Source organism: Pithys albifrons, chromosome 1, assembly GCF_047495875.1.
Source record: "Pithys albifrons albifrons isolate INPA30051 chromosome 1, PitAlb_v1, whole genome shotgun sequence".
Taxonomy (NCBI): Eukaryota; Metazoa; Chordata; class Aves; order Passeriformes; family Thamnophilidae; genus Pithys; species Pithys albifrons.
In genome coordinates, this window is record NC_092458.1 from 113497869 (window position 1) to 113783470 (window position 285602).

Sequence of the window (285602 nt, forward strand, 5' to 3'; positions counted from 1 at the left end):
TCACCCCAGCTGCAGGTCAGGTGAGAGCAATTCCAGGAGAGCATCTTTTCCAGATGTGTGTAAAGGCAGCTGTAAAACACACCTGGAGAGACAGGAAAATGCTCTCAGCAGGAAAAGCCAGATCTAATTCATGCAATCCCTCTGGCATGGATGGTAGCTGAAAGATTAAAAAAAAAAAGTTAAAGAACGTTATAGGTCAGAAGACCTTTATATTGGGGTGAGGATGGAAAACTGAGGAATAAAGAAGTGGAGAGAGGAAGGAAGCCCCAGAGCAAGGAGAGTGTGCAGTCATGTTTGCCTGCAATCTTTGTTCTGTAGTTGCTTTTGGCTGGACCGAGTTTAAACTACTGAGAGCCACAAGAAAGGATAAGAAGAGTGAAGACTGAGAGCAATAACTGAGGGGAGGAATAGGGTTTTTTAAAGCTCTGGGATGCAGAGAAACAGAAACACGAGGGGGAAGCATGGCAGAACAGAATGATGCGCCCCATCAGGGACAAGGCGGGATCCAAACCAGCAGCGTGAGGGGGGCTCAGAGACCAAAGGCAGTGCCTGTGGCTCCCGTGGACCCCTCTCCCGCCCGTGGATCAATCCCAGGGGTCAATCCCGGGGGTCAATCCCGCAGACCGATCCCGCACAGGGAATCGCGGCGGGTCCGTCCGGGATCCCCGCCCGCTCCGCCAGGGGGCGCAGCGCGGCCCGGGACAAACCAAAGCCGCTGGGGGAGGGGGATACCATTGCTCTCCCCCTTCCCATCCCATAGGAATGAGCTCGCCCGGCTTCGAGCGCCACCAGCCGTGGAGCGGGAATGGGAATGGGAATGGGAGTGGGAATGGGAATGAGAATGGGAATGGGAGTGGGAATGGGAATGGGAATGGGAATAGGAATGGGGAGGGTGGGGGGACCGCTCCTGCGCCCCTCGGATGAGCGCGGGAAGGGAGCGGGACTGGGGTCGTGGCTGCCAAGCGGAGCCGGGGGCAGGGAGATGCCAGGAGTTATCCCGGGAGCAGGGAAAGCGGGAACAGCGGGGAACGGGCTCAGGAAAGGAGCGGCGTGTTCCAGGGCGGGGATAGGGACACAAAGGTGGGAGGGGACAGAGAAGCTGAAGTGCCGAGCCGGAAAGTTGTAGGTATAGCGGCTCGTTGGTCTAGGGGTATGATTCTCGCTTCGGGTGCGAGAGGTCCCGGGTTCAAATCCCGGACGAGCCCGCCAGTAAAGGGGCGTCTCAGCGCCCTTTACTTTTGCTGCCGCGGTCCCTCCCGCGTGTTTTGCGCCTCGGTACCGCCAACAGTGCCAGGAGAGTGAGACGCCGAGCAGCCCCCGCAGCTCCGCGCACCCCGCGCCGTGCGAAATGGGGAAGAGCAGAGGGAAGGCGGAGGAAATTCGGGGCAGCGGCGCCCGGTGCGAGACCAAGCACAGCGATCCGTCCCCGGTGAGTTGTTAACGCTTTGTCTTGCGCTAAAAGGGAGTCTCGTTGTAAATCCCGCTTGTGTCCCTTCGCTGTGCGCGGGAGACGCCGCGGGTGCTGCCAGAGGAGCGCAGCGGAGAACACGGGGAGGCATCGCCGGGTAAAATTGGGGGGAAAAGGAAAAAAAAAACAACGGGCTCGTCCGGGATTTGAACCCGGGACCTCTCGCACCCTAAGCGAGAATCATACCCCTAGACCAACGAGCCGCCATGAAGATAGGATTCTTTCCCTTCCACAGGACCACTCTGACGTTCCGCCCGCCCTTCATAGGATGACTCCGACATTCCCGTCCTGCTCTTCCCGATGCTCCGTGCTGCTGGAGGGGTAGTGGCTCTGCTCCCGCGGCTGCTACCTTGGCTCTTGCCTCTCTACAGCAACAGCGACTAAACTAATTTAGCTTATATTCCAAGAAGGTGAGGGGAAGGTGGGAAAAAGAATTGCTTTCATTTCATGGGCTTTTTTATACATCAAGGTTATCAAGAATACTCGTGACGCAAATTGTTCTGTAGCGCCAGTTCAGCACTGGAATAGCTTATCATTAGCATCCTTTTCCAGCATAAGTCTTCCTCAGAACACTTAGCCTTGCGTAGTGGGTGATCTAAACATTCTTCTTAATCAAATTATGGAAGAGTAAAATTGTGGAGGAGAAGACCAAGAAGGGATCTCATCAACACATAAAAATTTCTCAAAGGTGAGTTGTCAACAGGGTGTTGCCAGACTCACTCCAGTGGTGCCAATAGGACAAGGAGCAATGGCCATAAACTAAACCACAAGTTCCACCTCAACATGAAGAACTTCTTTGCATGGAGGGTGGCAGAGCACTGGAACAGCTGCCCAGGGAGAGCATGGAGACTCCCTCTCTGGAGGCATTCCAAACCCACCAGGAGACATTCCTGCATAACCCACTCCTGGCCTGGAGGTCGGACTGGATGGTCACCAGAGGTCCCTTCCAACATTAAGAATTCTGTGACTGTATGAAAAACAATTACCAAATTCTCCAAGGACCACATGCAACTACTGTGCTGCTGCCAGCTCTGAGTTTTGAAAGAACCACTGCATTTCTGTCTCACCAGAGTAAACATGAACGTGCCATTATCTGCCAGTCACAGTTTCTCCCAATTTACAGAAGAAAAAGCAGTGTTGTTATAGACACCCAATACTTTCTTGTACAAATAGAGCCTGTTTCTTTTCTTTCGCTCTCATGTTTTTCTCTTACTGATTCAAAATGATCCTGTTGGTTGGGAGTTTTTTTGTAGAAATGCATCTCTTTGCACACTAAGCAATGTCTACTGTGCAGTTCCTCTAGGAGTAACAGAGATGTAGGCTAAATAGAAAACAATCAAACCCATAAAAAAATTTAAAACAAGTCTGAATATATTTGCTCTCCTCCTAGAAGGTAATTGCCTTTTTTATTTTTGTTTTCACATCATAATCCTGCTTGCTGTCTTTGTCAAGCTACTAGAAACCTCTCCAAAACAGCAGGATAACAAAGGCCTGAATTTCTAACATAAACATCAACCGTGAAAAGAATTATTTAACCACTTTCCCAGCAACACACACTGGTTTAGACCTCCCTTTTGTGATAAGCATAAGCAAAAAAATACCCAAAAAAAGACACAAAAATGTTTTTCCTCCTCTTGTGAGATTGAATGTTGATGGTACTGTGTGTCAGAAATCTCAAAAACCAGCCAGGAGGCTGCTGTGGTCTGAGCAGTCCTGCCCTCTCCCTGCTGCTTCTCTGATCTGAGAGGGAATGGATTTGGCATGAAGAGAAGTAACAACTCCCCAGCTCTCCATATGCAGACAGAAGAGAATGAGTTTGTTGCCAGCTAAGTGAGCTGAATTTCTAAGAAATTCAGTGAATACTGGTATTACTGATAGGTAGAATTGCATATCTAGGAGGGAAAAGAACATCAGGAACTACACCTGTACTTGGATGTATTTACCTTCTCAGGGAGCTGGGTGTGGAGGTGTCAGGGAATTGTGTGGTACAACTTGCAGGCTCTTCCTTTAACAGGTTACTCTGAGAAGTGTTCCCAGTTCTTTATGACATAACCATGATAGTAACATGTCTTACCATACAAATGCAATACACATTCCTCGGGATAAATTAAGTTGTTCCTGTACCTCGGTTTCCTCTCTGGAAATAGAAGAGAATAATTTGATCATATCTATCTGGGTAAAGAATGTTCTGCTGCAACCAGAGCAGATACTATCCCAGATGTTTTCTGTATGGAACAGCTGTATTGCCACATAGCAAATGGGGCAGTTGTGGGGCTGTACCTGTGACATCATGGTCAGCTCTGTCAGGGAAGGCAGAGTGTAGGAATCCTCTGGTAAGGGACACAAGTGTGGCCAAGTTGGGCTAATGAGTACATAAAAAGGGAATGTGTAAGGTCTGTGGAGGACAGTAAATGTGAGAATAAGAAAAAGGCAATGTTAATAAAAAACAGCTTTAGGTTTACTATCTTGCAAAAATGACTGGAAAGATGAAGCTTGGCCTGTTCGGAGGACTGAACATTTTTAAACTGTGCAGTACTGAATGACTTGAAGGTAAACAGTGAACTCTGGATATTGATATTGCATATTGAGGTGCTTCCATGCTGGCAGAGCACTTCCAGTCACTGAGGAGAGCTGTAAGACAGTGGAATTTCCATGGAAAAGAAGAGTTCTGAGGAACTATTGAGGCAGAAAGGCTTGGGATGGGAAGGTTATCACTGTGTATGAGTTTCTGCTCCATTTGGAAAGCAGGGATATTGAAGAGTTTGATAAAGACTCACCTCTAAGGGAATTCAGTGGGACTAAATGAGGTACCAAGTGAACAAGGTGGTCATTCCCTGTGATACAAAGAGTTGCCTGTGTTGTTGATATTTATTGCCAGTTATTGCCCTGGATTTCTGGTAACCTGGCAAATGTGTACAATGGTTAGCTGAGGAACACACTCCAGATCTTCCCCATGGGGTGTAAATAATGAATGCTTAAGCTGATATGTTTTAAATCCCACAAGAACTGTAACCTGGCATTTGCATCAGAGCTGGAAAAAAAATCATCTGCCTGTGTTTTTGCAGGAGTTTGCTTTGTTGTGGCCCTCCTCAACATGGCACAGGGGAGCAGGGCTTTCCTGTGGCTTCTTTCACCTGCAGGTGTGATGAGGTGGCTGGAGAGCAGCAGAGAAACTGGTGGCAGAGGTGCCTGGGATCCACTGGCATCCGTGGAGCGCTGGGCAGGAGCAGAGCACACCACAGGCCTCTGAAGTCTCCGGGATGCAGTGAGCAATAGCCTTGTGATATGACTCAGCTTGTGCCACTTGTTTAAAATAGACAGCTTAAGGAAAGAAGAAACACTTAAAACGAGGTTCCCAAAAGCAAGGGGGGAGAAGGAAGGATGAAAGCGTGGTCTCAGGGTGTGTGTAACAGCAGGGAGCGCAGTCAGCAAGGCGAGGGAAATTCCAAGCAGGTATTTCCAGGCGAAAGGCAAAGGTGGTGCTGTGATTGGTGTAGCAGGAGAACTTCTGAAGGAGCCTGCACTTCCAGGCTGCACACACTGAAACAGGCTCCTGAAAACAAGAGGATCTCAGTGGACACAGCGGGAATCAGCCCTGTCCTTGCAGCAGTGCTCTCCCTCTTCACTTGGGATGAGCACTTGTTGGCCAGTGCCCCTGGGTGAAGTCAAGGCTTGCCAATGCCCCCAGAGGCTGGGGCACTAAAGCAGTGCTGCAGGAGCACGCTGTCCTTTCCCTCTGGAATACCAGGCTGAGTGATGCCCAGCAGGAGCCTCGTGTAGCTGGGAGTGCCTGGCACACCACGCTGTGCTGGAATCAGACCCTGCGGTCCCTGTGGGTCACAGCCACCCCACAGCTCCTCCAGGGGTCTTGGCTAAGGGATGCACAACTCCACTGGTGTGTGTGACTGCCTGTTGTTTCCAGATGGATTTAATGCAGCTGGGATGGTCAGTGCCTCCAAAGGCACTTGGATAAACTTTTGGCACAGCGGGTTAACTCTTGGGCAGCACCAGAGCCTGAGGCAGTCCTGTGAGGAGTGGCTGAGGGAGCACTGGGGGTGTTCAGCCTGGAGAAGAGGAGGCTCTGGGGTGACCTCATCATTCTCACAACTCCCTGAAAGGAGGTGGTGGCCAGGTGGGGTTTGGCTTCTTCTCCGAGGTAATAAATGGCAGCATAAGAGAAAATGGCCTCAAGCTGCACCATGGGAGGTTTGGGTTGGACATTAGAAGGAAGTTCTTCACAGAAAGGCTCGTTAAGCATTGGCTGCCCAGGGAGGCAGTGGAGTCCAGGTCCCTGGAGGTGTTTAAGAAAAGATTGGATGTGGCACTCAGTGCCATGGTCTGGTTGACAAGCTGGTGTTGGGTCACAGGTTGGACTCGATGATGTCAGAGCTCCTTTCCAGCTTCACTGACTCAGTGATCCAATGACCCAGCAATGCAATGATCCAGTGTTCCAGTTATCCAGCGATGCAATGATCCAGTGATCCAATTATCCAGCGATCCAATGGTCCAGCGATCCAATTATCCAGTGATCCAATTATCCAGCGATCCAATGGTCCAGTGATCCAATGGTCCAGTGATCCAATGATCCATTGATTCAGCGATCCAGCAATCCAATGATCCAGCGGTGCAATGATCCAGTAGATCCAACGACCCAGCGATCCAATGATCCATCGATCCAGTGACCCAGCGACCCAATGATCCAATGATCCATCGATCCAATGATCCAGAGACTTCCCGGGACTCACCGTCCGCAGCTCCCGCACCTCCACCCGCGGGGGGGCGCCAACACCGCACCCAGCTGGGCGGGGCGGGACTACACGTTCCCCGCGCTCATAGGCCATCTGAGCTTGAGTGACGGCTCCTGCGCCCAATCCCCGCGGGGCAGCGAGGCGGGTCGAGCAGCGCGCGGGGGGTGTGTGTGTGAGTGACAGCGGCGGAGGCCAATGGGCGCGCGGGGCAGGGGGTGGGGGGCGGGCCCACCGGCGGCCGGGGGCGGACAATGGGGGCGCCGCGGGGAGGAGGCGGCGGCGGCGGCTGGAAGATGGCGGCGGGCGGAGGCTCCGCGGGGCGGCCCGGCGCGGTGTGGGTGCTCATCGCCGCCGCCCTCGCCGCCGGTGAGTCAGGGCCGGAGGGGTGCAAGGCTGTCGGTGCGTGCCGGACTGCCGCTCCCGCCGTGGAGGGCGGCCCCGCGGGCAGAGCATGGTGCTGCCGCTCGCTGCCCGCCCGGCGCGGAGCCGGCTTGGCGGGGGATGAGGCCGCCCTCGCTCGCCAGGGGATGGGTCGCTGTGTTGGGATGGGAAGGGAAGGGTCGGTGTGCGGGGATGGGAAGGGAAGGGTCGGTTTGAGGGGATGGGAAGGGAAGGGTCGGTGTGTGGGGCTGGGAAGGGAAGGGTCGGTGTGAGGGGCTGGGAAGGGAAGGGTCGGTGTGAGGGGCTGGGAAGGGAAGGGTCGGTGTGAGGGGCTGGGAAGGGAAGGGTCGGTGTGAGGGGCTGGGAAGGGAAGGGTCGGTGTGAGGGGCTGGGAAGGGAAGGGTCGGTGTGAGGGGATGGGAAGGGAAGGGTCGGTGTGAGGGGATGGGAAGGGAAGGATCGGTGTGAGGGGATGGGAAGGGAAGGATGGGTGTGAGGGGATGGAAAGGGTCGGTTTGAGGGGGTGAGCCCCCGGTGAAGCTGGTGCGTGTGTCAGCGCTGGTTTCGCCGAATCCCGGAGTCTTGGATCGGGAAGGAGCTCTGGGATCGGTCATCTCTGCCGAGGTCAGGCACGGCGTGACCGGGCAATGGGCACGCTGGTTGTGGCGAATGACCTGGAAAAGGAGCTTTGGCTCGGTCATTGGTGAAATATTTGGGTGGAGGGGGGTTGTGCCAGGGGGATGATGCGCTTGTGGCTCGTGGAGGAGGAGAGTAGGGGCAGGACCGCGGAGCCACAGAGTGGGTCAGGCTGGAAGGGACCGCCCTGGGTCAGCTGGTGCCACTGCCCTGCTCCAGCAGGGTCATCCCGGAGCACATGGCACAGGTTTGCGCCCAGACGGTTCTGGAATATCTCCAGCGAGGGCATGCCAGGCCACGGAGCAGTGTAGATGGCAAAGGTAATGCTTGCCTCCACTGTGGCTCCTGTTCTTGGACAGCAAAGAGCTCCATGCATTAAAAGTAACACACATTTCCCATGCTGGCTCACTGTGTGTGCATGCTGGGCGTGGACAGTGATGGAATATCCAATACATATATATATCCAGGATATCCAGTGATGGATTTTTTTGGTTGGCAGTACTTGCTCAGAGGGTAAAAGTTTGCCAAGTATTTCAGTAGGAATCATTAAAGAAGCCTGGTGCCTCCTCAGTTCACATGCCTGGGAAACTTTGTGAAACTGGAAGTCCATCTGGAAAGAGGTTTAATAACATACTGTGCCGAGTGGTAGAAAATTTAAAACTTATTTCTTAGAGTCATAGAATGGTTTGAGTTGGAAGGAATCATCCAATTCCAACTCTCTTCCATGGACAGGGATGCCTCTCATTAGACCAAGTTGCTCACAGCCCTGTCCAGCCTGGCCTTGAACTTTCAGGAATGGGGCATCCCAACTTCTCTGGGCAACCTGTTCCAATGTCTTACCACCCTCACCCTCACAGCAAAGGACTTCCTCCTAATATCTAATTCCTGTTATTATTCCAATTCCTAAATCTATTTTCTAACAGCATTGTTTGGATTTGTTTAAGATTACTGCATTTTGCTATAAACATAGGTAGGGATTGCTAAGGCTTGCTGTGTACCTGCAGAGACAGCCTTGATATTTAGATTTAAGTAGGTGGGTATGTTTTAGACATAGCTTACAGTAAAACTACATTCTTTGAAAATAACTATGGAGACAAGAGAAGAAAGAAGCATATTTGCCCTGACCACAACAAAAGGAGCAGCTCCAGTAATGCTATGGGTAGCTGGGAGTAGTAGATTGTTGTATAAAATTTGAGGTATGTAACCAAATATAGTGTCTTAAAACCAAGCAAAGCTACAGAATACTCTCCTGGAAGAGACTCCCTAGGGTGGAGTTTGTCTAAAAGTGAGGTTGCAATTTAAAGGAAGAAACCAGTGGGTGTTAAAATCACTGTCTTGTCTGTGTTGAACTGCGTTTCTGTTCCCATTCCTACAACTGTTGATTGCCTTTTTAGATCAGAAGTTAATCCCACATGGGCTTCTTCTCTCCATGCTGCACATCCTTAATCCTCCTGTCTGCTTTTAAAAGCAAGGTTTACATCTTCTCCCAGGCACTCAGCAATAGGACAAGGGGGCATGATGGGCTCAAGCTCTGCCAGGGGAAATTGAAGTTGGAGAGCAGAAAAAACTTCTTTGCAGAGAGAGTGCTCAGGCATTGGAATGGGCTGCCCAGAGAGGAGGTGGATTCCCCATCCCTGGAGGTTTTTCAACTGAGCTTGGCCGTGGCACTGAGTGCCATGATCTGGTAAAGGGAGTGGAGTTGGACCAAGGGTTGGACTTGATGATCTCAGAGATCTTTTCCAACCCAATCCATTCTATGATTCAATGTCTTTGCAGATTTAAGCTTATTTTAAACTTAAAGTAAGTTTTAAGCTTATTTTCTTGTGTGCCCCTGCATGCTTGTGTTGGGAGTTCATCTTGCTTGTTTACAGTCAGTCATTTGAAAATTTAATTACTCCATTGACTTTTATGAATGAAGGATCATTATCAAATGGGCATTTGGATCATAAGCAGTTAATCTAGGTATAATCTCTTCTGTGCATGGGTGAGTCTTGGACAATCAGTCAAGAGTATCCAGACAGTGGATTATTTTGCCATCCTGCATTTGTGACCCATGTGAGTGTCACTTAAAGTGGTATCCTGTCTGCTTGACATGAGAGTGGTGCCTGATTCCTTCTGAAAGTCTCAGAGAATGTCTATGCCATTACTGGAAAGAGTAATAATGATATTTCTACTATTCTTCTTTATACTAACACAGCCTGATTTGCTTTTATTTTTTCCTAGTATCCCTTTTATACACCCATACAAGTGCACATGGGCACATACACAGGGGTCAGTAGCAAGCAGAGAGGAGTATTGAGGTGTTATACAGCTCAGGTGCCTGTTACTGCTGTGAGGTTCTCTGTCCATTTCAGTTGCTGCTTGAAATGTTTGCTGAAAATAACAGTGTAAGTCAGGGTTGCAATGCTCACTTTGTGTTTGTGCCGGGTTCAGTCACAATTCCTGTGTATTCACCCTGTCAGAAGATGTTGGTTCTTTAAAGCTGAGCCCACTGATGCTGCAGGTAGGAAAACTTCCTTGCCTACAGGGCTCAGCATGTCCTGCAGAGGGAAAAGGTGGATAAACTCTTCTCTCTGCTGATTGGGTTGAGGGTGGGCCTGATGCTCAGCCCATCTCACCTTGTTTGCAGCAGCAAGAAGTTCTTGAATTTGCTCAAAGGTCTGTACCTCAATATTTTGGTGATAAAATGTGGTCAAATGTCTGGTTTGTTCTTGTCCTCAGCCTCTCTGTAAGTAACAGCACTCACGGCTCTTTAGCTTGTTACCTGAATTGCAGTTGACTGAGTTTAGCAACAATTCCACTGCCTGTTTGTGGGCTTGCCTTGTCCTGACTGATAATAGATGGTGAATGTCTTCTGTTCCATGTCGGCCTAGAGGGAAGACCAAAAAAGTGAAATCTGGTTTTACAGAGCAGATGTCTTGTCCTGTTTGCCTTGAAAGATTTTAATCTGAGTGGTTTCTAAGGAATTACTATTCTGCTAGAGAAGTACCATGTAGACCATCAGAAGGCCATCTATCTAAAGCTTATTATTGGCACCCAAGTGTATGATATGATGTGATGTGGTTTGATCATGTATGGCTCACATGGATCTTTCTGCCACCTAGGTAAATTAACAAAATAAACATCCTTGTGTACAAAAAAGTGGCTTTTTGAACTATGGAAACTAACTCAGGATATCCTCAGAATACACCAGAAAGCTCTACATTTATATCCTTATGTATGGCATGTTTCCTTTTTTGGTGTGTGTGGTTTGTTTATCTTGGTTCCTTTGCTGACCTGGGTTAGAACCCCACAAGCAGCGATTAACACAATAGAGAAAATGTGAATGTCTTGTGCAAGAGGAAGCTGTGGCAGGGGAGGACAGGGAGTTCTGAAGTGGCTTTGCTGCTGGGGAAGAGGCTGGGGGAACTGTAACTGCGGCGATTTACTGTTACCTCATTTCAGCAGTCATTTAGAAGAGTGAGTGTTTGCTCAGGCTGGGGTTTAACAGTAAACTGTACTCACAGCACAAAAGATATGCAAATGCATCTTAAGGCAGGGTTGCAATCAGTATTTTTTGCGGTCTGAGCTGGTGGAAAGATGATCCTTCTGTCAGGTGATTTCACAGTTCCACTGATTGGTTTCTTCTTCCCCCATCTCTTTTAGCTTTAAAGTGGCAGGACCATTTTGTTATTTGTCCTGAATAAGCTTTTTTTTTTTAATTGAAGATGTATATGTCAGGTAATTGTGTTGGTACTTTTCTGGCTGGGATAGAGTTAATTTTCTTCATAGTAGCTTGTATGGTGCTACCTTTGATTGTGATAAAAAGTCTTGATAACAGTGTTTTATGTTGGTTACTTGTTTTACATTGGCTTGCACAGCCCCAAGGCGTTTTCTGTTTGCCATCCTTCCCCTACAGCGAGTGGGCTGGGAGTGCATGAGCGTTTGGGAGGGGACACAGCCAGTCATGGCCACAGCTCATCATGCTCAGCCGTAGAAGCTAGGGACGGAAGGAAGGGGAGCTGTTTGAAGTTACAGCATTCATCCTCCCTGTTGAAGGATGGTGGCCTGCTGGAGCCCTGCTCTCCTGGAGATGGCTGACCACCTGCCTGCCCTTGGGAAGCAGTGGGTGATGGCTTGTGCTCTCCCTGTTTAACTGTGTCTCAATCCCTGAGTTCTCTCACGTTCAGTTCTCTCACGTTCACACTTGCAATTCTCTCCTGCTGTGGGGAGGGCGCAGGCAGCTGTGTGGGGCTGAGCTCCTGGGGGGTCAGCACACAGTCCTTCTGCATTGTTCCATTTTGCTGCTGTGCCTTTCAGCTCCTGCATGGAGAGCAGAAAAAACTTCTTTGCAGAGAGAGTGCTCAGGCATTGGAATGGGCTGCCCAGAGAGGGGGTGGATTCCCCATCCCTGGAGGTTTTTCAACTGAGATTGGCCGTGGCCCTGAGTGCCATGATCTGGAAAAGGGACTGGAGTTGGACCAAGGGTTGGACTGGATGATCTCGGAGGTCTTTTCCAACCCAGTCCATTCTATGATTTGATTCTATGATTTTTATTTAGCTGCTGAGTTAGCACTTCCCAGTTGGTGCTGGTGCTTGGTCTCGCCTTAAAGTGCATAAGGGCAATAGGAAGGTTGGTAGTTTTCTTGAACTCTCTTTCTTCCAACCCTGCAGAAAATGATGCTTTTTAGTGCATTTACATGCTTTGCATGCATGATGTTAAGGGGCATTAAGAGAACGTGCCCTTAAACATTGGTTTCACCCTATATTCAGTGTTTAAAATCAGACTGAGATCCTGATCCTTAAGGGAACGTTAAACTCTGGACAGTGTGGCACTTTCACTTCATGAGATGGAGGTAAATCAGGGCAGGTGGGTGAAATGCCCAGTGTTGGAGGTGTTTTCAGCTGGCTGCAAGCCACCTGTTATTCAGTAACTAATTTTTGTAATGTGTGCAAGTGAATGATGGTGAACAAGGCCTCCTCTTGGTAATAAATTTTCTAAGGCTCTGTGTACAGCAGGATTTTTGAAGTCTGACTGGTTACTGTGTCTTGAAGTTTTCAGATCAAGGTCTTATAGGACCTTGCTGGATGCTCTGGGAGTGGAAGATGTTGAGATGATGGGTGCATGGAGAGTCAGCACAGATGGGTGCCCCTGAGTCAGCACAGGTGTGGATGAAGGCACGGCTCTAGTCCAAGGCACTGCTCTAGTCCAAGGGATGGCCCCAGAAAGGTCCACACGTGTGTAAACTGGGGAAGTGATGCAGAGTATGCTACAAGGGAGGCCATAAATACTTCCCAAAAGAGAAGCATTCCTGGGAAGAAGAAGCTGAAGCAGCTCCTACTGGATGTTTCCTAACCCTGCTCAGTGGTTGTACAAACACAGTATACATAGACTGGGCTGGGTGTTGGTCTGGTCTAAAAGAACACAATGGGAAAAGGACTGTTTTGAACATGGGTTAGTTCCCAATCAGATTCATCTCATTATGTGTGCATGTGAGCTGTTTGAATTGGCACCACCACTGACAAATTCTTGTGAAACAATGCTTTGGAATTTGTAGCATGGGCTTTTCCTTGTAGTTCTGTGGTTGTGCTGCTGCAGGTCAGAGCTGGTTACGAGTTTCCTGGGCAATGAAGGTATCAGGTAGATGCAAGACTGCTGTGAGTGAGGTGCCAGACCTGGCTGCAGGTGTACAGCAATCCACGTGTCAGTAAGGAATCTGCTCCTCCAAGGGCTTTGGATTTGCCTGGACTGCTGAAGTGAGTCTCTGGTCACTCCAGAGCAGGTTGGCTGTGTGACCAAATACCCTATTAGCTGAGGAGGGCGGTCACTTGGATGACTTAATTTCATCTGTCTCTAGTTCCTTGCTCTGTTGAGTGATAGGACTGTGTTTAACAGGTTTTGAGTCACTGGGTGCACAGCAATAAACCCCCTGTGCTCACCTTTCAGGCTGGAAATACAATACTTGGAAAGAGATGGGCATGATGCTGGTTCACGAATGATGGCAAAGTGGGAGTGACTGGTAATGAAATGCTGCTGATTCCTTGGATGGTTCTAAGTGTGTTTTCTGCAAATGTTTCTTGGTGTGTAAAGATACGTTGACACTGAGTTGGCTACAGTTTTGTGGATTGATTATTGTAGAAGGGAAAAGAAGGGCAGATTCTCATGTCTGTTTGTTATGTGGCCTTTTGCACTGTATCTCGTTGTGAAATTTGTGTATCCACATCCTAAGTTCTACTGCCTAGTTTGTTTGGGGAATTGGTGGTTTCCACGCTGCTAATGATAGATTCTGTCAAAAAGATGCTCCTTGCCAGCAGCAGTTGGCAACATGATTGGTATTTTTAACACAGTTTCACTTGAAATAGTATTAATAACAAAAAAAAAAGTCTAGAGGGAAACTTTCCTTATAGTCCATCACATGTCCATCTCTACTGTCCACTCCCTGGGGTTTGGGCTTTGATTTTCTTTGGTTGGTTTTTTTTTGTCTATGGTTCTGATCCATAATAGTCTGGTTTCTTTAGCAGTTGTTGTGACAGTTTGAATGGATTGCTCTAGTAACAGGAAGTATTTGTGATGGTGGGATGCTTTTTTCAGTCTCTCTGCCATGTGCTGAGCATGCCTACCCAGTGTCTTGCAGTTCTTTAGTCAAGCAAGCTCCATGATACCCTAATTGTGGGAAAAACCTGGTGTATTTCAAGAAGGATCTTCTCATATGTACTCTATCTTCTTGTCTGTGTAGCAGTGCAATGTGAATTCCTGTTTTCCTGGCTCTTTCCTTGTGCCCAGGAAGTAATGTGCTGTGTTTGTGAGAGGTTGGGTTAGTACTGCAAGGTTAGAGGTACAACAGCTGCCATCAGCTGTTCCAGTTGCCTTTTGCACTTTGAACAGCTTTACTTCACTTGCCCTTTTGTGTTTCTCAATCCTTTGGTTTGGCTTTGTCAACAAGAACTTCATGCTTGAATTTGAACACTTGTAAACTTCCTTGGTCATGGATGGAAAACCACTTAAGGGCTGTTGAATTGGAAAAATGGAATGTGTGCTTTGGAAAGTACCTGAGATGTTGATTGCTGTCCAAGTCTTCCAGCATGGACAGGGAAGTATTGCTTTGTGATCCTGGGAAAAGTTACTGGAATAAGGTTGGAACTTACTTGCCTCAAGACTAAGCAAACATCTGCCCAAGTCTGACATATAATTGATGCTGTAATTGGAGCTATAATGCTTACCTGTTCATAGATCTCAGCACCTTTACAAGCATCTCAGCTTTATGAGAAAAGAAATTGATGCAATAGTGAAATTATTTCCTCAGGATCAAACAAGAAATCTGTGGCCTGGCTGGCAAGGGAGCTCAGGCATTCTGTGCTGTTTCTTAGGCTTGTTCTTTGTTTCTGATTAAAGCATCGGCTTTGAAAATAAATCTCAGCAGAGGTTCTTCTGCTGCCCCTTGGCAGAACAGTGAGCAGCTCTGTGTTGTGTGGAGGAGGCCACTTGAAAAACTAACTCTGCAGTGTGGGAGCAGAAAGTGGTGCCCAGGTTTGGTGACTCTGAAGACTTGTCTTTAGTTTCTGTCAAAGTAGGTGCATGGAGATATGCAGGGCTGAGGTACGTGGATGTTATTGGCTGTTTGACAGCTCTGCCACAGCCTACTTAAGGCTTCTCAATGAAACTGTTTTCCTTTCAGTTGGAGTGACAAAATGCTATTTTTTCCCTCATGGTTGAGTCAGGCGGAGCTCGGATGAGTGTGTAAAACAGCCAAGAGAAAGCAAATGTTGTGTTAGCAGATGCTCTTCTGAGCTTGTCTCTGCTCTAGGGTTGAACATTCCCAGCAGCAAGGCACCAGGAGGTGTTTGTGGTGTAGGTGTCCATGGTATAGGTGTCAGCAGCTTTTCTCCCTGTTTCCTGGAGCTGCAGGATCAGCTGTGTTACTGCAGGCAGGAAGCTCTTCCCTTCAGCAGCCTGAACTCCTTGGCGAGATTGGCAGCCTGGGGAGCTGTGGTGGCAGCAGCAAAAAGCTGTTCCGGTGAATTGCCATTTGAGAGTGAAACTAAACTGTTCCTTTGAGGCATTGGAATGTGGGTTTATTTGCTTTGAAACTTGGATGTCAGGGTTGGTTGGCATGGCTTTGTCTAGTCATCATTTCTATGGCTGCTGCTTCTGTGTGTCCTGTGTAAATGTAGGGAGTGCAGACAGCGAGGTGTTGGTGGGCAGGGGGGCTGCAGGGGCAGCCTTCATGAGGAGGGGCTGGGGCTGCCTCTGCCTGACACATCCAGTGGCCTGGGCCCACCCCAGAGCACAGCTGGGCCCTGCAGCCACACCGGTGGCAGTTCTGCAGTAATGTTTAGGAAAGGCAGGAGGGCTCTGCAGAGGGATCTGGGTAGACTTGAGAGATGGGCTGATTCCAATGGGATGAAGTTCAACAAGGCCAAGTGCAGGTCCTGCCCTTTGGCCACCCCAACCCCTGCAACACTCCAGGCTGGGGACAGAGTGGCTGGAGAGCAGCCAGGCAGAAAGGGACCTGGGGGGACTGAGTGACAGGAAACTCAACAGGAGCCAACAGTGTGCCCAGGTGGCCAAGAAGGCCAAGGGGATCCTGGCCTGGATCCAAACTAGCGTGGCCAGTAGGCCCAGGGCAGTGACTCTTCCCCTGGACTCTGCCTTGGGGAGGCCACACCTTGAGTGTTGTGTTCAGTTCTGGGCCCCTCAGTTCAGGAAAGAGATTGAGGGGCTGGAGCGGGGCCAGAGAAGAGCAACAAGGCTGGAGAAGGGACTGGAGCACAAGTGCTGTGGGGAGAGGCTGAGGGACCTGGGGGTGTTTAGCCTGGAGAAGAGGAGGCTCAGAGGTGACCTCAGCACTGTCTAGAACTCCCTGAAGGGAAGTTCTGGCCAGGTGGGGGTTGGTCTCTTCTCCCAGGCACTCAGCAATAGGACAAGGGGGCACGATGGGCTCAAGCTCTGCCAGGGGAAATTGAAGTTGGAGATCAGAAAAAACTTCTTTGCAGATAGAGTGCTCAGGCATTGGAATGGGCTGCCCAGAGAGGGGGTGGATTCCCCATCCCTGGAGGTTTTTCAGCTGAGCTTGGCCGTGGCACTGAGTGCCATGATCTGGTAAAGGGACTGGAGTTGGACCGAGGGTTGGACTTGGTGATCTCAGAGGTCTTTTCCAACCCAATCCATTCTATGATTCTGTGATTCTAAGGAAGGACAAAGCACCCAAAGCACCACGTGGGCGGGGAGGAGTGAGGGGAGAAGTGTTAGGAGCAGCATTGCAAACCCCAAGGTGAGAGAAGGAGGAGCAGAGAATGTGCTTCAGGTGCTGGGGCAGAGATTCCCATGCAGCCCCTGGAAGATCTGGGAGACCAGAGTGTATTAGGTGTTCCACAGCAGCACATGGAGAGGACTCTGATGGAGCAGATACCCCCACTGCAGCCCATGGATGACCCCAGGGTGGTGCAGCTTTTCCTGAAGGACTTCAGGCTCATGGGAAGAACCTGTGATGAACAGGGAAAGGTGTGAGGACCAAGGAGCTGTTATGAACTGACCACAACCCTCCAGCTATCTCTGCCTGCCTGGGAGTGGGAAGGATGTAGAGGAGCTGGAAATGAAGGAATTAAGTTGAACTGGGGGGAAAAAAAAAGTAAGGGAAAAGTATTTTAGTTTTTTTGTCTTTGTTTCACACCATCAAACTCTATTTGAATTGGCAATAAAGTAAAACAATTTTCCTAAAGTCAAGTGTGTTTGGCCTGGGACAGTAATTGGTAGGTGATCTGCCTGTCCTTATCTTTACCCATGAGCATTTTCATCCTGTTTTCTCCCCTTGTCTTTGAGAAGGGATAGTGAGAAAGTGGCTGAATGGCCATTTGACAGCCAGCCAAGGTCAGCCCACCACAACGACATGCAAGAACATATATGTAGAAATGTACATGTATATATGCATTTTTATATCTACACACTTAGTAAGACCTCAAAGCAACTAACACAATGTTGGATTTCTGGTATGGAGATGGTCAGACGTACGTGGCTCCTTAATACTTGTGTGTTGTCCTTGTGAAGGACAGCATGGGTTGCTCCTGGGTGGAATTGCTGGCGTGGATTTTGCTTCTATGTTAGGGCTAAATGATGTCGATGAATTCTTTGTATGGAAATTCTGTCCAACATCTGGATGCTTTAACAGATCTTGTGGAGTTTCAGGGGAACAATTTTGACATGTCTCCTCCTGTCCTTTGAGACATGAAAGCTGGGATTTCTACACCAGGTGTTTTATCCACAGTGAGGAAATGATGGCCTGCGGGGACATAAGTGCCTGTAATTGCAGCCAGGGACTGTAACTTCGTGCTGGATTTCTGAGATGGTTTCTGAGATGCTGATTGTACAGGGAAACTATGCTCTGTGGGAGAAATAACTAAATGTCACACAAGGATAGTTGAGAGTTCTGTCAACAGTAGATGTTTCACAAGACACTTGACATTAAGTAAAAGTATTTCTTAATGAGAGCAATTTCACAACTGTGTATTGCTTTTTGTGACCTGTGACCCTTAGTCATTACAAAGTCCCACATCCTCTTTTCTGATGAAACTTCTGGGCTGATAGTGAACATATCGATACACTGAATTGTCTGTCATTTTGTCAAGGCCTTTAAATGTGAACTGCTCAAGACTCTCTTGTAATACATTCCTTTCCGTTAGTGCATTCCTTTCCATTTTTTTGACCTGTGACTCTGTCATCAGCCTGTTACCTGTAACAGCCTGTCTGAATATTTTCAGCTTTATTTCATCAGACATTTTCATTATTTCCTGATCTTTCATCCTTAAGAGACTTCATTTATGAATTGTATACATGACTGTATGACCAAGTGTCTTTAGGTAAACAAAGCAAGTTGCTTGTATTAATTAATAAACTGATGACTAGCCATTTCAAGAGGAGGGGAGTGTAACACTTTTCTCCATGTGGGATGGGAACTGTAGCAGCCATAACCATCCAATATTTAGGGATCTGATAAAAGTTTCTGTGTGGGTGGAGTTTGTGCTGGTGGAATTAAGATGCCTGTGCTTACAGTGTTGGCTGTTCCCATTCTTGGTTTGTTACGACTCCTAGTGATCAAGTGGAGTTGAATCCAGAACTGAGTTTGTTTTGGTGTGTTCATAGCCTTAATTAATGGAATGTTTTCATTGGATCCAAGATCTCAGTGGTCTACAAAGAAATTTTAATTAACTGTGTGGTAATTTGTGTAGAACTTCAGTGCATGGAAGGGTTTGTTTGTGATATGCTACCAAACCAAATGTTCAGCCTTTGCCTCGTAGAGCAGGGGCCATATTGCTGCATACAAACATGTAGAATAAAAACGATTCATGCCCCAAATACTTATTTTTAATCAGCATGAAACAAGTGTAAGCAACCAGGGGATACAAATAAAAGTGGGAAAAAACCACTTCAGCTTTAGAAGGCACTGATCTCCAAGCACTGGCAGGTTAGGCACTGTTGGATTTATACAGATGCAGTTACCAAATGTTTTGGAGGCACTTAGGAGGGCTCAAAGGAAGTGAAAGAATTTTGCTGGTTTTGAGCAGGTCCTCCCAAGTGTGAGGGACAGCATTTGGGAGGAGGTGCTACAATGTGGATTTGAAAAGCCACTGATGCTATAATGTGGTTAAGGGCAAGAGTCTCTTCATACTGAAACAGGACTGACTGCTTGGGTGCTTGGTGTCCTTCAGAGTCCTGTGCCATGCCTGGCTGAAGCAAACAGGACTGACTGCTTGGGTGCTTGGTGTCCTTCAGAGTCCTGTGCCATGCCTGGCTGAAGCAAACAGGACTGACTGCTTGGGTGCTTGGTGTCCTTCAGAGTCCTGTGCCATGCCTGGCTGAAGCAAACAGGACTGACTGCTTGGGTGCTTGGTGTCCTTCAGAGTCCTGTGCCATGCCTGGCTGAAGCAAACAGGACTGACTGCTTGGGTGCTTGGTGTCCTTCAGAGTCCTGTGCCATGCCTGGCTGAAGCTCTGTAACCCTGTGTAACCTTGTTGTGCTTATTTATGCCCTTGTACCTGGTTTCTGGGGCGTGGACCACAATGTGTGTGTGTTTGTGTTTAGCTGAGGCTGTAGCTGTGACTGTAAAGTGGTGAGGGGTGGACAAGGGGAAGTGTCCAGGCTTGGACCTGTGAGGCTGTGTGTCCTCTGCAGGTTAAGGTGCCAGCACGTGTGATTTAGCACAGCTCAGCTGACCTAGACAGAGATGTCCTGGAGATGACCTGTGAGGTTTCCTGTCAATATGCTGTGACTGGAATCTTCTTCAAGAGGTTTTTGATCAACATTTCAAAGATACCTGTTAAATTCACTTACCAGTGCAATGCTGCAGTCTTCCATGTGATTGCAGTGAAAGCAGTAAGCTGGACTGCTCTTAAAATAATGGAATGGATTGGGTTGGAAGAGACCTCTGAGATCATCAAGTCCAACCCTTGGTCCAAATCCAGTCCCTTTACCAGATCATGGCACTCAGTGCCACGGCCAAGCTCAGTTGAAAAACCTCCAGGGATGGGGAATCCACTCCCTCTCTGGGCAGCCCATTCCAATGCCTGAGCACTCTCTCTGCAAAGAAGTTTTTTCTGCTCTCCAACTTCAATTTCCCCTGGCAGAGCTTGAGCCTGTGCCCCCTTGTGCTATTGCTGAGTGCCTTAATCTCACTGAAAGCTAAATGATTAACCACCATTTGGTTAACTAACTAGATGCCAACTCTTGTGGTTATGGATGCTTGTCTGCTATGACTTCAGAATGGCCTGATCTTCCCATGGGTTGCAGCTTGGTAACTGTAAAAGTTTCTTCCACAGGGGTGGTTTCAAAGCAGCGAATCGTTGCCACTCTGAGGAGTACCAGTGGTGGCCCAGTGCCTGAGGGGTCTGAGCTGGGACAGGGCTGCATCACCTGAAGGCATATGGCTTTGTCACTAGTTCTGTGTCATTGGTAGACATGCTGGTGGCATTAGGAAGAAGTCAAAACTTGGCATCTTTAGATCTTCTTAAGCTGTTGGAGAGAGCTACACCTTCGGAGTTAGGAAGGACTTGTTCATTCACAGCAATAAGTTAAGCCAGTATTAAGTCAGTAGAGCTGACTATTAGGTGGTGATGCTGTGTAGTGAATAAATAATGCTTGCTGTGGGCAAATGTGTTGAGAAATTTGTCCTCAGTAGTCACTTATGGAAGGAGACAATGATCTTGCAGATGACATGTCTTCCTCTTCTTCATGTCACCCCTGGAGTGGTTTGTCTAACAGGAACTGCAATACTGGTCTGTGGCTGACCATCTGTCCAGAGCCAAAAGGACATCACAGTAATGAAGGCCAAGGTACAAGCAGGAGTTTGTAGATCAGTGTCAGCTGAGCAGTGGCAGGTGGTGGTCAAGGCTCTGCCTTGAGCTGCAAAGGCTTCAAAGTGAGAGATGAGATGCTGCGCAGGGTTTGAGTTGGAGAGACATGTGGCAGGTCCATGGTGATAAAAGAGGTTGTGGAGGGCTCTGGGGGAAGAAATGAGCTCTGTTTTAGTCCCATTCATCATGAGCTGACAACTTAGCATTGACAAAGGTGTCAGGCTGAAACTGTTCTTTGAACATAAGGAGACAGATCCTGAGCAGAGGTGCAGATCTGAGTAGTCAGTGGAGTGATGGGAGCTTGAACTTGTTTTGCAGATGAGATTCCTGAGACAAGATACCGAGGAAAGAGAGACCTGAGAATAGAGAGAGCGTTGATGAAGAATGAAGATCCATGATGGGAAAAATAAGAAAAGATTAGTAAGTAAGATTAGTAAGTGCAGTAAGAATACAAGTGTCTTGTCCTGTTTCGAGAGTAGGATGGTTGTCTGAAAAGGAAGATGTGGATGGAGAGTTTTCATTGAAGTGTGGGGGCTGAAAATTGAGCTTGTGAGAGTTCATGTAGTTGGGGTAAAACTGCTCCAACAACACTAGAGATGAAAAAGAAATGGCTGAAGAGGCACAGGTGGGTTTTTACAATTATTTTGGTGGTAGGTGAGAAAAATAGAAGCATCTTTCTGCTGAAAAGAAGAATTAAGCAGATTAAGGCTAGATGAGATGTTCAGAGGGAAACACTGGGTCTATGGGTAGTTGAATAGAGCGATGGAACCAAGGATATGTGGGAGAAGAGCGAGTGTTTATCTTTGCCCTGTGTACCTTGCACACCTCCTTTTCCTAAAGCACTCTTCTCTCTCTGCTGGGATGATATTTTCCTCTTGAGAGGAACTAAGGCTGAGTGAGCTTGAGACACAGAGCAGTGGCTAAGTGGGACTGCAATATGACTGAAAATTCAGCTTTCTCTAACTGAAGTATTATTTAAATACATGGAAGAGTTGGAAGAAGAATGGCAAATTCTGGCACATGTGGAAAGAGCTACAGCTGGAGATGGTCTATGTGGATTTTATTATGGTAGAGGAGGCCAAAGAGTTCAAGGTAGTGGGAACAGCCACCATATCAGTGAAAGTGTGGGAATAGAGGGCTGGGGGTGATCTGCTAACAGATGTTGTAGCTCCTCTGCCACTTCCAGACATTCATGGTAGGATTTAAGGAGCTCATGTCTCATACTGTAAGACAACAGAGGCAGGAAAAATGTTTCTGGAGCAGTGAAAGAGGCAGAGGGGAGAAAATGAGCAAAGAAAAACATGAAGTTGAGACAACAGTAGGACATACAAAAACTAAACTTGCTGGAAATATCTTAAAGTATTATTTTAGTTCCTTCCTTCCCAGACTGTGGGGAGAAGGGTTTTTTCAGTTTTTTTTTCCTTTTTTTTTTCTGTTTTCCCTTTTGCTTCAGTACAGTTCCAGTTAGTTAGAACAGTGACTTCTTTAGATTAAGCAGAGCTGTACTACCCACTGCCTGTGTGTGGCAAGGAGTTCTCTGTACCATGTACAAGCAGACAATGTCTGTGCAGACTCTTTTCTTCCTACACAAATGCTGAGGGCATCTTGCTTGTTTTATGCCTGAAAGGGAGGCTTGTTCTGTGGCTTGGACTCAAAACAATGGATTTGATTTTATTTTATTTTTCTTTTCTACTCCATTAGCTGTAAAAAATGCATAAAGCACAGCAGCTCTGAGTTAATTTAATTTGCTTGCTAGAAGTCTTTGTATGTTCCAAATAAATATTTGGTAGTTGCTTCACAAAAGAATATTTTTTGGCCCATAGTCAGAGTATGTACAAGAGAAAGGAAGTTCTGATAGAACCTCCTGATGAAAAATTCACCACCTCTTCCCCACCCTCCCAGGGTGCTTTTTCTCTCTCACTTGTTTGAAATGGGAGCAGTGATGACAGGGCAGTCTGAGGGATCAGAGACACCCTGATGGGACCGAGGAGTTAGTGAGTTTTGGAAGTGAGCAGTGTGGCCTCTGAATGGCAAAATGAATGAATGGTGGTTTCTTCTGGTTTTGGTTATTGTAATTAATCTGCTGTGCTTAATTCCCCCACCACTGCTTGTTCGTTCCGTGTCCCCTGGGTGTGTGATGTGCCTTCCCCTGTCTTGCCAGGCTGGCTGGGTGAGATGGGAGCTCCGCCTGAACCCTGCCCGGAGTTCCTGTTGGGTGTTCCCAGATGGCCAGAGTGCTCCCACCCCTCACTGTCCAGCCCTTTCACTGGATGGGCTGCACCTCCCTGTGCTGCAGGGCCAGCTGGTGTTTGTGGCCACACAGCTGGAGTGGCCCAGGGGATGTGGCAGTCTCAGAGCAAGGGAGGGAGGCTGGAAGTGGCACACCTCACAAGAGCTTTGCTCTCTTGGGGAACAAGGTTCAAACACTCTCTGCAGAGCATGGGCTTTGCTTAACTTTAAGCTTCTATAAAATAACCTGGGTTTAAGGTCACTTCAGGATGGTCATATCACTGGAAAGAAGCTTGCTATCTAATATTTAAAGGCTGCTGAGCTGGCTGCTCTCACTGCATAAAAGCACAAACCCCAGGACTTAAGGAATAATTTGGGTGGGTTTTTATTGTTTTTAATTTAAATTGTCTTTGACCGGCATCTTTCCATTTGGTTTGCCTACTTCAAGAGCTGGTTTATTCAAAGCTGAGAAATAAATCAACTGGGATACTGGAGAAGCAAGGTTTGCTCTCCTCTTCTAATAAGGAAGGAAACCACCTGAATTTAAGATATTGTAGCCCAGAGACATGAAATCATATGAACAGAAGTAGATTGCTATTGCCATTGCTGTGCTGAAGGTCATTTTGATAAAAATCAAAACTTACATTTGAGGTACTGGGGACACACATCACATGTGCATCCACCCACAGTGACTGCACCTGAGTTTTGCTTTTGTGTGGATGTGAACACTGAAGGACATTCTTTTGTGATGTCACAAGATCATGCTTTGTTTTTTAGCATAAACTGGAATGAATGACAAGTCCCTTGGCTAAATCTGGATAGGGACAGTGTCCTTGCAGTTTAGAAGGTGCCAGATAAGGAGTATCTTCAACAGATACTCTTTTTTCAACAGGTTTTCAAAATTGTGATGGATTTCATTTACTCAGTAGGAAAACTGTCAGCGGAAACACAACATTAACCCTCATTACTTTAAATTTGTGGGGTGGTTGTGATCTTCTTGCTGTTTTGACTGTGCATAAGGTAGAAAAAGTTAAACTACTCTCATGCTTCTGAACTATAACTGAGTGATTCTTTCTGAGGTCTTGCACATGAAGACCTTGGAGCAAGCCAGAGATCAGGAGTAGATGGTATAGCTGGGAACAACACAAGTTTATTACTTGTGAGCTTTCTGGCAGTGAGCTTTTGTTCTACCTACAGCTAGGAAAAACTGGAGGTGGAAACTAAGATGTGAGCCAGGGAGGAAACTGAGTAATGGTTGGGTCCACGTTGTTAGTTCCTCTGATGGGGCTTATTTATTACAATGTCTGGTGGCACCTCCTGTGAAAGAGTTTTAAACTCACTCTCTGCACCATAGAATTGACTTCCACACACTGTTGTAGAGGAAACATCTGTGGATGGAAAACATCCTGTGACAGATAATACAAGGAAAGAGAAGTGAACTGGGCTACTCTGTACTTGTTTGTATTGCAGGTATAATGCAATGTCTGTGCACACATCCTACTTGATGTAGGAGTTACTGATGCCTCTTTTCCCCTTATAGGCAACATGATATGATCTTCCTGGTTCTCAGAACAGCACTGATGTCGCTTCTCCTCCTTCTCTCTTGTCTTTGCCTTTCACATACAGTCAAAGTGTCAGCAGTAGAGGTCAACACACCGGAGGAGATGTTTGTGGAGAACGGGACGGACGCAAAGCTCCCGTGCACGTTCACGTCTGTGGAAGTGATCAGCAGTGCAGCATCTGTTTCTTGGAGCTTCCAACCAGAGGGAGCCGCAACTCGGATCTCAGTAAGGAGTGACTAGAGGGACAAGCCTGGGAGGGGAGGCTGAGAAAAGTGTGCAGTGCTCTGCTAACTGGTTTTAAGGAGCAAGCAGATATGGATTCAAGCCTCCTTCTGTGTGTCTTGTCTCCATCACTGTGATTTTAGGGGAGATTTTTTAGAGTTGTAAAAAAGTATTGGCATGTGCCAGATTGCTGCAAAGCCTGGAGTGTGCAGTGACCACAAAGTTACTTTGTCAGACTGAGGAGAGGGGTGTTGGTTTGGGAGCAGTGTATATGAAGTAGATGAGCATCTAGGCATGTTTTAAACTCTCTGTTGTCTTGTACTTGAAAGGAGCAGTTGCAGAATTTGAACTATCACTGTAATTACAGTATTATTTTGCTTGTGTACTGTATAGTTTGAAAGGGTTTGAAGTAAGGCCAGTCTCCTTGGTTTCAGAAGAAAATTGAATGTCTCAAGTCAGTGAGCAGTTACATCCTCAAGTTACAGTTATTTGACAAGTTAAAATCAGGCTAGCAAGGAACTTAGACAAATAACATTTGACATCACTTCTTTCCTGTATGTTGAGCCCAAGTGGGCTCAGATCCTTTGGGTGTGAACCTTCAAAGAAATGGTTTTGGTGGGTTGTTAGCTGTCTTCTTCCTCTGTTGCATTAGCTGGGCACATCTGAGCTGCCTGACACTTCTGCTTCCTCCTTGTTCCTTGTCCTGAGTGAGAGTTCAGAGGAAGCTGAACAAGGAACTGTGGGGCAGTGGGGAAGATGTGGGGACAGCAGGGTGCTCAGCCTTCCCTCTGCTGCAGACATGAGATCATTTAAACTCTAAGAGCCCTTCAGTGCTCAGAGCAGAGAATCCAAAACAGTGTATGAGTGTCTTGCTCAATATATAGAGCTCTGAAGAACAAGCTTCTGAATTTTCAGTGAAATAAATACTTAGTTTGGAAAAGGGTGCTCTTCTTAGGAAGCCAAAGCAGTAGTTGGGCAAAAGCTTAAAGAGAGTGGGGCACATTTCCTGCCCCTGTCGAACAGGATGGGTGAAAACAAGCCATCTGTTTGTACATTTTCCGCTCCCCATATATCCTTCCATTCCCTTTCTGATCACTGTCCAGCTCTGGAAATACACCTTCAGGAGAAAACATTTTTTGTAAGTGTAGTCAGTGTAGACATTCTGCATGGATACAGTGATCAGCACAACTGAGAGAAAAGCACATTGTCTGTGAGCAGAAGTGACCCAGCATGGTCTGATATTAGTTCCTCTGTTTCTTTTGAGGAGCTGGGGGAATATAGAGGGAACATTTCTATGAGCCCAAGTCATGTCATTATGTATCTTCGTGGGCATTAATTTGAAAGATCAATCTCATGATCAGCTCATGTCTGAGCTAAGTCCATACTTCTCCTGACAAGGATGACCCTGTGCCTCTTTAGAATCACACTGGCAACCTTGTGGCCATGTGGTGGGGCTGACCTGACCAAGGGCTTCCCCTCCTTGTCCCCTTCCACTGACACATGTCCAGTGGTAGAGACACCTCAGCATTAATGAAACATCTGATCACAGCAGGGCTTCGTAATCGGCTTAAACCACTTGAAATCCATCAGTTCTAGGTCTCAAAAGAAGTGTCTTAGTAAACCACTGAATCATAGGCAAGGAGTGGCTTGAGTCACTTAGTCTGTGTTTCAGGACATGTTTATTTTGTGATTTCTCCTCCCCTAGGTGAGGAAACCTAGAGAGCTGAGAAATGTACCTCTTGCCTTCTAGACCTCCAGCTGGTGACTCCCCCTGTGCACAGGGGTGTGGTGATGAAGTGCTGCAGTGCCAAAGGGTATAATCCAGCAGGAAAAGCTGCAGACTGATGCAGAGTTCCTCCAAAATGGTGACAGATGACTGTGTGCTGGCAGACTTCCTACCACATGAGGATAGTTTGTTGAATTTATGCTGATCTGTAGGCTTCTCTTCTCCCATGCATTTGAAAGCAGAGGTGCCCTGTAGAAGTCTATGCACTTCTACTGCTGTAAATTCCAATTTTGGTCAGGTATAGTTAGAAAATAGGCAGTTTCTCCCTATTCTATACTAAGCAGGTTCATTCTTCAAGGATTTTTGGTCATATCTGGGGTGTGCAGGGCCCTTGTGCAACTTAGTCACCTAAAACCTGGGAAGATGTTCTGTTTAGTTACTTCAAGGTTTCTGAAAACAGCCAGATAAGCTCTAAATTGCTCACTGGATTTTTGGGAGGTGGAAGGAAGGAGGATATTGTATGTTAATTTAACTGTGTTTTAGTTGCAAGTAACACACAGCAACACACAAGTCAGGAAACTTGGTATCCTTTTCCTACTCGGATGCAGACAGCTTCCTGTGCCTAAAAGACAGATGGCTGTGTTCCAGAACTGTTCTGTCCTTTAATTATTCCCAGGTTACCAGCCTTTTTCTCTTTCCCCCACCTCCTTGTGTGTAAAACTCTGTGCCCATCAAAATAGGAAAAAAACTAAACCAACAAACCCCAAACAATCCAACCACAAAACAAATCAGAACCAGCAGGAAACTGGAACTTGTGGTCTGTTGTGCTGGAATGGTTGAGTATAAGCCATAGCATGATTATGTGATCCAGAGGCAACAAGCCAGACTAAAGTGGTGATGCAGGAGGAGGAAAAAGTCTCAAATAAATATAATACAGTTGATTCTGGGAGAGTGCTGTGAGAGAAACATGGTAGCTCTGTAATCTCTAATTGGATTGTTCTTATGTCCTCTTTTCCTTGACTACAGTTTTTCTATTACTCTAATGGAAAATCATACCCCGGGAAGGACATACCATTTAAAGACAGGATCACTTGGGCTGGAGATCTTAACAAGAAAGATGCTTCTATCACAATATCAAACATGCAGTTCCGGGACAACGGCACGTACATTTGTGATGTCAAGAACCCACCTGACATTGTTGTCAAGCCAGGAGAAATCCGAGTTAGAGTTGTGGAGAAAGGTATTCACCTATATCATTGTTTTCCTTCCCACCTTTTAAATTTTTTTATTTTCACCCTTCCTTGTTCTATGTCACTTTTATTGGGGGTGAGGGAGTAGCGTGGAGGGAACAACTGTATTTTTCATTCTCTTCTTCCAGGTCCTAATAATTGAACCAGTATCTGTCAGCTGTTTAAAAAACTGGATGTCATACACTTTTTCTCTTTCCCCACTAATGCCTGTGCTTTTAACAATTATTATCAAGAGCTTGATGAAAACCCATCTTCTTATTTCAAAGTCCTGTGAATGTATTCCCTGTATTGTGCTACAGTAAATGTTTGAAATCTGGGGAGCAAGGAGAGAAAGTGGCAGAGTCTTCTCTTTGGAATCCATCTGGTGTATATAATGGAATACAAAGCCATAAATCTGGCCTGAGCACATACTGGCAGACAGGGAAATGCTCCTGAAATGCTTCTGTCTTCCCTGCAAAGGTGTTTGTGTTGGATGTCAGTCTCTTCTACTCAGGTGTTCTTGCAGTGGTGACCCTTGAAAACTGCAAGGGCTGGCTGCTTGCAGCCACACCAGGCTTCTGGTTAGCGTTTGGTAACATCACTCACAGCCCAAGCACTCACTTAGATTCTGTATGTCAGTGTGGCTCTTTATTTCCCTTGATCATCCAAAACATTTGATTGTTCTGCCTAAGCTGGAGGTCAGCCAAAGCGAGCTGTTTCCTACAATGAAATGATTCTTACAGTGATTGGATTTCCAAATTCATAATTCAATAAGGACAAAAATATATGCTGCATTCAAAAACTGCAGTGCTGGTGCAGCTATTCCATGAGATTTTCATATGTTAGGGAAGATAACTCTGTGATTTAATTAGAATGGTGCTGCTGCTATGGCAGGTGTGTGCCCCTGCTCATGAGGTCATTCTGTGTTCTTATGTAGGCAAGGTCCTCTCCTCCCTCCTCTCCTCCCTCCTCTCCTCCCTCCTCTCCTCCCTCCTCTCCTCCCTCCTCTCCTCCCTCCTCTCCTCCCTCCTCTCCTCCCTCCTCTCCTCCCTCCTCTCCTCCCTCCTCTCCTCCCTCCTCTCCTCCCTCCTCTCCTCCCTCCTCTCCTCCCTCCTCTCCTCCCTCCTCTCCTCCCTCCTCTCCTCCCTCCTCTCCTCCCTCCTCTCCTCCCTCCTCGAGCAGTTTAGGGTTGGATGGAACCTCTGGAGGTCCATCCATCACTTAGAACTTTCTGTTCCTTGGAAGCTTGAAGTCTGTGTAAAGTAGGGTCAGTTTATTTTCTCACAGTGTATTGACAGACACTATGAAGAAGCAGTAAAGCAACTGCCAGTTTGGCAAAGTCAGGCTGTCCTGGCAAAGCCTCTGCAGATTTTAACCCAGGTTAAGCAAATGAAGACTGACTTAGGTGCACTGATTCAGCTGATATTTTCCAACAGACTTGCATGCTGGCTTCCCCACAGGTGGGGCACCTGGACAGGAGAATCTCAGTGATTCTGGAGGAGACCCTGTATTTGAAATACTTCTCATCATCAGAAAAATGCTGCGACATTTGTCTTCAGATTCTTAGGAAGACTGTGAAAACCGGTTTTCAAGCTACAGTTGTAATCCTGTCTTGCATTCTGACTTCACCTGAAAGTAATGCTCTTGCAGTAACTAGGTTGTAACTCATTCTGAACGGAGATGGAGAAATTTTTTATATTGAAACAAGCACATATTGAGTCTTGTGCATATTTTTTTTCACTATCCACTGCTCTGAATCATGTGTCTGCTGTTCAAAGCCACATCCATACTTTACGCATTGAAATGACCTCATAGATGCTTCGTTAGCTTTCAGTTTTGGATTAAGCATTTAATAAGTTCTGTGTTGGCCTAACTCTTTAAAATTGCCAAGCCAGGGTCACTCAACTGAGGTCTCACTGCAGTATGTACATATTTAGGAGGGTTTGAGTTATGAGGGTTTGAAACTGCAGGCAGTTTTCAGCCTCAACTAAGTGGTGCCTCCTTGAATGAGTGGGAAACAGCAAGAGATAATTAAGACAGTGAGAAAACTGGCAATATAACCAAACCAAAATGAGGTAAGGGAGGAGCTGAGGGCAACAATGTGTCTTGATCATTTCTCATGAAACTAAAATTACATTTGGAGAGTGAGTGAAATCCAATTAGAAGCTGTAACAAAGTATATGGACACTGCCATAAACCTATGGGAATGTGGCCATGGGAGGGATTAAGAATATATAAAGAGTAATTTGAAAGATCTTTCATCTTTCCTATTCCTTTTCCTGCATTTTATTTTCTTTTGAGTATGTTGCATGTAGTTTAATAAAATTAGTTCTGTGTGTGACATCTTCAGCCTGTGCTCCCTCGTCTGCCACAATCATCCACGACACAGTGTTTGCACAAACAGCTCCATCAGAAAATCCTACTGGCAGGGATGAGGAGCAAGACTGTTCTTTTAATAGTGCATCTGAATCTGGAAGTGTCTTGGTTTGAGATAAGCAACTGCCAACCCCCCCAAGCACAGAGAGAAAAGCCTCCCTCCTAACACCAGGGAAAGGGAGGAAAAGAGAGGGGAAAGGAAAAAACCACTTCAAACTGCGTTTATACTAAATCTACATATATTTTTCACAGAAAGAAAGAGACAATTAGAAGAGAGTACAAACATACACTCACGCAAGTTTGCAACAACAAGTTCCTCACTTCTTAACGAACACACAAACTTTACTGTCTTAACTACACATTATTTAAGAAGAAGCTTATTCCCCAGGGAGACAAACTCAGGCAGAAAGGAGAGACTCAGAACAACACATTTTACTTTCCTGAGGTATTCTGTGAGCCAGTGGTGGGCCTGGTCCTCTCCATCCCCCCGGGACAGCATCGTGCGTCCTCCCAAGAGGAGGGCTGAGAAGCGACTGCCTTAACCACTCCCACACTGGTTCCTACTTCCCTGGAGATGATGTCATAATGTGGTATGGAATATAAAATTACTGGCTAGAAGAGGTCAGCTGTTAGCTCAGCCCAGCTCAAGTCAGCTGACAGCTTCGGCCTAGTCCAAACTTCAGAGCCCAAATCTAGGCCCACCTAGGTGAACCCATAACAGGAAGGGACTACTGTTTGAAGCCTAAATGACAGAAATTTGTAGGGAATTCCAAGTTCTTACATGAGGCTCCCCCTGCTTGTAACAGGCAGCTACTTAACACTGTGTTCAAGACAGCTGGTGCTGTCTGTAGATAGTCCAGCTTTGATCTGAGCACACAGGGGGAGAAAATGAGAATTGTATGAAAATCGTTATCCTTAAGAGCAATTTCACTTTCCTGCCTATTTCATAAAACTGATGCCAACATGCTTTTGGCAAAATGGAAATTGCTTCGAATTACAGTGATAATTAGTGAAAAGCATTTTCTGAATGGCTGGATTTTTGCTTTGTGTTGAGCTGTTAAATAAAATGTTGGCGTTCAGAGCAGGTGTTTGGCTATGTAGCTGGGAGGCTCTGTTATAATGGAGTCATTGGCTGCTCTGGAAATACTTACGAGGAGTTCATGGAACTGTGGAATGCCGGAAAATATAGGAAAAACATGGGGGCAAAATATTCTGTGGTTGAACTATGTGATTGTCAAATTGTGTGAGCTCTCCTGTAGTCTGTTGGATTAAGTTCTGAGGAGCAATAAAGCCACACTCTAGTTTCACATGCAAACAGTTGCATTTTTCAATAAGGTTTTAAAAACTTCTGTCAACAGAACATAACTGTTGTCCATCACTCAGATTCAACCAACCAGAAAAACCTGAGTCAAAGAAGTGACAGAACTATCAGATTTTTATATCAGTCCTCCAGCAAACACTCTGCTCTATGGCTTTGCATTGTAACTTGATTTCTTGCTCTGAAAAAGTGTGTTTTGTGTTGTCCAAGGCAGCAGCTGCTCTGCTATCAGAAATCCATGTCTACTTGGATGCTTTTGCAGGCACTTTCAAAAAGGTGAAAAAGCACAGAAACTAGAGAAATCTAGGATTGTCCTCTGAAGAAGAAGAGGAGCAGGTGACACGAGCTGAGGAGGCCCCACCACATAACCAGCTACCAGAAGAGGAGAAGCGATATGCTCTCTTCACAGATGGCTCTTGCCGCATTGTAGGGACAGGCCGGAAATGGAAAGCAGCTGTATGGAGTCCTACACGTCAAGTTGCAGAAGCCACTGAAGGACAGGGTGGATCAAGTCAGGTTGCAGAGCTGAAAGCTGTTCAGCTGGCCTTGGATATCACTGAATGAGAGAAGTGGCCAAGACTCTACCTTTACACTGACTCGTGGATGGTGGCCAATGCTCTGTGGGGATGGCTGGAGCGCTGGAGAAAGGCCGGCTGGCAGCGCAAAGGGAAACCCATCTGGGCGGCTGAGATGTGGCAGGACATCGCTGCCCGGGTAGAGAAGCTGAGTGTGAAGGTCCGTCACGTAGATGCTCATGTACCCAAGAGCCGGGCTAATGAGGAGCATCGTAACAACGAGCAGGTGGATCGAGCTGCCAGGATTGAAGTCTCTCAGGTAGATCTGGATTGGCAGCATAAGGGAGAATTCTTTCTAGCTCGATGGGCCCATGATGCCTCTGGTGATCAGGGCAGAGATGCGACATACAGATGGGCTTGTGACCGAGGGGTGGATCTAACCATGGACAGTGTCTCACAGGTTATCCATGACTGTGACACATGTGCTGCCATCAAGCAGGCCAAGCGGGTGAAGCCTCTATGGTATGGTGGACGGTGGTCGAAATACAGGTATGGGGAGGCCTGGCAAGTTGACTACATCACACTTCCCCAAACACGCCAAGGCAAGCGCTACGTGCTGACCATGGTAGAGGCAACCACCGGATGGCTGGAGACATACCCCGTATCTCACGCCACTGCCCGGAATACCATCCTGGGCCTTGAGAAACAAGTCCTGTGGAGACACGGCACCCCAGAGAGAATAGAGTCTGACAACAGCACCCACTTCAAGAACAGCCTCATAGACACCTGGGCCAGAGAGCACGGCATTGAGTGGGTGTATCATATCCCCTACCATGCTCCAGCTGCCGGGAAAGTTGAGCGATGTAATGGACTGCTGAAAACCACCTTGAAGGTGTTGGGTGGGGGAACTTTCAAACACTGGGAGCTGCATTTGGCAAAGGCCACCTGGTTGGTCAACACCCGGGGCTCCATCAGTCGAGCTGGCCCTGCCCAATCAGAACTCTTGAGTACTGTAGATGGAGATAAAGTCCCTGTGGTCCATATGAGAGGTATGTTAGGAAAGACTGTTTGGGTTAGTCCCACCTCAAACAAAGGCAAACCCATCTGAGGGATTGTTTTTGCTCAAGGACCTGGTTGCTTGTAGGTCTTTTGTACTCATTCTCTTGTTGGCTTTTGTTTCTGACTGCTCTTTCTTGGCCTGCCTTCCCCCAAAATAATATTAGGGAAAATGTGAGTAAAGCAATACTGTGTTCCTCTCCATGTATTTCTGGTATTGTCCAATGATCCAGACAAAAGAAAGTAAAAAATGAGTCTATAAAAATGTATAAACTGCATATTGAGACACCAGAATTGTGTATAAACAGTAGTAGGAGTGAGCATGTGCTGTCTGGTGTCTGCTGTGTGCTGCCTGGAGAACTCCCAGCCTTCAGTGGGTTAGCAGTGTGCATTCAGGTGAGCCTGCCTTTTCCTCTTCACCTTGCTGGAAATTTCCAGAGGGATATAACCTTTTTTTCCCCCCCTCTAGATGCACAATGAGACAGGGTTGTCCTCGTTGTCACTTGTTGTGGGAGTAAAGAAAGATTTTTGAGTTGAGAAAAAGGGTTTTTAGACTTGCAGACAGGTTCTAAGGCCTGCTGGCAGGTGCAAGTTTAGTTCTGTGAGAAAGAGACCAATAACTAGCAAAACCAAAGGAGATAAGAAGGCTATGGGTTATTCTACTCATGGGAAAGGAATCTTGAGAGATAACGTGCTCATAGCAATGGTGTGTGTGTGGCTCGGCTTCGCAAACAAAGATTTGGGAAGGGCTGTCCCCACGTGGGTGTGCCCTTCCAGCCTGCACAGTGGATTTTAGGTGAGGCTCAGCGTGCGCAGAACTGGCCCCACTAGCAATGGTGAACATTTGTCTAAAAGTGTCATCCAGTTAAAGCTGTGATGAGTTTGACAGACACTGTGATTCAGCCTATAGGATGAAGCTATGGGTGGGAAAAGGTAAGGGATATATTCTGTAACTGGAAGTTAGAGCTTAGGTTTTACCTGTCTTTTTTCTCTCCGTGGAGTTTTTGAATAAACTGTCTTTGAGTGTGACACCTGTAAGCTGTGGCCTAATTAATCTTTTCTTGCCTTCATGATTTACTGCCGAACTCACACAGTCATACTATTACAACTTGTGTTCCCTGACATGTAAAAACTCCTGGTTCAGCACAAACTCTGCTCTGCGGTGACACCAAGAACACTCAGTGTGTGCTCTGTTCATACGTTACTCTGCTGTCATTGCCACTTGGGCTGCCAGGGTCATTTCTGGGTATTACATTAGTGCCTTCTGCTCTGAACGAGTCCAGGCTGAAGGGCATTTGTGGTCTGCACTTCTGTTGCCGAGGGAATGCAGAAGAGTTGAATGTTCTCTCCCTTCTCTCTGCAGACAGCCTGCCCGCGTTCCCCATTGCCACGGTGGCGGGGATAGCCATCGGTACGGTTACGGGTCTCTCATCGCTCATCTCTATTGTGGTGTGTCTTGTCATCAGAAAGAACAACTCTAAAAAACGATACTCTGGGTAAGAGATCTCCCTCCTCACCTGTGGGTGATGCGAGGAACAGCAGCAGGATCAGAGGGAGGACTTAAAGGGGGGTAGGAGTTGTTTCAGCCAAGTCTTGGCAGCCATGGTTACAGAAAGGGTATAGCCAGTGTGGAGCACTGATCATCTGCCTTTAATGATTATCTTTGTACTCTGCTTGAAAAGACAAACTGACCATGAGTTGCACCTGAAAATCACTAGATGGTGGAGTTGATCCCCACCCAGAAGCATATATGCCCTAAGAACATTTAATCCAAGCTCCCCTAGCACTAGTCTGTTCCCCTTCCCTTCAGCTCTACTTTTCCCCCAAAGGAAAAGTGCCATACATGCACTTTTAAGGAATGCTCTATGTTGACATTAGAACTGGATTTTTCAGTTACTACTGTATACTTGCCAAAATCCCATTCATCACCATGATTCAAAGTAAAGCAGGAGTAGCCACTCTGCATCCGTTCCCATTCACTGTCTGTTTTTTGTTAACTGTTACAATCCCTGCAGGGTTTTTAGTGTTAGGAGGATAACTCCAAAGTGAAGCACAGTTCTTTGCATGGGCATATGAAAAAGCTCCAAGAACTAACAAAGGCAGACTTGAGACATGTGGTGATGAAACTTGGAACTGGTGGAAGAGGTGCTTCCTTTTTTCTCTAATTAGATGGTAATTTGCTTCTATAAGAAAGAATGAAAATTATGGATGTAGTCTTGGAAACAAACCCCAAATGTATAACTTTCTTCTGTCATTTCCCCAACAAATTTTCCTGCTTGCTGCAGGTTCTTTGGGGTAAGAAAATAACTCCAAAAATAAACTTGTGGGTATTTCCAAATTAAACTTTGCCCTGTCCTTTTCCCAGTTGGAGAGCTTAGAGAAAGGGAGTTGGCTATTGCCCAATGGTAAGGCTTAATACATCAAAGGCGGCTGTGTGTGCTCAAAATTGTGTGGAAAGCCTGGATTTCCCTTTCTGCATGTGTCCTTCCCCTCAGAACTGAAGAGAAGCCTGCAGTGTCATGCACCAGCAGTGTGTGTGTGGTGGCCTGCTTGCCTTGCTTCCCACCAACCTGCTCTTCAGTGTCGTCCTGCTGAAGGACACATGCTGGTGCCGAGCCTGGAGCAGTAGTTCATGCACTGTGACTTCTTGTAGTAGATTTAACTGCTCTCTTGGGGAAGTAGTCTCTGAGGTTGAAATACTGCTTTCACTGACCATGCCAGCTCTGCATGACATGTAGAGAGAAACCGAGTGTGCTGTGACCCCCTCCAGACTTACGGACTGTCCCCTCTCTGACGCTAACCTGGTGTGTGGTGGTGGAGCGATGCACTTACTCCCAGATAACCACTCTGCCTTGACCTGAGGTGGGCTGGGGCCCTGCGTGGCACCTGGAACCCCTGCATGGCCACGGTCTCCATTCATGCTCTGACTTTGGTGTTCTTTTTGTTTTGTTTTTTTCTTTCTGCCTTGGTGTGCTGGGATCGGATCCTGCTTACCTTCCTCTCCTTACAGAGACCCTGATATAGACGCCAGATTGGGAATGTAACAGGGCTGGGTCTTCTCTTCCAGTCCCACTAGACACCATGGTAACTAATCAAGTTGGTGGTTGCTGTTAATACCAATGTGTGTACACATTTCCTTTGCTGACTAACCAGCTGGCTCTCTACTAACATCACTGTGATTTGTGCTGGAGTCTGTTGGCAAAGGGATGATGCATTTCACTGGGTGCTTGGGTTTCATTGTCTCATGTCTTTCTGGGGTGGAGTTGCTGTTTATCCCAGATGGTGTCCCTCCATCTCTTCCAACAGTGAACTCTCCAGTGCATTGACTGAAGCACAGGAAATTCGCCCTTTCTGTTACAAAATAAAAGTAAATTCCCAGGAGGTGTTCCTCTGTCTCAGAGACCTGGGGTATTTCAAAACTTGCAGGGATCTAAGGACATCACTTGCTTAAACCTGAATGATTAACATTTAGATAGTGAAGATCTGAGGAATGTTGTGATTAAAACAATGAATGGTACATAATTTTAGTAACAGGAGGACTATGTTGTCTCTGAGACAGTAGAAACCCCTTCCATGATGGCTGGGGCAGTATTTTTTTTTAAATTCTTACTGCTGCATATATGAGGAGCTGTCTGCTATGGTTACACTTATCAAAGGGTGGAAAATTCTTCCCCTGTGAGGAGGTGGTCTGCTTAATGTCACTGTCCTCATTTGTTTGTTTCTGTAGTTGCTTTATAGACTGTCTGTCTACAAAGATGGAGGGAAAAGGAAGGCCAGTGGTCAGAGGGTTTTGGTAGCAAAGGTAACTCCTGTGTCTGCTACCAAGGAGGTGGATGATTTACTTTCCTGGGTGCTTTGGTATGAAGAGGTAGACCTAGCACTGAGAGACCCATTACTGCATTGCCCAGAAGATACTGACTTCAAGGGCATTTGCTCCTGCACTTAGATGTGTGATACTCCTTTCTCTGTCACAGGCTTTTATTCCAGTCCTGCTTTAAGCAGATGGAAAGAAGCAATCAGAGTGAAAAGTGGCAGCCTTCTTTTAGGGGTGTTGGTTCTCACCCCAAGGCAGTTCTTTTGTTTGAAAAATAAGATTTGCTTGATTATTCAAGTAGCTGTATGAGGGCACACAGCTTAAATGCCACATGGGACTCGAGCTAATTGCTCCAGAGACCAGTGTCTGCTGTGAGTGGGCAAAATTATTTTGGGATCATAGTCTAGCCAAAAGCAAGGGAGCTCATGTGGAGTTTGGTAGGAAGTACCTTGTTGATAGGGAGAGCTGGTGGCTCTTAACAAATGTTGGCTGAAATTGCAGCACTGGTATAACACTTGACTCAGTAACTGGGACTGTTTAACTTCTAGTTAAAAGATAATTGCTATTTACCACTGTTATTTGAGTCTGAAGCCTCAGAGAGGAAAACATAAGGTTTGGGTTGAATAGGAATAGCTAAGGAACAGGGATTTTGGAGGAGCTGCTGTCCAATGTTCATACCAATTTCTTACCAATGGAGGAATGTTAGAGAAATATCTCGGGAGAGATGGAGAACTATATGTGTTTATTTTAGAATCCATTATGTTCATTTTTACTTTGGCATAATCTGCCACTTTCATCTCGCCATCACTCGTCTTTTTGTTTTTTGTTCTTTTTTTTTTGTTTGTTTGTTTGTTCTGTTTCTCTGTGTGCCTCTTGAACATTGTGGTGCAAACTCTGCTCTGCCACCTCGTCAGCTGCAGTACCTCTGAGAGCTTGATGTCTCCGGTTAAGCAGGCCCCGCCGAAGGCGCCCTCCGACACAGAGGGCCTGGTAAACAGCGTGCCCGCCAGATCACACCAGGTAAACTGCTTCCTGCTGCCTCCCGGAGCAGGATCCTCCCAGATGGTATGGAAAACATCAAGGCAGGGTGGGATACCTGTGTTAGGTGCTGTTAAGGTGCTGGGGGGGAGGGAAGAGTGTGTGCTCCGAACAAGGGGTGGACAGTGAGCTGGGAGTGGTGGACTGTGAAGGTCAATAAAAGCTACAACGATCCCAGCTATGAGGACGAAACTGGAATGGTTTATTGAACACTTGATCACAATTTAAGGTTTCAGGGAGACATATGCTATAGGGAGGAAGGGTTATGGTAATCCAAAGAGAGCTTATTTTAATTTGGGAGTTACACAATTCTAGCTTAGGGAAGATAGCAAGGCATTACAACATGTCTGATAACTGAGTTCTGTCTTATCTCGAGGCAGGAGACAGCTTATTATACACAAGCAGAGCAAACACAGACTTCTGTCTTTGGTGATGGAATTTTCTTCATCTCTAAATTTCTAGAATCCTTCTGTAGAAGGCTTAGTGCAACTGAAAGAACAGCATCTTGCTTGTCTTGGTTTGAGCTGGCAAAACACCAACTGTCCAAGACAGAGAAAAGGTTCTCTCCCCTTCCTAACCAGACAAAAGAAAAAGAAGGAGAGGGAAAAAACCCCAACCAACCTCCAAACTAGGTTTATGCTTAAACTAACTATATATATTTATACAGAAAAGAGAAAATGAAGAGAAAATTACAATATAACACACACACAAGTTAGGTATAACAACAGTTTTTACCTCCCACCGAAACCAGATTCTATTGCTCTTGATCCATAAGCACCCCAAAAAAGACACCCAGCAAAAAACAAAGTATAAGAACAAAATGTTTCTACGTCCCTGAATTCAAACAAAATGCAAGTAGTGGCATCAAGAGCAGCAGGGCCTACTCCAACAAGACAGGAGCTGCACCACATCCAGCTTGTACTTCAGCCATGATAGAACTGACCTAACACCTCCCACTGCTGCATCATATCTTAGGTTTGTGTCATCTGGTATGAAATATTTCCTTGGTTACCCAGTCAGGTGAGAGCTGTCTCTTCCAATCCATGTAGATTCCCTCAGCCTGCTAATTTGAAGCCTAGCTAAAACCACTACATTGCTATTCCATGAAGTGGAGTTCTATGCCCTTTTCATACTAAATTATGAAAAACAAAATAGGGGCCAGTTCTGCACACGCTGTGCCACACCTAAAAAAAATCCACTGTGCAGGCTGGAAGGGCACACCCACGTGGGGAGAGCCCTTCCCAAGTCTTCGTTCATGAAGTCTGGCCATACATACATAAAAAAGTAGATCATAGAATCAGCTGGGCTGGAAGAGACCTCTGAGATCATCAAGTCCAACCCTTGATCCAACCCCACTTTGGTCACCAGATCACAGCACTCAGTGCCACATCCATTCTCACCTTAAAAACCTGATGTGGTCTTGTGTGTCAACATACGCAGGTGGTGGTGAAATGCAGGGCTAGCAAAGGTCAGGAGTAGGCAGTGAGTAGCTGTTCAGTGCAGAGACAGCATTGTCTACCAGACATGTTATCACCCCATAAAGCTGCCTAATCTTGTAGGTTGCAATGGGAAGGAATTCCAGTTACTCTCTCATGCTCTGTGGCATGTACGTCCTTCACAAGGAAGTGGTGCAGACGCTGATCAGCGATGAGCACTTTAGGGATGACTCGTGCTGTGGGGAGCTCTCTCCTGCAGAGCCTCCCAACTTGTGTGGGCTTGAAAGGGCCACCCTTCGTGCTTCCTGTTGTTGGCAAAGTCCTGCTGACTTCGAAGGAAAAAACTGTCTCTTAGCCAGACTTGACATCCCATGGGAAATTAGTCAGAGGGGAGAGGGAATGAGTCAGACAGGGATTCCATGCCATGTATGATTACCTGTTAAAAGTGTACAAGATTTCCTTCTTTGGAAGCTGTTTCTTTACCTCTTGACTTGTGTATTCCCAGCAATTTTCCTGTGAGGGTACAGATCCTGAATGAATTTAAGCTCAAAATGAACTTTTTATTGATTAGCCACCTTTTTAGAAAGTGGCTGCAGAGTAGTGTGAGAACTGATGTGTTTCTAAGTCAGAGTTAATACCTATGTTCCTAATTTCTCCTGACAAAATAGTGGAGATGTGTGTTAATGTGTTAACACTACAGGAAAAAAACTAAACGTGCTAACAGCGAGCTGGATAAAGTCCAAGTCCCTGCTCTGTTGGACTTCCAATTTGGGTTTGAAATGCATTTTATTCTGGGCCATGCAGTATTTCCAGAGTTTTAGCACATAGGCCCACAAAGCTGCCCTCTGACTTCAGACATGAGTTATTCTCTGAATACAGAGGCCACATACTTAGGTTATAAAATTTAAAGATCAGATTTTCCCTGGAATGAGTGTAGTAGCAGCAGCCTGTCAGGCCTGGACAAAGCTTGTCTTTTCTAGTTCATGAAGAAGCTTCTAGAATGGGTGAATGACACAGGTGATTCCCACCATTCCCCCTTAAAAAAAAAAGTAAAAAAAGGGTTTTGTGGGATTTATGTTGCAGTAGGTGTTGGAGTTGATGTCCCTGGGTCAAAACACCAAGGTATTGTATCTGATTCCTGTCATACTATGAAGCAGCACATGCAAGTACCCTGAGAGCTACAGGGATTAAGAGTTTTGCTGTTCAGCACTTACATCTTGAAAGAAAAAAGACTGTGATGTTTTGGTGTGAAAACTTGCAGTGTGCTCACCTTCCCATGTCCCCAGTGTTCTGAGTCTCAGTGTACTGGGAGGACATGTCAGAGCACATCTAAAGTATGCAAAGGTAACTCAGGCTCAGCGTGCTTTTGCCTTTCTGTAATTACTCTGGTCTGCTTGTTCCTTGGCAGAGCCCTCCAGAATCTTCCTGCAGGTAAGTTCCTAAAGGAAAACCCAAAGTGTGAGCACTCCTGATCTCACAGTACTGCAAATGGCTTTTGTTTTGTTCAGAGTTTTAGGTTTTTAAAGGGAAAAAGAGTTTTGTCTGGATTTTCTTTTCTTGGCAAACATTTCTAGCAGCAAGTGGTTCCTCTACTTTCTGTTAAACATTTGCCCCATCTTGCAGCACGGGTGAACAGAACAAGTAAACATATTTACTTTTCTGCAGAAAGATCCACAACGAAATCAGGGTAGATCATCAGATTTGGAACAGAATGTTTAAATCAGTGAGAAAACTAAAATTCAGTTACATTTCTATATTTCATTTATATTTTTAACTTCTAGCCGTTATTTTATTGGTTGGGATTTTTTAAGGGTCGTATCAGCATGCAAATTACATATTTGAAATCTAGCAAATTACATATTTGAAATCTGGCATCACATATAAGTAAAACCTGGTATTTTTTTGTAATCAGAAAGTTGTAGAATTCAAGCTTTTGAGGTATTGTGTAGGTGAAATGCAGCTATTCAGATTCCTGGCAGTTCCCAGCAGCTGTTGCAGACTCCTTGCTGATTCAGGCCCACTCTTGTCTCCTGGAATGCCTGGAGGTTGTAGACCAGTGGTTCCCACAGTCAGTGCTGTGGCCAAACAGCCTGTGGTCTTCCTTGGAGCCTTTTACTCGGTAGGATGTGTGGAAAGTGACTGAATTGCAAGTTAAAAATGGTGACAGAGGTGTCCACTCTTTAAGAGTGGCATTTAAAATAATTAAGTTTGTTCTTTTTTTATTTATCAGTTTAAAGATCAGTGATGGAGTATTTGTCTGCATCACTTCTCAGTTGAAAGCACTCTGAGTCTGCACTCCCTTTGTGTTTCGAGTGCAAGGTGTGGACCTTGCTTTCAGGAGTGCCTCAGAGTGCTGAAAGGATGCAAATCTGATTCTGTGAGTGTTCAGCTGCTTCAATCAGCTCCACTTGTTCCTTCTCCTCAGAGGTGTTCTGCCCTGTCTGATTTGTATGTTGTGTTTCCTGTCCGTGCCATCACTGTAGTGACCCCTGTTCCACCATGACTGTTACTTGAATGTGTAAGAGGCACATTCCCAGTGAAGGCCAGAAGTACATGTATTTCCCACATGGATGCCCCTGTTCAGCAATCTGGTCTGCAGCACTCAGACTGGAAGGCAGATCTGTGCTGCCCCAGGATATGCCAAGGCCAAGGTGTCTGTCATTGCTAGCCGAGATCATCTAGTCCAACCCTTGGTCCAACTCCAGTCCCTTTACCAGATTATGGCACTCAGTGCCACGGCCAATCTCAGGTTAAAAACCTCCAGGGATGGGGAATCCACCCCCTCTCTGGGCAGCCCATTCCAATGCCTCAGCACTCTCTCTGCAAAGAATTTTTTTCTGCTCTCCAACTTCAATTTCCCCTGGCAGAGCTTGAGCCCATCGTGCCCCCTTGTCCTATTGCTGAGTGCCTGGGAGAAGAGACCAACCCCCACCTGGCCGGAACTTCCCTTCAGGGAGTTCCAGACAGTGCTGAGGTCACCCCTGAGCCTCCTCTTCTCCAGGCTAAACACCCCCAGCTCCCTCAGCCTCTCCCCACAGCACTTGTGCTCCAGTCCCTTCTCCAGCCTCGTTGCTCTTCTCTGGCCCCGCTCCAGCTCCTCAATCTCTTTCCTCAACTGAGGGGCCCAGAACTGAACACAACACTCAAGGTGTGGCCTTCCCAAGGCAGAGTCCAGGGGAAGAGTCACTGCCCTGGGCCTGCTGGCCACGCTAGTTTGGATCCAGGCCAGGATCCCATTGGCCTTCTTGGCCACCTGGGCACACTGTTGGCTCCTGTTGAGCTTCCTGTCCCTCAGTCCCCCCAGGTCCCTTTCTGCCTGGCTGCTCTCCAGCCACTCTGTCCATTTCTGGGCAGGCTGAAGGACCACTGATCCTATAGTGTAACTTCCCTTCAGGCATTTCTGATGCACAGTGCAGAGCTCCTGAGCAGGAAGGTCTGTTGCTGTAGAATTGGGGAGCACTAAAGCTGCATTAACATCTGCCACAGAAGTGCAGATCTCTGGCTTTGCTCTTCCTGGTTTAAGATAGATCTGAGCAGGCTGTGTTCGAGCTCTGTTCCAGGCTTTGAGCTGGTTCTCACGACCCTGAGAAGGAGCAGTTCTTACTGCCAGGAATCTTGATTTAAATTTCAGATAGCTTTCCTGGAGCTGGAATCTGTGGTAGTTGGAACATCTTTTAGCATCTAAAAAAACTGAAAATACTGTAGACTCCTGTTAGCCCATGGTGGTCCAACTTTGTAATACCTTTTTCTTGCTGTAACTTGTCAATTCATGATTCTGCTGACAAAAGCTTAGCAGGTTCTACTCCTACTAATCTTTTCCCTTCAGTTCTGAATGGAAAAATTGCAAGGCTTTGGGAAATGTTGGTTTTATGTAGCAGTGCTGGTCTGTCTTCCAGTTCTCAAGAGTCAGGATGAGGTGATTTGGGATTAGGTGAAAGTTCTGAATTGTTTAGACTTCTTTAAAAAATGGTCCTGAATTAGTTGATTATAGTCATCTAGAATAATCAATTGGCAGCAAATCAAACAGATGGTGCATTGTAATAAATCTTCGGTCCTCCTTTTCTCCGTTAGCCAATCTCCCATTTATTTATTTGGTTTGGATCAGGTGATCAGACCAGTCAGTCTCTCTGCCACCACCTAAGATGCTCCTTGTAACAGAATAACTATATTTAAGCTGGCATAAACCTAGAATAGTGACTCCTCAGGATCAGTGAGATCAGAATAGTGATAACTGATCCAGAGTGGAGTCCTGTGGGAGAAAATTGTCCCATCAAAATTACTTGAAGAAAACATGAAATGTCGTAATGAATACTTTATGCAGTTATAGATTTATTACTTTTATGTTGGACTGATAGAAAGTGCTCTGGAGCTGAATTTGTCATACTCTTGACCTCTGGGCTGAGGCAGATGAGACTTCCAAAATTGCTTGCAAATAAACTTCAGGGTTACTTTGCCTTGAAGTTTATGTAGACATTGCACTCTAACTGGAATTAGTAGTAAGGTTGGAGACCAGAACAACATGAAAGCAAATAGCAGAAAAAGAGGCTACAGTGAGATTTAAAATCCAGGATTTTCTAAGACATCAGTGTTCTTTTTTTTTTTAATTTATTTTCTCAGTCTGTTGTTCATATTCAGTACTTTATATCTACTCCCAAGTTTTCCCCCTTCTGTCTGTCTTCTTGCTCTCCCCTTTTATCCCTTTGGAAATACCTTACCCAGAAGGAAGAAAATGTGGATTTAAATTACTTCTGAAAGAGAACAAGGTATTTATTGAATGTGTGTTGGGGGGGGGGGGAAACAGCTGTGCAGGAAAGTACTTATGGCCCTTCAAGGGCTTAATTTTCTGTACAGAAGGTCTTTTTTCATCTCTGTCTCCTATTTGCTTTGGAAGATAGATGAGTTTCTGGATCAGTTCTGTAATGTTTCCTAATTTGACAGGATTCCAGAAGCATTGGCAAGAATGGAGTAGGAGAAGTGCCTGTGAAGGCTCCTTCCTCCTGGGACAAAAGAGAAGCCCAAAAAGTTAAATGGATGAAATGTTTCGAAGGAAAAACTGCTAAAAAAGCCACAACCAAACTCAAAGCTCTCTTTGTAATTTCCCCCACTCACCCCCAGACAGGACAGTCGCTTTCCCTCCTGCCTGGGGGTGTGGTCTGTGCTGAGGTCACCTGGTGAGTGGTCACAGCTTGTGCCTTGTGCTCGGTGCTTGTGTCCCTGGGGGGTGCAGTGTGGGAGCTGCAGGTCAGACCTGGCCAGAGAGGTCCCACCTTGTCCTCTTGGGCACCTGTTCCATGGAGGCTGCAGTCCTGTCTCCAGCCTGTCTCCAGAGGCCGCAGTTTCTGTGGGCTGTGTTCAGGAGTGTGTTTTAGGAAGGCATAGGAGCGTTGGGATGCTCAGCTGGAGGGCAGGGCTGTGGTGCCCTCCAGTGCACCCCAGCAAAGGTAACCAGGGTGTGTGGCTGTGTGTTCAGGAGGGTGTTTAGGAAGGCACAGGAGCGTTTGGATGCTCAGCTGGAGGGCAGTGCTGTCCTGTCCTCCAGGGCACCCCAGCAGAGGTAACCATGGTGTGTGGCCGTGCCTGCCCAGAGTGTGTGTGGGGCTGTGCAGGGCCTGGGCTGGCTCGGAGTCAGGTAAGAATTCTGCATTGCTGCACCATTGCTGGCTCACTGCTGTGTGAGTCTCGGTCACAGCACTTGTTTGGGCAGTGACTCGTGTCACAGGGTGGCTGCAGGTTTGTTCCCTCCCTCATTATCCAAGCCATCCTGCTGTGCTGGAATGTGCAGGACCTGAGTGGCAGCAGGGGAAGTACACTCTGCTGTCCGCTGGTAAATGTATAGTTCAGTTCCTCTTGAACAATAATAATCCTGGTGTCCATCTGACTAAGCCACTCCATCACACGTAAGAACTGCTGCTTTTCAGAGCAAACCCCTCTAGATTTCGCTTTTTGTGGGAAGCAGGCAGCCGCTGCAGTCCTGGAGGGAGGAGAGGGCGCTGTTTGGCATTGCTCCCGAGAGGAGAAAGGTGGCAGACTGGAGCTCATTCCTGGGCGAGGGTTCATTCCACGCTTCCAAGTGCCGTTCGCAGTCATTAGCGCTCTGTGGTCTCGCTTTAGCTTTCATCTTGCTGCAGATGGGCCTGCCCCGAGTCTGAAGTGCTGATTGTGCCTCTGTTGTGTCCGCAGGGCCCAGTCATTTACGCGCAGTTAGATCACTCCGGGGGACAGCACAGCGACAAGATCAACAAGTCAGAGTCCGTGGTCTACGCCGACATTCGGAAGAACTGAGACGAGACCCTAAGCTGTCCAAAGGAGAACACGCACTCAGACTGGAATTGCTTGAACTAGATTTGACCCAGAGAACTCACATGTGGCCTTTGATGCCTAGGCTAGGACCAATGCATGTGCATACAGAGGGAGAGATATATATGTATTGTGTGTAAATAGTCTATTTAATCGTACAGAAGTGAGACCAATGTTGCATGTTGAACTGCGGTAAGACTTTTGCTTATAAATTGCCAATACTCTTTTTTTGTATCTTGTGTGACGAGAGAGAAAGTGAAAACTCACATCACAATTTTAAAATATTTTATCTTGATTATTAATGGAGAAACTGGAACACGCCTGAAGATTCTAGATTAACCTGGAGATTCTGTTTGGCTTATGAGGCCTAATTTCTTCTGTTGAGATGAATATGAAGAAGCCAACTTCTCTATATCCACTGAGTTCTTTATGCATACAGGGTATTTACCTTTCCTTGATCAGATTCTCAGTAAAAGCTGCCTTCTCATGTGAGCTAGACCCTCTCACTTGGTCTTGTAAGCCAAATTGTGACTCCTAGCTGTCAGAAATGTATGTCTTAGCAGTGTAAGTGAAGGAAATCTTTAGGCCTACCTGACCTGTGTAACACAGGTCACAGAACTGTTTACTTCTCTATGAGCCCAGCTATTCAAGCTTAGTCCTTTAAGGTGCAGGGATAGTGTTGATCTGATGAATTTTGTGAAATGGTGTGGATGAATTTTGTGAACACTAAGGAACTAGTGAATTAAAGGCATAGGAAGCTGTAGCTGTAGGTGGTTACCTCAGACTCTGTTGAACCTTTCAGTGAAAATGTTTCTCCCTCGAAGCTGTGTCATTTCATGTAAATGTGAAAAAGGCCTCCAAGGGATCTGGAAGCTGTACTACACCCTTACCTCTCTCCCATGGCTCCATTATACCACTGCCACCTCCTTAGAGGTGCTTTATCTGCTCTTAGAAGCCTGTAGTGGAGGCTGAATGACCTCTGCAGGAGATCTAGGGCTGAGTTTTTTTGATGTGTTTTTTTTTGTGTAACCTATATTTGCACAGAGGATGCAGAAGGGCAGTTTATTTTCTTCATCTCTACAAGTCTACTGCTTGAGTGTTGTTTCCCAGCTTCTCCTTTCTAGGTGAAACTCCTCCTGGATTGGTAAGGATCTCTGCTGATGAGGATCTTTCTTCCACTGACCCTCTGTATCCTGAAATCTGGTGCTCAGAACTAGAAGGGGCATTTCAGCAGAGATCTTCTCAGAGTAGCATTTACTAGAAGGATTTCTGTTTTGTTCATCCTGATGTGGTGTCGTTTGGCTTTTTTTTTGTGGCAGCAAATAGTTTTCAGGTTGGTCTTTCATAATGCCTTGTCTCTGATTCTGACCCATTTCCTAGTTCTGTCTGTTCCACAGAATCAGGTTGGAAGGGACCTCTGGAGCTCATCTAGTCCTAGCCCTGCTCCTCATCCAGGGGCAGCCAGAGCAGGGTGCCCAGCACTGTGCCCTGGTTTGGGCATCTCCACAGGTGGAATCTGTTCCAAACAAACTCAAGCTTACATTCCACAGTAACACTGAGTAAATGAAAAACAGTTGCAGGCCCATGGAAGAACCTTTCAGAACCACATAAGGTAATCCTTTAATTGTGACAGCGGAACTTTAACAACTATTTTGTGTACAGTGTTTCAGGTGTTTTTCCCAACACTATATTCTTTCATCAGGGTCAGACTTCACAGGTTTCCTGACAGCACCTCCCTTTATTAAAAGCTAACAGCTTCATTTTTGTATACATGCACTAGCTAGATTTTAGGATGATGTCCTCAAAGCCAGAACCAGCTGCTTAAAACAGGCTCTAAAGGAAACCAAGGATTAATTTATTCTGCTAGATGTCAGTTCCTAATCCTGCAATATCTGAATTTGTGTAACCCTTCTTCCAGGACTTGGCTGGTGTCAAAGAAAGGATGTGTTTCAGTTTTAAAGGAAGTTTTTAGGGTATCAGTATTCAGGTGTTTTACAAATCTCATAGGGAACTGAGACACTGCACTGTGGCTCACTGACCTAACCATTGCAGCTCTGTACATTATTTAACATTTTATTTTTTGGCAATAATATGTACAAGATGAAAAATGAACAAATTTCTTCTCCACAGAAGACCTTTAAATATCATCTTCTACTTCGTGGATTGCACAGGGTGTTTTAGCAAGATTGCACATGATGGGCTGTGATGGTTGTACCCAGTGCTGGAAGGTGGTGGAGTGGGACCCTCTCATGCCAGACACCCTCAGGGGCAGCTTGTCAACTCAAACTTCCATCTGTTGATACAATCCAGTATCTGATGTGTGCCAGAGCACTCCTCTTGGTTGCTGCAGTGCTTACATTGGTGACTGTAGCCAGGAAATTCTTTACTCAGAAGGTGGGCAGGCCATGGCACAGGTTGGGCAGAGCAGCTGTGGCTGCCCCATCCCTGGAAGTGTCCAAGGCAAGGCTGGATGGGGATCTGAGCAACCTGATCTAGTGGGAGGTGTCCCTGCCCATGACAGGGGAGTTGGAACTGGATGATCTTTAAGGTCCCTTCCAACCCAACCCATTCTGTGATTCTGTGTGATCTCCTCTAGTGCTGGATTCTGCCCCTGGGGTGGGCAGCCCTGGGTGTACGGACAGACTGGGGAATGAGGTGCTGGAAAGCAGTGCCGGGCAAGGGACTGTGGGTCCTGGTTGGTGGCCAGTTGGCCATGAGGCAGCAGTGGCCTTGAGCCAGGAGGGACATCCCTGTCTGGGGGCATCAGGCACAGCATCACTGGCCGGAGGGAGGGGATTGTCCTGCTCTGGAGCAGCCTCACCTGCAATATTGGGGTGGTTTGGGGCACCAAAATATAAGAGATAATGAGGCAATAGAGTGTCCAAAGGAGGGCAGCGAGGATGGGGAAGGGCCTGGAGGGGCAGCGTGTGAGGAGCACTGAGGGCACTTGGTGTGTTCATCCTGGAGGATAAGAGACTGAGGGGAGACCTCATTGCAGTTGGAACTTCTTTGTAAAGGGAAGAGGAGGGGCAGGCACTGATCTCTTCACTCTTGTGACCAGTGACAGGACTTGAAGAAAGGCCATGAAGCTGAGTTAGGGAGGTTTAGGTTGGATATCAGGAAAAAGTTCTTCACCCAGAGGGTGGTGGGCACCGAGCAGGCTCCCCAGGGCAGTGGGCACAGCACCAAGTCTGACAGGGTTCAAGAAGCATTTGGACAATGCTCTCAGGCACATGGTGTGACTCGGGGTGTCCTGCATAGGGGCCAGGAGCTGGACTCGATGATCTTGATGGGTCCCCTCCAACTCAGCATATCCTGTGATTCCCTGATTGAGATCAGGATGAATCCTACTGTTGCTGTTTTCCTTACTTACAAGGCTGTTACTTCCCAACGTTTGTTTTACACTAAGTAATAAACTGACACTTTTGATGTGGTTGATGGAGAAACTTGATTTTGATCTGCCTACGTTCATCCCTGAGCATCACCCTCTTTCTCCTCAGTCATTTTTGAGTAAGGGGAAGAATTGTGATGAATGTAGGTGATCAAAAACTTGCTGCTATGAGAAGATGGGGCTGGCCTTGCCTCTGAAATCTGCTACTAATGTTTGTTTCTTTTCCTGCTGGGATATACTGGAGAATCTGAGCACAATTTTGGTTTGGTGCTAACTTCAGGAAAAACGCTAATTGGTGCTAACTTTAGGAGGCTTTGTGATCTGGTGCTAACTTTAGGAGACAGGCCGATGTGGCTGTGTGAACTGATGTGAGGAAACACCTCCTTGCATGGCTTTTGTCCGAGGAGGGTCCTTGCAAGGCTGCTCGAGTCCTCTTTATGTGGGCAGAATGAACTTTGAAATATTTTTAAAAAACGTTGAACATCTTTTTAGGAAGAGACAAGTCTCTTCCCCCAGGAATGGCAGAAATCAGTCTGAATCCCTCTCCAGCGAGTAGGGCTGTTGAATTTTCTTTTTGTCATGGAAAAGTGAACAATGTAGCTATTAAGTAACATACTGAGGTCAAAAGAACTTCAGGCTTTGTGAGACAAGCTTGTCAACTTTCCCTCAGGTTATCTTGGCTTGTTTAATGATGCGATAACCTGTGCCGATGAAAGGGAATTGGCTTACTTAGTAAAGCTGCAGGAGACAGAGAACTTCTACTTCCTTGATGGGTAGAGCAAGCAGAGATAAAAGTCAAACAAGGTCAACATATCCTGATATTATGGTGACCAGAAGTTTAACTCTGTTTGCTCTGCTGCTGTACTCTTAATTCTCCGATGCTGTTCCGTGCAGGTGAAAAAAACAGCTTGAACTTCGGGGACCAGGGAGGGCACTGCCCTTGCCCTGCTGTAGTGCTGCTGCCAGCTCTTTTTAGGACCTTTATTTTAGAAAGAGGTGCTGCCTGCCAAGCTTGCAGCAGCCCAGCAGAGGAGTGGGCATCTCTCTTGAGGCAGAAGCCTCAATGAATAAAACAGTTATGGGGGTCATTGCTATTTGATAGTGCACCTGGGGAAGGTCTGTGTGATGGAAAAGACTTGCACTGAATTCTTTTATTCATCATGCAAACAAAACTGGGGTCAATCTGAAATCTTCCTTATTTTTGATTACCATAAATGAATTTCAAGAGACAAATTGCAAATCATTATAAAGTACCAATCTGAGTAATTTGGTAGCTGTACTCAGTACATCAGATTTCCACTGCCCCTTCTGACTTTGGGGACGATGGTCACCACGTTCACAAAGTGGCATTAGGAGCTATTGCAGGGTGGCAAGTGCCTCACTGTAACTCATTGACTGATGTGTCATTTATAACCAGAGACCTGCAGGGTTTTGTTTTCTCTCAAAGCTTTAGTGATATTTCAGTTTATGACTAGAAGAGCTGTAATTAGGTTTTTAAAGTTTTTAAGCCTGTGAGAACTGTTTAGGTAACCATCTGTAACTGCAGTAAATGTGTACATGAAACTTAGGAGCTGCATTGCCTTAGAGTGGAAGTTAGGACTGATTGATTGGTAACCAGAACACCTTCATTCTGTCTTGAAATCATCTTGGAATTTTACATTACTAATGTGTCTGCCTAGGACCTCAAATGCTCTTACTGTATACCAGGTGATGGAAATATTTTCTCTTTAAAACCACCAAGTGGAGAAGGTCGACCAGACTTCTGGGCTGTGGCCACACCCCTGCAGTGCCAGTATTTAGGTGACATTTTTCCATGGGACACTACAAAATCATATTAACTATGCTCAGCAATTATACTCTTCTTGAGGCTTCTCTTTCCCTTCTCTTCACTGCCCTACAGCTAATAAGCCCTTTCATTTACAGGTATTTTTGCACTCTAAAATGTAAGTTCTATGCCTTGGAGATCAGTGTGCTGTGCAATGTTCTCTGTCTCCCTGCAATGCCAGCTGTTCTTACGTGGTAAATGTAACTGAAAACACACTACTTGGGTACTTCTCTTTTGTAAACCTCTGTCCTGGAGGTGTGCAAGGAAACAAACACCTGTAAGACAGGTGTATAATCTGTGTGAGGGAGCTAGATATGCATTGCATGGCCTGATTACATGAAGAGCCAGTGTACCAACTGTTAGTGCTTTTGCTTTTACAAACTCATCTGGAAACAGTTATCTTGGATATTTTTTCTTGAATGGACTTTCATGTTTTGTATTGTAATCTTGTGAATATTTTAATACACTTTTTTTTTCCCATTACTGGTTTGCTGGATGAATCTTACCTGGTTGAGGATTGGGAAGGGAGTGGGACTGAATACAACCCCTCTCTCTGGCAGTGTCCTTCAGTCACAGCACTGTCCACTCAGCAACAGCACAGCTGGAGGACTCACCCTGTGCACTGACCATTCAGGCTGCTGCTTCAGCTGGAAGAACCAAGAAATGCAAGAGGAACTGTAGCAGAACACACAACTGGCTCCACTGTGGGACAGCCTTTGCAACAGGGGAGCTGACAGAGTATCAGGTGCATGTCTTGTAAGAATGGAAAATGCTTCCCTTGACCGTCCTGCACCAGTACTTGGCACGGGATAACGATGTTGTACAAAGGGTGGAAAAGGAGGGGACATCAGTGCCACAACAAGGTGTGGTTCCTTTCCCTGCCATGCTGGAGTGATAACTCAGATGAGGTTGGGAAAAATAGGGGTGGGGAGAGACATAGTAACAGGACCTTGCAAAACCCCAGCATTTCAAGGCCTTCATCTTCATGAAAGCTGAATCCTGAAGAAGCTGCCTTGCCTCAGTTATCTTTTTCCCTGAGTGCTGGTACTTCAATGCATCTTCTGCCTCGAGTTACAAAGGATGACAGAAGCTAAAACATCAGTGGCACATACTGGTTTGTTCTCCTTTTTGTTAAAGACAGCAGTGGCTGGGAAAATGAAGATACAAATTAAGATACACGTAATTGAAGATGAAAAGAGTGTCCTTACGCTACCAGGGAAGAGCAGCAGGGAATGAAATGCAAATGCTGCTGCTGGTTTCTGGCAAACCCCTGGCTGGTTTCTGGCAAACCCCTGGCCAGGTGTGACTGTGACAGGGAAGATCACTGCAAGTCTGGAGCTCTGGCTGTCACCAGCACTGTGTCACTGCTGGCGCTGATCAGCCGAGTCAGGTAAGGTGAGACCCAGCAACTCATTCCAGGCACAACCCACAGGCAGTTTCTTTAAAGAGACAATACAAACACACAGTTCTGCTTCAACTTAAAAGGTTGCCCTTTATTTTAAGGTGTGGAGATACTTTGTTATTTGCACTTAGAAAACATTTGCTGTCTAAACATTTCAGTTTCCTCTCTCATTTTCTCTGAGGAAAACAACATTAAAATTAGTGAAGCTGGGTCCCATGGGGATGGGTTTGTGCGTTGTCAGATGTGACCTGTTGGGTTAAGCATCTCTTTACTGCAGCTGCTCTTGCTGGTTTGCTTTTAGCTCCTGCTTATACCTATTGGAAAAAAAAAAGAGCGAGCACAGGCTAAGAATAGAATAGAACACCAGTCACAATAACAGTGTCTTCCTAACAGTCTGTGCAGCAGAGAAGGTTTAAAATTACAACAGGCTTAAGAGTGGAAACTCAGGATAGGAGAGCTTAATCCATGTAAGAAGTTCCAAAGTAGTCAGTTTGCTGCATTCCTGGCCAGTACTGAAGCCAGAAAACTTCAAAGTTTCCCTCAAGAAATAACAAAAAGTGCTGTTTGGCTTAGGAATCCTTTGATCCAGCTGGAACTGACACGATCCAATGCTGAAGGCTGACAGAAGTGTAGAGCATATGAGGACACAGTCTGGGCTATTTGTCAGTCAGACCCACAGCTTTTAAATGCCTCAGACCCAGAAACTTACATGCAGCATTCCTTAAAACAGCTTACAAGGAGCTTACATCGAGCATTCCTTAAAACATGCTCTAGCTGGACTGAAAATACTTAAATCTTCACTCCAACTTAGCTGGGAAACTAACAGTGTGGCAAAAAAGATCTGCAATGTTTAATTAATCCCTCAGTTCCTCTTGGCTGATGCCCTGACACGGGCTGGCAGCATTGATAATCCCTGGTTAGGATGAGGTGGTTTGAATGCTCAGTTAGTGTGTAGAGTAGCCCTTCTTACCTCCATATTCGGAAGAGCTGAGAGCCACCAGCACAGCCAACAAAGAAGTTCACAGCAAAGAGACTCCAGTTTTTAGGAATAATAACTAGAGAGTACCGGGACCAAATAAGGCCTGTTGGATAAAATGGAAAGTTTGCAGATGTTAAGCCTTTAAAGTGAAATACTCAGACATTTCCCTAAGTTTGGAGACTGAAAAATGGGCCTGTTTAAGTAAATAATTTTTACAGCTTCATGTTAGACAACTGCTTTTTTTATAACTCCCTATTTCTCAGAAGTGCCACAGGTGCCACTGGGACAGCTACAGGTACGTGTTGCATTTTTCAAAAATATCCAGACAGTAAAATCAAACAAAAATCTCTGCTCTACAGCAGACTGGACCTCAATTCTCCAGCACAGTTGCAGAGTAGTGGTATTTTGCTGTAGTACATCCAGTTTGCTGCACTAGATTAAAGATTACAGAATCCAGCAGTCAAGAAAGGTTTATGCAAAGCTTATGCAAAACACAAAGCATTTTGTCAGACACCAAAATAAAGTCTGGAGAAAGAAGAAGGTGGTAGCAGCTGTAGTTTTGATTTTCAGCCTCAGCTGCCACAAATCAAGAGCCAGCTGGACATGAGCAGTGTGTGTCCAGGTGGCCAAGGGCATCCTGGCCTGGATCAGGAATAGTGTGGCCAGCAGGACCAGGGACGTGACTGTCCCTCTGTGGGGACATTGGCACTGGAGAGGCCACACCTCAAATCCTCTGTCCAGTTCTGGGCCCCTCACTCCAAGATACTGAGGTGCTGGAGCATGTCCAAGGAAGGGAACAGAGCTGGGGAAGAGTCTGGAGCACAAGTTTTATTGAGGAGCAGCTGAGGGAGCTGGGGGTGTTCAGCCTGGACAGGAGGAAGCTCAGGAGTGACCTTATCTCTACAACTGCCTTAATTAAAGGAGGTGGTAGTCGGGTGGGGGTCAGGCTCTGCTCCCAGTAACAAATGACAGGATGGGAAGAAATGGTCTCAAGTTGCACTGAGGGGGATTAAATTAGATACTAGGAAAAAAATCACTGAAAGGATTGTCACCATTGGAATGGGCTGCCCAGGAAAGTGGAGGAGTGGTAAGGTGTGTAGATGTGTCACGTAGGGACAGGGTTTAGTGATGGGCTTGGCAGTGCTGGGTTAATGGTTGGATTCAATGATCTGAGAGGTCTTTTCTAAATGATTCTGTGCTTACAGACCATTGTTTCTGCCAGTGTGAACATTCTGGGCAGACAGCAGTCCATGTACCGCTGCTTCAAATGTCTTGTAACATTTGCAAATTCTTTCCAGTTAGTGTAAATACTCAACCATTCCTTAATCCCTTAAAGTCTGTTCTAAAAAAGTCACTATATCCTGGACTGATTTCAAAATTACTTGACCTGAAGCAAAAGAGGTCACTGACTAGAAATGAGTGGTCTCATTGTAACTGAAGGGATGAAACTCATGTCCTAACTCGTAGCACCTTGCTCTGGACAATTCCAAATTAAGACACAGGTAGCAAACCATTACATGATTACAGAATGCTCAGAGATTTAATACCAAGTATACAGCTGTCCTGAATATCACCCAACAGCATAGTGGGAGCTGGCATGTTACAGCTAAGCCTTTCTGCAGAAGTGGATTAGTTGTGATGGAGGATTTGGAGAGGAGTGAATTCAGACTCAGTGCTGTGTATAAACATGGAGTAACTGTGGCTTTACCTGTGGCCATCAGTACTGCAGACTGTGCTGTGCTGAGCTTTTCTGCTGGTCTGGCCATGTCAGCCAGCCCAGCACACACCAAACCCTGTAAAGAGAAACTCAGTGAGCACCAGGCCAGGATCTCCTGGGACAGACCAAGCACTGTGCACGGGGAAGTTGCTTCACAGCTCAGTGCTTACTCTACATGCATTATGCAGGAGATGGGATGCACTGTGTGAGCAGTTGGGGTCTTGGAGCACCATCCACTTCCAGTCCCTTGTGGGAGGGATAAGAACACAACTATGGGGGTGTCAACTGGCTGGCAATAAAATCCCAGGCAGAGGCAATTTTGTGTTAATTCAAGAACAAGGTTAGTTTTGGTACAGCTGATTTCTTAACCAAACCTGCGTTTTTGTTGTAAGCAACAAGTAGGTACTTATCTAAATAAGGCCCTTCTTCCTACAGCTCAGGCTGAGATACTGCTGGTAAAGCTGTAGGTGTGACACAACAGTCTTCACTCACCTTCCTCTGAGGGGGTAGAAGTGCTGCTTCTTTAATGGAAGTTATAATTTCAGTAAAAGTAGAAAACTGCCAGGTGACCTGAGGAATAGCTTGGCTGATCTGCCTGACATTAGCAGCAAACACGCTGCTTGATTTGTTTGCTGTGTTATTGCCCTCTACTGGAAATACAATTTCACGTTCAGGTTACAGGAGTTCACCAAAAAAATCCACAAAAAGGCCCTCAAAATCAAAATCCCACAAATAAGAGAGTCCTAATGCTTTTAATTCCCTGACTGCCACTGAGGACTACATTGGCTCCAACCCAGAAACCAGTTTTCAAGAGGCTCCTGTGTGCTGTCTCACTGATGGGAGAGATGGGCTTTTGGCACTCCTGGGTACCTGCAGTAAATGTGCCTTTGCCATCCAGGGGGCACGTCTTTTTAACTTCCCAGTGGAGATACCCACTGTGAGCTCAGGGAACCATTTCTGCATGTTCACGGGGTTAAAACCAGCTCTTTTGAGGCTTGGGAGCCGGAGAACCTCTGAGGAAGGGGAAGGCTGGCCATGGTTCCTGCAGCTCCTTAGGCTGACAAAGAAACCAGGCTGTAGCTTAGACCAAAATGCATTGCCTGTGGCCTAGAAATAGTTGGATTCACCATGGCAAAGGGAGGAACCAGCTGGCAATGGCAAGAGCAGGTGACATCCTTGCCTGTTATCAGACAAGGAAATCAAACAGCTCTGTGTGTTTAGAGGTCATTTGTTTTATCTGCACCAATACAACAACTAGGAGGAGAGCAGTGAATAAGGAGGAGGCAAATACTTCACTGGGCACACACAGAGCTCAGAGATGTAGCCAAGTAGGAAGCAGAAAGCTTTTGTTTTCTCAGGACTACCTTGCACTCTGAGATGCTTTAACGCACCTTCAGGCTAGGAGGCCTGGGAATGAGCTTCCCTAAGATACTCCTTAAACTCCTCAATCTCTGGAGAAATACCTGCTTTGGGAGTTTTGCATTATGCCAGCTCATGCTGGAGCACAAGTGCTGTGGGGAGAGGCTGAGGGAGCTGGGGGTGTTTAGCCTGGAGAAGAGGAGGCTCAGAGGTGACCTCAGCACTGTCTGGAACTACCTGAAGGGAAGTTCTGGCCAGGTGGGGGTTGGTCTCTTCTCCCAGGCACTCAGCAATAGGACAAGGGGGCACGATGGGCTCAAGCTCTGCCAGGGCAAATTGAAGCTGGAGAGCAGAAAAAACTTCTTTGCAGAGAGAGTGCTCAGGCATTGGAATGGGCTGCCCAGAGAGGGGGTGGATTTCCCATCCCTGGAGGTTTCAAAACTGAGCTTGGCCGTGGCACTGAGTACCATGATCTGGTAAAGGGACTGGAGTTGGACCAAGGGTTGGACTTGATGATCTCGGAGGTCTTTTCCAACCCAATCGATTCTATAATTCTATGCCTGCCCTGAGTTAATGTTTTGTAAGAGAAAGCTTTTGTGAACCTTGCAGTGAAAGGCACAGTTTTCTCACAAAGCACTTCCTGCATGTTGTGCTGTGTGTTATCAAGGTTAATTTTGTTCCTCCATGTACATTAAAAGTTTGAGCCTTGGAATTAAATCCTCCTGTAGGCTCCAATATCTGCTGGAAAACTCCTGCTTGCCCAGTGGATTGGTGCTGACTGATACCCAGACACCAGCTGGGATCTGATACTTACCCATTTCATAATTGGTGCCCAGAAAAACACTGTCTTGGGACCTGAGGGAGTGGGGGAGGAAAGAGAAAATAAGTTAAATTATTGAGTGAGATGTGGCTATTTTAATACCCACAGTAAGTTTGGGTTGGTTTGTTTTTAATAAAGAATTGTGTGTATTAGCACAGTTTCTACCACTGTACAAGCTCTGAATACTCAGAGTTACCAACTCAGTGCATCAACTTCCAGTTGTGTAATCAGCCCACACATTTCTGCAACAGATGAGTAGGATTTTGTGTGTTCATTGTTAAGCAATTAAGGACACTTTTCTGAATAACAGAAAAAGGCAGAGTCAGAATTGAAGTTCACGGTGTAATGGATTAATTAGAGGAAAATACATCTGTGAAACTTCTTTAACATGCTCAGTGCAATGCTGGAAGGAGGCAGGAAACAGGAGGAAAGCAGGAAATTTGGTACAGTCATTGGGTTTTCACTGGTTGTATAGAAAAATTTAAGACATACAAGAACATTGCAGAAAAGGGATGTTACTTTTTAATAGAAAAAAACCCACACAAAGAGTACAGTGATCAAGTATTGCCTAAACCTGGATATAAAAGCAGGACTTAGTGACTTAAAAATAGTCCTTAAAAATTAGATGAGCAATGGAAAGAACAATGTGCCATTGAGACCTGGTGATAATAAACTGGAGCAGGCAAAGTCAATTTATAGTGGAAAGAGTTAGGATAAGGCCTAGGAATGGTGAAGACAGTTTCCAAAGAATGAGTAAAACTTACTCTACAGCTGGACTAGCACAAATAGGATTTTAAATCTTTGCAATTAAAATTCAGAAGTATTTTATTACTGGTACTGTAACAAGCCACTTCCTTTCCCAAATTACAGCCACCTCTTCACACTACAGGCATTAGAGGGCTCAAGGGAGAGCACAGATCCCAAACAGAAGCAGCAGCAAATGTAAGGAAAGTGTTCTCATCCATCTCTAACCTGTGCCTCTCAACAGCTGTGTCCTTCTGGCAGAGACAATGCCTCAAACCTCCACCCAGGAACCTCCCAGGAGGCAAAGGGTGATGATGGAGGAAGAGCAAAAAAACTCCAGAAGAAGGGAGAAAAATAATGGAATGGGATCTGGGGGAAAACAATTACCTTACAAATATCTTAGAGTGGTGCTAAAATGGGAAGTGGTTGGTTAAAACAAAGCACTGTAAAGCCATGCCAGGAATCATTAATCTAAGGGTGCTGCTCCAAGCCTGGAATGAGAGACCACAATCCCAAGCACCACCCGGGGGACACTGTTCTGGTGCCACCAAACACCTCAGAGCCCAGGCCCTGCCGTGCCTGGTCAGCACTCTGGTACACCCAGCCTGAAGCCAAGTTCTCTGCAATGTGCAGCAGGTGTGTCATGTGCTACCTGTGAGGAACCAACCAGCTCTTGGGCTGCTCCCTCTCTACACCAGCTGCTTTTTCAGCAAGTCAGCCTTAAAAATTGACTTATTTGTACTCCCTGTTCTTAGCACCCTCCAGTTTAAAACCATGACTTGGGAAAAGTTTAACCCTTGGCTTTCCAAAGCAGGCCCCTGATTTGGGGGATAAGGGTGTTACAAGTGTTACTGCAATGTCACCTTAAAACCAACTAAGCCCGCAAAGGGCAGGGCAACCATGGCACAGAAAGCAACCAAAACTGGCCTGGCAGCCTTGTGTAAAGCCCTCTATAACCCACACTGCTCCTGAACAAGTTTCAAACTGCAGTTAATAACCACCAGCATGTTACTTTTTGTCTAACTCTGTTGAATAAATACAGCTCAATATTCACCCTTTAAAGACACAAACTTTGGTTGCTGTTCCCTGAGGCAGCTCCTGGGAATGGCAGTCCCAGGATGCAAACACAGCCCTATGGAAGCAGCTGTAATCACTGTAATTTAATTTATTCTAAAGCACAAACTCAGATTTGGAGTAGTAGAGAATGTGGGAAAGGATAAATTAATAAACTGGCACTGCCTAAACAGCTAGCAAAGTTTTCAAGAAGACTGATGTTAATTTTGATTAATAATAAATAAATAACTCGATGATTTTAAACTGCTGACTACAGAAGTGAGAAACAATTGAAGGCAGGGAAGGCTCCAATCCCAGCCTGTAATCAGGGCACACTGTGAAATGCCTGGAGCAGAACATCTCTCCTGGAAGCACTCCAGAGTGAGCTCTTCCCTCATCCCAACATCCAGGATTTCTCAGGGAAGAAGTGACAGCAGCCCACCCGAGCAGGGGGGACAGCAGGGGCTAATCTGGGTATCACAAGTGTCACCAGTTTAGAGCTTTGCTGCCTTCTGTTAAATCTAACAAGTCCTTGTGCTGAAAAGTTTAGTTTAATCACCAAAGTGACCCAAAGAGGCCAAAGGGGAGGGAGGACAAGCTCAGCCCAGTGGCAGCCTGGGGAGTTTTGTGCCAGGTCCTGCTCTGTCCTCCAGCCAAAGAAAGTTTTTCAGACCAGGCATCAATTATCTTGCTGGGAGCCTTCTCTGCACCAGAAGAAAAGACAGCACATTCCTCATCCTCACAAGTGATTCATAACTTCATGACAACAACACTGATATTCCTAAACTAGACTAGAAATCAGGATATCACCAGAGATAAAATGCCAGCCTTTATTTTTAACCTAATTCTTTTTTTTTCTTCTTTTTCTCCAGTCAGAGTGACATCTATTGCATAACTTTCTCAGACACACCTTCGAGGCATTCAGAGCTGAACCAGAAGTGGCAAAAAGGTTTAGTTTCAGTACCTGCTTTTGGCTTTTCTCATGCAGATAGATATGTGTGTTTGTGTGTATAAATATATATACACACATACACACAGTGTCCATAAAAAAGGAATTATTAATTTATTAATTAATTTACTAATGGTGGTGAACAAAAGTGGCCCATTTATTATTGTATGCAATAAAAGCACCTGCAAACTGCTTTTCTCAGAGATTAAATGTGTCTCTCAAAGGCCTGGCACCTTCACTGTGGAAGTGTTGGATATATTGACTCTTCATATATAAAAATGCTGAATATCTTGGCCTGGTGGATTCAGTAGAAATGGAACATTTTTAGAAGTGCAGTTTTCACTCTCTGTGGTTTCTGCAGAGCGACACTTTTCCTTCCAAGAAAGAAGCACTGCAGGAGGACAGACTGAAAGCCAAAGTCCGTTTTCACAGTGGATATTCCAGGTGGGTGAAGAGTCAAGGATGCCAATCCCACTGACACACAACAGTGGGAGCAGCAGCCTATGGAATTCCAGGGGTTTATCGAGCACTCCTTTCAGCCACCCGGCGCAGTTTGTTTACACGGCAAACACCCCGTAAGTGGCACCGAAGGACATCATTTTACAAGAGGCTTCTCCCCAGTAACACAACCCCCCGTGTTTGCTCGTGCTGACCTGTCGGTCAGGTGAGGGGAGCTCATTCCAGGGAAATTCCTCAACCACAGGAGCCCTGCCAGCGCTGTCCCTCATCCCTGGAGTGTCCAGGGCCGGGCTGGGAGCACCTGCTGTGCTGGGACTGTCCCTGCCCACCGCAGAGGGGCCGGAACGAAATGCTCCCTCAGGCCCCTTCCAGCCCGACCATCCCGCGATTCCATGAGCCCACTTTCTATTCCATTTTCCCCCTCCACGCGGCTGCCGAGGCCTCCAGGCCCCTTTGGAAGCCACAGCGGGCTGGCACCCCGCGCCGGCCTTTCCCAAACCGCCCCCTCTGCAGCCCCGCGGTGTCCGCGCTCGGGGCAGGCCGCGCCTCCCACCCACCGCCCGGCCCTGCCCAAGGTGACCCCCGGCGATACCGGCAGGGTGGTTGTAGAAGGGTCGGAAGCGCGGCGGCAGCATGAGCTCGATGCGGTCGAGCATGCGGTGGTAGGAGGCGCGGAGCCCCGAGGCGGCGGCGGCCATGGCTGGGCGAGCGGAGACGGGCCGGGGGCGACTGTCAGGGGCGAGCGGCACCGTCCGCGCGCGTCCTGCCGGCCCCGCCCCCGCGCGCGGATTGGCTGCGCCGCCGGGGGGCGCGGCGCTGCGCGCTGCCCTATTGGCTGAGCGCGATGGCCACGCCCCCTGAAGCCGCCCGGGAAGGGCACGGCCGCCCGGCTTAGACATGGCAGCCCGCAGGGCAGCTTCGTCGCCGCGCTCAACATGGCCGCCTCGAGGGGTCGTTAAGGAGCCCAAACTCAAGATGGCGGCTCGCGGCTTCGTGCCGGTGTGACTCCGCAGAGGGGCGGTTGGGCGCAAAGGGGAACGGTTGGGCGCAAGGGGAGGGGTTGGGCGCTGACGTTAGCGCCACGCCCTTTCCTCATTGGAGGCGGGGCGCGGTGACGTCAGCGGCTCGCGCGAGACACGCGGGATATCGGCACCGCCCCCTCCCCCTCCCCTCCTCGCGGGGGCGTGGCCTGGGCGAGGGGCGGGGGCGTGTCCCCCATAGGCCCCGCCCCCCGGGCTGGCGGAGGGCGCGGGGCGCGCGCGGGGCCCGCTCGGCCGTTCCCATGGTGATGGTCCCGCTGCCCGCGCCCATCGCGACCCACGGCCCCGTCCCGCGGCCCGCACAGCCGGGCCATGGCCCGCGCCCGCTGCCCGCACCTGCTCTGGGACGTGCAGAGGCGCAGCCTGGGGCTGCAGGAGCCCGGCTTGCTGCGGCGGCACTACCTCGGTAAGGAGCAGGGACCGGGGTGGGAGCCCTGCCCGTGCCCCTTCCCGGCCGCGCTGTCCCGCCGCTCCCAAGTTTCCCGTGCCCCGCGTGGGGCGGGACACAACCCCCCCCCCCCCCCCGCCCCCATCCCTCTGCCCCATCCCAGGGGTGCTCCAGGAATTCCTCCAACCCCTGGAAGTGCTCCTGGAATTTACTCTGCCCCATCCGGGGGGTGCTGCAGGAATTTCTGCAACCCCCCTGAGTGCTCCTGGAATACCCTCTGCCCATCCCGGGGGTGCTCCAGAAATTCCTACAAAGCCCCGGGGGGGGCTCCAGGAATTCCTACAATCCCCGGTGTGCCCCAGGAATTCCCCCATCCCACTCCATCCTGGGAGTGCTCCTGGAGTTCCCTCTTCCCCATCCCGAGGGTGCTCCAGAAATTCCGCCATCCCACTCCAGGAATTCCCTGTGCCCCATCCTGGGAGTGCTCCAGGAATTCCCTGTGCCCCATCCTGGGAGTGCTCCAGGAATTTCCTCTGCCCCATCCCGGGGATGCTCCTGGACCCGCCGGCCGCTCCCCTTCCCAGGGAACTGTTGCGCTCCGGGATCCCGCCGGGAAGTTGGCCGGGAATGTCCAAGGGATGGGCCGGGCAGGCTCCGGGAACAAAGCGGGATAATGGCGCGAGGTGTTTTCCCGGGATCGGGAGCCGGGACGCGGCCGAAGCCGCCCGATCCAGCCGGGATTTGTGTCCCCTAATCCCTTCCACACCCCCAGCCGGGCTATTCCCACTCTGGAAGTTGGATCCAGCGCGACTTCAGCTGGAGCAATTCCCGGAGTGCCGGAGGAACCGTCGGTGTTCTTTGTCATGGCGCAGGTTCTGCGAAACTGCCCAAAATAATCCAAAAAAACCCCAAAACCCGCCCCGCAGTGTTTATTCCCGTGTTTTGGGGGTGTGGCGGTGCCTCGTGGTGGGTTTGGGGGAAGGGGGGCGGCTCTCCAGGGAATGGGAATTCCTGTTGGATTGTTCTTTTGTGCTGGAAACAATCCCTGCCTTGGAGTGGGAAGCTCGGAGTGCTCGACATGGAGCTGATTTTCAGCGCTGGGGCTTTCCCTGCCTTCCCAGGCGTTTCTCCGGGCTGGTTTTCGCCTTGTTTCCTGCTGGAATTAAAGCTGGGATATCACATTACCGAGCCGTAACTCGGGAGTTCTCTGCCCCAGCTCCCAGGAATCCGCCAAAGGAATCAAGGTCATCGCTGCTTGGTTTCCACACCAGGCGGTTTCTGTGTCTGGAGCACCTTGGGAAGGAATTCCGAGGTCCTAAAATTAAAAAGAAAAGGCTGAAAACTAATGGTCTGGATTCTTTTAAGTTCTGGTTTTGTCCTAACTTTTAGTGATCAATCCTCACTGGATTATTTTGGGGTTTTATTTTGCTTCAGTCAGAGCAAAAAAGCTCAGTGATAAAATCTGTTATGTGCAGATTCCATAAAGCACCATAAGACCTTTATTTTATTTTTTTCCTACTGCTTTTACATGATTGGGTTGAAGTATTAAGGCTTGATCAGTTGAAATCAGACTGAGATCTCTTTTCTGGATGCTGCTCCAATAAAATGTCCATCAGTGAGGAACAAAATCCCTCTGGTGACTCAGGTTAAGGTCTCATATTTACTGTTTTTCATTGAACCTAAATAAGTTCAGTGGCTTTACAGCCTGGAGAAAATAGGTTTGGGAGAGCCTTCCCACTGGATTCTGTGGAGATAGATCCGTGTTGGTGGCAGGAGATGCTCAGTCCTTGTTGGCTCCTGCTTTTAGGGAAGGGCTTTTAGGGAAGGAATACCTGTTGTTGCCCTTTTACTCAGACTGGTGTTCCTGGCCTTGATAAACGCACTAATTTGGCTGCTACTCAGGTGTGGTTGGTTGTGTGCAGTTCCCAGACAACAGGCCTGTTGTGGTGCCTTTTTGGGTGTTTTTCCTTCCAGCCTTCAGCAGTTCTGTGTAGGAGTTTTGTTGTCTGGGCACTGGTTGAGCCCACAGTGTTGGGTGGTTGGTGGTCATTGCTGGTCAGCCTGAATGGGAAGTAAAGTTTCTTCCTATTTATATTTTTTAAATAGTGTTTCTGCAGTCTGGCTGACAGAACAAATGCAAGTCAAGCATTTCATTTTGATTTAAGGAAACTCAAGCCATTGTCCATGTGCATTTTTTTGCTTTTTCCTTGTTTAGGTGGATTTTTTTTTGTAAATTTGTCAGAGCATTTATGATACCAGTACAAAATTGAGAAGTTTATTGCCTGCTGCTCTTTTTCATCCACCAAATCAGATAAAAACCCTTAAACAAGTCCATGACTACCAGTGCAGTTCCCAGTGTGTTGGGAGGAAGCTGTGTCTGTGTGAATGGCTTAGTGAAACATGGTATGCTGTGATATAAAATCCCAGAAATATGACTGTGTATTGAAGGAGACATCTGAGGACTAATTGCTGTTTCCTATTTGCTCAGTGTTTCACTGGCAATCAAGTGACACTCTATTTATAGCCCCTTTCAGCTTTCCCAAACAGCTGCTCCAGGAGGGATCTGTGCAGCAGAATCACAGAATCCCAGACTGTTCTGAGTTGGAAGGGACCCCCAAGGATCATCGGGTCCAACTCTTAAGTCAATGGCCCACACAGGGGATTGAACCCATGGCCTTGGCATTATTACAGCCAAGTTTGAACCAACTGAGCTCAGATTGTACCTTTCCATGCAGACAGTTCTCCCGTGCAATTTATGGCCTTGCAAGATCCCTAAATAATTGCTCTGAAACCTCCTCAGTTCTGGGCAGAGTTCCACAGGAATATGTGGAGGAGATGGGGCAATACCTGGGATGTGTCATAGAGTCATAGAGTCGATTGGGTTGGAAAAGACCTCCGAGATCATCAAGTCCAACCCTTGGTCCAACTCCAGTCCCTTTACCAGATCATGGCACTCAGTGCCACGGCCAAGCTCAGTTTTGAAACCTCCAGGGATGGGGAATCCACCCCCTCTCTGGGCAGCCCATTCCAATGCCTGAGCACTCTCTCTGCAAAGAATTTCTTTCTGCTCTCCAACCCGTTTCCCCTGGCAGAGCTTGAGCCCATCGTGCCCCCTTGTCCTATTGCTGAGTGCCTGGGAGAAGAGAGCAACCCTTCAGGTGTTCCTGTTTGGGAAGAATTCCTGCTGTGATGAGAAAGGCACAATGTGGGTCTAGCAATGGCTCTGATAGCTCTGTTTTCTTCAGCATTTGTGGGCTAATTAGTCTCAATTTCAGGCAGTGTGTGACTATCCGAGGTCTCCAGAGAAAGCCAATCCTCAGGGAGAGCTGCCAGTAAAACTCACTCAAACTCAGTAAAACTCCCTTTGCTTGACTTCAGCTTGGGCATCCTCGGTGTGCTCATGGGAGGAGTCCCAGGGAGGGAAACTCAGTATCAGGGGCTTGCAGTTGTTAAACACATCCCATTGCTTTGCACTGATAGGAAATGTGGGAGCCATTAAATTCTGCTTTGACCTGGCAAGTGTAATCACCCCTTGGATACTTTCAGGACGCGCTGGGAACCTTTGCTGCAATTTTGTACCGTTGTCTCCGTGGCCTGAGAACAGGCAGGTTCTCCTGGCAGGTGAAGGGTTTGGTGCCAGCACAATAAAGGCCTCTGTGTGGGTTAAATGTGGCATATAATGATTTGACTGGAGAAATGGCAGCTTGGCTTTTCTGGCAAGAAAGGAGGGATCCATAATTCCTCTGAAATATTTCATGGGAAGGGTTTATTTGCTCTTCTCTGAAGGGCCGTGCTGGTGACTCTGTTAGCCAGGAGGAAAGATGGAGCCTTTCCCTTTTTTGTTAGTTTGGTTTGGGGTTTTTTTGTTAGTTTGTTTGGCTTGTTTGGGTTATTTTTGTTCCTGGCACAGCAGGTTATCCAGAGAAGGTGTGTCAGTCAGAAACAGCCTGCACAGGGGAACTGCTGCTGGGTTTTGGCTCAGAGTGCTTGCTGGAAGTTGTGGTGCTTGACACAGTGGAAGCAAATATCAAAATAATCAGTTCCTCCCAGTCTCTGGTTTCCTTGTTCACACTCTGGTTTCTGAAATCTTCTCTTGTGATGTAAATTTTTATGCTTAGAGATGGAGCTGTGATCTGTACCTGAGCTTCCACTGTGCCTCTTTAATTTAGAGTGCTTCATATCTTACCAGGTTTTTATCATCCTGTTTTTTTTAAGGTTGTGGAATGGTTTGAAATCCCTAAAATCCCAGTCAGGAAACCAGTAGTGAGGTTCATTGTGATCAAATCTGTGTAACGTTTCAACAGTTCTTACTGAAAAGAGAACTGTGACTGTATTTTGTAGGTAGGGGAGACTGACTGTGAATTACTCGGGTCTCAGTGATTCTCTCTCCTTACAGAGATGAACCACAGAAACCAGAACTAATTGCCCTTCCGAAGTCAGTTGATTGCCCTGCCCATAGGCGGGGTTGAAAAACAGGAAAACCCGCCGAGAGCAGCTGTTTGTGTCTATGGACACCTGATTGGTTTCGATATTGCCTGTGTTACATTCAGCAACATAGTAGTTTCTAAAGCTGGTTGAGTGTGGGTAGAATTGGGTGTTGATGTTGAACATTTGGTTCTTCCTCAAATACCTTCCCCAGGGGGCCGGAGTGAAATTAGTTCCTTAAAACACCATAAACTTTGATTCTGTCTGTGCTTTTCTGGGACAGACAAACCCACAAAGGGAACTGGGCTGCAGGGAGGGCAGCCAGAGGGAATGTGCCATTTTCCCCAGTTCCTGCTCTATTTAAACACCTTGCTCTTTGAACATAATGCAGAGTAAGAAGGGTCAGACAGCTTTGCTGGGATCAGCCTTGTAGCTGTTGCTCTTGCAGACCTGGCAATGGTCACAGTGTGTTTAATCAGCCTTTCTTCTTTAATTCCTTGCATAGGACTCTTGATGTTTAGTTATTTCCAGGTATACTCTTCCATTTCACATCCTAAACCTTTGGTGTTCATTTTCTTCCCCAACATGAGTTAAAAACACTCCTCTGTCCCAGCTAAACCCCAGAACTGGTAGGGGTGGTTTGTGTTATTTTTACTTCTACAAGCTGGAAAGGGACCATTATAAATTTGCCTGGTTGTGTCATTATGAGGACACAAATCTGTTTTAATATAAACAGTGTAACTTCCTGATGGGCATAATTTCCCACTGCAGTGTGTTCCCTGGTTTTAGAATTTTAGAAAGCTTTAGTTCAACTATATTTTTTTCAGATTTTTTTTCTGAGTAATAGAAAAAGGCAGAGTCAGAATTGAAGTTCAGGGTGTAATGAATTAATTAGAGGAAAATACACCTGTGAAACGTCTTTAACATGCTCAGTCTCACTGGAAGGAAGCAGGAGGAAACCAGGAAATTTGGTTGTCATTGGGGTTTCACTGGTTCTATAGAAAAATTTAAGACATATAAGAACACTGGATGTTACTTCTTAATAGAAAAAAACCACACAAAGAATACAGTGATCAAGTATTGCCTAAGACTGGATATGTTTGGATTTTTTTTCCCCTGCTAATAAAAGCAACACTTAATGACTAAAAATAGTCCTTAAAAATTACAGCTTTTGGACAAGAATGTTAAGGGTGATCCCACCACACAAGATTAATTTTTTTTTCTCTCTATTTCCAAGTAAATCAACTCAGATAATAAAAACACTCATTTTAAATGCTTTAATATTGGTAAAGGAAAATAAAAGAATCACCTGGACAAGGTAACAAATAACTGCTGGTGGGGCATTTGGTGCCCAGCAGCAAACCAGAGGGAGAAGTGAGCTGGGAGGGAGGATTAAGGCTGGAGGAGTATTTCTGGTGCTGAATACTTAGTTTTAATTTGAGTCTAATCAGCCTTCTGTTATCTTTGGGATTATTTCCCCTGTGGCCTGAGTGAGGTGGAGGAGCAGGAGCCTTTCCCAGTTACACCTTCCCTGTGTGTTTTGTGGTTGATGTTCATGGTTTGTGTTACTGTTTCTGGCTGCTCAGTGTTGTCCAGTTTTGCTTCCACTCAGTGACAACATGTTGAGCGTTTTTGTGTATTTTCTTTAAAACAACCAACCAAACACATGCAGGGGCTGGGATTACTCGGTGCCTTCTGTCATTGCCCTGAAAAAACAGAGTAAATGCCAGTGTTTGTTTGTAGATGTTGGGGATTGATGGGAGCAGAGTTTCTGGTTTTCATGTGCTGGCATCAATTTGTGAAAACCCGTAGACCTTTAAGATCAATTATGTCATTCAGTGGCATTACTTTGCAGAAGTTTATTTTGGGGGTTTGCTTTTCCTTTTTTCCTTTTTCCTTTTTTTTTTATATCCTGCTGTCTAGATCAGATGTTATCAATGAACCCACTTCCTGAGTTTTGGTGTTTTCATTTACTAACTCACCACCATTTTTGCTGCTCTTTTATTTTGCCACATGGCTTAAAACATGAGTGGAAGGTGGATTTCTGGAAATGATCATAAATTGGTACAACTGTTTGAGATCGTTGCTTTCTGTCCTTCCAAAATTGAAGAGGCATTTTGTGTTTGTGCAGTTTTGCCTGAGCTGGGCTGAGCTGTGCAGATGCACCTTTTGGTTTGAAGGGATTAACCTGCTGGGTGGTGTCTGTGCATTAATCCTGTGTCTGTGGCTGCCAAGGGGTGTGAGTGCATTGGAGGCTTGCATGTAGAATGATAATATTTGATTTACACTCAGGATGCAAATGCATTTGCTTTACATTCTTTGGAGCCTCAGTGCTCTGGTGCAAACAGCTGGGACCTGCAGAGGTTTGTGTGCACTCCAGAGATGTTCTCATTTCTGATTGCAGTGTTTCATTAGTTTACACTGTTTGCTGTTACAGACAACCCTTGTACAGGGGCCGTGTTTGCTTTGTAAACAAACAGCAGCCTGTGCCTGTGCCTTGATCTGAGCGTTCCAGACAGCCCCGTGCTTAACTTGTACCTTGATCTTCTAATAATGAGCTTTGCTTACATGAAAGCTGCACAGAGTCGCCTGAGCTGCATTTGTGTCTCAGGATGGAGAGAGAGCCTTTAGATCTTTCTCTGTTTTTTTCTTTATTTTCTTTTTTTTCCCTTTTTTTTCTTTTTCTTTTTTCTGTTCTTTCTTTCTTTCTTTCTTTCTTTCTTCTTTCTTTCTTTCTTTCTTTCTTTCTTCTTTCTTCTTTAATCTTTCTTTCTTTCTTTCTTATCTTTCTTCTTTCTTCTCTTCTTTCTTTCTCTTCTTTCTTTCTCTCTCTTCTTTCTTCTCTTCTTTCCTTCTCCTTTCTCTCTCTCTCTCTTTCCTCCTCTTTTCCCTCTCTCTTTTTCCTCTCTTCCTCTTTTCCCTCTCTCATTTCCCTCTCTCTTTTCCCTCTCCCTTTCTCTCCTCTCTCCTTTCTCTCTCTCTCTCTCTCCTTCTCTCCCTTTCCCTCTCCCTTTTCCCTCTCCCTCTCCCTCTCCTCTCCTCTCCTCTCCTCTCCTCTCCTCTCCTCTCTCTCCTCCTCTCTCCTCTCCTCTCCTCTCCTCTCCTCTCCTCTCCTCTCCTCTCCTCTCCTCTCCTCTCCTCTCCTCTCCTCTCCTCTCCTCTCCTCTCCTCTCTCTCCTCTCTCCTCTCCTCTCCTCTCCCCTCCTCTCCCTCCCTCCCCTCTCCCTCCCCTCCCCTCCCCTCCCCTCCCCTCCCCTCCCTCCCTCCCCTCCCCTCCCCTCCCTCCCCTTCCCTCCCTCCCCTCTCCCCTCCTCTCCCCTCCTCTCCCCTCCTCTCCCCTCCTCTCCCCTCCCTCCCTCCCCTCCCCTCCCCTCCCCTCCCCTCCCCTCCCCTCCCCTCCCCTCCTCTCCTCTCCCTCCCCTCCTCTCCTCTCCTCCCTCCTCTCCTCTCCTCTCCTCTCCTCTCCTCCTCTCCTCTCCTCTCCTCTCCTCTCCTCTCCTCTCCTCTCCTCTCCTCTCCTCTCCTCTCCTCTCCTCTCCTCTCCTCTCCTCTCCTCTCCTCTCCTCTCCTCTCCTCTCCTCTCCTCTCCTCTCCTCTCCTCTCTCCTCTCCTCTCCTCCCTTTCCCTTTCCTCCTCTCTTTCGTTTTTTCATTATTTCTTCCATTATTTCGTTCTTTCTTTCCTCCTTTATTTTTATTCCCCCCCCCCCCCCACCCCGTCACTCTCTCCCGGCTGGATCGCTGCCGTTCCCTGCATTAGCTCAGGCCATTACACACGTCTGTGCTCAGTTCAGTCAGTTTTCAGTCCTTGCCCTGCACTCCTGGGAGTTCTTGTGACTCTGCACGTGATTCCTGCTCTCCTCTCCTTGGAGGGCCCAGAATAGCCCAGTGGGGCGCAGAACTGATCGGGTGTCAGGAGCCTGTTGACACTTGAGCCCAGTCCTGGCCTAGCAGGGAGGAAAAGGAGCAGCTCAGACACAAACTTGGTCACTCCTGCAGTGCAAAGTCTCAGAGTTTTCGTGTCTTTGGGGAGTTGCTGATTCAATCAGACCTGTCCCAAATGCTTTGGGAAGTGTTGAATCATTAACTATTGAATGTGAATATGGTGAGACGGTATCTGAGTCTCATCAGTGAATTTTAATATCCCCTTTCCCCCCTCATTGTGTTTTTCAAGAATTTCCCTGGAGAAATGGGGTGTGTCATTAATGCCGATACCATGAGGAAGATGAGGATCCATCCTTCCCTTCCCTGGGAACTGGATGTGTTCTGAACCATTAGTGACATTTGTTCAACACTTATTAAATTATGAAACTTCACCAATATAGCAATGAAAACCATTATATATAAAACCAACATAGAAATAAAACCATTAAACCAAACCCACATCCTCACTGAGGTCACATGGCTTTGTTGTTGCTGTTATTTACCTTTCCTAGGAAATGAGGGGAAATGTGGCTCCTTTTCAATTTGTTTTTATTTTAGAAACACTGTTGAGCCCTGAAAAGTCTCTTCAGTAACAAAGGAGTCTCTCGAGTTAAACAATTATAGGGTTATTTTTCCACCTGGGATGAAAACAGACAGTTTAATGCAACAAGCAGTGTCAGTTTTAAAATAAGCTTTTTTTTCCCTGTTAGTTTTTAAATACCCAATGATAATTTAACCCACATCACAGGGATAACTTAATAGTCATCTACCAGCAAGATTCTACTTGATCTCAACTTTTGACATCATCTACCTTTGAGCTCCAATCCTGGGCAAATTCCAAGTATTTACACTTGTCATCTCACAGGTTGTCACCTGTTATGGTACCTAAATCTGCATTTAATTCCCATGTTCCCCAAACCCAGCAGTGCCTGCACCACTCAGGGTTAAATGGCACATTTAATCAGGTGAACTGGTAAATGCCTTCATTGGGTTCCAGGTTCTCAGTTTCATGGTCACACCTGGAGGGAAAGGCAGGCCCTGCTTTTATTTTTTTGCTGCCAGAAGACATGTCTCTTTAGACATGTTGGGAAGCTCCTGTGTAATCGCTTAATCTGTTTAAAAATGAGCATTGAGTTGGCTTAAACAGCCTCCTCTGATGAGAAGAAAGCAGGGGTCAAGTGTATTTTCCTTCATCTGATGGCTATTTCTGCTCCAGAGTTGAGAGATGTTTCTTTAAACGTCTTTTAGTGCTGGTGGAGGAAACACAAAAAGCTTTTGCTTGTGGCTGATCCTACATCCAATTAATCATTTCAGCTCTTTCAGGTTGTGCTGAGAAGGGTAAGGTGGTCTGTGTTATCCTTTTGGTGTCTCTTACACAGGTACAGCTTCTCTTTGTTTCATCACATGAATCATGAATAGAATAATGAAATTAGAAATAATCATGGCATAACACAGGAATTTCGAGTGCCTTTTATCTCAGTGAGTAGTTTGTGTATATATAACCACTGGATTATTGTAAGGGATTGAAAAAATACCCAAATTTCTGCAAACCCGTTACAAACCCACAGTGTGAGGGGCAGGATGGGTGTCAGAATGGGCTGTACCTGTGAATAAAATGCTCTCAGCACCATCACCCCCAGCCAGAGCTGATAAAATTCCTGCTCTGAGAGGGGCTGTGCTTTGTGTCCCTGACAACACCCTGAACAACTGGCATTGATACAACTGAAATTCAAGTGTTAAGTACCTTCTTTCAGGCATAAAAAGCAGTAAATATCAAACAGAAATTAAACATCCTGGTTTAAAGCTCCAATGCTTTTGTAGCCTGACCAGTTTTGGAGCCCAGGGGGAGTTCATATTCCAGAGTGGACACTCTCAGTGTCTGAAATATGTTTGCCAGTTAATTACAGCCCTACAAACACAAACAAATCTTATCTGTGCTGTTCCTGTAGTAACTCCCTGTATATTCAGTAAAAGCAAACCTAAACAGAAGTATTTTCCAAAATGCTTATTAATTACCTGAAAATGTATCACATTGCTGAGCTACTTTTTTTTAATTTTTTTTAACTTCAGATCTCTGTGTGGGTTTTCTTAGAGATGAGATTTTGTATCAATATACTCCCCGTGAGCTATTACAGTTTGCTGGGTTGTGTAATTGAGGGCACAGTGCCCTGTCCTGTGTGGGGTCTGCCTTAGTGTTAATAGCTGAAAGTTTTGTGGTTCTTAACACATAAAGCTCATTCCTTAAGCCTTTCTTTGGGTTGAATTACAAGATTGATTAACACCAAGTTGTTTGATGCTGGGGGTTAAATAGCAGAGCTCTTACATATGAAAATGGCCAGTAAGTCTCTTCCTAGACATTAAAATACTTTGTGTTTTCTGTGTAGTGTTCACACTTTTTGTGGTGTGTCCTTAAAAGCAGAGGATAATTTGGGTTACCCTGTTTTGAACTCAAACCCCAGTTGTTTGTAGTCACTTAGAAGGTATTCTTTTAATCATGGACAGGACTAAGATTATAATTTTTTGGCATTTATACAGAGCACAGAGCAATGAGGAAATACAGCCCAGGGCCTTGTTCAAAGGACTGGAGGTCACACCACTGGCTTTGGTTTCTGGTCACTTTTTCCTGTGATAAATTGCTTGTTTCCTGTGGCACAGTTTGAATTACTATAAAATGGGGCCACTGTCAGCCTGTATAGCTCACAAATTATGGTTTCACAGAATCCCAGACTACTGTGAGTTGGAAGGACCCACAAGGATCATCGAGTCCAACTCTTAAGTCAATGGCCCACAATGACCTTGGCATTATTACAACCAAGTTTTAACCAACTGAGCCAATCTCAGGTTTCAATTCTTCTTTAAGAATTTGAACTTACCTCAGTAAAAGTTAATTGTTGATATTGCTTACTGTGTGGTACCTGGAGAATTCTGGTTGCTGGAAAAGCATCCTGGTGAGATGTGGGTCAGGAGTTATGTTGGGTCACAGTGCAGAGTTGGACAGAGAGGATCCAGCAAAATAAGTTATGTACAACTGGACTAGACTTGCTATCTTTCCATGGAGTTGCTTCAGAAATCCAAAAAAAAAATTAGGAGTGGCTTTTCAATGCTCCTGGAGAGCAGATCTGTGTGCTGAGCCCTGGGAGCAGCTGTGGCCCCGTTCCAGCTCCAAACTGGGGCACTCCCAGTGTCACAGCAGGCCTGGGATAAACGAGTGTTCTTTGGATAAATGGGATCTGTCACTGAACAAAGGTTGGCTTTTCATGTCTCCTGCCACGGTGGTGCTGCTTGGGATCAAAGTTTAGTTGTGTTTCTGTGTGTACTTAAAGCTAAACCTTCCTGGTGAAATGCTCTGTCCTCCTCCAGTGGGAAATTCTGGAGCACAGTTTTGAATCTGTGAAGGTTTTCTGTGCTCAAAGCCTTTCACTCCTCTGCTGTCACCAGTTCTGAAGCAGCTTTGACTAAGTTCCTTGCACAAGAGAGGTGTGTGCCCTGGAGCAGCCGCTCCTGAACTGAGGATTGTGACCTAAATGGTGTCACCAACTGAGAGCTGTGAATAAATAAAGGGACACTGTGGCATTTTGGTGTTGCTCCCTGCAGTGACACTGGGGCTGTGAGCACACCCAAACACCAGGTGAGGTCATTCTGCAGGTGGGAGTGGCAGGGCAGCCTTGGGTTTGACCTTCTGTGTAGAGATAAAGCTCCAAGGAAGCAGCTGCAGTTTCTCTTGTGCTCAGTTTTCCAGCTTTAAATCCATACTACGAATGATTCAAGGTGGTGCTTCTGTCACAGACATGTGCAATCCTAACAGATTTTATTAATGCTTTAAATGGTCCAGCCCAATATGTAAGACACTCTGTGTCTGCCTCTCTAGTTAAACATTTACTGAAACTTCTGCAGACACAATATTCTTATTAAGACCAAAGAGTCCTAATTTAACAACAACAGCAAGTGGGTTCATATCCAGTTTTGTCAACAGGATTTCCTCAGTTCTGTAAGGAAATAAAATGGTCCTCTTGTCTGTCTCTGGATTAATAGGCACTAAAACCAATTACTGATCACAGCACTGAGGGTTCCACTGCCCCTGAGGCTTCAGTGGTGCATAAATGTCTGGTGAAAATGGGTAAAAACTGAAAATGTATTGATTGTTGTGCTGAGAGTGGTGCTGGACCTTGAGGCTTCATTGAAATGGGCGGGTGGAGCACTGAGAGCTTCCCAAATTTCAGCTGTGTAAACACTTCTCATCACTGCCATTTGAAATGTAACACATTTTTGTTGGGTTGTTTTATCATGTTCTTGTGGATGGTTTCACCTTGGCAGTCCCAGAGCAAACCCCACGTGAGTTCCACTGAGATAATCCTGGTGATGGCAACATGGTCCCTCCATCCCTGTCCTGGTCAGGCCCTCTGTGGATACAGGAAATATGTTGAGGCATCCTCAGGAATAAATTATTCTGTTTCTAGTGGTAGTACTTGGTTAAGGGGAAAAGAAATAGTTTCTGGCTCTCCTAAGAGCCTGCACGCAGCATTGGGGGATGAAAAACCAAAAAATGGTGCTGATTTTGTAAGAAAACCCCCCACTCCGGGTCAGTTCATTTGAGTAGTTCAGGTTTTTATTGCAGAAAAAACCTCCACCACTTAGGATCTGGTGGCTCCAGTTTTGAGGGATAAGATGAATTAGAAACAATCCATTCAGTTGTTTTGTACTTAATCAAACAGAAAGGTTTTTGGAGGTCAAACATTTAAACTGTTTCCTCCCTTGGTCCCTCTTTACTTTAAGGAATAAGGAAACTGTGTAAGTGTTGAAGTTCTGCTTGTATTTAATTCCCTGCTCAATCAGTGTTTAGACAGACAGTGATCAAATGATAAATAACCAATGCTATTTATAGCCACTCACATATGCTGCTTGTGCAATCCTAACAGACTTTTGTAATGTTTTAAATGGTCCAGCTCAATATGTAAGACACTCTGTGTCTGCATCTCTGGTTAAACATTTACTGAAACTTCTGCAGACACAACATTCTTATTAAGACCAAAGAGTCCTAATTTAACAACAACAGCAAGTGGGTTCATATCCAGTTTTGCCAACAGGATTTCCTCAGTTCTGTAAGGAAATAAAAGTTGCAATTGAAGAAGTGAATGGAACTGTTTTTCACCTGCTGGTTTAAGTGGTTTGGATTAAGATCAGAGCACACAGGAAGGAGAAAAGTCTGTTGCTCTGCTTGGTTTTAAAAAATAGTTAAATTAATCTTCAGTGATCAGCAAATTGTCAGGTTTGTGTAAAGCAAAGTGATAAACAAGGATGGATCAGCTATTTCCCACCTACAAACAAGGGAAATCAACCTGAAAACAGGAATCTTCATTGGAAATTCAGTGATTTGAAAAAACGAAAAGGTACAAAAAATCAACCAGTAAGAACCTCAGGTCAAATAAAAGATGGATAAGGAAAGAACAGTGAACTGGAATCCGGGAATGGTTTGGGTTGGAGGGACCTTAAAGATCATCCCAGGGACACCTCCCACTGTCACAGGTTGCTCCAAGCCCCCATCCAGCCTGGCCTGGGACACTTCCAGGGATGGGGCAGCCAAAACTTCTCCTGGAAACCTGTGCCAGGGCCTGCCCACCCCCCAGCCAAGAATTCCTTCCTGATATCCAATCCAAACCTCGTGTCTTTCAGATTAAAGCCATTCCCCCTTGCCCTGTCACTTCATGCCCTTGTGGTTCTCTTCCTGACTCTGTAGTTTCTTCAAAGAAAAGTTAATTTTGAGTGAATTCCACAGTTTCCTGTTTGGGAACAGCCTGGCACGGGGCCACAGTCTGATATTCTTCCCTGGAATTTAATTCTGAGTTGTACAAACACAGGGCAACAAAGGTGATGATCTTTTGTCAGGAACAAGTGCAAATATTCAGTCCATCAGTGTTTGTCTTTTCTGAAGTGCTTTCTGGGGAGCAGGAGGTTCATCATCACTTGCTTCAATAAAGCAGGGGCACCCTAAATGAAATTAAAGCTTTGTGCCCAAACACCTGGGGCAGGAAAAGACCACATTGTTGTCAATATTCTTTATTTTCCCTCCTCTTGTGTGTCCCTCAGTGGCGTTTCCAGTGGTAAATCAGTTTGTATAGGGAGAATAAGGGCATAAATACACATTTATACATTTATAGATTTCTTGTTTTCCTTTCCCACCTTCCCTTCAGACCCCCTTTCAGTTCTTTACTGAAATGACCCCACCATGTTTTACTTTCTGGAGATCTCAGCACATTCTTGTTTATGTTCCTGTACAGAGGGTTGGACTTTTGGAGCTTTAATGTCCTTGCACCAAGTGACCACAGGATGAATTTCTGCTTTACAGCAGCCTGGGAAATGTTCATTTTGGCATTTCTGCACTCCTAAATGGGGGAGAAGAACCAACAAACATGATAAATGTTCATTTTGCCATTTCTGCACTCCTCAGTGGGGGAGAAGAACCAGCCAATGTGATGCTCTGCCTTAGGATTTGTGAAAGGAGAACCCCAGGAATTGTTTCAAGATTTAACATTTATATCCTAGTTCTTTATTGTTCAGGTTTTCACTGTTGCCTTAACCTCTTCAGTGTTGCTGCTTTTCAGAGCAATTAATTTGTGTTTTCCTTCCCAGGGAGAAGAGAATTTATCCAAAGATTGAAACTTGAAGCAACCCTCAATGTGCATGATGGCTGTGTAAGTACCTGTTGCTTTTCTCTTTGCTAAAGGATGTTAAATTGGCACTTTGTTGCCATGGCAACAGTTCCTTGACTTAAAAATGCAAATAAAATGTGTTGAAGCTGAGCAGGACAACATCTGAATTCTACAGGTGTTTGTTGCTTCTTGTGCCAGGAAAACACATTCTTATCTTTTCATTTATGGCTCATCTTAAAAGGAATTTTTAGCAGTTTTGTGCTATGTTGGTGTATTTTGTTGACTTAAAGCTGTGTCAGTGTTTTGAGTGATTTCTTCTGAAAAGCAAATGGTCGGTGCTTATTTAAAGAGACCATGGAAACAAAAATAAGCCACAGCCTTACCTGAAATATTGCTTATTTAAATATTGCTTATTTAAATACCTAATTACTAAATATTTTAAATCATATTCTTTTAAATAAAAGTACAAGATACCTGAAAAGTGAAATTACGCTAGAAAAAAAAAGAAGAAAATTCAAGTGTAACTTTCATATTTTACCTTATTTATTCCTAAAGCTGTTCAGATTTAAGGTTTGTTTTAGCACTTTTGATGCTTGTTGATGGAATAAAACAAATGCATTAATTTCCCTTGTTTTTGTCCCAGGAATGTTATGGGGATGATGAAAGGTCTCTGTGAATCTCTGTGTAGAAAGTTATTTATCCATTTTTATATTCGAGATTGTAACAGTGATTTTTTTACTTTAAAATGTCTTTTCTAGTGAATTTTCATTTCCTCAAATATTTGAGATTAAACTTTGGAGTTTCTTTTCCTGAAGTTGATTGGGTTTGATTTTTTTCTTTATTTGCTTGCTAAAACAGTATTTTTTTCCCTATAAAAACAGAGGACAGGAAAATATTTTTTTTCTTTATTTGTTCAAAATGGAGTCTCTGATGTCTATTTTAATTATCTTTATTTGTGTCCTGTAATGGAAATTTTAGATTTGCTGTTGGCTGTTTGGTCTTGCTTGGCTCTGTCTGGTGGATACTTGAAAATTAGTTTTGTTTTATTGTGTCAGCTTTTAAAAAATGCTTTGGCACGTGGCCTAATTCTAATTTAATTGTTTTAGTGGGAGGGAAGTGTTTTAATTGTGAACTTACAGGTGTTGTGAACTTATTGTGAATTTATGCAGGTGTTTAAAGCCCTGGAAAAAAGTTTTTAGGAGTTGAATTTGCTCAGAACTCTCCACCTTTAAGGAATTGGAGGTTGGGAGTCCTTACACCTTTTCCTGTGTGGGGTTTTGCAAGGAATAATCTTTCATGGCCAACAAACATTCAGTGCAATTTCTTAGTTTGCTCTAAAAACCTCTGGGAAATACAGTCAGTGAAATAACAGTGCTCTTACTGATTGCAATCAGTGCTAATTGGGGTCTTTGGGGTTTTATTTCCCACAACTGCTGAGCCATTTCATGAGTGCTGGGTTGTCTTATTGAGGGTATTTCTGGGTTTGCTTTTCTGAGGTGGTTGGGGCTTTTTAATGAGGTTTGGATGGCTGAAGGTTGTGGATTTTTTGGTTTCTGTTTGTTTGTTTGGGTGTCTTTTTTTTAAAGAACTTTTGCCTTGTTCTGTTGAATGTTTGGGTGTCTTTTTAGGAACTTCTGCCTTGTTCTGTTGAATAAGTTGTGACATATTTTCTGTGTTAATTGGACACAGTGGGCAACTTAAGGCAAGAAATGTTTTTAACTAATTGAGGATAAAAGTAAAGCTCAAATCCCTACTTTCCACTTGGTGTGTTGCACAAAGGAGAGATCCTGTGGGACAAAGAGCTGTGGATAACCAGCTGCAGTATCTGTGAAGAAGGGACCAGTTATGTGACTTATTTCAACTCCACATACTCCTGTAGCAATAATATCCCCACAGCACCTTTGGTTTTGGGATGTATTTCCATCTCAGAGCTCAGGTCTTTGAAATATCTCAGTTTTCCACTTGGTTTGAAGACATTTTCCAACAGTCATATGGGAAATAATTGAATTATTCTAGAGAGTCTCTGGTGTCTGCTGTAACCTTGTCGTCCTTCCAGGGCAGGATCTGCCTCCTTCAACAAGATCCACGTTGTCAGATTCACTCAGTTGCCATTTCCTAAACTCTAAAAGGAGCTTAAGGTGATGGGGAAGTGTCTCTGTTTTCCTTATGAAGGAATTCAATGCAAAGGAGAATCAGTTTGGACCAGCAGCAAAGCCTGAGGAAAGGAGAGGATAAGGCAGCTCTGACCCACCTGGCACTGAAAATGTGGCTGATTTTCCTCCTGTTTTGGTCCTTTGAAAGCTGAGGGAGGTGGAGATGCAGAGTGTAGATGGAGCCTTTGACATGAGCAAATCCCACATTTAAAAATTAATAGGATTCCCTGGGAGGACAATTGTTCATTTCTCTGTACAGACATTGGGGTTCATCTCCTTCAGGAGATGTCAGTTTTGGGTGTTGTCTTCAAGGCTGTGCTTTCAGTTCCTGCAGACAGTTTGTGTGTTGTTGGGATGTGCAGCTTTTACCTTGTTCTCCAGAGGAAAAGCCTTTTCCACCCCCTTCCTTGGGAGGTAATCCTGATATTCTGGGTATCCACAGTCATTTTTATTTCCTTTCCTCTGTTCACAAAAGGGTTGTCCTGTCACTTTGCACAGATGTGAGGAGTTTGCTTTTCCAGTCCTTTAAGGCCTGGCTGTGCTGCCTCCTGCATTGCCTTCCATAGTAAATTTATATTTGATTAATTAACTAATTAATCAGAAGTGCCTGGTGCTTCCTCACAAGGGTGGGTGAGTGACAAATAAAATTAGATACAATTAATAATGTGGGATACTTAACAGAAAAAAGCTAATTACACACTCTGCCTTTCCTCACCTTGTTAGTTATTGCCTGTCATTTGTGATTAATGTGGCCTTTTTTTGACTCCAAGAGCTTTTCCCAGGAATTCCAGACCCTTGTTTGGTTGCTTTGAGTGTAGAGTGGCTCTGGAGGCAGCACTTACAAAGCTTTTCTACACAGCTTTGAAATACAAACCCATTTTTCAGCTAGTCCTCATTTCACAGTGTATTTTAAAAAGGATTTGCTACCAGTGGAATGGGATGAGAAATTTGCTACCAATGGAATGGGATGAGAAATTTGCTGCCAATGGAGTGGAATGAGAACTTTTGTTACCAATGGAATGGGATGAGAAATTTGCTGCCAATGGAATGGAATGAGAACTTTTGTTACCAATGGAATGGGATGAGAAATTTGCTGCCAATGGAATGGAATGAGAACTTTTGTTACCAATGGAATGGGATGAGAAATTTGCTACCAATGGAATGAGATGAGAACTTTCTTGTGTCTGCTTTTATTGAGCATCTCTTCTTAGTGGTCTCTTTTTAGGGGTCCATATGCCATTTTATTTGGGTTATTCAGGCTGCACTGAGCACTGTGTGTGTTCCTGGAATGTCAGTGTTCCCTGCAGGAAACATCAGGCTTATTCCAGAGAGCCTTTGTTGTTTCCTGCCTTATTTATTGACACGGTGAGAAGGTGTTGAGAAGGTGACCATGGACAGAATACAAAGCCTCTTTTCTGTTGCTTCCTTGTTGTTTCTCTTTTTGTTGTTCTCCTTTCTGTTCCTGCATTCCTCTGTTGCATTTTGGTCTCTTTAGGGCAATGATAGTGTTTTTCTGCCTGAAGGGAAATGTAGATGAGAATAACCCTCCTTGGGCAGTGCTTTTGAGGAAAGCTGAGGCAGGGGAGGCAGGTGGTGCTGATGGACATTCTGGAGAACACATTTCCATGGGCAGGTGGAGGTGAAGGGGGTGCATCTTTGTTTCTGATAATTTTTCATTGTCCTGTGATGATTTATTATGTGTGTCCTTCCACTTCTGGTGTTCAGAACATTCCATGATTTCCAGTTTCATTGAAGTGCCACGTGTGTCCAGTAGTGGTTTCATTTAAGTCCCTCCATTTCCTGTACTGTAAAGATCTGAAAATTATTTCTTAATTTCCTTGTGTCATTCATGATTTCTGTCAAAATATTTGCAATAAAAGTGGCAGATACCTCTGAGCTCCCCAGGAATTCTTTTTCATGACTTCTCTTTCCAAAGGGGCAGAAAAGGAGAATCTGGAGCAGGACACAAACCCACCCTGCACAGTGGGAGGGAGGGATTGCCATGGCAGGATGGTGGTTGCTTTCCTGGGCATTTCCAACAATATTTGGGTGCTGCTGTGTCTGTTGTACCACAGAGATCTCCCCTGAAGTTCCTGCACTTGATATATCAGGGTGTTGTTGTCCCTTTGATCCACCTGGAACAGCCAACTCTGATTTTGCAACGAACCCCAACTAAGCTTGCAATTAAAGCAGCAACTAAAACTGGGGTGTTTATTTTAAGCAAAAATTATTTTGGGTTTTTTGGGATCAGAATGAAATATTTGAATTAGAAAAATAAAACAAAACCTAAAACATAGGAAAAGGATTAAGAGCAAAGTGGGTTTTTTACTGATTTTATAATCCATTCTGATTCATCCTACTAAGGCAGTTGTTCTGACAGGTGAGGCAGGGGATGGATTCCCTTATCAATTTGTTTTTAAAACACAGATTTATTTTTTATTTTGTGCTAGCTGCTTAGAAATTACATCATTTCAACTGAATTTGTGAACTCCTATTTGTGTAGTGTTGGATGAATATTGATATTTTAATATAGTGAAAAAATTGCTGTAAGTCACAAGTATTTTTTTTAATTCATGCAGGTGAATACAATTTGTTGGAATGACACAGGAGAATATATTTTGTCTGGTTCAGATGACACCAACCTGGTGATCAGTAATCCCTACAGCAGAAAGGTAGGTTTGTTTCTGGATACTTGCTTAATTTAAAATAAGGTGTAAGTTACTATTTTTCAACATATTAAAGATGTTTTTCAGTATATTAGTTTTGAGATATTAATTGTTATGTCACAGAGATATTATCATGTTTCTGAATGAGAATAAAACTCCAGAGGGCTTTAAACCTCAGTGTTGTAATCCCTTGGGCACAGGAATTATCCCATTTCACGGTGCACAAAAGGAACGTGGTCCCAGCACAGCTCAGTGTCACAACAGCAACAGGAGCCACCAAGTCCTGTGAAATCTTATTGTCAGATAAATGGGTTTCCTTTCACTTCAGTTTGAAAACGCTGTGTTGGCTTTTGCTCTGTGCAACACACTGAGCAGTCTCCCTGTGTGCTGTTGAAGTGTCAGCCGTGATTAAATCCTTTACTCCCACTGGGATCATGTCGCCCTGGGTGTCCCTGGGTGTGGATGGAGCAGAGTTTGCTCTGACAGCAGGTTTGGGAAGGTCTCTGCCTCCCCCAGGGCTCCAGGGCAGGGGATGGGCTCCAGAAATTCCTGCTGGATCCATAAGGTGTCCCATACTTTGCTCTGAACTGGGTCCTCTCTCCCAGAGCTTCAGAACTAAACCCTGAATGATGAAAAGCTCAGTGTGGGGACAGACCCAACTTGTGTGGTTGGTTTGTGGAAGAGAGTTCAAACAGAAGGCGATATTTTGCTTTCCTGAAGGGTTTTGATGGGACATGGCAGTGATTTGGAGTGTTGCCTGTGGGTAAGGCCCTTTCCCTCACTTGCCCAAACAAAGCCAGAGCTTTCAAACTGCATCTCCTCCTTCCCACTCCTGCTGTCAGTCTGGCAAAGCTCAGATCAGTGTCGTTGCACTTGGATTCTCTTGGCCTGGGGGTTCAGGCTGCAGAAGGAGGTGTCTGGGACAGCTACAGAGGAGAGGGTGGGGATATTCCAAACTGAGTCTTCTTGGAGAGACCTGCAGAGTGAGAACTTTCCCTGCAGGTAAAGGATATTAAGAATTATTTATTGTGCAGAGTTGTTTTAATATCTCGCTATTGGAGAGTCACTACATCATTATCTTGTTATATAATTATTATACTAAAATGTATTGTGTTAATAGATGAAGCAATTTAACTTTATGCTTTCATTGGACAATTTGGTTTGGGTTTTTTCCATTGCTGTACTTAAACCTAACAAGGAATGTGGGAGATGTCTTGTTTTCTTATTTTTACAGTTAGTTATTTATTTTATGTACCAGCACAGGAGGAGATGGATTTTTTTTTAATTTTTTCCCCTCCAATACATGCAAATGCAATTACAAACCAGCAGGTACCAGAAAGAAGGTTTAGTAATCAGTGTTGTTCCTGAAATATCCAGAGAAGTGGTTTTTAATGACTGTTACAGCTGCTTGGCTGATTTTCTCTGGCTGGAGTAACGGAGTCAATACAGGAAAGGGAAGCACAGTGGTATCAGAACTGTCCTGTAGTTCTGTGGGATTGACTCAGGGCATCTTTTACTGCCATCTGATCTAGGATGCCTCATGGACTTCTTCTGAGTTCTTCTTTGAGACAGAGTCCCTAATTTCTCTTTTTTAAAATGTTTTCAGTAAAAGGCAGAGATCTGAACAAATTTCAAAGAAGAGGGAAATTTATTGAAATAAAATTAATGGATTATTTTTCCTTATTTTGACAATTTTTATTTTTAATAGCAAGCCTTGTGTGCCATTCAGAATATGCAGATACACTGTCAACCTTCCTTTGTGTGAATTATTTAAAAGGTGGGAAATAGCACCTCTGAAATGTTAGGCATGAGCTGTTACTGCCAGAACAACTTCATTTGCATTATGTTTTCTTTGATTAAGTTAATTGAGTGGAGATTTGGAAGTAATTTTCATACTGTAAACAACTTGGTAAGTATTTTTTTCCTAAAAGAAGTGGTGAAAATGCAGTTTGGTTTGAGTGCTGCAGGTGGGGGAAATAAGGTAAGAACAGAATGTTCAGCAGAGCACAGGAAAGCACAGGGAGAGTTTTTTCAGTCTGGATAGTCTGAAAGGTATGTTGGGAAGGGTAAAGGGTCACCACAAAGGGTTAAAGTCAGCTGTGATGGTGAAGTAAATCATGAGCTTCTCTGCTGTTCTGCAATGAATGACATTCCCTGAGTCAAGTCTTGGTTATTGCCCTGCAATCATCTTAAATGTTTATTTATTTTTGGCTGGTTTCAAAGCATCCTTCCCTATAAACTTCAGCTCTTCTTTTTAGAGTGAGTTTATTTTAAGAGTAACATCAATTTTTAAAGGCTATAAAGTTGGCTTGAGTCACAATGCCTTGTTCTTCTGGACTAACAATATCCCAGGTGCTCCAAAGCTCTGCTCCCTGTCCTGCTGGCTGCCCTGCCATCCCTCTGGACTAACCTGTCGTGATACCTAAAAACCCTCTGAGAACCAAGGGGCGGGTGCATCCCAGGCCTTTGATTCTGCAGACAACTTTGTGCAAGTGCCTCAGAATGTCTCCAGTGGAACCGCTTTGTTCCCAGAAGGAATTATTGGGTCTGAGGACAGGCTGTGCTGTGTTGCACTGCAGCCTGTGCATCACTCAGCTTTCATACCCCACAGTGCTCTTGTTTCCCAGTTTTTATTTACTGGAAAACCTGAGCTGCCCCAGACTCCCCCTTGCTTCTCACAGTCATTACCTGGAAAACCTGAGCTGCCCCAGCCTCCCTTGTTTGCCTGTCCCAGTTATTATTTCCTGGGAAACCTGAGCTGCCCCAGCCTCCCTTGTTGCCTGTCCTGAGATCAGCTCAATTGGTTAAAACTTGGCTGTAATAATGCCAAGGTCATGGGTTCAATCCCCTGTGTGGGCCATTGACTTAAGAGTTGGACTCGATGGTCTTTGTGGGTCCTTCCAACTCAGAAAAGCCTGTGAGTCTGTGATTCCCAGTCATTATTTCCTGGGAATCCTGAGCTGCCCCAGCCTCCCTTGTTGCCTGTCCCAGTCATGATTTCCTGGGAAAACCTGAGTCTCCCCTTTGCCTGTCCCCAGGTTCTCACCACCATCCGCTCGGGCCACAGGGCCAACATCTTCAGCGCCAAGTTCCTGCCCTGCACCAACGACAGGCAGATTGTTTCCTGCTCGGGGGATGGTGTCATCTTCTACACCAACGTGGAGCACGATGCAGACACCAACAGGCAGTGCCAGTACACCTGCCACTATGGCACCACCTACGAGGTACCGCTGCCCCTCTGCCACCCTGCCAGTATTGCCCTGTGTGTTGGCCAAGGCTGTAACCAGAGGGCTGGGAACTTTATTGTGGTGAGAGTTATAGAATCATAGGATCAGTTGGGTTGGAGAAGACCTCTGAGACCATCAAGTCCAACCCTTGGTCCAACTCCAGTCCCTTTACCAGATCATGGCACTCAGTGCCACGGCCAAGCTCAGCTGAAAAACCTCCAGGGATGGGGAATCCACCCCCTCTCTGGGCAGCCCATTCCAATGCCTGAGCACTCTCTCTGCAAAGAATTGCCTTCTGCTCTCCAACTTCAATTTCCCCTGGCAGAGCTTGAGCCCATTGTGCCCCCTTGTCCTATTGCTGAGTGCCTGGGAGAAGAGACCTACCCCCACCTGGCCAGAACTTCCCTTCAGGCAGTTCTAGACAGTGCTGAGGTCACCTCTGAGCCTCCTCTTCTCCAGGCTAAACACCCCCAGCTCCCTCAGCCTCTCCCCACAGCACTTGTGCTCCAGTCCCTTCTCCAGCCTCATTGCTCTTCTCTGAACTTTCCTCCTGCCTTGTCTGAATTTGTTTGGGTTGGTTTTTTGCTCTTAGAGTAGGGTTTGACACAGAAATGTGCTGCCTAAATTCAGTGGAGGACTCTCCAAAAGGTGGTGTTGGTGAGACCACTTTTTGTGCATGTCTGAATTCATCTCTACTGAATCAACATCCAAACTGATTCAAGTTAAGGTGTTTAATTTAAGGCCTGCCCAGAGAGGGGGTGGATTCCCCACCCCTGGAAGTTTTTCAACTGAGCTTGGCCATGGCACTGAGTGCCATGATCTGGTAAAGGGACTGGAGTTGGACCAAGGGTTGGACTGGATGATCTCAGAAGTCTCTTCCAACCCAGCTGATTTCATGATTCCAAGTTGTGTTATGGATTTTTTCCTGAAGGAGGTTGGGAATTTGGGCCAGTGGCTGTTTGGCATTTTTTATTTTTCCCTCCTCTCCTCCCCACCCCAAACCTTTCAGCAGTTTAATGCCTTTTTCACAACTTGAATCCTTCTAAGAAGTGCTTATTTCAGCATGTGGGAACAACTTAGCCTGAAAAATGTGTTTGCACTTTTAGGCAATTTTTCTGTTGTGTGAATTCAACAACAGTATTTTCAGTCCTCCCTTGGAAGTTTTGTTCATATAAATGAGGCAAGTGAAGAAGGAAGGTGTTACTTAAGTCAGGAAGATAATAAGATTTATTGATCTATTTATGTTTTTTAATGACAGCAAAACATACTGCTTGTAAACCTTGGCATGCTTAAAATAGAAAATTGCTGCTATTTTCTTCTTAGGTCATAAATGTTCCCTTTTAAAAATTATTTATTTGTTTGGGTTTTTTTAACAGTTCCACAGTACACACATGGGGAAAAATCCCCAATCCATTAGTTTTTTGACTATTTAGCTCAGATTTCACAGCAAGTTTTTAGATCTCTTTCTTTGCATGGTAAGTGAACAAAATATTTTAAAATCTCTGCCAAAAATAAGTTGGAGTGTATGGAGACAGAAAGTGTTCCTGCAGAGTGGCTGTAACTGAGCAGTAACTGCTGTGGGAGTGGAGTGGGATTTTCAGAGTCATTAGTCGAGGGCAGGGACATTTCTCTGCTGTACTCACAGTGAGAATGGTCTTGTTTGGGATGATTTTTATTCAGCTTTATTAATTATTAATGTTATTACATCAACAAGGGGCATTATTGTTGTTTGGGAGGACAGTAGTGTGATACAGTTTTGGTTGTTCATAATTTTTAAACACAGTTCATGGAAGGGATATCAAAATCCCTGGATGACTCTGAGTGTTTTACCAACTGTGTCTCTTTTTGAAGTTATTTTTTATCTAGTTTTGCACTGAGGTTTAACATACCTAAATCTGAGCTCTCTTCAAAAACATTACTGCATTTTGGGAAGTAGTTTTTGTAAAGGCTATAAATTCTGTTTCTGACATTTGAACATTAAATGCTGGTATCACTGAGACCTTTTTTTGAGCCTTGGCACAGGAAAACAGAGTAAATAGCAGAGGGTTTTAAGCCAATGGCTGAGATTCAGGTTCTGACCCAACCCAACCTTGTCACTGAGAGGTTTGTGGAGTGGGAAGATAATTTCTGAATACTGTGCTGCTCCTGCCCAGCTGTGCAGCCACATCATCAGATTAAATATAGAACTTTGACTCACTGGGTTCTCTGAATAACAAAAGCTAAAGCTGCCCCTGAGGTACTAACTCTAAATTTGAATGTGGTCTGGATTGGTGCTGCTCTTTAAGCTTGGAGTTTGTGAGGGCTCCAGCCAGTCTGAAAACATCCAGTGGGGCAGAGGAATGTGGGAATTTGTGCAGATTGTGATGAACTCTGGGATAATTGGGCAGTTGTTTTTAATTCTGGGTGAGAGTAGAGTAAGGAGAGGGAGAAGTTCTTGAGACATGTTTGTGAAGAATATGTTATTTACACAGGGCCATGACAAGTTTATTTTCACTCAGCCAAAAGCCTTTCTTTATTGCCCTTCATGTTAATTGCATTTCAGAGGGAGAATGTACTTTTATGGGCAACTCTTACTTTGATATTTTAAATTAGAGAAAACCAATCCCATAACTGTATGCTTTTAAAGTTCAATAGAAAACTTCTTTTTTAAAGTTATTATAAAGGATTTTATACATTATAGTGTGTTCTTCTTGAGCTTAAATGTTCTTCTGGGGTTTTGTTTGTCTTCTGTTTCTGAACAGAGAATAAACTGAGCTTTTGTTGAATTATTGTAGGAAAATTGATTAGTTATCAGAAAACTGATTGCAGTGAATGTACATTGCATGTTAAAAGATAACAGAAATAACTGGAAGCTTTGACCTCCAGATATTTAATCTTATGTGACGTTTAAAAGTTTCTTTTAACTTCATGAGTTTAAACCTTTGCTTGAAAATGAAGAAATATCACCATTTTTGGGGTTTCCTCTTTATTTTGATAGAAATCTTGACTTGAGCAATGATTGCTTCAGTCTGTACTGCTGCTCAAAACGTTGATTTTTTTTATTTTTATATTTCTGGCTGCATTCTTGCTTTTATTTTTTCTTTGTTTCCTTCTCTTGCAGATTATGACAGTCCCAAATGACCCCTATACTTTCCTCTCTTGTGGTGAAGATGGCACTGTCAGATGGTTCGACACTCGAATCAAAACGAGTTGCACAAAGGAAGATTGTAAAGATGTAAGAGTGAAATCTTTTAATAAAGATGATCTAAATGTAGAGCTGTACATCATACAAACATAGGGTATGAATTCTGGTAAGGCTTTTAGAAGTAATAGATTTCAGGGTCCTTGGTGGAGATGACAACATGTTTCCCAAGGAACAATAAAAGTTTGGGGAGTCTTTTTTATTATTATTATTTTTATTTTCTGATTTGAATATGTCCTGTGGCATCTTTTAGTTGATAAACTTTGGTGTGAGGCTTCAGATAGGATAGAGAAGGTTGTGCATTGAGTCTCTTGGTCTGGTTTCTGTTAGTTCTGTGATGAGCAGAGTGGGAGACAGAAAATGAGCCTTGAAAATCATGTCCTTGAGCATCCTTTGTAAGAAGAGGTTTGGGAATGGGGGATATTGGCTCACTGTGTTACTCCCCAGAAGGTAAGGCATTGGTGCTTGGAGTTCAGAAACAGGTTTCGTGTTACTAAAGTATGGATCTCTACTCTTGGTTAATTTTATTCTGCTTTATGCATATTTACCAGTTCTAGGGGTTTCTTTCTTTCTGCCCATGAATGAAACCTGTTTTGGTCCTTTAATGAATTTAACCTGTTTCTGTGTATTTAGAACCCAACAGTTCCTGTTCCAGTAAGCAAAATCCTAGTTCAAGTTAGTTTGTACATCTGTGCTTATCTGTTTTAAATGCTTGTTCCTGTGCTTCGGGTTGGATTCCTTTTCAGTTGATATGGAGCTCATTTTCTTTCTCTGGAAGGAAGTTTTTCCTCCCTGCAGTGGCTTTCCCAGTACCACATTTATGCTCTGCCTTCTCAGGGCCACACTCAGTTTTCCCCAAACCTCAAATAAAGAACAGAATTGCCCTGCCAGTGTTGAGAGCTGTGATTTGAGTGCTGCCCTTTCTGTTTGCTGCAGGATATTTTGATAAACTGCCGCCGTGCTGCCACCTCCGTGGCCATCTGTCCCCCCATCCCCTTCTACCTGGCCGTGGGGTGCTCCGACAGCTCTGTCAGGATCTACGACCGCAGGATGTTGGGCACCAGGGCCACAGGTAGGAGGCTGTTCTAGCCCAAACCCTCCCAGTTCCAGGGGCGATTTATTCCAAGCAGGTGGTGGATGGCTGAAAGGTGACTCTGCCTCAGGTGTGGTTTGTGCTCTGGGAGCTGGGTCTGTGATAACAGTCATTTCACTCTAATATTTGCCAAAGCAGAAATCTTCACTTAAGTAAATTTAACCTCTTTGTGCATCTTAGAATGAGACCCTGAGATTGGCTCAGTTGGTTAAAACTTGATTGTAATAATGCCAAGGTCATGGGTTCAGTTCCCTATGTGGGCCATTGACTGAAGCGTTGGACTCGATGATCCTCGTGGGTCCCTTCCAGCTCGGAATAATCTGTAATTCAGTCTGTGAATACTGAAAAGATACTTTGTAGTGTCTCTTCTTTTGTCTTGGAACACCTGATTCCAGTATTCCAAAAAGGCAGTGATTACAGCCTGAACTGTAATTAAATTCTTATCTCCTTGTACCCTCCTATGCTGAAATCTCCTGCTCCTTATGGGAAGAGATCTCAGGAGCTCCACAATCTCCTGCAATGTGCTCACCTTTCATAGAATAGAATCATAGAATCAGTTGGGTTGGAAAAGCCCTCCGAGATCATCAAGTCCAACCCTTGGTCCAACTCCAGTCCCTTTACCAGATCATGGCACTCAGTGCCACGGCCAATCTGCATTTAAAAATCTCCAGGGATGGGGAATCCACCCCCTCTCTGGGCAGCCCATTCCAATGCCTGAGCACTCTCTCTGCAAAGAACTTCCCTTCAGGCAGTTCTAGACAGTGCTGAGGTCACCTCTGAGCCTCCTCTTCTCCAGGCTATTCTTACTCTTATTCTGTATGTGCCATAATGGCACTGGAAAGCCCCAAATTCTTCAGGTGAAAGCTGAGTTGCCTCAGGTGCTTTTATTAAAAAAATTAGTGTGTGTTATGTAATTGTAATAATTCCAACATATCTCTTGCCTACAGTGAGTGATCAGGGTTTGTTTGGGCACGTGGGAATGAACACACACATTCCTGCCAATAATCAGGGACACAAAATCTGTCATTCTGTGCAGTGTTTTCCTGTTGCTGATGGTGGTGGGGGAGAAAGAGAACACTAAAGATGACTTAAAAATAAATATATGTATTTATTTTTAAATATGTACATATGACTAAAAATGAAAAATGCCCCTCTCATCAGACTGATATTGAGTAAGAGCCCTGCAGCAAAACTCTGTGATTGCTGCCTGAGGAACAGACTCTGGGCCTTGACTTCAAGTCCTGTGTGTGTGCTCTTGTATTGCAACAACACAGGAATAAGATGAATTGGAGTATTCTGCCCTATACAATACAGGAGAGCAAAGACATGATGTGAAGAGTGTAATTTTTTTGATATATTAGTACAGTGTTCTGTTGTTTGTTTGGGTTTGTGTGGATTTTTTTTGAGGTTTTTTGTTTGGTTTTTTAAGGTGAAGTATTCTGCACTGTGAGCAAACTTGGTTTTCATTTAAAATTTTCCTTACACGGTGTGAGATGAGAAACTGAACGTGTCAGTGGCCAAGGACAGACTTGCACAGAGAGACCACATGGAGAACTGTTACCTGTCAAATTAGGGGATTTGGGGACAGTCTGGTTTTCTCAGTATTAGAGCTTCTTGTGGGTAACTTTAATCTGCTCACAGACTTGGAATTCTAGAGCTTCACATTGTGTTTTCAGCTACTGTTTTATACTTACATAGCATTTGTAAACAAAAACATAAAAGAGGAGTAAGATCTGTCATTTTTCGGATGAAATTTAATGCAGACACTGCAGGATGTGCAGCTTTTCCTTGTTTACCTTTTGCTTTTCCCTGATTGCCTTTTGCTGGATATCAAATGAGGAATTTATTGAAGCTGCTGGAAATTCACAACAGTAAATGTGTCATTTCTTTTTCTTCCTCCTCCCCTCCTTTCCTTCCCAAAACAGGGAATTATGCTGGAAGGGGCACAGTGGGAATGGTGGCACGTTTTGTGCCTCCTCATCTCAATAATAAATCCTGCAGAGTGACCTCCCTGTGCTACAGTGAGGATGGCCAAGAGATCCTGGTCAGCTACTCCTCAGATTACATCTATTTGTTTGACCCCAAGGATGACACAGCACGAGAACTCAAAGTTCCTTCTGCTGAGGAGAGACGGGAAGAGGCAAGTGATTAAAATCCTGTTTTATATTCTGTGTTTTATATTCAAGAAACACAATCAGTTGTATTTCCCTTTAATTTGAAAATAATATTGCTGGTCACAGACTAAGATGTGACAGGTTGTGTCACAAAATTTCTGTATTTGTGATATGTATTTATTTGCAATATTTTGTCCCTCTGCTCTCCTTTCCTGTGTGGTTTCCCTTTCAGAGAAGAGAAGGCATCCCCAGGAGTGTTGGGTTGTGAGCCAGCAGGGCTGGCACCTCACTCTTGTCTTTGAGCTCTGGGCTCTGCTATTTTCCACGTTCCTTGAAATCCAGTGTTAATGCTCCTTCTTACAAGTTACCATTTAATGACATTTAATGTCTAGGCTGAGGAGAGGAGCTGCTGTTATTGAGCAGCATTAACATTTCCTGCAGTGTAACCAAAACTTCATTGTCAGCTCAGCCACAATGTTGCTGATGCTTCCAGTCGAAATTTTCTGATCAATACAAAAAAAATGGCTTTAACTACAGTAAGGTCTCATATGTCTCTCCCCCAAACTCCACTGGTGCTTTCTTCTGGAGTTTTGCTCCCCCTTCCCCAGACTCCTCTGTATCCTGAGTTCCTGAGGCAGAGGCTGCAGGGCAGTGTCCAAGGAGCTGTGAGCATCCTGCTCCCTGCTCTGGTGCATGAATGTGATGATGATGATGATGATGATGATTTCTTCATCCTCTCTGCTCTGAGAGCCATCATGTTGATGTTTTCTTCTTTCTTTCTTAGACTCTACTTGGAGCTTTTTCCATACATGTTCCAGCACATTTGACACGATGTGTTTTCTGTTACTGGGGCAGTGTAGTGTGTTTTTGCTTTTAAAAGCTTTGTCTGTGTCTCTGCTGTTATCCCTAAAGCAGCTGTTGGTTGGGTCCAGCCTTTGCAGCACAGAGGAGGTGTCTCTGTACCCTCCTGTGCCCACCCCTGCTCTGTAACTCTGTCTAACAGTTAATTGTTATTCCTGTGTATATAAAACTGCTAAAGGGGTTGTACACCCCACACCTGTCAGATCTCAGCAGAACTGAAGCAAATGGGATGTGATTTGACCTGGTCACTGGGCAGTTGCTGCTGCAGCAAAGGAGCTGAAAGGATGCTCCGAGCAGTTCAGTCCTGCCAGAGCCTGGCACAGGTCAGGCTGGTGCTGCCTCAGCCACTGCCATGGCTGGGCTCCATTTCTGGCACAAATATTGCTGGGCAGAAGGGGTTGGGCCCACAGGACCGAGGGAGAATGTCTGAGTGGGGCAGGAGGGGCAACAGGGGCTCAGGAAAAACATGGGATGCTTGAATTATTCTGCACTTCTCCCTTTCTCCTGGGGAACATTAACCTGATGGGAAATGGTTTGGTGGAGAAATGGCTGCCCAGTTACAAGAGAGAGAGGATTGTGACCCCCTGTTAGTAACAGATTTTATGTCTCCTTTTATTTTGTAGGCACAGAGTGTGTCCTGTAATCTTTTCCTGCCAAATGATTTTCCTTAAATGCTGCTTTCATGTCAGCCTGGCTTTGTGTTGTGTGGAGTAGAAGAAATGCAAAGACTTCTCCCTGAATCTCATGGCAGTTAACACTTTAATCTGCTTTCACCACAGGGGCTTTGCAGTTAGTTGGGAATTGTCAGCACATTATTCACTTTTTTTTTGTTTAAGCCAGCAATATGCAGCCAGTACACTGAATTTCAGACTCTGAGCTGCCTTCCTGAGTGTTCAAAGCAGTGGCTGTTCCTCTGCAAGTCACTGACAGTAACACTCCCTACACTGTACTTGTTTCATACTTCCTGCTGCAAAAAAAAGTGTTATAAAATATTTTGAAAGAGGCTAAGAAATAAACAGAAGTTTATTTTCATCAAATTTCTTTGCTTTGCTAATGCCTCATGTTTTGTTCCTATTTCTTAATTGAAAATCCAAATTTCATTAAACTCCATCTACTGGAGTTTATTTTCATCAAATTTCTTTGCTTTGCTAGTGCCTGGTTTTTTTCCTATTTCTTAATTGCAAATCCAAATTTCATGAAACTCCATCTTGTTTTTAATGTGAAGAGGTGAATATTTTTGCAGAATTCAGGCTGAGTGCAGAAGACCTTAATTATCATTGTTTGCTGCCTCAATTAAGATAATAAAGTTAGTATTGCATTAAATAGAAGCTGCATTAGCTCTGGGGGTTGTTGATTTAGGTTGTAGTGAAGTTAAGACTTTGTCGATCTGAACATGTGACTGACCTTCCATTTCTTGCTGACAAACTGATGTAACTTAATAAAATCATGATATTGCATTTATATTTAGACTTAGAACTCTGTCCTGCCCAACATCAATGATGCTTTTCTCTTATTTATTTTTAATCTTTCCCTTTTTTCTCTCCCCCAGCTGCGCCAGCCCCCTGTGAAGCGCCTGAGGCTGAGAGGGGACTGGTCGGACACGGGGCCGAGGGCAAGGCCTGAGAGTGAGAGGGAGAGAGATGGTAAAGCATTTGCACTTTGGGGGTTTGCTTTCCAGTTTTCTGAAGGGTTCCTGAAATATGTGGTTCAGATTGAACCATCCATGTTTTCAGAATCAGCCAAGTCTTAAGAGGGTTTTCTTAGAATTTTGTACAATGATTTTTAAAAATGTCTAAGTTGAAAATATTCTTACTAGAAAAATTATTTTGCTTCAGTTGAGCTGCTGTAAATAAAGGGGGGATTATTTCATTGTCATTGGTCAGGGAGTAACACAAGCACTTAATTCTTTTTTTTGTAGTCAAAGCTCATATGCAATCCCAGTTACAAATTAAATGCTCTTTAATGATTGCATTAGGAGACTGGAATTCAAAGCAATAGGATTCTAATATTGTCTCTTTCACTGCCTTAATGTCATTTAGTCACACAGGATGACATTTTTATGCTCATATTTTCATGTTTTTTGGCTTTCAGTAGACAGCATTTCCAAAGCTGTGCTTGAAGTGTCGGAGATTGGGATCCCCCAGCAGGGCAGGGGGTGCTTTGTCACTCATCTGACTCTTCCTCTTTTTATATCTGACATGTTGCAGGGTTCCAAGTATTCCCTTTGAGTTCCCTCAGATCTGTCTCCCTTTTCTACAACTTCCCTTTCCAGTTTTCTGTGTCAGTTTTCTCATTTTCCTGGTTCTCCAAGGCAGAAGTGTCCAGCTGTGCCGGACTAGAGCTCCCTGTGTTTTAGGGTGCTGTATCTGACACAGGCAACAGGAGCTGCTGTGCAGGGAGAGGACACAAGTCTGTCCTTGCCTTGGTCTGTCGGTTCCCCCCACAGTGTTTGCAATTCCTGGATTAGAAACCTTAGAGGGTGTGTTCCCATCTGTTCCTTTAAAATCCCCATGTAGTTCTGTTGCCTCTGAGTTTCAGTAAGTTTGAACCTGTTGATAACATTTCCCGTGGCATCAGGAACCACCTTTGTCTGTTGTCTTTGGCTGTTGCAGTCCCTTTTTTGGGGGGTTTTAGGTCAGAGCTCCTCCCTTTGGGGTACAGGAGGGGAATAAGGGATCCCAGCAGAGAGTCCTGCAGTATGGGAATGGGGATAGACAGGGGCACTGGGATCGGGCTGGAGGGCACTGGGATCGGGCTGGAGGGCACTGGGATCGGGCTGGAGGGCACTGGGATCGGGCTGGAGGGCACTGGGATCAGATGGGAAGGGCACTGGGATCGGACAGGAAGGGCACTGGGATCAGGCTGAGGGACACTGTTTCCTGGGGAGTGAGGGGATATTGGTGTTCTCCATTCCTGGAAGAACTGAGGGGGAAATGCCCACCCTGGCAAAGCCCTCACTAACCTGCAGCCCTGCCTGTCCCCAGGGGAGCAGAGCCCCAACGTGTCCCTGATGCAGAGGATGTCGGACATGCTGTCCAGGTGGTTCGAGGAGGCCAGTGAAGTGGCACAGAGCAACCGAGGGCGAGGCCGGTCACGCTCCAGAGGTGATTCCTTCTTTTCCAGAGTAATAATGGCAGCAGGAAGTGTGTTGGTACTGGATGTACAGGCCTTGAATATCAGCCTTTGGGGTGTAAACTGAACCTTCTTAGTGCTCTCTGAACTGAGCCCTTTGTTTGCCACAGGAATGGTGATGCAGAGAGATGTTTAGAGACAGAGTGAGTTTACCTTTGGGCTCTTGTTTCTCTTGCTTTTTTGTTTTGTTTCTAACCAAAGGTGGGACTAACCAGACAGATGCTCCTGCTGCTGACAACATGCCACCCAGTACAGAACCAGAAACTGCAATGGAAGTGGATGGTTCTGAGCAGCTCCCATCATCCTCCTCCTCTACAATGTCAGCTCAAGCTCCTTCAACATCGTCTTCAACAGAAAGTCCCCCTTCAACTTCATTACTGTCCTCTCCTGATAATGAACAAAGGCCTTCTCTGGGGGCCTCAACTCAACCTGTGCTGCACCCCTCTGGTGAGAAGAAATCCATCTTGTCATTGTTTATGAAAAATGCTTTCCATAGGAGAGGATTCTATTGTAGGATATTTTGGTTAATAGATCATGGTCTCTTTTCTTCCCTGCACATCCTCAATGGGACCAGATATTTTGTAGTTACCAAGGGATCACAGCTGTGGTTTAAAGGCAGAGTAAAACATCAACTGTATAGATTTGTCTGAGAAAGAAATTTGGAAGGGGATCAACCAGTATTGTCATTTGGAGTAGAGATAAAAATCTTTTGCTTATTTATTTAAACTTACTGTTCTCTTCATGGAGTGTCAGTAACATCTTGGCTTCTCCCACTGTCATTTGGCTTTGAGCAACATCAGTGCCATGGACAGCAGAACCTGGGGCTGACAGTCAGGAATTAGGGAATTCCTTCAGGAGGAACCTCCATCCTCAGCTTTTCAGTCAGCAGAGTTGGGTTTTGGCTTCTCAAAAGTATCTGGGTAGACAAGGCTCACCTTCCTTGACATTCCTGTACTGGTTAATAAACTCCACTACTTATTGATATTTAAGTTTGTATATCTTGAAGAAATTAATCTGTATTTAATACAGACTTACATTCTTATTGTGGGAAAAAGAAGAAAGTGTGTCCCACTCTCAGTGTCAGAAACTAATCTGGGTGGTAAAAGAGCACCTTATGCCTTGATTTGACCTTTTCCACCTCAATGCAGGAAAAGATGCCACAGCCTTTAGAGCTGAATATTTGACTAGAATTTAATTAGTATCAGAGGCTTTTAGTCACCTATGTTTTTACTAGTCAGCTATGCCATTGAAACTAGAGAGCATTTTGGGAATTGTGATGCATTTTCCAGCCTGCATTTTAAGGACTCTGTGGTGACCAGAAAAATATCTTTTTCTGAATCTGCCTGAATTTCTAAGTAAAAGTTTATTCTGCTAGCATGAAGTTGTTATTTCTTAATCCAGCTCTTCTCTGAGAGCATTTCCTCTTTCCCAGTGTTACTTTGGACTTCAGACTCCCTGCATTTTTAGTTTTGAAAGGGATAGTGGTGGTGGTTTTGTTGACAGATAAGGGTGTGTTGTAAAGGTGGATGCCTGGGGAAGCATTTTGGAAAATAAAAGGAAAGCAAGAGGTTCTCAGCCTCCATTTTGTATGAAGTGGTGGTAGATAAAGTTTCAATGTTGTAGCAAATGAAGAGTGTGGTTGCAGGGAATGACTTCTGTAGAATCAGAGCATGGACTCCTAATCCAGGCTTGTGAACAGCTTTCCATGAATCATTTCTGTGGGTTCCTGGACTGAGCATGGGCTCTCCTGGGAATCCTGCCCTTAGAACAGCAATCCCTCTGCACAAGGATTGCAGTTCAATGCACTGTTGGTGTGATATTCCCAAAAACAAGCCACGTGCTGAGCTTTGGAGCTTCTGCACCTGAATCACCTTTTGAAAACAGTAAGACACAAAGTACATGTTCAAAATAGAGTCAGCACCAAAATGGGTCAGTGCTAGAGCTTGGTGGGATAAATCTCTTTGTCTTCTGTCCTAGAAGTTGGAACATTTGAGTGAGTTGCAAATAAACCACAAGATCAGTGCAAAATCTCAGTGGCCTGTTTGTCAGGGCATTTGAATATTTTTTTTTAATTATGAGGACAATGGCTGGAGATTTTCATGTTTGTCACTAAGGAAAAATATAGCAGATTTATTTTCTTGCTCTGCTTGGACCATTCAGTGGAAGCTTTAATTATTTTTTACATTAGTTTTAAGATGCTGATGTTTTAAACCTCTAATAAACATCAGATACAACAAACAGTAAAATGTAATAATTTTTTCCCCATAAATAAAATTCCAGATACACATCTGGAAGGGGATGCAGAGGGGCAATTGGCTAATTAGTACAAATTAGCCTAATATGTGTTCTGATACAAGGTAACTGCTTCTCAACTTCGAATGGGAAAGTGGCAATAGCTGGTTTTTATTTATTTCCATTTCTATTTCCTCACTCCATTCGCTGGCAAAATAAACATTTGCTTAGATATTCTGAAATGTGTTAAAAGGTGTCATTGAACACCTTCAGGACAGGAGTTATGTCTTTACATTTTGAACTGTAGTTCTTTCACACCTGAAATTGTAGCTGTGTCTGCACTGAGTGGAACTGAACCAGCAGCAGATACTGAAAACACCAATTTTAGGCATCACTGAAATTTCCTTAAAAGCATTTTCTAGACTGTTTGGATTTCTAATTTCCATAAGCATTCATGGGACATGAAAACTATTCATAGCACATCTCTTTGATGTGCTTCCTCTCAGGAAGTGCATATTTTTAACCATATTTTGTTATACCTACCAACCATGAAGTGGCAGGATGTTTTTCCCAGGAATGGCATCAGACTGGGGACATCGGCGCTCAGGACCATTCCATACTAACTGGTGCTTGCCACTGACTTTTCAACTATTGGATTTTCAATTTGGGTTTGTTTATAAAAGAAAATCTACAATTTGTTTGCCTCACTGTGTGGGTAAGAGTTAGAGACTCTTTGCCAAGCTTTTGTTGGCATGAAATCCTTCATGCCAATGTCCTGCTCTCTGGCATTTTAACATTGCAGTTTGGTTTCTTTTCCTTTGCACATTGCCTCAAACCTGCAAAATATCTCAGAGTGCTCTTGATACAAATCCTTTCAGGATAGGTGTAGGCAAGGAGTTCATAGCAGAACTAGCCAGAGCTTTTGCTGTGAATGTTTGAGCCTGAATTACCTTCTCTACCCTCCCGTGTCCTGGAGGAGGAGAGTTCAGCAGTGGTTCAGGTCAGTGTGCTCAGTTCCTGCTCACAGAGACACAAACTGTGCTGTAGGAGGAGAGGCCTTTGCTGGACAGCACTTGTGGGGATGGAGAAAATCTGCAGAGAGAGGGAAAGAATAAAAGATTACTTGGACATGGAGTTTTATGGCAGTTTGGAAAAACACTGTTTATCAGGCAGCGAAGTGGTACATGCCAAAACAGTGTAACTGAGAGATGAATAAAGACCAAATGATGCAAACAGTGAGGCCTCTGAAGATGGAACTGAGGGAATAATCTATGAAGAGGATGACACTAAGAATTGCTTATGATCCAATAAATCACTTTCTCTGTAGGACCACTTAGCAGTGTTTGCAGACTGAATCCCCATCCACTGGGAATGTCTGCAATTAAAAATGAGCTCATGCTACAGTTGGGTGGGTTTGTTGGTTTGTTCAGCTGTTTTTCTGCCACCTCTTTCCACAGTTCAAGTTTACTTTTGGCACTGGTTTATTTTGATCAAAATTGTGCCTTTCCTTTTTTTTTTTTGCCACTCAGGAAGCTACCACATTAATTTTGGGAGCTTACCTGTTTTCAGGGACCCACAGTTCATAGTTTTACACCCCAAATGTGCTCATTTGTTCTGTGTGTTAGGAACGAATTGTTCAGTGTTTGCTTTGCCTTGACTCAGTCAGGCTGAATCTATTTTTGTTAAATAATTCTTTATTAAATTGTTTAATTGTTGGAGATGGGGAGGGCTTTGCATTGAATGACACAAATCCTGAACGTTTAAGTGCTTTTTTGGGGAGAAAAACCAATTTCAATATTCTATTTCATAATTCCTGGATGTTAATAAATTATTCACATTTTTTCCCCACGGTGATTACAATTAGCACCTGTTGCTTCTCCCTTCTCTCTGTTCTCTACACTGTGTGTCCCACGCTGCTGTTTTTCACACCCTTTCATGTTTCCCCTGCCTGTTCCCAGAGTTCCTGGGCCCCGAGCTAGCAATAATCCGTAGGGGGCTGCAGCGCCTGAGGCTTAAGAAGGCAGAACAGCAGAGGCAGCGGGAGCTGGCAGAGGGCTCAGCACCACCACAGGCACCATCCTGCTCTGCCCAGTCCTGCCCTCAGGGCCCCCCACAGCACCCTCAGGCAGCAGGTTGTGCCTCGCCCAGGTGTTTCCAGCATAGCTGTGGTTTGTGTTGGCTGAGATGCTTCTCCTCCACACCAGGGCGGTTTGACGCCTTTGCTGCTTGTCTTGCCTTGCATGTGGTGGGGTTTGAGCATCACAGGGCCAGGGAAGGAGCTGCACTGACAGGTGGGATGGGTCTAACATGGTTGGGTTAAAGGATGGTGGATGGACAAGGTGTTCAGGTGCATGGGGTCAGGTGTGTGCAATGTCTGTTGGAGCAGCTCAGCAGGAAATTGCTGTGTCCTGAATAGAGAATAACAACTATCTTTTGAAATCTTATTGTGCTGTTAATTGTGTCCAGAAGTGACATTAAAGACTTGGCTTTGGGTGAGCAGATATTCTAAATCAGAGTGACAGTTCAGGGAAACAGAATTCTGGCACTCTTGTTCTAAATCAGTGACAAGTCAGTAAAACAGAATTTTGGCACTCTTATTCTAAATCAGAGTAACAATTCAGTACAACAGAATTCTGACACTCTTGTTCTAAATCAGTGACAAGTCAGTAAAACAGAATTCTGGCACTCTTGTTCTAAATCAGAGTGACAATGCAGTATAACAGAATTCTGACACTCTTAAGTGCTGTGGTTTTACAGTAAGTAGAGTGAAAATACTTAAACATAAGTCCTCCAAAGTGCTCTCCTTTGAGCAGAATGACTTTTTATTTTGCCATTCTCTTTCTCTTGTTTCATTGAGTTAAAAGTTATTGCAAGAAAGCCTCAGATATGTTTCTAACAACATATTTGAGAAGGTGAGGGTAGAAGCATGCCTAGGAATGCAGAGGCAAACCCTCAAGCACCAACTCTGCCATGGCACCATGTGAAGTGAGTGAGCTGCATGTGTGTGAAAAGCAGCAGGTTTTGGGCTGAGATGTCCTGCCTGGCAATGTTTCTTCTGTGGGTGAATTCTGTGACAGTTGAGATGTGGCTGAATTACTTATTCCAAGGATTGTGTCAAATTCTCAGCTGTGCTGCGTGGCCCAGTCCATCCCTGTATCTGGAGCCTCACAGAGCAGTTTGATGTAACAGTGGCTAATCCTCTAATTGCTGAATTTTGACTAACTTTCTTCACTAGAAAACTCTGCAGTGAGTTTTCAGAATGCTTGGAAACCAGGAACTCCTGGAAGGATATGTGCTTATCCCAGGGATGGCAACCATGAGTGCCTGTTAGCTGCAGGAGAAGAACAGGAAAAACAGTGTCCTTGCAGTTTCCTACCAGGAAAAAACCAACAACAACAGCAGCAAAAAAATCTACTGAAAAGCTACCAGTGTTTGCCTTTTTTTAGCAAACTGAACATCAGAACCTTACTAACTCAAAGAGAAGTATTGGTAGAGGCAAAACGATAACTAAAACAGTCATCAGATCTTGATCTTCCATTTTCTTTTCAGAATGGCTTAAAAGATCTTTTGTTTTAAAACAAAAATTGCTTCCCATTGAATTGAGGTTGGGGACAAAGTGGTTCCAACCACACCTGTAAATTTTCACCTGGAGGTTTGTCTCTGAATATTTTACTGCCTCTGAGGTGTGTGTTTGGCCTGGGTTTCACTTGGTATGTCTCACCCCTCTCTTTTAGTGCTCCTTCAAGAATGCAGAGTGATGTTTTCCCTCCCAGTTGCCTGTGGGCCAACACTGTGAAGGATTCACAGCTCTGGAGGTTTAAGCTGAGCAGTTGCTTTGTCTGGGAGTCAGAGTGTCCTGTACTAAGTCTGGACTTCCATCACAGCCTCTTGGAGTTTGGAGTTTGCACATGGGTGGAATTTTTTGCCTTCGGTGGAAGATTTAAAATGAGGAATTCGAATTTAAATATTTAATTTGTTTGGTCAATTATTCTTCAAGAAATCTGATAAAAGATCACATTGCCCTTTCCTTTCTACTTGTATGTGTAAATACAAGAAATTCCTGTTGCACTTCATCAGCTTCTGTCATTGCATTCCTCCCTCCCCTACTGTGGGAGGGAACAAGTGAAGCTCATTTCTTTGGCTTGGGGAATCCTTTCCATTGGTTATTTACTTTATAAGACTTCTGCACTCTGGACATGGAAATATTCTCTGACTTGTTCATTTCTTTTTATGCAAGTTATTTTTTTTTCCTTTTTCTGAACTCCCAAGATGTATTTTTGGAAGTTGTGTGTTCACATCTGTTCATTTGGGAAAGCAAAGCTGCAGATTTTTGGTCTCTTGTTCTCCATAAACACAGTTGGTTTCTCACCCTGTGGTAAGTTGACATTTCAGAAATAAGGTGGGAGAAAAAGGAAGTTGTTGGTTTGGTGGTGTTGGAGGGTTTTTTAAATAATAAATTGCTATACAGAAACAGTATCTATATTTTTTTTAATCTGCAAGGTTGTCTTTGTCACTCTGTCATGAGGCAGATGTTCAGTTTTCAGGCACGTATTAGTTGGGAAATGTCAAGGGCTGAAAGCTTTTAAGGTTGAGTAGAAAATTAGGCTGTGTGGTGGTTATTCTGCCTCCCTGCCTAAGGACTTGTGGTAGTTCCATGAGGATTTGTAAGCTCTGTCTGTAGTAATTAACCTTCATTGTTTAGAAAAATATGGTTAGAAGTTTGTTGTTGAAAATGAAAGGGAGTTACCTGAGTGTGTGACACTGGGAAAGGTGGTGCTTCCTCAGGTGGCAGAGACTTTGTTTCAGTGATGCCTCTCATGAGCCCTGTGAAATGTTGCTGAATTCTGGATGCTGCAGCTCTCAGGTCTGCTTTGTCTTCAAGCCTTTGCTTAGTATTGAATGGATTCATGGTTTTTTTGATAGCAAATGGTAAATTTTGATAGCTGTGGTAAATTTTTTATTTGTTTATTGAGGATTTTTTGTTATATTCTTTCTCCCACAAAGCTGATGGTATTTTACTTACATTTTTGTGGCATTTCACAAGATTTAGATCCTGGGCAGTGTTTAAACAGCAGCATGTCTGTGCTAATGCCACCAACAAAGCAAGTAAACCTCTCTAATGTGTTGTTTGGATGTGCCAGGTGTGCATCACCATTACCTGCACTGCTGCTCCTTTGGAGGACTTCTAGGAAGTCAAAGTTGAGAAGTTACAGCAGCATGGACCAGCCAATCCTGCAGTGAAAAAGAAAAAGTATTGCAGATCAGTGGGCATTAAGGGTTCCTGTAGTGGTCAGTACACAAAATCTTACCCACAAAAATTCATGTGAACCTTTCTTTTCTCAGGAAAAAGATTTGATTTAGGCTGCATTTATTGTAGAATAAAAGATATATAGATGTTGCAGAACCTATGCTGCTAATTGCCTTTTTTTTTTAAATCTTGTGTTGTTCCACAAGTCTATGGTCAGTGTCTTTAAGGCAGAACAGAAACCTTCATTTCTGTGTTAAAGCTTTTGGAGAAGAACATGGGAAGAACTGTAGTTTTTCTTACTAGATTGTTTGCACTCCCTTTGAACACTCAGATGTAGAAACGTGTCTGTTTGAAGGCCAGAGCTTATTCACTGTGCAAAGCACTTATTCATAGTTGCTAGCACAAGTATTTAATTTCTTAGATTAAAGTCCACCTTATGTGTTGTGTTTGGGACTTTTAGAACAGGTCTCTGTGCTTCAGACCTGACTGACCCGGAGTAAGTGATAGAAAGAGGAAATGTTTTTAAACCAGAACAACAAAGATGACATGCTAATATTTTGATGGAGTCAGGTGCTGATTCCCCAAACTACAGCAAGATCCTTCAGCATGTAACTGACCTTAAAATTATCTTCTATTTTCTATTTGAGGTTCCCCAAATTTATGACTCTTCAGTTCCCTCTGTAAGTGGTGCTCCAGTTTAGAGTGTACTGGTGACATTACAACCAGTGGTGAACTGCACTGGGATGCAGACCCAGCCTGGGAAGGCTCAGGTAAGAGTTTGGATTTTTGTTTGTTTTTTTAACTATATGGCACAGTTTTGGTAATACTTTTTTTTTCCAAAGCTTTATAAGAAATTATGAAAGTATTTTTTTTCAGAATTTTTACAAAACAAAGCCATATATTAAAAAAAGAGGCATTTACCTGAACTTCTCTAGGCTGGTTTTGTGGTTATGGTTATCCAGACTGCAGTGCCACTTCCAGGGGTGCTGGTGATCTGTGGCTTCAGGGAACTTGGAAAAGGAAACAAGTGAGTTTAAAATTGCCACAAACTGAGCTCTTTTAACTGTGTTAATTCAAATGTTTAGGATATTTGTTTAAATAGTCTCTTATTACAAGTGAAATGCATTCATAAAGTTGTATGAAGACATCAAGGTAACAGTGAGATGTGGGAGGTTTAAGCCTGTATTGGCATGGACTGCCCAGAAAGTTTCATTTCCACTTTGTGATTCAGTGATGCACATGGTAGAACACTTCCTGTTGCATAGTGTGAGGTGTTAATAAAATTAGAAGTGCTGGTAGGGTTAGTAAATGTAGTTTCTTATGTTTCTAATAAAACTATGTTAGTTCAGTCATATTTCTTCTGCTCCTCTGGGTCTGAGTTAAAGAGCTGATGAGATGAGCTTTTCCAGGCCTGTGGAAGGTTTGGCAGCCTTTTAAACCAGGGCAGAAGACTGAGGGGAAGGGCTGGAGTGCAGGAGCAGAGCAACACTGGGCACCACAGGGTTGTGCCATGCCCAGCTGGCAGCACAGGCCCTCCCTCCCTCTGGCACTTCTGACACAATCCCAGCCATGACCTTTGTCACGGGTCAGAGAGCAGAGCCAGGGACTGACCCTGTGCCAAGTCAGCTGCAGTACAAGGAGATCATCTCATGGCATGAGGCATCAGCCTTTTGCTCTGATTTACTGTCTAAAATGTGGTTTACTACTCCACTGGAAAAACTCCACTATAAATACTTCTCTCCTAATTTAGACATCACACAGAGCACACTTTGCTTTGCAAAGTTAAATATATGAATGTTACAAGTCTGATCCTTAAGAGCTGCATCCCATCTGAATCCTGATGGTAAACTCTGTGGTCTGCCCTGGGTGTGTTTGGTGCCAGGTGGGGCAGGGCTGGACCAAGGAGACAGAACAGAGGCAATTTTATGTTCCTGAGTTACAGAAATGAACTGTGTGAGCCCAGTTACCAAAACCAGCCAGCTGCCAAACTGCTTCAGCTCCTGTGGGCTCTGTTCTCTGCTCCTTCCCCCTTCCCTGTGCTTGGGCATCAGTGTGAGCAGGAACACGCTGACTCTGTTGCACCAGTGGCTGGGAGGGGAGTGTTGCTTGAGGGATATTCAAATCAGCTTGACAACTTCATGGCTGTTCTACAAAATAGAGCACACTGGTGATGCTGGCCCAGACCTGGAAGGAGCTCCCTGTAGAGGAGAGTGTGTAAGCTCATTGCTTTCCTTGTAGAGGATTTAAGTCTCTGCTAAAATTCCTGGAGCACGCTGTGATGTTGATGGACTGTGACTCAGTTTATAATACAGGATATTAAATCCTTTTAGCTTAGGATGAATTTGTTTATAACAGGAGATTAGCAAGTGGAACCAAAACATGACAGTCTAGCCAACATCTTGGAAATACTGCATTCATTTCTGTACATCAGCTCATCTTGAGATAATACAGAAATATGATCTGGTCTTCAGGGGTGACAAGGCAAACAGGCTCTCAGAGATACTGAATGTTGCATCTGTCATGTGTCTGCACAATGAATGCAGTGCTGGTGGTAGTTATTTACTGGCAGTGACTGGGGTGAAAGTGCACTTAACTGCTGGGGGGTTGATTATTTTATTTATTTATCCATCTATTCCTGTGAGTCATTTGGTGTTTTTATAAGCCTGACTGGTGTGGTGCTGTGACAAACCCATAGGGCTTGTCCTGGGTCCTGAGGTGCCTCAGAACAGCATCTGGGAATGCAGAACTGTCAGACTCACACAAGTGGGGTGTATTTTGGTGCTCTGACGCTTTAAAATATTATTATTAAAGCAGTATTGAAATATTGAAGGTGCTGGTATGCCATTGAGTATTTTCTGTTGAAGTATAAATATTCTGCAATGTACATTCAGCACGTGGTTTGGAATAACAGTGTCATTTGGCAGTTGGAGCAAAGGCTTTACAAGTCATGACTTCTCAGTGTTAGAAATAGGAAGAACAGAGTAACATCCTTGCTAATGGGCAGGCATTTTTAATATCAAGGTCTCAGCAAGCTTCAGGCTGTCCAAAGAATAAATCATGCCTTGAAACAAGTGGCTTTGCTGCTGTTATGCCCAGCAAATGCACTTATGGCTGGCTGCTCATGAAACAAACCCAAAGCTTCCTTATATTACTGCTTTTTTTTTACTTTGAACTAACATATGATCGTGACATTGCTGTGCAGGTCTCTGCTGCTTCTGTTTTAAGTTGAAATCTCATTTTTGTTTCAGATTCTCCTTCTGCAGTGGTTAACAAACAGCTTGGATCCATGTCACTCGATGAGCCACAGGGTGCGTGTGACAGGAGATGTGCTATCCCAGCCCTAGTGATTGCAATGCTTCCTTTGCACAGTGCCTCTCATGATGAGAAACAGGCTCAAAATGCTGTTCATCTGCATAAAGTAGAGTTCTGTAAGCAGATCTGCTGGAAACTCATTAATTATTGAATTCTCATTAGGAGTAACGGAGGAAGGTTAATTGTTGTTTTCCAAAGCCATGCTATGCTCAGTCCTTAATGCAATTACTGCAGTTCAGTGTGGGTACAGTAAATGTCTCATGTGCTCTACTCACCTTCAGAATCATTTTCTAAAATGCAAGTTAAAACTGATTCTTTGAACATTTTTGTTTTTTCCTGAATGGTTCTGCTTGGATCAGAATGCAAATACCAAGACTGAAATAACCTTTAATCACAGAAAGCAAAATTAGTTTATCTTGCAACCTTAAGAGAGATGTGCAGCTTTGTTACTTTGTACTTTGAGTAACTGAGGAGCACCTGTGGCACTTGGGGCATCTTAACCCTTGTCCTACACCTCTTGTGCCAAACCAGTGCTGGTATTTTTGTGTAGGATCACTACCTGGGGTGGGAAGAACCCTTGGGAGCCTTCCCTGTGCCCACTGTGCCTTCCCTGTGCCTTCCCTGTGCCTTCCCTGTGCCCACTGTGCCTTCCCTGTGCCTTCCCTGTGCCTTCCCTGTGCCTTCCCTGTGCCTTCCCTGTGCCTTCCCTGTGCCTTCCCTGTGCCTTCCCTGTGCCCACTGAGCCTTCCCTGTGCCCACTGAGCCTTCCCTGTGCCTTCCCTGTGCCCACTGAGCCTTCCCTGTGCCCACTGAGCCTTCCCTGTGCCTTCCCTGTGCCCACTGAGCCTTCCCTGTGCCCACTGAGACTTCCCTGTGCCTTCCCTGTGGCCACTGAGCCCACTGAGCCTTCCAAGTGCCCACTGAGCCTTCCCTGTGCCCACTGTGCCTCAGCCTTCAAACTGGGAGCACTGAACTGGGTCCTACATGAACCAATGTCATCTGCAGAGAGCATTTGTGCCTGAATAATTAATGAGTGATAGATGCTAATTTAACAATAGATTTCCATACCCTCTGCATTATGCTGACTTCCATCTCAAAGCCTGTGTAGGGATTTAATAGCTCAGATCCCACAAAAGAGCTGGCTGTTGTCTTGTTTCACATTCTAAACTGGAAAGCCATTTGGAAATCCACCTCTGAAGAGTGGTCTGTGTGGCAACTGTTAGAGTTTGGTTTATTTTAGGATGCCAGAACACTGGGGGGAAAAATCAAGCTGTGTTTTATATTGACAGAATAAACTCATTTTGTGGCATTATACTTTGTGATGAAATAGCCTTAAACCTCAATGTGTCAGTTTGCTAATTATTCATGGTTCCATAACCTCCATCAATCCAATAGTCAGGTTTAGCTGGAAAACTTGCTTATAATTAGTGGCCAAGTTATACCTTCTGTTATGAACACAGGATAACACATTATCTGATCAGAGCAGAGTAACCCAGAATTGACATTAAAACTCTGTGTGTTCACTGAGCTTCTCACAACTGTGAAAGTTTGGGAAAACTTAAATTGTTCTGGGAAGTTGTGAATTAAGCCCAACTGACAACAAAGATAAACCCAGAAGTTTTGGTCCTAGAAATCAGTTCCCAAGTTTGTGTCACAGCCTTCCTCAAGCAGGATCAGTTGACTTAAAAGCTATTTTGTATATTATTTTTGATTGCCTAATTGTAATAACTCACAGTTTTAATAGACTCTTTAGGGGTTTTCCTAAGAGTTTTTTTTCTGTGTTTAAGAAATTACTTGAACTAATGTGAAGAGATTTCCTTTTACAGAAGCACTGCATGTTTTTTAATAGACAAAAAACCCTCCCCAAAATGCATTTATCAGTACACCAGTCCTTCAGTTATTTTAGGGCAATATTTTGATGTTTTGTTGGTAGATAACGTTACTTCTAATTTTGAAAACAAGGAACTTGAAAAAGGAGCAAATTTATTAGGAAATCTCTTGTCTAAATGATAACCAGAAAGAGTAATTTGCTGATGTCCAGTTGGATTTTTGAAGTTAAACTGCATTAGTTTTGCTTTGTATTTGAACAGAAATCTCAAAATAATGTTAAATAGCTAAGGAAGGAAGTCATAACAGCTCTTTTATATAGAAATACCTTTTCATTCTTATTCCTGTCTTTCCTTAATTTAGTCCTGAATTAGCTGTGTCCTGTTGGGACAGTCCCTCTTGTTGCTATTTAAGACTACTTTGGGTTTAAGGCCTTGTGATACTTACTGCAAACATTTATAATGCCATCATTCTGACAGTCCAGCAGAAGCTCTGAGTGACTCCTGCCTGTACCAAACTGGTTGCAGTGACCTGCACTGGATTTTTTTAGCTTTTGGAGGTGTTTTGGACTGTGCTCAGAGCAATGGAGGGTTGGCTGATAGATCTGCTGCAGTGTCAGGACTTTAAGTGCAGCCTGAACTGGAGTGAGCAAAGGGGGACCTGAGGCCAGGGCTGTAAATGTGTATCCCACACCATGGAAGTGCTGCTTCCTGCAGACACAGGGGCCATGCTGTTCACTGACGTCCAGGCACTGGTGTGAGGGTTTGGTGCTCTGTTGTGGTGATGTCCCCACCAGGCTGCTCAGGGCAGCTGGCTCAGGACAAGCAGAGTGCCACTGTGGAGTTCCTGGGACCATGTTGGCACGTGTTGTGTCCCAGGTGGTTATCTCAGGTGAGCTGGGTGAGCGTTGGGGTGCACAGGGAGCTTTCCAGGGAGCTCTCAGGTAAAGGCTCAGGTCTGTCAGTGCAGTGCCCCACTGCAAGGCTCAGGCTGGTCTGTCCTGCCTCTGTGGGAAGTGTAGTACCACATCTGATCAGCATAGGGGTCATCTTGGCAAAGAAATTTTAAGCCTTGGGCTGTGGATTAGGCTGGTCCAAAGAATTACTGGATTTTTCAGTCTTCCCTTACACTGGCTGGTATCAGTGTAAAGTTGTTCAGTCAGAGTTCCTCACTAGATAAAGGAATCTCCACCCTCGCCTCCAAGTTCAGCTGCTTCTGATGAGGTTTCATGTGTTGAGCCTTCCCAAGGAATTCCTATTTTCTGAAATACACCAGCTTTTTTCTCCTCTTTGGATCAATTTTTCTCCCTTCTGAAGAATATCTCTTTGCTCTTCACACAGAATATGGTGCTGTATAGGAATTATTTTGGGATATTTTTTCATGAGAAGTCATCTGTCCTCTTCTCATGGAGCTGCCAATAGACTGATGAATAGGACAGCATTTGAGATGTATGAAACCAGCTTGGAGTTCCTCAGTGTTGGTTAACTAGGAAATGCAATCCATAAGCTTGTCTGTGTGCACTTCACAGCTGAGAGCCCCAGTCTTGGTGGAGTTACACTTGCACAGGTTTATTTTCTAAGGCAAAAAGTGTGTCTGATGGTTTTGTTTTCAGTTGTGCAGTTTGGTTTTGTGGTTTGTTTTTTAATGTAGGGTTATGAATGAAATTTTGTCTTTGGTTTTAAGGGTATTTTAAGGGAAATTTTGTCTTTGGTTTTGGTAGTTTAAAAGTACCTTCTTCCTGTAGGCACCTGGAGATTGGACCATTTCAAGGCAGTGTGCTTTAGGACAGGGCTGGTTTTGCAATAAGACTCTAAAGTTGTTGGTAGCATCTTTAAAGTGTAATGTGTTTGGCTGTAAAATTAAGTGAAGCTTCAAGGCATTTTTGAGGAATTTGAAACAGAGTTTAGCATTGACAAGCTACAACTTCTGCTTGAATCAGTTTGTTACCCCACTAGAGCTTGCAGTCAGAAGTATTTGGGGCAATAGGTGTGCCCTAAATCACAGCAGCTGTACAACTTTCCCTGCCCTCCCCTTCCTTACCAGAGTGAAGGAGTTCTGCCCTGGTGGGATGATGAACACAGCGGAGAAACAGAACAGTGCTTCAGATCCAGGCAGGCTTTGGCAGTCACATCCTCCTGTCTGAAAACAAAGAGTTCGTGACTTGTGGGGTTTATGTGGCTTCTCTGAAAGTATGTTCAGTTTTGTACTAGGCAAATTCATTAGTTTTCCTCAGAGGCTCCCATTCAGCTCTCATTAGCAGTGTAAGTTTTATACAAAACATTGAAATACACAACTAATTCTGTGCAGTTTATTACCAGAGTGTTGTCTCATTTGTCTTTTAGAAAGTCTCTTGTTCTTAGTAGTGTCTGCATTATGTCCTAGAGCTACTTTAAGGAAGGAACTGACCCAATCCCAATTGTAGCTCATGTTGTTGCAATGTAAGCAAATGCTGTTACTCAATAGGGTTTAACAGCTGTTTCCAGATATTTGCACAAGTAACTTCTCAGTCAGTGCCCTTTTTGGGTAAGTCTGCAGCAATTCTTCCAACCTTTTGGGTGTGAACGAATACCAGCATTGCTCCAGAGTGAGCGCAGTGAGATGCATCGTGGTTACATTTTCAGATGCGGAGATTTTAGCAGAGGAAAGCACAGTTATGATGATGTGATCTGAGCTTTGTAACACCAGCCTGGTGTTCATTTATGCTCAGTGTAGGACAGCAGTGCTTGGTTGGCAATATAAGTGGGGTTGTGCTGCAGCAAGCGAGGCACAGTTACAGTGCAGTGGCAGCACAGATGTTGCTCAGTGGTTTCCTGGACTAGTCCCATCAGGAAGTTGTCCCTCTTTATCTGGGTTCCCAATCCCAGACAGGGCCTGTCTGTACCTGTTCCAAGGGAGCCAAGGAATTCTCCAGCTCTGTCCCTTTGCCTCTGTCAGTGTCAGCTCTGCCTTGGAACAATCAGTATTTGTGCTTGCTTAGGGAGGGATGTTAAAGAATCACAGACTATTCTGAGTTGGAAGGAACCCACAGGGTCATCGAGTCCAACTCTTAAGTCAATGGCCCACACAGGGGATTGAACTCATGACCTTTGTTATTACAACCAAGTTTTAACCAACTGAGTCTGGCCAGACTTTTGTACCAAGAGATGTTTGTTGAAAAAAAAAGAAAACACCTGTTTCGTTAAGCAAGAACATGACATTTTTGTTCAATATCTATACAAGACTATAAAATATTTTCCTACATTGTTTTTTTAGTTTATTTCAGGAACTGGAAACGTTGCTTTTGGTCAGTTTTATCCACTGACAGGACTGCAAGTAGAACTTTTATTTTAGAAGAACTATGAGCTTTTCTTTGCATAGAATGAGGCCCATACCTTGTTCATAATGAGGATCATGGTTGTAATTGGTTAATTCTCTTTCACATAAAAACATTTTATTTTTTTCTTTCAGGGTTTCTATGGTACTTTGGGGGGTTTTTAATTTCTCTTCAGAATATGTAGAAATAATAATTTAAAGTTCTTTGGCACAGTTGATCACTGCTCTGACCCTGTGAGTGAGCTGCTTGTCAGCAGTTTAAAAACAGGAACACTGATTGTTAGGTTAAATTCTTATTTGCTGTTTCATAGTTACTATAATTTAGTTGTATCTTCTAAAATAAGTATCCTGTGGCAGTTTTGTAGCCATTACTGTTATGATAATAGCCTTTTTAGTGGGGAAATTTGTAGGTTTGTGTTTGAACCACACATTAGGCTTTAGTGGATTGACACAAAGATGATGTGAAGCTTTTACTTTATTACACTTGTCAGAGTGCTGCCAATACTGCAAGTGTATTTATAGTCAAATTCCTCTGTTCTGTAAACCAAAGAAAATGCGGGATGGTTTTGTCCAAGTAATCCTGAGATAGAAAGCTCAGCATTCATGAAAAGGCTGCAGAGGCTGCTCAGTGGCCACTTGGATGGTGCCTGATGCTGAATAAACCCTCCCACCTGAGGGAGTGGCACCTCTGCAGGAGGCTCTCCATTAACTTGAAGTATTGCCCAGCTTCCAGTGGGAATTGTGCCACGTGTGTGACAGGAATTCTGCTCATGGATGTGTGTGATGAGCAGGTCAGTCCTGGAGGGGCTCAGCACCAAACCCACCCATGCAGCAGATCACTGACTGACCTGTGGGGTTCAATCTGAGTCACTTCTGTTGCTTTGGGACATGGGGACTAGTTTGTTTTGCAAGTGCTCCCCTTCTGCTTGCAGTTATTGAAACATGAAAAGAGTTTTTTAAACATGAAGCTCTTGGAACATGAATTTACAGTGTTTTCTGAAGCTCTTGGAACATGAATTTACAGTGTTTTCTGACAACTAGCTGGCAATTCACAGCAGATCTCAGGGTGCTGGTACCTGTCTGGATTCTCAGTAGGCAACACAGTAAAGGGGATGGTGATTTTTCTAGACCACTGATTGTGTCTGGATCTCATCATCTTTTTCATGTGTATTTACTGAGGCACAAAGACTGAACAACATTTCAAAAAAATTATATTCTTCTGATGAATTTGATAGGAAAGGGATCTGCTTATTAATGATTAGATTGTGTGTACACACAGCTCTCTGCAATCCTGTTTCCTTGCATGCTGAAGGACAGCATCCCCTCTGTTTGCTCTTATAATTAGAACTAATCTTAGACTGTTTTTCAAGCATTGCAAATCCTGTGTGTTGACTCTGAAACCCTTTAACTCTTTGCTTGGCCTGTAAGAGATCTTAAACCAATACTGTCCATGTTTCTGCTCCTTTTGGCTTTGTTAGGATGACTGAATGAACCTTCAGAACTGTGACAGCTTTGTGTGTGTTACTAATTGCCCTTCCCACTTTATCCCCCCACGTTTACAGAGAGTGACAAGCCCCGAGCAGGGACGGGGGAACCAGTTCTGAGTCTGCACTACAGCACAGAGGGAACCACCACAAGCACAATAAAACTGGACTTCACTGATGAGTGGTAAGAAGTTCCTTTTGGTTTTGGCTGGTTTGTGATCAGCACTTATCAATAACACTTGTCAATAACACATATCAATAACACATAGCTGTAGATAAATTATTTTCCATATGATTTATGTCTAGTTTTAGGTGTATATAGACAGTATGAAATGGCTGGAGTCCACAGTGCATTCAGAACATGACAGCCATACTTCAGCATGAAATTTATACAAGAGGGGTTTTTGTGTGTATTTACTGTGAGTCTCTTTAATGCAAACATAATTTGAAATGTGCTATTTCCATCAAACCCTGGCATAATATCAGTGTACTAAAGCAAGGTAGTGCCATGCTGGAAAGGTGGGCCAGGGGCTGCTCCTTATGTTTTTATTCTCTCTGCTCTACCAGATTTTTCATATTATATTTTGCAAATTAGTCTTTCTGTGGCCCCGTTCCTGAGTTGTAAAACACTAAAATTAGTATTTCTGTGTTTAAGGAGTGTTGATGAATATGGACTGCTTAGAAATTACAGTGATAACATCCTTTTCAGATAATAAACTCACTGTCTAATGACCTGACTTACTTGGTTTAATATCAAATTCTGTCAGTAGAGCATCTCAGGATCTCCCTAAATAACCACAATCCTTAATTTATTTCACTTCTATTCCTTTCCTTATGTGTTCAAAATTACTGTAGAAGGCAGTAACTAGAAGTGCTTGCTGGCATTTGTTACTGCAGAGTAAAACAAAAACCACAACCCAAACACATTTAGCTACTCTTAAGTGCTGTGGCTTTAAACATAAAATACACACTTTGATTGCTGCAGTTTGGAAACTTTAGACAGTGATTCATAAGAATGAAGATTTTGCCTGTGTGAATCTGACATGCTCTATTTTGAGTCCAAATCCAGCAAGCTTTGAAAAAATCAGTTTTGCTGTAAGGTTTGTAACTAATTCTTCATTTAGTTTTGCAGTCATATCTGTGTGATGTTTTAGGCTGAGCTGATCTCACAAGATAAATTAATAAAAGTGGACAAGGTGGGCAGAGAACTTAACGGGGCTTTGGTGGTGGGTTTCTGGCAGAGGCTCAGAGAAGGGTTGTGTGGGGAACAGGGGACAGGGAAATGCTGCCATGGAAGTGGAGAGCAGCTTTAATGTAATGGGAGCACAGGGGGTGATTTTGCTCTCTCAAAACCACCGTCTGTGTGTAACTGGTGGTGTGAAATGTAACATTGAAGTCAAAATTAAAGCAAAGTAATAAGTGAATGAAAATTGAGTGTTGAGCTGGAAAGTAGATTCCTAAGAGCCAAGAAAAACCTTAGTGTTTAGATCAAGTTTATAAAATGAGGCATGAAATAGGAAAAATCCTTGATTTAGTGTCTGGCAGTACCTTCTTGACTTAGAAGAAATGCTGAAAGGACTGGCAAAAACTTCCCTACATTATCCAGAGTCAGTGCAGCAATGACACGAATGAGCAATGAATATTGCTCAGCAACATGAGTCAAAGCTCCCATTTAATTTAAAAATGAAAGTATTGATTCCCAAGCACTGGATTCTCAAGAGCTTAGACTAAGCATGATTAGTGCTGCTTCCAGCAATGTAGATATAAAATATTTGCTAATAACAGACACAGGTGAGAAGAGGTTTGTAAGAGACAGTCTAAATTCCTGAGAATCATCCTTATAATTGTCAGAACTCAGCTTTTTTTCTGCTTTTGTCCAGTGATTTGCCTCAGTTTGAGGCCACATCACAGATGTGGGACAGCAGAGACACTGAGAGAGCTCAACAAGACTTTGCATTTCCTAAAGGAAGATCTTTTCTAGAAAGCCTAAAAACATTAGTTTTGGTGACACTCAGGACAGCATTTTACATATTTTCAGAGGAATCATTTTCTTTACTGTAAACAGAAATTGGTGTTCCATAATAGTTATCTAAACTTGAATGGGGAGTAAATGTCAAATACCAGCTTATGGTAAATCTTGAGAAATAACAAACCCTTGAGAACTGAAAGTCCACACCTCAAAAGGCACAGGAATTGTAATTAATGGTGAAGGACCTGGAGAGTTTCATCGAATCAAATTTTTTAATTGAATGGGATGAGATTATTTATTAGTGCTCAGCTGATAGCTTGTCATACCTCTGATAAGTGTGCAAATAGTGAAAAAGACTGAATCCTTCTGAGTTCTCACAATATTTGGAAAAGCAATGGAGAAATTCTTGAAAGGTCAAAAAGAAAGGTAGGAAGGAGAGAACAGGGCTCTGTGATGCAGGTGAATGGTGGGATGAGTGGCCATGGACATAAAGAAAGATGATTTGGGAATTGCTGTGGAGGTTGTTGGTGCTGCCAGGAGCTGTGGAACAGAGCAAAGATGATGGTTGTCAGTCTGTGCTGCTGCAATGATCTGATCTATTTACAGTGATCTAAGTTGTTTTCTTTTCACATGCACCTTGGCAGGAGCAGCATAAACTCCAGTTCCAGAGGGAGTGGAACTCACTGCAAAACTGAAGGCCAAGAGGACTCGGTACAAACAAAGGCTTTGGATGAGTCAGGGCCTGAAGGGGAAGAAACAAGTAAGACAGAATTATTTCTGTAATGCTGAGGCAGAAATTCTGCTCTCACACACATGCACTGGAGGCAGAAACAGCCAGCACAGAGCAAGGGGTTTTTTAGGAAAGAAAAAGTCACCAACCTGGGATAGTTGTAAATAAATATAAACAAAATTAACTTCTTCTGTCTGGGGTTCTAAAACCATTATTATTTTTTATTAAGGGCATACTGTGCCACAATTTGTATCAAAAAGCAGAGCAACTGCAATTTGCAATCCTAAGTGAGTGCTTAGTGTTTTGTTGTATTTCTTTCAAGCTCTCACTGCATTTTGTTACATGTGGCTGTCTTGCTCAATTCATTGCCAGAAGGGCAGTCAAGTCAAAGGACTGGTTCCAGAGAAATGTTTTTTTTAAAATACCCATTAATAGAATGATAACTTAATTTGTCTTCAGAAATAATGGCTCTCAGTAAGTGACCATCCATACCAAGAGTATTAATGCTACTCAAGTTCTCACAGCATAGGGTGTCAAGTGTGTTAAGGAACAAGAAAGAAATCGTTTTTTCTTTGTTAGAGTATTGACCTGGTCAACTAGACAGGTCCATGCATACTGACTTCTCTGTGACTGGTGTCTGACATCCCAGTAAAGGGACTTTTGAGGGGATTGCTTTGGTGGTTTGACCCAGGAGTGCTGGTATCCTTTGTACTTGCTTGCTTTATAGATGTGCACCTAAATGAAATCGTGTGATTGACTCTTAAGTTGTTTAATTCAGCAGTTCCTGATGAATCTCACAAGGAGGATGCAAGTGCTGAAGAACAGAAAACTACAGATGAAGCTGCAGAGACATCAGAAGCAAGTATGTATCTGTACTCTTTCAAATAGTTATAGGAAGAATTAGAGGATGAAAACTAGATTTTCAGTATGAATTCAGTATGCACAATTTAACTTCTGTGACCATTTCCAGTGTCTTCTAAAATAGACTATAATCATCAGTAGTGGACTTATTTTCCCCAATATTTTCTGTTAGCTGCATCAGATAAACCTGGTCCTGACCATCCTGGAATTCAACCAGAAAAAACTGGCCCCAATGCTGATGCTGCCTCTGGGAATGTGGAGGAAGAAGCTTCCTGTGCAAACAGCATGAGCCAGGACACTTCCACCCCAAGCACTGAACCCACTGCCAACCTTGCTGCAAGTGATGCCCCTCAGTCTCACCCAGAACCCTCAGGGCTTGCCCCTACAGAGGAGGCCTCCACACGGACCTCGGCGCTGCAGGAGACCGACGACAGCGACGATGACCCTGTGCTGATCCCCGGGGCGAGGTACCGAGGGGGGCCAGGCCACAGGTGAGCAACCCCTCTGCTGCTGCTTGGCAAAGGGCTTTGGCTTTTGTGTGTTGGTTTGATTGTTTGAATGACAGATCCAGAAACTCATATCCTGAATTAAAATGAGCTGTTCTCTGACAAATAGCCAAGAGCTTGGTGGCTGAGTCTAATTTGCCTACATATGAGACATGTATAGCTGTATTTTCCCTCCCAGCCAGGCAGGCTCTTACAGATCTAATACCTCTTTGTACTTATTTCTTGGCTGCTGGATGCCTCAGTGCTGAATATTTGCAGTTTACTTTTTATTATCCTCCCTGTAGTATGGAAAGTTCATAAATTTGTGTACAGGATACAGGGACTTACGTTTTCTTTCAACTATAATGTTCTTACTTTGGCAAAGCAAGTGCTTTTAACTGCTGTTGTTGAGTAGTACAGAAATTAAGACTGATGTGTTCAATTTTTCTCTGAAGGAGAAATTATAATGCTTTTCCTTTTGTTGGTTATTGAATATTAGTGTGTATGTCAGTAAAAAATGTAGCCTACTAGTTGTTATTAATAAAAGACATTTCGTAAGCTTTGTGCTTTTTTACAAATATAAACTGTTGTACATACTTAATCATTCAGTAAAAACTTAGGTCCCAATTTGGTATTCTTGGTTTAACACCTTTAACTAATTTCAATTATTGGAATTTTTAAAGCTGTAATAAGTATTTAAGCACCATCTCTGTTTTTGTGAGATGTAAGACGATGCCTTTCTCACCAGTTTCAGGTGTTGTGTAGCCTGGTGTCAGACGCCTGAGCTTTGCCCCTATCCTGTTCAGTGTCTTGCTATCAATTCCTTATGCCAGCAATGCCAATTCTCTCCAGGAATTTACAGTATGTATTCATTAGGAAATCAGGAAGAGTTTATCAGTTGTGTATAGAGAAAGTTCTGAATAATTTTCAGTGAAAAGTCCTAAGCCACCACATTGTCAGCAGTGACAAAAAGAGCAGGCAGTGGTTGTTTATTACCAAGCACAAGTAATTCTGCTCACTAAATGACAGTTTTTATGGAGAAGCCAATATATCCAGATTCTGTCTTAATCCATTAGCTTCCCATGCAATGCTAAGCAATTGGAGGTAAATATGGAATGGCAGAAATAATTTCCACTGCAGAGCCAGGGTTCATTATGGCCCAGTGATGGAAGAGCAGGCTATGAAAGGCTCTGCAATTTTAATCCCATTCTATTTTGGAGCAGGAGTCACAGCTTCTCTGCATGCACCTTGTCGTCTCTACAATGTCATAGTTTTTGTAGTAATGTGATAAGAATGACACTTGCAGGTATCAAGTAGCAGGTAGGATTTCCCAGTAGTGGGGACATCATAAATGAAGTTGCAGTTCATCTGATGTGCTTTCTTTCCTTCTTTGTGTGCAGGGAGATTTCTTCCTGTAGCAGTTTAAATTTATCACACAGGAACTAAATGAATGAACTAAATGAATGACATAATCAAAATTCTTGAGGCAGCTCTCTGCTCCCTTATTCTTTCCCAAATAAGATCTGAAAAAGCAGTTGCTGTGTAGTCAGTGCTGGTCTGGGATTGCCTGCAGGCTTTCATCACTCAGGTTTAATGCCTGACCAATCCATTTTGCTCTGCCTTGGTGTGTGTGCAAGCAGTGAGGTTTCCTACTTTAACTTGTGGGCAGGCATTACATTCCCTCCTGTTCTTCTGGTTTGAGCAGTTTCTAAACGCCCTCTGAGATACTGAGGAGAAGCAAGACACCCTCTGTGTGCTCAAACAATTTGGATTTCCACAGCGAGCAGACACTGGTGGGCTTCAAGGCTGGATATAAGACCTCTTAGTATTTATATCTCCCATCAAACAGTGAAAGGAACTGGAAGTCCTCTCTGCTACTACAATAACAGTTGTTACAGCCCATAATCCCTTCCACAAACTGATCAGATTTATATAAAATCCCCGTGGCCCCTTAACAAGTAGGATGTAAACTCAAAGCACTGCTGCTGTAATGGGTATAAATTAACGAAAATTAGTCATTTTGTTCTGTGCTAACATACTGTTTTGACTGAAATAATTTCTCGTGCCCAGTGCTTTTCATTGGAATGATGTTCATCCTGTCCATTTTCAGCTTTTGTCTCATTAGGCTAAGAGTGCCAAGTTTTCTCACTCTTAGCAGTACAAATCTGTGGGTTTCCTGCTGGTTGCTGTTTGTTCTCCTCCTCCATGTCTCACTTCTTTCCTGAGAAGGGCACACCAGCACCCTGCACTGTTTGCATTTTGCTGGGATTGATTCTGAGAGTGTTACCCTTGGTCTAGGGAGGGTTCTCTGAGACAAGTTCCATCCCCTCCTCTCCTGCTCAGGCTGTGTCACAGGGTGAGCTGTGCTCAGACACAGCTTAATTAGTGCACTGCACTCTGCCCTGATTTGGCATTGCTAATTAATGCTGTCTTTCACCAGAAGGAAGCTCAGAAGTGTATAACTCAATTTTATATCACTGATTTCCCACTCCCCTCTCTCTCAAGGTCCTTCAGTCCCTGTATATTCATGAAGTGCCCCAAGCTCCCACCATGCATGAAACATCCCCACATGCCGCTCCCAGACTGTGAGCGAGATATTAAACAAAATGCCTGCAGGACTGGTGCTGAACTCACCAGTGTGCTGGCCAGAGGCTCATGGTTTCTCTTGTCTCACTCAGTAGTAAATTGTGCTACCTAACAATTCCTTTACTAAATCTCATTTTATCAAGTTTATCTAATAATTTAGTTTCCAGTGTGTCATCCTGTAAGATAATTAACAGTGTTAATAAATGAGTAATAAAGTAGGTTTTTCTCTCTCTGGAATATTTAGGAAGGAGTTGCTTTGGGCTTCTTCCTTTGTGGTTTGTTTTATATTTTCTTTCTGCAGAAGGTTATAATATTAGCCTGCAATAATCTACCTTTTGTGAACATATGTTGGGCGGTGGGAAAAAAATGTTAATTTTTATATAGGATAAAAAGTAAAAAAGAGGCATCACCCTTCTGAAACAGAATTCTAAAAGCTGTTTGACTAATAAGCCTTTTCTGTATATGTGTCATGATTGTCTTTTTACTACAACCAATTTATTTTTGTTTGGGCTGTGTTTTCATACAAACCTCATAGCTCTTGTTTACACTGAGGAGAAACTCCACAGCTGGAGAAATTAGGATAAGGAAAAACTCTCTCAGAGTCATTTTCCTGCTGTAAAGTCCAACTTTCTCCACTGAGAAAAGAAGGGCAGACTTCTGGTTCTGTGCTCTGAACTCACGATCTTTGGCTTCCTCTTAAGAAGTGGCACAAATACCCTTTTGATTGCTCTGTTGGCAGCACCTGCAGTTAAATAATAAATTGAGAACTTCCTGCTGCATCAACACTGCTGGTCTCACTTTACTTTTAGTGAGGTGGATATAATTTCAGATTTATGAATAAAATGCTGTCCATTTTGCAAAGCTAATGTTAACAAGGCTTCCAGTATTTGAATTTTATTTGGGTACACATCTAACTTTAATATGTTCAAGCAGAGGATTTGGTCTTTTTCTCTCCTTAAGTAATCTAATAATAGATACAAGGGACAGAATATCCTTTTGGGGATGCTTATAAATCTCAAAACACAACTGAAACTGAACCATCAGGAAAGACTGGGCAAGGTTTGCACCTGCTTTAATATTTTGAAAAGGACTTAACTATGTGTAGGAATATCTTGATCCTTTGGTTGGTGGGCTAAGTCAGCTGCATGTTCACTGGGAATCAGCTCAGAATAGTTTTGACACTCAAGGACATTTCTTTAGAAGGAATTACTGAGAATGTGACATCTGACTTTTTTCAGTAGCATTTCTGTAGCCACTGAGCATCACTGTAGGAATGGTCTTCACAAGTGACTAAAAGAAGCTAAATAGTTCTTTCATTTTCTCATGTCAGTACATGTTCTGGTCAGTACATGTTCTCTTTAAGAAAATGTATAAGGAAATGCACAGAATATTTTGAAATTTAAAAAAACAAACAAACTTGTTTTATAGAGCAGAATTGTTTTGCTTGATGCTAATCAGAGAGAATAACCTTCTGTGCATTTGGGGGAACCCACAGGAAAAGATCCCTTCTCTCCCAAATGTGAGGATAGGTATTATCACAAATATGTGCAGCTCTGCACACAGGACCTTAAAACTTACTGAGTCCAGCTGGAACAGAGACAGCCTTAGCACTGTACCTGTAATCTGTGGAGGGGCAGGAAAACCTAAGCAAAATGTATGTTCTTCATGTACAGAGAACAGGTTTTAAGAGACTGATCTTCATTGTCACAATTTAGTCAAGACAGGTCTCTGAGGGCTGCTTTGCTCCTTACACTGAATTGATTTTGGTTGGACTTTGACAGGAGCTGGTCCATGAGTGGAGGCTAAAGCTGGGAAACCTTACAGCTGGCAGGTTAGAATTTAAAGGAATATGAATGTAAAAGGGAAATTATTGCACAGCTGCTTCCATGAGTGCCATGAACTATGAGGAATTACTGTACCTTATAAGATCAACTTTGTGTGCTGTTCTGTAAGCTGAGTATTTTTGCTGAAACCAAAGTAGTCTTTCATGCTGACAGTCTGAGAAGGAACCTTCTCAGCTGGGATACATAGAGCACATTGTGTAATAGATGTTAACCTTTTAACAACATGATACCCAGCATTTTTGAATGACTTCAGTTGTTATTCCCTTTACTAGATATAATATCAGAGGAACAGCGATAGGTGATAGAATAATGAGGTAATTAATTATTTTATTCCTCCCCCTCCTCCCGTTTATTGCCGTATATTGGATTTACCAGGGTCTTGTTGTTCCTATCTAACTGGCATTTCAAGAATTGCTGTACTTCAATTGCTGTGAATTACAGAGCATATTGCTTGAGTTATATTTAGCTGCATGTGTTGCATGGAAGTGGAAGAGAAATGGCAGTGTATACATTTAACAACCTATTAACCTTTTTATTGTGTGCCATAGAAATTAATGGAATCTGAAAAGTGTGTAGTTTGTGAAAAGAAATACCTTTTTTTTAACTTAGCTGCTGAGGAACAAGCTATATTTGCATGTGCCACTGCTGACTTGCTTTGTCTGGTAGTAGAGAACATCCAGTTCTAGACAAAAATATAAGAATACATGTGTCAAAGACCTTTTATATTTTTTGTCTGAGCAGGGTTATGGAACTGAGCCTAATTATTAGAGCTATATTTGGTCATATATATTTAGCAAGACACATGCTGGATCTTATATGATATTTCTTTTTATGAAGTTAAATGAAAAAGTCACTTGATCTTTATTGAAATACTTGAGTGAAGTTACAAGAGCATAAAAGGCAATTTGGGGAATTGTGTTTGGCCACGTGCCAGGAGAGGGAGGAACTCTCTACTGTGATTGAAGCCAAAGGTCACATAGAGGGGAAATGGCACAAAGTCACTCTATGATGAAAATTAACATCTTGTCTTTGTGTGGCTGGAAAGGCAAAGACTCACGATGTGGGTCATAAAAGACTTACCCTGAGTTCTGTATTTTAAATGGCTACAGGAAAATAGTGCAGATGTGTGTTTTTTTGTCTTATATTTCCATCTTAGCTGCATTTGGAATACCTGGATTTAACTCAGCAACTTTCTTGGAGGTTCAGGAACCTGTGTACTTTTTGTACTTTAAATTTCATAATAGGCAGTTTTTAAACATGCCATGCAGTTCTTTAGCTCTCCAGCACAGCCCAGGGAGATATTGCTGTAAATTTATTTCATATTGCTATAAATTTAATATAAAGTAAATGATGCATTCAGCATGTATTTTTTTTATCAGTCTTTTGTTTTTCTAATTTTCATTGTCACTTGGCAGCATATCAGGTGAAACTAAAAAATGGTTTGTAGCTGAGAATAGTTGAAACATTGTGTTTGAAGGCTGGGAAATGATCTAGGAGGGAATTACAGTAAACATTTCTTTTTATATGATCAGCAATGAAATAACTTGGGCTTTAGGGCAGTGTCAATGTGCTGTTAACATAATGGGTTTGCCTTTGTTTTTCAACCATCTTAGTGCTTGAAATTTGACAGCAGTTGTAAATCTCTTCCATGGGCTCAGAGGCTTCTAAGGGCACATTGTAATTTGGTAATTGATACCAGAAATACAATAAAATGTTGGCATTTAGAAAGGGGATCTATTTTAACGTGGTAGCTGTGGGTAATGCCCCAGGCAGCTCAGCCCCACAGAGCTCCAGGATTCTGTCCCCCAGGGGAGTGGGGGAGAGACTCAGAAGGGTAAAACAGCGAGAGAAGCCGTGGGTTGGGGTGCCCACAGTACAGTGGCTTCTTATTTAGTCACCTTCCTGAGCTGGACTGGACTTTGCTGATGATAACCAGCTTGGTTAGACAAGCCTTTGGAATTCGTGGGCAGGAGTGTGGCAGCTGCAGGTGGATTCCTGCACAAGATCAAAGCAGAACTGACAGAGCTTGATCAAGGGTTTGCTGTGATGGGTTAGACACACACACACACTCACAAACATAAGAGACACAGAATATACCAAGCTGGAAGGGACCCACAAGGATCACTGAGTCCAACTCAGTTGTAGCCAGGTGGGGATTGGTCTCTTCTCTCAGGCAACCAACAGTAGGACAAGAGGGCAGAGGCTTAAGCTCTGCCAGGGGAGGTTTAGGCTGGATATCAGGAAGAAATTCTTTACAGAGAGAGTGCTCAGGCATTGGAATGGGCTGCCCAGGGAGGTGGTGGATTCTCTGACCCTGGAGGTTTTTAAGGTGAGACTGGACGTGGCACTGAGTGCCATGATATGGTAATCAAAGTGGGCTTGGATTAAGGGTTGGACTTGATGATCTCAGAGGTCTCTTCCAACCCAACTGATTCTAAGATCTATGAACTCCTGGCCCTGCACAGGGCAAGCCCAGGAGTCACACCCTGTGCCTGAGAGCATTGTCCAAATGACCATAAGGCATTGGAGAAATAGGGTCTAAATTAATGGCTCCAAGCCTTAGGTTCCCTGCAATTGTTTTGGACAGGGAAAATAGTTCAAATAAGAAGATACCAACAGGATGGGGGAAAATAGTATCTTAAACATGAAAGAGCACAAGAGGAGGAACCAGGGTTTGTGCACTTGGCACTGGTTGAGTGGGAGGGAGTTGGAACTCGGGATCTTTAAGGTCCCTTCCAACCCAGAGCAGCCTACCACGGAAAACACAGTCTGTCTGTGTGTAAGCAAATCTGGAAACTTGGGAAGTGACAAAAAGCCTGAGCACTGGAGGGATCAATACTGAGCTGAGCACTTGATGCAGAGCTGAGACAGGAGGGATGGGAAGAGGCAGCAGGTGGGTGGGTGTGAGCCTTGCCTGCAGCTGCTGCAGCCCAGCCCAGGACACAGCCAGCCTGGGAGAAGTGGGTCTGGGAAGCAGCATTATCCAGGGCACCACATTCATCTTGTGGCAGCCACTGCACCACTGTCCTTTAACAACAAACTAGTTATTTAGTTGTGCAAATTGTACAGATTTTTGTTTTAAAAAATCCTCATTGTGCTTTGGGATTTCTAAACATACAGAAAATGCCCTATGTGACAATATATTTAATTTAAGGCTCGCCTTACATGTTTATATCTTTTCCATTTCTCTCCATGTAGAATATATAGCTGTGGGTCAGTCTGCACCACAGGATTTTTGTGGGTTTTTTTTTTGTTGTTTTTAACCTGTGTTTAATTGAAAAAATGTACTGGCTTCACTTCTAAATGCCTGTTCCACTCATCTCAGGCTGTATTTAAAGGGGCTTTTGATAATTAATATTTACAACAATTGAGTTTGAAGGCCTCAAACCTGGCTGGCTCACAAGATGGAAGGCAGGGAATCTATCCTGCCAGTGTGCCCATTGATGGAGCTGGCTGAGGAGTGCCAGCACAATGGGCATAAATGTCCCTGTCTGGCACTTTGTGCTTGGAAGAACACGCAGTTTGGAGGGGAAGCAGCAGCTCCCAGTCAGGCTGAACCTCAGCAGTACCAATTGCACAGCATGCCTCTGTACCCACTGATGCTCCAAGGGATAAGGCTGCTGTCTGAATTCATGTTGGCACAGACAGGAATTGCTTGTCACAAATACAAATGACAATTCAAATGCCATGAAAACAGATATGTTGGATTTTAACATTTTTTTTGTGTGTGTGACTTTAAAAATGTATAGAAAATCTGTAGTTATGAAAAAGTAATACCTCTCAGAGAATCCTTTTTCCTGTAATGTTCTCTTGTCTGAAAATCCACTACATTGGGCTCCTATTTATCTTTTCTGGAGCAGACTGGCCCCCGCCAGGTTTCTGCTTTTTGCAGATGCTGTTAGAGGGCTCGACAACAGTATCACAGTTAAATGCTCTGTGTGCTTGGCTGCACTCTCCCTGTTGAAGGTAATCATCAACTTTACAAGATAAATAAATACAAATCCAGTCATGCATTTTAAAATAAGACCCAAAATCAGGATTTTAAATTCAGAGCTCAATTTAGTTGAATGACAGTTTTTACCAAAAGCTGCCTCAGTGCTTCTGCTTTTATTTAAAAATGCTGAGTAGAACTGAGGGTTTTTTGTAATGTCTTCATATTCAAGCCTAGGGGAATTTAGAGGAGGAGATTAATTTTTCTAGAGATGTTTGGGTGAAAAATTATGCCAGGAACTACTTTCCCTTACCAGTTAGTTACTTCAATCCCATTTTCTAATCCCAAGACTTGTTACTGCTACCCAACAAGTAACACTTCTGAAAGAGCTGGACAAGTTTGCTGCTTTGTCAGCCCTAATGATGATTAACTTCTCAGCTTTTCCACTGCACACCTTGAATGAATTAATGTAATAAAGACAGCAGAAATACAGCAGCAAGCACAGTAAGGGAGAGGTGCAGGGCAGCAGGTGTGGGGCTCACTGGGGGTGCTCTTCCCAAAGCTGTGGGTCACTGGTGGGGTTGGTAACTCTCATTAACAACTAGGAGCAGTTATTATGTGAGTCTGGCTTTTACCTTCTCACACAAACCCCATCTTTTTTTAAAAGCAAGTACAAACCAAATTTGTACAAATAATGGTTTTAAGTTTCAGAGGTTGATGTAGCCTATCATGTACATGCCACCCTTTTCCCTTCATGTAGAAGTAACTGGTGAGGAGAGTAATTCTGTGCTCTTCAAAGCCCCTCCATTGTATGAAGATACTGTGAAGAACCCTCTCAAATCTGTTCAAGATTAAAGTTAAGATTCTGTGTATTCTAAGTACTAACTAACAAATACAGTGTGTTTATTTAGTATAAGAAGGAGGAAGTAGAAAATTACAGATTTTGGGGAGATAGAAAATTCTCACAAAGGAACTAGTAGGAGTCTGGTTTCCCTGGACTGTTTGCTAGGCAAACATCTAAGAAATATATTATAATAAATAGCACACTGTTAAGTGGATCTATTGAGTAGTGCTTTCAAATTTCTTCTAGTTTCTATTAAAAAAGGTATTAAAATTTATTTTAAAAGCTTAGCTGTATTATCTTAGTATGATAGTTTGTGGTTTGTTTTTGAAATAAATCTGTATTAATGACTCATTGCTGGCATTCATTTTCCTTCTGTGCTGTAGGACAACACTTCACCTTAACTCTTTGGTGCAACTCTCTCCTATGACAAAGATTAAACAGAAATTTAAGCAGAGCAGTGGCTGAGGAAGTGGCTTATGAGGTAGATGTGGTGGGGTTTTTTCTGGATTCTCCAGGATCAGTGACTAAAGACCTTTGGTCGCTTTAATGTGACCAAATTCAGGTTGCTTTCTGGTTGCTGAGGTTCCAAATATATCCTGTTCCGGCTCAGTTTACTTTTTAGGATCATATGAATTCCCATAGTTTTTTAACTCCTTGCATTCTGCTAAAATCTGTACCTGGTCCTTCTCAAGAGTGACATTCCCCTTGGACTGTATTCAGGACTTCAGAGCTAAAAGCAACTCTGACAAGGAATGACAGAAAAGAACTGGATGCAGGTGCTGGAATGTGATGGTCTGGTTATAGCTGGAATTATGGGGATTGCAAACTGGTGAGCTAAAAGAGGAACAGTTTGGCACCAATTAATCAAATTGAGCTGATTAATCAAAAAGTAGATTCCTGGAATTAAACATTCAGAAAACAAAATAGGTAATTTAGCTTTTTTCTCTGTTATTCTAGGAAATCTTCAGCTGTTTCCCTCACTGCTAACCTAAGGAATAGCTGCTGCAATAAGTGATCTCAAATAATCTTTTGCCTTAGTAGGAACTTTTTAAAAGCTGTCTAAATCTTGAGTCTTGCCATACAGAAATAGTGAAGAGAAATAATTGAGCACAACTTTATGGAAAACCCAAATCACACTGGAAGGTGCACTAGATGAAAGCTGCACTACCTGAGAGGGGGTTGTATCCAGGTGGGGGTTGGTCTCTTCTCCCAGGCACTCAGCAACAGGACAAGCTCTGCCAGGGGAAATTGAAGTTGGAGAGCAGAAAGAAATTCTTTGCAGAGAGAGTGCTCAGGCATTGGAATGGGCTGCCCAGAGAGAGGGTGGATTCCCCATCCCTGGAGGTTTTTCAACTGAGCTTGGCCGTGGCACTGAGTGCCATGATCTGGTAAAGGGACTGGAGTTGGACCAAGGGCTGGACTTGATGATCTTGGAGGTATTTTCCAACCCAATCAATTCTATGATTCTAGATCCTTAGTAACTTTATAAAATTTTAAAACTTCTGTTTTGGCATAGATTTGTCCCTTCAGAATTTTGTAAGATTTGTAAGGTATCTCTAGCCCTGAAGAATAAAATAGCATGTGAATTTTGCCAACAGCTGGAGTGTGTTCCACAGAGGGGGAATAATGGCATCATTGCCATTCCACTGTCTTGCATGCTACCCTTGTTGTGAGCCAGGACGGACAGAACTCCAGCCTGTCATTGTGACCTTGGGGATGCTGCTGCTGTTTGTTCCAACTGATGGAGAATGTGTTTGAGTGCTAATTACCGTGTCCAGCGCCCTGCCGGGGCTCTCAGCGCTGCCCTCTCGCCCCGCAGGCGCTCAGCCGTCGCTCGCATCCAGGAGCTCTTCCGCAGGAGGAAGGAGAGGAAGGAGATGGAGGAGCTGGAAACGCTCAACATCCGACGGCCCTTAATCAAGATGGTGTACAAAGGTCACCGCAACTCCCGGACAATGGTACGGACTGTTGGGCTGGGAACTGCGGGGGATTTATGGACTCACACACTGCAGCTGCCCCTTGATGTGCTGCCCAAAAAGGATGTTGTGGTGCATTTTTCTTCTGTCGTCAGTTGTAAGGCACGGAATTTGCTCCAAAGAAAAATTAAGATTAATGTGACTCCTGTCACTGTGCTAGGCATTAAGTTTTCTTGGGTTTAAGACTTTTTAACTTCCTTTGAAATTTTGGGTATTTTTCTTATTTTTCATTTTCTCTGTCAGGTTAAGTGGTATAAAATGTGCCTACTTTCCAAATTATCATTTAATCCTCACTTTCCCTTCCATGCTCTTTAAAGTTAAAATAATAATTTCAAACAGCTTGGAAGGGAAAGTGAGAATTAAATCATAGTTTTGAAGAGCCTTGACATCTCTGAGTTAAAAAAAGGAACTAGTGCTAGTTATTAAACCACAACCTGGCTACTCAATACTTTTACCTTTTTCCTACAAAATACTGTTTTAAGAAAAATCCAGTTACTGTGTTTGTAAAGCAATGGTGCACGAAAAACAAAAGCTGTTTTCCTTGCTATTTCTTTTTTTTGCTTTTTACAGTGTTTGGAAGATGTGAAGTTCTGAGTACTGTGTGGTATTTTGGAGAAATAGCTGGTGTGTTATTTTGCAGATGATCTGAGGAGTACCCCCACCTCCAAAAGCAATTTTCTAGAGTTTGTGTGAATAGCTTTGATTACACTGGGGAAAATGCTTCAATAATTGCATATTTCAGTCCCCATAAGCAACAGGGCTTAGAATGAACTTTGATTAATGACAAGGAGTTTTGCACTGTATTTCAGAAATCAATTTTAATTTCTCAAAGACCCATTAATTTAAATGTCCCAGCATCAGGCACTCTGTAGTTCAGAGATATTAAAAGTGAGCTCATCTAAGGCGTCTTAATTCAGTCTCCATTTGCATATGTGTTGTTATACAGACAATGTCACAGATTTTGTTGTTTGGTTTCTTTGGGATGTGTGGTTTTTGCTTTTGTTTCACACGAGCACCCTGACAAGGAACACACAAAATGACAGACAGTGTCATTTTCCCTGTTGGTCTCTGTGGTCACAGAGTTCACTTTGATTTATTGTTTTGAGTGATACCTTCTTTCCTGCAAGGCAAGGGCTGGTGACATTTCTCTTTCAATATACACATAGTGAATTAAGGTTATGAAGGCAAATTGAAAAATCCTGATACTTCCTTTTGGGAATCTTACAATTTTTTAATAAGCATATTTAAGTGTAATTCTTACCTTATCAAAAAAAAGTATCATTATATTGATGTTTGCTTGCACCATTGGTGAGGTTGAAGTGTTCTATAATCTTATTTTCTTTTATATGTATTGACATTCTTCCTTTATTCCACTTATCCTAAGGCCAGAGTCCCCCTTTTAAAACTGTACAGTAACTTTTCTTCAATGGAGCATCTGAGTGTTACTGATAAATGGGATAAGTTGTGTGTTCATACACTAGAAGTGAGTGTGTATATGAGTTTGAAAACAACACTTTCAAATGTGAATTCCAATTCTGTTCATTTCGGTGGTGCTGAAATTGGGGTTTGTGAGTATTAGAAAGGTAAAATCAGCAGTTACATAAAAGAATGCAAAGAAACAGGAAGAGGTCATAATTGAAAATTAAAATATAAGGTAATTTATATTATAGGGATAATTTATATTGAAGGGATTAAGTAGATGTAACATATATATACTTATATATATATGTATATATATATATATATATATAGAGAGAGAGAGAGAGAGAGAGAGAGGAGCTATAAGACAAAGGCTGCCAAAATATTATCCTATTGGAATTCCCTACAGAATTCAGGGATGCACTTTCTCTGGATTATTTTCAGACATCAGGATGACTTTATTGCACTGACTGCAATCATTGGTGCATATTCTGTAGACAAAGATCTACCAAGCCTGAAATTTAAAACTGGACATACTTAGGCTGGAAATAAAGTACATATTTTTAACAGTGTTAAGGGTTCAACTTACTGATGGGATGATCCTGTATCAAGAAAGCTGAGGCAAAGCACAGGGCAAGACAATGTCTCTGTCTGTTCCCCAGTGCCTTTTCTGAGGAAACTGCAAAAAGAGAGAGAAGGATAAAGATAAGCACAGCTTTCTTTAGAGCTTTATTAGAATGCATCACTTGGAAAATAATTCCTAGTAGAATCCTGGGTAAATGGTCTCAAACACAAAATTCTGTCCTTGCGCTGGTGTTATTCTTAAACACCAAACCAAACTTCACACATGGGAAATCATCTGTGTGAGCTCTGGAACTTCTGTTCACACACAGGTGCCAACCTGCCCAGTGCATGGCAATTTAAAGAGTTTGCAGGAGGTGCTGGTAACCCAAACCAACAATCCTGCATGCAGGACCACACTCTGAGCCTCCAGGCTCTTCCTCCAGGACAGACACGGGACTGGTGTGGAGCTGTGGCTTGTGGCTGAGTTCTCTGCCTGGTGCCGGAGCAATGTCCCTTCTCCCTCTGCCATCCCTTCCAGCCTCTCACCCCGCAGAGGACACAGGTTCATACATTTAACTGGTTATTCTGAAGTCCTGCTCTGAGTAAAATCAGAAGTGATTTCTGAAGAAGATTCTCATAATTAGTGAAGGAAGCGACCCATTCTTGTTGGTTCAAACTAATTGTTGGGCATCATTTGGGTTACAACTTTTTAGGAGGAGAAAGCAAGAGTGGCCTTGAATGGAAAGATTATTCTATATTTAGCAAACCTAATAGTTGTTTCTTGGAAAAAAATACTCTAGGATGGCTTTTTTTGGCTCAGAAATTGAATAAGCCACATTCTTTTGGGCTGTGCTCATAAGGGTATCTTGAATGCAGCAGGTGTGGCATAGTATCAACATTATATTTCAAGGAAATGGTATCTGATACTACTACCATTTTTCCTGGCTTGCAATTTCATTTTCATTCTGATGCTGCTCTGTTCCACAGGACAGACCTCCAGCTGCTGTCATGAGATTGCAGATCTGTGAAACTCTCAAGGAGTTTCAGTTTTGCCACCAATTTACTAAATGCACAATTAATAGATAATACATTTACTACACATTTATAAATAGCATTTAAGAAATAAAAACAGTATAGCTAATATAAATAATAAATGTGTGAATGCATACAAAAACATTCAGATAATAGCAATGTTCTTATAATACTATGACAATACCACATTTCAGGGACAGGGATGGGAACAAAAAGGAAAAAAAGTGTAGATTTGTTGCCTCACGTGTCTCCCAAAGACTTTTTCACTCTTAGTGGTGCCAGAAGGGAAGAGCCCAAGTGCACACTGTGTGTGTCTCTGCAGTTGCAGAGAGGGGTACCTGGTTTTCTGGAAGCCTTCCCAAGAACCTTGGATCTTTCTTTGATCCCTTTGGTCACTGGCACATCCAGCCCAGCTGTGCTCACTCACAGACAGAGGAGCACACTGGAGATCACAGTTCTGTGTGTGAATTTCCTACCGTCTTTTCTGGTTGAGCAAAAATCCTTGAGTAATTTGTGCATCTTTCATGCAGAAATGATGACCAGGTTATTCTCAGAGCTGGACAATTTCCTTCTTCAAATGTGCAGGTCTCCAATCAGAGCAGTCTTCCTTCAATGTTTAATTACAGCCAGTTATAATCCAGGGTCAAACTACTGCATTAACAATAACACTATAGAGGGCTTAGCTGTAGGCCAAAACCAAATATCATCCAATTATGATTTCTGATAGGTGATTTAAAAATTAATGTAAATTGTGTGGTGCTATTTATTTAGTCAGGGCAAAGTAAAATTCCACAGAGTGGCCCGAGATGCCAGGATGACCTTCAGTGTGAACAGTGGACTCCCAGAACCACTCACTGCCTTTGCAAGATTAGTTTTACCTCACTCTAAACACATGCACAGCAACATGTGTAATTAAAAAAAAATTAAATTTGAAACAGTCCATGTTGGCCATGTACACTTTGCTGATAACATGGGAACACTTCTGATAATGAGACAAATGTCAGCCAGACCATTCCAAACATTCTGCTCAAACACATCAATAAAGTAATGATGGAACAAATGGAAGCAGTGTCATTAAAACTGGAATATTATGGGTTGCACTGGCAGGGAGAGAGGCTTCTACTTTTACCTGCTGTTGGCTGAAGGGTCATTTCAGCCTGGATGCCTTCATTGTTCAGCGATTCATAACTTTAGTTTTGGCACTGGGCTGAGAGGTCTTGCTTTTTATCCGATTTATTATAGAGGGGGAGGAGAAAAAATATCCTAAGTTTGATTTTGTGATCCTTTTTTGTCTGTCAGACCCTCTTAATTCCCACCACCCACTTTTCATAAATCCTCCCAGGGATTAGCCTGTCACACAAATTTAACTTACCAAACTCTTCCTAAAAATTATTTCATATATCCCTGTCTCCAGTATCATTCCTGTCACTTTAGGAAGTGCAGATCTGCTGATACTTATTTTCAAACTTCTCAGTTTGCCCTAACTTTTTTTTATTTTTATTTTTTTTCTGTTAGCAGCTACTTTGCTCTGAAGATCTTTAACCTTCTGAACTTTTTTTTTTCAATCATTCTTCTATAAATGTTTCCTTTTAGTTGTCTTGATCCTTGTTTCTGCACCTTTAGGGCTCTCCCTTCATCAGCAGTGTTACTGCAGAAAGGGCAGTGTGCTCTGAGCTGTTCCCTGGGTGGTCTTACAAAGTAATTTTTGTTTTTACTGCAGATAAAGGAAGCCAACTTTTGGGGCTCCAACTTTGTCATGAGTGGTTCAGACTGTGGCCACATTTTCATCTGGGACAGACACACTGCTGAGCACCTCATGCTGCTGGAAGCCGATAATCACGTGGTGAACTGTCTGCAGCCTCATCCCTTTGACCCCAGTAAGGGCTTCCTGTCCCACACTCTGCATGTTCAGTTTGTCTCTAGTTTATGGCTCAGCCTTAAACTCAGTGCTCAGTAGAGCATTGCAATGATTAATGAGATATGGTTCATTTTTTACCATATAAATTAAATAATACTGCTTTTAATTTTGCCTTTTGCTAATGACCTTTGGCCCTCAAAACCCTCCTTACTCAATAATGTATTGAAATGAAACTATTACTGACATAGTATTTATAGGAATATTGTCAGCTGTAAGAAGAATCTCCATTTCTTGCTGCCCTCAATACATCAAATGTTTTCTGTGGCACTAATGAGGGAAATGTGGGGTCACTGAAATGCCAGCAGCACTTTGGGAATTTATGTTGGAATCTGGGCTCTACTTGGCTCTAAAAAAACTGGGAGAAGTGGGTGTCTCCATCTCACTGGCTCTGTGAGATCAGAAAAATGAATGAAATTCATAGAGATTCTATTAATTTGTATTGAGAGGAAAATCTTTATAGAAAAGGGACCAAAGTAATAGCAGGAATCAGATGTAGCTGGAAAATCTGAACCATTCTGCAGCCTCTGACAGTCAGGGAAAGTATTTGTGTTATTTCTTTTTTCATGGCTTACATGGCTGTATATAAGAGTCAGCTATAAATAAATTAGCAAATAAAGTTGTTACAATAATACCAAAAGAAGCTGGGGTTTTTTTGGACAGTTTGGGGAAACGTGGAATACTGTCCTGCCTTGGATAAGCCTTGAACTTTTATATTTTTAGTAAGTGTTTATAAGAACATCCACATATTTAACTATCAAATAGGTTTACATGAAATACACTGAAATTATCAAATGTTAAAATACATTTTAAATTATCTCGGTTCTGCCTTTGTATCTGGGCCTACAAATCCTAAGGCTTTGTTATTAATGTATGTATATACTTACCAGACAGAAATGCATTAACAGTGGCTGGGTTTGTTCTTACTTTCTGCTTCTATCTTTTGCATGTTCTGCTGCTTTTTTTTAATTTAATAAAGGAGGCTATTGATGTTTGCATGTGTTTTCTTCATGTAAGACATAACACACTTAATTTAGAACTGCTGTTACTTCTAGTTCTGGCCTCTTCGGGTATTGACTATGATATAAAAATCTGGTCACCATTGGAAGAATCCAAGATTTTTAACAGAAAACTTGCAGATGAGGTAAGAACCTTTCCTCCTTTTTCATAGGAATGTTGCATCTTCTAAGGCTATAAAAGCCTTTTGTACAAATTACTGATACTGAATTAGCAGAGTTGTTTAATGCTGCCCTTCAGAGCAGTTAACTTTCATAGCCCTGGCAGCACACAGAGGAACTCTGCATTTCATCAGCTCTGTCTCTAACAAATAAATGAAGGAAAACCCGAAGGAAATACAGTGATATGCAGAGGAGCAGAGAGTGCAAAAATCAATGCTATTAAATATTCAATGGCATAAAAGGGAGTGAAGGTTAAGATTGCAAATTGGGAAGTTCATGGAATAAAGCAAACATTGGAAGCCCAATTAGTTACAGAAGTCTGTATGTAAAAATTATGTAACAGTTGTTTTTGTGCCCCCAGAGCAATAACTGGGTGTAGCAGCTGGCCTGGGCTGCACACACAGCCACTGCTGAATCACCATGTTAGTGACTTACGTAACACACTTTATTAGAATGTTGGATGTTTCTCTTTAATGTCGTGGGGCAGATTTGGCTATGGGGTGGGCAGGTTGGGTTCTTGCTGTGAAATCTCTTGGGCAGCAGGGACACAGCAGAGGGGGGTGTTTCCAATTGTTATTTCCCTGTTGTAGTGCTATACACATTTTAAACAGAAACCCACAACCCTTTGTCACAACTCCACATTCCCTGGAAAAAAACCCCAAACCATTCCTGAAGGGAAGTTCTGGCCAGGTGGGGGTTGGTCTCTTCTCCCAGGCACTCAGCAATAGGACAAGGGGGCACGATGGGCTCAAGCTCTGCCAGGGGAAATTGAAGTTGGAGAGCAGAAAAAAATTCTTTGCAGAGAGAGTGCTCAGGCATTGGAATGGGCTGCCCAGAGAGGGGTGGATTCCCCATCCCTGGAGGTTTTTAAACTGAGCTTGGCCGTGGCACTGAGTGCCATGATCTGGTAAAGGGAGTGGAGTTGGACCAAGGGTTGGACTTGATGATCTCGGAGGTCTTTTCCAATCCAATCCATTCTATGATTCTGTGATACTTGTGGGTTTTGAAGCTTTCCCATCATTTTAGCAGTGGGAACACTGAGTGAAGTGACACTTCTTGGTATGTTGTATGACAGTTTTAGTCTGATGTGTTTTGGAGCCTTTGGGTTGAGAAATAAATATGTGCTAAGAGTAGTTATTGTGCTGTTACTTCTGTCACTTGATTTTAATAATAACAAAATATTTAGAGGTTTGATTATTTTTTCTTTAACAAAAATGGTGGAACTTTCAGAAGAATTGACTGCAGTGCAGTCTGTAATTTTGCATTATTTTATATTTTAATTTAATTCTGTATTGAAGGATCTCCTGAGGGCAGGAGATGTTCATAGCAGTAAAATAGTTTTCACCATGTTAAGATTAGCTAACATACCTAGAAAAGCTGAGAGACAAAGCTACAGTGTGGGATGAGAACTGAGTAGGGAAGGAAAAAGGATGCCAAGGAAGTACCACAAGGAAGGACTGAGGCAAGAGAGCTCAAAGTATTCAGCAGTGGATTTATCTTTTCCCTTGAAACTAAGACAGTAGGAACTGGCTCTTTCAAGTAATTTAGAGGCAAGCTGTAGGTCTGTTTAGAAAGAGCTGTGGAGCTGAAGAATGTTCCTGCACTGGGATAGAAAATTGCTTGTGTTCCTTGGATTTTCTCCAAAAGTTTCAAGCAGCATGAAGGTAGGAGTTCAGGGTAACCTCAGCTCTTTTCCTTCCCACATTCTTGGCCAGTGCTGGTGCTGGAACTTACTCTCTACAGCAGTTGCCATCTGGAACAGCACTTTCTCTCACCACTCTGCTTTGCTTCATGCAAGAACTCATTTCAAAAGTTTTTTCTTAGTAGCTCAGCTTAATATCCCACCATGCATGTGGATAAGGGAATGATGACCTTACCAGAACATTCCTTAGACAGACAATTAGATAGATACCTGTAGCAGAGTCCACCATCTGACTTTTCTTACCACATACAATTGAGTAACTGTATTCAACACTAATTATTAAAATATCGGTCCCTTATTGTCATTTTGGACTATGTAAAATGTTTTTTGCACAGGAACTTTGTATGTACAAACCATATTGATGCAGTACAAGTTTGTGTTTATTTCTGGTGCTGGTTTTTCCCTTCCCTCCCTCCAGGTTATAACTCGTAATGAATTGATGCTGGAAGAGACGAGAAACACTATCACTGTTCCAGCTTCTTTTATGCTACGAATGTTGGCTTCGTTGAATCACATAAGAGCAGGTGAGAGGCTTCTCAACAGCTTGGCCATGACACTGGTCTGTGAAACAGCAGATGGACTGAGGAATCACCAAGATCTTCAGCTCTCTGTGGCTGTACTTGGGCTTGGGGGAAAGGTTCAAGGGTTGGTCAAGGTTCTCTTGATGGAAGAACTTAGAAATTTTGCTTCTTCAGTGTGAGACTTGCAACGTTTTTGTAGCTGTTAATTTTTACCTCAAAACAGAGATCAGAATGTATTTTTAGATGTTGCCATGCTATCCATCCTGACACAGCTGCTGACAGACCTGTAGATGAAGTGAAAGTGGCTGTGGATGCTGACTATGGGGGCTCTGGCACTGGCCGAGCAGAGCAGTGGCCTCACAGTGATACAGGAAGGAAGCTCTGCCTGGTGGCAGCGGCTGCTCCTCTTCCACCTCCTGCTGCTCTGTGAGCTTTAGGGAGCAGGAGGGTGCCAGGTATCCAGCTCCCCAGTGCACCTCAACACTGCTGGAACCATGTCAGTTTGGGTTTTCCTTCATTTGTTATTATCTCTTTGGAGTAAATACTAGAACTGCCCTATACTTGAGTTACAACAATTCCAGCAAAAATCTGTGAAGTGTTTCCCTGACAGTATATGTTGTTTGAGAGATCTTGAGCCAGTCGTGTTCCCTCACACATTTCTGTATTTGCCCTTTTCTAAAGGTACTTTTTCTGCTGTATTCAGTGACAGCCAGTGATCCCCCAGTTTGAGGACTACTCACATTTCTAAGTGAGCTATTCTAGTTCCAGCTCCCCAGAACACACTTCAGTCCTTGCATTCACCATCTCATTTTACTGCTTGCATTCATCCTTCCTGTGCTGACAGCCAGGCAGCAGCCACGAGGCCTTTACTTCTGTACACAAATGTTGCTTCTATGCCTGGAAATTGTTGAGGGCTTTTCTGCTCTTCTCCTTTCTTGTGGTAACATTTCTCCCCACTCTGCTGTCAGTCCATGCAGACTTTCCTCTACCATATAACCCACAGCCACTGCCTGTTCTGTAATAGCCCAGGGAGACAGTAGGTTATAAATAGCTACCAGAAAAAAGAAAACTTGACTGAATCTCTGTGTTTACAGACCGATTGGAAGGTGACAGATCAGAAGGATCTGGTCAGGAGAACGAAAATGAAGATGAGGAGTAACTGGCAGTTGTGTGTGAGCACCAAGACATCAATGGGATTTGTATAAGACATTAATTATATTTTTCCTTACAGAGCTTTAGTGCAATTCTAAGGTATTGCTTTTGGATAACCTAACCTTCTGTTTTTGAATGACTGTGTGCATGACTTGGGGAGAGTGTGCAAGTTAAAATAAGCAAAAATGTTTTTCCAACGTTTTGCCATGTATGAGGGGTGCTAGAAGATGCAAAGTGCAATATTTTCCTTAACCTGCAAATGTGGGAGCTTGGATCAATGTTTTAAAGTAACTTTCATTATATAGTAAAAACGTTGGTTCAAATAAATTTCTATACCTGCTGTTTGCATGTTTGTTGCTTTCTAATTAAAAGATTTGGTTGTTTTAAGTAGTTTTGTGGTTTTTTCTTTGTGCTGCCGTTGATTTGTCACCTTGTAATTATAACCTTCATTTGTATTCTTTCTTGCAATGTTTGTGAAGTGACAAATACAGTGAGCACTGGGGTTCTGTGCCTTTGGGACCCCATGGCTCTTGGTTCTTGCATATCCATGGGCAACCCACACCTAAGTAGGGAAAGTTCTTTCCATCAGTTTTATAATGCCACATCCCATTTTCCATGCTTGAGTTTGTAATGCAGGTGAAATAGTTGCATTTCACTGACAGGTCTCTGAGTTTGCATTCTGTGCAACATCAGCACATAGATTTTAATTTTCATTGGATTTAGAAAAGACAAAATGCAGTGTACAGGGACAGGAATTTGAAAGGTCCTGTGCATTGCTTTGTTGGAGTAATTATTTGGGAAGGAAGGCAGTTCAGGCTGTGCAATGGGCTTTACCTTTTGTCCACATATTTCTGGATGGCAGTGGGGAAGGGAAAAGGAAGGAAAGAAGGTGGAGCAGTGGAGAGCAGTTCTTGCCAAGGATGGCAGGTGCTGAGGCTCCACTGGAGATTACAGAATGCTGGGAGAACTCTAAATCAGAGGATGAGGGCACTGGAGGCTTCATTACCTTGGTGTCATAAAACACACATTCATCACAAAATCTTCCCAAACTGTGCTTACATCAACAAAAAGAATTCCCCACACTGAATGAAAAAGCATTAGCACAACACTGTGATGTCCTGATTCACAGTGCAGGCAGCTGTAGGGACACAGGGAAGGGATATAAAGCACAGAAATAGAGGGAGATGGGAAAACTGAAACAACTGGAAGAGATGAAGAGAATTTTGTGAGGGAGGAGAAGTGGGAATTAATACGGAATTGAGCCACCAGTAACAGTGAAGAGACTTGGGCAAAGAAAGAATAACATGAGGGGAGAGGAAAAGTGTGAGGAGGTGGGTGGGTGGGTTGGCTGTTTGTTCTAAAGGAGAAGATGAGGAGTTATTGAGGAAGAGCAAAGTATAGAAGCCTTGGAAGGGATCCAGTTAAGAAAATTTAGAAAAGGAGAGAAGAAAACTGTTGAGGAAAGAAGTTTCTGGAGGCAGAGGGTGCTGAGAAGAGTGGCTGTCTCAGACACTGGAGCTCTGTGGAAAACTTCATACCCAGAGAAGTCACTGCAACTGAGGATGGAAATCTGGTGTTGGAGAACAGACCTCATGTGGACAAGGGAGAAAAAATAAAGGTAAGTTGCTCGTTTGTTAAGGAAATGGAGTGAAAGTAACAGATGATATCTGTCTTTTCTGGTGGAGTAAGTTTTTGTTGGAGAAGGGAGCAAAACTTTAGTTTTCCTTCAAAACCTTTTGGGCAAGCATTTCTAGACTAGCAAGAAATGAAAGAATATTTTATGATTTTGTGGTACATCTGTTTGGGAATGGGGGGAACACAGTGGTCTGGAATTACTCAAACCTTGCTGTTCATAGCACTGCACTGAGCAATATTCTTAATATCACATATAAATCAGCCTTGAATTTTTATAATGGGAGTTCTCTTATTAGATTTAAAGTAACTATACAATAAATACATACAGGATACTTAGTGTAGACATGAAATGGGATTGTCTGGCCCACTTTACCTGTTAGTGAAAGGAATAAGGCCATGTTTGTGTTCTGTGTGGCATCTGAAGCAATGGGGCACCTCTTCCACTGCTGGGCCTCCTGAGCAGTTCTGTGAATTAAATACAACAGCACAGCATCCGCTGCAGTTCTTGGGTCCTCTAGAGAGGATATTTGAGATGTATTTGCTTTCAGAAAGAGTGACCACGGTTTTCAACAGAACCCTGACTCTTCTTATTTAGAAATTATTAATTTTTGCCTTGAGAATAAATTCTTCCTCAAGTAAGTTCATGGAGTGGATACCTTTTGTCTTCCCTAGAGAGGTTTAATAAATCACTGTGAATCTCTTTCTAAAAATAAAAAAGCTGCTTCTGCCACTTTCATTTTAGTTGTAGCAATTGCCAGAGAGGAATATACAACATAAAACAAAAGCAATAATTTTATACAGGTCTTTTTTTTTTTTCAGAGTTCTCTGATAATTTTGTACCGGTCTTTTCAGAGTTCTCTGGTAAGCACATCATTCCTCAAATGTCTCTTATTTATTCAAAGGCTAAATATTACCTTTAATTCACAATGCTTAGCTGTGAGTTTACTGATGAAAAATGAGGGTTGAATCTCAATAAAGGAAAAAGTTTAATACTTGGAAGATTTCTTAAGCTTCAGTGAAGCTTTACAAGCAGTTTTTCTAAAACTAAGATATCCATAGTGTTTGGGTTGGGTTTTTTTCATAAAGATTGAGGTAATGGGCTAAACCTGAATTCCTAGAACCATTCAACAACAGGAGCTATTGGCAGGAGCACGGGGGTGCTGGTAATTCCAGTTTGCAGCAGCAAAAAAATATTTGAAAATGTCATTCAAATGTGCACAGAAGTTACTATATGTCATAAACCACTCAACAGTCCAAACCATCTCGATTTTAGCAGCAAATCTTGTGATGGGGGTCTGGTTCCAGACCGGGGACTCGGAGGTGGGTGGTGCTGCCGGAGCTCACAACTGAAAGACACAACAAAGTGTTTTGATAGGAAAAATAAGGATATGCTACTCTTAAAGCAAGCTCCTTTTTTTCTGAGTATGACTCCCTGGCCCTTTTTTGGCAGGAGGAGGGCTGTGCACCAGGACAATCCATGGAATTTGACAGAATCACTCTCCAAATAAGAACTGATGGCTACTAATTTAGGAAAATCTCACTCAAGTGTAAAACATTCTAAACAGAGTTTGTTAATGTGCTTTGTTACTAATTGGAAAACAAATCCCAGGGGATCTGCAGCTGTTCTCAAACAGCACTGGAGATCTTCTTCTCTGTGGGGTGACTCCATGCTTAGACCCCACTCCCAGTATTTCTGTTCTCTGGTTCTCCCTTCTTTCACTGATCAAGATTCACCACTTCTGAGACTCTGATGCTCCTTCTCTGTCTTATATATAACATTTCTTGCACATCTACTCTTCAGTTTTGTACTAGATCCTCATGCACATCCAAAGAATTTTGGCTAGAAACAACATACATTAAATCACCTAAAGAAATGATAATTAATACAAGGCACTTTTAGTCGTGTGCTGAATGTCACACTTGAGAGACTGCCAGCTGGGATTTCTGTTCCTCAGAGGGTGATGACCCTTCAGTAGGAGGTGCAAGGTGAGTTGGTGCTCTCACTTCAGCTCTTGCTGGTTTAATGTTGTTGTGGTTGGCATAGGATGGTCCATACACCACGTCTGTTCATGGAAAAAATGTGTCTGGCACTGTTATCTGTCTAATTTCATGAACTTTTCGAAGGGAAAATACTGTGCTTTAGAATCACTCATGGTTATTTTACCCAGGATTATAAAGAGTAAGGAAGGGTTCTGTAAATCTTTAAATGAATACAGCTTTTAAAATGAAGTCAGGCACTGTGACAAAACCATTTGGCTTGGATGTTGGTAGCACTACAGAAGCTTTACAGGTTCAAGGATATTATATACAAGACTCCAAAATTCTCTCCAATTTTTCTCAAGTGAATTTTCTTTTTTTAAAAATAGAATTATACTGGGCACCCACTGTTGTTGCACACAAGGGCTGTGCAGTGACCACACTGAGGTGTGGCTGTTCCTATGGTAGCAGCTCCTGTTCAGTCCAAGTGCAGGGACCCCTCACACCCCCCCCAGAGCTGCAGGAATCACCTCCACCAACACCCCTCACCGAGGCAGGAGCAATTCCCAGACCCTCACTCCTTCCCAGCCAGGCCACGTGTGCCCACTCTGGCTCTGTGGGTGCCACCGAGGGTGACAGTCACACGCTGTCCCCCAGCACTCTGAAAATCCCTGTGGTTGCTCTGAAATGGAGCGTCACTCACACCCCATGAATTTCATACCCTGTGCTGAATGGATCTGATTGCAATCTGGAGGCTCTAAATTTGGTCTGTTACATCCTCTCACGGAGGAGAGCTGGGCAAAAGACACAAAACTGAGGAACTGAATGAGATTCATCATTTAATTTCTCTCATCCCACTTCTCACACTCTCTCTCCCCTCTGGCATTCTGCTTGCTGGCATTCTGTCAGGCAGGAGAGCAGAGCAGTGACTCAAAAGTGTAAGAGTGAGCCCAAGATGCAGGGGCAGCTGAGCCCCGTCCTCTTGGACTGTCTGGACACGAGGAGCAGAAGAAAGGTCTCCACTTCCTCCTGCATGCTCATTCCCTGGAAAGCAGAGAGCAGCTGAAAGCAAGCAAGGGAAGCAAAATTAAAAGATGAGTTAGACCCAAGGAAGGGGAAAATTTTCAACACAGCAGTGATTTTTTTGGGTCACTGCTAGTCTAAAAACAGAGGGATGCTATAGAGAAGACTGTCAGTGTAGCTGGGCTGCAGGGAAAGGCTCCAATGCCACCTGCCTGCAGGATGGCAGGGGGTATCCCACATTTAGAGCTGACTGTCAGATTAATGTGGCCTCCTGTGTTGCTGTGTAATGGCCATATGACACTGCTAGAAGAAAATATTTTCACACTGCAGAGCTGTGCAGGATAACAAACCACTGTGCTATATGTCTACAACAGGCTCTTCTCCTTTCCATGAGAAGGTGGCTGTTTCTGTGGAACTGCAGGTGGAAAAATATGGGATATCCACTAGGAAAGAGTGGAATGGGAAAGTGAGGCTGGGGATTTCTTCTGCCTGGCAGCAGAGCCTCAGCTTTGTGCACACCAGAGTTTTGAAGTGTATCACTGTATTTTCTGGTAAAAGAGGGCAAAGGGCTGCTCAGGCCTCCAGACATGAGGCTCTGAGTCAAACGTTGCCATCCTCTTCTAACAGGGCTCTGGGATCACCTCAGAGATGATGAAAGTGGTGATGATGCCAAGGCCATGGGTTCAATCCCCTATGTGGGCCATTGACTTAAGAGTTGGACTTCATGATCCTTGGGGGTCCCTTCCAACTCAGAATAGTCTGTGATTCTGTCTGTGATTCTGTGATGCTAATAATTAGCTTTTATACAGCTTAGCTTTAAAATGGTGTTGGATCCACTTTACAAAGACAGACACCAACATCAGAACTCTCCTTTAACAGCTGGGGAAGGTGGGCATGAAGGAGAGAACAATTTGCCTATCATCCCTTAACAGCTGAATAACAAAACCAGGGTTTGGAGCCTTTATCATTTCTGAGGTGTGTCTTTTAAAAACAGGAAGTGACTCTGTCTGTAAGATGTTCCTCCACCTTGGCAACTTCATATTAACCCCTCGAGGCAAGGGAGTGTGTTCCTTGGTGACCCACTTGTGGCATTGCTGCTGCATTTGCTGCTGGGTGAGCTGTGTGATAGCAAAGCTCCAAGGGCTCTTTCTCAACACAGTTCATGTAAAAAGGCTGGGATAAAAAATGTAATTCCTCGTTACCAATACAGGAGTAACAGCTCTGAATGTGGTTGGTTAGTGCAGGTATGGCCTGAGCTCTTTAGTCCCCACAGATCTGACAATAAAGACCATCAAATATGTCTCTCAGTTCTTCAGTGGTTTCGCTGTATCCTGGCAGAAGCAGAGCTGTAGCAGGATTGGCATCCGACAGTCGGGCCCTGGGTTGCCATGGGAACTGCCTAGGATGGGGTGCACTTAAGAAAAATGCAACTCCTGGGCGAAATTGTGGGCTGGAAGGTGGCAGATGGATGGGAATCAGCTGCCTCAGAGGGTGGTACCCCACAGCCAGACATGCAGATTATTCAGGAATCTACCCAGGTGGTTGATTTGGCACATCAGACACAAAATTTAATTTAAAACATCAATTTGTACCCAGATTTGCTGGCTGAGCCAAGAAACATGCAGGGTTAGATGAATGCCCATGTAATCCAGGTCTGTGAAATCCTCATGGGCGGCCCCAAGCGAGGGACTTGGTGCACCCACAGCCCTTTCCCAGGAGCAGCCAGCAGAGACAGGGAGGGCTTCCCATTTTGCTGGGAGATCAAGCTCTCTGGCAGCCTCATATCCCCCCAGAGCCAAGGACTTGGGATCCAAACGCAGCTGTGAGCTGGAATTGATGTTGCTGGAGTCACCAAACCTCTCTCAAAACACAGGCAACATATTCTGCTGCAGAAACGTTTCCAATACTCAATGTCCTTAGAGTTTTCTACTCACAAAACGATTTTGAAATTAAAAAAGGAGAGAGGAAACATCTTGTTCCAACATGGCCCAAACTCATGTTTTGTCAGGAACATTTCACATAAGGGAGAGTGTGTTTTCTCAGCCAGCTGAATGGAGTACACAGGACCTGAGCACGAGGGAACCAACTGTATCTAAGGGAGGAAATCAGGAGAAAAGCAAACAAACCAACTGAAATAACCAGCACCTCAGGTGTATAAAAAGTCAGTTTTTAAAAATTGCTGTTTTGGGTTGGGGGGGGGTTGTGAACCACATTTATTGTGGTTTCTTTATAACATGTGCAGTGCTAAGTCCATTATAATAAGTGTGTTGTTATATTAAATTGATTTTCCAAGACTGTTTTCAGGAACACAGTGAGCCTCAGTGTCCAAAATCTGTGGAAAATGTGTGTGTGTCCCCTTTTCCCTGCACTGCTCAGCTATCCTGTTGCTTTCCACCTGCAAGCTTCTCCTAATTTTTTCCTGATTTACTGGTATCTCATGTTAACATCATTGGGTAAGAGATTTAACATCATTCAAAGGTAAAGAAATTGTATTTTTTTGACAGATCTGAATATACTTTCAATGAACGAACTAGATTATGAACAATGCACTGTACACTTTCAAAAATGTGAATAAATTTCAGGCTGAGCAAAGAAATATGTATCACAAATAGGTATCTCAATTCTTACCCATATTTTCATTTTCTGAGAAAGAAGAGAAACAAAAACTTCTTCCATGCCTTTTTTTTCCCCCCAAAGAAATTTGACATTCCTAATTATGACAGAGCAAAGGGAAATGAAAGTCTATTTCAAGAGATGATTCCTCCTACGAACAGTGCCCGGGCACTTCTGCCTCATCTCGTTGCATTTGGGCTGTCAGATGAGCACAATAAATAAACGTCCTCTAACCTCCGTTTTGTTGTTCTTTTTTCCTGTTGCAAATAATTGTCAGTTCTAGTCTTTGCCTGCATGTCACTGAAAGTCCCTAAATGACAAGGGTATGGAGCCTTGGTTTAACTGGAGATAATTTTAGCCTCTCTCTTCTGACAAAAAATGGCATGGGCTAAATTTGGACACCTCTTTGTTGCAGAAATAATATTTTGTCTATCTTTTGTTCTGTTTTTAGTTTTAATTTTTTATTTAACTAATTACTCACTTAAAAGTATTTATTCAAGAGAGACCATCAGTGTGGGTTTTTTAGTATCTAACTATTCTGTCAAGGAACATGGTAAAGGTTAGCAATTTCTAATACATTTTCCAGGCTTTACAAGAACATTAAAAAAAATCAGATTCAGCTGCTGTAAAATGTAGGCTATGAAAAGTGAATTCACTTTTCAGGAAAAATATATCTTCTTTGTTTACGGTTACCTTCTCTTTTTAATTGTACTTGGAGCTCAGTGAACCCACCTGAAACCTTGCACGTATCTCATCCTTTCAGTTGAATTCACTTGTATCTACTGTGTTTCCTTATTTCTAGTCCTAATCCTGAGGGTCATTCTGGGTTCTGGGGTCCAGCACAAGCCCTGAGGCAACTGGAAATGCATTTCTTGTCTAATGACCTGAATGGTTTCCCAGAGACAAACTGTACCAATAAAATCTTTCTGATTTCAGGTGAGACTAGACCAAGGTATCAGTAGGACTGCAAAACATCAGTATAATGCACCAAAATCAGTATCATCAGACATACAAAACCAGATGTGAGATGTTAAAATTGTAGTGGATGCAGCAGAGATCCCAAACCCCTATAATAATTTGTCCTTGTCATCATCAAACATCAAGTTAGCTCAGTTGGTTAAAACTTGGTTGTAATAATGCCAAGGCCATGGGTTCAATCCCCTGTGTGGGCCATTGACTGAAGAGTTGGACTCGATGGTCCAACTCAGAATAGTCTGTGAGCCTGTGAAATGAAGGCTCTAGTTAAGTTTTCCAGGTGGAAATTCCCTCCCTGCAAACAAGGATTGTGTGTGATTTTTGGTGTGCTCTTTAGAAACCACCTTTCAGTCGACTCCTCTTCCTTATATTCCATGTGCAGTAGATGAATGAACATGTGGATTGTATCAGCTGCTTCCACCAGTGTCCTCTGGATTTGCCAAGTTGTACCTGAAATTTTTCACCTCATCTTCCAAGTCAGTGAGTAAAAAGGATCCCAGAAAAGAAGTGGCACAGAGAGGCTTCTCAGTTCTCCACATAATTCCATGTGCATCACTTTGGGTTCTGCCATTGAGAACAATGTATGGTCTTGCTATGAAAAAAAACACTACAGATTTTTATTTTAGGGAGTAGTGGAGGTGTTGGGAAAATAGAGTGTAGTTTTCACTTCCCAGTTTCTGATGGGAGGAAGGACTTCAGGTCTGGCATCTCAGCGCTTATAATGACATTGTGAGGCTTCAACTTTCCTAAGTTCTGGAAAGATCTTGAGGGGCTGGAGCGGGGCCAGAGAAGAGCAACGAGGCTGGAGAAGGGACTGGAGCACAAGTGCTGTGGGGAGAGGCTGAGGGAGCTGGGGGTGTTTAGCCTGGAGAAGAGGAGGCTCAGAGGTGACCTCAGCACTGTCTAGAACTACCTGAAGAGAAGTTCTGGCCAGGTGGGGGTTGGTCTCTTCTCCCAGACACTCAGCAATAGGACAAGGGGGCACGATGGGCTCAAGCTCTGCCAGGGGAAATTGAAGTTGGAGATCAGAAAAAACTTCTTTGCAGAGAGAGTGCTCAGGCATTGGAATGGGCTGCCCAGAGAGGGGGTGGATTCCCCATCCCTGGAGGTTTTTAAACTGAGCTTGGCCGTGGCACTGAGTGTCATGATCTGGTAAAGGGAGTGGAGTTGGACCAAGGGTTGGACTTGATGATCTCGGAGGTCTTTTCTAACCCAATCCATTCTGTGATTCTATTCTATGATTTTACTCTCAGTATCATCCATTTACAACCACAGCGTTGTTTAGCTTGAAGGTCTTTGATCCAGAATCACTTCAGAAGTCCATGCCTTAAACCACACAAGTGTGAGTGTGCTTTCCTATTTCCCCAATTTTCACTCCTGGGGATGGACGGGAGACACAAAAAGGTGGCTGTTGTAAATGCTCTGCCAAGACCACTCAGGCTTTCTGCCCTACAATAAACAGCTCAAAGCAGAACCCCTGTGCTGATGAAACCTGACCTGTGTCCCTCTCTGCTCCTGGCTGGAAGCAGTTCCCAGCTGAGGGATGCACTGCTTTTAGAGGTTGTGGGGTTGAACTCTAAGGGATGGTGGGTTTGAGACATGTCCATTTGTTCTGGGCTCTGTTTGTGTGGTACAACCCAAAAAAATTTTTTTTTTCATTCATCAACATCCTTGCTTGAGGGATGAGTTCAGGGGATCTTGTGTAGCTGAATCTTCAGATTAATTAATCTGTATTGAGCGTGTAGTAATCAAATTCTAGACCTTTCTTCCAGGTTAATGCTCACTCCTATAACCAAGATATATATTGGGGGAGAGCTCTTAAAAATCAGTTGAAATAAGGAATCAGTATTTCCCAATGCCTTAGTGCAGTTTGGCTTACAATGAGAAGTGAAGAATGCACCTGATTTCTTACCAGATAACACAGAGAAAAAAACACCAAACAAAGAAAACCACACAACTTACTGTTCCCATGAGATAAGGGGTTTTACTTGAGAAATCATCAGCAGTATTTTTCTAGCCAGTGGGAGATTATGCAGGTTGACATTTGCTAAACTGCCAGTTTTTAAAGGCACAGGATCAAAATCCCACACCTAATTAAAACAAATTGGGATCAAACCCTGAGATCATCATTTTTGGAGTCACTTTTGTCAGTATGACTTGTTCAGCTCTCTACTATGAAACATGTTATTCTCTTGTATAAAAGGATCACTTGCCCTTATGCTCAGGGTACTCCACTGGAAACAAAAGACAAACAGGTGTTTGTGTGTTTGTTTTAAACCACAGATCACACTTTATCTTCAGTTATCTCCCTAACTTTTGAACTGTTCATGCTGTGACTGCATTTTAGAGACTTATGGCTGTGTGACCTGACCTGGGCAGCAGCATTCCACTAAATGACTTAGAATTTAATTACTGGATCTGTTTCTTAATCTTGCTTTTCCCCTGAGGTAAAAAAATTAATCTATAACCTCTATTTAATGTACAATTATCTGCATATACATAATGATCTATTTTCAAGTAAGCTGAGTGAAGACCATTTCCAGGCCTGGTCTTTGATCAGACCCCCTGGAACAACAAAATACCGTGGCATGAACTACTGTCAGTGGAGCAACAGGAAGTTACATGTTTGTAATCACTTGTGACATGTTTCCTTTTCTACTTTTCCTGTGTCTTGGCAGGAATGCTTGAAGATATCTCACTGTTTTCATAACTGGTTTATCAGTTTAACAGATGTTAAAGCTTGGAGGTGCCAGGATAATCCTCCTGCCCCAAGCCACAGAGTTTTTCTTCAGTTTTTAGTAATTTTTCTCTCAGACAGAGACCCACAGAGAATGAGAAGCCATCTCTGTGCTGGAGTGCTCTCGCTGCAATTATTTTAATGTTTTTTTATTCTTCCAACACCTTATGAGAGAGAGAAGTTGGTATTCCAAACCTGGGTATAATATTCTAGTGATAAACTCCATGAATTGACATACCAATGCAATTACCTTCCTCCTTCCACTGAGTAAAGGATCAACTCCAGATTTTTATAGACAATTACCTTTTAGAGTTGCTCTTTCATTACTTGGATTGTATAGTGCATGTTTTCTTGGGACAGCTGTAATAAGGTGTCAGAGGAAAATGGAATGAGACAATGCAATTATCACTTGTGATTGGTCCTTTTGTTCCTGTCTTGGACAACTCTTCAGGGAAGGGAGGGCTTCTTGTTTAGTGTTTCATAAATTATCTCCTGTTGTAATGGTTTTAAGGCTAAATTTCATTCTATGAATCAACGTGGTGGAGATGTCAGCACAAAATAATTGTGTTCTTAAAATGATGTCTCAAAGAGAGGACAGTTAATATGAAATGCAGTGTCAGAGCAACAGCTGGTACACACTGATAGCTGAGGAAGTGCACATCTTCATTCTTAAAAAATCCCAGTGGACTTTATTTATAATTTACTGAAATATTTTAACATAAAATGTGTATAACTGCTGGTCTCAAAGTGTTATCACTTGTGTGGCTGTTGTAGCTACTAATAAATATTGGGTTTTGGAAACATACATGCCTCATTTTTCTCCAGATGACTGAAACTGGAACCAGCTCATAAACCACAGAGAAGAGGACCTGAAGAACATCTAATAATCCAAATTATCCTCCTAAAGAATAATTAGTGAAGAAAACACAATTTCTTGTTAGAAGCCTGCAAAAACACTGAAGGGTTTTGAATGAATTCACAGCCAACTATGAGTTGGCTGAGCAATAGAAGAAAATAAACCCAAGAGAAATAAAAAACACATCCAGTTAAAATTACTTGGATCTGTTAATTACTGACATGACATGACAAAAGCACAGAAGCACTGTAAGGAAATTTCATATTAAAACAAAAGCATTAAACCAGCTTTTTCAGATTATGTTAGTTCTTCCAACCCAAACACTGTGTGGTCATTGGGGGAGACAACACTTTCCAGTTTCCCCTGCAAAGCACTTGCTGAATGAGTGATGGCTGGAATAAAACTGGGCCTTCAGCTATGACATGTGTTAAGCAGAGTGAATTCTCTGTTATACTGAACTTCTAAGACAGAGAAACTGAAAATATTCTGTTCAGAATGAATCTGGGTAAAAGTAACACTTTGTGTTTAACTTAGAAAGTTCACTTCAGTGTATTTAGTGTGATTCAATACAATGTACTTCAGTATTTTATGTAATTGAAATGCTTTTGGGAAAGCAACTCATCTTGGTTAAACAAGAACTGCAAAAAATTTGTCAACTTTTGTCCAAATGGAATGAAACTGTCTTTTCGTGACCTTATTTTAACATAACATCTTACCCACTGATGCACTTTATCTAATACAGCACCCAAGTTCAGTGATCTTTTCTGTCTTTGCCTAAACAAGGAAAAATCAATTAAGCTTTGGAAGGTTTGGGGGACTTAAATCTGAATCACTTTCACCTGGGAGAAAGATGGGGCTTGAAAGTGGGAGCTGGAAAAGAGGCACACAGGGTTGTGTTCTGTATAGGAGGAGTGGTGAGTAAAGAAAGTCCGGACAAGGGGGAAAGTAGGGCCTAAGGGTGGAGCCTCTGTGGGAGGGAAGCTGAGTGGTTAAGAATAAGGCAGAAAGAATGCAAATGTATTTTTAGTTGAAATTAGAGCCACCTTTCTAAGTCTACAGCCAAATTATCCAGGCTCCTCTTATGCAAGGCAACAGCTACCCTGGGGACTTGAGTCAGGTGGCAAAAAAGCCTGTAAACCAGTTAAAAGCACACTGGTGTATTGTTGGATTTCAGTGCTGTACGTGCAGGGAGTTTCCTCTCGTTTTCACTATCTCCAGGAGATACGCAAACCAAGAGACACAAGTTCCTCTGGCAGAGAAACAGGTAGTAAAACAGCACGTCATTTCCAGCTTTCCCGAGCTGCGGAGCTGTGTAGGAATATTCGGGTTTCTGTGGGCTGGGAATGTCAGCTGGGAGCAGAGGGGCGCTGGAACGTGACACACGGGAGCTATTTAGAGCAGTAAGACGCTGATAGCTGCACGGCGAGGGGCAGGGAAGCTGCAGCATGGCTGGGCATGGCAATCACCGTGCGTGAGCAGCAGTGTTGCCAAGCTGACTGCACACAGAATTTTGAACAAGCTGCAGTTCATTCAGAAGGAAGGTCACACAGGTGCCTGAGGGAGGTGGTGGACCAAGGCAAGGCCATAAGCATGGATCTCCACCCAGCAAGGCTGTGCCTGCACACATTTTTTAACATGACTCAACAGGTGCTTCTCAGTGTTATCACAGACTCACACACTGTTCTGAGTTGGAAGGGACCCCCAAGGATCATCAAGGCCAACTCTTAAGTCAATGGCCCACACAGGGGATTGAACCCATGATGTAGGTGTTATTATAACCAGATTTTAACCAACTGAGCTAATTTCAGTGGTCAAAAGGTGCTTAGAAGAGAAATATGCTCTCCAGAAATTAAGAATAAATGAGATTACAGCAGAAGGGGAACTGACAGCTATATAGTCTTGGTTCAGCTGTTCATGAACCACAGAGTTCCCTAAGCAAAGATAACAGCCCAACCTGCTGCCAACAAACATCACCAGTAAAGTGGGGGGCTCTTTTAGGGTTTTTACCTCTGTGGATTTAGAGGGTTTATTGCTCCATACGGGGGTGAGGAGACAGCCCTCCTGACCACGGCTCCTTTTCTAACTCTGAATCAAAACACTTTTTCAATCTTAGTTTGTAGGGGTTGGACCTGTTACCTCTGAGAAAATCTGCTCGATCTCAGGTCTGCATTTGGACTGTACAGCCTTTGTTCTCCCTGTGCTCCACCCAAGTGTCCCTCATTTTAGCCCAGGCTACAGACTGGACATTAGTACTGGAATCTGCTGTCTGCAGAAATAGCAGCTATAGAGCACCATATCCCTGTGGTTCAAAAAGTGACAATGCAGTTAATGAAACAGTTAATTAAGTTTTACAGGCCTCCCTTCAGACTATACTCTGCTCATACCGCAGGAAGCTTTGGCTAATTAGCAGGTATTTTGGTAATCTGCTTATCTGCATTTTTTTCTAGCTCCTATTTAGGTAAGAGTATCCACACTATGATAATAACATTTTTGAAAGCCCTGATTTGGCTGAAGAGCTGAACATGAGGAATAGCTAGTCTTCTACCCTGCTGCAGGCTTGCAGATAGATGCTCACCTCCTTTGTGGAACAGTTAATGCCTTTAAATTATCTTGGAAAATATGAGAAACAATTGTCCTCAACAGACTTAATTAGAAAACTAGGCAGTAAGCCTACAACACTGAGTTATGAAACCTGATGCCCAACTCAGCTGAGCTGCTTGAAAGTGTAAGAGAGGAGTGTAAAGGCTGAATTACTACCTGCATTTTGCTATCACACCTGGATGTAAAAAGTAAGGATCTTTTAATCCAGTTTCATGAGAGAAGTAGGTGAGAAGATGTTGAGCAAATGGCTGGAAGTACAAAGCTATCCCAGGCTGGGTTTGGCTGTCAGCAGCAGAGCTGCTCGGGGAAGGCAGGGAGTGAGAGGGGCCAGTGAGGAAATGTACCAAGTAAGACAGGGGAAACACCGACACTGCCTGCAAAACAAGCAGAATGTTGCACAACTTTAAATCCATCAAGTTGGAGCAGACTGTGAAGAAGACAGAATAAAAAGAGAGCTATGAAAGTGCAGAACAGTCAGATAAAACAGCACCCAAACTGCCTCCTTTTGCTCAGCAGTCGCTGTCCAAGTGTACTGCAGGATAAGCAGGACATGAGCTGTCAGAGAAGACAGGTCCCATGAACAGACAGATTGCCTGTGACCCATGGAGACAGACTGAGGAGAGATGATCAATTTTGTTGTCATGGAGTCACCAACTAATTTATGGGAAGTCAGAAAGGTAGAGTGTGAGGAAGGGCAATTTTTTTCAAGTTTAGAGAAGTGGAGCACTTGTAAGCAAAGAAGATAACGCAGTTGAAAATTGTGGAGAGAACACCAGGACATGGAAAGGCAGAGGGACAGTTAAAGAAGACTATAAAGTGGATTACCTTCCCCTGAGGTGTTGTAAAGACCAAGCTCTTAGCATAACTGACATCTGTGTAGAAAACTGAATCTCCTGAAAGCTGGGAGCAACACCTACCAGATCACAAATTGGTAGAAAATATCTGCTTTACTGGGTTTCAAGAATAATTAGTAATATTCTAATGTATAGACACGGAGATGACCTGAGTTTCCATCACCCCCCAGGATCACTTAAGATACTGGAACCTCCATGTGCTCTTCACAATAAAGAAAAGAAAAACCTGTGGTTCTCCTTAGAAGGAGGAGAATTTTTTCCTTTTTCATGGTGATGCTGCTGGATAAGACCAGTCTTTGAACAAATAAGAGCTACTAAGATTTTTTCAGGAGTTAAGCATGCCTTAAAAAAGAAACACTATCACCAACAGAGCTTGCACCAAGGATACACCCCAAAGTGAACATCTCATTCTGTGATAGCCTCCAAATTTTTGTATTACAGCTGTCCTTTCATCAGCTTCTCTCCAAGGAACACCTCTTTCCCTCCTCTGCTTGTGGCACAGAATTCCTTTGTTTTATGGGCATTCAAACCTGCCAGTAAGTAACCTAGACATCAAAAGTACATTTATATAGGGCCTCTACCCTTTAAAAGAGAATACAGAGAAAACCGAAGCATTACCTTTAAGCTTAATTTGCCTTAATGCAGCTAAGGCTAATGGTACTAAGGGATACAAGGTCTTAATTGCAGAGGTTTAAAAATCCTTTGACAACAGAGAGTGGCAGTAGCAGTAATGCCAGGCTTTCACTGTTCCCCATTTCCTTCACAGAAAGGAACATCTCTACAGTGACTGGCAGTTCTGTAACTGCTGAGGGGTTGTTACTGCCGGGGTATCACCCCTCACAGTGTAAGGGAGCTGCTCCATGGCCCACACCTGCCTGTGCTGCAGTCCTGTTCCCCCTCCCTGCCTGCCTGGGAGCTGCCTGCTCCTCACTCGCAGCACAGGCTGTGGCTGCAGGAAGGAGGTGGGAGGGGAGCACAGCAATGCCTCCCAGAGCTTTTGAAGTGCTCAGAACGACTTGTCACTCGTGCAAGCAAACATCTGACAGAAGCATATGGCCAGGAATGAGCAATAGCCCCCCACGCTTGCTCACACGGGAGCTGCCAGCACTGCTCGATGTAATAAGGTAGAGAACAAAGGAAGGGGAAATGCATTTTATAAGACCAGGGAATTAAAATGTTCTCAAAAGCAATCTGTGCAAAATAGCTGTTTGTGTACACTGTTTTGCTCTCTTTCTCTCTCAAATTCTGCCTCTTCTAGACCTCCCCACTCTGTCTGTGGCAGGTACCACACAGACACGTACTCGCTTTCTCCATCCTGCTGTACCTTGTGTTTGAGCTGGTTCTGTTGTGTGGGCTCATCACTTCTAACTGACTGCCTGGTGCCCAGCTGCAGAGTATGCCTGTAATCCCCCTCCTGTGAGTTTTGTCCAAACAGCCAAGCTTTTCTGAGCCTTGCTGGGTGAATTATGGTATTTTTTTTATAAGTAGTCATGGCCTTTGGTGGTACTAGGAGAGAGAACTGCAGAGATTCAAGCAAGAACAGAGTGGTAGCTTGATATTGGCAAGTCTGGTCACAGGACAGTCCCAGAGACTCCTCCAAGGTTCTGAGTAGGAAAAAGAGGCTGCTGGAGCAAGTGGTTTTGGGCAGCCCCAGCCCACTGGGAAAGACATGAGGATCCAGGCAATATCCAGCATCAAAATTCTAATCCAAAAATAGATTGGGTCTTTAGTTGTAATCAGAGCCATTCCTACAGAGATGACATAAACATCCCTAAATTTTCACCCACAGTTCCACCTCTTAAATCCACTGGAACCAAGAGCTTGCAGGGTAAGTTTGAGTTCTTCTGGGCTGTTTGCATGACCATGGAATCTGAAGAATTCCAGGGAACTGTGTCTCAGACTTCTCAATGCTCATTGGGTATTCTGTGCTGTTAACTGGCAGGATATCTCATTAAATCAGTGGAGAAATTGTGTCTTGGTTTCAGGTCAGACTAAATTTAGGAAAAATTCTGAATGAAACACACTCCTCCATTTTTCAAGAGAACCATTAGGCAAAACTTAACTTTTGAGAGATGTTTTCCCTGATCATTCTTCACAGATGAACAAATATCTGTAGTAGAACAACACCACTTTATATTATTTTAAGCCCTAGAGCCAAGTAACCTAAGAACAAGTGCTGTTATTTTGATGGGTATTTATTTAACAACTCGTTTCATGGTGGAAATTCCTTCCTATCAGATACTTCTAAGACCAGTCTTTTCCATTGACCCAGTTCAGTCTCCAGAAAGGCATTTCCTTTTGATGAAAACATTTTCTGGTTTTGAGTAAATGTAAAAGTGCCTTTCTGTAACTCCTTTTTAACCTTGCTGGAGGCATAAAATGAGATATAAGCAGATATTTGATTAATTTTAGTCTAGATACCAGACTCAGGCAAACATGTTATGGTGTGTTGACTTTAGCTATGAGCAAAGTTTAACACCCGAAGCGTTAGTTTGATGATGGCAACTCCTTCCTCTTCCCCTCACTGCTCTTGGGCTCCCCGCGGTCCTGTGCGCCGGGGAGATGCCTGCGAGCCCCGCCCGGCAGTAACAGCGCTGGGGCTCAGCCCCTCGCAGGGGGCTGAGGCACGATAGTCGCGATCAAGAGGTGATAGCTGAGGTGATAGCTGTGATCTCCTCCCTGCCTGTCCACACAGCCTGGCAGCTTTTGCACGGCCATTAGGGAGCAACCCCGTCAGTTGCGCTCTGGCAGAGCGTTTTCTTTGACACTACACAGGAAGAGGGAATCAGGTCTCACTTGCATGAGACACTGAAGCTGTCCCAGAAGCCTGAGCAGCAGGGAGCAGTGACAGGCCGATGGCAGCTCGTTTGCACTGCCCTGCCCCAGCTGCCAGGCTGCTCCGGGAAACCAGCCTCGTGAATCGCTGTGTTTCGGGGTCTGCAGCACCAAACCAGCTCCAGGTGGTCAGTCTGGGAGTCGCCAGCAGATCCACAGATTAATGGATCGCAGCAGGCAATGACACTGAGGAGGGAAATAACGTGCTGCAGGCAGCGCTATGCTCGGCTCTGCCTGTCAGCTCCAATTCTAGATCTTTAATTTCCTGTGCCTGCAAGTGATGGTGAAGGGCTGTGCAAAAATAGCGTGGCTAGCAGGCCCAGGGCAGTGACCCTTCCCCTGGACTCTGCCTTGGGGAGGCCACACCTTGAGTGTTGTGTTCAAGTCTGGGCCCCTCAGTTCAGGAAAGAGATTGAGGGGCTGGAGCGGGGCCAGAGAAGAGCAACGAGGCTGGAGAGGGGACTGGAGCACAAGTGCTGTGGGGAGAGGCTGAGGGAGCTGGGGGTGTTTAGCCTGGAGAAGAGGAGGCTCAGAGGTGACCTCATCACTGTCTAGAACTCCCTGAAGGGAAGTTCTGGCCAGGTGGGGGTTGGTCTCTTCTCCCAGGCACTCAGCAATAGGACAGGGGGGCACGATGGGCTCAAGCTCTGCCAGGGGAAATTGAAGTTGGAGAGCAGAAAAAAATTCTTTGCAGAGAGAGTGCTCAGGCATTGGAATGGGCTGCCCAGAGAGGGGGTGGATTCCCCATCCCTGGAGGTTTTTAAAGTGTGCTTGGCTGTGACACTGAGTGCCATGACTGGTAAAGGGACTGGAGTTGGACCAAGGGTTGGACTTGATGATCTCGGAGGTCTTTTCCAACCCAATCCATTCTATGATTCTATGACTCTATCATTTAAAGACTCTGCCTTATACTATGTGGTTTTTTGGAATGGAGTTTGTAATTTTTTTGTATCCATCCCTAGGATTTTGATCTGTGCTGTTCTATGAAGTCTTTGGAAACTTGCCTAGATTAAAAAGACTAATTTTTATTGAGATTTTTGAAAATATATTCAAAGGGCCTCGAGGACGTGAAGAAAATCACTTGCTGCCTTCTAATCCAATAAAAATTGTAACCCAATGTGTTTTATCTCTAAACCTCAGTACTAAGGAAAACAGGAATTGGGTTTGGCCTGACATATGTATGTAGCTATTTAGATGAGGTGTGTTTGCATTTGTTCTCTTCCCCTTCTAGTTACCGTCTGTTACTCAAACCACTGGGCTGTGTAAAATGAGGAAGTAGAATCTGACATTTGTGGCCAAGACACTGGATGGCCCTTTCAGGCTGTTACAGTCTCCAGCCACAACCAGAAAATGTAAAATGGATTTTCGATGATCCCTTGTTTTTTATCTAGAATTTTGCACAAATAACGAATACTCTGTATTAAAAAAGAGACCTGCTTTGATACTGTGTAAGCCACCCTGGAAATGATCCATGAGCTTTAACTTCAGTATGACTATTGTTGCATTCTGACCTATATTCCCATTTTAATTTGAATTCTCTTACCTGCATCATGGTAGAAATCAACCTTGTGTAGGATCTTAGAAAAAGTAGGATATTCTAGTGTAATGAAAATACATTATTTTCAGCGATGACAAAGCCAATAATAACACTCCTACCTGGACCTTTTATATACTTGGGAAGGTTTCCTGAGAGTTACAGCCTTTACTTGACTAGCTGTGTTCTGGGCAGGAGAAGATGAAAGTGAGAAACTGTCTTGTAAAAACACATGTCCTCAAGAGAAAATCTAAGGCAAAGAGGGTTTTCCAGGTGTAAACAAAAGTGTGAATCACTGCCAGTGGATGTTAAGCTTCATGACTGCCTTTTGACTTCAATTTGCATAGTTGCACTTTCAGGCTGACTCGAGGTGAGGAGGCACAATCTTTTTAAACCCTACATTTTCCTCCTGTAGATAAGGCTTCATATCAGAGCGTTGCTGATCTAGTGTTCAGTAAGGAGAAGTATTTAGCAGTGGTGATGTAGGAGACTACCTCACTCCTGCTGCAGTAGTACTATCTGTATTCATGTGTATTTTTGTACTGGTTGTACACAGGTAGGAGTTGAGATCGTGCAGGATCAAGGGGCTGACACAGGAGGGCTAGAAACTCTCTGGACACTAAAAATTACCAAGGAATGTATGTTCACTTAATCCTGCAGGAGAGAAAGCAGCTTTTCCAACAGCTTTCCTTACCAAATGCTGAAAACCCTGCTGGCTGACGATGGTTTAATGTTCAATCCTGTCTCTTTGTTGCACTGAATCGTGATATGCTGGACTCTTTACACCATCCTCTTCTCTACTAATGAAAACCTTGATCTGCAGCCTGAAAAGCAAAGAGGTAAAAGGAGCACTGTGAAAAGCAGGAAGGAGAGAAATAATTTTGCAGTGAAACAACCGTAACCAGTTTATTTTTCCCTGATACTTCACAAGTTGTGAAATGGAGCCCTGAGCTTCTTGTCTCTTTTTCAGTGCTCTCTCAATGCAGTGGGAAGAGGCTTCTTAGACACCGAATCCCTTTGTCTGTGAGAGCTAACGATGTGCTACAGGTTTTAATCATCTCAGTGTTTATTCAACAAGGGGCATAAAGCCAGTGCCCCTGAAAATTCACCTTATTTTTGACTGGGACTCAGTCTCAGTTAGCTCATCCTTCTGGAAATGTCTCAGCCAGACTTTGCAAGTACACTCCTCCATCCACACGGTATTAATCATACTCCTGCCACCTCAGGAGTGTCTCTGCATTTCCCAAGCATAATTTTTTTTCTATTTCTCTTCATATTCTCCAAGTCCACACACTTTGGTGACCCCCAGAACAATACCTGGCAAGTTTATCACCTTCCTTTCTATGGCATGTTATGGTTTAACTTGGCAAAATGCCAACTGCCCAATACAGAATCAAAGGGTCCCCTCCCAGGGAAAGGGAGTGAGGGAAAAAAACCCTTAGAAATAAAGCTTTGAAATGGTAAGAGTTTTATATTTACACAGAAGACAAGAAAATTTAAAACAGAATATAACACATATATATATGAATTTGAAAAGAAATAATAACACCTCCACCGAGTTAATAACCCACATTTCAACCACCCAAATCCCAGAAAACCTCCCAAAAACTCTTCCCAAGAAACCTCCCAGCAAGAGAGAGAACACTGTGGGTCTAGAACAGGCTGTAATGCAATACCTGGCAGACCCATACACCCTATAAGCAAAACTTTGTGTACTCTTATTATTGGAAAGCTTTTAAATGGGACCACTCCAGACTAACCAAGAAGAAGGCAGGCAAAATAGCATTTTGTATCTGCTATTTCAAATCACTTGTCTTCAAGTCATCCTGAATATTTGCACTTGACAACCTTTGAAGTTTAGGGGCAAAATGCCTACAATCTTGGCCCTCAAATTATTTCCACATCAGCAAATCTGGGATGTTTCTTTCCACCACATACACCTTGACACTCCTGCTAATACTGGTGACAGATGAAGGCCACTCCTGAGTCGCCAGGAATGCCCTTGCTGAGGTGATCAGATTGAAAGTTAAGAAAAGGCTGTGAGGAGCCTCTTCCCCTCCTTCACATGTGCCACAGAGTGATGCCACCTGCACCAGGTCACAGATGTCACTGCAGATGGTGTATCACCTTATGTAACCTGGCAGGGGCCATCTGATACTGGGACACTCCGTCTGGGTCAGGTTATACTGAGGATATATATCTTTATCTTGTTTACCCTGCCCTGTCTGTTCAATAGCAGGCTGAATTGCTAAACATTTTATTAACAAAGTGTTGCTTGAGCAATAACTACAAAAGATGGTAAGATTTATTGCAGGCTTAAAACTGGGCAATACTAAGGATACAACTCCTAGGTGTCAAATTTATCCTTTTCCAGCCATCAGAAAGTTCAGTCATTATCAAAATTGACAGCATATGTTTAGTTTTCTTTATTTAGAGGATATGCTTGAGCCTGATGGCACAAAGCAGGATCTGGACTGGGGCTGTGTAGAATAAAGAATCATAGAATGGATTGGGTTGGAAAAGACCTCTGAGATCATCAAGTCCAACCTTTGGTCCAACTCCAGTCCCTTTACCAGATCATGGCACTCAGTGCCACGGCCAAGCTCAGTTGAAAAACCTCCAGGGATGGGGAATCCACCCCCTCTCTGGGCAGCCCATTCCAATGCCTGAGCACTCTCTCTGTGCACTGACAAGCACACAGAGAAACTGGGACCCCTTGCAGTGAACAGATTGAAGTGTTTAATTTAACATCTTCAACACGAGCAACCACAACTGAAAAAGGATGGAAGCAATGCACAAAGAATGGCAGTCAGGGATGGTGGCAGCATGTCCAGGACAAACCCAGGGCGGTGTTTATTATCCCTGGGCTGGGTGAGGGAGCTGCAGCCACACCACCACTCTGAGAACGCTCCTCCTGCTCACCATCACTAACTAAAACATTATTAATGTCCATGAGGTAATTAGGCTACCACCATACCAAATTATTTGTGAAGGGGCGTGCTCATCTCCTACTAATGAACGCCTCCACCATTTTCTAGTGTTCTCACTTCCGATCAGTCCAACTAAAGCCCATCTGCTCCCTTACCTTTTTCTCATATTTTACTTCAGTTTTTTTATTACTTCTAATGGTCTCTCGCACCATAAAACACACCGAGAACTAGGGAAGGAATTAAGATTAAATTACAGCCACCAGAGCCTATTTTATTCACCTGCTAAGGGGCTGGAAGCCACTCTCTGTAAGGAACGTCAGGGAAACTGCTCTGGGTAAGGCGGAACACCAGGCTGGATCTTGGGTTGTCCTGGACGTTTGGCCAACCTCACAATAATTTTTTAATCCCCTTGCTGCTGCCCCCTCCTGTTTTTATCAGTGTAAACTTTGCTTACGGTGTTTGGCCCCACAGGCCGGCCCTGTCTGTCCCTCAGGTGCGCGGAGGGGCCGCCCCTCACAGCCGCCGCCATTTTCTCTGCTTCCCCCTCCCCAACCTTTTGCCTTCCCAGCGCCTTCCCCGCGAGAGCCGCGGCAGGGAACGGGCAGCTGCGCCCTCAGACTCCCTCTGGAGCTGCGAGTGCCGCCGGGGTGGCGGCTCCAGGGGGATTGGGATCGGGAAAAGGGAGCGAGAGCAGGAGCAGGAGCGGGAGCGGGACCTGCGGCGGGCGCTGCCATCTTGTGGCGCTGGGCGGGAGCGCGGCCTGAGGGCACCCCGGAGGGACCCCAGGTGTTCGCGATGGGATTTCTCTTCGTGCTTTCTTTTCTTTTTTCTTTTCTTTTCTTTTCTTTTCTTTTCTTTTCTTTTCTTTTCTTTTCTTTTCTTTTCTTTTCTTTTCTTTTCTTTTCTTTTCTTTTCTCTTTTGCTTCCTTCCTCCCTTCCTGTCCTACCTTCCCTCCCTTCCTTCCTTTCTTTCTTTCCTTTCTTCTTTCCCTCCCTTACTTTCCTTCCTTCTTTCCCCCCTTCCTTCCTTTCTTTCTTTCTTTCTTTCTTTCTTTCTTTCTTTCTTTCTTTCTTTCTTTCTTTCTTTCTTTCTTTCTTTCTTTCTTTCTTTCTTTCCTTGTTTCTTTCCTTTCCTTCTTTCTTTCTTTTCTCTCTTTCCTTCCTTGTTTATTTCCTTTCTTTCCTTCTTTCTTTCCTTTCTCCTTCCTTCCTTCCTTCCTTCCTTCCTTCCTTCCTTCCTTCCTTCCTTCCTTCCTTCCTTCCTTCCTTCCTTCCTTCCTTCCTTCCTTCCTTCCTTCCTTCCTTCCTTCCTTCCTTCCTTCCTTCCTTCCTTCCTTCCTTCCTTCCTTCCTTCCTTCCTTCCTCCCTTCCTCCCTTCCTCCCTTCCTCCCTTCCTCCCTTCCTCCCTTCCTCCCTTCCTCCCTTCCTCCCTTCCTCCCTTCCTCTCTTTCCTCCCTTCCTCTCTTTCCTCCCTTCCTCTCTTTCCTCCCTTCCTCCCTTCCTCTCTTTCCTCCCTTCCTCTCTTTCCTCTCTCTCTTCCCTCTGTTCCCTCTCTTTCTTTCCTCTCTTTCCTTTCTTTCGTTCTTTCCCTCCCTCCCTTCTGTCCGTCCTTCCTTCCTATTCCATCCTTCCTTCCATCCTCCCTTCCATCCTTCCTGCTTTTTCTGTCTTACAGAAGCCATGTGTGCACATTCTGGACCCCCCCCAGCTTTCCCTGCCCCTGAAGGCAGTGAGTGGTTGGGATTTCTCCACAGGACAGTGATGTCACAGTGATTGTCACTCTGATCTGTCTGTCACCTCAGCTGTGCTTTCTGTGTCTGTTACAAGTGGCACCTGGCCCAGCCCTGATCCTGCATTGTATCTCCCAGACCGAGTATTCCAATGGCATTACCTTTGCCTTAACAGGGAATGATGACCAGGAGCACTGAAGCTTTCAGAAGGAATCCTTCCCTGTGAGGGTGGCACAGGGTACCCAGAGGAGTTTTGGATGTCACATCCCTGGAAGTGTCCAAGGCCAGTTTGGACAGCACTTGGAGCAACCTGGAATAGTGAAAGGTGTCCCTGTCCAAGGCCAGTTTGGACAGCACTTGGAGCAACCTGGAATAGTGAAAGGTGTCCCTGCCCATGGCACAGGAGTTGGAACTTGGTGATCTTTAAGATACCCTCTTCCAACCCCAACCACTCTGAGAAACTTTCCAGCCAACCCTCATCACTTTGCTTTCCTCTCCTTCAGGTTTTTGCTGACCTGAATTGTTCAGATGTTTATTGATTTAGAAATACATTCTCAGAAAACAGAAGCTGTAAAACCTTAGAAATCCCATATACAGGTACGCCCTAGGAACTCTTTAAGTATATAAAAATATGTATTTCCTTCAGAGTACAATTCACATAGTTAAAACTGACTTTCCAGTTTGAAATGAGCACCTGCTCTGTGATGTTGACGTATGTTTCTTTGGAAGACATCAGTGGGAAAGAAAAGCCTGGAAAACAGCCACAGAGAGTTGTGCCTGATGGCTTCTGAAGCTGTTTTGTGACCAACAGAGATTAGACTTTAATCAATAAATCTGTCTCTATTTTGACTGCAAGATGAAAAAGTTTGCAGTGCCAAAGCTGAAATGCACTTTTTTCCCCACTATTCAACTTCTCTTTTTCTCCTCATGTTCATTGGTGACAGAAAAGGAGCTTTGTACATTCCATAAATTGGTTCCCACTGGAGATATTGTTGGCTCTAGGACAGCAAACTGGGCATGCTGGAGAAAATGCTGAATAAACATCAGTATGGCAGCAAGAAAAGACTAAACACAGTTGCTGAATTGTTTTGTTTCAGTCTGTGGAGGGAAATGAGCCAAAAGGACTTCAGGTAGCAGTTAGGATCTGGCTGGTGAGCACTGCTGAGAGACTGTGCTGTTTGCCAGCCTGCCGGGGAAATAAGGGAAAAAATAATCTTATGCAGTCTGTATTGCTTTTAGGATTGCAGCAGAGTCCAGGCCATACATATGGCAAACTAGCTTACTTTGGGGGATACTCTGTGGCCTTGCAAACACTTTCTGTGAATTGCTCAGGCTTATGGGTCGTCCCCTTGATCTTCCCTCTCTTGTGAGAGAGGCCAGAAGATTTTTAAAGAAATAAATCCCACAGAGATAAAGAAGCAAACTCTAGAAACGGTCCCTGGGAAAAGATGGACATCAAAGCAGGAGCAGGGGAGTTGTATCCCATGCCTGTGGTTACCATGAGGTGGCAGAAAGGCAAAGTTTTTTGCCACTGAGGGTATGAGGAGTGCCAATCTGTGAAGAATGTGGCTGCTTGTTGTGCCAGAGATCACCTTTTAGATGCAGATGGTCCTTAACCAGAGGCAGTAAAACCGATTGTTTTACTTTCAGAATTGTCGCTGTAGAACCTGAGGAAAGGATTAAGGGATGAAATTAGTTCAGTGATTGTTCTGTCCGGGGCAGAATGATGAAAGGGAAAGAATCCCTGATTTAGAGGCTCTGGAAATAGGGAAGTGTCTGTGTTTGCTTCATTGTTCATGTCAGTTTTTCACATCAATTCCTGATTGTACAAAGGTGTGCAGCCAGCACAGCTCCAGAGCAAATAGAAATCTGCTTTGAAAACTGAAGGAAGAGATTTGTTGAGCACTCGGTTGCTAATGAAGCCAACTGGATGCAAAATATTTTTTATTTCTTGTAGTGATTTCTGAATTCACATAATTTCCCACTTGTGCTTTAGAGTTTAGACTACAAATTTTAGATTTAACTTCTGAATTCACATTACTTCCCAATTGTGCTTCAGAGTTTAGACTACACATTTTAGATTTAACTTTGCTACTAATGGGAATGATTGAGGGGTTGGAAAAGACAAATAGCCTCAGATCTGTGGCTGGAAATGCTGTCATCACAGAGAATTTCTTTGGAAAACATGTTCAGGACTGTGTGTTCAGCACACTAAAGCTGTGTAGAATTGAACCAAACTTCTCAGTTGAACCAAGACCAAACTCCTGGGCTGAGTCTGGATCCAGGTGATTTGCAGGTGGAGTCTGTGCATATATATGTTTGTTTTCTTTGTTTCCTTCACAGCAGGCTTTGTCTGATGTCAGGAATGCTTTGATGATCTGAGAATTCCAGAGATAGAATTCCCTTCCCCTTCCCCTTCCCCTTCCCCTTCCCCTTCCCCTTCCCCTTCCCCTTCCCCTTCCCCTTTCCCCTTCCCCTTCCCCTCCGCTCCCCTTCCTTTCCCCTTCCCCTTCCCCTTCCCCTTCCCCTTCCCCTTCCCTTTCCCTTCTCTTCCCCTTCCCCTTCCCCTCCCCTCCCCTCCCCTTCCCTTCCCCTTCCCTTTCTTTTCCTTCCCACTCTTGCTCTGTTCTGAGATCTGCAAACTGGAATCACAATGGTCAGTGTCTGCTTTCCTCCCACTTCATCCCATTAGGGAATGTGAAAGGATACCTTATTCTGGAAACTTGGTTTGTTGTTTGCATTAATATAAGCAGGACAAACTGTCCTTAATTCTGACGTTAATTTTGCAAGTCACCACGATATAAATGGTAAGTGCTCTGCACTGAGCCTGTTACCATAGAAAAGCAAAGTGCTGCTTATTCCTGTGCTGTGCTGCATTCACACTCACAGCTCTGGTTAATCTGCTTTCTGTGATTTGCTGGTTGTTTATCAGAAATCAGTGCCCCTTAGGAGACTCTTATTAATGTTTTTTTTCCTCGTGTTTCATTCTCTGATTAGGAAAATAAAAACACCCATGCCAGGTAAATCCACACCACCCATTCCACATTGCAGGTAATTTACAGGTTGGCAAGTGCTGCTGTGCTGTGGTGTTTCAGCTCCATATGTTTAAAATGGCCTTTAGGTGTGATCAGATTGTCTGCACAATTCCAGCCTCTCAAACATCTCTTCATCCCTGGCATTTTTCTGTTCCTGTTTTTGTATTAGCTGTTGCCAATTTGCTTTGTGATCTGTGGTGGAGAGGGGTCTGTAATTCCAGATTTCAGAAACCATGTTCTGTTTTGCTGACTAAAAGAAAGCATCTCATTTTCTTGATACCAGGTGGTTTATTTACTTCTGTTACTTTTTCTTGCTTGCCTGTTTGTAAACTGTCCCAATGAGCTTATGCACTGTTAAACTTGGCTGTAATAATGCCAAGGTCATGGGTTCAATCCCCTGTGTGGGCCATTGACTTAAGAGTTGGACTCGATGATCCTTGTGGGTCCCTTCCAACTCAGAACAGTCTGTGATTCTGTCTGTGATTCTGTTACTCTGTGCTGGATTCTGTCCTGGAAAGAGAAGCATTGCAAACTCTTCAAGGGCTACAGAGAAGGGATAATTTTAAAGAAATACTTTAATAATAGCAAAAAAAAAAAAGCCAATGCTCTGTGTTTAAACACAAAAACCAATCAGCAACTCACCCAATACAAGCAAAGTGAATTACCTTGACTTTATTCTTCTGCAAAGATGGATCTTTTTAGAATTTACTACTGACAAATGCCTAGGAGATTAACCTGTTTTCTTAATGGTAATTTATAATGATACTGTAATCTTCTCTGTGTAAAGCTCCCTTGCCTAGAGGAAATGAAAGCACCACTAGCATGAAGAAACCCCTTTGCTGTAGGTGACAGCTCATTGTCCTCACTGAATTCACACCAGGCAATGGAGGTGTTTGCCATTTTCCTCTGCATAAATCCATCCTGGACTGGACAGTTTCTGGAAATATTCCACAGTCAGGGACAGAGGGGACTGCTTAGATTTTTCAGTGTGCTTCTCAAGGTCCATTCATGACATCGTGAAGGTGTGCAATGTGTCAGTGCACCTTTTTTTTTTGACAAAAGCTGGTTTAGCAGGGGCAGTCAAAGGAACATTCAGCATGTTTTGGAAATCCTCCTAGGAGCTGTCTGTCCAGCACCACAGTTCTTGCTGCAGCCAGGAGTAATAAAGCAGCAGGGTGCTGATAGCTGAATGGAAACAGCTCTGATTGCCTCTTCCTCTGTTAAAGACTCCCCCCTTCTGGAGTAAACTTGGCCAGAAGTATGCCAGTCCTTCTGCTAAGCCTCTCTTTGCCGTATTTCTGGAGCAGGGGTTCTAAGCACTCCCTTTTCCAGCTGGGAAATAAATTCACAAAGCAATTTTTACTTCCTTTTTTTTTTATGGACTCCTTTGACTTCCTTGAGGTCAGTACACAAAGTCAACACGTTTCTGCATTAGCATGACATGATGTAACCACATCCCCCTCAGGGCTCTTGGTGGATAACTCAGCTCCCAGAACATCCTCTCCTTCCTTCCCTGCTCCATGTCTCCTGCTTAGTGAGGACATCAGCTGGTGGTTTCAGCTAAGGATATTAACATCTAAAATATAGCTTTCTCCAGAGTATCAGGAAACAATGTGAATTGTTAGAATTAGCAGAGAAGGCAGCATGTAAGTGCTGTTATTCTTTTGTAGTTGAGGAAAACCTTTGGAAATGAGTTAACACTGATGGATGTGCAGGTAGATGGATGTGCAGAAATGTGGTAACTTTTTTATCACAAATACTGCAGGGTAGTTTGCTTTTTATTTCATTTGCTGCTACTCTTGGGCCTGTGCTGGGGTGGGGAAAGATCCAAAGGCTCTTGGATTTTTTTCTTTTATGTAATTTAATCAATGATCTGATGCTTTGATATGTAGGGTGGGTAAAACCACAGAACCAGACTGGCCCAGGAACTCATATTATCTCCACCTGGAATAAATTCTCATTAGAGTTACTGTTTATTTCCCCTTTTCCATTCAAATTATAATGGAACCTGGTAAAGGTTTTATAAACTATGGGTTATATTTACCTTGTCCAGGAACTCCACTCTGGGAATACACAAAATCTGCTGGAAGCACTGACTGCCCCTGGGTCAGGCATCACGTGATCTTCCCTAAGTTTGCTGAACAGGAAAGGATTGAACTATGAACAGGTGAATGAGATGGATAACAGGGTTGAAAGCCTTTGATCTGGGCCACCAAATTTAATCTAACACTGGTAAAGTTTTATGGATGGTTGAGAAGTGATTTTTTAATTTCTTTTTTGTTTCCCCTTGGTTTTTTTTATGTCACAGGCAGGTAGCTGTTCAACTCCAAATGGAAAACAACAGTGGGAATTAGCTGTCGGTGGGTAACCTCCACATGGAAATAATTTATTTCTTGGCCCAGATGAAGTTCTCCATCTGTTAGACAGAGGTTGGGTATTTCCATTTCCCAAACTTTTAGTCTCAAATCTCTGATTTTCTACATAAAGAAAGATAAAACATATGCTGTCAATTTTGGTAATGACTGAACTTGCTGATGGCTTGAAAAGAATAAATTTGACACCTAAAAAGGATAAATTTGACACCTAAAAAGGATAAATTTGACACCCCAGTATTGCCCAATTTTAAGCCCAGAAGAAATCTTACATCTTTTAGAGCTGGTATGCACAAGCTGTTGTTTAAGCAACATTTTGTTAATAAAATGCTTTGTAATTCAACCTGCTATGGAACAGGCAGGGCAGGCTAAATGAGATAAAGATAAAATTGGGGTTGGTGGAAGGATACTGGGTCTTAGACATGCACATGTCTTGTAAATTTAGCATAAATTAAGTGGCTGCAGAGCTTAGTAAAAAGGGAGAGGAAAAAGGAGGGAGGGAAAGATTATTGGTATTTCCAAATGTTATTGGGGAATATTTAAACAAGACCTTATTTTTAGTTTGGAGTTGTTCTGTGATATTGTTCTGTCCAGAGTAGTTCTGCATGTGCAGAAAAAATTCTTGCAGATCAGGGAGACAGGAATGATGTGAATGATTGGGAAGACACTGCAATGCACCCAGTTAACAAAAGAGCTTGGTCTGTACAGAAAATGATTCTGAGCAGACACACACATATATATAAAGCAAGATTAATTTAGAGACCTTTGTCATTAAAGCAGATTTTTGTATGGTTTTGTGTGGGATTTAAGGGGGATTAAATGTTTGACATCACTTTGCCTGCCCGGGCGATGTGGAAGAGGTTACTGAGCGGGTGATGGAGAATTTAAAGTGCTGAAAGAGTGGAAGCAATGGGTCAGACTGCAGCCTGGCCAAACAAACTCCTGTACCTACTACACTTCTGAAAACAAGATGCTTCTCTTTTGACAGCAGGTGCTGCAGGGATGTAGAGCTGAAGAAATACTCAAGATTTGCCAAACCATGAGAAGAACTCGCCGAGGACACCAGAACTGGGATGCCCCTGTCGTCTCTCCTTAGTGATGCCTTGCTGCACCTGCACCTTCTGCATGCTATGCTGGTTCTAAACAGCAAAAACACTGAAAACAAGAAGTCAGCAAGGTGGACTGGGTGATCAGGTGCATTTCTCTTTTGGAAGAGATGGTCCTGGTCATGAAACTTCTGTTCCTCACCTGCTTGTGGCCAACAGCAACACTGCACAGTTCTCACAGTCAGCATCACCATCTCCATCATCGGCAACAATTGTCTTTCTCCAGAAAGCACACCAGGTAAGCAGTGCACTTTATCTGTCAGTGTTCATGCTGTCAGACACCCTTCAACACACCCTTCTTGTCCACTGTCCTGTTTTGCTGTCTCTGGATTTATAGTGTGCATAGTATTGGTACTGTTCCCAAAATAGAAACGGTGAAATATTGATGCATTTTTCATAACTAGACATTTCTTATTGTGATTTCATGAATGCTTCATATATATACACAGGTATGTGCCCACTCACACCCACACACAGCCCTTACCTTGTGTGATATAAGGCTACTGTCACGACTCCAGACTCCTACTGTGATGTACCAAATACTCTTCCCTTTCTCTCCATTACAAGAAGCAGCAATGCCGTCCAGAGTTCTATGCCAATGTTATCAAGTCACTTCCATTGCCTAAACAGCAGAGTAGCTACACTATAAAGATCCAGAAAATGTTTTTATGGCACTAAATGAGGTGAATTATAGTTTATCTGTAGTGATGACACAGCGTGTTCCCTTTCTGTAATATACTTGTGTTTTTATACATTGAAAAATGTCTCTGTTCCTACTTCTTCCCATCAAGTAGCTGGCTGGAAATGAATAATGATACAGAGGGTTTTGCATGTAAGTTTCTGTGCAAAGTGTCAGTGCTTTTTCCCCCCACAAATGCAATTTCACATCTGCCATGTGAGGTCTCTCAACATATTTCCAGGTTAATGTAATAGTTTGGGGACACACCGATGACTGCCAGTGATAATCCAAGAAAATTTTCTCTTTTTTGGGAATAAGTAGCTCCATTTAAGGAAGGAGAAGGGATACAACTGTTAGATTTTTCAGTGTGTTAGATTTTTCAATGTGCTTGACCCACTACTGAAAAGAGCAGGGGAGCTCATAGTTTATTTGTACAGTATCACATATTGAGAAAAAGTAATGAGTGGACTCTGATGTGTTTAAGTTGTTTTTTTCTTTCTCAAATTGCATGCTTTGTACATCTGTTAACCTCCTGTATCACTTCTATGTGATAATCCAGCAGGGAAATATCTCTGAAAGCCTCCATGTCTTGATAAAATGATGGTTTTGGGCAATGCAAGGTGACAGATTACACAGTGGAGGTGCCTGGAGATTCTGTATCACTCAGGACTTCTGGGTTTCTGTTTCAAGATACAGATTCAAGTTTGGTCTAAACCAAAAGCTCATGAAAAGAATGGCTCTTGAGCAGACTTTCAAACTCACTGACAGCTTTTGTGAGTGAGTGCTGGTGCACAATTATTTGTAATAACAAAGGAAAATAAACAACTAGCCTTAGTATCAACATAAGGTTTAATCTGGTGCTTTGCTTGCCTCAGGAAGCAGTTAAAAATCAAATGGAAACAGAATAAATACCCAGTTATTGTTGATGGTAGTGGCAAGGAAGGTCTATTTTAAGCTCAGCTGATACACTTGTCTGTGCTAAAAGGGAAGCACATGCTCCTGTTGTTCACATTTATCCTGCTCTGCAGTAGCTGAGAGCAGTTGCTCCATCACAGATATAAAAAAAAAATCAAAAAACAGGAGAGAAACCTGGTGGTGGGAGGCAGCAGGTTTGGAGGCATCCTGCTGGACACCCAGAGGACAGCAGCACAGTGTCCTCTCCACCTTCACAGGTCTTTACTAATACACCTAAATGGATCCATAGGACAATCCTGTGGGCCAGGCAGAGTGTTCCCAGAAAAGAAAGAACAGGAACAAGGAGGAATGCCAGGACTGCACTGCTGCCTGATGCTGCCTGGTGTAGCAGTTTGCTGCACACAAGACATGTTTTGGCACCCCACATATTCCATTTCTGAGGTCCCAGGGATTTCAGACTGGGAAGGAGATGCAGAATCTGAGCCACAGAGGATCCCAAAGCTCAGCAGCTGCAAATCAGCTTTTCTCTGCAAAGGATCCAAATGTGTTTAATTTCTCTTTGTTCCATTCTCTGGTTTAGTTCTAAAGGCAGAATTATCCTCCAGTACATTGCAACAGGGTCTGACTTTCCTCCAGCCTCTTTTTCTTTCTGGGGAAGGATCTGTCAGCCAGCACCAGGGTTATTAGGGACACAGCTGACAGATGGCCTTGGTTAAATGGGTGGCCTTTTAAAAAGAATCCCATGTGAAAATGTTACTTAACCTACAAGTTCCACTGTTTTAATAGAGTAACCCAATTCCCCCTCCAAAGCTATTTGTCTGCATTCTCCTGTAAAGAAGATTTTAAAGCATTAACCAAAAGTACATGAGAAAGCGATTATTCTCATGGTCCATTTCCTACAGCAAAGAACAAAACAAAACATTTGATTGTTAAAATATTAGGCTTTTGGACAGTACATGTTGCTGATGTTACTGACCATTTAGAAGTGCATTTCTGTGTGTGTGAGAGAGAACTATACAACTCTGAGTATTGTATTTATCTGGGCTTCAAGGTTTGCTAAATTTCTTAAAACATTTAAGAGCTCACAGTGCTGAATAACCCCACAGACTCTTCTGGGAATGAGATTTCTGTGAGTTCTACCTTTTGCATACCTTTGATACAGTAGTAGCTACAGTATCCTGGGGACACAGCACTGGAAAGAAACTTATGGCCATGAAATCTATCCATTCTTTTCATAAAAAAATCCTTAATAGTATTTTTTTCATAAACTGACCTAGTTTCATTTTGAATATACCAAGATGCTTTTTTCCCCACCACCCTGACTTTGTAACAAGGGCTTGTAAGCACAAGTTTGGAAGAATAGGGACAAGGCAAACAAGATGTTTCCCCCAGTACTCCCACCAGCATCAAGTCACCAAATTTCTTTTGGGTACATCCTGTGTTAGATGTGATTTCTGTGGATTTATTGATCTTCAGTGGAATTCTTTTCCGTGAACTTGCCCAATTGCTCCCTGAACCAGCATAAACTTTTGATAACCTGGTAAGTTAAGGACAACCAGATGGGATACTGACCACATCAATCCCATGAATGCCATTGGTTGTGGAGCTACATTGGTGGCATTAAGTGATTAAATGCTTTAACCAAAAATGATCCAAGTACCCTTGAGCAGACCTTTGCCCTTTCATTTGCTAATGGTGATCAAGGTTATACAGGAGCAGCTCAGTTTGTCTTTAAAAACCCGACACATCTTTGTCCTTTGTTAAATAATCCTGAATTAGTTGCTGTGGTTTTGCAGGGAGTGACTAACGGCTCTTTGAGAGCTCTGTCAAATAGTCCATAGAGTAGTATTGGGTAGGGAAGTCAAAACAATATTCCTCACGTTTTTCATTCAAAACCCTAGTGCTTCTATCACCTTACTATGTAATTACCAACAGGCCTGTCTTCCCTGTGTGATCTGAAACACTTCAAGTGCTTTTTATGCCCTCTTTTGGAATGTCATTAGAGATTACAAGTTCATTTGAACAGTGTAAAATGTTGCCTGGAATACAGTTGTGGAAAGCACAGCTATTACTGAAAGCAGTAGTTTCTTGAGCTCATGTGCCTCACTGAGACCAATAAACTGGTATTGATCATTGCCCAGATCTGTGCTAATACCACAGCATCTGTCAGAGTTCACCCAGGGAGGTAAATTCCCTTTCCTTAAGTGCACGTGCCTGCTGGTCCTCGTGTCTGCTAATGATTTCACAAAAATTGCTTCATCAAAGGGTTGTCAAGGCCTGGAACAGTGTAGTTGTGGTGCTTAGGGACATGGTTTAGTGATGGGCTTGGCAGGGCTGGGTTAATGATTGGACTCATAGAACCATAGAATCAATTGGGTTGGAAAAGACCTCCAAGATCATCAAGTCCAACCCTTGGTCCAACTCCAGTCCCTTTACCAGATCATGGCACTCAGTGCCACGGCCGAACTCAGTTGAAAAACCTCCAACTTCAATTTCCCTGGCAGAGCTTGAGCCCGTGCCCCCTTGTCCTATTGCTGAGTGCCTGGGAGAAGAGACCAACCCCCACCTGGCCAGAACTTCCCTTCAGGGAGTTCTAGACAGTACTGAGGTCACCTCTGAGCCTCCTCTTCTCCAGGCTAAACACCCCCAGCTCCCTCAGCCTCTCCCCACAGCACTTGTGCTCCAGTCCCTTCTCCAGCCTTGTTGCTCTTCTCTGGCCCCGCTCCAGCCCCTCAATCTCTTTCCTGAACTGAGGGGCCCAGAACTGAACACAACACTCAAGGTGTGGCCTCCCCAAGGCAGAGTCCAGGGGAAGGGTCACTGCCCTGGGCCTGCTGGCCACGCTAGTTTGGATCCAGGCCAGGATCCCATTGGCCTTCTTGGCCACCTGGGCACACTGTTGGCTCCTGTTGAGCTTCCTGTCCCTCAGTCCCCCCAGGTCCCTTTCTGCCTGGCTGCTCTCCAGCCAGGCCCAGCCTGTAGTACTGCACAATCTTAGAGGTCCTTTCCAACCTAATTTTGTGATTCTGTGTGGGCTTTTCCCCTCAGACACCACAGCCTGACATCTACCATACAGTGAATGTGCAGCATCAATGTCTGCATTTAGAGTCCTGGTCTGTGCTGTGCTGGTCAGAGCTGCAGTAAAGAAACCAGGGTGCCAGGCCACTGAAGTGTCACCTGTGTCTTTGCTGTGCTTATGTCAGACCAAAAAGTGCATCTTAACTGATCTCAGGAAGCTCTTCTGAGACCTGGGCTAGTGAGATCTGTCTCTTATGCTTTTTAATGGAGTTGGTACCATGGGAATGGAGCACACTGGAAAACATCTGCTGATGATTTCACAATGCTGTAGAGCTGATCAAAAGTCAGATACTGGCCTAAGATTTATTTGGGGTAAACAAACACGTGTGACTCCCTTTCCATCATCAGTTAAATAACTGTAATGCTGCAGTGAGGACAATTTAATGCCGTAACTCTTTGCCAAGGAGCAACATCTGGAGTCCAGATGCTGATGTTAAAAGAACACTTCTTACCCCTGGGTTGGGGAAGCAGGCAATAGGAGAAAAAATGTGAAGCAGAAGCATATTATTTTTGAATCATCTTAGAAATTTTAACGTAATTTTTCTAACTTTTGGTACCTTTACAGCTGGAGTGTCCATGACATACATTCCAAGAACCATGAACATGTATCCCTGCATGTCAGCCTCTTTTCCTTTTCTGAAAGGGTTATATTAAGGTATTGAAGAGAAGATGTAGCATGTTTGCAATAAAGGTGCTCTTCTGTCTCCTGCAAGGTCTTGCCTAACTTGAACAGCCACTTTTAATAGCAGCTAGAAATAATGATAGAAATCCATATAAAACATCACATATAGATGAAACATCAGCTGTTCAAGTAAGGGAGCACAAAAGATGCTTTTTATACAGGCAGCATTTCTATTTTGTCCACATCTGGGAAAACAGAAAAAATATCAAAATCCTGTAACATCTCAGTGGCCTATCAAGCAGAAAATTCCTGCCCTGGTGTCTTATGTTTTGCCTCTCATGGCCAGGGAAAGTCCTCCTCAGTCACACACTTGGTTCTGGTGAGCAGCTGTCACAGATGAATCCCAGTTCTAGGCTGCCTCTTCCAGTGAAATCATCGGAGCATCACACAGACCTTTTTCCTGGCGCATCCCATGACAAATACCCTGATGCTCCCAAACTGTATTAGCTGTGCCACGGCATTCTGAGCGCAATTCATCATTTTCTCTCACACTGGTTCCCAGGCAGCAGAATTTCCCTGCTGCAGAGCACTGCAGGTGTTCAGTCCTGCTGCCCTCGCTGCTCGACCACAGGCCTGCTCTGTGGTGCTTTTAATTCTCTGTAGCACAGGGTTTCATTGTAGCACCCATGTGATTTTCATGCTTAGAAAACTGAAGTCTGTATTTGAAATGCCTGATGTGCCTTCTGATTGCCCTGATAATTTGATTCAGCCAACACTGCCACAGACATTCAAGGGTACTGAGGCAATTAGTTTGTTCAAACCCGATGGTTCTGAGCAGCCCAGCAGCCACCTCAGCATTCCTGCAATTTAAAGGTAATTTCTTGGGCTTCATCATCAAGGAAAGACAAAAATAAATAAATACAGGCCCACACCTTATGCTGAGGTCTTCCATACCTTGCCTTAAGCAGTGTTTGACTACAGGGACAATCTTCAGAACAGACTAAAGGAATAATTGGAGTTGCTGCCAGCAAAGTCCCAGAGAATCACAGAAAGCATGAAAGAAACTGTGTCTAGGGAGAGTCCCTTGCCTGTGGCAAAGCACTTGTATTTAAGTCATTCCTACACAGAAATGTCTGACCTATTCTTAAATATCCTGAGTGAAAGGAGTCTCAAGACCTGCCCAAGGAACATGTTCCCATGTTTCACTGATCTCACCATGAGAAAGGTGTACTATGGACTCATAAGATCATCTGGTTCCAGAAGTGACACCTCCCACTAGACCAGGTTTCTCAAAACCCCATCCAGCCTGGCCTTGGACACTTCCAGGGATAGGGCAGTTCTCTGGGAAACCTGTTCAGTACCTCACCACCCTCACAGGGAAGAGTTTCTTCCTAGTCCTAAACCTACTCTCTTTCTGTTTAAAACCATTAGCCCTTGCAAGTTCCAGGATCATAATTTCTCAGTCCTTCTTAAAAATTATTGACCCATTTGATGTCCAAGGAAAAAACTTACACTTATAATAAAAAGAAATAATTGTCTCTGTAATATGGATAATGTATGAAGTGGTTGAGCCATAGGTTGGTGGTGTTAATTCCAAGTTTGAGTCGCAAGTGTGGTAGACAGGGAGAGGGAGCTGAGTAGCCCTCCTGTATTCCAGGAGGATATAGTTACTGACTTACTGAGCCAGCTGGATCCTAACAAGTCTATGGGACCAGATGGGATCCATCCCAGGGTGATGAAGGAGCTGGCAGAAGAGCTTGCCAAACCGCTCTCCATCATCTTCCAACAGTCCTGGCTCTCTGGGGAGGTCCCAGATGATTGGAGGTTGGCCAATGTCACCCCAATCCACAAAAAGGGCTGCAAGCAGGACCCTGGCAACTACAAGCCTGTCAGCCTGACCTCCGTGCCTGGCAGGGTTATGGAGCAGTTCATCCTGAGTGCAATCACACAGCACCTTCAGGGACCCAGCCAGCATGGGTTTAGGAGGGGCAGGTCCTGTCTGACCAACCTGATCTCTTTTTATGATCAGGTGACCCACCTGGTGGATGAGGGGAAGGCTGTGGATGTGTCTATCTGGACTTCAGCAAGGCCTTTGACACTGTCTCCCATAATATACTCCTGGAAAAGCTGGTAGCCCATGGCCTGGACAAGTGTACCCTCTCCTGGATTAAGAGATGGCTGGAGGGTCAGGCCCAGAGAGTGCTGGTGAATGGAGCTGCATCCAGCTGGCAGCCAGTCACTAGTGGTGTTCCCCAGGGGTCTCTGTTGGGTCCAGTCCTGTTTAACATCTTTATTGATGATTTAGATGAGGGGATTGAGTCCATCATCAGCAAATTTGCTGATGACACCAAGTTGGGAGGGAGTGTCGATCTGCTGGAAGGCAGGAGGGCTCTGCAGAGGGATCTGGATAGACTGGAGAGATGGGCTGATTCCAATGGGATGAAGTTCAACAAGGCCAAGTGCTGGGTCCTGCACTTTGGCCACAACAACCCCTTGCAGCACTACAGGCTGGGCACAAAGTGGCTGGAGAGCAGCCAGACAGAAAGGGACCTTGGAGTACTAATTGACAGGAAGCTCAACAGGAGCCAACAGTGTGCCCAGGTGGCCAAGAAGGCCAATGGGATCCTGTCCTGTATCAAAAATAGCGTGGCCAGCAGGACCAGGGAAGTGATCCTTCCCCTGGACTCTGCGTTGGTGAGGCCACACCTTGAGTGTTGTGTTCAGTTCTGGGCCCCTCAGTTCAGAAAGGATATTGAGGTGCTGGAGCGAGTCCAGAGAAGAGCAACAAGGCTGGTGAAGGGACTGGAGCACAAGTGCTATGGGAAGAGGCTGAGGGAGCTGGGGTTGTTTAGCCTGGAGAAGAGGAGGCTCAGAGGTGACCTCATCACTGTCTATAACTACCTGAAGGGAAGTTATAGCCAGGTGGGGGCTGGTCTCTTCTCCCAGGCACTCAGCAATAGGACAAGGGGGCACGGGCTTAAGCTCTGCCAGGGGAAATTGAAGTTGGATATCAGAAAAAAATTCTTTACAGAGAGAGTAATCAGGCATTGGAATGGGCTGCCCAGAGAGGTGGTGGATTCACTATCCCTAGAGATTTTTAAACACAGATTGGATGTGGCGCTGAGTGCCATGATCTAGTAAACGAACTAGAGTTGGACCAAGGGTTGGACTTGATGATCTTGGAGGTCTTTTCCAACCCAATCGATTCTGTGATTCTATGATTCTATGATTCTAACTGTTTCAAGCATCTCTGTTCCCTTGTATAAAGGTAGGTACAGTCTCTGAGTGGAACAAAAGATCTAGATGTTGTTCCTGGGGCTTCTTAGAAGTGGTTGATGTTCTTCATGGACTTGGGCACACTCATACCTCATTTTCCAGCATTTCCCAATGTATCTTTCTCCAACTTTATTAGCACAGTTGTTAATCTTACCATTCCAGTTTCAGCTATCTGGTATTCTTGGGTCCCTACTTCATTCAACTATGTCAGGCATTACAAAAAGTAAGTTTCTTACTTTGTTTTGTTTTATTTTATTTATTTTTTAAACATAGCAAACGAGAAATCAAAATGAGGAAACTTGACAGCACCAAAGTGCGGCCACTGAAATCTGAGCAGCTTCTTCACATAGAGGACCATGACTTTGCATTGAGACCTGGATTTGGAGGTGAGCACCACAAACTGCACCGTGCTGGGTCATCGTTTATCCTCTCTCTGAACTCTGTCCACCAGTGTCACTTAAAATGAAGTGACAGACTTAATGGCAGAGCACCTCTTTGGTTGCACTTGAGGAAATAAAGAAGAAATCTAGAAATACTTGAGGGCAAGGGACTTTTTTGTGTTTAGTGTATCAATAGGAGAGATTTGTCCTTGTCAAGTTGTCTCTTTTTCAGAATTAATTAAAAAAAATTATTATTAGAATAAGACTCTGAGAACAGTGATTAAGCTGTAAACTGCTTTGTCTAGTAGCAATTAGCAAATTATTTAGTCATCAAATTTGTTTTGAGAGGTTGAAATAAACCATCAGTTCCTAAAAAAAACTATCCACAGGCTGTCAGTTTATTACCATGTTGTTGGGCACTATGATGATTATTTCCTCATTTAACTAAATTGCATCTGGATAAAGGGAATATTTAATAGGATGTTCACAGTTTTTTGACTCTCCTTCATGAAAGGGAAAATGAAAATGCTTCTCCGCTAATAAGCTCTGTCTGAGCCTTTGAGTCACCAAGTCCATGATTCATGGAAATAGAGTGAACTGCTCTGGATTATGAAGCCAGAATAAAACAGGAGGACCAATAATCAGTTGTGTAGACAAGCATAAATCTGGAAGGGGAGCTGAAGCCTGTGGAGCTGTTCTGTTAACAGCAGCTGCTGGGATCGGACCTAACAAGCACGCCAGGAGGGAGACCTGGGGTAAGAGGAGCCTCTCTGGATGCACTGGGAGAATGTGAAAGGGTTCCTTGTTACCATAGAAATTATGTCTTCTCAGAGAGCAAAAATCTTGCCTGGTTTTGAACAATGGTCGAGGTACAGTGTGTCTCTTGGCAACAGAAATTCAAATTACCTCTTGCCTGGTACCTGTCTAGTCTAATATCTGTTAGTCTGGACTTTTTCTTGTTAGCACCTGCTTTGCCACACAAGGAATTTAAACTTTTGAGAGTGTTATCTCAGAAAGGAAGTAGACATGAAAGCAGATAGAGGTTTGGGGTGTTCTTTGTTGCTGGATCATCCCAGAAAGGAACAATTATGATGTACATAAAAGCAACTTTAAGCAGTGACCCTTCCCCTGGACTCTGCCTTGGGGAGGCCTCACCTTGAGTGTTGTGTTCAGTTCTGGGCCCCTCAGTTCAGGAAAGAGATTGAGGGGCTGGAGCGGGTCCAGAGAAGAGCAACGAGGCTGGTGAAGGGACTGGAGCACAAGTGCTGTGGGGAGAGGCTGAGGGAGCTGGGGGTGTTTAGGCTGGAGAAGAGGAGGCTCAGAGGTGACCTCAGCACTGTCTGGAACTGCCTGAAGGGAAGTTCTGGCCAGGTGGGGGTTGGTCTCTTCTCCCAGGCACTCAGCAATAGGACAAGGGGGCACGACGGGCTCAAGTTCTGCCAGGGGAAATTGAAGTTGGAGATCAGAAAGAAACTCTTTTCAGAGAGAGTGCTCAGGCATTGGAATGGGCTGCCCAGAGAGGGGGTGGATTCCCCATCCCTGGAGGTTTTTAAAGTGTGCTTGGCCGTGGCACTGAGTGCCATGATCTGGTAAAGGGACTGGAGTTGGACCAAGGGTTGGACTTGATGATCTCCGAGGTCTTTTCCAACCCAATACATTCTATGATTCTGTGATTCTATGAATATACCCTGTGATCTGGCAGTTGTAATTCTCCACAGGCAGTGAGGATTTTTTTCCACCCAGAAAATCTGTACCAGGCTTTCTGCCCTTGTCCTTTTATTTTCAGATGGCCAGCCCTACAGCCCATTCAGCTCCTCCTGAAGCCAGCTGTAGTTTTTCCACTGACTTCACTGCACAAGCCTCTCACTAATCACATTGCCATGGGTATGATTTCAGCTGCACTCCTGACTTTCAGAAATAGCTTTCAGCAGGAGGGCACAAGCTCTGCTTCTCCTCTGTCATCCACATGCCACAGTGGCATGGCAGGCACTTTTTTCAGCCACATCCAACAGTTCATACACTTCCAAACTTTCAGAACTCTCTTAATACCTGGAATACTTATGCATGCACCTCTCCTAGACTAAAACATATCCATCAGCATTTTTACAGCACAGAGGGAAAGAAGTCACAGTGAAATGAATGTCAATCCCAAATTTATACCCCATTGTTCCTGTTTTACCATTGATTTCAGTGATGTTGCAGTAAAAGAATGGTTTGGGTTTCACCAGAGGCAGGTCCATAAGGCAGCAGAGTTGGTACCCAAGTGTGACTTCATCAGTGGGCAAATGCACGACTGAAACATGGATCTGAATAACATGCTCAGAATTATTTTATGATAGAGAGACAGGGTTTGGTTTTCTTAGAGGAATGGTGATGATTTAATGTGCAGCAGAAGGAAACTTGGCTGTAATAATGCCAAGGTCATGGGTTCAATCCTCTCTGTGGGCCATTGACTTAAGAGTTGGACTCGATGATCCTTGGGGGTCCTTCCAACTCAGAACAGTCTGTGAGTCTGTGAGTCTGTGATTCTGTGAAACTTCCCTAGAGGAGAAGGTAAAATTAGAGATGTCACTGCCACAGCAGTTACAAATAGCCCTGAAGTGCATGAGGACTCACAGCACTGTGGCTTATGTATTTAAAGCAGGTGAAATGTTGGGGTTTTCATCAAATGTAATGAAGCATCTCAGTGCTGTGATTCATGGAGGGCTTGTGTCTGTCACATGCCACTGGCCTGATTTGTTCAGCTCAGACAGTGCATCACTTCGCAATAGAGGGAAAAAACAGGTCAAAGAAGCTTGGAAAAACAATAATTTAATCTTTATCTTTAGAAAAGAGACATTTTCCCCCTTCTCCTATACCCTATTGGAATTTTCTGGATATGTCAGGAAGTTGGAACGGCAGGTTTTGTTAATCTGATTCCATTGCACCCCTTTCCCTCACAAGGTCAATCGTCCTTTGCACCAGTTTAGGAGAAAAAGCAGCTGGAAAATTCATGCTGTTTTGAACCTGCTGGAGATTCCTCAGTTCAAAGAACTCCTAAATCTAAATCTGTCTTGTTTGATTTCATTTAGCCCCACACACGCAATGTAAATGAGGCACATTAAAGGACCCAGAGTTTTTAGTATTTATAATTAAGTTATAAATGAAAAACTGCAGAGCTGTATTTGATTTCTAAACTGAGAATCATGCACAGGGAAAAACTGGGGGATGTGGAACTGTTGGGCACTGATGCTGCTGCTGCAGTGGTAGTGGAAATAACTGTGACTTTGCTCACAAGACCGGTTGCTTCCTCAGGAAAGTGTATGATTGCTCTGGGAGGGTAAGAGATCCATTTTTATGACCAAATGGACACAACTCTGCTGTCATTTTGTGAGTGTATCTTGGCATTTTTCTGTCCATTGCAATGTCAGTCCAGCTGCACAGTCAGAATTTGACTCTCTGACTGTTGATTTTAAAATTTAGTCCTGACTTTGTCCATTTATTAGCAGATTTATTAGCAGGATCAAAGCCTGAGAACTGAATTGCATCGAGATGAAGCAAACCCAGGAAGCTGCTCACAAACTGTTCCTGCCCTTTGGCTGTAGAAATGTCACTTTGTCTGCAGTGCATTATACAGGGGGCTGAACAGGAGCCAACAGTGTGCCCAGGTGGCCAAGAAGGCCAATGGGATCCTGGCCTGGATCCAAACTAGCGTGGCCAACAGGCCCAGGGCAGTGACCCTTCCCCTGGACTCTGCCTTGGGGAGGCCACACCTTGAGTGTTGTGTTCAGTTCTGGGCCCCTCAGTTCAGGCAAGATCTTGAGGGGCTGGAGCGGGGCCAGAGAAGAGCAACGAGGCTGGAGAAGGGAGTGGAGCACAAGTGCTGTGGGGAGAGGCTGAGGGAGCTGGGGGTGTTTAGCCTGGAGAAGAGGAGGCTCAGAGGTGACCTCAGCACTGTCTGGAACTGCCTGAAGGGAAGTTCTGGCCAGGTGGGGGTTGGTCTCTTCTCCCAGGCACTCAGCAATAGGACAAGAGGGCACGATGGGCTCATGCTCTGCCAGGGGAAATTGAAGTTAGAGATCAGGAAAAAATTCTTTCCAGGGAGAGTAATCAGACATTGGAATGGGCTGCCCAGAGAGGGGGTGGATTCCCCATCCCTGGAGGTTTTTCACCTGAGCTTGGCTGTGGCACTGAGTGCCATGATCTGGTAAAGGGACTGGAGTTGGACCGAGGGTTGGACTTGATGATCTCGGAGGTCTTTTCCAACCCAATCCATTCTATGATTCTATACAGTGAGGATGCGTGAAGCAAACCTGCAATTCAGTCCACCTAAATGTTCTCTAAAAAATTAAACTTTACCCCTAATCCAGGCTCCTCAGTTGTTGGTGGAAGGGGTGTCGTGTTGGTGGATTCTTCCTTTTCTGAATTTTTTGTTGTTGTTGTTTGATTGTTGCCTTCTGTGCAATGTCAGATCTGGGGGTCCCACAGCAGCCAAAACTGCACAATCAGAGAGCTCTTAAAGCAAATCCTTAGGAATGCTTTAAAGTTACTTTCTTTTCTACTATACATCTCTTTATCTGAATCCTTTTATTTTTCTGAACTATCTTATTTCAAAGTACTGTTAGAAGTAATTGGTGTGAGCTCTTGGTTTCCTGAGTTCTGTCTCCACTTACTAAAAATTAATATTGCCACTAAAAAAGATCATAGACTGTCATATAGAGAAGGTAATTCTTTTATTCCTCTATGCATTGGTTGTCCTGACAGTAAAATCTTTCCATTCACTCTCTGAACTATCTTGTATTTTAAAGATCATGGAACCACATGACAATAATCACTGTGTATATGCAAGTTCTCATATATATATAAGTATGACAAATTTATTTTTCTTTTATGTTGTGTCTTAAGGACCTGTAATTTCCTATGCTAACAGTGTGTTAGTTAAGCTTTTAAAATTTATTATCCCTGCTCAGTCAATCAACATAGAGGATAATCACATTAGCAAGGATTAGAAATGATGGAGAAGAATTCAGCAACACTGAGCTGGTCAAGAGATAACAATCTGCATCTCAGTGTGTGAATAAGCATAATCTTGATTCTGAATTCTCAGAGAATCACAGATCCTGTTAGATCGCTCCCCTTCAGGCTTCCTCCCTCCTCAAAATAAATTAGTAACATTTATATTCATCTGAAAGTGAGTGGGGGGAAAAGGGAAATAAAATATGGCCCAGTGTGTGATCAAAAAGTGCTGCAGTTCTAACAGCTCTTTGCACCAAGTTGTTTTGGTTTTGGCTCCACAGCTTGTCCTAAAGATGAGAATTATCTTCTCACTGAGGTGAAGACTAACAGTTATGAAAGTGGAATGGCTTTTTATCATCTCTTTCTGAAAGGGATAGTTGGGGTCCAGGACAGGAAGGAAATATTTTGGTTATTTGCAAGACCTCTAATAGTCTTCTTCTGGATTTTTTCTTTTACACTGAGAAAAAACCCCAGAGCATTGTGTTCTTCCGTTCCAAGAGTTGGCTACTGCTAATGCCAAACCATCTTCAATCCTCAAATAAATAAAAAAGAAACAGAACAGTAAAGAGAAGAAAATACTCTTGCCAGTAATTCTCCTGTTTCTGCCCTTGCCAGAGGAAAGTAAATACATCCACATATGTCCACTTCCCTGGGGCTTGTTTACATTCCTACCCAGTCTTCTTCTCTTACAGCTCCACAAGCCTTTTTGGAAGGAAGTAATCCTATAGGCCTTAATCCTCTCCTGGTCTCTGTCTCCTGCTGGGAACTTTCTGTAGGCTTTGGGGTTTTCCCCTCACAAAAACTGTTACAAATCCACTGGGACACAGTTCTGGTTTTTCTAAATCCAGCATTTATCTCATGGAACTTGAGGTGCAATCTCTTGTGTGCTCAAAGGTCTGACTATTATAAAAATACCATGGAATTCACTAAACCAGTCATTATTACTGTAGAAATGGATCCTAAAAACGCTAAAAGGATATCCTTTTTACATAATAACCCTTCTAAAAAGGGTATTAGTGAATTTGCCTGATGTACTATCTGTTAAACAAATTCCATGCTCATCAAGGAATTCTTTTGCAATGTTTTAAACCTTTAAAATAAAAGATGGAAAATGCTTTCTGTGAAGATAAACCCATCGGAAAACAATGCTGGTTTTTTTATTGCTGAGGAGTAATTATCTTGAAAATCTGCAGAGCCTCCATTGTGAAATCACTAATCCCTCTAAAATAATGATTTCTAGTGAGTCTCCAGAAGCAACTGAAGCTGCTCAATTTAATAACAAAATCCTCTCTGCCATCCCCAGTTTTGTCAGACTGGGAAATAAAAAACACAGCTTTGCTCTGGTTACTTTTTTTAAAGTGAATTTGATGCTGTTGTCTGGTGGTCAGCCAGAGATTGAAATTCTCAATAAAGGAGGGAGAAAGATGTGCAGACACAGAGGATGCATCCCTGCTCTGGCTGGTTTAGGAATCTTACCAATGCTTATTGAAATGATGTTTTTTAAAAAACATCCTCTTGTGGTAAAACAAATCCAAGGATGAAGAAATTACAGTTCTCAGCAACCTGTTCCCAGTAGCTCATTATTACTGTTTGTGGTGGACTTGGTTTTTAATCACAGAAAGAAATGTTCCCAGGAAAGCAGAGAGTGCAGAATGAATACTGTGGGGGCAAGGACAGAGGGCAACAATATAAACCAACAATATCAAAGTGCTTCAGGTGAGGAAATTCAACTGCACACTGCAGTGATCAGGGCTGGGTATCTGTGCAGTGTTTGGTATATCTGTTATGTACTCACACTTGTTGCCAAAGTGGAGTCAGGATAGGAAGGAAGAATCTGGATAGACTTGAGAGATGGGCTGATTCCAATGGGATGAAGTTCAACAAGGCCAAGTGCTGGTCCTGCCCTCTGGCCACACCAACCCCCTGCAGCGCTCCAGGCTGGGCAGAGAGTGGCTGGAGAGCAGCCAGGCAGAAAGGGACCTGGGGGGACTGAGGGACAGGAAGCTCAACAGGAGCCAACAGTGTGCCCAGGTGGCCAAGAAGGCCAGTGGGATCCTGGCCTGGATCCAAACTAGCGTGGCCAGCAGTGACCCTTCCCCTGGACTCTGCCTTGGGGAGGCCACACCTTGAGTGTTGTGTTCAGTTCTGGGCCCCTCAGTTCAGGAAAGAGATTGAGGGGCTGGAGCAGGTCCAGAGAAGAGCAACGAGGCTGGAGAAGGGACTGGAGCACAAGTGCTGTGGGGAGAGGCTGAGGGAGCTGGGGGTGTTTAGCCTGGAGAAGAGGAGGCTCAGAGGTGACCTCAGCACTGTCTGGAACTGCCTGAAGGGAAGTTCTGGCCAGGTGAGGGTTGGTCTCTTCTCCCAGGCACTCAGCAATAGGACAAGGGGGCACAATGGGCTCAAGCTCTGCCAGGGGAAATTGAAGTTAGAGATCGGAAGGCAATTCTTTGCAGAGAGAGTGCTCAGGCATTGGAATGGGCTGCCCAGAGAGGGGGTGGATTCCCCATCCCTGGAGGTTTTTCAACTGAGCTTGGCCGTGGCACTGAGTGTCATGATCTGGTAAAGGGACTGGAGTTGGACCAAGGGTTGGACTTGATGATCTCCGAGGTCTTTTCCAACCCAATCCATTCTATGAAATCCATTCTGTGAAATATTTGCAGCTGTGATCTGGCAGTAATAGGTCAGGGCTGTGGTAGGGGATATGGTTTAATCATTGTCTGTGGTGAATGATGGACTGAACAGTATTTTCTCATCAAGCACCATGAGTACAGTCTTTGCTCTTTCTCCAGACAGAGAAGAGGAGTCTCTTCTTAAGACTCTGTTTCACAGTTCTGCCATTTGTACTGATCAGGAATAAATTTAATTGTAACTTTTCTCTCTTTTTTATAAACTTTAGAATAAATCATTGTTTCTCCTATTTAACATTTACTATTTCTCCTATGGGTTTTGATCTCTTTTATGCTATTCTTTGTCCCCACTGACTTGGTTTTATAGCAGGTGCCAGTGCAGGACAAGCTTCCTTTCAAAGAATCAAATGCCCCTGTGTGTATTTATGTATAAGTGGCCTTTGGTTTCTGTGCCTGCAACCAACATAATCATAACCTGCCACAGATTTTTAGTTCTGTGATCAGTTCACTTTTCTCTACCCAGAGGAGATGAATTATTGAATGAAATTCAATACTGAAATAATGTTTGCTTGGTTAGAAACTGTCTGTGATTTTTGAAGGTCCTAGAAATATTAGGACTGCCATCATCACACTTAGCAAAGCCTTTTCCTCACTACACATGGCATGTGGCTTGGAAAATCCATCATCCTATTCTGGGATATGATTTGTGGGTAGCTCCTTGTCTTCTTGAAGAATGTTGATGGGAGACATTTAACATAAATTGTTTTGATTTAAATGATGCCATTTGTGAATGATGTTCAAATCAGGAATAAATCCCACAATGACTTCTGCTTAGGCTTAAACTGTCTTTGTTTACATGTTAGTTTAGATTTCAGTGGAACACAGAGGAGGTGACTCCACTCAGATTACAACCAGTGTTTGGTACAAGTTGATATTTAATATAAGTAAACTAGTTGTGTGTTCTGATCAAAACAAGGACACAATTTGTTAAAACTTAAAAGAAACATAAAAATGTTTACTATTCTGAGTGAAGAAGCCTTTACATTGAAACTCTTGTGCAACAACCTGTAGGGCTGATGTCTTCTGCTGTCTCTGATCTCCAAAAGAAGCAGCATTTCCTGAAGTGCTGCCTTGTGTTTTACTAATTAACTGGTTTAACTGAGTCTTGTTTTGGATTTGGCCACCAAGTGATGCATTCCTCTCACAGGGAAACCTGATTTCTTATCAGTGCCTAAATATGTTCTGCTAACTTTAAACACTCTTATCGTGCACAATTCATTCTTCATCTGTTCTGGGCAGGGTCAGGCTCTCCATTAGAAAATACAAGTCAAATCAAGGGATTATACCCCTGAAACAGTTCAAGATCTCTGCTGATAAGAACTGGAGGCAGCTGTGTAATCCTTGAAGGCTGCTATTTTAAGGATAATTCCAAAAAGAGACACAGTATTATGGCTGGTTATCAGGAGAGTGATTTTCTGGACCATTCTGACTTGACACTGCCAAAAGGAAAAGACAAGAAAAAGACAAATTATTAGAAAAGCTGTTGCTCTTTGCTGCTGTTCAGACTTCCTCCTATTCATGTTTTTGCAGGGTTGTTTGAAATCTATACTTTAAAAATATTTTAACTGACTGGTTTTTTACAAGTGTAATTGGGATCCCATGTACAATAATTATTACTGATTTTCATGCCAAAAGCAGAATATTCTTGGGGGTGAAATGTGTAGTGTATACACATATATACAAACTGCTCTCTCCTCTCCTTCCTCTGTCAGGAAGTGATTAGTCAATTAGTGGAATGATGTGCTTGCTGAGAATTGCACAGGTACATAACCCAGGGGGAACCAGATCCACTGAAAAGAGTGGAGATAGTTTCATATTTGGCTGTAATTTTTCACTGATTTGTAATCACTTTATTCTAAAAATGCAAACATGTTTTATAATTTGTTCATTCACATCCCACTGTGTTATAGACTCAGAGCTGCTTTTGGTGGCAAGAAATAATGGGGTGGTATATAAAATAAAGTTAAGATAATAAGAGATGTAGTAGATATGTGGTTTATAAGTGTGGGAATAAACACTGAAAGTGGTGTGAAAGCTTTGATATATTTCATGTATTTATTCAGCTTTTCCCTATGATGGTTCTAAATACCCCTCCAAGGAAGTCCTTCTCTTTGGCATCACAAGGACAACTGTCATTGCTGTCCACACTGTCCAAACAACTAGTCTGGCTGCAAAAACATCACTAAAGAGTTTGTTCTTATTTTTACAACTGTTCAGCATCAGGGTTTACTTTGTTGCCATTGTCTTTCTCATTCAGAGGACTAAGCTGGAGTGAATGCTGGGATGGGGTGCTCTCTGTGTGTTGCTAATACAGAGTCTTCCCTTTAAAAATCTGGATTTATGCTCCCCATCACTCACTGTGTTCCATTGCAGGGTCACCAATACCTGTGGGCATCGATGTGCAGGTGGAAAGCATTGACAGCATATCTGAAGTTGACATGGTGAGTTGGTGGGTAGAGTCAGAGTGAAGGAGTTCACTCAGAATTCAAGGTCTCAGAAAAACATCCAGACGGATGATATAGAATAATATGGTTAAAGAAAGCAAACCCCTAAAGAGCACAGCCTTGCCTTGAAGCATGCAGGTTGTTCTCACTTAAACCACTAAGTGTTGAGTTTCTCCCTGGGCCAGAGGAACAGACAGAGTGGACCGTGCTCTGACTTGACTCTGAGATGAGCTCAGTTGGTTAAAACTTGGCTGTAATAATGCCAAGGCCATGGGTTCAATCCCCTGTGTGGGCCGTTGACTGTAGAGTTGGACTCGATGGCCCTTTTGGGTTCCTTCCAACTCAGAATAGTCTGTGAGTCTGATTCTGACTTGAAAACACCAACCATTTACTAAACCCCCCCAAGCTTCCTCAGTACTCTGCACATTAAATGATAAGGCTTCATGTCCTTTGCTTCCTTTGCTTATGCATGTCTGAATATTCCCATAATTTGTGGTGTGGGTGGAGCTGTGATCACAGCAAAAGGAAATGGAAAAGTCAGACCCAAAAATGGTCCTAGGAAGAAAAGGCCCTCACTGCAATCAAGGATCTGTAGACTGTTCATTGCTCAGCCCAAATTGTCACTAATAATGCCACCTGGTCTTCAGTGCTCCATCCTAGAAGAGCAGGGCCTGTTAACTTTGCAGAGAGATCCCTTTGCAATGATCCTTTCACAGGGAGTGTAGTTCTGTTTGTAGGTGTTGCATTTGCAAAGGGTCTGCCAGTATGAACCCCTGCACTCCTCTGCAAACCCACCCACACCATAAGGTCATATTCCAGGGGAAGACTTAGGTATCTTCCCAGTATTCTTATCAGACGCAAATGTTCTGCTGAGATAAATGTGGTCTGCGTAATAATGCAAGAGTTACAAGGTGAACACAGAGCAGTCAGGCTGTGCAGAAGCTCAGGCTGGGTTCAGCATCCTCTCCTTCTCTTTCCACATGTATATTTGCAGTCATGGTGCTTCTCTAAATAGAGTGATAAAATATTTGTAACAATCTCTTATGTTAAAAAAATAATTATTGTAATATCTAATGGCTTACTCTTATGAAATTCATAATATTGTTTCCCTTATGAGGCACTTAATAAATGTACTAATATAAACCACCTGTACCACATTTGTACAAAAGAGTTATGGATTTTAAAAATTGGCCTAATGCTCATGAAGAACTGAAACTAATCCCTTTGTGAAGGAAACACAAAGGACCCACAGTCCCTTCTCAGAAAAGATTGTTAAGATTTCCAGAGGAAACTTTTTTTGCATTTGTCTTAGCTTGGTTTAAAAGTTTATCACTTCCCTGCTGGCCCAATCCAACAGACCACTGAAATGTGTAGAAGTTTTATCTAAGTACAAATAAAGTGTGACCCTCAGACTCAGACACCAGTGACAATAACCAGCATCTCAGTGATATTCAGCCTTATTAAACTCTCTGATTCCTCTCATTGAGGACCCTCCAGATAATGCACAGAGAAGAAACTGATGAGTTGATTAATTTGTACTGTTTTCTACTGCATGTACCTAAACCAAGCATTGTCTTCTTTTATTTTTAATGAAACAAAGGACTTCACGATGACTTTGTATCTCAGACATTACTGGAAGGACGAGAGACTCTCATTTCGTAGCAACAAAAACAAGAGTATGACCTTCGATGGACGACTCATCAAAAAGATCTGGGTGCCTGATGTGTTTTTTGTGCACTCCAAGAGGTCTTTCATCCATGACACAACTGTGGAAAACATCATGCTCCGGGTTTACCCTGATGGCAACGTGCTCTTCAGTCTGAGGTGAGGAAACACATCCCTGCAACTGGGCACCAGTAACCTGTGCAGGGAGAAGTTACCGGAAATTAAAGCTCCTCATACTGGACTGGAATTAATTCAGCTAATGGGGAACTGCTCACCAGTGGGAAAATAAATTTAGGATGGATAATATGTTGTTTTATCCTTCACATATTGTTTCCTATCACAGGATAATGGCAGTTTATCAAGTGTTAATTCATGGCCAGTGGTACTGGCAAGATTGCAGTAGATTTATTCTTGAGTGTTTAATTTATATTATTTTTATATTATTATTTATCATTTATTATTATAGTTAATTTACATTATATTTATATTATTATTTATGTTATTATTTATTATTGAGTGTTTAATTTATATTATTTTATATTATTTATTATTTATTATTATATTTATTATTTAGAATTGTATGTTATTATTTATATTATTAACAAAGAAAAAAGTTTGTTGTTTGTTTGTTGTTTTTTTAACCTGAATATTTTAGATTTCGTTTATATTATTATTTATATTAAGTGTTTAATTTCTATTATTATTTATTTTATTATTTATTACTATATTTATTATTTACAATTGTATGTTATTATTTATATTATTGACAAAGGAAAAACATGTTTCTTGTTTGTTGGAGTTTTTTTTTAACCTGAGTCTTAAACTGTCTCTATTTTCTTCCTGGGATGCCCGTAAACATCCCATTGATACTCATCAAGGCTCTAGATGGGCACAGAAAGGTTATTGGTGCTGATACCAGCAGTGTTAGGCATGTTGTGTGACTGCAAGGAACTGGAAAGTGGAACAGCAATTCCAGAACTGGAATAGCAAGGTCATTAAATGTGACTCTCTTCCATCTGCATGCTCTTGCTTTCTTTATAAAGCAGATTTGGATGGTGTGGCAGAAAGAGTTTTAATGGAGGAATTTCCCCCCAAGGGTAAGGACTCTGAGATCTTTGCTATGCAGAAATCAGTCTCCAGTTTGCTACTAATTAGCCCTGTGCACAGAGGGGATATTGCATCTAATCTGGAGAGTTTGAAGATGTATGGAAGCCCCTGAGATTCTTGGCTGTGTAATAATTGTTCCAGCAATTAATGAATTTATCTGCTCTCTCATGAGGGCATGCAGGACCCTCCCAAACAGCAAAACACCACTTTAAAGTGCTGTCTGCTCAAGGAACACTGCCCAGTAAGAAACAATGAGGTTAACTATGCCTTTATTGTTCTATTAATTAATTAACTGATTCTTGAGAAAGTGATCAGAGGAACTACACTGCTACAGAAAGGCTTTTATCAGTGGTTCTCCATGTGAGGGGATTAAACTTTCAGCTGGGGGAAGGAGGAGTGGCAAAGGGACATAAAATGGGCAAACACTTCCTGGCAGCAGCTGGAGAGGTGAAGTGTCAGGAACAGCAAGAAATTATGCACAAATAGTTACAAATTTACCTGGTATTAGCTCAGTTGGTTAAAACTTGGCGGTAATAATGCCAAGGCCATGGGTTCAATCCCCTGTGTGGGCCATTGACTTAAGAGTTGGACTCGATGGTCCTTGTGGGTCCCTTCCAGCTCAGAATAGTCTATGAGTCTGTGAAACCAAAGGGAGTGAGTGATGGGAAGGACAGAAATGGAGACAAAGGAAAAAGTGAGATGGGAGGGAAGGAAAAGGAGGAGGGAGAACTGATGGACAGACACAGTGTTCCATTTGGACATTCATTAGAACACTCTTTTTGTATTGCCAGTTTTACGTGCAATGAGGAGATAATATTCCAAATACTTATGTGCAATAAATCTGCATCTTCCACAGTTTTTCTCCAGTGCCTAGCACCCAGGATCTTACTGCAGCAAAGTAAAACAAAAATCCAGATGTGTTGATAAAATACTCTTTCTTTTCCTGGTGTTCCCCTGATCTCTTAGTCAGTAGCTGAAAGATGGAAACAACATCCATAGTTGGAAGTCAAGTGCATGTGACCATCTCATTTCCAGCCAGTAAAATCTGACACAATTCAGCTACAGTGTGATCACAAGAAGACAAAATTTGGTGACATGCCATATTTCAATTGCTGCCTCTAGTGAGTTTGGGTTTGTTTGTTGTTTATTGGTTAAAATGCCAAGGATTGTTTGCACAGAGTCTTTACCTAGATTTCCTTAAGTTTCTTACAGCACAAATCATTTAATTTCCATGATGTTGAAAAGAAGAGTAGGCTTCCAGAAATTGCATCTAATCTTTTTAAACAATTACATATTATAACCATTCCAGCTGGGAAAATAGCACTTGGAGTAACATCTTCTCTAATCTGTAATATTTTCTACTTCAATCTATGAGAAATGAAGTCAAGAAATGTGAACTCCCTTTGTTAATCTTCATAAGTGTAACCCTTCAAAGCAAAATGTGTGAAATAATGAAGGATAAGGTCAGTGAAGGGTTTAAAAGTCTAAGGGAATGTACTTAATAATAAAGATTATTTCTGTTTTAAAAAAGGTGATCTCTTGCTGATTTAACTTTCACTATCTTGAAGCAATTTCAGAAGCATCTAAAAGGGCAGGAAAACCCAATCATTAGGATTCTAAGGAAAAGATTGGTTGCAGATCTCACTAAGATGTCTGCACAGCTCTAAAAAAGTGTGAAATTTTTCATTTTATTTCTGTTTTTCTGTTCCTTTTGCAGAATAACAGTTTCTGCTATGTGTTTCATGGATTTCAGTCGGTTTCCTCTGGACACTCAGAACTGCTCTTTAGAACTGGAAAGCTGTAAGTTTAATTCATAATTGCTCTTCTCATGTGCATTCTTACCAGCACTCCACCTTGTTCATAATACACCTCTTGCACTCATTTTGATGTGTGACCTGAACCCTTCAACATGTACAGTTTAAACTGTAGACAGCTTGAGATCTTTCCAGAACTCAGTGAGATTTAGAAAGGTAGAAAAACTATGATGCACCTTGATTTGTTTCCACTGGGTCAATATCCCAAGGCCTAAAGCTAAAAATTTGTGAAAAATCATGTTTGGTTTTTTTTCCTGAGAGAAAAAAAGTGCAAGTTAAAATTAAAATGTCAATATCTGACCTCGTGGAAAAATGAAAATGAATGTTTGTGTTACTGTGAAGCATCTGCTTTCTCACCCCTGACTCAATTTTCTGTAGGAAGCTTTAGAGCTGGACAACAAAAGTTGTTCTGCAGAGCCTTCTAACATCCCAAAATTTGTTCTTATCTGGATTTTAAGTACAACTGGGATGCTGGTTTGTTGTTCAGTCTTGGAAAAGAGAACTGAACTGCAGCATTCAGGAACAGGTGGGATGTGGTCCTTGCAAATTTTTTTCATGTCAACTAATTGGCAAATTGATGTGGAAAAAAAAGTTTCTTTGTGGCTTTCCCAGATTGAGTGGTCCCCTCTGCCTAAGCAAGGAAAACAGCAGCATTATTCCAGCAGCAGGGGTGATTTGTTTTAGTAAATTTATAACTTTATTTCTCCTTTCTGCCAGATGCATACAATGAAGATGATCTGATGTTGTACTGGAAACATGGGAACAAGTCCCTGAGCACAGACGAGCACATCTCCCTCTCCCAGTTCTTCATCGAGGAATTCAGTGCTTCCAGTGGACTGGCTTTTTACAGCAGCACTGGTACAGTAACCCCTCACTAGCAGAGACAAGCACAGAACACAGAATGGCTTTCACATTCACACTCATTGCTAATAATGCTGCTGATGAGGGATCAGTTAAAATGAGCTCTGTCAGTCCCTCTGCTCTGTCTGGGTTCTCTCCACATCACAAAAGTAGCACTTTCTAGTAGAATTAGAGATCATAATAGTACTTGAAACTTCATATCTGATGTTAAGACCCTGAAAAAAGTGCACAACTGAATATATGATGTTGTGAGCTCTTGCAAAAGTGTGGTACTTCTCTGAAAGCCACTGGAATATTGAATGTACAGGAATCTTTGTGTCCTGGCTATACAGAAAATCTGGAAAATGCAAATCCTAAAGAGTCAAATATTAGAAAGCAAACAAGAGGAATTCCAGTGTGTTTCTTTGGCTAAAATATCCTCATTTTTAGAGCTAATGTCATTAAACATCTGCTAATTGGTGGATTTCCACACAAGACCATAGAGGTCTAATTCATGGTTTGCTTAATGTTCCATATTTATTCTTGAAGTTGCAGACTAAAAAAAAAACCTCTTTATGTAAATACTACATACTTTAATCCAGGTTAATCCACCCCAGGCAGGTTTTTATTTCTCCCTCTAGATCCTGAACTGTACTTTCTGGCAAACTGCACAAGGCTTTATGAGTTTATTGTAGTCTTGATTTCATGCAAGGTGGGTTTGGTTTTGTTTTCTTTGCATTTCCACACAAAATTATAAAGTGTTTCTCTTTGGAAGTAGTCTAACCATATACTTTTAAACAGAGAAAATAGCATGCCTTGCTATTGCCCTTCCTGGTCTGAGTCACAGACTCACAGACTGTTCTGAGTTGGAAGGGACCCCCAAGGATCATGGAGTCCAACCCTTAAGTCAATTCATTTCAGCTTGGATATTGCCCCTTATATCAAGACAAAATTAATAAAATAAAAATTTTTCCATTTGATATGATGAAATGCATAACACTTTGGAAAAAAAAGCCATACAGGAAAGCAGCAGATAGATTTATTTGCTGTATTTTATTTATTTTATTTATTTCTGCATTTAATAAAACGCCAGTGAAGGTGTCGGTGGCTGATGCTGAATGCAGAAATTCCAGTTTGAATTCTGAGGCAGCCAAAGCAGTGAGGAATTCACAGCTTGATCAGGTTCTTCACCGTTATCTCTTGCTTGTGTCTGAGCTAAGAACAGCTTCAGTTCTGCAGAGCCACTGCCATGTGAGAAGAGGGCGAGTGGTACCTGACTGTGATAACTGTGCCCTGCTCAGAGCCACGTCCCCTTTGTCCTTGTGGCAAGGAGGAGACTGGGATGTTTTCCACCAAACCGCCATCACTGTGTGTTCAGAGTGGGTTCTGGGAGCCCAGCTGGCTTCTCCCTGCCTTGCCATTCCCATCAAAAAACACTCACACAAGCAGAAAGAGCCTCGTGCACCCCCAGAGTGCCCCTGTGCCCAGGGCTTTGCAGCATCCGGGACTTTGCAAAGTGTAACTGCTTAACATGCAGATGGTTTGATGATGAGCTTAACTCAGCAACATAAAGGTGAAAGGAAAGACTTTTTTTAAGTTGCAGGGACCACTGGAAAGTACCTGAGTAATGCTTGTAGTGTATCTCTTAGAGTACTGTCCTTTGTAGACTTACACTTTGCTTTGGCTTTGAGGTTTTGTTTTGCTCAGGAGGTTCCACTTTCTCGTGCTCTTTTATTTTGCTTCCTGTTGGAAGAAAATTTACCCTCCAAGTAAATAATAGTGGGGAACAATCAGCACAACTCTAAAGGGAGTCATCTCCCTAAAATCTCGGGCAAAACAAGGACAAAAATGCTGCTCACAAAGCAGTTTTCTGCATTTCAGGTTCCACATATCCCCTCCTGTGAATCCCAGTGTAGTGTTCAGGCTTTTGGAACTCCCTGGCTCCAAAGGACCAACAATTAAATCCATTTTAGAGACAACAATTTTTCCAACAAGAAACATTCTCCAGAACAGAAAACACTATAGAGTGTGTTATCTGGAGTTAATTTTGATATGTTTTTTTCTATGAAGTCACTCCTTGTGATGGCATGGCTGCTCTAATGGGCTCAGGAATGTCCTGGACAGGCAGGTGCTGTGCAGCCACCCACTTTTGCCTTCTTTTCTCCTCACTGTATGTTGGTTTCCCTGCTGTGCTGCACAGGCGGAGCACACCCCAAACTTCACTAGATGGCACTGTCTCCTCTAAATTCAGCTCTGGGTAGACAAGCTGCTCTGCCCGAGGGGAACAGAGCTGCTTCTTGCAGGGTATTCCAGAGTGGGACAAGGCAGGCTGCTCTTTGGAGCAGGCAGATGTTGGCTTCACTGGACAATATATCCTGTGGGTATTCTCCTGGCACTTGCACTTGAAGTGGATTTAATTTTTTTCAATTTCCTACCCTCAGTTATAACAGTATTTTATGTGTGTAGTATTTTACTACTAATAAGGCACAGTATTTTAATGAAGTACAACAGACGGTTTGTAAAGTAAAATTAAAGTGGTGGCAAGATTTCTTAAGCACTTACTGATGTGGATACATCACTCCTGCTGGAAGGAAGGGGCCAGTGAACAGAGCTCACAAATAACACAACTCTTTTCTCTTCTTCCCCAACCTGTTCCTCTCTGTTTTTTCCAATAGGTTGGTACAATCGACTCTTTATCAACTTTGCCCTCCGGAGACATATTTTCTTCTTTGTGCTGCAATCCTATTTCCCAGCCATGCTGATGGTGATGCTGTCCTGGGTTTCATTCTGGATTGACAGAAGAGCTGTTCCTGCCAGGGTATCACTAGGTGAACCTTTGATGTATATTCTTTGGGAAGTGTAGAATGGAGGGGGGAGAGGCTTTGAAGTCACCTTGGCTTCTTATTTACACAGGACATGAGCAAATACATCAGGTAATTACCTGAACAGCACTAATATTGCAACTGTTGTCACTGCCTTTAGCCAGCATGTCCATTTGGAAATGGAATGTTTGTTCAGACTGGTTTTGTTGTAGTAGGAAACAGCTCACACACCTGAGAAGCAAAAAGGGATGATGCTGCAGAATTCCTGATGTAGAATTTTACTTAATTACAAAGCCTGGGTTTTATCTTCCCTCTTCCCAGCACACAGGGAGTCAGATCCCTCCCCAAATCCATGGTTCATTAGGCATAGCTAAAAGCTCTGCAGCTCTCTTTCTCTAGAAATATTTCCTATCTTCCTACCAAGCTGGAACCATCTGCCTATTGTAGCAAAGCCTCTCTTTGTTGGGCACCTTAAAACATTTGCTTTGGTGCCCTGACTGTGCTGGGCAGTGTTCTGTGGAAGCCAAAGAGTAAGTTGGACATCTTTCTGCTCCCTGTTTTAGTTCTGAACACCTCAGCTCAGGAGAAAAGGACTAATTACAGTGTTTTTTCTACAAGTTTATTGTTTTTCTCAGTTAATGTCACTTCAGGACTGCATTTGTTGGGGATTTAGTTCTGATGGCCTTGGAATGAGTGCATTTTTCCAAAAATTAGCATCTTTGAAGACGTGATGGAAATTTGCCAGGATATTTAATATAACCATAATGTATCTGAGTCCTGCAACTCTCTGTTTAATAATTTTTAAAGAAGCTCCTGTTCTTTCTTCTCACTGGTGCTGGTCCCAGAAGCCAACTCTGTGTTGTCATATTTCTTAGACAAGTGAAAAAGCCCTCTATTTTTATCTATAGCTACATCAATATAGAAAATACAGCACTGAAGGTACCTCAGATCCCTTTCTATTGGCACAGTCTAGAGCTATTAATACATAAATCTATTTCTTCATCTGAAAACAAATGACAGTACCTCCACCTACTTTTATCAATGCATCTACTAATTCCTTTTATTTATAAGAAATTTAACTTCACCTTTAAAAATAACTTTTTCAATCTCAGGAGGCCATTTTTAATGTTGTCAAGGCGGGTTTTGCTGATCATGTTCTTTATAAATGGATTTCTGCAGAAGGTTATGCATCAGGAGTCCCATGAATAAAGCACATATCATTAGCATAAACATACATAATTTATAGGCAATGCTAACAACAAGAAGAGCTTAGCTCCCAGGCCTAGAGTACATGACTTTAAAATAAATTAATTTTGTTATATGGTGTATTTCAAACTCCATCCTTCAACCTGAGGAACTTGCAGAGAGGGAGAGGGAAAAGTTTTAATGTTCCAGTGGACTTGAACTGGTGTAGAAGTGGAGAAGGAATGAGAGGAAAAGCTGATTTAAGGGGAGGGATTGAAAAGATGAGGGAAAAATTCTGGTCACACTGAGGTCAACAATAATTTTTTTTCTTAGTTTCGATGGGTGTAGGATTTTTATTCTAGATTAATTTCAGAAAGCAAAGAAGTTATGACAGAGACATAAAAGCTGAGAAATTCTCAAGTACCATTTGAGAAAGGATTAGGAGGGATCAGCATCAGGATAACCTCCCCTTCCCTTGGCAGGTATAACTACAGTGCTGACCATGTCGACTATCATGACAGGAGTAAGTGCCTCAATGCCTCAAGTGTCTTACATAAAGGCTGTGGATGTGTATTTATGGATCAGCTTCCTTTTTGTCTTCCTGTCTGTCATCGAATATGCTGCAGTGAACTATCTCACCACAATTGAAGAGAGGAAGCAGCTCAAGAAAAGGGGCAAGGTATAACCCTCTGTGTTCTGTTGCCTTCAGAAAGCACCACAGAAGCCACAGAGTAATCCTGATAACACCACTGTGATAACAGAACAGTAACCATCCCTGTCTCCACTCTATATCTCACTTTTTTTTTACTTGAAGGGAGGAAATTCTCTCTGAGATCCTGAGAAGGTCTGTGTTTTTTCCCCTTCCTTTTCTTGTAGCAAATATTAGGGAATACTCATTTTTTTCTCCCTTTTTTCCCCTCAGAGGAAGGTAACTTTCCTTCTGTTCTCAAGGCATTTTGCCCCTCTCTGAAATAGACCCCAGAATGCACTTGGGTGTTATTCCTGTTTTCTGTGAAGCAGAGTCCATTTCTCCTTTTCCTGCTTTGCCATTTTCAATTAAGAAGATGGGTTTAATGATGCCCTTTTGTCCCAACACCAGATGAATGACAAGGTCATTTTTAGAAAAGTGTGCCTGAAGCAGAAATAGCTGCAAGTTAAACATCTGCCTTCTGTGAAGGACTCACTTAAAACCTTCAAGAATATCCCCCTCTGTAAACTCATGAGAGTTAAAACACACAAAGGGTGCATATGTTGCTTATGTGATCTGATGGGAATGTTTGAAGTCATTGCCCACAGCTCCAGCAACACAGACCTGTGGGACAGAGACAGTTTGATCCTCCTGTTCCAGAAGCTGGGGCATGTGCTGCCAGCCAGCAGCCAGCAATAATCAGTCAGACAAGAGTGTTTATCACTGTTCCCCTTCCTTGCTCATGTCCTCACCCTCCATATGCTCTCCAAGAGAGAAGAGCACTGAAGGGAAAGCTTTATTTTCTGTCTGATTTGTTCATAATTGACTCAAATGGCTCCTCTGCAACCAGAATAATTCTTCTCTGTTGCCAGGCCTCAGGGATGTACATGGATGCAGTGCAAGCAATGGCTTTTGATGGCTGCTTTCATGACACAGATGTGGACATGGACCTGTCTGGGTTCTCAGAGCCCTGCGAGGACAGCGAGACTCGGATGAGTGAAACCAACATCTCCAACGCGGACACAAATCGCCTGAAGAGGAAGAGATCTCTCAAGGGAAACGTGGGCAGGATTATTTTACAGAACAATCACGTTATTGACACATATTCCAGGATTATATTTCCCAGTGTGTATATTGTGTTCAACTTTTTTTACTGGGGTTTGTACATATGAACAAAAATCCTTATAAGCGAGACATTATTTTGCGTACGAGGGTAGACTCAGACTTTAAAAATAATGCAACAGCAGTAGAGGAAAGGATTAAAAGTTTCCAAAGGCTTCTGTGTCAAACCTGGGCTGGTTTGGTTAGCAGCAAAACTGTTAATGGAAAACTGCCATGTGTCTGGTTCTTTTTCAGCTGCACTGTGCCAGGCTTCACCGGGGCAATCCCAGGCATATGTTCCTGCTGCAGTAGCATAGAAGCAGTTTGGTCACTAAGGGAGTCCTTTATCACACACCTGAGCAGACAGCAGCTCCCACCTGAGGTATTATGCAGTCTCTACCTACACTTAAACCATTCCTCTTCAATCAGCCTTTCTGTTTGCTCTCCACTTGTGGTCCATTTTTGTAGGAATTGGCACCAATCTCCTTCAGACACCTCCTATCCTTGTTTCACTTGCTGCATTTTTTCAGTTTTGCTGGGCAACCTGTGTGCACCTCAGCAGCCTCTGTCCTCGGTAACCAGGGGGGAAAATATAGCTTAACAGTGGAGTAGGGACCAGGAGAAAGCAGGAGCCAAGGCTGATGGGGCTTTGTACATTGTACATTGTCAACACCTCAAGAAAATCCCTCCCCCTTATCAGCTGTCCCCAACCCCCCATTGGACCTTTATTTTGGAGGAATTTTGCTCACTCTGGTCCCTGAGGCAGCACAGGAACAGTGTCCCAGACCTGATACATCTTCCAGACACCTCCCAGGTGGATGACCAGCATCCCTGCCATGAGCTTTGCCCTTCATGTGACAACCACACCTCTGCCTCTGCTGCACTCACCTGCTCTCTGCAGAACTGTCTGTGGCTTTGAGACAGAGCTTCTAAAAAGCTTTGCCAAGAGAACAAACCAACCACATCTTCAGCAGAATCTGCTTCTTCTGCTTTATGTTGCACGTGGGCTTGGGGTTTTGCCCCCTCCTTCTCCCTTTGGCTTGAGGTGGAATGTGACAGGGAGGAGAAGCTGCATGTGCCTGTTTGTGACCCCGGCACAGTTCGGGCACCACACTGAGACACACACAGGAATGAAAGGATCAGCTGTGCCAAAACAAGATGTATACAGGAATCCTGTCAGTCTCAGATGAATCCTGCATGGAAATATCCCAGGGTTCAGGCTAAGGAGCTTGAATCAAGGATGTTCAAGGACACATACAGAAAGTGTTCACAGCACCAGAAAAGAATCAAGATTACTTCTGTGACTTTCCCAAATAAGGAGCATTTCCCACTTACATTCATTGGGTTTGTCTGTCATTTAATGAACTGAATTTTTATTTAGACAGTCAGTTCAAAATGATCATTTGTGGTGGCAAAAAATGTCACAAGGTAAATGCTTGGTCAAGTTTATTGGTCAAGGAAACGGGAATAAATTGGGAAGCCTGAATCGCTCTCTGATTTGCTTATTTATTTTATTTACTTATTTTTTACTTATTTTTCCTGCTCCCAGCTTGTTAGCTCATAGCATGGTGATGTCTCTTGCTTTTCCAAAAAGCTGCATTTGCCAAGCTCCCAGCCCCAGAGCTGGAGAAGTGGTGACACAGTGCACGCTGGGTGACAAATCTCCTGGAGTGAGTGGCTACTCTGGCACACAGTTTGCTGCCAAACAAATGTATCACAGCTCAGAGGGCTTTGATACTCTTCCAGGAAATCCTGCCATGGAAAGCAGAACCATACCACGAATGACAATGCTGGGAACATGCAGGCTTTGGCAACAGCAACAGCACATCAGACCTCAAGCTGAGCAAATGTGTGATATAGATATATATATATAAAAATACACCATCACATCCTTGTTCCTGCACAGCCATCATGGAGGCATCCTGCACAGCTGTTCCAGATTGCCTGAGAAGAACCCATCTAATTGCTCCAGATGTGTGTCCTAAACTTTTCACATAACATAATTTTCATATATTTTTTTATGTCTTACATGAAGTATTTGTGTAGCCAACAGCGAATCCTCATCCTCCAACAGAAAAATATTCCCATGTACTTCTTGACCCAAACCAGTTCCCTCTTCTGAATTTCCTACAGGATCTGCAGCACAGACCAAGCCCCTTGCAGGCTGTCCAGCAAACTGTCCCACACATGGAAGTGTGGAAGAAAAGATTCCTGCCTGGCACCTTCCCAGGAACATCCTATAGAGGTGCTGGAGAGCTGCACAGCTTGCCTTGATGGAAGGAACTGTTGTCACTTCCAGCTGTGAATGTAACCATTGGCAAAGGGTTCTTCCCACCCAGGGTACTACGGATCATCTCATCCCAACCTCCCCACCTTCCACCAGCCCACGTTGCTCAGAGCCCCATCCAGCCTGGCCTTGGACACTTCCAGGGATGGAACACCCACAGCTTCTTTGGGTAACCTGCTCCAGTGCCTCACCACCCTCACAGTGAAGAATTTTTTCTCTAACACCCAATCTAAACCTGCCCTCTTTCAGTTTGAAGCCATTCCCCCTTGTCCTGTCACTACATGCCCTTGTTAACGATGATGGAACTTAACTGGGTAGTTTTACAGCACAGCTTATAATTTTTATCTTCTTAACACCATGATGGGGTCAACTGCACTTCAAAAATCTATTGCTTGTATAAGCAGTGAAAAATAACACAGTATTTAAACGCAACTTCTCTAGAGGGTGCTGGAGGGCTGCCTGCAGCACCCATGACCCTCCTCTGAAATGTGTTACCTTCCTGACAGGGATGGCCATAAATGCTTTTAGTCAGTTTGTCTCCACTGACCAGGAAGGAAGTCTTTAAAAAGGTACTCAAAAGTATTTCCCATTCCTACTGGTTTATGTCCCACAGCATTTACTGCAAGTTAAAACACCACAGCCACTCTGTAAATACATGTTTTTATGAGTGTTCATGCTGGTGGTGAGGGTACTTTGTGGATTTTTGGAACAGAAATAACAGCCCTTAATGGTGTCTGTGACCAGCTGAGGTGCAGGATGTGGCCTCCCTATTTTTAGCATCTGCTGCTACACCCATCTGTGGTAAGAAAACGTCCTGTGAGTGTTAATTTAGGTCATGCAGACTTTTAAGTCTGGAGAACTAGTTCATTCTTCAAAGCTTTACTACTCTTGTGAAAGAAATAAAGAGAATTTCATGACAGTGACCTATTTTTTACAGAGCTGCAAAAATGCATGTCTGAATATCCCAACTATTGGTGATCATTTACCTTTAAAATATTTGCAATGCAGTAATTTTTGCAAAGTATTCTGAATGTTGAGTGATGTAGTGAGGACCTCAGAAAGTAGAGAATTTCTTCTGCTTCGAAACTCACAGGCCTATAAAAATGCTTTCTAGAGAAACTTAAATTTTCTATCTAATTTGTACTACAATTGGGACAGCTGTAGGTTCAGCCCTGGCAAAATCTCTCTCCTGGTAACTCAGCCACGTGCTGATTAATCTGTATTTCATGTTCAAGTGACCACGATATTGTGGCCAGCTGGAGACAGAGCAGTCCAGGTGGTAAAGAAACAAGAACTGAACACAACCAGCCTTTTTCTCTCCTCCATCCCCCTTTTCCATGTATTATTTTGCCAGTTTCTCTCTTGTAGGAGTTTTCTGGATGCATCCAGGAATGCAGAGCCCACTGGAATCACGTAACACTCGTTCCAAAGGATCCAGCTAGTGCCAGGGCGAGCAGGAGGAATAAATGTGAGCACAGCATACTTGGAACAAGACTGCAAAACCATTTTCCATACAGGAGGGATCTGATTTGGTGCTGGAGACATGAAAGGCTCTGTACTTAAATCAGCACTGTAAGGCTGCTGAAGCTCCCAAAATTCACCGTTTCCTGCCAGTTCTGCTCCATATCCCTCAAACTACCCATGCACAAGGACAAAGCTTTAGCAAAGCCCACCTAACTTTTTTTATTTATGACAGGATTTTGGCCCAGGGGAAAAAAAATAATGCAGCTGAAGCGCGGGCGCTGCTGTACGGAGCAAAATGTAATCCATGTGATCAACCTTAGTGGAGGTACTGCTGCCTTCCTGCTGGGATATCTGCAGGAATAACGCTGTAATACTGCCGGAAGCGTCTCCTCCCGTGACTCCCAGCGACCTCCTCCCGCTTCCACCCGGTACATTCTGCCCGTTCTCCCCCGTCCCGATCCAGCCCAGCAGCCCCAGCCCAGCCCATGTGCCCGCCCCGATCCAGCCCAGCAGCCCCAGCCCATCCCATGAGCCCGCCCCGATCCATCCCAGCATCCCCAGCCGAGCCCATGTGCCCGCCCCGATCCATCCCAGCATCCCCAGCCGAGCCCATGTGCCCGCCCCGATCCATCCCAGCATCCCCAGCCCAGCCCATGTGCCCGCCCCGATCCAGCCCAGCAGCCCCAGCCCAGCCCATGAGCCCGCCCCGATCCATCCCAGCATCCTCAGCCCGTCGCATATGCCCGCCCCGATCCATCCCAGCATCCCCACCCCAGCCCATGTGCCCGCCCCGTCCGGTGAGTGCGGGGCCGCTGGAAGGGGAGGAATGGAGGGGTGGGATGGGGATGATGGGATAGAGGGGGGAGCAGTGAGACTGCGTGTCCTCAGAGCCGCCGTGCCCGGCGGAATTCCCGCTGCTTCCCAGCAGTGGGAGCACGTGGGGCGGGAGCACGTGTTGGCGGCAGGGAACAGCCGCTCCCGTGTCCGGGGGATGCTCTGCCGGCAGGGAAGGGCTTGTGAATGACTCCGGTGCTGCTCCACCCGCACTGCTGCATCCAGAGCAGGAGGAGAGGGAGGACATCCCGCCCCTCTGCCCGCTCCGGTGCTGCTCCACTCGCACTGCTGCATCCACATCATAAAGGTCTCTCTGGAGAGATTTTTGCAGCCTTTCAGTACTCAAATGCTGCAAAAAAGATGCAGAGAGACTTCGTAGGAGGGCCTGTAGCACAGGGCAAGGGGCAGCGGTTTTCAGCTGAAAGAGGGTAGGTTTAGGTTAAGTGTAAGGGAGAGTTTTTTTCTGATGAGGGTGGTGAGATGATGATGAGTGGATGCCTCATCCCTGGAATTCAAGTGTTCAAGGCTTGTTGGATGCTGTTGGATCCCGTTGGATGGGGGGTTGAGTATCCCTGCCCATGGCAGGGAGGTTGGAACTAGATCACAGAATCACAGACTGTTCTGAGTTGGAAGGACTCCCAAGGATCATCGAGTCCAACTCTTAAGTCAATGGCCCACACAGGGGATTGAACCCATGGCCTTGGCATTATTACAGCCAAGTTTTAACCAACTGAGCTGATCTCAGAAGATGATCTCTTCCAACCCAAGCCATTCTGTGGGTGTGCAGTTGTAGGAACAGAACAGGGTGTAAATGAAGCTGCATTCTCTGACTGGTGCATACCTGAATGTGGCTTCTTTGAGTCCATGTGAGTGAGCTGTGAGGTTGGTGTGATGGATTTAGGTCTGGAATTCAAAACTGGTCACTCAGGCCTGATTGAGTTTGTGTTGCTGGCGTTAGAGGATGTCAGTTGTAGCTCTCAGTGCTGGCAGCATCGTCTGATACTGCACCATCTTCAGATCTTGGTGTTAATCAGGGACTCATTTTCAGCATTTAATTTTTTAATCATTCCCTTGCCTCATACAGAACTGTACCTTGCTGTAGTTGGGAATGCCCATCTGCCCAGGAAGGAGGTGATGTGAACTCCCTCCTGCAGGGCTGGGGTGACCACAGATTGCTGTGGAGGGACAGGAACTGCTGATGGAACACTGCCCAGGAGTCAGTGGGTGGGCAGGGGTGTCCTGCTGCACAGGAGAACTTAGTGCTGCACGTAAATAGCAGGACTGGAGTTTAATTTTCAAGATATGGGATTGACAACATTTGCTTTTGGGAGTAGAGCTGTCATTTTTACTTAGAAATTGATTCTTGCCTTAACTTTCTAGAGAATTTGGCAGCTAAACCATTTGTGGATTAACTTTTATTTCTGCATCAAGCTTTCTGCCTGGAAAACCAAAGTCAATGACTTCCCACTTTAAATGTCTCTACTTGTATGAAAGAATTCCCTTTGTTCTACATAAACAACAAAGTCTGACAGCTTGGCAGGAATGATGAAAGCAGAATCTTGGCATTTTAGTTTTTAAACTAGTAAACTCTACAAGTTTTAAATTGTAAATTCAGTAATTACAGAGCATCAGCAGAAAGGCCTAACAGTGTTTCCTGTCTTCTGTAAACTGCTAATGCATTTAAGGGAATTGCAATGGAGTACCAGTTTCTGATCCTGTCCCCTCTCTCCATTCCCTCTGCATGATGCCATTGAAGCTCTTAAAGTTTGATTTTTTAAAATAATTCCCAGTTTTTGCTACAGAAGACCAGTTGACCACAGGTTCCCTGTGTGGGTGGGTTTTGTACAGATTGTACAAAAGTCTGAATTTGTGCAGATCCACTGGGTTTCATGGCATGTTTTTGAGTGTAGACTCAGCTGTGGGATTTGAGCTGTGTGAGCAACAGGTCCCATTTGAAGTTTGCTGAGGTTTGAGAAAGGATTCCTGTGGGCTTTCCATGTTCTGCTGCTTGGAGCACACAGTGAGCCTCTGAAAGGAGAGCTATTCCCACTGGGTAAGTTAAGGAGTTCTGCTCTGGGCCTGTGGGCTCTTGAGGTTGTGTTGCTGATTGACTGACTGCTCCTCTCTCCTCTTCAACAGGAACATGCCCAAGAAAGGAGGGAAGCATCTCAAAATGGGCAAAGAAACACAGGCCCAGTGCAAACGAGCAAAGCTGGAGGCACCTTGTTCTCCCTCAGTCCTGAATTTTGAGACCCCAGACAGCCTCTTTGTAAGCTTGATCTCCCCCATCAAAGCAGAGGAGTTTTTCAGGGAATACTGGGAGCAGAAGCCTCTCCTTGTGCAGAGGGATGATCCCCTGGTGGCTGCTTACTACCTGTCCCTGTTCCAGCTGGCAGAGCTGCAGGAGCTGTGCCACCAGGGCCTGTGCTATGGGCGGGATGTCAACGTCTGCAGGTGTGTGAAGGGCAAGAAGAAGGTCTTAAATAAAGGAGGTAAAGTGAATTACGTTCAGCTGAAGAAGGATTTTGACCAGAAAAAGGCCACAATACAGTTTCACCAGCCTCAGAGATTTAAGGTGGGATTAAGTGGATGTAATTAGTGCTGGCTTTATAATGGGGTGTGCTTTGCTTGAGCTGCACTAGACCTTGGATTCATGTCTGTCCCCAGGGGAGGTGGTTGGCACTGATGACCTGCTGAAATATGTATTAAAACATAGTTTATACTTTTCCACTGTCTATCACATTTTAGTGTTCTGCAGCAAGATCAAAATCTGACTCATGCTATAATACTAAGGATTCTTTGTTAAATTTTGCTTTGTCACATAAATTTTTGAAAAGAATAAGTGCACCAAATGGATGATTAGGCAACTGGACTTAAAGTATCCCTTCTGCCCTGCTGTTTCCTTGTGCAAACAGGGGCTTTTGAGCCTTGTCCCTTTCATGGAGCACAAGGTGTGAAACCATGTAAGATATTTCCACTCCACTCTTCTTCCCAGTGGATTGCCCCATGGAAGTGTACCACCCCAGTGTAGCTGAGTGTCCTCAGTCCTTGTGTGTGAGGAGACAGTTGTGTGAAGGACTGGGATGTTTGTTGCAACTTGGATTTAGGCACTCCTGGTTTTTTCCAAAGGTGTCAATGCAGTTTAATTGTCAGTGGGACCCAAAAAAGGTCCCAAATACAAGCTGAGCCCCAGGTGTGGCATTGCTGATCTCAGTTTTAATGGCCAAACTGCACTCATGTGGGTCTGGTACTGGGCACATCTGGTACTGGGCACATTCTGCTTTTTTCTCTTTGTTGTGTCCATCACATATTGGGTGTGGATGAGTAAAGTTTGTTCTGGAATATTCCCAAATGATCGGAGTCACTGGGGAAAGGTCTCTGGTGCAGGCCCATGGAATGAAAGTCCTGCATGTGCTTATTTATGGTGTTTTGCTCTTTGTGGGATGGTTGAATGGTTTGTTTCCCTCTGTTTAGCCTCCTTTGTCTGGTTCTGCAGCCTGAAAGTGGCACAGAGAAGAGAACAAGGCAATTACTTTCCTGGCAGATCTCCTTTGCACTTTCAGGAGAGACAGAGCCTTCCCAGCCTCTCTGCCTGTGGGGCTGTGATCATCATTCCCAAGCCATGGGAGGCCGAGCTCCTCAGCAGTAACAGCACCGTTTCTTTTCGTAGGAGGAGCTGTGGAAGATTCAGGAGAAGCTGGAGTGCTACTTTGGGTCTCTGGTGGGCTCCAATGTTTACATCACTCCCCAGGGCTCCCAGGGCCTTCCCCCTCACTATGATGATGTTGAGGTAGGACAGCACCTCCTTGTCTGTGGAACTCTGCATATGGATACCTGTGTGTGCTCCCAGCCCTTCCCCAATAAACATTATGGGAAAATGTTTTTTTCCACTGAAAACTTAGGGTAGTTATTTGTGTTTCCTTGTGGTCGTTTTTATTACATATTGTGTTGAAAATGTACTCGTAGTAATATCTAATCATAACATCATGTAAACTGGGCTTTCCAGACATGGTATTTCCATTAGATGGGAAGAGAATTTATTGTCACAGCTGCAGGAGCTTTCTGGCACCTTTTGTTCATTTTCACTTCATTCTGGCCCCAAGAATTGACAAATCCTTTTTCCTTTGCTAAGAACTTGCTGTCTCTTCAGCAGCACAGTGAGAGCAGACTGTGCTTTTTGCTCCTGCTGGTTTTAAGAAGTTCCTGGTACGATGAAGTCCTGTGGTCGAAATGCATTTTAAATCAGCTTCTAAAAGGAATATGCAAATATGCATATAATACATATAAAAAAAGTAGGGCTATCCCACTAAAACCAAAACAAAAAATGCAACCTTTCCATGTATGCTTTGCTTTTTAATATTTTAATTAAATACTCATTAAAAACACCTGGAGTTTCATATTCCTTATGCTTGTTAATCAGCTTTTCTGGTTTATGCCATCCACCCCCAGAGAGCACCCCAGAGAGGTTTCTGATGCTCTGTTGGTGAATGGTGATAAATTTGGGATATTTGTGTGGCAGATGTAACTCTGACATTTCCTCAGTTGGTTCAAACTTGGCTGTAATAATGCCAAGGCCATGGGTTCAATCCCTTGTGTGGGCCATTGACTCAATGATCCTTGGGGGGGGTCCCTTCCAGCTCAGAATAGTATGGGATTCTACCTGAGATTTTATGTCACTTTTGGGTTAGTTTTCTATCACTTAAATGACTGGAGAGAGGCAGAGATTTTCAAATGCCTGTCTTAGGAAAAAGCAGATCACACTTCACAACTCTTCTATCTGTTGTCTCTAAATAGAGGCCAAAAAATCAGTTCAAATACAAATCTCTGCATTGTAAAAACCTGAAAATTAATGTGAAAGGAATTATGTTTGCCTTGCTGTGGAACAGCTGAGAGCAGGGAAGGGGAAATCTGTGTAGTCTTAGTCAGAAAAGCAACTTGGGGTGTTTCTGCTGTTTGCTTTCTGTCCCTGATTTCTGACTTGGTTCCCCAGGCTTGGCAAATCAGAAGACAAAACACCTGATCAGTTGGGTTGCAAAACTCCTTATGGATCTGGATTTATGTTGTTTTGCAGGTGTTTATCCTGCAGCTGGAAGGGGAGAAGCACTGGAGACTCTACAAACCAACAGTGCACTTGGCTCGGGAATACAACGTTGAGTCAGAGGAAAGGATTGGGAATCCCACACATGAGTTCATATTAAAGGTACTGTGATTTAATTGCTTCAGAACAGTTTAAAATGCTCCATTTCTTGAAGACAGAATTCTCAGTGATTGTGGCTGTGAAGTTCAGGGGTTTGCACACAAAACACTGTGAGCACAAGGAATTTGGGTGATAGTTGTCTAAGCCTTTTTCAAAGGTACCCTTTGCTTGTAGTATTTAAATAATGGACCCAAACCCCCAGTTATTTCTGGAAATTCACCATATTCTCCAGGCTGGGCACCCCGACTCCTGGATGATGTTTGTGGAGTTGTGTGCAGGAAAACCATTGGGTTTATTTGTGATTATTAAACATTGTTATGCTTTTGCATTCTGCCTGTGAGCAAAGAGGCTGATCCTTCTGTGCACTGAACATTGTCACTGCTCTGGTGAATCAGATTTAAATATTTACCCTTGGTTGATAAACAAAAGCATGAACTAAACCCCATGGAATATATCTGTGTTAGTGCAGGAGGCTCTTACAAGTAGCTGATGTGGCCAAATTTGAGGACTGGCAGAATAAAACTGGAATCAGATTTAATGATTGTTACTTTATGAATTTTCTCTTTGTGCTGTCCAGCTGTGTAGGTGTTCACAGGACAAGCCATAAGGAAACTTGTATTTCCTTCCTGGAGGTAATTTCATGTGCTCTGCACTCTTTCTAGTCTTGACTCTCCTAATCTGAACTTTTTTCAGAGTGGAGTTTTAGTTGACCTAGTTGAGAAGAAAGATAAGGAGGAGGAAGGTTGTACCTGTTTTTGAGTGTTTTAACTGAATATTTCAGACCAATATTGTAACAAGTTACCATTTCTATAGAGTATTTGGCTTTTCTTGTGGAATATCAGCCTTTTCTCTTGCTGTACTGCGACCAAATTCACATTTTACTGCTCCAACAGGTTCATCTCAGCTGCTGCTTTGCCCTCCTCATGCAGCTCAGTAGGAATCTGCATGTCCTACAGTTAAAGGCTTGTTTGGTGTTTTGGGGCAGGTGTGTAGTAAATATTGACAGCAGGTTGGAAAGTTTGAGGTTTTGACCTTCTGGCTTGGTGTTATGTTGTTAAAATCATTGTGTGATTTTCAGGTGTATTGTCAGTCTGTCTGCTCAGGGGGTGTTTTCTCTGCTTTGACTCCAATAAGGGTGTATCAAACCAATTCTCCCTGATTTCCCTGCAGCCTGGTGACCTGCTGTACTTCCCCAGAGGGACCATTCACCAGGCTGACACTCCCCTTGGCACCTCCCATTCAACACACCTGACCATCAGTACCTACCAGAACAAGTAAGTATCCTTTGTTTCCTGTTTTCTGTGGCTTTCCTCTGCCAGGTGTGTGTGAGTAGCACAGACCTGAGATGTGGTGACAGGGAATAGATGTGGGTGTCCCACTGTGGTGTAAGTGCCCTGCTGTTGTAACAGGATCTAAGCTGGTTTTGAGGCAGCAGTAATTGAATTTTGGGGTTTGGGGGAAGGAGGGGAGCAAGACTGTTGTTTGAAGCAGCCTGTTTGCCAGGCTTTCATGCAGCAACCTTGATTGGGTTTTAATTCCTTATTTTAGTGTTTACCAGCTGTAGACTTTAATGTGGAAGATGCTACAACTCCAGACTCACTCCTGTGTTTAAAAACAATCTCTCATCAGTGACTGAAGTTCCTGTTCATGTCATAACTCAGAGTCTTGAGTTTCTCCTTTCATCCTGTTTTCTCCTGTGTGTGATAGTCACCCACATGTCTTCTGACAGATTTGCTACCAATTCTTGTTTGCAAATATCTTCTGCTTATTTGTGTGTTTTATCTCCTACCCCGTGTGCAAGTCAGATTTCTTATGACACAGGCCTGGTCCTTGTGCCCACTGAGCTGTTATCACCCAGTGAAATGTTCCTGCCACCCAATCAGCCTCCTGGATGCTGAGGTTGGAGTATTGGCCTGAGTTAGGAGTTGGGGAGGGTTTCTGTTAGCCACAAACTGGGCAGAATAAGCTTGGGCATATGCTGAATAACTGTGAGATGAGTCTCTGACCACCAAGCACGTTTGGCATTGTCAGGGTTTCCAGCCCATGGCACCAGGTAAGATGTCTGTTTTATTTCGGTAATTTGTTTTCTCCCTCTCCATCAGCTCTTGGGCAGATTTCCTGCTGGATGCAATTCCTGGCCTTGTGTTTGACACAGCAAAGGACGACGTGGCGCTGAGGAAAAGCATCCCAAGGCAACTGCTCATGGTAGGTGTGTGGGACTGAGGGAATAGTGGTGTCTACAGGGGAAACTTCTGCCCTGGATCTGCTCTGAAGGCTCAGTGCAATGGCACTGGTTGTCCAGCAGCTCAACCCCTTCTTCTGAACCCTCAGGGTGGCTGTTCTGAGCTTTGCTCCATCTGAAGCATTGCCTAATTCATTGCACTGCTTTTCTTTTGTGTCAGTGTCTTTATATGGCTTGTTTCCTCCTAAGAGTGATGGTATTTGCTTGGGATCTGTCACACAGGCACAGTTCCTCTCAGGCCAAGTTTTTGAGGCTTTTTAAGTTCAGTAAATTGTTGTGTGACCCCTTTATGGTGATCCTGTGGTGCTGATCAGCCCCTCAGTGTGCTGGAGGAACAAATGTCTCTCCAGCTGTGCTTGGTGTCCTTTAGAACTGCAGCAGAGCAAGGAAAGTGAATTCAGCTTTGATGTGTGAACAGCTCGTGGGGAAGGTGGGAAGGAACAAAGGTGGTTGTTTGGGGACTTTGGCAAAGACAAAATCCAGGCTTTTCCAGCATCACTGCTCTGGCTCAGGCCTGGTGTGTTCAGCTGGAACTCACGTGGAAACAGCTGAGTGTGAGTGTTTGCCAGCAGGTGGATGCAGCTGAATGGACAGAGAAGCTGAGCAGCCTCCTGAGGCGCCTGGCAGAGCGTGTGGAGGAATCCAGGGAGCTCCGGGCGTCCGACATGAGGAAGGATTTCATCACACACCGCCTGCCGCCCTGCCTGGGGGGCGGCTCTCAGTCCTTGGGCCCAGGTGGGTTTGAGTGTTCCCACAACTGGCTCACGTTGTGGTTTCTGGAACTTTCAGTATTTTATGGTGGGCAAAGCTCACAGCCCACCCTCAGCTCCCTGTGGTGTTTATTGGTTAATCCTCCATGTCTAGTCGGGGAGATGACACATGGAATTAAGGTTATCCCAGACTGGAATTGGCAGCTTTCCTAAACTGTACCCTGAGAGCATTTCACTGGTGTTTGTCCCTGGGCTCCAGCCTGCTGTTTATTACAGCTCTTTGTAGCCTGGAAAGGTGACAGAATTAAAAAATCTCTTTCTCCTTTGCCCCCTTCCCTGCATGTGGGTGTGGAAACGGGTTAACAAACACTCCAGCCCTAAGAGAGTGGGGACAGCACAGAGGGGGCCCCATTTCTACCATTTGTCTGGTTTTCTTCCTTTCTGAGGCAGAGTTTATTTTTCCTAGGTGGGAAATTTCCAAAAATAGACAGCAAAATCAGGCTGCAGTTCAGAGACCACGCTCTCCTCACCGTGGAACCAGACCAGGAGGATGCTGTGAGTATAGTGAGCCCACCCTGCCCACCCCTGGGGTGGGCTGGGAGTGCCAGGCATGGACTTGCTGCTCCTCTCTGCTGGTCTGAGAGGGTGGGGCAGTTAACACTGAGCTGGACCCTGCTTTTTTCTTCTATTTTTTGTATTTAAGGACATGAGTAAGTTATAAAAATAGGTTTCCTCAAGAGAGGGAATTCTCCTGATTGCAGCTGCATTTAGTCTTCACTTCTGAGTTATCTCTGATCCAAGCAGGGGCACTACTGAGGTGTTCCACAACATAAATATATCTGTCTTGCATTGTGCTGTGTTTGCTCCTTATCCATCAAGGTTCATTAGTATGAAATTGTAGAAGTGCTTTTTATTATCTCAATTTTTTAAAAAAAGGGGTGGGACACAGGATAGATTAGCTTGTACAGTTTGGGGGTTTTTTTGGATGAGTGTTTCCCTCCAAGAAAAACACACATGACTTTCTGGGTTTTCTCCCCCACTTTGTTTGTGTCCATATTGCTGTGAGACTGTGTAGGTTTGGGGAGCTGTTTTTTCCTAATTTTTTTTCCACCTTGCCTTTTGATGTCGCACAGATCAACCCAGAATGACATGCAAGACTTGTGTCCACAAATTCCATGTGCAGAGAGCTCTGCATTGCTCTGCACAGCTCTGACCAAGGGCTGATAATGGACATGTGATTGTGAAGAGACAGATCAGCATCAGGCTGGAAATGTTTTGATTCACATCTGCTCAGTAATACTTTCCCTTAAAGGGCCTGTTTTCTGTACAGCATCAGTCCTGTGACTCTGGTAGGGGCAGTTTTAAGGCAGAAGATGATTGTAAATAGATTTTCAGAGGTGTTTGGGGAGTGCCTTATTGCTGTGGGAGTGGCTGTTGGATATTCAGCTGAGACAGTGACTTTGTTGTCAGAGTGGACTCCACCATCAAGCAGCATTTGCAGCTGGAGTGGGATGAATTTGAGGGTGTGGATCGTATTTTCTTTTGTTCCTGCTGTCTTTCAGGATGAAATTCGCAGGGACATGGTTTATGTGTATCATTCCTTGAAGAACAGGAGGGAAACCCACATGATGGGGACAGAAGATGACACTGCCAGTGAGGGTGGCACAGCACAGGTTTGTCCCTGCAAACACACACCAAAAATTAGGTGGGTTTTGCTGCTTAAGATGAGCTTGGGAGCAGGGCCTGGGTCCTGCTGTGTCCTCAGCACCCAGAGCATTTCTGCCCATCCCACAGTGCAGCTGAGCTCAGGCTGCAACACAGAGGCGGTTACCAGGAGCTCAGCAATGTCATCTCATGCTTAATTAAATGTTGGAGATGTTAACTGGATTTCTTGTGCAATGCCTTATGGCCCAGTTAGCAAACCTACTGGAGCAACTAAAACCATCTCTTAACTTCTGTGTCCTGTTGAGGCTGCTGGATATTCAGCACTCATAGGGAGTGCCATGCTGAGCCATGTTAGATCTGTATCCACTGGAACATCCTGCAGGGCTGTTCAGTTTAGGGGAGGTGGCTCAACACTGGGAGTAAAGACCCACCTTGTTCTGAAATGTAGGGAGGGAGCTTTTCATGTTTTTGATAAGGCTGCACATGGTTGGCCTCTGTGCCTGCTTGTATATACTGAGTCAAAAATCCTCCTTAAGTGTGGCTTGAGCTCTGCAACTCCCATTTCTGCTTTTATGACAGTGAGATGCTCAGTCTTAGGTCTGTGATCCGAAACACTTGATTTCAGGGCTGCACAAATGCACCACAGTCTGTCCTGGGCTCTGTAATTACAGCAAGGCTTTTTGCCTGGCACTTATTTTCCTTCTGAGGTAAATCCCACTGATCCTCAGGAGCTGAGGTTATACACTGGCACCTGACAACATGTGCACATCCCAGAAAATTCCTTCTTGCCCTTGAAGATTCCAGGCCTGGTAATGGAGCTCCTCTGTGCTTGTGTCAAACAATATCCAAAGATAGAAATAAACTTCTGTGACCTTCCAAAAATAATGGGTAGGGTTAGGCATAGGGAGTGTAGATTTAAGGTTATTTAATTCTTCAGTGTGGAAAGCACAGGAGGAAGCCACGTGCTGCAAACGTCCTACCTCATACAGTGTGCTGGAACTCATAAGAGAGTTCAGCATTTTCCCTACAAAGATTAAACTGGTCTGGATCAAACTGTGCCTTGTGGAGGATGCTCTCAGTGCCACCAGTGCAGGGTGGGAACAGAGCACATTCCTGCTCCCTCCCCAGAGCTGTGCAATGAGGACACTGCTCTCAGCTGAAGGGTTTGTGTTTCTCTCTCCTCTCCCCCCCAGACCCACGGGCTGCGCTTCCCTTTGTCACACCTGGCAGCGCTGAAGCAGATCTGGAGCAGCAGCACCGTTAATGTGCAAGAGCTCAACCTCCCCTCAGATGAGGAGAAACAAAACCTGGCCCTGGCCCTGTGGAGTGAGTGTCTGATTGAAGTTCTTTGATGCTTTTGGGAATTGGCTGCTCCTCTCTAAGGAGTAGTTCTGGCTATTAAACATCTCTTAGAGCAAGGATTATTAAATTACCTTTTTGTCCATCCAGCCTCTGGTTTGTAGTGCTGTGTAACAAATAAATACTTTTCTTTGCTCAGTTTTGGGAAACTGGGCATGGGGAGAAACAGGTAAAGCTGCCCATTGTCTGTGGGTGGATGAAGTCCCTCCCAGTGACACCAGTGCTGTGGATCCCCTTCCCTCTGGAGAGCTGCTGGGATGGGGAGGACACCCAAAGTTGTACTAGGAGCAGGTCCAGAACCTGGGGCATAAAACTAACTTGTTTTCTTCATTTATAAACTTTGCCAGCAGGAAAACCCTGAGAGCACAAAACCTTCTCAGTAAAAGCTGCGTGTGCTGCTCCCAAAGGGGGAAGATTTTGCCCAAGAATTCCCTTTCCTCTCAAAATCTGCCATCACTGGAGTAAACAAACAACAATATTTAACCTCCACCTCCCCCAGCACCAATTTAATGTGAAAATAACTCAGACATCTCTAACTGGAATCTGTATCTTTAATGCTCACTCAAGTGGGTTGAGATGAGCAATGCAGTCACTTTAATACTTCATTGATTTTTAATACCAGCAGAGCCACATACTCAATATACTCACCCCTTTTTTTGTCCACTTGAAATATATTACAGGTATGTGCTTGACAGCTGCTAAAAACTGTTGTTTAGGTTGTTTAGAAAAGAAACCAACAAGCAAAATGTTCCTCCTAAAAATTTTTATACAGTTAAAATATACATGCTTTAGCATTTTACATTCAAGGTCTCCTAAGTACAAAAGCCTGCTTTGCTTTGTTATGTAACACTGAGACACCAAAGATGATTTAGTCATTCTTCATTTAAAAAACTACAACTTTTTACACAGGCTTTTAAAAATTCAGATGGAAAGGAAGACACGTGCAGAACACTTGGTGTACTGACTCACATGGAAAAAAGCTAAACAAGTGCTTTAGTTGGAAAAATATATACATACATCTGAGGATCTGTTACTCAAACAGCAGATTTATGGTAATTTTAGAATGTAAAATAGTAAGTGCAAGTAGATTTTTTTAAATAGTACTAAATAGAACTCCATTTCGTACAAAAATAGACATCCATATATTTTATTTCTATGGCAAACTTAGGGTTTTGTCTTTATTTTGTTGGGGCATGATCCTGTTTGAGTGCACAACTGGAATAGTTACAGCTTTTGCAATTTAAAATATCTTGTCTTTAGCTAATCTGAACTCTTTAAATAGTCCTAAAATACATACCCTGAATATACAAATACAAGAAAAAAAGGGCATTTTCAAAGAAGTGATGCTGAAACCAGTGATGAAGGGACTCCTCAAGAAGCAAGCACTGGAGTGCAGGCTGGGAGCACCTTTGGGAACACGTGCTGGGGGAGTCGTGTCCTGGTTTTAAGACCAGGTGACATTGCACCAAATCAATCTGTACATTGGAACAAAATGCAGCTACATTTGGAATAGTTGCTGTGCCAAAAGCAGCTTAGCCCTTGCCCAAGTGCAGCCTCACCAGGACCACTTACCCCTGCTTGGATTCCTGCCCATGGGGCTCTGAGTAAAGGTGATCCCAGGGAGAACTCACAATTGGTGGGTCAGCAAAGTTCCTCACTCTGGGAATTCATTCAAACCCCAGAGGACCAAGGCCAACCAGTAACACATTCAGGCTTCCTCCACTGCCTCCCTCCACATGCTGAGCTGGAATTCCATCCAAAGCTGCCTTCACATGAACAGAATTATTTGCATTTTAGCAACAGACATGATCTGAGCTTTGGGATGGCCTGAAGCCCAACAGTTTTGCTTGGGACACAAAGGTCCAACTCCCTTCTTTCAAGCTCAGCAGTGCATCAGTTCCTCAGGGAGCTTCCATCAGTAGGAGAGGAGCAGAAGTTCCTCAGGGAGCTTCCATCAGTGGGAGAGGAGCAGAAGTTCCTCAGGGAGCTCCCATCAGTAGGAGAGGAGCAAAGACAACATTTCTGAAGAGCCTTTCCCACGTTACCTCTTGCAGCTCCTGTACTGCCAAACCTGTGTGAAGTCTTTCACCTTTACCTTTCACACTTCAGATGAAGAGCAAGAGTGACTTCCACTGGAGCAGCCCCTGAAGAATCCATTCCCTGCAGAGACTTTGGATCAACCTCCCTTCTCCCGTATCTGTGCAAAAACTCAGTTCCTGTCAGAGCTGGTGCTTGGCATGAAGGGAAGCAGAGAGAGGAGTTGCTGCCTGTGGCTCCAGTGGTGTGTGACTTCAGTAGTTGGGGGCTTTTTTCCCTCCTTTAGATGTTAACAGCCCACACAAGGTCCATCCATGGGGTGGGTTTTACTCACAGTATTTCAATGTCCCATTTCTGTGACAGTCTGTCTTCTGTTGGCTGATTCATAATGATGTGATTCTTGTCATAGTAGTTTCCTCCTTAAAAAACAAAAGAAAAGTCATGAAGGAAAGATTTTAAAAGAAATGCTCATAAAAATCTAAGCATAATCTTTAAGAAGTATGACTAAGTAGGAAAATTAGCAGAAAAATAGAAATTCCATCAGGTGGAGGGGCTGGTGTCTGCAGCTAAGCAATGACAATTTTAACCAGCCTTTTTTTAATTTCTTTTGAGCCACATCTCTTCTGTGGTTGCTTCTTCACCATTTTGTCTTCTGTAACTTCCATTTCTTGTCCCACTGTCAAGGAACTGGACATAAACCTAAAAGGAAACCTTAATCCAAAAAACAAAAGCTGGAATATGGCAATTAACCCTAATCAAAAAATACACCTACAACATGTGAGGTTTAGGGTTTTTTCGTTTGTTAATCCTTTAAATACCTTTAATATCAAGCACCAGTTGTTCACTGAGGTACGAACTGATGGTTCCATCCTCATTGAGTCTCCACTTTTGCCTGTCCTTCCCATGTTCTGCCCAAAGGGCAACTTTGGCTCCAGGCACGTCTCTGCCTCCAATGACATCCAGACAGGCATTGTTGGCCTAGGGAACAAGGAGAGAGGTGAGATCCAGGCCACAGAGCCTCAGCTTTGTGCCTGAATGACCACACATCAGGAGATCATGCTGCAGTTGGGTAGGAAGCCTAGCAAGCAAGGAACAGATTGTCCAGCAACGGATCAGCTGCTTGATAAAAGTGGTGGTCTCTCTTATTTCAGGTTTTTATGTTAAATTAGCAGCTTTTTTATGCTAATAACAGACTATTACAGGCAGCATTAATAGAAAATCACTTACTTCACTCACACATTGCTTTTCAGATAAATTCTTAACTGTTGTAAACATGTGACTTTAGACAAAACCAGGTTTCTACTTCCAGAAAGCACATCAATGCCATGGGACAGATGTGAAGAGCAGCCCAACCTGCCCAAGCAGACAGGCCCAGACATGGGAGGAGGATGCAGTTTTAAAAGTTCTGGTTTCAGACACGCAGAGAGACCAAAACCAAACCCATGGGGTTTTTAGTGCCAGGCCAGTCAGAGCAGAGCAGGGATCCAGCCCAGAGCCCCCGTCAGCACATGGAGACTCACCCTGGATCTGAGGAGCCCGTGGCAGTAGTGCCAGAGCTGGCTGTCCCCGCTGCTCCGGGGGGACGCGCACACCGACGCCGCCCTGATGTCTGCCAGGCTGCCAGTCACGGTCAGGTACCTGCCCTGGGCCCGGTTCCTCACCCTCAGGCACACTGCAGGCTGCAGGGAAAGGCACAGTTACAGCACACACACTGCCAGGGCTCAGCCCACAGGCCTCCCCTCCAGCACGTCTCTAAACACACCCAATTCCAGTATCCGATGAGCATGTTCAGTCATTTTTTTTGGTTAAGCAATAAGTGGTTTGCACATGCAGCAATGGCTCTCACTTCCAGTTATTATTGTTAAAAAATGTGTTTATGGCTGTAGAACTAATTGCTGTGGCATGCAAATCCATCTAGCTCAGCACATTTCGGTAACTACAGCCAGTAACCGGGCTGTGCTCCACGGGCTTTTTGTTCTTGGGGCACAAAACTTCCCGAGTTACAGACCCAGTAACTTCAGGCCCTGGTAACTGGCGTATGTGGCAGAGAGAGACACCACTGCCTCTGAGCCTACACAGAACACAAACTTGGTATCCCTGTTTACTCAGTTTACTCAAAACACAAAGAGGATTTTGTGGGGCTATTACAGCTTTGAGCTTTTGCTTTGTCATTCCTGATTTTGGCTCAAATAAAGAGCAGGGAGTTAAAAAGGGCAGCTCTGCTGGGACCCCAACTTAAGCAGAGTTTTTCTTCTGGGAGCTTAAATGCCCTTTTTTTGTATTCACACAACCCCTCAGCTCCAGGCAGTAAAGCCTCTGCCCTCAAGCATCGCCAAACACGAGGTGTGGCAGTTCAATGTGCAGTGACTCCTTACAAGGAATTATGAAGCCACTGAGCAAAGTCTCTCATTTTGCAGGGCTGGGCACTGACAACCCCTGCTTTGACTGGTGTGGAGCTTCTGTGTGCCACTGGTGACCTGATGAGAAGGCCTTGGGAAGGCAGAGAAGCACAATTGTACCTCCTTCTCCTTGAATTAGGGCCCTTTATCTCAGTCTTGCTTCCCCACCTGCCTTCTGCAAAGCTCCTACAAATGCTGGTTTGAGACCTGACCCTTTGAATGAGACTGGAATTGGCATTACTTGGGGTGAGGCAGAGAGGGAAAGCCTGGTGGGACTGCATGAACTTTGCCTGTTTTGGAAATCCAGGCTACAGCACAAAAAAATTTGCTCCTGCTTCCATTTATGTTAATTATGAAACAAATGCGAAATTGGTTTTCTCATTATATTGTTAAATGGCAAAAATGTAAAAATAGAGCATCTACAGAACATGCTAATGAGCAGTTCAGAAAAACAAAACTTGGCTCCAAGAAACGGAATTATTTCCCTTTAGGAGCCTAACATAGATCTCAATAACTGCCACAAGGGGAATTTCCTGCCTCACTTATCTTCCAGTAGGTCCTTCTGGCTGTCATCTTTGGCCTGATTTAAGGAGCACAACACTCACCACTGTCCTTACTGGTAGAGCTGACACTTGTGTGCTAATCCCTCTCCAAAAACCCCTCCTGGAGTCTCACAGTACCTGCTTCACAGGACGAAGGGAGCCAATCACTTTCCAGCCACTGTGTTCGCTCCAGTTTGAGATCTCACTGGGCTCCAGCAGGATCTGCTTCCCTAAGAAATTGCATCCCTCGTATGCAATCCACCTGGACACCAGAAACAGGACAGGGAACGTGTTAACCACAGCAAAAGCAGAACCAAACCCAAACTGCAGGTCAGGGCTGTGCTCCTGAAACCCCCAAACCTCCCCACAGTGCTGCTGATTTTAAACCTCTATTTCTGTGCTGCAAAATGCCATCCATTTCTGTGCTTTTACTGCCTTCTGTTGACATTAAAACCTGTTTTCTGTTTGTCTGCCTGAAATTTGTAAACTCTACTCCCCATTTCTCTCCCTCCCCCAGTTTTTCCCCACAAAAGGAGAAACCCAGTGGGAATGACGCTGGTCTCAGCAGGCACGAGTTAGGGAGCCCTCACCAGATGCATTACTTGCAGTTTGCCTGGTTGTACATATTAATTATGAGAGGATCTTGTCCCGTTTTTGTTACAGTGAAAGCTTTTCACAGCTATTGCACCTGGAAACACATGGGAAGTGTTTACAGCACAGCCTGTCAGTGCCTGTGTCTGAGCCATGGGCAGGGCTGATCCCTCAGTGCCAGGCAGGGCACACACAGACCCCTTGTTATCTGGGCATTGCTCACACAGGCAGCTCCAGGCTCTCAGATCCCTTCTGTTTGTACCAACAGGACATTGTTGTGTGCTCAGTGAATCCTGAATGCTCCTGAGCTCCTCTAACACAAAGCAAACCCTGGATTCCATGGTTACCTGTGCCGCAGGTTGGCTGCCAGAACACAATGGATGAGTGAGCCCTGAGGCAGTGAGAAAACATCCACAGCACTCACAGCACCTGGAATTTGCTTTTCCCACTGCACAAGATGTGGAGACACTGACAGTCAGCCTTGCTCAGGAGTCCATGGAGTGCTGACTGTGAGAGAACTGCCTTGCCCTGGGGCTGTGTCCCTGTTTCCTCAGGGAAAGCCCCACACATCCTGACCGACAGGTATCCAGAGCAGCCTGACCACCTCTGTGTGTTCACCTTTCTAAGGCATTTCTGCCTTTTATATTGCAATGTTTTCTGTCCAGTCACTGAGAATTCCTTTGTTAGCTTTGTGGAGCAGTCTCATTGGGAATGCACTTTCAAAGCAGACATTTACAGGAAACAGGGAGAGGGGGAAAAGACTGTCACAGTGATCACCATATGGAGCCAGGCTGGGTCTCTGGCACTCAGCAACAGACAGAACTCACCTCAGCCCTCACCAGGCTCTGCCTCCCCTCCCACATCTCCAGGTGTTTCAGCATCCAGCCCCCTGTGCCAAGCCCCAGCCCAGGCCTGCGCCATGACTGAGATGGCCACTTGGCTCAGGAAGGATCCTGAGCCTGGCAGCAAGATGGCATTGGAATATTTCCATCAATCTTTGCTGTTTGCCTACAGCTGACAGCAGGCTGTGGGACAAGGAGCTAAAGCACCTCTGAATCCGCCTTCCTGGGTTCTTACTCACAGGTGAGGCAAACAAACCCAATGACTTCCCATGACCACCTGACACCCTCAGCCTTTAGGCTCCCAATGTGCCACGTGGGATGAGCACAGGCTGTGGGGCTGTCTCCAGGAAGCATCACAGGGAGCTCAGAGGAACCCAGGCCTTCTGCCCTGAGCCTTCCCAAGGGCAGGGCAGCAGCTCCAGAGAGATGGAGGGGGCTGCAGTGCTGCACTCCTCTCCTGTGCTCTCTTGTCTGGGGGCCTAAAGCCATCACCCTTCCTCTGCAGCCCAGTGCATGGGCAGGGGGATTTGATTTTCTGATAATAACACCTAATGAGAGGGCAGAGAAAGCTCATAAAGGGATGTTTCCCAACAGGACAAACTCCAGACTGCAACACCTCCACAGAGGAATTAGAATCACAGAATCATAGGATGGATTGGGTTGGAAAAGACCTCTGAGATCATCAAGTCCAACCCTTGGTCCAACTCCAGTCCCTTTACCAGTCATGGCACTCAGTGCCACGGCCAAGCTCAGCTGAAAAACCTCCAGGGATGGGGAATCCACGCCCTCTCTGGGCAGCCCATTCCCTGCCAGAAATAAGTCAGGTGTTCCTCCTCCAAACTGACTCAGATCACAGGCAATGTGTGCATGGAATTCTCAGACAAACTGCAGCTCTTTGCCACCCTCCCAGCAGCAGACCATCCCTCATCCACATTTCCAGCACGGTTTTGGGATGCAAGTGGCACAGATGTTAAGGACTATGGCAAAGCTCTGGGGGTAAGTTCACATTCCACTATTCTCTCAAGAAAATTACAGCCTTGTCTATGTGAAAAAGGTGGGGAAAGGTCAAACATAAACATAGGAAATGTGTGTCACATTGGAAGAACAGCAGCTTCCAGCCAGTCTCAGAGGCAGGATGAGACCTCTGCAAGTTATTTGTTGCTGCTGTGGATGTGGAGGCTGAAAAAAAAATGGCCCAGACAGAACACTTAAGATGTTTTCCAAAAGGGGAAAGGGTGACATGTGGAAGAGGTTAGAAGGTCACTCCTGCAGATGTAAAATGGTTTTCACACAAGAACCTGGGTGTGTGTCCACACTCGTGGAGGAGGGTTAAACTAATAACAGAAGCAAATTCCTGTTCCAGCTGTCAGATCCACCCTGAGCTGCTCTCAGAAGCTGCTGCCTCTTTGGCAGCCAGTCAGCACATCGAGCTCCACTGCCCCTCTGCAGGGGTTTCAATCACTGCAGTTTGTAGCATAGCTGGTGTTCGCAGCCAGGCTCAGTTTACACGACCTGTCTTTGTAAGTCAGCAATCAAAACTTCCTTTTGGTTCCTGGCTGGAACAACAGGCCCTGCTGGTCATTACTGGATAGGGATAAAAGGGGGGAAGTGCATCCTCTGCCCAGAGTTTTTGTTCAAATTGGGTCTTGATACAAAAAGTGTGTCTGGCATTCAACTGCATTTTAGAATTTTGTGTTGTCTCAAAATTAAAGTCAGAATGTAAAACATCCCATGAGTAAGGCAAGGATTGGAGAAAATGCATGTTCTGTGTTAGCCCCTAGAGTGCAAAACAGACAGGAGTGTTTGTTCCATACTTACAGTCCACTTCTCACCCACACAGACTGAGTGTAAAAGTGAAGGTCCTCATTCAAGACAGAGTTGACAGGTCCACTGAAGTGCAGCTCCCTGCCCTTGCAGCATTCCAGAGTGAACAGGCTGATGGAAGGCTCAGCAAAGACCTGGGGAGGAGGAAGGAGGGGGAACGTTTCAGTAGGAATATCCAACTTCAGTGCCCCACTGACACAGGCAGACACATCACAATGCTGGGAGGCCTCTGTTTGCACCTAAAAAAACTCATTTGGATCTCATTTGTACCATCAGGGCCTTGACTGCTTTTCAAAAACCCAGAAATGCCCAGATGGATACACGTTACCCCAGCAGTTTTCAGGGGGATCTGCAGGTTGCACCTGGAGTAGTGAGGCCAATCCCAAGTCCAGTGTCCACAGAACTCACTCAGCAGGAGTTCAGTGCAAAGATCTTAGAGAGCTGCAAACTGTGAAAGAAGAAAATGACCAACTAAAAAGCTCTCAATTTCAACAGGCAGTCCTATTTTTCTGCTGGCAATCTTGCAGAAATAGCTTAGTCAACCCTTCAATCTCATGTAAAATTGAAACATTTTTCATTTAATGTCCTTTTCTACAGTTGACAGATTGCCTGGGAAAGCAAATAAAGAGACCAGGTTGCATGAAAATGTGGTACAGCCATGAGATCAGCAGAAAAAGAGAGAAAACTCTTAAATACACAAAGTCTGTGCCTTAATACAAGGAACATTTGCACAATTCTTCGGCATCTTGAACCCAAAACCATAAGGGGAGTATTGAAACCAAAAGCACTTGATGTTCACACCTTGATGCAGGTGGTAAAGGAAGAGGGAACAGCTCTGGCTAATCCTGCTCAGCCTCTCCAGGAAGGTCACCTCGTTCTTAGGAGAGGTTATCTCAGATAGTTGGCTCAGGCCAAAACTAGGATTTCTCCTGCAGCAAAGACATGGCCTCAGGTGGAATAAATGAAGCAAAATCCTGAATTAAAGTTGACACAGGCACTGAGTAATTATGAGGAATGAACTCTCATGTTTGAGCAGGCACCATGTATTGCAGTGAAGTGTCTCTGAAGAGCTCAGTGGTGATTCAGGACATACAAATTTCCTTGACACTGACTCAGTGCACTTGGTATGTGGCTGGTTGGTCAGAATCTGCCCCAGAGAAATTGCTTTCCAGTGCAGGGACAACTCAGTCATGCAACAACACTGCAAGGACAGAGAGTTTGCTGAGCCATTTTAAACAAGAGCTTGGGATCATCCACTCAGAGACATTTAAAAAGCCCACTGTACTCCTAAAAACTGCTGTTACAAACCTGAAAGAGATTCAAACCTGTGATCTTTTTATTTTGGAAAGTCAGTTCTTCCCGAGTGCTTCTGCTGGATGGGGTGGGTCAGATTTGCAACCCTTAGAAACCCAGAGCAGCAGACCCAGTGCAGGCAGCAACTCCTCACTGCTTGGCTCAGCAAGGCAGTGCCACCACACTCCTGCTGGCAGGGCCTTGGCACTGGTTTGCACTGAGCAGATACCAGAATCATAGAATGGACTGGGTTGGAAAAAACCTCCGAGATCATCAAGTCCAACCCTTGGTCCAACTCCAGTCCCTTTACCAGATCATGGCACTCAGTGCCACGGCCAAGCTCAGTTGAAAAACCTCCAGGGATGGGGAATCCACCCCCTCTCTGGGCAGCCCATTCCAATGCCTGAGCACTCTCTCTGCAAAGAATTGCCTTCTGCTCTCCAACTTCAATTTCCCCTGGCAGAGCTTGAGCCCATCGTGCCCCCTTGTCCTATTGCTGAGTGCCTGGGAGAAGAGACCAACCCCCACCTGGCCAGAACTTCCCTTCAAATCCAGAACAGGCCCAGCAGGGCCAATTTCCACAAGTGCTTTACTGACCATGAGAAACACCCTTTGGCATCTGTGTTAGCCAAGCATGAAAATTTATCCTGCTGCTGCAATAGCCACATGTTAAGAGACAGGGATGCTGCACTAGATGGACAGGTTGTCTGATACAGAATATCCATTTATATGCCAAGAACCAGGACAGCAAATTGGTGGAGTCAATTAAAGTGACTCCAGAGTCAATTAAAACGACTCCAGCTGTCCTGGGGTTGAGGCTGTTTGGCCTGAGTGGCCTGGGAATGCCTGTCCAGCTGCTCAGAGCCCCACTGTGCCCACAGGCACTGCATCCCTGGCACACACACAGCCAGTGACAAGGGCTGATGCCACCACCTTCCCTGGAGGCCTCAGGAGGACCCCACTGACCCTGCACAGACAGAAAACAGGCTGCTGTGTCAGGCACTGAGCTGTCACACTTCCACAGCCATATATAGAGCAAAGAGCTGCTTCCTCCCTTTGTATATCCCATGCCATGCCAACAGCTGGCAGCAGTGCCCTGGCCTGGCTTTCCTCTCTCTCTGTGTTTTTCTGGCTCCATGGAAACCACCAACAGTGAGATTTGAGGCTCTGCCTCTTACCCTCACTACAGAGGCACCTCGTTCCCACCCTTCTCACACAGTGCTGGGCAGCATTTGCACCCATCTGCAGGCTGAAAAAGCACTGGCAGGAACTGTGGAGCTGACAGGATCAGCTTCCCTCACCAAGGGACAGGACAGGGATGAGCAGGGCTCTCCAAGAGCCAGGGGAAGGGCAACTGGAAGGGAAAACAGGACAGCCCCAGACTGTGGCATGGCCTTGGGTGGCCCCTGGTTCCCCATTTGAAAGGTGAGCTAAAGACACCCACATTTACCCACAAGTGGAGTCATTCCCATGGCTGGGTCAGGGTTATCTCAGCCTCCTTTCATCGTTATTTCAAGGAAAACACCTGAAATGCCATCCTTGGGGACCAGCTTGCCAACTGTGAGGATGCCAAAGCACAGAAGAATTACTTCTCCCAGGCACTCAGCAATAGGATTGGGATGAGACCTCCTATTGCATGTCAAAACTGCACAGCAGAGTCCCAAAGACTGACAGAAGAGTAACGAGGCTGGAGAAGGGACTGGAGCACAAGTGCTGTGGGGAGAGGCTGAGGGAGCTGGGGGTGTTTAGCCTGGAGAAGAGGAGGCTCAGAGGTGACCTCAGCACTGTCTGGAACTCCCTGAAGGGAAATTCTGTCCAGGTGGGGGTTGGTCTCTTCTCCCAGGCACTCAGCAATAGGACAAGGGGGCATGATGGGCTCAAGCTCTGCCAGGGGAAATTGAAGTTGGAGAGCAGAAGGCAATTCTTTGCAGAGAGAGTGCTCAGGCATTGGAATGGGCTGCCCAGAGAGGGGGTGGATTCCCCATCCCTGGAGGTTTTTCAACTGAACTTGGCCGTGGCACTGAGTGCCATGATCTGGTAAAGGGACTGGAGTTGGACCAAGGATTGGACTTGATGATCTCAGAGGTCTTTTCCAACCCAATCCATTCTGTGATTCTATGACTTGATCTTCAGGTGTGAAGGAACCGAGTGCCTTTGCTTAAACCACCACCAGTAACATTTCAAGAGGTTGTGCCTGTTCTGGTTTTCACTGCCAGTGCCCAGGGAGAAAGCTGAAGAGACTCAGTACATTCCAGAGGGCAGTGATTAAGAAGGGCTGTATTTACACAGCATTTCAGGCTCTGGGCAGCCTTGTGAGCTGTGAAATGCACTGATATTCTTTACTTTGCAGGTGTGGCAGCCCATGGCTAACCCAGCACAGGATGCAGGGAAATGTCACAGAAATCAGCACCCTGAAAACCTCCTGTGCAGTTCAACTCAGCTCAGGCTCTCCCTTGATGATCTTCACCTTTCTGTAAATGAACAGAAGCTGCACCACCAATTTTCACAATAGGTTTTTATACCAGTTCAGACCAAAACACAGTGCAAGCCTGATGTGTTTGATATTAAACAAACATCAGAGCAAGATGAGCTTCCTTTAAATGCCTTTTGTAAAGCAGCACTGCACAGACACCAGGCTGGCCAAAAACCCAGGAGCGAAAACCAAACGCACAGGGGAATTTGCACATGTGCCCCTAACAAAAAGCAGGATTTCAGCTATAAATACAGATAGTTCTGCATTATGCATGCTGTGGAAATGATTACTAATGGGCTCACCCCAAAACACGATTTTTTTCCTCCCAGTTCTTGTTTTGCAAACTTAAGATTGTGCAAACTTTGATGGGAAAACCTAAAAATGCCAAGGAAAGGAGTCCACAGGGCCAGACCAGGGCATGATTAATTAATATGGAAATCAATATAGAATCAATATAGAAATCTATATTAATCAATATAGAAATGCAAGACTGATCAGAGTAAGAATAAGGAATGCCTCAAAAAGGAAAAAAACCCAACCAAACAAAAAAAGCCATTGCACAACCTACAACCTGGATCTCATTTCTGGTTTTAGAACTATGAGACTGGTTTAACTTAAGGGCTGACATTAACATTTTAGAAGGGAAACCCAGTGCTGATTGCAACACTCCTGGATATTCCTGTCCATGGAAATCACATAAAATATGAGGAAGAGTTTGGCAAAACCACCTGCCTGAGAAAAGGCAGCACCAGAGCTGAACTCCCCACTGCAAGAACAAGATTTATCCCAAAGGATGAACCTCCTCAAGCAACAAACACCAAAGTTAGCCAAGCTAAAACACTGTCACCACACAGAAGAAATCAGACAGTCTCAGCCTGTTTTCCTTCCCAAATAATTTTGTGTTGCTCTGGAAGTTTTGAGTTTTTCCACTTTAACTGGGCCAACTCTGTGGTTTAGAAAGAAATTTTTCATTTTGTTATGTTTAACAAGCAAATTGTATTTCTGTCAATTTTCAAACTAATACCACAGGAGTTTACTTTCCCAAACAAAAAAAAATCCTCTTTATTTTTCATTTATAACATTTGTTATATTTGTTTGCATGAAAGCTGCATTTTCCGTATTAAAAATGACTCCCTTAAATCTTTTTCTCATCTTCAAAGAGTTGATCTGTTTTGGAAGAAAAAAAAGTCAAGGCTTTGCAGAAGTTCTTTGCTGTTTTATACTGATTAAGGCAGCACTGTTACCTCAGGCACAAAAATGCCCCTGCCACCTTACAGAGCTGTTCCAGAATCACACCCGTGCCATGAAGGAATACTACAAATATGGAATGTTAATCCCCAAATTCTCCTGCCAGCACAGAGCCCAGAAATGTTGCAGCAGCTGACAACACTCAAGAAAGCCCCTCAGAACTGTTACAGATTGGAGTGAAAACTCACAAAGTTACACTCAGCTGTACAAAACCCAAGGGAACATACAGATAATTGTCACTACAATCCTGCAAATGGGAAAGGGAAGACCCAGATCCCACCTTCTCATTTTCTCCAGCCCATTTGTTCTCCTACCCCAACGAGCTGGCTGGTACAACCTGCTTCTAAAATAAATACCTGGCCCACACCCACACCCCTGGGCTGGCTTGGACTGTTTCCCAAGGCTGGCAATGAGCAGGAATATTAAAGGGATATTAATTTTCCCCTTTTCCAGTGGCAGACATGGACTCTTCTCCCTGTCAGCATGTGGGAAGCAGAAGCCCCCCAGGTGTCCCTGCAGTGTGGGATCCTGCACAGCCACAGGGCAGCCAACACACCCCACTGAGGGCAGAGCAGCAACAAAGCACATTCAGCCATGAGAGACACATCTCAGCCTGGTATTTAAAGCTGAATAAAGACAAGGGGTTCCCAGGGCCACCAATAATTCAATACAGCTCCACAGCAGCTCCACTGGGAACAGGCTTGCTGCTCTCCTCAATGAGCCAACAGAAAGATGCTGTAATAAAACGGGCTCAGTTCCAGCAACTGTTCTGGGCACAATGCTCAGCACCCACCGCTCCGTGCTCGGTGCCACACAGTGCCCTGGGTGACCTGCACTCACAGGGGCTGGGGACAGCAAGGGCACTGCCCTCTGTGAACAGGGGGGTCCAGCAGCTCCTCATGCTGCTCAGTGCTCCCATTGTGTGAAACCCAAGGGCTCCTCTTTGTGAGAGGAACAAGAACTGGGAGGTGAAGCCTCTCACAGAGCAGAGCACACGTGTGAGCTTCCCTGCCAAGCACAGCCCTGCCAGGGATTGGCCTCAGGACCAGGGGCTGCCAGCAGCTTCCTACCATGCCATGGTGACTTCCCTGGCAGATCACAGCGTGGGGGATGGGGATGAGACCTCCTATTGCATGTCAAAACTGCACAGCAGAGTCCCAAAGCCTGACAGAAGAGTAACAAGGCTGGAGAAGGGACTGGAGCACAAGTGCTGTGGGGAGAGGCTGAGGGAGCTGGGCATGTTTAGCCTGGAGAAGAGGAGGCTCAGAGGTGACCTCAGCACTGTCTGGAACTGCCTGAAGGGAAGTTCTGGCCAGGTTGGTCTCTTCTCCCAGGCACTCAGCAATAGGACAAGGGGGCACGATGGGCTCAAGCTCTGCCAGGGGAAATTGAAGTTGGAGATCAGAAAAAACTTCTTTGCAGAGAGAGTGCTCAGGCATTGGAATGGGCTGTCCAGAGAGGGGGTGGATTCTCCATTCCTGGAGGTTTTTCAACTGAGCTTGGCCGTGGCACTGAGTGCCATGATCTGGTAAAGGGACTGGAGTTGGCCCAAGGGTTGGACTTGATGGTCTCCGAGGTCTTTTCCAACCCCACTGATTCTATGACTTTAAAAGGAGAGCTTTAATCCAAACACCAGGCTCTGAGCAGGTGGAAAGCTACAGCTCCACAGAAGTCACTGTTTCTGTGTGGTCTGGTGCAAAGCCCAGCTCTCAAACTCAACTTGTACATCCTTGCCACCACACCCATGGTTTGTGGTGCTTGGGTTTGCTTGAGGGTTTTTTTTGGTGGGGTTTTACATCTTTGTTTGGTTGGGGTTTTTTGGGGGGTGGGGTTTCTTTCTTTTGTTTTTAAAATCTGTTCACAAATGAAAAAAAGGACTTCATATGTGAAAAAACTGCATTGAGTTATCTCTGCAGTGTACAGTTACTGAAGGACACACGTCACATACACTGAGTTTGTGTTCTGTGATCAGGAAAGGAGTTTTGGAGAAGTTGCTGGTCAGTGCCAGAGAGGAGTGGGCAGAGAAGCCACTTGCTTCTGCTTTACCAGGTGCTCTTTGATGCTCCTGCACAGGAGCACACCAAGATACAGATAAAAGCACAGAGATCACATCACATCCTCTGGGGAGGAGGAAGAGAGAATCAGGAGGGAAGCTGAGATAGGGAAGAAGGCAGGGGTGGAAGGATGGTATTTACAAGGTTCAGTTTTATTTCTCATTATCCTACTCTGATTTGATTGGTAATGAATTAATTTCCCCAAGCTGAGCCTGTTTTGCCTGTGACAGTGGCTGGTGAGTGACCTCTCCCTGCCCTCACCTCAACCCACAAGTCTTTTGCTCTGTTTTCTCTCCCCTGCCCAGCTGAGGAGGCAGAAGGATGAAGTGGCCTTGGTGGGCACCTGGTGCCCTTCCAGGGTCCACCTGCCACAAGCCCAGTGAGAAAAATGCAACTTGTACACCATGGAGCAACTTTGAGCCCAGATCACCCAAAATGGCCACATAAAATCTATAAAATCACAGAATCACAGACTGTTCTGAGTTGGAAGGGACCCCCAAGGATCATCGAGTCCAACTCTTAAGTCAATGGCCCACACAGGGGATTGATCCCATGACCTTGGCATTGTTACAGCCAAGTTTTAACCAACTGAGCTGATCTCAGGGTCTGACCATGTGCAGGCAACAACCTGTTCCTGACCCAAAAATCCTGCAAGCCAAGAAAACAAACTTCACTCCTTTACACTCACTGAGAGTTTGTTTAGCACAAGCACTTGTTTCAGACATCTGACTGGAAAAGAGCTCCAAAATGTTAATACTGAGAGTCCTTACATATTGAATAGGCTTGAGGGCTTTGATTGCAGCAGTGGGGCAGCCACAGGAACTGAGGTCAGTGTAGAGACCTTCTTCCAGCACACAGTGATTGTCAGTGGTTTCCCCTTGGTAATACAGGAGCCAACTGCAGGAATAATGAAACAAAAAAGATAAGCTGCTCATTAAGTTTTTGCCAAGACTTAGTATTTGCTAAGGACATAAGGAGTAAGAAATTGCTTTGTTCTTGTCAGGCTTAAGAGTGAGGTGGCTTGAAAGGCTGTGCCATGAAGCAAGCAAAGCAGCAGAACCAAACCATGTGGTTCAGAAACCTCAGTCCCAGAGTCACACCAGGCAAGAGCAATGCAGACACTCCTACTGCACCAAGCTCAAAATCTGGAATAAATCCTAACTGGAGTTAAAAACAGGAGTCACAGGAACTGTGGAAACTTCCCACAGGGAGGGCAAAATGCACAATACCCAAACCAAGGACAGGATGAGTTACTGAGATGCACTGCAAGACAAAGGCCCTGAGACACCATGGAGTATGATGGGCATGTGTTATGTGTTTGCAGTTGTCTGAAATTTAGTAACATTTAACCCAAAATTACTCAGAATGGTGGCATGTAAAACAACAGACTTACCATCCCCGAAGAACCTTAAAAGAACATGGTATGAATGATGTAAAATCAGAAACTTCTGCTGTGAAATCTACACATGCTCCTTGGAAATGTGTTTTACTGAAAGCTTTGAGCTACAAGAACAAAACAGAACAAAAACAATGACCAGAAGGAAAATGAAGGCATTATCATTAATGTACACAGAGAAAGCTGCACTCTCAGAGAACACCCATTCAAGTCATAAAGGTACAATAAACAGAACCACTTCTCATTTAAGGAATTTTTTACAGTTTTACAGCTGCTTTAGTTTTTGAAAGAGCAAGCAGTTTATCACCTCTGCGACTGGCACAGGATGCTCCCCATGGATGCTGGGGCAGGACTGAAGGTGTTACCATCCATTCAATTCCCACTACAGCAACCCAGAGTTCCAAGCAGGATGGGGAAGGAATGGCCCAAAGAAGCAGAGCTACTGGTGACAAAGTGCTTTGAAACCTCCTGTGATCACAGTGAGGGCAGGGAGTTGTGTCAGACCCAGCAGGAGAATTTCTGAGGGAACTGGGAACTTCTGAAGTTCAGCTGAGCTGTTTCTACAAGTCAGGGTGAAGAACTACAGGTCACACAGGACCATGATCAATTCAACCGTGGAAAGCAACAAGGCTGAAAGTATGGCAGTAAAAGAAAAAAAACAGGAAAGGAAGAAAAACCTAGTATGATGTAGGCTGTGATCCACAAAGTCACCCAGAATTCTCTACCTTTGGGCTGCCACTGAGTAACTGAGATGGAGTTCACTTTAGAGCCTGAAAAGAATGAAAAATTTAATTGTATCAAGAGAACAGCTCACAGTCTGTAATGGAAGGAAAACACGATGGCTGTTGCAAGAGCTCCTTCCCCTTCATGCCCCAGGATTGGCCAAACTTCCTGCCAAAGGAAAGACTCCGAGGCTTTGCCAGGACAGGCTGAGAAAGCCAAACACAAATATCAGCAAAGGATTTTATGGAAAAGCTCAGTCTGTGTTTTGGAAACAAATTAATGTGTTTCCTGTTAGAAAGAACAAGAAAGGCCCAACCTGGCCTTGCCTCTGTAACTGGAGAACATGAACCAGCCACAGCACCATCAGTAAAGTGTCACTGATTTTCCTTTAAATACAATTGCACTGCTCTGGCACAGAACTTCTGGTTAAGCTGCAATTACATGGTATTTTCTACCCACTCATCTAGAAGCTTTATAAAAGCAGTATCTATATATCTATGTATCTGTATAGATATTTATGCACTTTCTTTCACTGGCCACATGCTATGCAAGGCTTTTAAAACATCCACAACTCCTTTTAATACAGAATGTATCTAATGATGAATGATGGTCTAGTGATTCCTCAGTGAAAACACGAAGCAATTAAGCCTCAGACTGCAGCAATCTCTGCTCTGTCAGGGTCTGACATTACTGTATGAGGTTTCACTTCCTAAAAGCTCAACAGACAGCCCATTAAAATACAAATATAAGGTATCACAGCAATTATTTCTGCTTCCTAAATCATCTGCACAAGGCAGCTGCTACTGAAAGGGGCTTTGTTCTTGCTGGAAAAACCAAGCTTTATTTCAACAAATAAAAGGAATGGCTGTGTAGAGTGGGTGATTTCAGACACTGCATGTCCAGGGGTTATCTATTAGGGAGCCTGGCAGGTGGGAAAGGTCAGGGAGAAATCAGGATAGCAACACAAATGGTGTTAAAACTGTTATTAGAGAACACAAGAGGCAACACACAATCCAGGGCAGGTCAGGATTCAGAGGTGACTGTGCAAATACACACACACAGAGGGGTTTTCTCAATTTTCTGGAAATTAAAAGACTGTAAAGCACAATTTATTGAAACTCCAAAGGTTTGAATTGATCTGGAAGGTCTGCAGAACTGGAGTAATGCACTCAAAGAATAGATTTTGGGAGATCCTAAAAAAAAAAAAGAATTGAAGATGGGAATAAAAATATCTTTAACTGTTTGGACCCCACTGGTTTCACCTGAGTTATTTTATCTGGTCCCATTCCCCAAAGCCTGACTGGGAATGTACTTGCAAGGCTCTGGATTTGGCTGCAAACTGCCATGGGAATAGGGCTGGCAGGAAGTCAGTGTTTAGGACTAAAATAATGCCCCAATTATGTCTTCAGACAGGAAACATTTCCTGTAGTCCTGAGTTAATCATAAAACTGGAGAACTGGGAGCCTTGGAGAAGAAAAAGGAGGGTGTGGTGCACCTGCTGAACAACACAATGCTCATTGGTTCCCACCCAGAGATTGTGTTCAGATGACAAAATACTTTTTTAGTTTGCTGAAACAGAACCACTGAGCTCCAAGGTCGGTTTAATCTGAAAAAATGCCCTGTTTCTTCAAATAAAGTTTTCTGAATTTCCCTAATTAAAAGGATGTCATAGAGAGAGCAGTGGAAGCCTTTAGATCATCATTCACACCAGGACAGAAAAGACAAATTAAACAATTAATTCTGGAAGGGAGGAGATTCCTGTTGGGGCAGAACATTGCAGGGGACACAGACCACGTGTGGAGATAAACACAGAGCAGGATTTTGCTTTAGAAAGAGAACATAGAAGTCCAAGAATATAACCTTGGAAGATATGGATCAAAAGTGTGAAACCCAAAACTGACTGAAAGTGAGTTCCAGGGACCACTTTCTCACAGTAAGTTATCACCAACTTAGACACAACCTTCAGGGAATTGCCAGGATGTATCACAGAAGGGATTTATAAAAAATTAATTATCATCAGGATGTGTTCAGAGAAGGTTTTATGCCACTGTGAGAAAAAGGTGACCATGGACCTTAAAGAGCAGCTACACCTGCCTGGGACACTGAAGAGCAGAACCACCACCATTCAAAACAACCCCAAGTTCCTCTGTTGATGCATCTGCAGGTTTGGAAAGTGCAGGTCAATCTTTGCAGTTTCTATTTTCATCTTCACCTCCCCAGTGAAACACAAGAGTGACAAAGCAGAGACAATGCAAAAAATAATGGACTAAAATCTGCCACAGAGAGAAGGATGAATGAATGGGATGGTGAGGTCCCAGAAGAGGGAGAAGGGGAAAATGAACAGCTACGGAGACCCAAAGACAGTCAAACCTACTGAACTTGCATTTTTGAGGACACAATACTAAAGGGTACACTCTGGAATAAAGCAAAGAGCAGAACATCAGCAAGCAACCTTTATACATCTACCAGTGTCATCCATCAATGACCTGCTGTATGAAAATGAGGTATCATTTCAACCAAGACACTCAAAATTACCTGTATTTCATTATTAAATGAAGTTTAGTGCTGTTAAATAATTGCCAACATACCAAATGTGGAGGCTCATTCGGTCCAAGTGGTTCCTGCAATAGTAAATACACATACACACATTAAACCCCCTCCAAATTATTTACAAGTCATTTCCTAGGAGACACGTGAAGTTCCTGAAATTTGTTAATTGTGAGCCCAAACACCCTTCCCAGGCTCTTGGCACAATTCTCCTCCCTGTGGGCTCCCCATTACCTGCCTGAGTGTTCAGTGCCTTTCAGGCAGAGAACTTGCATCAGCATTAATTAGTTCATATAATGTGGATTAGAGCCCATGGAAATGTCTCTGCATTGATTTTTCAGGCTATTTCTTGCAAAGTCACAGAATTAAAAACAACAGACATCTGTGACACCTCTTTCAACACATGATCTTTAAAATAAGGTTAAATGCTCCTTTCCTATTTTCAGTGCATTAGTGTCACTTATTACTTATTTATTTATGACTTATTATTATTTAATACATATTCCTGAGGATTGTCTTTGCTTTGCATTTGGCTTTTGACAGTTCTGGCACTAATCTGTTTGGGCAAGCTGCACTGCTTTGGATTGAAAAATGGATTAAAAATATTTCCTCTCTCTATTCACTGCACGTATTACAAATTTTTCATGCAGAAAAGTAATTTAAAAAGACTTCTATTACACAACAACAACATGGACCAGATAAATTCCCAATTATTTTTATATCCATTATCAATTAGGCTACATAAATTACTGTGTTTTAAGGCAAATTAATCTTTCCAGGCCAGGTTATTCTTTCCATTTATGCAATTTGCCAAAGGGAAGTTCTTCTTATGAGGTTTCCCTGATCATTTTCTCAAGACATAGAAAGATCCAGACTGTCCATTTAAGTCTCCATGATGTTATTAACAAGGGTCTTTAAGTTGTTTCCAAATAAAAAGACAGATTAGATTGTTACAGTGATTGATTATTATGGTATGCTCTGAACTGCAAAGGCCTCATTGATCTAACAAGTTCTGGTAACTACTCACCAGTTTAACAGGTCTGATTGACATGATGACTTTACTGGATCCTCCCCAGTCCAAGAAACATTTGTATTTCCCTTTCTCCAACACATACTGTTCTCCACAGAAGTATTTCTGCTGATATGCCACCCACCTGGAGAGTGACACAAAATTAACCCAGAACATCCTATTTTCTGTGCAGTCTGGTGCCAACAGTGGCAAGTTAAACACCACAAAAAGCCCATCTGACAGACAGTGCAGCATTAAACTTGGTGAGAGGCACAAAACTGTCACACTCTTGATTTTCTGCTCTTACTGTGCAAACACTATTTGACAAACACACAGCTTTGGGTCTCTGCCTTTCCTTTCCACTCATCATGAGATGATGCTTTGCTGAGAAACAAGAAACACAGAGGGAAGACATTCAAGTGACAAGTTAAATTTTATGTGTTAAATTAATGAATCTTTGTGTGTTCAGTATCCTGCAAAGCATCCCCTCATCTCCTGCCACTCTGGGAATGCTCCTGCATCAAACTTGTCTTGCCACCTTCAGGATTTGGCAACTCATGTGCATCCATCCCTCCTCTCCAGACTGAGCCTTTCACTCCTGTCTTTTCTCCCCATCAGACCCTGATAACCAGCCCCAGGGTGAGGAGTCCAAGTCCCCCACTATTGCCACCTGTTCCAAGTTTGAAGCTGTAACAGTTGCTGTTCCCTGTCACCATCACCCCAGGGTGGGTATGGCAATGTTAATGCTGCACTTTTAAAATCACTATTAAAAGTTTTGTCCTTGCTCCATCAGTTAATACCTCCTAACTCTGCCAACAGACACTGCAGGTGCTCTAATTTCCCCTCCTTTTTTATTAAAATTGTGTATTTTCCTTCTGCACTTCACATATGCACACCCAAAGTGAGGCAGGTCCACCCTGTTGCTGTAGCAGTTTGAACCAGATTCTCTTCCACACCTGTTGGGTTAAACAGTTCTTCAAAATGTATTTTAATTTTCAGTGCCAGCAGTCTGACTTTCTCACAAATACAGCATATTTTATCCTTCTGTACAGGCTCCACCTGTCCCAAAAGGCATCCCAGTTCTTAATATATACAGAATTTCTCTTCTGTATTCCTGCCACAGCTCCTGCATCATGAACTACAGTCTGTGACACCCCTGGAGAGACACCACAAGCTTCCTCTAGTGACAAGAGCTCCCAGATCCAAACCAAGGGGTAGTCTTGAGAGCTACAGAAAATTAAGGTGGTTTTTTCCCTTTCATTCACCAAGGAAATGTAAAGAAACCCTTTTTCTCCTCCAAATGTTTACCACCTGTGCCATGTGACATATTCTCTCCAAAGATGCCCCCAAACATGCACAGAAACACTTCGCAGTTCCATCCACACATTTCAGTACTTACACTCCACTCCTCACAAGAATGGACCTCGTCTCTGGGCCATATCCAGCCTTCTCCAGGTCAGGGACCTCCTCGTTGCTGATGTCTAATGCCTTCCCATCTTCATCATCAGACTGAAAAAGTGCCACTGAGGACTCTATGAAGTCCTAAGAGGCAGCACAGGAGAAAGGAGACAAGCTGTCACTTCACAGCATTTTGGCAAAGAGTTATAGCCAGAAAAGGAGCATTTTACAAAGCAGGGGAGGGACTTGGATCCCCTGTGTGGATCTTTAAGGGGTGTTTTGGCACTGAAGTTCCATCAGCTTCACAAGTGACTACTCCAACTAGTACCAGAACTACAGGTTTTTACTCCAAGCTCTCCTTCCTCATCCCTTCCCAGCAACACGGCAATAATCATGGAGAGGAACAGACTGGGCAAGTTCACCTTTCCAGCACAAGGGATTTGTACTTTTTGGAGACATCCATGGCATGACTAATCCCCACAGCTATAAATAAATTCTGCTCAACACTGTCAGTTTCTGCTCAGCTCCTTCACCAGATTACTGGCAAAGCTTCAGATTACCTGAATTTGTGGCTCAAATCTTCACCTTTCTAACCACTTAGCAATTCTAAGCACACAGTTCAGTCACTGCTTGGGAAAAAACAACGATCCATTCACTTTATTCCTTGGGCTTTTAACATAAAGCATGAACTCAGTTTCAGTGTTTCTCAAACATTCAGGAATTATTACATTAAATACTTGCTGCTACAGCACTTCAATGTTACCAACCAGAGAGCAGGGAGCTGAAGGCTACACTGAGAAAACAAACTTAAAGTTATCCAAAACCACTCAGAAATTAAAAGGCCAGAGCAAGCAGCAGGCAGATTCCTTTGGCTGGGCTCTTCAGAGGACACCATGTCTTTGTACAGGACACAGTCACAGTGAACTGTGAAAACCAGGTTCAGAATGAGCATCTGATGTGGCTCAGCCTCTGCATTGTTTGCAGCACAGCAAAAGCAAAAGGTGATGGAGCAAATTCTGTAGCAAAACTGGTTTTTTTATTGTGGTGACCACCTCTAATTTGTTTAAACAGTTGCAACTACTTCAAGTGTACACTGGAAATTAGGACTAAGTCTGACAGAATCATCATAAACAACTGCAGCCTCAGACTACACTTTTTGGAAAAAAATCCCAAAACAACAAAAAACCCAACTAATCTAGTGCAGTATTAGTGCAAATGAGAAACAGCTACTCTTAACTCTAACTCTAAAGCTTACTCTAAAACTCTACTCTTAACGCTAAAGCAAAGACTTTGTATAAGTACCTGAAAAGTCATTTAGATCAAATCTACACAGAATGGGACTAAATTTAAAGTACTGATACATATTCACACGTGTAATTACATTTGAAACATGTTTCCAGCTCAGTCACCATTCTGAATTTCCACTTCAGCTTCCCTTACAGTAAGCAAAAAGAGAAATACTTTTTAAGAACAGGCTTTCAGACTGAGGCAAATCATTCCAGACCTGAAAACGTTCATGGGGAAGCTCCAAAAACAACATTCAAAGAATCACAGGATCAGTTGGGTTGGAAAAGACCTCTGAGATCATCAAGTCCAACTCTTGGTCCAACTCCAGTCCCTTTACCAGATCATGGCACTCAGTGCCACGGCCAAGCTCAGTTGAAAAACCTCCAGGGATGGGGAATCCACCCCCTCTCTGGGCAGCCCATTCCAATGCCTGAGCACTCTCTCTGCAAAGAATTGCCTTCTGATCTCCAACTTCAATTTCCCCTGGCAGAGCTTGAGCCCATCGTGCCCCCTTGTCCTATTGCTGAGTGCCTGGGAGAAGAGACCAACCCCCACCTGGCCAGAACTTCCCTTCAGGCAGTTCTAGACAGTGCTGAGGTCACCTCTGAGCCTCCTCTTCTCCAGGCTAAACACCCACTGAACACTCCCCAGCTAAACTGAGCACTGGGCATTTCACAAAACCCTAAATCTTATGCAGAGAATTCACTGGACTAAACCAGAATCCTTAGGGAAGAGAACCAAGGGTGTGACATGCAGGAATATCCCACTGTAACCTTCCCTGTGCTCTCCTGGGGAATTGCTGAGGGTGTGGAGAAGATCCTGAGCAATCCCTGGGCAGGGAGAGGCCTGAAGGACACAGGTTTGTAGTTCTGCCCTTGAAAAGAAGAGCTTGGCACTAAAATATGTTTAACACACAGAGTCAGGAGGAGCATATGGCAGGGCTGAGCAGTGCCCTGAGTGCTGCACAAGCTGCTGGTCCAGCCCAACAGCAGAATGCCAGTGCCTTTAGTCAGTGCACTGGCAGCAGCTCACTGCCTGCAGGGATGCTGCAACTGGAGGCAAACATTCCTTACACTTGGGTTTTATTCCATATTTATATGCCAGTTTGAATGGTGTATGTTGATTTATGACCATGGATGATGCATGTTTTGAAAATGTTAATGACTTGAGTCCTCTGACTGTCCTGGGTGTGAGGCCAATTAAATACAAGCATTTATGTGGAGGGTCATTCTGAACAGCCACACACACCATTTTAAGCTTCTATTTATGTTCTTTGACAACAGGAAGATTTAAAAAGATCAATTTAAGTTGCTCTAGTATCCTTTGTATAGCTGGAAAATAGAAACTAAGGTTAGTCAGTAATTGAATAGGATTTTGCACATTCAAAATGAAGAATCTGAAGAAATTTCCTGGATTTTTTCTCAGAAATCTGAAAATAAATTATTTAGAGAAGGATATTTTAATTCATTTCAGTTTATTCTCCTAAGTTGTATGATCAATTCTGATTATAAATACAGCTTTTTCTGTAAAATCAAAACTGCAAAATATGAATTTAAGTATGGCCTTCTTGTGTTCACATTACCTTTTTCCTTTTAAAAAAAAGATAATGACTGCTGAGACAGTGAGTTTGCTCTAAATTCCTGTCTTCAATTTTCACGAAGTTCCTGGCTCAGGAATATCCCACTCCCTCAGATGAGGAGATGAGTAATCTGAGTATACAGAACTGAGCAATATCAGAGTGAACAATCTGAGCCGCCAAAGGAGCCACTCTTGGCAGCTGGTATTTAAAATTCAGAGTTCCCATTATAATAAAAAAAAATTTTCAAACCCTCAAACAAAGAAACAAACCCAAACAAACAAAAAAAAACCCAAACCAAAGGAAATGATAAAGAAGTTCTAATTCCAGTTTCCCCATCACTAAAAAGCCTAACTTTTCTTCCAATACTGGACTCTTACAGATAGTTTTTGTTATTATTTCATCTTTGCCTCCACTAAACCCATTTTAGCAGCAGGGATTTTTTTTTTACCATGATTATTTTTGCTGCCAAAATTTTCTGGCAGAAAACTCAGAGAGACAGAGGGCAATGCTGCTTTAAGGCTTGTAACAGCTGCTGTGCTGAAAAGCTATTTTTATTTTAATAAAGAACTACACTGTACACTTAAAGGCAAGTTATGCTTTTAAACAGATTCTGTTGGAGACATTCAAATAGCTTGAAGTGAAGGGGGGAAAATCTGGCAGTTAGACAAGGAATTCTGCAGGATTGAATTTTTTTTGTAGAAGTTTACAAAGATTATTTAGAACCTGCTGTGCTTTGCAGTGTGTCCAGTGCAGCCTGAATTTCAGGCAGTAGGGAAAGAATGAGAATGAACATGGGGAAGAGATGGAGTGACCAAGCCCGGGACAGCTGGACCAAGTACAAAGAATAACCTTTCTCTTCGTGGATAGAGCTGTGTGAAATCCATGGAATTTGTGGGAAATTCAGGGAGGTACTCACAGCCTGAAGGAAGCGGAAGGACAGGAGGACACTGTCCTGTCCCCCCCAGGACTGTCTGTCTGCATAGTCCCCCTCCTCCAGCAAGAACTGGTGGCCTTTGTAGCGCTCCTTGGCATAGGCAACCCACCTGTGGCAACCACACAGCAGGAGAGAGGCAAGTCAGTAACAGCAAAACAACCACACACCGTTTTGCAGAACAAATAAAAGGGCAAGAACATCCCCAGCACACCCAAGTGAGTGCCACAAACTCAGCCAGTGGACAAAGCAATGCTGTTTGAAGTCACAACAGGCACCCACGGAGGGTTCTTTGTGCAGCAAAATCCCACCATGTGGTTCTCTATCCATCCCTGTCAGTCGGATTCCCAACACCAGGATTTGGTGCTACAGGGACTAAAATAACAAGCTGGTTGCCAAAACATTCCATTGTCACTGACAACTGGTCAATATTGTTCCTGCTCTAATTTAAAAACACACACACAAAAACATACAAGACCATATTGCATATGGACTATGTTTTATCACTAAATTAATAAAATTTTTTCAAGTATTTTTAACAAATAGATAAGACTCAATTACAAGAAGGTGTTTCCATATCAACTTTGAGATCTCTAATGGATCTTAATTTGAAAAACTGCCTTCCCCCTCCTTTCTTGGAAGCATTTCTTTCATTAAAGCTCCCCTGTAAGCACTAGGCATGCTGTACAAATTCTGCTGGCACTGACATTTGGCAGGCAGGGGTAGTTTTACTTTTAGTACCATTTGGTTTACATTAATTCAGCTGTTTAGGTTACCACAGTTCTAAAAATAAAAGCCACCACAACAGACAGAACAATGATTTTTAACAATTTGAGGCTTCCCAGATAGTGAATCCACAATGCCTTTATGAATAGATTATCTGAGCAGCAACAATTAAGCTTGTTTTTAATTTAGTGCTCTTAAAACTCTGATGACAGCCTGAAAGAATATATGTTATTCAGCCTTTATGTTGGAATAATTACATGGAAATCCCCTGGGAAACAAACCCAGGATTTTCTGCAAACTTTTATTAATAAGAAGAAGGTCTTGGGAGAACAACATGAGGAGTTGGGAACTCTCTGGAATAGCTGAGAGTCCCCAGCCCTGTGTGGCTGTGACACAGAGAGGGGCAGGGCTGTCCAAAATCCACCCAACACCCCAGAGAAGGAAAAGAACAGGAATTCTGAATTCCAGGGAACATGCAACAGGTGGCAGAGGAAAACCATTAAGACAATGAACCAGGTTACAGGTTTTGGAGGTATTAAAATGTCAAAGTGAAGACCAACCACACCTACCCAGGGTCATTTTGGGAACTAAGTAGAGACTGTCAGAAGTATAGAGCAGTGTGAATAAAGCTCTGTGTGAATGCTCTCATTAAGGAACCAAATGGCCTGTTTTATTGGCATCCAAATGGTAAACACTGACCTCACACCTCTCACACGTTTGGCTTCATCTTCCCAAATTCCCTTCTGATTCCTGAGTGCCCTGAAAGCTGCAGACCCTGTTTGGATTTCCACGGGTTTGTCAGGCTATTTGCAGACATTTCCACAGTAGGACACTTATTCACACAACTCTATATACATAAATGTACTCTCCAGCTGTATGACCAGGATTTATATCCTGTAATCCTGTCCCTGGGATAAGACACATGTAGAGGTGGTTTTATTCAAGGCTGATAATTGACAAAAGAAACACATTCTTTTTTCTTTTCAAAACGTTTTACCTGTGAAAAACTCCAATTACCACTCAGTTATGCTTCCCTACTTTAAAATAAATAAATATAGAAGTGAAATCTACTTACACTCCCCCAATGACACGAATTGATCCAATTGCCTCGAACTCCTCGTCGCTCCCAAACAGTGCTGGGACAGAAGTGACATTTTCTGAAATCTCCTTGGACCATCCTCCAAAGTGGGTTTTCTCATATATTATTATCTAGAAGACATGATGTTGAAGCTGAGTGTGCCCTCAACAGTGGTTTTAAGTTTGTGTTTATGTACTGCTACAGTTTGTGGAAAAACTCTTTTCTCCCTCCCCAATAAACCATCACTAAGAAAATTGAGAGTTGCATTGCTTGGTTCTGATTCCTGAGTGCTCCTGCAGATCCTATTGGGATTTCCATGGGTTTGTCAGGCTATTTGCAGCCATTTCCACAGTGGGATACTCATTCACACAACTCGATGCACACAAATGTACGCCCCAGCTACACAACTAAGCTTAAGCTCTGCCAGGGGAAATTTAAGGTGGAGATCAGAAAAAAAATTCTTTGCAGAGAGAGTGCTCAGGCATTGGAATGGGCTGCCCAGAGAGGGGGTGGATTCCCCATCCCTGGAGGTTTTTCAACTGAGCTTGGCCGTGGCACTGAGTGCCATGATCTGGTAAAGGGACTGGAGTTGGACCAAGGGTTGGACTCGATGATCTCGGAGGTCTTTTCCAACCCAATCCATTCTGTGATTCTGTGACCAGGATTTTTATCCTGTAATCCTGTGCCTGGACAAGGAATATCAACCTGCAGAGAATCCTCCCTGGCCACAGGGAGATACACTGAGCTTAATCCTTCAAAAGGAAACAGCTGGTCTTGCCCTGGACTTTGCTGAAGTTACTTCAGTGATCCCTGTCAGGTTCCTCATGTGCCCAATCCCACAATCAGCTGTTAACAGGATTAATATTTGCTGCAGTTATTTATTAGAAAAACTCCTGAGTTGGGCATGTATTTGTGTAATTAAAAGTTACCTAAAGCATCAGCATTTTTGTGGAGAACTAGAAAAAGGAGGGAAAAGGAGCAGTAACTCAGGATTAGGTTTCTGCTCCTCAGATCACAGAAGGATTGTGGTCGCACTCACAACTCTTGTATTTGAGATACAGGAAGGAATATAGAGGGATATAGGAAGGGTATAGGAAGGAATTCCTGCACCTCTCCTCCCTTCTCCCTCCTTTCTTTGTAAACTTGGTATATTAAAAACAAAAACCTCTCCCAAGCCCTTTTAACATCTCAGTGACCAATGTGTCAAGTCAGACAAACTGATTTTATTTTGTAAAAGCTTTAAAATTCTTCTACAGCAAATTCACACTCTCCTGCTATGTGAGAAACAAACTGTTCCTGCTTGTACAGTTCGTGAACACTAAGGGACCTTGACAGCATCAGTAAATGTTTCTTCAGCAAACACTGAATACTCAATCAAACATCATATACCCAAGAAAACAGCTTAAATAAAGGTTTTATAGTTCAAAAGAGCTAATATTTTATTCTCAGTGCCCTCAGTGCTTACCTTGACATTCATTGGCATTTGTACCTTTAGTCCACCCTGAAAAAAGATGGGGAAAAAACAGGTATTATTTATATTAAACTTGACGTTACACTTTGACACATATTTTCCAGTACTATCAGAGCATGAAGTCTTTGCAATTATATTCATCATTTTTAGTGTGGCCATAACAAACACTAATTTAACCCCTGATATTTCAGCAGGGCAGGGACACTGTAAACCTGACCCATAAACAAATCAGTGCACAGACAGCCTGCAAGGGTGCAAGCAATTTAAAACTGCTCCTTCATTGTCCATACTAATATGAAAGAAATCATTTACTATGTGTTTTTAAACTAATTTATATTGACCAATTTTTAAAATTAGCTATTAAAGCTTTATTGTATGAGTTTTTTAAGCACAGACCGTGGAGCTCTAAGAAATTATAAACACCAGAAAAGAGAGAGCAAAGATGAGCTGACACATTCATGGTTATGGTCAGAGAGCAAACAGAACAAATCCATCTCTGGAAATTCTGAATATGTTCTATGAGAGAATAAAACACCTACCTGAGTGACTACAGAGACAGCTATTTGGTCTTATTTCTTCATGGTTTTTAAGCTCTCTCTCTCTAGGCTTGCTTTGCATACATTAGAATTAAGTGTTATACCCTTCACATTCTTTCACATGTAGAACACAAAAATCAGCTGCACCTCCCACGACTTCTGTGCAATCTGTGGTCAGAGGAGTATCATTGAGTCATAAACTCCTTTCTGGCCTTCCATTGCCATTAGAACCCAAGTTCCATTTAGGTTAAAACCACTGGGGAAGACACAATAAGGAAAAGGAGTTGTGGAGTCCTCACCATTCTTAAGGGGCGCAGGGATTTGACATCTGCTGAAGGAGACGGAGAATCACATTCTTCCAGAACTGTCATCTCTCCCTTGTAATTCAAGTCTGAGTAAGCAAGCCATCTATAACAGTCAGGATAAATGAGTCATTAATCTCATTAATGGGATCACAAAGATCTTATTATTTTCCTTTTTGTACTGGATGATGTTTCAGACACTGGCAGCACATCAAAACAAAGCTGCAGTTAAATACACTGGCAAATCACTGCTGAGAATGTCTCAGACAGTTCCTCTCAGTCCAAGCTAAATATAAATGAAAGAGAAGAAAATTACCAATTTGTTCACTCACTTAAAAAAGCCATTTTGGTACACTATGAGTATACACAAAAAAGTCATTAGTGAGGATGAGACATTTGCATTGAATTCTACCAAGGATTTTCACCTCAGGAACTAAAAGGCTTCTAACATCAATTCCACCTCATTTTTTTTTCAGTGGAAGTTATTAATTATGATGATTTACAATAACTCCTTTGGAAAGCTGTCAAAATTTTGACTTGAAGGTTAAAAATGCTGGGACTCCTTCAGACTGTTTGAAATCCAAAAGAATGCTGATTGTTGGACACAGGGTTAGCAGAGCAAGTCAGGAATGGAGGAAGAGCCACATGAGAGTGATTTTCTTAAAACTGCACAGACCATACACAGTTAAAAGTTATACTGAGTTCTATCAGAACTAAAACAAGACTCTGTTTTTAATTCCTTCACCACCTCAAGCCTCACAGATGACTTGCAGGATCATGGGAAGGAAGCCTTGGCTCACGTGGAAAGGCAAACTCAAGACTCTTAACAGAACAGCTCATGTCACCCTGCAGTGATTTATGAGAAGAGACATAGAGCTCCCAGACTTCAGGAGCTGGGAAGTGCTGGCCACTTTCCTGTTCTGCTCAGTGTAGAAGTGCTGGGCCACCAAAGGCCCTGTGTCATGTTGTATCACCTCTCCAGAATGTCAGGATATGGAATGCCTGGATGATGTAACACTCATGTCCTGGTGCTCAGCCACAGTGTTGTAACAGGGTGGGGGACCAGGGAGCCTATCTGGGTTCCAATGAACTAAGAGCTAATTATAGCTCAGCTGCTGCTTCTGTTTAGAAACCTACCCAAAAACTGAATTATGGACTAGCTAAAAGGCCTTCAGAAATTTGGTTCCACTCCCACAGAGCCCAGTGCTGAAGGGCAGAGCTGGGAATATGTGCTGTATGAGAGCTGATTGGTAACAACCCCTCATCAATATTGCTCCTGTTTCTGACTGACTTTCACCCCGTGGTGTGACTCTCTCCCTGCTGGCAGAAAGCTGTTAGAAAGGCTGGGCACTCACACTCCTGATTTGACTCTTAGGTAAGGGTTCTTCTCCACATCCAGCTCTTCCAAACTGGGAATTGCAGCCTGTATGCAGACAGGGGGTCCCTCTGTGCCCCCAGCTGCTGGGCAGAACTCCACCTCTGGAATGCCACAGTCCTGTGGGAACAAAGCAGAGGGAAGGATCAGCCACACTTGCACAGTCTGTCCCTGCAGGTTTGGAAATGTTCCCTTATTTTCTTCCCCCTGCCTTCTCACCCCAGGCTTCGTGTGATGGAAAGGGCTTAGCTGTTTAAAAATGGAGACTGGAATTTTCAGAAAACCTAAGGGAAGTAAACCTCCATCTCTCACCGACTTTCAAAGAAGAACAAAGTATTTATGCCTGCCAGGCTGCTTTCAAAAAGGTCAGTTTAAATACTCTCCAAGCAAAGGATCTGACATAATACTGACTTTATTTTTCAAAGACAGTGCTTCCATAACACAGATATAGATATACATCATGCACACAGAGCTAGAAGTTTCTAGAAATGTCTGCTACATCCCCACCTCCCTCTCTCCATGATAATTAAGTTCTGTAATCAATCCAACTACAGTATTGCCTTGGGTTGAGCAAAGTGCCAACTGCCCAATACAGAGTCACATGAGTTCAATTTTCTGACGTGCTAAAAAACCTACAGCATTTCAGACAAAGAAAGAAAAAGATCAGTTTTACAAAATGTCTATTTTATTAAGCAGACACTTCAGCAATTTTCCTGTTGCTACAAAGCAACGACCTCTATTACCACACTGAAGGTTCACTACTGATGGAGAACAACTTACTGAGCACATGATCTCTGCTGGAATTTGCAGGGATTTATTGAACCACCCTCATTTTGTAATATTTACATCAAATGCTTTCTTGCCCAGCACTCAAACACACAGAGTCGCGTTTCCTCTGTATTGTACCTTGCAAACAATGCACACTGTTTGCTTTTAGAACAAAAACTACAATAGCAGAATTTTTATTCTCAGGCAAAACTAGAAAAAGTAGGAGAAAAGACTTTCCAGTGCAATGCTACTTTATGGCAAAGTGCTAAGGAAATTAATTCTAAGTGTAATGCTAAGCAAGTTTAAAAAAAATAATAATCTTCACCTAGTTTTCACATGTATATGTATCTTACCAAAATCACATTTGAGAAATATTTGAAGTTTGTGGGGTTTTCCTACTAATACCTGATAAGGCTGAAATCTGTAACTCCAACACTAAAGCCTGACACAGAAAATCAGGAGTTGCACTATAAGAACTCCACAAATGATGCTGCTGGACTCCTAATGGTTGCAGATAAATTCTGGAACAAAGCACCTGCAAGACGAGACAAGTAGCAAAGACGAGACAAGTGTCTGCCTGTGGGCTCAGACAGAGTATGAGATGGAGTATGTTTAATTTTAATTCAGCAGGAGGCTTTTGTTTTTCATTTAAGACTGGAAAAAGCCAGTCTGTATTCTCTTTTCTAGTCTGCTCTCCTGACTGAGGCTCACGAGGCTCCAGCTCAAGAGATGACAGATGTAGCAGGGTAGGTAAAGCACGAGGAATTGTAATTACATCTCTCCTATTTATCACCATCTCTCTCCAGCCAGATGTTGACAGTCATAAAAAACCCTCTATTCATTGTGATGGTACTTTTGTAGGTAGTAGATTAAGTCCACAAACTTTTTTTATAAAGTGTCCCACAGTAAACTGAGATCTTCATCAAGACCCATTCAAATATCTGTTTTTAAAGGTGGTAATATCTGAGCAAGAAGTACATCATATTTTCTAAGCACATTTTTTTAAAGCCAAAAATACACATTTTGCCTTAAAAATTGAGTTTAATTTACTTGTATCAATGCACAGACTGCAGAAAATGGTAACACTGGTATTGGTGTGTGAGATGAACACGATGTATTTGTACCCTCAAACACTGTGCCATTGGTTTATACAATCCAGGCATGCAAACTTGAGTTTGGTAAGTATTTGCCCCAGCATGTTCCTGTCTGCCTGAGCAGGTTTAATGGGCATCGTTACCCTCAGAGGTTTCTCCAGCATTCCTCATAAAGCCCCCACCTTCAGAAACCAAATGAAATCCACACAAGCATGACAGCACTCAGGTTGAGAGCTAAATCCCTCACTCCACAGCCCTCTCATCTCTGCAAGGCATCAACATTTCCAAATGAGGCGCCCACATGCAAAACTATTGTCATGCAAAACCACCACCACCACCACCACAGAGTTCCAGGCCAGATCCCAAACTGGAAAGTTTGTTCCCTGTACCCACCCTCCAAGCCCTGCCAGCCCCACCACAAGCAGCCCAAACTCGTGTCACCCACTGTCCCACCAGCAAAAAGAGAGTAACAAGCACAGCAAACAGATCAGGCAGCTGTGACACAGTCAGCAAATGCTTGGGTAGGTCAGAGCCTACAGACATCCCATTCTGCCTTCTTTTATTCTGTGGTACTCCTCCCACCTCCACATAGAATGGATTGGGTTGGAAAATACCTCTGAGATCATCAAGTCCAACCCTTGGTCCAACTCCAGTCCCTTTACCAGATCATGGCACTCAGTGCCATGGCCAAGCTCAGTTGAAAAACCTGCAGGGCTGGGGAATCCACCCCCTCTCTGGGCAGCCCATTCCAATGCCTGAGCACTCTCTCTGCAAAGAATTGCCTTCTGATCTCCAACTTCAGTTTCCCCTGGCAGAGCTTGAGCCCATCGTGCCCCCTTGTCCTATTGCTGAGTGCCTGGGAGAAGAGACCAAACCCCACATGGCCAGAACTTCCCTTCAGGCAGTTCCAGACAGTGCTGAGGTCACCTCTGAGCCTCCTCTTCTCCAGGCTAAACACCCCCAGCTCCCTCAGCCTCTCCCCACAGCACCTGTGCACATAACCACCCTGGAGTGTCCAGGCTTCCCTCAAGGTCTTTAAGGAGCTGAGATATTCACAAAAGCACAGGCAATACTCATGTTGGTTCACAGAGGACCCTCCCAAAAGAGTGATACGGCCCTCAGCAGAAAGGTGAGGGCTTCTTTTCAACAGGTTCAGACCACCTTTAAGACCACAGTATGAAAAATCACTCTTTGGTGGAATCTCTGACACTCTCCCAGTCTGACCAAGAGCTCTGCCACAAGTGACAGACCTGGAGCCTTCAGTCCTCTCCAGATGGGCTTGGCTGTTTATCCTCCTTCTGGATCCAGGGTGACATCCCTACAGCTCCAGCAGCACTAAATAAATTCAGCACTGTCAGGTGTCCTCCTTGGACCTCTAAGCTGTAGTGACCAAGGGATCACAACAGTCTGTTCCACTGGGGGAGCTTTTTATGTCAACAACAGGACAAAGAATGACTCAAGTCTGGCGTCTTGAGCAAAACGCCAAACAAGGATGAGAGAAGGGTCTGTTGGAAACCAGCCCTAATTAGTTTGGGTATTCACATGATTGCTTTTTCATACAGTCTAGACAGGCATGTTACTTGGGTTACACGGTTTGTCCTTAGGACATATCAGCTTCTGCAGATTATTTCTTTTTAATATTACTTCCCACTGGTCCTCCAAGCTTTTTATCCATTCATAATTCTTGCTCCCAGTGCTCCAGCTCTTTACCATTCTTGCTACCACCCATCACCACCAAACCAAACTACAGCCTTCAACAGGGCTGGTGGTAAAATAAAATAATATTAAAGAAATTAGTGATTACAGTCCTGTAAATACCAACTGGCAAACGAGACAATCTGAAGCTACTGGGTGTTTTCCTGTGGCACCTGATAAAGTAGTCCCTGCTTAAATTATTAACTTCTTTTCACCTGGCAGACCATACAAAGAAAAGAAACACACACCCTTCATTGTAATCTTGTGAACAAACCCATTGCAAAGGGCTTTGGTTAAGCAGAGTTATTTCCTGTCTAACCATTTTGCACGCAGGGATTATAAACAGTAGTTGAGAAGATGATTCCAGAGTGGAGACATCAGGAACATTTTTTAGCTCAGTTTTGGGAACATAACATGTAGGGATGTTTTCCAGCCAATCTGCCAGTAAAAAATAATTAAAAATAATATTAAATGTACCTCCTACAGTAAAAATGTGGCTTTCTTTTCTTGGCAAACCATTTGCTTCTCAAATATTCAGCCAATGTTCAAACCTGGTAACTCAAGCAGCCATTAAACAAGCACCATAAAAAGCCAGTGGAAGAACTAGAAGACAAGGCAGACAACCTGGCAGAGCCCGGATGGTCAAACTAATCAGGAGAAAATCCACTGAGCTCCCCACACTGTGCCAAAGAGAAGGACACAGGACCTGTGATCCTGCAGATCACACGCATGAGCTGCCTGGAAGAGAAACAGCCACTTGCCAAATAAAAGCAATGCCTGCATTTTTTACCAAAAAAATACATAAATAAGGTGGCACTTCGGCAAACTACCTTCTAAAAGTCCTTCTACAACCTGAAAAAGAGGGGTGCTTTCATGAGTCAAGGTTTAGAGGCCAAACTCAGCTTGGTGAGTCCACACCAGCAGAGCACTCCTACCCAACCACCCCTGCCAGAGGTTCAAGTTACAGGAGAAAAGTGTGGATTACTGAGCCAGTGTCCTGTAACAAAGCTTTCCATCTGTGATCCATATAAATGCACCACATGCTGGAAGAAGAACAAAGGTCAGAGCTACTGAGCTGCACTACAAAGATTTTTATCAAGCATGATGAAGCTAAACACAGTATCTTTCCTTTCTTTCACACCCAAGACACAAACCACAGTTCCACAGGTTATTTTGGAATCCCTTTATTTACTTAGTTGCCTTCCATACTGATCAATATTCCTGTTAAATACTGGGCAAAGGTTTTCTATTTGCTTAGCCGAAATAAATGTTAACTGCATTATTCTTGCCTTCACCCAACTGCTTTTGAATTAATTTATTGTTAATGAAAAAGTATTTCTAATTGTTATGACTCATGTACTCATGACAAAAAGGTTATAAATTTCACAATGAGCTCAATTCCAGCAGAGAACAGAGAAAGCCCTTTACTGAAAACCTTTCACATTGTGATACAAATGATAATTCCCTCACAGCAATGGCCACTGCCCTGTGAATAACTGGAATGTTACACAAAACAACGGGAGCACTAAGTCTTCTTAAGTCAGGAGATCTGGTAAATACATTTCTCATTCACTGAATAACAATGGATGCATTCTGTTTGGTTGTAGACATTTGATCCTTATCTTTTCAACAGAAAGCCTTTTAAAGTTGTGGCTGTGGGCAGAGCCACATGCTGTAGGTATGCCCCTTGCCCACATGGGAATCCCACAGATGGCACAAAGCTGCAGAGGGAACAACAGGGAATTTTTGGAGGCTGTGCTGTACAAATGGGACTGGAAACCCAACCACTAACGTGTGAAACAGAGACAATACACAGCTTAAGAGAATTCTTTAAAAATATTAATTGATTCTATTTAATTTCAAGTAACTGGACAGGTAAACAGCTAAAAGGAGGGGAGTTGCTGTGTCTGGTGAAGGTGGTGGCAAAGAAATATAATCAATCTGCTCATTAACTCAGGAAGAAAGGGAAATGCAGCACAGCAAACGTCCCAGAATTTATCTTGAAGGGGAAAAAAGTGATTCACAGGGAATTCGAATTAAGTCAGAACCACTACACACGTACTGACCATTGCCAGTAACACACCACTACTCCCAACAAATCAATTGTGTGTGTCAGGATATTACTGAGAAAGTCTGTACCTTTGTCACATGTCTGATGGAACCAACTGTGAGGTTTCTTGGATGATGTTTCATGCCTGGTAGATCCCAAAGGTGATCCAGCACAGCCTCTCCTTCTTCCAGAACGTACTTGCGACCCTGGAACTTTGGTTTCTCATAAAAAATCCAGCTGTAATAACGACATCACGAGCTGAGGTGTTGCTGTGAGGTAAGACTGTCCTTATAGATGGAAAGCTCAGTAAAAAGCTCTTCTTACCAAGGCAACTATCACATCTTTCTTATGCTTTCTTATAACATAAATAACTTACAACTTAAAATATTAATTGTATAAAAATCCAGCTAAACCACAATGAGAATAATCAGCCTTATCTTACCAGAACAAATACATGAATTGTCACACCAAAACATGTCCTGTTCAGGCAGATGCTAAGCAAGGCACAAAACACACTACCAATGGCATCCAGCATTTCCTGGGATGTGAAAGGAATGTATGGAGAGGCGCACAGGGCTGCCTCCAGCTGCAGAGCTGTGACATGCACTGTCACTGTGGCTGACAGCAGGAACACTCCCTGTAAGCAGCACCTCTGAAATTCCAGTGCAGCAGGTGCCATGGGCCCCAAAGCAAATCCAGAAACACCTGCAAACCTCAAGGTACTTGTGTATATTCTTCTGCATCCACATTCCTCTGACTGCCACCTTGAAACCAGCAGGTGAGAATGCTCATTTTATGGGTTTTTTGCAGCAGCTGCTGTGTAATGAAACTGGGGTGTGGGAAACACCATTTTCCTTGGCATACACATGTTCAAGCCATGACTAAGGCCTTGCTGACTCAGCACTTCTGGCCATGGTTATGGCCATGCTGACTCAGCACTTCTGCCATGGTTATGGCCATGCTGAGTCAGCACTTCTAGCCGTGGTTATGGCTGTGCTGACTCAGCACTTCTAGCCATAGTTATGGCTGTGCTGACTCGACACTTCTGCCATGGTTATGGTTGTGCTGACTCGGCACTTCTGACCATGGTTATGGCAAGAAATGCTGACTCAGCATTTCTGGCCATAGTCATGGCTGTGCTGACTCAGCAGTCACAGCCATGCTTATGGCCGTGCTGACGCAGCACTTCTGACCATGGTTATGGCCATGCTGACTCAGCACTTCAGGCAAGAGCTCTGAACTTACTTGTGGCTCTATCAGAAACTTTCTGTTTCCCAAAAGAAAGAAGATTTTTGCCTTGCACTGCAGCATTTTTAGCCTTGTTTCCTGCTTTTTTCATTGGGATCGATCTAATTATAAAGAAAGAAAAAGACACTCTTGCAGATCGGGCATGTGCCATAAATGAAAGAAATAAAAATACAAGAGAAATTCATATGAAGTCTTTTGGAAAGGCTCTAGTGAAGTATGACCTGGATTTCTTACCATCCTCTAATTATCCTAAGCAATGCTCCAGTGGGAAAGATCCACGATGAGGTATCTGGCACATCAGAATGAACTTCTTGCTTACTTTGGCTGCCGTGAGTGTCATAAATAATAATCTGAAACAATATACAATGAAACGAGGGTCCATTTCAGCACAGAGACAGTTATTTTTTGCTTGCCATTTGTGCCCACTCAGCTGGGAGGCTGCACATTTTCTTCTTCTGGGAAATGCTCTACTGAATGAAAACAAGGACTGCCAAGAAACCAAATGAAATTACTAGTGGCAAGATTTTTAATAATATATTCTCATTATGAGCATGTCCAAAAATAGGCAAATAATACATAAAAATACATAAAACCAGACTAATAACCTCAGATGCTTTGCATCCAAAAATTCTGGTATAACAAATTATCCCACGTATCTTACTGATTTATGTGACAAATTCCGCTTACCTTTCCTGGTCTTGGGTTGTATTTGAGACTTGTCCTGTCAATGAGGTTCTGAAATTAAAAGGACATGGCAAACAACTGTTAAGACTTACAAAACAACATCCACATGTGCACAACTGTCACCAGCAGAAAGAACCAAGATCTGCTTCGCTGCCATTCAGAGCTGGTGTCAAAAGTGTAACAGAATCAATCAGTAGAAAGTGAAAGGAAGAACTAATATCAAAGTTACAACTTTTACAAATTTATTACCCTTTCCCAGCAAACAACTGCATGTCTTTAACAGTGGAAAAACCAGAAGACAGTTTAAAACAGAGTGAAATCTTCCCAGCATCATGGAAAGAGCTCTCCAGTGGCACATTTGGTCTATGTGGCACTTGCACATTCTAAATATTGGAAGAACTGTTTCCAGCCCCTCACTTGCCAGTGCTTTAAATAAGCTGACAAAGAAATGTTAATCTGTGGAAGGAGCTACATTGCTTACTTGGTAACTGAGCTATAAGTTGCAGAAGACACTGAGATGGAACAATCAAAAGCCCAGCAAGCAGATATTTGTATCTCTTTTGTACAAGACACTCTATTAATTTCAGGAGTGAAAGAAATAAAAGAACAATTTTCATACAAAAGGCAACTTAATTATCTTCAGGTTGAAATGCCCTTAACATAGTTAAGCCTGTGTTATGCTATTATAGAAACTTGCTATTATGCTATTTTCCTATTATATTTTTGTTCACATATTCTGATTTACAGTAAAGTCACTTTATGTGCTGAACCAAGAACATTATATTTTAAAAATTATATTATCAGAAGACTTATTTTTTTTTTACTATGAACCGGCCTAATTACTTTTGATAACAGAATTACCTTTTGATTACTTTGATAATAGAGGAATTAATGTTAATTAAAAGGGGGCAAGGAGGATAGGGAGACAGCAATTTTGAATCTGTAATCACTCTGGTTATAAGTTTTATGTGACAGGACATCTTACCGCTGACAACTCTCCCAGCTTTGGCACGGTGTTGTCCTGACACCAATGAATCTTTGGCTGCAACATGTCCTGGAGAATGCTCCCAAACCTGGGGCCCTTCTCAGAGGAGGAACTGCTGGCAGATTTCAAGTACTGGTAGTACACACTGCTAGGAGGATGTGTTGGAGCAGTGTCAGCTTTCCCTGGAACTGGTTTACAAGGTGATTGAGCTGGAGAAGCCCCATCTGGAAGCTGTTCTGGTTGCTCCTGTGAGCCAAGCTGTTCTTTTGAATGAAGAAATGATTGTTCAGGAAGCAAAGATCTATGCTGACCATTCAGTTGAAGGGTTGTTTCTAAACTCCCTCTCCACTGGCTGGAAAGACAGTCATCTTCTTTCTCAACATCAAGCATATTTTCCTCGTATGATGATTCTTCCTCCTCCTCCTCCTCCACTTCATTCTCCTCCTCCTCCTCCTCCTCCTCCTCCTCACTGAAGCAAGCAGTGAACTGCAGGCGCTCAGAGACCGACTGGAGGAGGGACAGCACCGAAGTGTGGTCAGAGCTGTCCTTGGGGCGGCTCTCTGGGGACACATCTGTGGACAGCAGGTCCTCCTGGGCGCTGTCATCCTCATAGATGGGAGACAGAGAGAAGGGGTACACTCTGTACCGCTTGGCCTCCACGCTCAGGAACGGCTCCGAGCCACGGCCTTCTGCTGCCTCACTGGGCTGGGGGTCCTGCCCACAGACACTGGCTGGCTCCTGCTTTCCTCTGTCACACCTCAGATGACCTGCACTGTCTGGGGGGGAACCAGGAGAGGGAAGTGATCCCACCGGTGCATCATCGGTTGAGACGGATTTGTTCTCAGTCTGGAGAGCACCTTCATAAATGATAGTGAAAGAACTGTTTTCCCACTGTTCAATTAGTGGAGAAGAGGGCACAAGTTCTGCTGATCCCTTCATGTCATCACTGCAATCCAGACCATTCTTTTCAAGCTGATCACTTCTCTCCATGTCGTGATCCTTCATGTTTGCCTGCTCCAGATTCTGACTATTCTGGGCAAAGACTGTGTTGAAGCACTTTTTCCCTTCACTGTCCTCTCCAGGAACAGACAATTCAGCTGTACCTAATCCATTATCAATCTCTGCCCTCTCACTTGGCCCTCCTGCTCGTTCCTTCTTACTCTCCACCACCTTTGTGCCTTCTAAGGTCACTTTTACTTGTGCAGGTACTACTTTTGCAGCCTCTGCTCTGCAGTGCTCATGTGGCCTGTCCTCTGCACTGCTCTGCAGAGACACCTGAGCAATGCTTTCATCTTTGGATTCACTCTGCATGCCACCAGATTCCTCATCAGGCACAGAAGATGACAAATGAATACTTGCAGTTGGCAGCAATGTGCATTCTGGCATATTTGAGTTATTGCACAAGCCTTTTAACTGCAATGACAAAAGCATTTCCTCAGTCAGAGCAGCATCTCTGTGTACAAAATGCAGAGATCCATCAGATTTTCTACTCACTGCTGCTGCTCCAGCTTTGTCACGCAGTTCTGCTGCAGCCACATGTTCACTGTTGTGCCTCTCATTTGGTGGTGTTGTAAGATCTGATTCTGGCCTTGCTAAACTACCAGTGGGAAGAAATCCATTTGTTTGACAAGTAATGGCATTATTTGGTGTATTTTCATCTCTTTGGGGCCAACCTATGCCATTTGCCATGCCATTTGGAAGCAAAGGAGGACCTGAGCAATCTGCCTTTGCACAGTTTACACTTACACCTCGAGTTTCCTTCACCTCTGCTGGTTCCTGTGTTTTGGCAGGAAACTTCATATCCAGATTTAAAGCCTTTGGCATTTCAGCCTTAGGTTTAGACCCAACCTCTTCAGAAAGCCTTCTCCTCTCAGTGCCTTGCCACTGCCTGGATGCCAGTTTTTGTATGGCTGAGTTAATGACTTCCTCAACTGTTTCTTTTGCTTTTAATGCTAGAGCACTATCTAGGTCAGCTTTATCAGGGATGCAAGAGTGGATCTTTTCATCTTGATTATTTGTATCCCCTCTTTCATTTCCTGTAAATGAAGATGAGCCTCCTCCACTGCTCTCATTAAAATCTTTTAATGACTGCACAGCTGACTGGGTTTCTTCCCCTTCCAGCTGTACAGTTTCAGCTTTCTGATAATTCAGAATAGCCCTGTTTACTAAACCATCCTTGCCACCACAAGGCTGGCAGACACCAAGGGCTTGTTTTGCTATTTCTTCTGTAGCCAAGTGTAAAACTGAAGCCACAATTTCTTCAGCTTTCTTAAATAAAACAGCAGCATCTTGGAATGGAGCCTGTCCCTGTCCCTTCACAGTGGCCCTGGGGATGCAAACACCCCCTCCATTTACTCCACCAGCACAGCCATCAAAAACAGGTGGGATACTCTCAGGTTCTAGAGAACTAGCTGGGCACAAAGTTCTTTGGTGTCCTAAGCAAGGTGTCCCCTCCTTCACTGTGTCCTCAGGGATTATTCTCCTACACTCTGCAGCTGGAAGAACAAAGCTGTCCACTTCAGAAGCAGCAATCTGGCCATTTTCAGAGTTAGTAGCAGAGAGTAGCATTTTCCCTTGGCTGTCAGATGAAGAATCAAGTACTGTGGGTGGTATCTGAGGCTTACTGCTCTTTTCCTTCTTGGAAGAAAAATTAATACACCCGTTTTCAGAAACAGGTGGAGATTCAGAAATGAAGTCCACATCATCTTTTTCACAGGTGAAAGCAGAATGGTTGGTCAAAGGTCTTCCTTCACATCTCAAGGCAGAATGAGAAGCTGGCAGGTTTTCTCCTTGTGACTTGGAAACATGACATGCAAGTTCTAAGGTGCGATCTTCACACTCAGAAGTGACAAGATCAGCCCCAGCCACACCAATCTTGTTGGGTTTAGAAGTAGCAGGAGTAGTGATGAAAGGACAAGGTGCAGTGTTACCCTCTGCAAGTACAACTGTCTTGGTAGGAATGTCTTGAACAGTCTCAAGAGGAACAGGCCTGTGATTGTGGACAGGAATAGAATTTTTTGAGAGGCTCTCATCTACAGCCTCAAAGGATTTGCTCTTCTCACATTCAAGATCAGGGTGACAAAGTGTTTCTATGGCATCTTTTGACCTGACTCCTTTTTTCCCTGCGGTTTTATATTTGAACATGCAGCTGGAATGAAGGGAAGCTGGAAAACAGCCCCCAGTCTCAGAAGCAGCCTTGTAAGGTACAGAGAGAGCACCTGTCAACTCCTCAGAGTTGGCTTTCACGCTCTGACACCCATGTACACACGGTGACACATCGGCAACGTCTTCCACTGCAACCTCAGGCAAAACCTTCACTGTTTCCACACCCTCAGTTTCTAGACAAGGCCAACCAGTCTGCGGTGTGTCCTTAGAATTCTCCACATGGATTAACTTGTGGCCATTTTGGACAGGCACTGCTTTCCTGAGCTCACTCAGTTCTTTGCAAGTGTCCCTGCCCATGACTCTGTCTCTGTCATGTCCAACAGATGACAGTGAAGCAGTCAGATGACCAGTGGCCATGCACTGTCCTCCTTTGGATTCCATGCCAAGTGAGGTGGATATTTGCCCATTAAAAGGTAGAGGAACAGTAGCAGGAAAGTTCCGTGGATTTTGTTCTCGTTCTACAGCTGCCTCAATATTCTGTGGCCCATTTTTTCTTGGATGACTCTCTCTGTTTGCACTGCCAGTTTGGTGATGAGCTTGCTGCTGAAATGTCTTGGTACTGAAATGAAGCATCTGGACACCCAGTGTTTGCTCTGAGTGATTATCCATTTGATGATTACAGCAAAATTCTCCCTCACCCACCTGCAGCTCTTTATTAACTGTCTTACTTTGTGACTTGGGGGAGTGTAAACAATCATCCTGTATTTCTTTTGGGGACTCCTTAGCTGCTTTACCACAACCACTTTCCTTATCTAGGTTACCAGTGGCATTTTTGTTTGTCTGCAGCCGAGCTCCTGCTCCTCTTAGTAGTCCATTTTCTCTTCCAACCAAATCATTTGCAGAACTAACTCTGAGGGAATGAGTCATCTGGGCAGTGGAATTGGTCAGGATCTCACTGTTTCTACTGCTAAAAGATAAGAAAGAATCCAGTGAACGTGTCCTTTTAACTTTGGTTGCAGCTAAAGCAGGGGAATGTCTTGAGTCCAGCTCATGACATGATGAAGTTGTGGCCTTGGCAGGTATCTCATCTTTGCTCCTCCCCAAGCACTGCTGGGCTTTACCAGAGTCTTTGCTCCCCATTCTCACCGCAGAAGGATTTAGTGGCACATCATCTTCATGATCTTTACCCCCATCACCAATTCCTTCTGTCAGGCGTCCTAATTCTACAGAGGGAGTTCTCTGGATTTCTCCATTTTCTTTGACTGTTGAAGCATTTCTGTTCTCAGGACCCTCCTCTCCTTTCCCAGTGGTTTCTGACTGGCTCCTCAGCAGCTGCCGGATCCTTGCTGAGCCCCGGTACGTCGCGTAGGTGATGGCGGGTGGCACTGCCCTCTGTCGCGACCGCCTGCAAAGAGGACAGCACATCAGCACAGCACTCACCCCTGAGCAGAGCAGGACAGCAAAGGGAACACAGACTGCACCTCAGGCACTCAGCAATAGGACAAGGGGGCATGATGGGCTCAAGCTCTGCCAGGGGAAATTGAAGTTGGAGAGCAGAAAAAATTCTTTGCAGAGAGAGTGCTCAGGCATTGGAATGGGCTGCCCAGAGAGGGGGTGGATTCCCCATCCCTGGAGGTTTTTCACCTGAGCTTGGCCATGGCACTGAGTGCCATGATCTGGTAAAGGGACTGGAGTTGGACCAAGGGTTGGACTTGGAGGTCTTTTCCAACCCAATCCACTGTTCACCCCCACAGCTCAGCACTAACTCTACATCACACACAATGCTGTTCTTCTCCTTCTGCTCTTTCTAAATATGGGTTTGTGTGACAAACAATACTGAAAAGCCAACTTAAACCACAGGCAAAGAGCAAATGTTCCCATAACCAACTCTCATCACTTGTTTTCTACCTGTCAACAGAGTTACTCCTTACAAATGTCAAAAGTGAACACCTGCAGTGACAGAAATGAGCACACTTTTGTGGAGATGTTATCACAGAATCCCAGACTATTCTGAGTTGGAAGGGACCCCCAAGGATCATCGAGTACAACTCTACAGTCAATGGCCCACACAGGGGATTGAACCCATGGCCTTGGCATTATTACAGCCAAGTTTTAACCAACTGAGTTGGTCTCTACATTCAAACTCAAGAAAATTCACTGTACTAACGTTCATGAAAATATTGAAATTTAAACTTTTACCCAAGCTCTCAACATGCTGTTAAGAAACAGAATGAGGAGAAACAAAATTAAAGTACACAATGGGGGATGCTTTTTTGAAGCACAGGGTAGAAAGGAAATAGAGTGAATGGAGATCAGGTAACAATGAAGGCACTCTGAATGCTGGCAGGAATATCAAAATGAGAAGTCTAGAAATGTAACCAGGAGTTGGTAGATCTGGATGCTCATTAGACTTAAATTTAGCAGTAAAACCCACTAAATGCAAAAGCCATGAAATGAAACATTGCCATGGAAGAACCGGGATCCTGACCCGTCCCTGCTCTGGCTGTTAATATTCACTAAAAATAAGTTCAGAGCCTGTCACTTTGAATTTTCTGAAGAAGCAGTTTCTCCTCTCCTTAAACCCAGCAGACAGCACAGTTACTCACCTTTCTTTCTAATGCTTCCCTCTTTTCCCCCTATTTTTTCGTCTGTCAAAGAATTCTTGCAAAAATCCACAAAAAAAAAAGTGTTGGCTAAGATTTGGATTTCTAATATAAAAGCATTGCAATGTATAAAAAATATTTTAATAGCATTTTTTAAAAGCTCTTTGCACCTTCCCATTAGTTCATGTTTGCTGAGAAGCTGTTACAGGTCCTGAGATGAGAAAAAATAATTTCAGTGAGAAATAAAAAATAAATTTAGTAAGGAAAGTGAAATGTTGGAGTGTCACTGATTAATGGTAACTTCAGTCTTGTCTGTAGGGATTCTGAGTATATATTCTCTCAAAAAATATAGAAGAATATAAAAATGGAGTGGATTTACCAGTCTAAAAATAATATATTTTCTGTCAATATTTTAGAGGCCAACATTCTTACTTCAATATTAATTTTAATTTGAGGAGGAAAATTGATACTATTTAAAACCACAAACAAACTCCCTCCTTGTGCAGTATTTGGACATGCAAAGAGTACAAGTGAACTAAAAGTGAAATTATTCATATTCATAAACATTTAAAGGGAGTTATAAACAGCCATTTATATGCATGTTCTACACTGTCAGGTACTTTTAGCCTAATGCCAAAATATAGATGAATATGGGAATACAGACTTTGAGAGAACTTGAAAATTAAGTTCAGATTGGATTAAATTCATTGATGGAGGCTACAGCAGAATCTGCACTCACTCCCTCAAGCATCAACCACAGTCAGACTAAAAATAAGTCTTAAGAATGTAAGACCTGATCAAGCTCTTATTCAGAATTAACCTTACTAAGTAACCTTTCCTGCTTTAAATAATCACTATTAAGCTTTTACAAAATCCATCAGCTCTTCTATGCTTTGGTCAACCTCAAAAATAAAAGTTGGTTCACAAGTGCCCCGAATCCAGACAAAATTTCTATTAAGGAAACAGAGTTGGCACCAATTCTAAAAAAAAAATGTTTTATGGATTCTTGACTGGGTAAACTGATATGAGATATATTTGAAGAGAGGACACGAATGGTATTAAGGGATACCAAGCACTCATTTCCACCAAAACATAACTTTGAATGAATGGCTTAACAATGCACTTTACTGAGTGTCTTTCATGTCGTGGTTGGTATTTTGTCTGATCTGCAGTGGGAAGAATTCAGAGTTTAGGTACAAACATGGGAGAGCCAGTGCTCCAACAGGAACTGGGACCATGCCCTTCCACTGGCTCTCACACCCAACTTTCCCTTCCCATTTTTCAAGTAAACTCAGCAATTCTTATCCCCAAAGCACCCAGACAAGGGGTGAAGAGGTGAATTTTACAGCAGGTTGCCTACACAAGGAGAACACGACTGGGCTCTGCATCCACCCTGATTTGAGCCACAGATCCCACCAAATCACGATGGAATCTATTACACAAGGTCAGACAAAAAAAAACATACTCAGAAGTTTCTTTTTGCTTCTTGGGAGATGTCCCAGTTCAGTAGATGGGGCCAGTTTATCCCTGTGTGAGTCTGACCAAAGCTGTGTGTTCTAAACCCTCCATTCATTCCCCAGGAACTGTTCCCAATGGCCCATTGGCAGCAGCTGCCCAGGGCACAGCTGAGCCCTCAGGCTGGGAGCTGGCTGGGAAAGAAGCCTGGCAGAGGGGCTGGGAGAACTCCCCTGCAGGGAGTCCTTGGCACCTCCACACCCACCTGAGGGCTCAGCTCTGCTGATGGGCCAGTAACGATTCCAAAATCCCCCCTGACTGCCAGAGTCAGATCCCCCCGTGTGGAACTTCCTGGCCTGGGGGAGGCACTGGGGGCTCCCACCTGCACCTGAGGGGAGAGAATCTTGGGGTCTGGGACTTGAGGAACCACTCCTGGGATCCAGAGGAGGAGCAGACCCTGGACAGGAGGAGCCCACCACTCTCACCCAGACTGTGCCATCATCTGCACCAACAGGTTTGTCCCTGCCTTTGGACTTGGGGGAACCACATGGGGCTCAGCACAGGGGCCACCAAACCCCACTGTGTTTGTGCCCCAGGGGGCTGGGTTACACTGCTGGGTTTGGGGGTTAAACCCAATTTCTGTTTGTGCCATTGCATTATTGTAATATTGTTATTAAATTATAACTCTCACTTATAATCTCTTTTGTGTTGGGTTCGTTTCTCCTGCCCGTTTACCTTTAAACCAGCACAGGAGACTTTCATAATTTCAACCAATTCTTTTTGCTCTCTGTTTGTCTTCTGAGGGAATTTTATGCTCTGCCTGACCAATTTGAGGTGCGAGCAAGACTCCCAAGCCCTGTGGAGTTCTGTGCACAGCCCCAGACCTGGCCAGCCCTGAAGCCTCAGCCTGTGTGTCCCAACACACAGAGATCTCCACCAAGACTTTCTGCAGTGAATCCTGTTTTAAAGCAGAACCAACCTCTCCTCCACAGACACAGCAACCTCAGCATCTCTGACCTTTGATAAGGAATTTGCTGCTCAGCACAATATGAATATTTTGCCATCAGACCTTTCAGTTCTAACACATTTACTTTCAGAGCACACAGAAGGGTGTTCAAACTGAGCCTCCCATGCAGCAATGAGACATTTAAAAAATGAAACTCCCTGTTCCTGTGAGGCAGCAGCAACTGGGCTGGGAGTCTCATGAAACACATTTCAAAGCAGGCTGTGTCACAAAAGATCTTCTGAAAGTGTCACTGGAGACTTGGTTTATTTCTGATCACCGAAAGAATACGTCAGTTCAGAACTCACCTTAAAAACTCTTTGTTAATTATTTTTTCCACTCATGAGGATGCAGATGAAAGCCTGATTATACAAAGAGCCCAGAGTGCCTTCTGTCACATATTTCAAACACTGGGAGGTTCCCTCTTTCCCGTCTTCACAGGGAGCTCTTCCAGTCCCTGTAAAGCCTTGATTCAGCTCCACAAAAGACTTTGACAGCGACAAGAGAGGATGTCAACATGCGTTACCTCAATTTGTCCAAAGGAGGTGCTCGTAGACACTTCTCCCATTGTGAAAAAGATATAAAAAGTTAAAGGGGGACTAACTCAAGGAGGAGAGGGGAACACCTGACATCTCATCTGACACACATCTTGTGTAACTTACCCAAAAGTGGTTCTTCTCTCCCCCTCTCTGACTATTCTAAAATTAGCTGTTGCTTATTTTAATTTTTTTCCACTTAGCTTTTATTCCATTGAACACTTGACAACTTTTTTTTTTTAAATTATCTCAAAGCACTTTGTCTGGAAACAACTGTCTTAAAGTCACTCTGAAAAACCTGGTGGAATCCAACTTATTCAGCAAGCTGGTTTTTCATGTAAGATATTCAGGTAAGCTCGTGTAAGATATTCATAAATGGGAAAAATAAAAGACTTACTGAAAAAAAAAGACACTGTGGGCTAACTGAATAGTTGCTATATACAACTTAGATGAAAGAAAACAACTTTTTAGCCAGAGGGGATGGCTCCATGCTTTAAATCTGCAGTCTGAAATACTCAGTGTCCTGGGACTTCACAGTCTGTATTTGAAAAGGTCAAAAGTTTGGTTGGACAAAGTGATTTGCACAGAGTTGATTCTAAAGGAAATTTCAAAGCTCCTGTTCCATAAGGACAATGAAGAGTCAATGGCAATGTTAATAACAGCAAATGGAGTCTCTGGAATGTTTTTCCTTCCCCTTGCCCTTTAGGGTAGAACTTCTGGGTTATCAACAATACAGATGAAGGTGTGAGGCTTTTATTGACAAGTAAAGCAGGAGGCCTGAAGAGTTACAGTGCAGGTGGCTCTGGAACTTTAAAATCACACTGTAAAAAGCTGTTTTTAAGAAACAGGCTCTCAACTGAATACAGTGCACAGCTGAACAACTCTAGGAAGAAAATAAAAAAGGTTCAGTGGAGAAAACAAACCAGTGAATTAATTTTCAGCCTAATTAATTTACTCGTAAAATACAAAGTTTTATTCTTCAGAAACACAAAAAGAATTCACTCTGGGGCCAAGCAGAACCTTTCCTTTGGCCCACAGCCCATGCCTGGGCAGGTAACACCCTCTGGCAGGCAGGGAAATGCTTCTCTGGGTCTGCATTTGTCCCACAGCACAGCCCTGGCACTCCCCACCCACTGCTGGAAGGGCACTGTCTCAGCACAGCACCTGCCCTGACAAGGCTGATTCACACAGACCTGGGGTCTCACCAACACCTGAGAGCCTGGGAGTACTGTTAGAGGGTGGTTCAAATCAAGGGGTGCACAGAGATGTGTCTGAAAGAAAAGATTTATGAATAATGAAACCCTCTGCTTTAGTGACCCAGCACTGAATCCTTCCACGGTGTTTGGGAACAGCCTAGAATCACTGCTGGGGCTTTCCCTGCACAGCTCACCCATGGATTGAGGGGCAGGGTGACCCTGATCCTTCCCCAGGACAGCCCTGTAAATCAGTTTGGGGCTGTCCTGGAAGGGGCAGCTGCCCACACAGTCTATACCCTCTCCAGTGGCAGCAGGTCCCTCCCTGCAATGAATCATAGAATGGATTGGGTTGGAAAAGACCTCCGAGATCATCAAGTCCAACCCTTGGGCCAACTCCAGTCCCTTTACCAGATCATGGCACTCAGTGCCACGGCCAAGCTCAGTTGAAAAACCTCCAGGGATGGGGAATCCACCCCCTCTCTGGGCAGCCCATTCCAATGCCTGAGCACTCTCTCTGCAAAGAATTTCTTTCTGCTCTCCAACTTCAATTTGCCCCTGGCAGAGCTTGAGCCCATCGTGCCCCCTTGTCCTATTGCTGAGTCCCTGCCCACCCGAGCACCAGCACGGACAACACTATTCCATGGTCAGATCCTGAAGGCAGAAGCCAGAAAGCCACCAGCAGATGAGTTACTCCATTCCTCCCCTCCCTCCATGCCCATTTGCAGAGCACTCTGCCCCCCACTCCTGCTGGTGCTGCTCCCAGTGTGTGTGTGGCACTCTGGGTCAGGCACTAAGACCAAAATTAACTGATCTGATCAAACAGCAGTGCTTGCAGGCATGCAGGACACATGCTGGCAGGACCACCCAGGGCCCACAGCTGTCCTGGTGTCCCCAGAGCCACCACTCCTCCTGCAAAGGGAAGCAGCTGTCTCTCCTGTCTCTAGATAATTATCTATTTGTCTTTATGACAGGGATATTTTTGCAGGTATTGCCATATTGGAAGCAATCAACACAGTGTTGTTTGCCTCTTGCTGTTGTCACAGCAGATGACTCCAGGGATGGATGGATGGATGGATGGATGGATGGATGGATGGATGGATGGATGGATGGGCACTGCCACACTGTGCATACACTTTGGGTTTTAAAAGTTCAGCTCTCATTTGTAAAACAGGTTCTGGGTTGGCAATTGCAGAGAAAACCACAGCTGTGTCACAAGATGGATTTGATTTCAACACATGCAGGAGCAGCAACTTCCCCACTATTGCTCAGGAATGACCTGATAAGACTATTGGCTTGGAGTTAAGTGATTTAAATTCCATTCATTCACTCTTGATTTTCTGCCAAAGGCATCTGTAGGGAAAGATGAACACTCTGCTGCTGCTGGAGCCAAAGCCACACTGCACAATCCATCAGACAAATGAAGGGCTGTGTTTCTTCAGCACCACAAGCCTGACCAGTAACACAGAGGGAAATGACAAGCTCTGAACAAAACTGTTAACCAGAATTAGGTAAACCTGAAGGATTTTATCAGAGCTATTTCTAACAAAGCAAAATAAAAGGGCAGGAATTTTTGACAGTACCAAGGTGGAAAATACTAATTGATAACACTAATGTACATTAATTAGATGTATAGGAATAGGTTTGCAAGACTGCAAAATAAATTAAAAAAACCCACTATCTCCTCTCAAAACCCAATCATGTTTAGCACAGCAGAACTGTCACCAGACTGAAATTTGTTTCTCCTCAAGGCTACCTCCCCTCTGAGTGACACTGCCTGCAATGATCTCACTATTACTAGTACCTGGCTCCTGGTAAAAGCATCATGGTTCAAGCTCTTGCTTTAGTAATCCCCTCCCCTCTTCCACCTTCAGACAGAAAATCCTTGTAGTTGTTTAGTTCACATCTCCCTCTCACTTCCAAATCCACAAGGTTCATAACAGAAGGGAAAAATCTTAAAACTGGGGTATTAGCATCCTAACCAGGGGTTTATAATCAAAACTTTTAGAGTACAACTTTCATTTTCAGCTCATCAACCCCAACTGGCAAAGCAAGGAGGCTTCTTGCTGAACTCCAGAACCAGCCATGCAGTTCCTTCCAGGAGTGCTGCTGGATTGCACACTACTGCACACAACATCCACTTACTGATAATAGATGGGACAAAAAAATTAGTTACTAGAAGACAGACAAATGGAAAGCCTTTAATAGAAGAGATATGAGTGATCAGTCTTTGGGAAAGGGGGGGAAGGAAAATGCCTGTCAAAGGTGTGTGCTCAGCCACCCCACCACCACGACTGGTGTTCTTGAGGAGAGGACAGGGAGGAACTGGAGCAAGTCCATCTCAGGAGTCTTAGAGAAACAGTCTCAATTTTGGAGTCAAAAGGCAATAAATATATAAGTTAAAGAATTTTACATTATAGGAAAGCAAGGTAATGGGGGCAAATCTGTTTTATATTTGTCACCTCCTTTATGAAATCTCCTCCTCTTTCATCCAGACTTTCAGCAGTGAGAAATTAGGTGAAGTGCAGCCACTGCTCCACAGTTTTATATTTAGGGATTATTCCACCAGTTAAAGGTATGGTTTTAACAGCATTCAGGAGTGTAAAAGCCAAGACTAAACATGAACTTTCCCCTTTTACACTTACCTGTCTGCCACAGGGGACTGCTCTACACAGAAGTTGCCATCTCACCTACATAAGAGATTTTTCTACACTCAGCAGCAAATACCTTACTTTGCATTTTGCTTTCCTCTTAAAGACAAATAAACATTAACTGAAAACTCTATTTTACCTTTTACTGGCCCTACCCCTTCACCTTTAGCCTTTTACAGAACACAGCAATGCCACCTGCTGCTCCACTTCACTTCTTTGGTTCTCCAAGGCAAGGAAATCCTCAACCATCCCAGACCAAAGGAAGATTAAAGGATGCAATAACTGGAGCCTCAGCCAGCCCAAAGGAAGATTAAGGGATGCCATAACTGGAGCCTCAGCCAGCCCAACTCTCCTCACCCATCCTGGGTGCTGCAATTATGATGTTACTGTCCACAGTAATTGTTGTCTGAGAGACTTGGCCAAGTTTATCGTGGTTTTTGTTCTCTGTGCTCCTCCTTTACCACTCGCCACTGTCGAGATTAAAGGAGCAGAGGCCTTCGGGGTACAAATGAGCTCTGACCAACAGCCAGGGTGATGGAGGAGTAACGTGACCTACACATTCTGTCCCTCACACACACGTACTCCACAGCCTGAGCTCATGAATTCCACTCTCCTTGGCTCAAGGCCTGGAAACTTGAATCTTTCCCAAGTGCCAGGCCTCCCACTGAGGGCAGAATTAACCTCAGTTTACAGGTCAGAGCACTCTGATTTCCCTGCACTTTGCAAAATAGTGCTTTAAGGGTAAGAGGTTAATGAGGTTGTCTGAACAGAGGCATCTGAGAGCATTTGGTGGGTATTTTAGATCTGAAAGGCTGTTTGGTTTTGGCTATTTTTTTTAAACAGCCCAATGGGGATTATGCAATCTGACAACCATCCCTCTTCCTCTTATCACTGCAACCTCCCTGCTAACCACAGATAACCTTTACTGTAATATTTCACAGCAGTTTAGAATGAACAAATTTATTTACATGTTCCTCATGACAAAGAAAACTGTTCTAAGATTAATAATGCAGTGGGGTATGAAAGACTTGTATAGTTCTCTGCTTCATTTTGCCTCTATATTAAATGGTAAAATTGCAGTTTAACATATCAGTCAATGGAATCAATAATACCTCTGACTTTATATGGCTCACTAATATTTCTCATGGACTTTTAGGACTCCAAGTGCTTTCCCTTCCTGGTATCCACACTTCCCTGTTCCCTTCTGCTACATCTTTCCCCTTCTCCTCCTCATTAGCCATGTGCTTTTAGCACCCACTTCCAACTATTTCCTACTTTCTACAAGACTCTCCAGCCCTCCCAGCAGCAACCAAGAGCACTTTTAGAGTTTAACTATGCTAACTATGCCAGCTAGTTAATATTTAGTAAAGATGCCAGCTAGTACTGAAAAGAATAAACTGCTCTACAAGCTTTAAACTAAAGGAGGACAAACCCAGCATAGTCACTTACATGGGAGAAAAAAGAGGTACCCTTGATTCAAACTTTCAAAAAAGTTTGCAATGAGTGCAAACCTCTGCTCTTGCATTGTTATTTCAGTCTCTTTACTAATTGCTTCAGAAGAGCAGCTCACACTGTGTGGTCAGGCAGAGAAAAGCATGACAGAAGTTACACAGAATTGTCTGACTTGGTAGGATCCCCAGCCAAAGAGGGCAGAATGAACACTGCACTTTGGAGAATGAGCTTAAAAGGAAAAAAAAAAGACTGGCTTAATGTTTGCCATAATTTACATTGGATACAATGAAAAAGATGCAATTTTTCTTCAATTTAAAAAAAGTAATTTTCCATGGAAAATCTTTATTCTCTACACAGGCCAACTCAACTTTACCTCCAAAGTAGCAACATCCATTTTTCTGTGCTTGCCTGGCCATGAGACAGGTGAACTACACCGAGGAGAATCCACCTTGAATGACATGGGCTGTCCAACAAAAATGTGGTCAATATGCCAACTACAGCTTTGACTTTTCAGGAAAACAAAATAACTCAAAAATATTTCCACAGAGCAGAGGTCACTTCATGCCCACACCTTCCAAACCCTGTAAACTTTTATTAATGTCAGATTTACTAATCTACATTATTCTGAAGAGCTCCCAGGCAGCAAAGGCAGGTGCTGTGAACTGATACACACACCACAGACCCAGCAAAGAGCAGCACGAGGCTGATGCAGCAACTTGGCCAGTCCAGCAGGTTTTAAGGAATACACAGTTTGTTTGGGAACTGGACCAAGGAACACAATGCTCCTGGGCATCTGCAGATAACAGCTGAGGGGAGGAGAAATTTGCTTCTGCATTGATCAAAGCAGTGCTGGTGCTGAGCTGCAACATGTGGTTTGGAAAAAGCCCAGTCAGATCTGTCACTATGGTAAGATCTGTGATAAAAACCACGTCACAGACCAAACAAGAGCTCTCATGAGAACACAACCAGTGCTGTTATTAATTACAAACAGTACTCTATATGGTGGTGGAAATACAGTTTTAATTTAACCTAAATAGTTATCACATCCCCTATTCATGTCCTGATCATCACATTTATATTATAAAGATGCCCCAAATCGTTATTCTACACATAGGTATGGACAGAGTGCTGGACACATCCCCATATGGAAATGGAATTCAACCAGCAGCTATTCCAGGTATCTCTGACCTCCTATATGGAGATGAAACAAACACTTCACACGCTATCAGTAAACTCAAATTAGTTCAAAAACTTAAAGAAAAAAAAAGTGTTTTTTCTTGGTACACCCTCCCATTCTGCAATACAAGCAGGAGCACTGTGAGACAATTAGTGTTTATCCCTAATCATTACTTTCAGCTTAAATCTGAAATAAATACTGTGGGTCATACTGAAAATCTGAGTAAGTGTTACAGATCCATGAACAACCTCTCAAAAGCTGGACAGGCCCCACAGGTGTACATTCTTAACTAACTCCAAACCTGTGCTGTGCTGACCCACACTGAGGCAAATTTTCAACATAACACCTACAAATGTTTGGGGAAAGCTAATACTTATTTTTAGGACAGAAAAGATGTTGCAATATATAGTGTGGACCACAGCCAGTGTTTTCACTTCTCTGCTCTCAAACACACAGTGGTGCCCTTGGCACCTTTCTTTTTTTTAGTCTTATTTTGAAATATTACAGGACTGTTAAGAATGCTGCATAGTTGGGCTAATTGAGTGGTTCACAAAACCCTCTTTACATTACAGGGAAAAACCCCACATCAGTTGTGCACAAAGTGAAGACAGGGACAGTCCCACCATCCTCAGAAATGACAGACATTTGTCATACAGTGGAACTTAATTAATGGAGTTCTGTGTGCACACACACAAACATTAACATATTGAATAATTAATTATAAAACTTACTTTTGTGTATCTGCAGACTGTTTCCTGCCTCCTTGCAGATCCTGTGAGACCTCTCTGCCAATATTGTTTAAGATGCCATCGCGTTTATTTACAGAATCTTCTTTTATCCAGGCTGTAGAACAGAGAGGCTCAATTTTGGGATGCTTTGGCTGCATGTCCTTTGGAAGGGTGTTTGTGTTCTGTAAATCCTTTTCACATCTGGTGGGTTCATCTTGCAAGGTTGAGGGTTTAGATTCTACCAAAGAAGATTTTGTTGCAATATTAAACAAACTTCCAAGGAAATGAAAAAAGCCTTCTCGAGGTTGCTTGTCCTTCTCTGCTGTTTTGACTCCAGGAGTCAGGCTGGGAAGGCTGTTGGCCTTTTTCAGTTCCTCCTGGATTTCAGACTTGCTAAGTTCTTCTGTGGAATGGTTCTTCTCTTCATTTGGACAAGCCTAAGACGGACACAAAAAGCACATAAAGGAGACGTTTCCTTTCATTTTCACACATTCTCAAGTTCCTTAATTTGCTCCTCTGCATTGTGTTCCTTTCAGACCTGTTGCTTAAAGGTTCATTTTAAGATCAAAGTTTGCTCCCTTCTCTTTTTGTACTAAGCAGATCCCTATTCTACAAAAAGCCAAAGGACTTCTCAGGCTCAAAGATTGCCAAAGCAGCTGCTGTGGAAATAAACACAGGACAGATGGCAACGACTGCTTCAACTGGCAGAAAAAACTTGGGGAAGAAGCAAGGAACAATCTTTCCCACTTCAGACCAACGCCCCAAAAAGCAGAGCTTCACAAACCAATCCCTCTGTGCCTGTGAGATGTTTCAGCTTGCAAAGCCAGAAAAGAACAGCACAGCAGAACAAACACTCCTCAGCCTTCAAGGAGGGAAACTCTGCACTTGGGAAAACCAAGGAGAATGCAGGATGGAATTTGGAAAAAGAGAACTCATGTTACTTATGCCAAGACCATCTGCCCAAAAATATGATGCAGCTTCAATTCAGGGCTTCACAAACACCACATGTAAAAGCACATTTTCAGCTTCACAGGCTGCAAATCACAGAATCATAGAATGGATTGGGTTGGAAAAGACCTCCGAGATCATCAAGTCCAACCCTTGGTCCAACTCCACTCCCTTTACCAGATCATGGCACTCAGTGCCACGGCCAAGCTCAGTTGAAAAACCTCCAGGGATGGGGAATCCACCCCCTCTCTGGGCAGCCCATTCCAATGCCTGAGCACTCTCTCTGCAAAGAATTGTTTCTGCTCTCCAACTTCAATTTCCCCTGGCAGAGCTTGAGCCCATCGTGTCCCCTTGTCCTATTGCTGAGTGCCTGGGAGAAGAGACCAACCCCCACCTGGCCAGAACTTCCCTTCAGGCAGTTCCAGACAGTGCTGAGGTCACCTCTGAGCCTCCTCTTCTCCAGGCTAAACACCCCCAGCTCCCTCAGCCTCTCCCCACAGCACTTGTGCTCCACTCCCTTCTCCAGCCTCGCAGCTCTTCTCTGAACCCGCTCCAGCCCCTCAAAATCTTTCCTGAACTGAGGGGCTTCTTCCTTGGACTCAGATTTTTTGGGAAGCACCTGCCTCCCCTCTCCACCCTTCCCAGTGTTGCCATGTGCTGTTGCTACACAGTTCATCTCTAGAGTACAATCCTTTTAATTCCAATTCCTGATGCAACCCAGTTTATTAAAACAGAATGATGTGACTCCAACTTTTCTTAGCTGAAACCTTTCCTGCTCAGCAGGAGTGGGGAAGGAGAACAAGAACAAAAAGTCCTATGCAAATTTTAGTTGTGTCAACAACATATTTGGATAAGAGTAATTGTTTTTAATTGGGTAACACCTACCACCCAATCTATGCAGAAAGCTGCTATTTTCATCAGGTCACTAATCCTATTTCAACTTGAAGATGTATTTGTTTCAAGTAACCTAAAATAAGCAAATAGGCTTATTTGTTATCAGCCCTTCTAGCATCAAGTTATTGATGAAAAAGGTGTTTTAATGAACATAGTTTAATCCTTGGGGAACAGCAATTTCTTGAGCACTTTCAAGTTACACTTAGTGATACTGGAGCAGTGGTCTAAACTTCCAGCAATACTTTTCCACCTTTGAAGTACAAAATGTAGGTGCAATTGCTTAATTTGAAGTGATCAGATAGATGTGTGTGCTGGAAATGGTTTGTGTGAGGACAGACACTGAATAGCACTAATTTCTCCTTGAGAAATCCATGCAACCACCATTTCCTTCACACAGGCAAGACACAACCAACCACACCAAACTCCTCAGAAGACTTTCAGAAGTAGGCTGAGTCAAACTCCAGCCCTTTTTTTCCCACTTGTGACAAATCCCACCTTCTTCCCCACATCCTGCACATCCACAAAGGGATGTGGCCACCCCTCCAGTATCAGGGATTTACCACTCCACAAGGGGACTCTGTGCAAACCCACCCCTGGAAATGAAGGTGCATCTCACAGCTCTGCTGGTGTCTCCAGCACCACACAAACTATCAAGGAACATGCAAGCTTGGAATGAATCTCTTGAACAATTAATTTTGTCTCGTAGGATCTGAGTACTTTGCATAAGGAAATACAAAACTAAAGCAAGAAGAGAGATGGTCTCCAAAATTTGATAATAAATGAATGATTCACCATGTCAACTTCTAAGTTCTACTGTCACAGTTACCTCTTTCCCTTTGACTAATACCTCAGCATTCCTTGATACCAGGTTTTGAATCAACTTGAAGTGATTCTCCCTTGGTCTGTGATTAGTATCATTCACACATATTTGATTTAAAATACTATTTCAGGGCAGAAAATGCATACAGATCTTATTTCCTCTGCACATATAAACTATTACAATATTTATAGAGTTAACAACAAAATGCATTAACTAGGAAAGAAATTATTACATTCAAAACTTGTCAACATGTTCATATTAAGGTTTTTGTTTGGTTGTTGCTTGGTGGGGGTTTGCCCATTTTTTTTTAAACCATCTGTATTCAGGAACCAGTGGTTTGGCTTTTTTTCCCTATTAGGAACTAAGACTTCAAATACAGCTGAATCTCTACATGTGAAATTCTCCTCTGAGCAGCTCTGGGACACAAGACCTGCAAAGACTGTGCTGCTTATTTGTAAGCATAATTTATGCCCTGCTTGAAAAGCTGTTTTGTAGTCTCTGCTTCCACAAACAGAAATCTATTTAGACTTTCCTTCCTCTTTAATCTTCCTTTCTTTACTTTACTTTTGGGAAATCAAAAGAACAGGAAGTTTTAATATGAAAGGGTCCTTCCATACCTTTAACCATAAATAGCGTCTTGCATTAAAAAAAAGCCCCAGAGAACATTTACATTGTGCTTATTTGAAGATATATGTGGAAATTAAGTCCTAACACAGGGACCATGCAAATCCTTCTTTCTTCCCTCCAATATAATCAATCCCACTCTCCAGGTATTTTTCTCAGCAAAAAAAAAGAAGACAAGAGCACAGTGTACATCCCAAATAGTCCTTTCCATCCATACCCCCCCCAGTTTCCAACACTCATGGCCTTTAGGTGACCTCAGAGCACAGCTCAGTCTGTGTCGCGATTAATTGTGACAGTTTCATATTCACAACACTGAAGGGATACCAGTGACTCTCATATTGGCTACACTGCATGTCCTCAGTTAAAAACAAAAATTAAAAAACCCTCTTGGTGTCACAGCAGTCAGAAGAGTTTCTCAGGCTTACCAAGCAAACAGCAGCTTCTGGATGGAAACCCACCTACCAGAACCCCTTTGAGACCCTTGCTGATGAAAGCAAAGGAAGTTTTCCAGCTCTGGTGTTGTCTTCCTTCTGTAATGAACAGTCAGCAGCGTTCCCCTTGCTCCCCTCTCCCACTCTCCGTGAGCTTTCCTGCTTGTGACACGCTTCATGAAGCTTTAATTAGCTGTTTTCCTTTAGCAACTCCTTCCTCCCAGTTTCACTGGACAAGCCCTAGGTAGCCTGGCCTGACCTCACAGCTTTGAGCAGGAGGTTGGACGAGAGGACATCCTGGGGGTCCCTTCACCCTGAATCACCCTGTGCTGCTGTGCCCTCCCGTGCAGGGGCTGGTGTGGAGGGGCAGCTCTGCAGAGTGTGGAACAGGATGGTGCCTCAGCACTGTCTAGAACTGCCTGAAGGGAAGTTCTGGCCAGGTGGGGGTTGGTCTCTTCTCCCAGGCACTCAGCAATAGGACAAGGGGGCACGATGGGCTCAAGCTCTGCCAGGGGAAATTGAAGTTGGAGATCAGAAAAAAATTCTTTGCAGAGAGAGTGCTGAGGCATTGGAATGGGCTGCCCAGAGAGGGGGTGGATTCTCCGTCCCTGGAGGTTTTTCAACTGCGCTTGGCCGTGGCACTGAGTGCCATGATCTGGTAAAGGGACTGGAGTTGGCCCAAGGGTTGGACTTGATGATCTCGGAGGTCTTTTCCAACCCACTCCACTGTTCACCCCCACAGCTCAGCACTAACTCTGTGTGTGTGTTATATTGTAGTTTCTCTTGTCTCTTTTCTGTATAAATATATATAATTAGTTTGGGGTTAAACCTGTTCTGAGTTTCCAATTTTTTTCCTTTCGCCCTCTTCTCAGTGAGGGGAGAGAGGCTCTAACACTGTGCTGGGCAGTTGGCATTTTGCCAGCTCAACCCAAGACAAGGACTCAGGAGACAAGCCCACGATGCCCTGTCTCAAGCAGGACTCTTATTTCAGCTCATTTATTCCATGCTAGACTAGGTATGTTTTGCAGGCTGTCACCCACTCCTGCCTGTGGCACAGACATACCCCTCAAGCCCAAGTGCACCCACGCAGCAAGGCACAGGGCTGGCTCCTGGCATGAACAATCCTGGTAGCACAGATGGGCACAACTGAGCAGGGATTGCCTTGCCTGGTTTGCCTCATTCCCTGCCCTAGCTGGGCACAGCCACCTTCTCCCAGCACTTGGGTGGCTGAAGTTTGAATTGCCAGAGGGTCTCATTCAGCAAGTTACATCCGTTTGCCAAGAATCAAATCTCTTTTATTGCCCTAACGAGGGAACGAAACGAAAACATTACCAGCATTAAAACACAGATCTCCCTGAACAAAGAATGAGCTCCCAGCCACGGCTGGCAGACAGCTCAGAGCTCCCTGCCCGTCAATGAATGCTCATTATGAAGCAGAAACTCCAGACAGGCGCGTGGAGACCTCTCTCAGACTGCTTGTCTTGCTGATGGAGAGCATTCCATGGGGGCATGGACACACTCGTGCACTTCAACCACCCCATCTCACCTGTGGCTGGGACAGAGGATGACCTGCCACCAGAATTTCAGGAGCATCACTGATTCCCCCCACGGATGCCATTAAACCCCAACAGCCCAATTTACTCATTCAAGAAACGCTGACAGCACTGCTCCTGAATTTCTGTTTGCCAGCACACAGAAATCATTTAGGAGTTTCAGACTGAAGTTTCATCACTGTTTAGAACTCCCTGAAGGGAAGTTCTGGCCAGGTGGGGGTTGGTCTCTTCTCCCAGGCACTCAGCAATAAGACAAGGGGGCACGATGGGCTCAAGCTCTGCCAGGGGAAATTGAAGTTGGAGAGCAGAAGGCAATTCTTTGCAGAGAGAGTGCTCAGGCATTGGAATGGCCTGCCCAGAGAGGGGGTGGATTCCCCATCCCTGGAGGTTTTTCAACTGAGCTTGGCCGTGGCCCTGAGTGCCATGATCTGGTAAAGGGACTGGAGTTGGCCCAAGGGTTGGACTTGATGATCTTGGAGGTCTTTTCCAACCAAATCCATTCTATGATTCTATGAAGTGCTGGATGCCCAAAGCAGCACATTAAGCACTGCTACCTCTAGAACTGGGAAATTAATCATGTTCCTGGGCTCAGCTTCGACCTTTCAACACAACTAAGAGGCTGCATTGCATTTCACAATTATGAGCATCTCACTCAATCTGAACAGCATGGACATTCTGAATGCCAATCTCACAGTAAATCCAGCTATTCAGGCCAGTTCCTCCCCACACTGACGCACTTTTCCAGCAGATTTCCTTTCTTAGGGAAGCTGAAGCATCTTGAGTGTGATCTCCCACTTGTTTGCACTGAGGTGCGTTTAATCCACGTGTGAAATGAGCTTTTGTTTTTACTGTGAGGAAAGTCAGCCAGGCCCTTTTTAATCAACAGGAGGCAATGTGTATCATAGAACACAGAATTGTTTGGGTTGGAAAAGACCTCTGAGATCATCAAGTCCAACCCTTGGTCCAACTCCAGTCCCTTTACCAGATCATGGTGGAGAAACCTAATGGAAAAGAACTGGACATAAACATTCCTAAGGACAAGACTTGTCTAAGGAAACCAGCAGCATTAATAAAAATTCAGGCAACAGTACTATCAGACAGGGAAATACATGATAAGCAGAAAACCCCTGAAACTCCAATGTTGCTGCTGTTCATGAGACAAATGGATTTAAAAAACATGTGGTCAATGAGGGTTTTTCCTGTTTAACCCAGTAATTAAGAGTGGTGATGGAGATGGTGCAAGGGAGATCCACCATTGTAAATAACTGGTTAGTGTTAACCAAAAAGTACCTTTTAACTAATCAGAAAAAGCAAAACCACCAAAGATTAGCAAAGACAGGCCTGGGTTAAGTTAAAGGTGAGCTCAGTGTTTCTACAAATAACCAATTAACCTCTGAATATTTTGGCTTTTTAATACTGAGATGTTTTCCTTCCACATCCTCCTTTCTCTGCATGTTTTGACATGAAAAAAATCAGGTCATGACAACCCCTGAAGACAAGAGTAACTAGAAAACTAATGAAATTTTGGCATCTTCATAATCAAGAGTAAAAGTTAAACAACAGGAAGGGACTTTTTAGTTAAACTGTACCAGGTTTGCATTTTTAAAAATAAACCTATTTAAAGACAATGACTATTTAACATTTGGAAATACAACTGCCTCTGTTGGAAGTTCAGCACTGGGACTTCAAAAATTTGTTTATCCATTTAAATTCTTGAAAAGCCAAGGAGGCATTAATGCATATTTAATTTGTCAGATGAAGACAGAAGAGATAAAACAAACACACTCTGAAACTCCAGGGTTTTCCTGAAATGTGAGGAAGTATCCAGAGTCACTTTCCTCAACAAGAGAACAACACAGAGGGTGGAGAGGGTGAACATTTCAAAGGAACAGGTAAAGAAAAAGGAGGTACAATTTGAAATAAACTTTCTGCTAGGTCACCCTTAGAGGGAACTGTAAACTTGGTGAAGGTCTCTAGAATGACAAAATTAACTTAATCATTAAAAAAATTCTCTTCACACCATTTGGAGAGTTCCTTCAAAAACTCTCCCTTCTGAATTTTCCCCTGAAATTATTGCAAAATTCTGATTAAGTATTAAAAATTGGTACTCACTTCTTAGTATGTGGCCATCATTTATTACTACAAGGTCTAGTATGAAGGCAGAGAGAACAGAATTTAATTGTCTGCCCTATTTCTGTTCTTTCCTCTGAAGTCCTTTCAGTACTACACATTCACTGCTGTTCAGTGAAAATATTCCCACAAACAGGAAATATTTTTTGTTCTCTTTGACTTGGCATTTCTACTATCAATTTAACGAAGTGTCCTGGGAAACCAGAAGGTGCCAAGCACTCACCTGTAAAATTCCATTTCAACAAAGATTTACATCATTGCCAAAGAGAAAAGGACTTGTTTTCAGGTTCCACAAGAGAAATCTTGATTATATGAATTCCAAACCTATTTTTGTTTTGTCTTTCATTCACTGTTGTGGGCAGCAACTGCAACAGGTTTAAAAGTAACTCTCTGGTTTTCCAAAAATTCATGGTTGGCAGTATTTGTCCATCTGCCTTGACTCCCAAAAGACAAGGAATCCCTCTCTGTTTCTGATTCCTGGGTCTGAGACAGGCATTCAGCAGGAATTCACACACAGGGTGAGCAGACATTACACAGATAACACACATATGAAATAAAGTCAATATAAAATAACATCAGAACAACAAGAAAAAAGCCCACACTATATAGAGAAGTACATGGCTAACTTAGACACTGGGTTTAATTTTGATTTTGTAAAACTTAAAGTCAGGTTGGAAGGACATTCAGTAAGAACATCTACTTATACTGAACAAGTTCATGGGAATTTTAAAAAACCTTTTGTGAATTCACACACACTGAATGAAAAATTGTGTGAGAGAGAATTACAGCACAAATTAGGCTGAAAGGAAAGTGGCTGGGGAGGTCCTGCAGTCCCAAACATAAAGATTCTGCCACTTCCTTGGGCAACCTGTCCCAGTAAGTGGCCACCTGTCCTACTATGTGGCCGCTCGTCCCAGTTAAGTGGCCGCCTCCCCCAGTATCTGGCCGCCTCCCCCAGTATCTGGCCGCCTCCCCCAGTATCTGGCCGCCTGTCCCAGTATGTGGCCGCCTGTCCCAGTATGTGGCCGCCTGTCCCAGTATGTGGCTGCCTGTCCCAGTATGTGGCCGCCAGTCCCAGTATGTGGCTACCTGTTCCAGGATCTGGCCAACAGTCCCAATATCTGACCGCCTGTCCCAGTATCTGGCCACCCGTCCCAGGATGTGGCAACCAGTCCCAGGATGTGGCCACCTGTCCCAGAATCTGGCCACCTGTCCCAGAATCTGGCCACCCGTCCCAGAATCTGGCCACCCGTCCCAGTATGTGGCCACCCGTCCCAGGATGTGGCCACCCGTCCCAGTATGTGGCCACTGCAATGGTAAAGGACAGGAAACAAAAAACCACCACCACAACAACAACAACAAAGCAAAAGCTCCCCACATGTGACTGGAGTGTCCCATGTTCCGACTTGTACCCGTTGCCTCTTGCCTTATTTGCTGCAACTCCAAAAAGATCCTGGCTCCATCTTATCACATAATTGCAGCCCTTGCCATCAGGATTTAATGCCATGTCTGCTGTTCAAACACAGACATTGGTGTCACCTTGAGCTGGAACTCCTGGGAGAAAGCAGGGCGGCAGAATTACCTCTCCTCCACCTTCACAGCACACAGGAGGGCTCCTCACAGGACAATTAGCAACAGGTTTAATTGGTAGCACAGAAGCTTTAGATGGCATGGTAAAGAAAAGGACTTTTTAATTATAAGGTTGATGACATTGGTAGAACAGTTGTCTGGGGAGGCTGCAGAGATCTTAAGAGATCTCTGTCCCTGAAGGTCTTTGAGAACAAGTCAGACAAACTCATATCAGGTAGGACAGAGATACAGAGATCTCACCGTGGGGCACAGGAGCAGACTGGATAATCTGTGCTGTACTTTGTGCCCCTGAGTCTTCCATGCAGGTTGAGACTGTCTCTGGTTAATTCAGGTGATTTGCACCCAGGCTTGAGCCTGTGGGCCAAATTAGAGAGTATTTCATGCTGCTGAAATACTGAAAATTAAACGGTACATTTGGAATATCCTATTTGTGCTGACTTTTTCAGACTCTTGGGTTTGCCTGGCAGAGCTCACATAGTGGCTCCTGTGCTGAGATGCTTCGGAATTCCTTCCTAATCAGTTATGGGAGAATGTGCTGTATTTGGGAACCAGGTTAGACTTGTGGAACAAGCACATCCAACAAGAGTTTGGGGTGATTTCTTCAAACTGTCCCACCCTGCCATTCCCCAGCACGTGGTTACTACAGTGGCTGTGCCAGTTCATTTTACAGCTGCTCCACACAACCCAACTCACACTTATGTCCCAGTGTAAATGTCTCCTTTAAGGGCATTCCCAAAAGCAGGTGAAACACACTTTGGCAGGCAGCACTGCTGCAATATCCCTTTTGAAAACAAAGTTCCTGTAGCACTCAAAATGAAGTTAATTATACACTAATATGTACTGGACACACTGTAATGCAGTCACTTAGTACACTAAACATGAAGTTCAAGAACTGTTTACATCCACACAACCATCTGTTCAGCTCAAATGGAGCGTTTCCTCAGAAAGGACACTGTTTACAGCCCTAATTCAAAGAAACAAGCTAAAAAAATCTGTAAATAAACATTGGGAGGGGGTGGTGTACTTTCTGCAAATATATTTCAGTAATATTTTCTTGAAAGTGACCAAGTGATGACTGTTAGAGTCCTTTGGGCACAGAAAATTAGACTTCATGTTGTCAGAAGGTATAAAAGTATCTTTTTGTCCCTCTATGAGCTAAATATTTCATTGTGGGGAAAAAGTAACAGGGGTAAAGTACAGAACTATGTGTAACATGGCTTCATTGCAGTCACCATCCACCTGAAATGACTGGGTAGAACTGCAGTTCACAGACATGGATGGGATGGAAACCTGCCTACACCTCCCCAGGCATTTACATTTACACATTCTCCACAAAGTAAACGTCTCATAATGACATTATTTTGTTTTTTTAAGCCCATAGTAACCTTGATGATTCAATAAGAAAACTGGAATGTCTTTTAACACGGTAGAGTATCCTTTTCATAGAATCCCTGAATCATTTAGGTTGGAAAAGACCTCTAAGATCATCCCAGCACTGCCAAGACCACAAATCAGACAGCCTGAGTTCTCTCCAACAGGCTGCTTGTGATCTTTGCAGAAGGCAGCTTATTTTGGCCAATGTCAGGCACCAGACTGGGTGGTGCTACCAAAATGCAAGGGTGTGTTGGAGAGAGAAGTGAGAGGAAAACCCAGAAAAATATTTTCTTTAAAACATGGTGTGTGAGGGGAGGGATAGAAAATAAAATCTTTCTCCACTTCCTCTGAATAAGTTCTTACTATCTAGATGTATTTTCAGGGCACACAGGATAAAAAATTATAGTGCTAAAAGTACTCATTAGTGTGCACATGAAGCTACTGAAGAGCATCACAAGGTTTTTGATCAGCTCAAGAAGGAGGGAACTGAGACAGGAAGCTCTTGGTACAGCTGAACACTCAGCACATTCAAGTAACATGAAAACCACACCTTCTTCCTAAAGCCTATACAAACACCAGGTATTATTTCAAAGAGAATGTAATGTGCACTGTAACATTTCAGACTTTAAAACATAGGTCGGAGACAATATAATTAAATTTAAAAGTTATGACAAGACAAAGAGAAGTGATCAGATACTTGGAACAAAACTTCACAGTACTATGGGCACCAGCTTTTAGTACAGTGTTACAAAGCACAAGTTCTGAGTACAGGGACTTTCAATACAGCAGGAAAACCTCTGAATTTTGGCCTTTTTAATTAAAAAAAAAGAGAGAGATTTAGTTTCTGGCAAGAAAGAAACATTCTTAGGCAACTTAAACCTGCTTTGCTCCACCTACGCATCCTGCTTGTTCCTTGAGACCTGGCCCTCTTCATACTTCCTTTTAAGCAATCACTGGTGTACAAGTCCTGTGCCTGTATGCCAAATGTTTCCTCTCCCCTTCCTCAGTCCAAACCTTCCTCAAAAGGAAAATCTGTTTTCAAATTTTTCACTGATCTAACACAGGAAAATGGGATTTTTTTAAAATGCAGGAGTTTTTCTACTGTTGTAGTAGAATCTCCTGTGTTTTATCAGAATCCTGTCTGCCTGCAGTTCAAGGCACAGAATTAATAATCCAGGATTTCTGGCAATAGGAGGGTGCACAGGGGCATTTGCAGGAGGTCTGAACACACAGAGCTGGCCTGAATCCACGGGGCTTCTGAGCAAACAGCCCCACAGTTTCCCACCTTGATGTAGACAAACCACAGTGAACAGGGAATTGTTCTTGAGCTCATAAAACCCTGCTGGGGTCTCTGCAGAGGGAACTGCCGTGTCTGAGCCTTAAGGGAAGCCCAAACAAACAGTCCCCACACATGGAGGATGCAACACCACAGGGACTGTAGGAGTACAGGAGGAAGAGCAGTTCCTTCTTCAGGCATATCATGAGGGGCTGGAGCGGGGCCAGAGAAGAACAATGAGGCTGGAGAAGGGACTGGAGCACAAGTGCTGTGGGGAGAGGCTGAGGCAGCTGGGGGTGTTCAGCCTGGAGAAGAGGAGGCTCAGAGGTAACCTCAGCACTGTCTGGAACTCCCTGAAGGGAAGTTCTGGCCAGGTGGGGGTTGGTCTCTTCTCCCAGGCACTCAGCAATAGGACAAGGGGGCACGATGGGCTCAAGCTCTGCCAGGGGAAATTGAAGTTGGAGAGCAGAAGGCAATTCTTTGCAGAGAGAGTGCTCAGGCATTGGAATGGGCTGCCCAGAGAGGGGGTGGATTCGCCAGCCCTGCAGGTTTTCCAACTGAGCTTGGCCGTGGCACTGAGTGCCATGATCTGGTAAAGGGACTGGAGTTGGACCAAGGGTTGGACTTGATGATCTCGGAGGTCTTTTCCAACCCAATCAGTTCTGTGATTCTGTGACCAGTGCTCAGTAAATGCAACACAGGACAGAAATCTCAGAGTCAGTGTGTTAAAATCCCTGCTGCATCCCCAAATAAATCTGGCAGACAAGTCAAGGCCCTTTTGGAGAGGCAGCCACCACATTACCTGCATTAAACTAAAACATCTTAGAAAAGGAACAAAAAAACCCCAAACAAAATTGCCTAGTGAACGGATCCCTAAATGGCCCTGTGTAGGGCAGGATGTGAGAGCAGCACAGGCAGCTGTTACACCAGCACCTGTCCTGCACAGAATTATTGATGATATTGGACTAAATCTAAACAACTTTCCAGCTGTACCAATGCCACAGGGGAAACCCTGCTCAGAGTGAGGCATGTCCTTAGTCTGCAGGACAATGCTGACAGGACAGGACACGCAGATTAGCGCAGGGAACTGGGGAAGAACAGCCAACTACAGATGAATTTCAGCAGAGATCTCTCAGTGCTTTGGTGCTTTGGCAACCAGCACACCTCCAGGCAAGCCAGGGCTTGCTGGTTAGATACTCATAAATGATACAGAAATGATGCTTTAGAGGAAGGCCTGAAAGCACTGTTTGATAAAAATCCTGGCTTTCTTCTTTGCTGGTTTAACTGCATGTGGAATTAGCACTGATGTCCCAGCTCTTTCATGTAACTAAATACGTGACTTTTATTTTAAAAATGTGAAGCACAAACAGTTTTTCTGTCTTCTGCACAGACATTAGAACCCTGGCACAATGGACCTAACCCAGAACATGGAGATCAGGTGCTACATGGCAGTGCAGGAACACATCCAACAGCAGAACTCTAAGGAGGAGTCAGAAGTAGAAGTGGCAGGTTTTACCTCAAATAAACATTAGTCAATAAAAATCATACCTTCAAAAGTGCTGGCAGAGTTGTGCTTTCCTTTTGGTTGCTCTTTAAATTTATGGCTTCGCTCCCTTTGTTTTCAGAACTGAAAAACAAAAACATTTGTAACACTGAGTACTTGCATTATTCATGTCCACCCAAGAGCCAACACACTATCATCCAATTTAAACACAAAACAGTGTTAAAGGGACCGAAGAATGTATTTCCCACACTGTAGCACATACTCTGCACATTTTATAACTCAAAAAGCCATGCCCCAAAGATCTGAAGACAGAACAAAATGCCTGTTTCAACTCCTAGCCAGGTATTCAGACTTGAGCATTGCGAAATGGCACAGGGCATTTTGGCTCTTCCAGCTGCAAAGAGAACAACATTTCCAAGCACATCTATTATTTTCTCCTGGAAAAACAATGCTGCAGTTGATCAGTCACCTGGCACAGAAGGATTCATTGCCACAGGACTACCTGGTGTGCCCTGGTGACAGGATGGTGACAAGGGGAATGTCCCCAAGGCAGATGGAACCACCACCAATCACTGAACACTCAACACGCCCAATGGGGCTGTGCAGACAAAAGTAGAAGGAATTTAGAAAGGGGACAACAAGCATGTTGTTGTTTACCAAGGAAGTTCCATTTTAAAAGTCAGAAATCCAGAGTCATGTATGTCCTTGTTGCCAATTCATCTTGGCCAGAATTTTCCTCAGAGCTCATCTCTGGAAGGAAGGGAACCATCTAGACCTTGAGATCAGCTCAGTAGGTTAAAACTTGGCTGTAACAATGCCAAGGCCATGGGTTCAATCCCCTGTGTAGGCCATTGACTTAAGAGTTGGACTTGATGATCCTTGTGGGTCCCTTCCAGCTCAGAACAGTCTCTGTGTGTGAGAGCTCCCTTGCCAACCTCAATTCTTAAAACAATCCTCAAGCACAACCCCACAGAGAATATTTTAATCCAAACCTTTAAGCTACATACAATTTAGAAGCAAAAATGTATTAAGGAAAACATTAGATTACATTAATGACAGACATCAGGTCCTGCACTGTGCATCATAACACGAAGAAAAATAACTTTGTACCAACATAGCATGGGAGAAAGTATTCCAATTAATGCAAAATCACTTCAAAAACATTTCTTCATCAATCTCAGAAATTTAACTCTGCTATGGACAAATGCACAAGCCCTTATTTCTGAACTCCTACAAAGAGATGAACTGAAAGATGTTTAAATAAAAACAAAACCCAACTCTTTGCATTTTGGTGAAATTCTGCCAGGATCTGGAGAAATAATCCAGAAGCATTGGCACTCCAGCTGCTACTGACTGTAAACCACAGGTCAGTGTATCTCAGTAAGACTTTCAAAAAGAAAGGCTTCCTTCCCATTGTGGATTAGGCATCTGCATTCCACATACATTGATATACAAACAAAATACAAAAGCCTGACTAAGTAATAGTTTCCTTCTGAGCTGCTCAGAGACAGGAGGATTCCCTAAATAAAAATGAGAACTCTCACGCACTTAAGTTTTTCAAGATCTTTCCCATCTTTTCAGATACATCCAAAAAAAAAGCTTGTGTCCCTCTTTTATAGATCTTCCTCAAGTTGAAAACCATGTACTTTCACCCCACCTTAGGTAATCTTGATGATACATCCATAACACAAAGATGCTTTTTCAGGGGGAGCATCAGACAGGAAGTCTGGGCTGTTCTCTGCTCCCCTGGAAGATGGAGCAGATGAATTAATATCCTTACCTATTAATTTCTGCTGCTGTTCATGTGTTTCATGAAGGAGATGTCACAATCACCCTGAGCATGTGGCACACTAATAAAAGTGTTTCTCTGTACATAACCTATTTTCTCCCTCCTAGATTTTGTTTTGTTGGCTTAAAAAAAATAAAATCAACAACCTCCTCCCCCACAAAAAAAAAAAAATCAAAAAAACTAAGCCACCCTTCTCATATTTGCCTGGTTTTCCTGATGTTGATACACTTGGCATGAACAGGAATTCCCTGTATTTAAGAGCAGAATAATGAGGTTGATCTCCAGCAGACATTCTTCCTGACTTCAGGATATCCCTCTTTATGGAACTGGTCTGCAGACCACAGATGAGCCCCTTGGTTTTGGTATGTATTGCCAGCACAGATGACGAGTGTCCCATCCTTCCATCACTTTGTTTTGCTCATATTCTTCCCTTTACATCATGGTTTTTTTTTACCCAAAACTTATTTAGTTTTCCTACTTCTTATTTTTAATACATGTCTGTAATACTTTATTCTGGCCAGGCTTGCACAGATTGCTATGAAATCCCATAGCATACACACCAAAACTGAAGGAATGCAATTCACCAGATAAGCATCTTAAAATCAACAAGTAAAAAGACAAGTATCGAAACTTTATTTTCCAACATGAAATGACCCTAAACCTGG

At 44.0% G+C, this 285602-nt stretch overlaps 6 protein-coding genes and 2 non-coding genes across 13 annotated transcripts in view; 5 read left to right on the forward strand and 3 right to left on the reverse strand.

Annotated features, from left to right (window-relative positions):
• The first annotated feature begins 1133 nt into the window (after window positions 1-1133).
• On the forward strand, window positions 1134-1205 carry TRNAP-CGG (transfer RNA proline (anticodon CGG)). Its single transcript has one exon. It is a non-coding gene; the product is annotated as a tRNA-Pro (tRNA).
• A 394-nt stretch (window positions 1206-1599) lies between these two features.
• On the reverse strand, window positions 1600-1671 carry TRNAP-AGG (transfer RNA proline (anticodon AGG)). The gene has a single exon. It is a non-coding gene; the product is annotated as a tRNA-Pro (tRNA).
• A 4783-nt stretch (window positions 1672-6454) lies between these two features.
• MPZL1 (myelin protein zero like 1) lies at window positions 6455-51074 on the forward strand. 3 transcript variants are annotated; one of them, XM_071564062.1, is made up of 7 exons: window positions 6494-6582; window positions 20876-20977; window positions 24413-24573; window positions 27323-27536; window positions 34154-34286; window positions 37519-37624; window positions 45259-51074. In XM_071564062.1, the coding sequence occupies exons 3-7, from the start codon at window positions 24451-24453 to the stop codon at window positions 45358-45360; spliced, it is 678 nt and encodes a 225-aa protein (XP_071420163.1). In that variant the 5' UTR covers window positions 6494-6582; window positions 20876-20977; window positions 24413-24450; the 3' UTR covers window positions 45361-51074. The 3 variants fall into 3 exon arrangements, with proteins under 3 accessions (XP_071420156.1, XP_071420170.1, XP_071420163.1); XM_071564055.1 differs by lacking the exon at window positions 20876-20977 and having other exon boundaries at window positions 6455-6582; XM_071564069.1 differs by lacking the exons at window positions 20876-20977; window positions 37519-37624 and adding an exon at window positions 35801-35874 and having other exon boundaries at window positions 6455-6582; window positions 45259-45348.
• A 983-nt stretch (window positions 51075-52057) lies between these two features.
• Window positions 52058-60859, reverse strand: MPC2 (mitochondrial pyruvate carrier 2). The gene is made up of 5 exons (XM_071564082.1): window positions 60666-60859; window positions 56863-56903; window positions 54681-54765; window positions 52964-53075; window positions 52058-52307 (listed from the first exon to the last, which is right to left on the reverse strand). The coding sequence occupies exons 1-5, from the start codon at window positions 60769-60771 to the stop codon at window positions 52262-52264; spliced, it is 390 nt and encodes a 129-aa protein (XP_071420183.1). The 5' UTR covers window positions 60772-60859; the 3' UTR covers window positions 52058-52261.
• A 412-nt stretch (window positions 60860-61271) lies between these two features.
• Window positions 61272-137434, forward strand: DCAF6 (DDB1 and CUL4 associated factor 6). Of its 4 annotated transcripts, none has more exons than XM_071564093.1 (20): window positions 61272-61519; window positions 76477-76538; window positions 81229-81321; window positions 84354-84539; window positions 87643-87756; window positions 88660-88795; window positions 90742-90956; window positions 93341-93434; window positions 94776-94895; window positions 95125-95370; window positions 105652-105711; window positions 112417-112522; window positions 114952-115067; window positions 115816-115899; window positions 116071-116389; window positions 127408-127546; window positions 132300-132456; window positions 133550-133638; window positions 135793-135898; window positions 136990-137434. In XM_071564093.1, the coding sequence occupies exons 1-20, from the start codon at window positions 61426-61428 to the stop codon at window positions 137052-137054; spliced, it is 2601 nt and encodes an 866-aa protein (XP_071420194.1). In that variant the 5' UTR covers window positions 61272-61425; the 3' UTR covers window positions 137055-137434. The 4 variants fall into 4 exon arrangements, with proteins under 4 accessions (XP_071420194.1, XP_071420204.1, XP_071420213.1 ...); XM_071564103.1 differs by having other exon boundaries at window positions 115819-115899; XM_071564112.1 differs by lacking the exon at window positions 105652-105711.
• Window positions 137435-167832: 30398 nt separating this feature from the next.
• On the forward strand, window positions 167833-198229 carry GABRR3 (gamma-aminobutyric acid type A receptor subunit rho3). Its single transcript, XM_071573066.1, has 9 exons — window positions 167833-168098; window positions 176704-176816; window positions 186866-186933; window positions 188537-188760; window positions 191426-191508; window positions 192240-192380; window positions 195038-195190; window positions 196852-197048; window positions 197930-198229. The coding sequence occupies exons 1-9, from the start codon at window positions 167971-167973 to the stop codon at window positions 198227-198229; spliced, it is 1407 nt and encodes a 468-aa protein (XP_071429167.1). The 5' UTR covers window positions 167833-167970.
• Window positions 198230-202619: 4390 nt separating this feature from the next.
• Window positions 202620-214001, forward strand: RIOX2 (ribosomal oxygenase 2). Its single transcript, XM_071564134.1, has 10 exons — window positions 202620-202706; window positions 204883-205318; window positions 206414-206533; window positions 207815-207943; window positions 209111-209214; window positions 210043-210145; window positions 210752-210917; window positions 211359-211447; window positions 212455-212565; window positions 213751-214001. Exons 2-10 carry the CDS (start codon window positions 204887-204889, stop codon window positions 213907-213909), a joined length of 1413 nt encoding a protein of 470 aa, XP_071420235.1. The 5' UTR covers window positions 202620-202706; window positions 204883-204886; the 3' UTR covers window positions 213910-214001.
• Window positions 214002-214662: 661 nt separating this feature from the next.
• Window positions 214663-285602, reverse strand: part of CRYBG3 (crystallin beta-gamma domain containing 3) — an 86333-nt gene continuing 15393 nt past the window's right edge. The window contains exons 2-22 of the mRNA XM_071568818.1: window positions 283193-283271; window positions 270008-270441; window positions 254102-258611; window positions 253120-253167; window positions 252667-252782; window positions 251274-251421; window positions 245558-245697; window positions 244200-244308; window positions 243359-243394; window positions 241891-242024; window positions 240075-240201; window positions 236294-236436; window positions 234913-235039; window positions 233927-233959; window positions 230613-230722; window positions 229990-230116; window positions 222146-222285; window positions 219033-219156; window positions 217474-217632; window positions 216772-216931; window positions 214663-216372 (exon numbers count right to left, since the gene is read on the reverse strand). Of these exons, the coding sequence (XP_071424919.1) occupies window positions 216284-216372; window positions 216772-216931; window positions 217474-217632; window positions 219033-219156; window positions 222146-222285; window positions 229990-230116; window positions 230613-230722; window positions 233927-233959; window positions 234913-235039; window positions 236294-236436; window positions 240075-240201; window positions 241891-242024; window positions 243359-243394; window positions 244200-244308; window positions 245558-245697; window positions 251274-251421; window positions 252667-252782; window positions 253120-253167; window positions 254102-258611; window positions 270008-270441; window positions 283193-283271 (7093 nt within the window). The 3' untranslated portion in view covers window positions 214663-216283. The remainder of the gene's footprint in view (window positions 216373-216771; window positions 216932-217473; window positions 217633-219032; window positions 219157-222145; window positions 222286-229989; window positions 230117-230612; window positions 230723-233926; window positions 233960-234912; window positions 235040-236293; window positions 236437-240074; window positions 240202-241890; window positions 242025-243358; window positions 243395-244199; window positions 244309-245557; window positions 245698-251273; window positions 251422-252666; window positions 252783-253119; window positions 253168-254101; window positions 258612-270007; window positions 270442-283192; window positions 283272-285602) is intronic.

What these genes read in the sequence shown, in the direction of transcription:
- GABRR3 (XM_071573066.1), top strand. Translation starts at nt 167,971, where the DNA reads ATGGTCCTGGTCATGAAACTTCTGTTCCTCACCTGCTTGTGGCCAACA. An exon ending in TTCTCCAGAAAGCACACCAG is followed by an intron (nt 168,099 to 176,703) that starts GTAAGCAGTGCA and finishes TTTTAAACATAG; the next exon opens with CAAACGAGAAATCAAAATGA. An exon ending in TCCTGCCAGGGTATCACTAG is followed by an intron (nt 195,191 to 196,851) that starts GTGAACCTTTGA and finishes TTCCCTTGGCAG; the next exon opens with GTATAACTACAGTGCTGACC.
- RIOX2 (XM_071564134.1), top strand. Translation starts at nt 204,887, where the DNA reads ATGCCCAAGAAAGGAGGGAAGCATCTCAAAATGGGCAAAGAAACACAG. An exon ending in CTCACTATGATGATGTTGAG is followed by an intron (nt 206,534 to 207,814) that starts GTAGGACAGCAC and finishes GTTGTTTTGCAG; the next exon opens with GTGTTTATCCTGCAGCTGGA. An exon ending in ATCAGTACCTACCAGAACAA is followed by an intron (nt 209,215 to 210,042) that starts GTAAGTATCCTT and finishes CCTCTCCATCAG; the next exon opens with CTCTTGGGCAGATTTCCTGC.
- MPZL1 (XM_071564055.1), top strand. Translation starts at nt 6,468, where the DNA reads ATGGGGGCGCCGCGGGGAGGAGGCGGCGGCGGCGGCTGGAAGATGGCG. An exon ending in CGCCGCCGCCCTCGCCGCCG is followed by an intron (nt 6,583 to 24,412) that starts GTGAGTCAGGGC and finishes TTTCACATACAG; the next exon opens with TCAAAGTGTCAGCAGTAGAG. An exon ending in GAGCCGCAACTCGGATCTCA is followed by an intron (nt 24,574 to 27,322) that starts GTAAGGAGTGAC and finishes CCTTGACTACAG; the next exon opens with TTTTTCTATTACTCTAATGG.
- MPC2 (XM_071564082.1), bottom strand. Translation starts at nt 60,771, where the DNA reads ATGGCCGCCGCCGCCTCGGGGCTCCGCGCCTCCTACCACCGCATGCTC. An exon ending in CTTCTACAACCACCCTGCCG is followed by an intron (nt 56,904 to 60,665) that starts GTATCGCCGGGG and finishes CCACTCCCTCAG; the next exon opens with GTCCCAAGACAGTGTTTTTC. An exon ending in CAGCTCTTCCGAATATGGAG is followed by an intron (nt 52,308 to 52,963) that starts GTAAGAAGGGCT and finishes TTTTTCCAATAG; the next exon opens with GTATAAGCAGGAGCTAAAAG.
- DCAF6 (XM_071564093.1), top strand. Translation starts at nt 61,426, where the DNA reads ATGGCCCGCGCCCGCTGCCCGCACCTGCTCTGGGACGTGCAGAGGCGC. An exon ending in TGCAGAGACATCAGAAGCAA is followed by an intron (nt 115,900 to 116,070) that starts GTATGTATCTGT and finishes ATTTTCTGTTAG; the next exon opens with CTGCATCAGATAAACCTGGT. An exon ending in GCCTCATCCCTTTGACCCCA is followed by an intron (nt 132,457 to 133,549) that starts GTAAGGGCTTCC and finishes TGTTACTTCTAG; the next exon opens with TTCTGGCCTCTTCGGGTATT.